Source organism: Leopardus geoffroyi, chromosome E3 (genome assembly GCF_018350155.1).
Source record: "Leopardus geoffroyi isolate Oge1 chromosome E3, O.geoffroyi_Oge1_pat1.0, whole genome shotgun sequence".
In the NCBI taxonomy this organism is placed as follows: Eukaryota; Metazoa; Chordata; class Mammalia; order Carnivora; family Felidae; genus Leopardus; species Leopardus geoffroyi.
In genome coordinates, this window is record NC_059340.1 from 31342651 (window position 1) to 31631008 (window position 288358).

At 48.6% G+C, this 288358-nt stretch overlaps 2 protein-coding genes and 1 pseudogene across 5 annotated transcripts in view; 1 reads left to right on the forward strand and 2 right to left on the reverse strand.

Moving 5' to 3' along the window:
- Nucleotides 1-1528: 1528 nt before the first annotated feature.
- On the forward strand, nt 1529-112254 carry CPPED1 (calcineurin like phosphoesterase domain containing 1). 2 transcript variants are annotated; one of them, XM_045462446.1, is made up of 4 exons: nt 1529-1755; nt 19932-20150; nt 70501-70923; nt 110202-112254. In XM_045462446.1, the coding sequence occupies exons 1-4, from the start codon at nt 1686-1688 to the stop codon at nt 110429-110431; spliced, it is 942 nt and encodes a 313-aa protein (XP_045318402.1). In that variant the 5' UTR covers nt 1529-1685; the 3' UTR covers nt 110432-112254. The 2 variants fall into 2 exon arrangements, with proteins under 2 accessions (XP_045318402.1, XP_045318403.1); XM_045462447.1 differs by lacking the exon at nt 1529-1755 and adding an exon at nt 2130-2152.
- Nucleotides 112255-184638: 72384 nt separating this feature from the next.
- Nucleotides 184639-185667, reverse strand: LOC123589700 (annotated as a pseudogene).
- Nucleotides 185668-187234: 1567 nt separating this feature from the next.
- Nucleotides 187235-288358, reverse strand: part of SNX29 (sorting nexin 29) — a 493450-nt gene continuing 392326 nt past the window's right edge. For 2 of the 3 annotated variants that reach the window (XM_045460338.1, XM_045460340.1), the window contains 3 exons: nt 268890-269030; nt 229538-229677; nt 187235-192326 (listed from right to left, as the gene is read on the reverse strand). In XM_045460338.1, coding sequence (XP_045316294.1) covers nt 192197-192326; nt 229538-229677; nt 268890-269030 — 411 coding nt within the window. In that variant the 3' untranslated portion in view covers nt 187235-192196. Of the gene's footprint in view, nt 192646-229537; nt 229678-268889; nt 269031-288358 lie in introns of all 3 variants that reach the window. The other variant, XM_045460339.1, reaches the window with a different exon arrangement.

Sequence of the window (288358 nt, forward strand, 5' to 3'; positions counted from 1 at the left end):
GGCAGTAGGGACATGGCGATTAATAATAATACTGATTATGATAATGCCTAACATACATCGAGTACTTACCATTTGCTATTAAAACTTTTGTCCGAGATTGGAGGAAAAGTTGTCCCGGTCAGTTTTGTGACCCAAAGAGTGCTTCAGATGTAGGCAGCTAGTTAAAAGAATTTCCCAAACTTGGCAGATGAAAAGAACTCCTTAGGTGATATGATATGTTGGGGTCCAGGAGTGAACAGTCAATAAAGAATTCTTGAGACATCTTTGGTGCAAAAAAGGAGGTTTTATTAAAGCACCGGGACAGGACTCATGGGCAGAAAGAGCTGCACTGGGGTTGTGAGGGGTGACTGTTAATATACTTCCAAGTTGGGAGGGGTTTAGGGATAGCCTGAGTCTCTAAGTAATTTGGCAGAAAGGCTTCCAGGACCTTGAGTGGCTAGCTGCTGTTAAGATAACGTCATTTACTACTGTGTAGTGAAACCTTAGTCATGAGACCCTTCACATGTATGTCAGTGGGTCATATGCTTGGAGGATGATTGCTAACATATATCTTGCGGGGGATGGGGGGAGGGCGGGTAGAGATAAAGGAAGGTCACTCTGCCTGTCCCAAGGACTTGTCAATGGGCTGCAAGTTGCAGGGAGATTTAAGTTTTTTCTCCATTTCTTTTGCCTTTGTTCTCCACACTGTCAGGGAGTTAAAAACCCTTCTCTTAGAGATTTGGATTCAGTAGGTGGAAATTCTCCTGGAATGTGTTTACAGCAACTTCCACAAACACTGGCTTAAAGTATTTAGTGCAAAGGCCTTTTCTTTTTGTTTTTTTGTTTTGTTTTTTTTTTGTTTTTGCTGGACGGATCCTATTTTGAATCGGAGGCAGCTCCACTACTTTTCCAGATGTGTCACCTTGTGCAAACTGTTCCACCTCTCTGAGCATCAGTTTCCCCTTCCAACAAACGCAGCTAAAGGCAGCACCATCTCCTGGCGCTGATGCTCAGATTAAATGAGCGATGATGACATTCACAAGATGATAGTGAAGACGACATGGAACCTGGAATGTCTCATGATCAGGGGTCCTAGATCACAGTTGGTGGCTTGAAGGACTGTCCTGAGACGGGGCCCACTTCCTCCGGCCTCAAGCTAGGGTTGCGGGATAAAATACAGGAGCACAGATAAACTGGAATTTCAGATAAACCACGAAAAAATGTGAGCGTAAGTATGTCCCAAATATTGCATGGGATATACTTATACTGAACAATCATTCGTTGTTTGCCTGAAATCCCAACTAACTGGACGCCCTGTACTTTTATTTGCGAAACGGAGCAATGTTTAGAGAAAGGAAGGACCCCCTTCCCCTCTCCCACTCCCCGCCCCACTGCCTCCTGCCAGAGCCCAGGAGCACCCCCTCTGCGCATGCACGCAGGCCTCAGTCTAGGCGCCTCCACTCGCCAGACGCCCCAGTCGATCCCAGAGGGGCCGCTCACGCTTCCGCCCCGCTCAGGCAGCACTAGCGGCGCCCCGAGCTGCAGAGCCCCGAGCGGCGGAGGCCCGCGCAACCGCCCTCCCGCCCCGCACTGAGCAAAGGGCACCGCCCCCAGCGGGGCACCACGGGCCCGGTGGTTGGGCTGTGCCGCGCTGTGCCGCTGCCTCCCACCCTGGGTACTCAGGGGAAGCCGGAAACTCGCTCGCCATGTCGGCTGCGGAGGCGGGGGTTGTTTCCCGCAGAGCCCGGGGCAGGACCCTGGACGCGTTTCCCTCAGGTACTGCCGGCCTTTCGCCCGGGAGGGGATGACTTGAAGGCTGCGGAACCTTGCGTCTGGGGAACCGTTGGTTTGGGCACGCGCGCCTCCAGCCGGACCGCTTCGGGGGCTACACCCGGAGGCTGGGGACCGCAGTAGCGGCCTCACCGCCCGCCCTCGGAGCTTCGAGGGGCGCTGTTGAGAGACGGGGTGTCCGGGCGCCGGGGCCTCCGCTGGCCTTGACCTGACTTCCCTGAGAGAGGAGGAGATGGAGTAAAGCGGCAAAGCGTGCTTCACAGGAGCGGGGGGTTTCACTCCTGCTTCGCCCACGTTTCTCCGCAAGCCTTGGCCTCAGTTTCCCCACCTGCAAGCCGGGAATCGTAACCGTGATCTTACGTGTGGCGCTCATAGGCGCCCGGTGCGTGTCAGATGCGGTTATTTTCATTGTGGTGGTTCGCCACGGTGCATTTTATACTCCACAAGCCCGGTTTCTTCCTGCAATAGGCGTCATCCACCAGATTGTGTATAGCGCCCGCCCATCGCAAAGCGGGAGTGCAGCCCGGCGACGTGTCAAATTAAGTGCTTGGAGTTTGGATTTAGATAATCACTCTCGTTGTAAAAATGGATTACGAAAAACAAACTTTATGGGGCAGCGTTAACAAGTTGAAAGTATTTTTATAACTCAGTGCCCGACACAGCCTAGGTGCTAAGTGAATGTGAGCCCTGGAGGCATAAGTCGAGAGGGAGGTTTGTTCCTGGTGTCTTGGTCCTCTCTGGCTTTTTGCGGCCCACAGTCAAGAATCCTTCCCACGGCACTCACCAGTTTTGTAACCCCGGGGACGTCACCCCAGATGCCCTGCATGATCTAGCCTGTGCTCCCCTTCCTTGATTCGTGCTTGTCGTGTGGCCTTTTGCCCGCTTCTCCTGCCTCACTCGTTTTCTTGAAGGCCTTTCTGTCCTCCGCTCCCATAGCTGATGAATAGCCAGGCCGCTGGGCCTGGTCTGTTCTCAGCCTTCAGACCCTGTTTTAAAATTCAGTCACTTCCTCTAGTCAGATTTTTTTCCCCTGGCCACCCTACGTAAAGTAGGTTCCTGCTGAAGTTCTCTGTCCTAAGACCTTGTTCTTTTCTTTCCTTGCAGCTCTTGGTGGGGAGTGGCAAGGTTCTGGGAGGGTGTGTGGGGCCAGAGATAGAAGTTTGGTGGATTTGGGGAAAAGACAATCTGCTATAGTGCCCATTCTCTAAATATTTTAATATACCTTTTTTCGCCCAGCTTGAGGGTTTTGAGATTTATCTGTTTTGATAGAAGTAGCTCCAGTTCACTTGTTTTCTTTCTGGGCAGTATTCCAATGGCAGTATTGCCTACTTTATCCATTATGCTGCTGGGCATTTGTGGAGTGTGTTTCCTGAGGCAGGGGTGTGCTCTCTGCAGAAGGAGGAGTACGGACAGCAGGGCCACAAAGGGAGGAAAAGACCGCTGTGTATCACGTCTAGAACAAGTGTGAAGTTTGTGGCTTGGCCCGGTGGGGAAAGGGAAGGATGGGGGTGGGGATGTGGTGGTCCGTGAGGCTGGAGGATGGGCGGTGAGTAATTGAGGAGTTTTGTCTTTACCTAACAGCGCAGTCAACGAGGTTTCAGCTGCATGTGTGAGGAAACAAGGACACGTGATCAGATTTCCATTTTGGAAAGAAGGGTCTGAAAAGAATTTGTGTTGGTGAGGAACTTGGGGCGCAATCTGATTGCAAGCTGGAGCCCAAGAACCCGTCTCGCAGCAGCATTTCTGTAGCACCATGTTGTTCACTTTGGATTTATTGTGGTAGCTGGAGGTGCATGTGATAGGGGTGGATTTCTGACGGAGATTTTGGGGATACTCAGATGTCCAAGCTGACTGACCCACTGGTGTTGCCATAGGGGGTACGGAGAACAAGAGAGTCGTTGAGCTGGACAAGAATGGGGAGGTGGGGAGAGAAAGCCTTAGAAGAGAAAATGGCGGGATGCTTACCTTGCTGAGGTAGGAAGAAGGAGAATGACCCTGGGCTTCCCTTAGCACCAGTGGGCATGCTCAGTGTGGGCCATTTAGCGCAGGGCTTTCAGAGGCCTGGCCTTGGAGGGTTGGGCTTGGAACGCCCAGTCTTGTGGGTTCACTTCCCTGGGTGCTGGACCCCTAGTCCACCCCCAAGGTGCCTCCATTGCTTTTACTGAGTTTTCCTCGAGTCCTCATTTCCTGCTAGCATTGCTAGCAACTTCGAGAGATGCTTTTCGTGGGTCCCGTGCCATTCCAGACTCTGTGGGAATATAGAGCCTCAAGCTGGTAGGGTTGCTCCAGAGGCAGGCTGGGAGGAGAAAGGGAAGGAACTGGCTTTTCCCGGTCTCTTGCCAAAATATACCCTCCCTGTGAAAGAAGTTTGGTTAACTCGAGCCACGCTGCCTGAAATCGCAGCCCTGATCACCCTCATACTCATTCCTCGAAGTCCCCTCCAGCATTAGCTAAACAGTTTATTCTCTAGTGGAACCTGGCAGGTAAGTGAAAGAGTGCCGGCTGAGTCCATTCAGGCTGTCATAACAAAGCCCGTAGACTAGGCAGCTGGTCAACAAGAGACACTTACTCCCCACGGTTCCGGAGGCTGGAAGTCCAGAGATCAGAATCCGAGTGTGGGGGCCAACCACCCGGTTCCTAGACCGTCTTCTTGTGCCCTCACATGGTGGAAGTGGGGAAGGAGCACTCCGGGGTCTCTTTCAGAAGGCATTCATCTCATCGCGGTGACCTCCTGGCTCCCTAAGGTGACCTGTGGCTCCCCACCTCCGCGTATCGTCACATTGGGGTTTAGGATTCAAGATAAGAATCAGGGGGAACCACAGATGAACCACAGACGAACATGACGTCTGTGGTAAGCACCTTAAGACCATTTCCCCCCTGGTGGTTTCTGTGAGTGGCAGCATTCGTGTGCATTTCTTCCAGTGTTGTCTGTGAAGCCTGGCTTCAGTCATCCAGTCCCTGTTAACGTGATCTGCTAGGCTCCGTCGACAGATGTTTGTAAAAAGTAAATTGTACATGTCTCATTGCAGAAGGTTCACATTCCTCAGGCATGTTCACATATCCATTTTAATTAGGCAAATTGATAATTATATTTCCTTGACACATCCTAATTAAGACTACTATCTCCTAGCAAATAATTGTTTTTCTGAGAAATTTACGACACCTGTGTTGAAAAAAATTCTAAAAGTGAGAACTGTCAAGATAAAATGGGTTTACAAATTACCTATATCTATTTGTTTTCAGGTCCTAAAGTGTTTTTTCTTTTTTTCCCCAGTTCATTTTACCACCACAGTATGTTCCCTCTTAGAGAATAGGGCTGTTTGGTGGTTTTCTTAGAAAGATCATGTCCCTACATATTTTACACTTATAGCTGTTTCAGAGGAGTCGACCGTATTCACTAATCCTGAATATTTCTCGGTCCCTTTCTCACGGGGCAGAAAATAAATGGAATCTCCCAAAAAATAACGTGCCCCATGCCTTGCAGATCTCACCTAAGAACTCCTCTCTGGACAACATGTTTATCTAGGTCTCAATGGGGCTGAAAATATTGTGATTTGAAAAATTCTAACATCAATGAAGAACCTGAAATAAATGCTTTTAACGATGCCATACAGTTAGGCCAAACCAGTTATCTCTTATTTGAAAAGGACTCCTGTGACTAAAAGAAGAATTTTGATTATCCCCTCCTCGATATTATCATCAGTCAAAATTAGTTTATAAAATGTTCACACCATAACACTTCCAAGAGATAAATGAACTTTTATTTTTGAGTGCCTTCCTATTTTTTGTAATAACTTTATTGAGGTACCATAACATTCACTCATTTTAAGTTCACAGTTCAGCGGTTTTTAATAAATCTGTAGAGTGGTATGGTGTCAGGAGTTTAGTATCTCCCCCCAAAAAACTTTTTGCCCGTTTGCAGTCTTTTCCTGTTTCCACTTGGTGCACCGGAAACTAATTTACCTCCATCGCTTTGCCTTTTCTGGACATTTCATATAAATGGCATCATAAAATCTGTGGTCTTTTGTGACTGGCTTCTTTCCCTTACCATAATTTTTTCAAGAGTATCAGTACTTTGTTCCTTTTTACTGAATGGTATTCCGTTGTATGGAGAAACCACATCATGTTTATCCATTCACCCATTGATGAGCATTTGGACACTGACTGACATTCCCCAGTTTGGCCACTGGCTGTTATAAATACAGCTGATATGAACATCCACATACAAATCTTTGTATGGACATAGATTTCATTTCTCTTGGGTAGATACTGAAGATTGGAATTGCTGGGTCATATAAGTAACTACGTTTGACATTTTGAGGAACTTCCAAACTGTTTTACAAAGCACCTGCACCATTTTGCATTGCCACTGCTAAGGTATATGGGTTCATATTCTCCATATCCTTGCCAACACTTGTCATCATCTGTGTTTTTGATTGTAACCAACCATATGGGTATGAATTGGTATTTCATTGTGATGTTGGTTTGCATTTTCCTAATGGCTAATGATGTTGAACATTTCACATGCTGACTGGCCACAGTCTTTCTTTGAAGAAATATCTTTTCAGATCCTTTGCCCTATTTCCCATGCCCCCCATCCCGCCCTTTGGCCCAGTTTTAATTGGGTTGTGTTTTTATTGAGTTGTAAGTGTTCTTTATATATACTGAATACAGATCCCTTACCCAGTCCATGATTTGCAAATATTTTCTCCCATTCTGTGGATTCTCCTTTCACTTGCTTTATGATATCCTGTGCAGCACCAGAATTTTTCATTTTGATGAAGTCCAAATTATCAACCCTTTTGTTATCACTTGTGTTTTTGATGTCCTAAGAAACCTTTGCCTAACCCCAAATCATGAAGATTTACTTCTGTGTTTTCTCTAAGAGTATTCTAGTTAAAGCTTGTACATTGATGTCTGGGTTCATACTGAATTAATTTTTATGTATGGTGTGGGGAAGTGTCTAATTATTAGAAAATTTCCTTTTATTTTTTTCTTACTACAGTAGAAACCTCATAATTGGTCAATGAATAGAAAAAAATAGCTATACAGGGGAATTAAAAAAATTATACATTCTTTTAACATTTCCTTTTAATGTAAACTATAAATGTACATCCATTTACCATTCTTTTGAGGTCGGGCCAAGGACTTGTCTTGGAGTAAGGGTTTACAGATGGGCCTGCCATGGAGCCTTTCTTGCATAAACAACACCCATAATGAATCTTTTCCAGTTTGGGTTTTTTCCAGTGGAGTAGTCAGTTAAAAATCACTTGGAAAGAAAGCACTCTGAGTGAAGAATTCTTCTAGGTTTATACTTTCTTTTCCCTCTAATCTTTTAGACTTCTCTGCACAACACCTAATTGAATAGTGCTTTATTTTCACCAGCTTGCCTTTTACTGAGTCTTCCCAAAGCATCTGTCTTAGCTTTATTAGAAACAACCCTTTTTACGATTCATACTTCTCTGGTTTACATGTTTAATTGAGTGACTTAAAAATAAGCATTAGCATGAACGGGTTTGGGGACAAGCGCCTGATGGACACATGGAGCCGGCTTCTTCAGGGACATTGGTTGACAGTCCACGCCTTTGCAGAGGGCATGCAGAGTGTTGGTAAATCTGTAGGTTTGTTAAGAGAGCGTCTGTTTCCCAGAGAGGACTAACTGGCAGCTTTTTATATTTGTGAAGCATATGATTTTTAACTTTGCCAAACCCTGCAATTAGTTACAGGCAATAGCATGGGGTCCTGGTATCTGGAGGCTCCAGGAGCCTGAGAACTGCTATTAGCTGCTCTTAGAACCCGGTCGGATATGCAGCCAGCCAATCAGGAAATACCGGTAGAGTGAAAGAATGCCCAAAGCCTCTGAGTACTCTTGTTTAAAAGAACAACAACAACAACAACAACAAAAACGTAGTCACACTAATGTTGTAGGTTCTCGTTTGTAAAACGAAGGCAGAGTGTTGGCCAGAACTGTCTAAGATGCAGCTGTGATGATATGTGCATTGGCTTCATTTACATGAGGGCGGGCGCTGAGACACTTTGGTGATTTCAGGTCCTAAACTAGGAGTTGGGAGGTCCGAGAAGGGAACACAGCTCTTCTGGCTGCTGGCCCTTTGGCCTCGCCCCCAGAACATACTAGAATAGGCCACAACTCTCCGTCTCCTGCCCAGTCTGCTCCTTCTCCAGTCTTCCCCCAAGTCCTGTGCGGTCAGAAGCCTAGGCGTCATTGCTGACCTCTCCTTCTCCCCTTCTCTTCACAACCCTGCCCCTGCAACCTGCAGAGCTCACCTTGATTTTGTTCATCCGTTCCCTTCCCAGCTCCCAGCACTGTGACCCCCAGCCACCCACATCTCTCCCCGGACGCCTCCAGCAGCCTTTTGCCTCCCCTCGTGCCCCAACAGTCCATTCCCTGTACAGCATTCGGAGCCATCTCTTTGAAACAAAAATTGGGCCCATCATCCCTTGACATGACTTTTCCCTGTCTCTCTCTTCCTCTCTCTCCGGCCTCTTGTTTGTCATGTACCATTTTTTGTTTTTTTAATGTTTATTTTTGAGAGAGAGAAAGAGAGACAGAGCATGAGTCGGTGAGGGGCAGGGAGAGAGGGAGACACAGAATTGGAAGCAGGCTCCAGGCTCCGAGCTGCCAGCCCAGGACCCAACGTGGGGCTCGAACTCATGAACTGTGAGACCATGACCTGAGCCAAAGTCGGACGCTCAACTGGCTGAGCCACCCAGGTGCCCCTCTTCATGTACCATTTTAAAAGAAACCCGTGCTGATCCTACCATTTTCAGTTAGGGCCCTGTTACTCCCCTTCCCTCATTCTTTTCCTTTACCACACTTATTACAACTTAATAGTTGTGTATTTATTCCTGTGACTTTCATGTCTTTTCATGCCTCTAGATGATAAATTCCCGGAGGGCAGGAGGCCCAGACCTAGGATAGTGTTAGGAGTGGTGGCCACTTACCGTTCGTTATATAAATAAATGAGTAAATATGAACGAATACACTATCCCTTTGATCACGTTCCTGTGTCTGCCTAACCCATTGCTTCCAGCATGTATCCTCTGGACAAAGCAGAAACCAAAGAACCAAATCAAGAGGATCCCTTGCAAACCATCCTACGTGGCCCTGAGGTTTGTGCCCTGCTCACAAGTGTGTGTTAAAGGAGGTTCTTGTTACTGGGTGGGCGCCCTCTCGGGGCTGCGTCTGCCCTGAGGAAGGCTTGCCTTCTGCATCCAGAGCCTCTGTTTGCCCAGCCTTGTGCCCGCAGGGCGCTTCGGCCCAGAGACAGCGCCTTCTGCCACTTCTCCCCGAAGCACCACCCAGGCCAGCGGCCTCCTGCCCGCTTGGCAGGGGAACATGGGTGATGGTAGGAAGCAAGTCCCAGCAAACACCCACCCCCAAAAGGCAAACCCCAAATGGGGTTCTGCTTTGGAAAAGGGGGGAGGTTCGGGAAATGCCTTTTCCCCCTTTAGCCGTTGGTTGGAACAGCATCGGCCAAAGCCAGTGGTGCCGAAAGCCACCTGGCCAAGGAGTCCTGGCCTGTCTGCCTTTTTACTTCTCTGAAGGGTTGCAGATAAAGATTTTGCCAGGTCCTTTATCCCCAAATGGCAAATGTGGCAGCCAAGCTATGACTCAGAAGCTTTTGTGTGTCTCACAAAGTACCTTTGAATGCATTTAGGCAAAGAAAAGAGAGGTTGGATAAATTCACCTTGCTGCTTAGGAGAAGTCATATGGAGACTCTGAGGATGTGGCTGTCACAGTTAATTATTTGGGGGAAGAGGGAACCCCGAAGGGCACCATTATTTTTAATAGTTTCGCATACCATACGGTTCACCCTTCTACACTGTACAATCCAATGGCTCTTAGTCTGTTCAAAAGAGTTGTGTAGCCATTGCCACAGTCGATTTTGGAACATTTTCATCACCCCAGAAAGAAACCCCACACCCCTTAGCTCTCACCCTACCCCCCACTCCAGCCCCGGACAACCACTGAGGGATGACGCTATTAAATGGGGTGTAAGTCCTGGCAGGCTTCCAGTTGGGACATTTGGGTTGTTAAGCCAGAAAGAGTCCCAAGGTGGTAAAGATTGCTTTTCTCCTATTGTGTTGTTGTTGTTGTTGTTGTTTGTAACCGCTGAAATAAGATTAATCCTCAGAGAAGATGAGGGGTGTTGCTGAAGACATTTAGGTTGTGATTCACTGTGCAGATGGCTACCATGAGAAACTGTAAAAATTGCATTTCGTTGGCATTTGCTCTTTAGCCAGAAAGCCTCCAGACAGCTGTAAACCTGCCCATCTTTGCTGTTTTATAACCAAAGAAGTATCTCCAGTATGTGGAGGACAGGATGTTAAGACCAAAGCATGTAATTGTGTGTGTGTGTGTGTGTGTGTGTGTGTGTGTGTCTGTATCATCAGATATTTTCTGTGCCCCACTGTGTGCTGTGGGGGGGTAAAGGGATGGGTAGGATTTTGTTGGTTTTGTCTCCACTAAGACAAGGGTAGGAGTTACCAAGAATAACAGTCGTGATAACACAAGCTCACCACTGACTGCTTACTGTGTGCCTAGCGCAAATGCTTTCCATGTATTAACTCCCTAATTCTTCACAACAGCCCTTTTGAGGTAGGAGTGGTATTCTTACTTTACGGGTGAGGAAACCAAGGCCCCGAGAGGTTAAGAACTTGCATCGTGTGACATGGGTGGTAGAGGGTGGAAATGAGGTTTGAGCCTGGCACACAGGCCTCCGAGTCTAGGCTATGCTGGCACCAGGTGAGGGCTTTGGGAGGTGGAGGCCCGAGTGGTACCTAGGCTTTACGCCCTTACCCATGCCCACATGTCTTGGTGTGATCGGTCCCCTGCCCTCCGTTCACATCTGCCCCTGGCGTCAGGGCCTGTCCTTGCCTGGGGTGTGTGCCTACAGCTTCCCTGCATCTGGCTCTGGTCGTCATTCACACCTCAGTTGTCATGTGGCCTCACTGCTTCATTCAGCCACAGCCCTCCCACCCAGCAGTCACTCTTTTCCGTGACCGCACACCTCCCCACTACTGTGTAAGTTAGTCTTAAGGAATGGGACCTGTGGCTTTGCTCACAGCTGAGTGTCCAGCGACCCGTGTGGCCCCTGTCACGTAGTGGGCGCTAGGACAACCTGCTGAAGGCGGGGGGACGGAAGAGCTGTGCCTGCTTTTGCAGCGGAGGGAGGTAGGCTTTGGTCTGGGCCAGGAGGGGAGGTGGAGTCTTAGCCGGAAAGCTTAGTAGAAGGGGAGCATCGCCCCAGGAGGGAGTGGGACAGCGTGGCGTGTGTTTGAGGAGCAGATGAGGGTCTGTCGGAGGTGGGGGTGGGGGTGGGGGGAGAGAGACCCTGTGGCATGTTTGGTGTCGGGTTTCTGGATGTCCACGTGTTGGCCTTAAGGCCGGACTACCGATGTAATGTGGGATGTCAAGCAGCGTCCCTGGCCTCCCTCCACCGAATGCCAGATGCCCCCAGGGGATCAAAATCATCCCTGGGTGAGAGCCACCCGTGTAGTGGGAGCAGTGGGCAGTTTAGCTGGGAGACTCTCACACTGTGACCCAAAGTGCCTACGTGTATGAGCCAGAATGCACGAGGATCCATCGACCTCTTCGTTTATCCCTTCACTGAATGTTTGTTTACTGAGTGCCCCTCACATGCCAGCGACCCAGTGATACATGCTGACAGTATGCTGGGAAGGGAGCACGAGTGTGGGCCTTTCCTCATGGGGGTTGGAGCATAGTGACCCTTCAGCAAGGGAGCTTGGTGATCAGTGTTCGTGTTTTAGGAAGAGTCACATTGGCAGTCAGCGCGGGAAGCACTGCGTACAGCTGTCCTGGCGGCCCCGGGAGGAGTGGTGGACCCTGACCCAAGGTGCCAGGGCTGCGGAGGTCAAGGACGTGCTGCGGAGCACTGCAGATGTGGGTGCATCCACCCGGCAGCTGAAAGGGCCCAGTAACACCCGACCGTCTCATCTTTAGATAGGTGGACCGGGGGCGATGGTGGCAAACTCAGGGCCATCAGGGTAAGAGGCCAGTCTTGAAGGGAAGGTGGTGAATTTGCTTGTGGGAGTGTTGTAAGGTGCTGGTGGCACAAGCTGGAAGCTTGGACGTGTCCAGGAAAGCAGACATACTACTTTCTACTCACTCTTTTAGTGAGTTCTATGGCTTTCTCGTCAAATGGAGAAATGTGGCCCCTCTGGGCCCAGTTCGTGTATGATATTGAGTCCGAGAAGTTAACAGGAGCCCAGACATCAGACTTTTAAATAGTCTTAGAGTGTAGTGATGTGGTGTCATAATCATCAGACTTCTTAACCAGGATCTCCCAAAAAGCAAACGAGATTTAGAAAATGAGACTTCACTTGATGAAAATTAAGTTGCCTGTGAGGTAACAGGTGTAGCACCTCAGGAGAGCACAGATTGTTACCGTGTTGGGTTATTAATTAACGGCATGACCACCTCGTGTAGGCCTTTTCCTGGTAGGGTGATGAAAATAGTGATTCATTTACTTTTGGGATGCATTTATTACAGTTAGTCATTGATTAACCGGTAATGGTGAACGGATCAATGCAGTTTCTAATTCTTGGTGTATGTTAAAAAGTCAGCTTTCATTAGCAGCTGACAAATATGCCTGAAAGGTATAGTAAAAATGAGGGACAGGGAAACGTATTGGCAGAGACAAAGCCAAGACGACATTTAGTTCCCGATGTTAAAAGTGCCAACTGCAAAGAGCATTTGCAGACTGAGTACCTTTCTGGTGGGACACTGGCGTGTAAACAGTCTCAGAGGAAGAATTAGTGCTAAGGCATTGTGTGGGTTTTTAAAGGTCTTTAAGATTCTACGATGTGTGCAGTTGCTTTGCACCCAGTAATGCTTAGAGAAGAGTCCCTGGCTTCTACTGTCTATAGTTTAATACCACCCAAATCCACTGTCTTTTTATTCCTCAGTGTTGAAAGGCGGTTTTCTGTGACAGTCTCTATCAATTAGCAGAAATCAAGAAGTGGTCAAATCTTTTTTTTTTTTTAATTTTTTTTAATGTTTTTATTTATTTTTGAGACAGAGAGAGACAGAGCGTGCGCAGGGGAGGGGCAGAGAGAGAGGGAGACACAGAATCTGAGGCAGGCTCCAGGGTCTGAGCTGTCAGCACAGAGACCGATGTGGGGCTCGAACTCACAGACTGTGAGATCATGAACTGAGCTGAAGTCGGACGCTTAACCCACTGAGCCACCCAGGCACCCCCGTGGAAGTGGTCAAATCTTGATACTCTGTATACAACGGCTGAAGCACATTTCTCCCTAAGGCCAATTTTTCCTTTACGAAGGTGTTTTTAAATTAGTTTATGTTTTTGGGGCGCCTGGGCGGCTTAGTCGGTTAAGTGTCCGACTTCAGCTCAGGTCATCATCTCGCAGTTTGTGCGTTCAAATCCCACGTTGAGCTCTGTGCTGACAGCTCAGAGCCTGGAGCCTGCTTCGGATTCTCTCTCTCCCTCTCTCTCTGCCCCTCCCTGCTTGTGCACTCTCTCTCTGTCTCTCAAAAATAAGTAAACATTAAAAAAATATGTATATATAAAATAAAAATTAATTTAGATTTTTAAAAACTTAATTTTAAAATTAATTTGGTTCAGGCTCTGGTCCTATTTATTATGGTAACTCAGAGCTTGTTTTTTTCTGGCATATCGTTTGGACAGACCTTGGCACTTCTGGCTACATGTCTTCTCTATAATCTCACCTGTGTGACCACCTGCCCCGAGGTCAGGGTTCTGTGGCGCGATAGGCCCGGTTCTGCCTCTCAGCCCTCGTTAGAGCTTGATTAAGTTACCTAACCTTGACCTTGCTGAGTCTCCTCATCCGTACCTCTAAGCAAAATGGAAGAGTTACCCTAGATACAGGCCAAGTGTGGGCCGAGTGTGGCCCATGGTGAATTCCAGAGCACACACCCCCTTTGATGGGCAACTGCTGCTCCGCCCAGCCAGTCAGCATACTCCACTTGGGCCTGCTTTGGCCACATTTCCCAAGAGAATCCAGAAAAACAGGTATCTATAGGAAACTCATGAATTTAAAATGTTGGCGACACATTCAAAATTTTATAACTACTACGTGGGCCAAACAAAACACATGTGCTAGCCAGACCGCATCCAGAGACACGGGGTTTGTCATCTCTGGAGAAAATCACCAATTAGCATCCCATAGAAGATGGATGTTCCGGGCTCGAGCCTGTACCCTGAATCAGCCCTGTGCTACTGGCAGGAACTGTGAGCATCACGGCCTACTGGGGAAAAGCCTGCCAGCATCATCTCTGTGTACGGTTTTCTTATTTACCAAGATGTTCCATTCAAAGGAAACTTTTTGGAGATAAAAATGTCTTTATGGAGGTGGACAGCTTGCAGCAGCCCAGGACACATTCCATCTCCTTTTTGGCTCTGTCCTCTCCAAGCCAGCCCCACAGCACTGAGATCCTGGATAATAGAAGCTGCTGCTCATTAAGCGTGTGGTCTTGAACTTGAACCATGACTGAGACTCCTAGCCAGGCCTCAGTATCGCCTGTTGGTTAAATGAGGGGGTTGGTAATTCTGCAAGTCCTTCCCACACTGAAAATTTCCAGTACTTTAGTGGGCAAAGGATGGCTTCTATAAGGTAAGCCTTCAGCCTCCCGGGGATGGACTCCAGTAAATGGGCTCACACAGCTCAGTGCAGGAGGGTCAGATGTAAACGTGTGGTCATGTGAGGCTAGGCCTTGTTCAGTATCACCCTCTGTGGCAGACAGACTCTCAGATGGTCCCAATGATCCCCACCTGCTAGTATTGGTGGCCTCTGTGATCCTCTGTCCTTGAGTGGGGGCTGGCCTAGCAACTTGATTGTAATGAATAGAACACAGCAGAGTGATGGAATATCGCTTCCATCACCAGGTTACATAACTTCCTTTGCTGGCAGACCCTCTCCCTTGCTGGCTTTATGAAACAAGTTTCCATGTTACCAGCTGCCAGCTTGGAGAGGCCCACCTGGCAGGGAACCGAGGGTAGCTTCTGGTCCACAGCCAGCAAGGAATCTAGTCGACAGCCCCATAAGTGCGCTTGGAAGCAGATCCTGCCCCGTGTGAGTCTCCCTATGAGACCTCCCTGCTGGCTGACACTATAATTGCAGCTTGTGAGAGACCCTGAGCAGAGGACCCAGCTAAGCCCCGCCTTAGAACCCCAACCCACAGAAACTGAGATAACGAATGTGTAGTTTCAGACTACTACATCTGTGCTCATTTGTTACAATAGCATCAGCTTCTACACCAGCTTTTCGAATTTGTTACACAAATTAACATAGAAAAAATTCAGTTCCCCGTGGACATTCTTATTTATATTCAGGTGTTTTAGTTAAATACATACATGTTTTATGATGTATTAACAGTAAGTACCCTATAGACATTACTAGAAGGTTGTGTCAGATGTTTCTGAAGATTATAGTCTTGTTTGGTACCACCTAGGTCAAGTATGAGGTCTTAGTTTAATCAAGTCGCTTTATTCTTTAATGCATTCATTCTACAAATACTCAAAACTTGACCTTGGCCTTATCATACTCACCAATTAGGGTCCCTGACTGCATTCTTTTATCGATTTTGGAAATTACCTGAGCTGGACACAGACAGGGACCTAAAAATGAATTGCAAAATATGCAAAAACAATAATAATTCCCCCAAGCCATTATTTCAGTAGAGGGAAACAAAAATCACTTTGCACCTGTTTCTGATCAAACACATTTAGGCAGTTCAACCTATTAGTTACAGGTCAGTGCTTCTCAAACTTGGACTTGCATACAGATCACGTGGAGATGTGTTAAAATGCAGACTCTGCCTCAGTAGGCAGTAGGCCTGGGATGGGCTTGAGAGGCTGTCTTTCCAGCAGGCTCACAGGTGCTGATGCTGAGGTGTAGGCCCAGCCCTGCCTTTCACGCCCAGTGTGGCATGCTTCATGGAGCTCTCCTGTCATATGCACCTTCTCTCTCTCCCTCAGCCTCCACTTCCGGCACTTGTGCTCCTCTCGGGGCGTGGGGGGCTATCAGGCATTTCAGTACATCTGACCTTCTGAGGCTCGAACTGCCAGAACAGTGTTTTTGGGGAGTCTAAAGAGAGAAGCTGGACCGTGCCAGGGCCAGACCTCTGCCCCGCAGGGGATGGTTTGGCAAGCTCTCCCTGGCTCTTGTAGATGTCACCTGATACCTGTGCCCGCCCCTGGGTGTGACTGTAGACTTCGGCCACGTCGTTTAAGGCAAGTGTTGTTAAGCATTCAGATTCGTAATAAAAATCTGTCCCTGGTGAGGGATGGGGGAGCTATAAATTTATACCTTATTACATGGTGAGCTGTTACCATTTCAGGTCAGATCTATTTATTTTGTACCTTGTCATCATAAAGTTGAGAGTCTAAGATTTTACTAAGTAAACAAATAATAATGGAAGATTTGTTCTAATATCTCCAAGGACCTTTGAGATGATGACTGCTTTGTTATAGGAAAATATATTTGTTAAGACATTTGCTGTAGAAAACTGTGTATAAATTCTGTTGGTTACAGAATATTGGTTTATGCACCAGCCTTGGGGTGATGATCCCCTCCCTGATCTGGTTCTGATTCATCTGTCCAGTTTAAACAACTCTGCAGTCTGCCTCAGAAACAGGAATGTAGCTAAAAGCATTCAGTGTGAAAAGGTTATTATTCAAGGAAAATAAATGATTGATGCTAACAATTAACTTTAAAACACAAATGGGAATCTCATTTTTTTTTCATGACCCCAGCCTTCACCTCTTGAAGAGAAGTCTTGCTGACTCTGTGTCTTTAATGCCTGATCCCTCAGGATCTATTCCTACTTTGTAGCAGATGTCCCTGAAACTTGGCAGCTTGAAACCACAAATTTTCATTGTCCTCTCACAGTTTCCATGTGGAATCGGGGCACTGCCCGGCCGAATGGATCCTGCTGCAGCAGGGTCTCCCCCAGCATTCACGCATGGTGTCAGCTGGGGCTGTGGTCTCATCTGACGGCCGTGGTCTCATCTGACGGCCCGACTAAGGGAGAATCCCTTTTTCCCAGTTCACTCACGTGCTTATTCGCAGGATTCCAGTCCTTTGGGTTGTTGCATGGAGGGCCTCTGTTCTCCATGGGCTGTTGCCTCAGTTCCTTACTATGTTGGCTTCTCCATAGGGCGAGTCACTGTGTGACAGCCTTTTTCATGCAGGGCGAGGGCTCTGAGAGAGAGCGAGAGAGAATGAGCAAGATGGAAGTCATGGTCTTTTTCTAGCCTACTCCCTCCCTCCCTCTCTCTCCCCTTCTCTCTCTGCCTCCCTCCCTCTGTCTCTCCCTCCCTCTCTCTGTCCCTCCCTCCCTCACTCTCTCCCTCTCCCTCTCTCTCTCTCTTTTTAGCCATTTTTATTGAGGCATGGTTGACCTGTAAAAAGCTGTATATGTTTAATGTGTACAACAGTCCCCAAGAGTTTGGGGATAAGTACACATCTGTGGAACCATCACTACCATCAGGGTCATAAACATACTCATCTCCTCCCAAAACCTGTATAATCTTTATTATTATTATTATTATTATTATTATTATTATTATCATTACCTTTATTATTATTACCTTTATTACCTTTTATTACCTTTAACCACTTTATTACCTTTATTATTATTGTTATTATTACTTGTGTGTATGCTAAGAGTACTTCACATAGATTCTACCTTTGTAGCAAATTTTAAGTATATAGTAGAGTATTATTAGCTGAGGGCATGATGCTGTGCAGTAAGTCTACAAAACTTCTTTATCTTGTCGAACTAGAACTTTGTACCCTTTGGCCATCACCTCCCCCATTTCCCCTAACCCTCAGCCCCTGGCGTCCACCATTCTACTCTCTGCTTCTATGAGTTTGTATTAGAAGCCACATATGAGTGAGATCAGACCGTATTTGTCTTTCTTTGGCTGACTTATATCAGCTAGCATAATGCCCTCTAGGTCCATCCATGTCATTCCAAGAGGCAGGATTTCCTTCTTTTTTAAGACTGAACAATAGCGCATCGTACATATATACCACATTTTATTTATCCGTCCGTCCATTGAGGTACATTTAGATTGTTTCCCTATCTTGGTATCACCTAATCCCTGAAGGGACATCCCATCGCTGGGTTCTGCTTATTAGAACAAAGTCACAGTTGAGGGGATTGCACAGGGACGTGACTGTCACAACGCAGGGATCTTTGGGACCTTCTTGGAGTCTTTCTGCCGCACGTAGTAAGGGCTCAATAAATACAAGTTCACATCAGCTGTAGTGCCAGATAGCCATCCTTAGCAATGAGATGCGTGCCCCAGGGCTTCATGCAGCCCTTGTTCAGATGGAGTTCAAGTTGGTTGTGACTTGCTCGAGCAGTTAACCACCCGAGCTGTAGGTCCGGAACTCGTGGGGTGACTTTGCACCCATGGTTTGTTCTATAAGTGCGGGCAGTTCGCACGCTTGCGTCTTTAAGTTCTGGTAAAGAAATTGAGGAGGAAGGGTGGCCTAACGCCGGAGGTCTACTATAGGATGACAGCAGGCCAGCGTGGTGGGCTGGAGGGTAGCTGCGGAATTCGGAAAGGTTGGACTGGCGCTTTGCCACTGAGATCTCAGCCCGGATGTGGCACGTTAGAGAGAGGCCTTCCCTGTGTGCCCAGTTGGAATTAGCCATTGCTTCTCACGCCACCTTCCTAGTCCTGGCATTCTGGCTCCCTTCCCTGCTCACTTCTTTGTCCGTCGTCTTTGTCCCCCGTGCGGACTGAGCCCTGGGAGAGCAGGGGGCTCGGCTGTCTGGGTCCAGACGTGTATTGTCGCCACCACGTGTGGGGCTTGGCAAACAGTTGACTCTCGGTGAACACTTACCGAGTGTGCCGAACCCACAGATGTGAACTGACTCTAAGGAATTTTTTGGAAGTTGTAGTATCTTCATGACTTCCACAGGAAATGCCACTTACTCAGTTCACATGCAAGATACACTAATTTGTTAAAAAGAAGAAAACAGTCTGAAGGTGGTGGGGTCGTTTTGTCCCTGCCACGGATCGCTGGTGGCCGTGAGGCAAGCTGTGGCACGTCTCTGGGCCACAGCCTCCTCAGAGGATAAAAACAGGGGCTGCACATTGGGGCTCTTCACGCTGCTCTGCGCTCGGACCCAGCTCAGGCTCAGGAGCTCTGGTTTTCAACACTGGTCTACCGTGTAAGGTTTGGTTCGAAGAAAGGGTGGAAAGGGTGCTGTCACCAGGAAAAAGAAAAGCTGGACACCCACAGGGATTCCATGCCCACTAATGGCCCTTCCTGCTCCGCAAAACCAGGTGCCCAGTGCAGTTCTTTGGTCTGATAAGGGTGGGCATCTGTGGCCCACGAAGCTTGGGATCAGCAGAACCAGCAGGAAGGGCAAGCCTAATCCTTTTGGTGCAGGTGACGTAGCACCCTTTCCAAGAACATGAAGAATCCCCTCTTCCTTCCTTTCTCCCTGCTTCCCCCCCCCCCACCCCCCAGCCTCACACCTCGCTTAAGCCCGCATCGTGCTGCCTTTGAAATGTTAGCATCGATTTTTTTTTTTTCTTTTTTTCTCGTTGACTAACTCATTTCGAGATTTCATTTCTGGCACTGCATCTCCTGCCAGATCGCCAGAGCTTCCAAGCTCCAAGTTTTATAATTAAAATTCTGTCACATCCCCCGAAACAGTGCAAATTGTGCCATTAAGCCTGGCATAAAAGATTTGCAAGCACTTCACCTAGTAATTTAAATATAATACTTCTGGCAGCTTTCAATTTCTGGTATTTTTAATTCTAATTAAAAAACTATTATTGAACGTTAATATCGTCTGTACGGCATGCTGTTGTGCCTCTGTGCTCCAGCTTGGCCGGCTAGTTTTAAACAAACAGCTTGGCTGGGTGGCTGTTGCTGCCCACGTGGTTTTTCCTGGCCTTTGGGAATCACCAGGTCCCAGGCATAATTAGTATAAATCAAAATCCTCTAGACTATGACAGGAAAATGGTATGTTTGAACAGCAGCTTATTAAAATGACCTACTTAATTTAAGAAAAATATTGTATCCACTTGCACGATAACCTGGATGCTTTCCCTGACAGATTTTATAATATTTCTTCCCTCTCCCTCCCCCGCCCCCTTCGTTTTTACAAGAAAAGGAAAGGGAATGGAAAGGCCCATTCTACTTCATCCAAGGCGCAGACCCACAGTTCGGGCTCATGAAGGCCTGGTCCACCGGGAACTGTGACAGCGGCGGTGACGAGTGGGGGCAGGAGATCCGTCTAACTGAGCAAGCTGTTCAGGCCGTCAACAAGTTGAAGCCCAGACCCAGATTCTTTGTTCTCTGCGGGGACCTCATCCACGCCATGCCAGGTAAGACTTGCACGGGGCCTGGGGCCTCCTCTGCTTCCTCTGGTCCTGAGTGCATTTGGGCAGAGGAACAGATTTCTCTTGAAGAGACGTCTTTATTTAGGAATGGCTCACTCCTTCCCTCCATGGCTATTGGAGGGAGTATCCTTGAACATCAGAAAACGCACGCTCATTTTATATTTAGAATTTGGCGAGATTGATCGCAGTAATTAGGCAGAGCTACAGTTCTGATGATCTGAGCTTACTATGAAAAATGGAACAGATTCCCATGTGTCACCTTTATTTCCAGGGGACAAACTTGAACTGCTTCCAGATACCATATCCATAAATGTAACCTTCTTCTCTTGTTTCTCCTCTTCTGACACTTTAATTTCTCCTGTATTTGTTAGTGCTTTTTCATTTGCAAGTGACAGAAATCTAACATAAACTGGATTATTATTATTATTATATTTTTTATTAAAACTTTTTTTATGTTTTAATTTTTTTTTTTTTTTGAGAGAGAGCAAGCAGAAGTGGGACAGGGACACAGACAGTGGGAGACACAGAATCTGAAGCAGGCTCCAGGCTCCACGCTGTCAACACAGAGCCCGACATGGGACTCGAACCCACAAACTGTGAGATCGTGACCTGAGCTGAAATCAGAGGCTTAACTGACTGAGCCACCCTGGCACTGCCCCTATGTTTTTAAACATGTGTGTTCCTTTATGGGACTGTGAAGTCCAGGGGCCTCTCTGGGCTTCAGGTATGGCTGGATCCAGAAGCTTAGAGTTTGTGATCGGGACTTGGTTTCTGTTGCTCAGCCCTGCTTTCCTCTGGGTTGATTTCATTTTTAGGCAGGCTGTCTCTAGGTAGTGGTCCCTGGGAGCTCCTACCAGAAACCATAAGAGAAAGAAAATGCCTCATTCTTGGTGGTCCAATCAAAGTCCCAGACCGGCACTCATCCTTCATCCTGCTCTTATGGCCCCTTGAAACCAGGGTGTGGGCTCATTTCCACTGCAGCAGTGTGGTCTGAAGAGCGGGATGGTTCCGCACAAGAAAAGTGAGATCGAATGTAAGAAACAACAGGTGCCTTCTAGAAGTCTCTTGCGTTTTGTTTCTTCTTCTGATACCTTCTCTCCCAGGCAAGAATAAAGTCCAGTGAGCAAGTACAAGCAGGTGGAACCTCCACCTGCCCATCAGAGAGGTAGCGTGCACTCCCATGTCCACTGTTAGTGGAACAGCGGTCTCTGCTTTTGGAGCAGCAGTGGCTTGAAGACCATTGCAGAAAACACTGCAGTGGCCACACGTTTGCTTTGGCTAATACCATCTTGTAAACCAGGACTCTGGGTCCTGATGTGATTTCCAGTGCCTTTACAAGCTGAGGCACTCTACAATAGGCTGGGTTGCATTCTTTTTTCAAGCTTCCCTTGTCTAGCAGCCAACCTATCGAGAACAATCCCAAAGTAAAGATGTGAGGATGGAAAAAGGGCTGCCCGGAATCACTCTCCCCAAGTCCAGTGAGTGTAATGAGCAGGAGGAACCCTCAGAACTCCCCTCATTCTCCGTTTACACATATTTTATGCAAAATCATGAATGTGGACATGCCCATGTCATTGGATGGAACCCAAGGGCGGTCATCCCCGGAGAATCAGCCTGTCCTGCTATTGGGCTTCTACAGAGGCGGCAAGGTGGGAAAGAAGGAAACTAAGGCAGTGGATAGAGACCTGAACTAGGGTGGATGCCAGCTCCACACCTGCCACTGATGTGCTGGGTGAACTTGGACCAGTCCCCTTACCTTCTCTGGGCCTCCGTTTCTGAGCCCATCAGTGCAATAAGCATTCAAAACCTCGACCTTGTAGGGCTTCACCACATGGGGGCAGGTGCAGGGGGTGGACATCTCAGCAGCTTGGAGCAGAAGCACATTCACACTCGGTCACCCTTGGTGACCACAGGATGCCCCAGTCTCTAAAGGAGTTAGAAATCAGAGTAGGACCCAGAGTCTTGGTTGACAAGGTAAAATCAGGGTAATATGCCAGTTGACCAGATTAATGCTGCTTCCCGATGGTCTGATTTGCTGTTAGCTGGGTGCTTTGGCATCATTTGGCCCGTGTGCACTGTAGCATCAGCTAGATCTCTCATTCTGGACCATCCAGTGAGCAAAGTTCTGCTTTTCCTGGACAGTTGAAGGTCAGATTCCAAATCTACCGTTTTTATGTGCAGCGATTTCTTTTCTTTGCAAATAGAAATGTTACAGGACTCACTAGAATGCTATAGCATGTTTTCGTAGATGTTTACCAACTTGTTCCGAATTACATTAATGTGTTCAGTCATATTTCAAAATAAGATTTAAAATAAAAGCTCTCCGTGCAATCTCATTGCTGCTTCAATGAAATATACTGAGCATAGTAAATTAAAAGATATGGTTTTTATGCTCAACTTTTCCCGTTGGTCAGAAGACCTTGTAAACGTGAACTGGCAATCTTTTGAGCACGTATTTTATATGCAGTGTGACCCGAGCAGAATTTGTATCTGTTCTGAAGAGTTGGACTGTTTTGGATGCTTGTAACTGAGCCAGTGGAGGGACTGTAACTGTTTTGAATATTGTGGTCGGAGATTAAGCAGAACGTTTTAAAGCTAGTTACCATTTTTTAATATGCAATTAGCGGCTTCCTCCTCATTTAGCTCATATGCAGGGGCAGACACTAGAAAAGTAATTATTTGCTTTGACTGCTTAGCACATTGTTAATTATCAGATGCATATATTAATAGGCAAATAAAATCAGAAAGCATACTTTTAATTCTACCATAAATAATATCTTGGGCCAAGTAGTTTTAAGTTCAAACTGGAGCAAAAGAACTTTATGAATAATGCTTGTTCTAATGAAAGTCATAATGCACTTTTCCATTATAAATATTCACCATGGGGCATCTGAGTGGCTCAGTCGGTTAAGCGTCAGACTTCTGCTCAGGTCATGATCTCGCAGTTCGTGGGTTCGAACCCCGCGTCGGGCTCTGTGCTGACAGCTTGGAGCCTGGAGCCTGTTTCGGATTCTGTGTCTCCCTCTCTCTCTGCCCCTCCCCTGCTCACGCTCTGTCTCTCTCTGTCTCTCAAAAATGAATAAACGTTAAAAAAATAAATATTCGTCATGATATTTGTTCACCTACACATACTCAGCGTGTACACACTGAGTGCCAGTAACAGTGCCAGATGCTGTGGATATAATGGTTGGAGATGAGTGAGCAGCCCTTCTGTGGAGTGTAGAGTCTGATAAAGGAAGTGCAAAAGGAAGGACGGTGCCAGGGCCTGCAGGGAAAGCCTAAGAAATGCAGGACAAAGTCCAGGTAGTTTTGAAAGACATGTTTTCACTCTGCAGATGTCTTTTTGGTTATGTTGGTATTTTCTTATTTTATGAAGCTTCTCAGTGGTAAACGCATTATCAATAGCAAATGGACATTTGTGCTCTTGAGACCACTGATTTTCGGTCCATCACGCTGAAGCCCAGGGTACTTTGTTTGGTCGCCCTGATGTGGAGGCTCTGACCCCCTGATGCTGCCCGTGGGAACCTTGCTCGGTTTCGGCAGTCATGTGAGGAATCGACAGGTGGAATGGGATGATGCCATTCGAGTACAGGGGGTCCTTTCAGCCTGTAGAACCGTTTGTTATTAATGTGTGTGTCTGGCCTGTTGATTAAAAATTGCCACAACCAAACAAAACAGATAGTGTGGAACAAATTCTTCCCTGGATATAAAGGCTCCTGGAAGGGTTCTTTGTATATGGTCCTCTGCTTTGGGCAGCTGTTACATGATTTCACGTCCGTGAATGATTCGGCCTCTGGAAATCCTGCAAATGTAAAGCGAGGCAAGCCCGCACTAGCCTTATTCCTGTACAAGGTGTGTGAGTTTTGTGTGGCTGCTGTAACAAACTCCTGCAAGCTCAGTGGCTTGGAACAACACACAATGATTGTCCTGCAGTCCTGGAGGTCCGAAGTCTAGAAGCCCTGGGTCTGCAGCGCTGTGGCCTTCAACAGGCTTCAGCTTCTGGAGGCTGCCCACCTTTCTTGGGTCATGGCCATTTCCATCTTCACAGCCAGCAGCATAGCGTTTTCTCTCTTCTCTGACCTTTGATTCATCCTCTTCTATTTTTTTTTTTTTTAATTTGAGAGAGAGAGAGAGAGAGAGAGAGCAAGGGAGGGCAGAGAGAGAGAGAGGGAGAGACAAAATCTCAAGCAGACTCCATGCTCAGCACAGAGCTGGACATGGGGCTTGATCCGATGACCCTCTGAGCATGACCTGAGCTGAAATCAAGAGTCAGATGCTCTGAGCCACCCAGGCGCCCGTCATATTCTGTCCCTTAAACCTACCCTCCTGCTTCTTTCTTATAAACACCCTTGTGGTTATTGGCCTTCTCCAATAACCCAGGACCTCAAGATCTGATAAAGATCTCCAGCTCAAACTTTATCACATCTGCAAATTCCCCTCTTTCCGTGCAAGATAATACATTCACAGGTTCGGGGGATTGGGATGTGGACGTCTTTGGGGGCCACTGTTCAGCCTACCACACATGGGATGCAGTTCAGGGTATGTGCCAGGACCAGTGCTGCTAGCTGACCTACCCATTGGAGTCATGAAAGGAGGGTGTCGTTGCTATTTCCGTGTGAACTGGTGGTCAAAACTGGCTCAGGGCAGTTAAGTACTTTTCCTGGGGTCTCTCAGCTTATAGGCGGTGGAGTCAGGATCTGACCCCAGTCCAGCTGTGTTCCAACCTCATGCACTTCACACGGCAGCCTCCCTGCTCAAAGGGTGGTCCCCAGGATAGCAGTCAAGAGCTTGTTTGGAATGTGAATTTCTGCCCCACCCAGATCTGATGAGATGGAATCGGCATTTGTAAGAGATCCCCAGGTCTTATTACTTATGGGCCGTAAAGTTTTGAGGCGTATTTGCTAGACAAAAATGCACCAGGCCCTGTGTTTTTTGCACTAGGTACAAATTTTGTGTGTACATTCGTGGTTTGTGGGCATTCTCTTCAACTGTTAAAGATAATGGTGCTTAACAAGGGGGCTGTCCCTACTTTAGCCTTCCCAAGCTAAGCCCTCACAGACAAATGTTTTTTTTAAAAAAAATTTTTTTTTTTCAACGTTTATTTATTTTGGGGACAGAGAGAGACAGAGCATGAACGGGGGAGGGGCAGAGAGAGAGGGAGACACAGAATCGGAAACAGGCTCCAGGCTCTGAGCCATCAGCCCAGAGCCCGACGCGGGGCTCGAACCCACGGACCGCGAGATCGTGACCTGGCTGAAGTCGGACGCTTAACCGACTGCGCCACCCAGGCGCCCCGACAAATGTTTTTTTTAAAAAAAAATTTTTTTTTTCAACGTTTATTTATTTTGGGGACAGAGAGAGACAGAGCATGAATGGGGGAAGGGCAGAGAGAGAGGGAGACACAGAATCGGAAACAGGCTCCAGGCTCTGAGCCATCAGCCCAGAGCCCGACGCGGGGCTCGAACTCACGGACCGCGAGATCGTGACCTGGCTGAAGTCGGACGCTCAACCGACTGCGCCACCCAGGCGCCCCAATGTTTTAAGTTTGTGGGTTTTGCTTGGCTTCCTAAACACCATTTTGAGCAACTACAACAAAACAGAACTTGTCCAAAGTATTCAGGAAAGCAGTCACCCATGTATGCTTTACAAGGATTTGTATGCGGAATGGTTGGGAGAGTGAGGACGGGTTCTTTGATTTGGGTTATGTCCATGTGCCTAATCCCTTACGTGCTCTTCCAAAGTCCAGAGAGCTCTGGAAACTAAGAGTTTTTCTTAAGTTGGAAAACTAACTCAATTGGCAGCAAAATCGACCTGAACTGACACGAGGATATTTATAGTCTTTCTTTATCCTACTTCGTGGGAATATTCATGTGTTTTGCCAGCAAAATATGACTATGCTCCATTACGGGGTGTTGCCTGAGATCCAGCTCAAGGGGTTATTTAATATGTGCCCCACGCCCAGTATTGCTGTTTTTAAAGTTTGAAAAACTGCAACCTTCAAAGCAGATCTGGCCCCTCGGGTTTAGGATAAGAACATGATGAATCTGCAATATTGATAAGGTTGGATTTATGGATGAAGAAGCCTTTCATCACTAGAAACCGAAGGCTTTTTTCCATCCCTCCAATTTAACTTTCTCCCGAGGTAACTTCTGCACACCCACTGCACGGTAAGCATCTCAGTTTCTAAGTTAAAATGATCCCAGGATCTCTCCTATTTAAATTTTGGGCACTATTTTTGTTGGGACCAAAGGGACTGAATATGAAAATGGAATTGAATTCAGAAATGACTCTGACAAATTGAAGGAGAGGATATGTGCACCGAGGTGATGTTTGCTATAGATAAGTGCAGAATAATCCAGTTAGGTGGAAAAGTCTTAACTTCAAGGCAGAAAAGGGCTGGATGTCTGCAGATACGGCTGTAAAGGGCCAGAAAGTAAAGGAACGTGCAGAGTGGTGGTTAGGAATGGGGAGATGCTGTGGGAATGTAAAGTAGGATTACTTGTGGACGGGACTGTGGTTTTCTGAAAAGATCCAAGTGAAACCTGAAAAAGGACTCAGTTTGGTAGCTCTTTGCCTTAAATGAGATGTGAACAGGTAGGCCAAGGTCCAGATAGGAGTCACCGCGGCCAAATGACCCCCAAGACACCTTTCCCAGTTGGAGATTTTAATTCGTGATGAATGGATACAGTTGGGAAAGGAAGCGAAGATGGAGTGCTTTGGTGGGCCGGGCTTCAGGCAGAGAATAAGCCGTGTGTCCTTTTGGCGTTCACGTAATCCAGGAGGGTTGGTGTTCTTTTTCCCCCAACTGGGCAGACACCAAACACATGGACATAATTCTGGTACAAGACAGACTGTGATAAGCAAAGCCTCAGAGGAATTGAGAAACAAAGCCAGGAAGAGGCCTTATCACATCCCTGCGACCTCTACCAGTTCACCTTCCTCCAAGCTTCATTCTGAGATCCTACGGGGCAGTTGCAGGCGGGGAGGGGTGTGTGTTTGTGTTGGTTGTGTGTTTTCATCCAGTACCCAAAGCTGTTGAGCGTGGCGAAGGTGTTCACTGAATGCAGGTCAAACGAATCACTCTGTTTCCAGTAGTGCTTAGCAAGTGGTCAGCACGTGGGAGGCCCCCAGTACAAATTTCTGGATTAGACGAAAAGTCAGTTCATTTATTTACCAGGTCTCTCCTGAGTGCTCACTTTGTGCAGGCAGTGTTCTAGGTGCTTGTGCTGCCTCAGCGAATACAACAGACAGAAGTCCTTGCTTGACCTAGAAATAAGGGGCACGGACACATGGAAACATGGCATTCTTTTTTTTTTTTTTTTTTTTTCCTTCTCATTCTGATCTTTTGTAGTATTCAAACTCGGGTTGATATGGATCTGTGTTATTATTTCATTAGATTATTAAATGATACAACTGATACGTGAATATGATCCCTTTGTAAAGATTTAGCATCTATGTCTAGAATCAACTGTGTAACGTCACCCAAGTCCTTCCCTTGGGGTCACCATATGTAAGATATATATATATATATATCTGTCTTATAAATGTCTTTATTCAGTACATGTTGTTCTGTGACTTCCTTTTTCCCCTTCTGCCTACCTGGAAAATCCTTGTATGTTGCTACATAGAGGTTTATGTCGGGCTTTTAATAAGGGCATTGCCTTCCATGGATGAGATCTTGTAATTGGTTAATCCTCTCCCCTGGTCGGAACTAGGAGTGATAATCTCCTCCTGTTGGAGCTAATCTAAACAGTGCTGCCATTGGACATTCTCCTATACTGCCGGTCAGTTTTCCTTCAGGCTTGAAGTTGGGTGGATTGGCCGGGTTTGGGATCTGCTGTGGCATTTGCACGGCCTGAACACCGGCCAGGTTGCTGCGTGCTTCCCCGAAGGACATCTCTCAGGGATTGACCCATACTTCCACGTTATCTCTTCTGTGCCACCAGCATCTCAGTCCCTCTTATACAAGCGGTAAGTCCCGGCAGTGCCCACCCTACCATCGCTACTCAGAAAGTTTCCACTGGACCAAAACCTCTTGTCCCTATCACAGTAGGGTTTGTTGCTGCTGTGTTTTGAAAAACAGCTCAGTTAACTTAGGTGCATTTCCTCACCTGTGTGATTAGCCTTGAGTTTTTCATTTTAAGTGCCTACTCCGGCTCCAGGAAATGCTAAGATTTGAAGACGCTTTACCAAACACCTTAATAGCCAGCAACATAAAAGGGGTCATATGAGAGCAAGGCAGTGCTCTGCCTGGGATGGGAAGTCCCCAGCCCCTGGCATGGGCATGGCTGTGAGCCTCAGCCCTCCCAGCAGGTTGTGTGTGGCTGAATGCTGAGCAGTGGTAACCCAGAGCAATCAGCCAGCCCCGTGGCTCCCTAGGTCCTTCACATCCATTATGAGCCTGTTAAAGCATCTAGGCAATCAGCGACAATACCTTCCTTCTGCCAAGGCTGATTGAAAGTGGTTTGAACTAATTTACCTAATATTACTAATTAGGGAGCTTGGAGCATTACTTGAAAAGTTGTTTCTGATTAGGTGTGTGATCAGCAGTAGCATTGCTGGCAGCCATGATTGTCCCCTCCCCCAGCCCCCAGCACGTGGTATCACTCAGAAGGGCTGTGCTCCTTGCAGGCCGTGTCAACTCTTTGTCCCCAGTCAGGGCCTCTTAACCTGCTGTGTGCCTTGGGCCCCTTTGGCAGGTTAGCAAACAACCTCTGGACCACCACTCAGAATAATAAATTTTTAAATTTTTTTTTTAATGTTTATATATTTTTTGAGAAGAGAGAGACAGAGCATGAATGGGGGAGGGTCAGAGAGAGAGGGAGACACAGAATCCGAAGCAGGCTCCAGGCTCTGAGCTGTCAGCACAGAGCCCGACGCGGGGCTCGAACCCACGGACCGTGAGATCATGACCTGAGCCGAAGTTAGACGCTCAACCGACTGAGCCACCCAGGCGCCCCAAAATAATAAGTTTTTAAGTGCATAGAATAAAATGCATAGGATTTCAAAGGAAACCGATCACATTGAAATACACTTATCAAAATACTTTAAAATTATTTGATAGAGTAAAATGCATACTTCTTTGTTGGTCTGTTACACAACACAGTCCAGCAGGGCTAATGACTACCATAATTTCAAAGTGGTGCTGAGCTTAAACAATGCCATGAGGTGTCCACAACAACTGTAATGGGATATGAAAAATCCTCGTGGTTTCCGTTGGTGACAATCACAGGAGCCTTGATAAGACCTCTGTGATTTTCTGCTTAACTTAATAGTAGGAGGAAATGCTAAATATCAGAGGTTAGTGGAAATGCAGGTTTTTTCCCATCTAGCTTCACAGATCCCCGTGGACCCCAGATTCAGAGCCCTTATCCGTGTGCACATATGGACACCCTGTTGTTTGCCAGCTGGAGCTGTCTCGTCGTAGTCAACTTGTGGATATTATAATTGACCATAGTATAAACTCAGTGGCAGAAACGCTACCTTTAGCTAAAGGCTAAAAGGCTTCCTAATTATGGCTGTGAAAGTGTGGATGTGTGATTATTCAGTGAAAAGACATGACAGGAGCTAGTGAACAATTTCCTTTTGATTAAGGGCGGGGTGGGGGGGTGGCGGGAATCTGTATTCTTTCTCTCTGGTTTCCAGTGTTTGGATCAAAAACATACTATTGAGAAAGCCTTATCACATTGGTTTATTTGTTCCATGAAGCATTTGGGAGGGCTTAAAACAAATAGAAGCACACAAGGAAAAAATATAAGTAAGAAATGACCAGTCAGGACCAAAGAAATTATAAGTTCATGTGTGAAGTCAAGAGTAGAGAGAGGGAGGCAGAAACAAACAGGCAGAGCTTAAGGGCCCGTGGTTGATAAGATGTTGGTTTCGCCAGAGACAATAAAGACGATTGCCAGAGAAAGAAGATCAAACCCATATCTAAGAGGGACACAGCTTTTTCTAGAGTGTCGTAGATTTAAAAGAAAGGTTTCATGAGGATTGCTTTCTGGGGCACTAAGTGATGTAATGTCCGGCAGGGGGACTGCTAGAGTCCAGTTTCTTAAACTGGGTGTTAAGTCCATCAATAGGCTGTGTCCAACCGGTGAGCCCCATAAAACCGGGCAAAAAACCCCCAGCATATCTGCATAGATGCTTTGGGGAGTGGAATGGGGAGAAGGACTGTAGTCCTCAAGGACTCCATGACTCAAAAGAAGGTTAAGCAACCAAGGAGCTGACCGCCCCTGCTTGTGGCTTCCGTCTGAGGGCACTTTCCCTCGAGGGGAGGTGAACATAGAGGCCATTGGGCAGAGAACCTGTGGGGGTCTGCTCTTGAGCCCACTTCCAGTTTCTGCCCTGCCCTGGGGAGTTTCCAGAGACAGCGGATGGATGCTGCGGAAGCTTGTAGAGTTCCCTGGTAAATGGATATTATCATATAGAACCCGTGACTTCCTCACGCGCACCTAGCTGACTGAAACATTTATACCTCTCCTCTCATTGTTTTTCACTCTAAACACTAATTTCCTGGAATTGGCACATTTTCCACTTTTGATGGGCCTATTTTCTGCCACTAAATGAAATACTAAAAAGGGAGCATGATCCCAAAGGGGTTCAATTATCAGGTAATTGGTCAAGTGATTAGAATGTGAAATGAGAAATATAACAAGAGGCTGGGATGCAGCACATTTAAGTGCCAGAACTGCTGAAGGTGCCTGTTTTGTAACCCTCAGAATTTAGAGACTCGCCTGCATGTTTGGAATTCTAGATTGTTCCCCTCTAGTTCCTGAGTAGTTTATTGGTAAACCATGGCGAGTTCTTTTGAATATATATTATTTGGGTTGTATAAAAAATTTACTGTCTCTTCCTTCCTTTATGTATTGTTTGGGCGAAATACTGCTGTCATAATCCATAAATATTCTTGTGAAGAAATTCTATGTTGATCTGTAAGGTAGCCACTTTAGACATTTCACTTGGATAATAGATTTTGCTTCATCTTCCCCCACCCCCGCCTCCCGAAAACACAGTGAAGCACTTTCCATACCTTACCAAAGCCCCCAGTTGTGTCGAGCACTTTATTAATTGCACCCCAAGTTGGCTCATAGTACAGATTCAGCAGTGTGAGTCGCAGGAAACGTCTGGGAGCAGCCAGTGTAATAAGCTGTAGCTGTTAGATGCAAAACTAAATGAATTTTGTCTAATAACATGTATAATTTAAGAAGTAGTAGAACCTGATTAAGCTTGATCTGTTGGCAGTGTGGCGCCAAATGACTACGTGAGTAATGCTTAGGCTTGCAGAGTTTTAGATCAATGAATTTGCGTAGCTCAATTAATAAGGAGAAGATAATGGAAAAGATTCGAGATGGCGAGATGGGATTACGGCTCTGTAAATTCTCTGGCACTAGATGAAACTAAATGTTTTTAATTGGAAGGAATAAATCCTTTTCTTAAGTTTCCACTCAAGGCTGCTTTTGCCGCGCGGTCCCCAGTCCCCATGTATCCCAGAGCAGCGTCCTCCCCCTCTGCTGGTCTGCTCTGGCCTTGACCGTCTGTAGTCCAAGTCAGGCCAGTCGGCTGTAATTCGTTGGCTCGTTTGTGTGATCAGTCACAGCAGGTAAGTATGGGGTGGTGGGGGGCGGTCTGCCTGGTCCAGCTTAGCGAGAAGCAGGCCCAGTGCCTGTATAGCCTCAGGAGACGTCCAGCAGGCCCAGGAGGGAGGCAGGGAGCGAGAGGCTGCACAAATGGCATAATCTAATCTGGTGGCCTTCGTGAGTGCCGGCGGCTGTGAGGGAAGGCGTGCTGGGCCGGAGCGGCTTCCGTGCAGCCAGAGCACTCTTGGTAGCCGCGCTGTGCTCACGGTGTCAACGTTGACATCAAAGCCAGAAGGTATCCAGAGAAGTAGTCTGCGTCCCCACCCCCCCTGGTGTACTTCTCCTCCGAGAACGCCACACTGGCTTTTCATGAAAAATGATAGAAGGGCAGCAAGCGTACATACACTGCGTGCACAGTGTTTTGTAAAACAACAACATGGGAGCAGAGACGAGCCAGCATCTACTTCTCTTGTTTCTGTTCTCTTCCATGGCAGCGTGTGCAGGTGCCCGTTGCTGTTTTCAGGGCGCGAGATACCAGAGCGTGCGTCACCTGCCCCCGACTGGTGGGCATTTGGTTGTGTCCCGTGTTCTGTCATGACCAGTACTGTAGGGCCCCCGCGTGACCCTGCACCTCTGTGCACACGCGCAGCTGTTAAGAATGCGGCCGTGAAGTCCACGTGTTTAAATTCAAATCCTGGACCTCTTCTTTACCAGCCCGATAACCTTGGGCAAATTACCTCCCTCTCTGGCTGAGTTTCCTTGTCTGTAAAATGCGGATGATAACGGTACTTCGCAGGCTTCTCATGAAACTTTAAAAAGTGCTTAGAGTGCGGTCTGCAATTTAATACCGTTGTACAATAATCACGATTATTCCTGCCAGTGGCGTTTAAAAAAATTTGTTTTTAACATTTATTTGTTACTGAGAGATAACGGTAAATGAGGTCTGGAATTTAATACCATTGTACAATAATCACGATTATTCCTGCTAGTGGCATTTAAAAAAAAATTTTTTTTTTATTTATTTTTGAGACAGAGACAGAGCATGAGCAGGGGAGGGGCACAGAGAGAGGGAGACACAGAATCCGAAGCAGGCTCCAGGCTCTGAGCTGTCAGCACAGAGCCCGACGCGGGGCTCGAACTCACGAACCGTGAGATCATGACCTGAGCCGAAGTCGGCCACTTAACCGACTGAGCCACCCAGGTGCCCCTAAAAAAATTTTTTTTTAACGTTTATTTGTTACTGAGAGACAGAGTGTGAACAGGGGAGGGGCAGAGAGAGAGGGAGACACAGAATCTGAAGCGGGTTCTGGGCTCCAAGATGGCAGCACAGAGCTCGACGTGGGGCTTGAACTCACGAGATCATGACCTGAGCGGAAGTCGGTCACTTAATCGACTGAGCCACTCAGGCACCCCTTGTGGCGTTTTTTAAATGAGAGCTTGTTATTGACATAGAATTCCCATACGTGTATTTCACCCATTTAAAGTGTATAGATCAGTGGTTTCATCTATATTCACGGAGTTGTGTGACCATCCACCATCCACTTCAGACATTTTCATCCATCCCAAAAGAAGCTTTGTGCCCATTAGCAGTCATTGCCTGTTTCCCTCCAGCCCATCCTCATCCCCGGCCCTCCTCAACCGCTAGCATACTCTGAGCCTCTGTGGATTTAGCAGCTCTGGACATTTTGTACAAATGGAATCCTGTAACACGCAGTCCTTTGGGACTGGCGTCTTTCACTGGGCACCATGTTTTCAAGGTTTGTCCACATTGCAGCACGTGTCAGTGCTTGCTTCTTTTTCATGTCCGAATAATACCGCAGCCTGTGGATAGACCACGTTTATTTATCTGCTTTTTGTTGTTAGCCCGTGAGATAAACTCTTAGTGGATTGTTGAATTATGGAAAGAGCCCGGATGTCATCGCCTGTTGAATGGCTAAGGAAGATGCGGTATATATGTACAATGGAATATTACTTGGTCATCAAAAAATGAAATCTTGCCATTTGCAACAAGGAGGATGGAAGTGGAGGTTATTATTCTAAGCGAAATAAGACAGAGAAAGATAAATAGATGATTTCACTCACATGTGGAATTTAACAAAACAGATGAACATAAGGGAAGGGAAGCAAAAATAAGGTAAAAAGCAGAGAGGGAGACAAACCATAGGAGACTCTTAAATATAGAGAACAAACTGAGGATTACTGGTGGGGTGTTGGGTAAGGGGATGGGCTAAGTGGGCGATGGGCATTAAGGAGGACACTTATTGGGATGAGCACTGGGTATTATATGTAAGTGGTGAATCACTAAATTCTCTTCCTGAAATCATTATTATACTCATTATATGTTAACTAACTTGCATTTAAGTAAAACAAAATACATAGGGGCGCCTGGATGGCTCAGTTGGTTGAACATTGGACTTCACCTCAGGTCAGGTCATGATCTCACAGCTTGTGAGTTGGAGCGCCATGTCGGGCTCTTTGCTGACAACTCAGAGCCTGGAGCCTGCTTCGGATTCTGTGTCGCTGTCTCTCCCTGCCTCGCCCCTGCTTGTGCGTGTGCTCTCTCAAAAATAAATAAACGTTAAAAAAAAAAAAAAAAAAAAAATATATATATATATATATATATATATATATATATATATATATAATGTATTCCAAAAAAGTAGATTGTTGAATCAAATAGTAATACTAAGAAAAGTGGGGCTTTGTTCTAATATGTGGCACAACTAGGACATTTTAGTATTTTTATCCTGTTGCTAAACAATATCCCTAGTGACCCACAAAATCAAACTTACTGTGTTCTGTGTATGAACCTCACTCCTACACTGCCCCCCCCACCCCCCCCACCGACAAAAGAAGTACAAATAAAGGAGAAGGTGTTGTTAATGTGGAAATGGCAGTCCAGGGCACTAAACAGAAGGGAGGCGGTGGAGAGTGGCCACTCTCTTTGCCTCAGGTAAACCCCAGTTTGCCGTCTTCAGCAGTTGAGAATCAGTCTCTTATCATAAGACTCTTAACTCTTCATCCTTCCCAGTTTTCATTAAGGATATTTTGTCTGAAAATGTTGGAAACTAACTAGCAGGTTCACGGAGTGGAGTTCAGCTGCTGGTATGTGTGGCCACCTTTTCTTTCTTTTTAAAATAATTACTTCAAAAACAGTATTTCCTGGTTTGTTCCTCATCATTAGGTAAACTGAAGTGGCCACAGACATTGTTACCATAAATAGTAGCACTCAGGGTAGCGGAGAGCCACCAAGGCAGGTAGCTGTGTTATTACGAAATCATGGTATTCTTGTCCCTTCCTCCCGACAAGCAAACAGTCAGGTCTGACAGCTCTCCCAGCACTGCCCAGCTGGTTATGGGATGGTGGGCCGAGCCCAGCCCCAGAGCTCAGAGCATAGCCCCCTTTTACTGGACCCTCGCAGAGCACAGACGTCCTAGAGAGAATGGCACGACGGGCCAAGGCTGCATGAGAACTAGGGGAACTGGGTGAAGGCGGGTGGGGACAAGTGTTCCCGACTTGAATTTGATGACAGCCACCCCTACATGCTTTTTGTTTTAAAAAAAAAAATTTTTTTTAATGTTTATTTCTGAGAGAGAGAGAGACAGAGCATGAGTGGGGGAGGGGCAGAGGTGGGGGGGGTTGCGGTGGGACACAGAATCCAAAGCAGGCTCCAGCCTCTGAGCTGTCAGCACAGAGCCCGATGCGGGGCTTGAACTCACAGGCCGCGAGATCATGACCTGAGCCGCAGTTGGTCGCTCAACCGACTGAGCCACCCAGGTGCTACCCGCTCCCCCCCCCCCCCTCAACATGCTCTTTTGGATCTAAACCTACACAATACAAAATGGTCTGTCTCTGTGTCCATTTAAGGGTGAGGCCATGCAGGTCTGTGCAGATGGAAACAGGTGCCATTTATTTGCAATTTAGGCCATCCTGCCAACCCTGGGCCACATCAGTATTATCAGGTTGAGGTTAATAGGATGATATTGTCATGGGAGTTGCTTTTCTTTGTTTAATAGACCAGGGCAGCAGTACTCAAAGATGTTACGTTTTAAAATTTCAGTTATCGGTAAATTAAAAATGGTCCCCAGAGTCCATAACCCAGGGATCTCCAAACGCTTGATACATGCTGTGGGATGTGGGAGCTTTGCAGCAATTCTGAATGGAAGACAGCTGTCTTTCTTTTTTAATGTTTACTTATTTCTGAGAGAGAGAGAGGGAGAGTGGGGAGGGGGGTCAGAGGATCCAAAGCAGGCTCTGCACTGACCGCAGAGACTTGAGGAGGGGCTTTAAGGGACATCTTTCTCGTTCCTGGTGACCAGGCCTGCTGACAGCCCACGCCAGGACCACTGGGCCCCCAACAGCAGGAAAAAGCGACCATATCATCATAGCAGCCCCTAGACTCACCAGTGATGAATGCCACCGTCTTCTTCAGACTTTTAAAATCACCATGTGGAACTCTTTTCGTTCCGAGACATGTAAAGATTTTTCTACCTGTGAAAGGTGAACTTCATCAATTATTTAGAAAAGACAGAATCAAATGCTTGCAGTGGATGCTTACGCTTGACCTCCCCGTGCATTTGAATGCCATTGTCCCTCCCCAGGGAGGCAGAAACCACCTGCTGTGATTGGAGCCAGATGCCCTGATGCTCTTTCTGGCTTCCCTTGCAGCTAGGACTCAGGCACGTGACCTGGTTTCAACCACTCACATCCGCCTGAAGCAGGTTGTGGATCTTCAGCTGTAGACACAGAAGAGGTAGGGTCCGTCCTGGTGAGGGGTTCCACCTACACCCACATTCCAGGGGCAGCAGTGGGCAGGGTCATGACGTTACTATCATCTAGCATGGCCATCCACAGTGTCAGCGGGCAGGCCGGGGTTGGGGGCTGCGTCCAGGCCAGTGTTTCTCCCTGGAAGCATTTTTGCATGTGATTTGTGGTGCTGCTTCTGCCCTTTTATTTAGCCTTGCAACCTGGTTCTCCAGCTTTCTTTGAATCCCAACTACCTCATATCCTTTAGTAAATTGCTACTCTGCTTAAACTAGCCAGAATCACTTGTTTGCAGGAAAGAGGCTGACCGCTGGAAGCTTGCACGCTGTTTCTTTTAGGTGCTTCCCAATTACTCCCCTGACCCCGGTCCCCAGGCCAGAGTTCACTCTGTGCTTCTCCGTGGGTGTCTGCCTTGTTCCACTCACGCCTCACTTTCATCGTGAGAAACCCAGACTCACTGTCCTTAGAGCTGCCTTTCCATCTGGTGGCGTCTCATTGTTCCTTCAGTCATAAGGATGTTTACTTTCTGGATTCATTCTTGAACCACCTTTCCTCCTCGCCTGACCCCTGCCCAATGCAGCCCGTCTTCTGTAGCCTTGACTCCCCTCCACTGTGTTAGCCCCGACACTCATGCCAGGACTTTTGCAGCTGTCTGACTGAGCTCTCTACCAAGAGTGTGGCCCCCTCATCAAATTGTCCACCTCCACTGCATCCTGTGCTCCTCCTGTCACCCGTGTGGTGTGCTTACAATAGATTGCCTCCATCCGGCACACCTCTGTGCACCCCATCCTGCAGGGTGACTTTGCAGCTCCTCCCCTCGGGAGATGGAGGGTGTATGTCGTGTTCCTTTCACCTCTGGTTTGCAGAGGGGTGGTCTGAGCCAGTGATGAAGAGCACAGGCCACAACATCCGTCTTCCCTGCCTGGGTACCAGTCCCAGCTGCATCCTGTCATGGCTGTGTGACCTTGGGCCTCCTCTGTAAACGAGGCTAATGATGGTACCTCCGTGCAGAGGCTTCTTGTGGGGATGATGCAAGATAAAGAACATAAAAGGGCTGGCACAAAATACTCATGGAATAAATGGTGCTGGGCCATCCTCCCCATCCCCCTTTGTCGTCCTCCATCTTTGTTGTCGCTGTTGCCATTGTCCTCGTCATCGTCAGCATCTCTTCCTTTGAAACTCAGCTCCGATTCCTGTCTTTTGAAGACCTCTCCAGAATCCCCAGTTTCTAATGATTGCTTCTACTTCGAAACCCAATAGTCGGTCTGTTTCATTCCTGTGGTGCCTGGCTCGGTCTGTCATCTGCATTTGTCTGACACACACAGTCTCGTTAAGAGCCTGGATTTCGGAGTCAGAAGACATGACTAATTAACTTGTGACTTTGGGCTAGTTACTTAATGTCTTTAAGCCCGGACTCTGTACAGCTGGAAAATCATGAAAATGGAAAGCATAAGCTGTGCCAGGGGACACGCGGGAGGACCGGCTGACACAGTGACTGGGGACCGTTTTGCACAATTCCCTCCCGGCTTGGGAACCTCCTGAAGATAGGTTCTCTGCCCTTTATCCACTTGTATCCCAGAACCTCCCTACATAGTAGGTGTTGACAGCATCTCCACTTTTCGGAGACAGACAGACCTGAGTTGAAAACTGAGTGTCATTTATGAGCTGTTTGTGGGCAAGTGCCTAGACCTCGCTGAGCCTCTGCTTCCTTAGCTGGAAGCCAGGGGCGGTGACCTCTGTGCTCTCGGGTCGTCTGGGGGATGAAACAAGGCCATAAACTACAGGGCCTCTGACTGGCTTTGTTGGTGGCAGTGATGGAGTAATGTCCTCACTTGTTTTCCTTTATCCTCACTTGACGCTGTGCCAGACCGAAGTGACTAGATCCTCCTCTGCCTTTCGTTCCCATGTATTTTGTTCTGTTTCAGAGCAACCCTAGCTTCCGACGAAATGTATTTGGAAACATGGTATTTTCAGCCAAATGCTCTGACACACCGCCGTCTCCTGTAAATAATTACACAGTGTTTTTAATTTGGTACCATTCGAGAGCATGCTGAGAGGACCTTTTCTCCTTCTTTAAAAGGTTGCCACTAGGATTGTTTTGGTAGATCATCTGGAAGGAATGAAGCACGTCATGGATGCAAATGGTTATTTACTCGTGGTACCTGTGCTGCTAGGACACCCCCACTCCTTGTGTGGCGTATCAGTGCCTAGAGTCTGAGGCTCTGTCTATGTAATGCCAAGTGCTCAAAGGGAAACCAGTGAAGGCATTCAGTTTCATGGGTTTTATTTACAAGCACGTCCCGGCCCTTCTGTACCGTTCAGGTAGGCAAACCCTTTAGGAAGACCGCATTGCACGGGGCTCCTAGCATCTGTAGTGATGCGTGTAGCTAGACCGTGGAGTTCTGTGTTACTCCAGATTAGGGTGGCCACCCAGCCTGCTTTGAGAGGGCCTGTCCTGGTTTCAGCACTAAAAAGTCTCACATCCTGGGAAACCCCTTAGTTCTGGACAAGCTGAGATGGTTGGTCGACCTCCGTGTGCTATAACACGGTCTTCCTATACCCAGATTGTAGTTTGTGAAGATAGACATTTCTCTGGGCGTTGTAACTAAACATTATAGAAGTGAGATATGGAGCATTGTTGGTTCATGCACTTCATGTAAATGCTCACGACTCCATGGGAAGAAACCCCCCATCAGGGATGTATTTTGGGAGAGCAGTGTCGTCGAGGTCTGCAAGTTTGGTCTCAAGGATTAAAGATGTAGCCTAGGGGCCCTGGGTGGTTCAGTCGGCTAAGCGTCTGACTCTTTATCTCGGCTCAGGTCACGATCTCGCGGTTCCTGAGACAGAGGCCCCACGTCAGGTTCTGCGCTGACAGTGCGGAGCCTGTTTGGAATTCTCTCTCCTCCTCTCTCTGTCTGCCCTTCCCCGACTCTATTTTGCTCTCTTTCAAAATAAATAAACTTAAAAAAAGTAAAATAAAGCTGAACCCTAAACTTCTCCAGACACCCTCTGACTGCTTACTTTTATCCGATTTATCATTTTGGTGATCTGCTTTCCTGGTATCGCTCCGCAGAATCACTCCCTGTTGCTAACTAAATCCGTCTCTGCTGCTCCTTCCCCTGGAACAGCTTGCACAGAGCCGCCACGTGTGGTTCCACACTGTTGCAAATCACCCCCTCATTGCGGTGTCTGCCCTTGTGACCTTCCGTTCCGGGGGCCCCTGTCTGTCCACAGACTGTCCATGTGGACAGCGTGCTCTCTCAGTCGCCTGTCCTGTGGACATATCCTTGTACCATTTCAGAGGCTCTGTAGCTGAACCGACCTCTGCCTCTTGGAGGCACCTTGCAGAGCCCACTGTGCTGTTTAAGTGTGTCACTTAACTGGGATTTAAGTGTGTCACTTCACCGGGATTTTACTCACACCGCCTCCAACATGTCTTCCCCATTGGCTGAAGGTGTCCACCTGTTTTCATATGATGAAGCAACAGAGAACAAACTAATATCCTATGGATATGAGCCTTCTTAAAAGTATTGATCTGTATCGTAAGAATGATCTAACATCCTAGCTAGTGGATGTGGAAAGAGATACATTGAAATGCTTGCAAAACGGTCACCCTGAGAGAATTTCAGTGGTCAACCCACGAGGGTCACTGTGACAGTAGTCCAAAATGATGCTGTTCCTTTGCCAAGAAGCACCCCTCAGAGACGTTTGGCCCCTTTTTTTGCTACGTCCCACCTGAGAGAGAGAAAACTGCCACTTGCCTGGAAGCTTCCTATGCGCAGGAGTTTTATAGTGAGTCTGACCCCAGCCTCTCTCTAATTGATCCACTGTACAGAGAAAAGTTGGTATTCTCCCTGTTGGCCTCTTCCTCCCAGCACTAGACAAGGTCCTGTGAAAATTAGATTTTTATGAATAGACTGCATGCGGCAGAGGATCTTGGAGGTCTCTACAGTTTACCCTTCTGCAGGGGGAGGAATGAGCATGTGTGTGCGCCCATCCCCTCAATTTGTTCTATCGTATGCGTGCGGATCACATTGAGAAGTTGTGTCGCCCTCTCCACCCCTGCAGCATATTGAGAACAATGCTGTTAGCGTGGGGGGACCTTCTCTTGGGAGGAGGAGTGGCCTCTGTGTGTGCATGTGCACGTGTGTGTGTGTGTGCATGCACATGCGTGTGCAGTCTCTAACCAACAAGCAGGTGCTTGTGGACGTTGCCTTGAGCTACGAGGGCTTCATCTGGTTTGGGTTTGGCTTGAAAACATCCTGTCAGAATGATCTAGGGACAGAGCCCGTTTCAAAACCAGTATTTATTGTTTCATTTATCTTCCTGCAGAGTCTGGAAGTCACATGGGTGGGTTCAAAGGCCACAGTGCACCTGGGTATGGTCTTTGTTATTGAGACGCAGTCTGCAGACCCGATGTCTATCTTCTACCTGACAAAACTGTGCCACACAAAGAAATAAAAGGTTGGAGCCAGGAGTGACGGGCAGCCAGGGAGGAAAGCTGCCAAGGACCCCAGGGAGGTTGCCTGCGCTATAGTGAAATGAGCATGATGAACTTTTCAGGAACCCAGAGCCTCATTCGTGGCCGTCTGGGGTCATCCCTGTCCAGGTTCTTCACAGCCCACACGGGAGGAACATTTTCCTCCTTTCCTGGGTCCGTCACCAAATAGGGCTGGATTTCCAGAAGGCTCAACTCTGACAGAATAACCGCAAAAGGGTGGGGGCTCCCCTAGGAGTGTGGTCCAGGTAAAGGAAGGAAGCACAGACTTCTTGTGAAAAGTAGGAAGTGGACTGACATCGGCATGTGTAGTAGGGGAGGGGGATTCTGGAGGAAGGGGGGATTTATGAGGATCTTCAGGAAAGGTGATTCTATCATGAGAAAGAGAACTCTAGTCAGACTTACTTAGGAAAGAAAATTGGCTGCGTGGGGGGGGGGGGTTGGGACTCAGAACGATTTCACCGAGTGGGGGAACAGGAGTGCATTGAGATCTGGGGACGGGCCTGTGGGCACAGAGACGGAAAGGGTGGTGGTCACTGACTTCTGCCTTTCTTGGGTCCCCATGACCTCCTCTGCGTCATGCATCCCCCCTCTGATGACCAGCTGTCTTGGTGATCCCTGCCCTCCACCTTCACGTGGTCTCCTAGCCCCTCTCCTCGGTGAGATGGGTAGATGTCAAAAGGTCCGATTTCACACTCCCAGAAAGGAGCATGCGATTGGCTCAGGTGGAGTCAGGTGTCTCTGAGACTGACCAGCCACTGGCAGAGGCCCCGGGTCGCACAGTACAAACATAGCTGCTGGCGCTCGTCCTCATCATTGTGTGCCGGCTGGGGGCAGGAATCTTCTAGATAGATCTCTCCCCGAGGAGACAAGAGGGTTATTTGGATGGATGCAAGCAACAGAAACCAGTGGCCGCTTTAAGGGGAGAGATGGGTTCATTGAAAAGATTAGAGGTGGTTCAGAGGAGTGAAGGAGAAGCCGAAAAACAGGTGTCTGGAAAGCAGAGGTCCCCCGACTGGCTCCGGGGGGTTGGGAAGCAGAGCTTAACGCAACATCATCCCACAGCCCTGCTGGCCAGGTGCGTCTGCTGCTGCCACACTTCATCCTCGTGTCACTCCACCCACGAATCCGTGCCAGGGAGTGGGGGGTCTGATTGGCCCAGGTGACGTCCACACCCATGCCTCAGCCAGGAGAGGCACGTAGTCCTAAGTGACGGTCCCGGTGGAGTCCGAACAACTGGGAAAGGTAGTTCTGCAAATCACAATGGTAGTGTAGTTGCCAGAAAGAGGAGAATTGAATGCAGGGCAGGCAGAATCCAGAGGGTCAACCACAGAGGGGGCCGTCCAGAAACAGGATGCAGACACAGGAAGGCCCTGAGGACGGTCAGGAGACGTGCAAAGACCCACTTGGCTGGGTCGGAAGGGAGGGGTGGGGGTGGGGAATGTGCACGAACTTCGTCCGCCTCTCCCAGGCGGTGAGAGCAGCTCTGCCTCCTGGAACTGTTCCCCCACCGACCAGAGTGAAGTCAGGGAGTCTGGCGGCTCAGGGAAGACGCTTCAAAGCCACGGCTGGGTACTGACTGGCGCATCTGAGATTCATCGTTGTGGTTTTTGTTGCTTCCGCTTTCCCTGCCCGTGCCCGCCGAGCTCACCGTGGCTGCCAGCCCAGGGCCCGTGTGCACACGTAGGCTGGAGAGCCGCCCTCCTCTGGGCTGACTCAGTGCATTGGCGGAAAGCAGGGGCATCGAAGGGGGTGGAAAGCGCCGAACGAGACCGAAAGAGAAGCCGTCCTGCATACAGGGACAGGTCTCCGTAGATAATTCCCACCAGATCCAGATGTTTTCCTTCGTTTGTGCTTAAGTCTAGTGGAATTTTTTTTTTTTCAACGTTTTTATTTATTTTTGGGACAGAGAGAGACAGAGCATGAACAGGGGAGGGGCAGAGAGAGAGGGAGACACAGAATCGGAAACAGGCTCCAGGCTCTGAGCCATCAGCCCAGAGCCCGACGCGGGGCTCGCACTCACGGACCGCGAGATCGTGACCTGGCTGAAGTCGGACGCTTAACCGACTGCGCCACCCAGGCGCCCCAAGTCTAGTGGAATTTTTGAAAGCCCTGGTGTGTATTAGTCTGCTCAGGCCGCTGCAACACATCACCACAGCCTGGGGGGCTTTCGCAACATGTTTATTTCTCACGGGAAGTCCAAGATCGAAGTGCGGGCGGATCTGGTATGTGAGGGGCACTTCCTGGTGCGCAACAGGGCCTTCTTCTCGCCGTGTCCTCACGTGGTGCAGAGCAGAGAGAGGAAGCAAGCTACCTCGTACAGCTGAAGGGCGAGAGGGTTTGGAGTTGCAGTTGCCACACAGGCGGAATTACGTATACGTATATAATTTTTCATACCATTATGTACAGTCTCACTCACCCATTCGTTTACCTGCCAGTCTAAGCCTCGAGTAACCCGTTTTCAGAGTTTAGTAATTTGATGTACTCGATACTGACAAAATTGACTTCTCCCCACTTATCTGAACCCAATTGTGGTTGAACGGAAGGCAGTCAGGGAGAATCCAGCAAGAGCTGTCAGGACTGAGCTGGGCTTGGCCGCGTGTGTGGCGGGCTGATCGGTGACATGAGAGTTTCTCCTCGAGCACGGCAGCCCCATCGAACCCGAGCAGCGATGCTCGTCTGTGTTGTACCCTGACGTCAGGTGGGTCCTCTAAGACCTGCAGGACGCTCCTCCCCAAACTCCAGCTCCAGCCCACAACGCTCTTTTACTAGGCTTTTCTTAGAGAACGAGCCTTTTCAGGAAACTTGAACTTCTGCGGTACTCCTGTGCTCCTGCTGTGTTCGAGCTCCTATACTGGAACCAGTGGTTTATGAGAAGCCTTTATCTTCAGGGCAGAGCTGTGGAGCGCGAAACACTCAGTCAGACCTTGGATTCTGGCCCCGCGGTCTACCAGCTTGGTGACCCTAGGAAGCTTCCTTTTGATTTCTGATTCGGTATTCTTTGTTGAGTTGCCTCAAAAGGCATTTCTCATTATCAGTGAGTCTTCAGACCCTTCTGAGGATTAGGTATTGGGCTCCACGTTTTTAAAGTTTGGGATGTTTCAACATTTAAACAACAGCAGCAAAAAAACCAGGGGCGCCTCGGTGGCTTATTTCAGTTAAGCATCCAACTTCGGCTCAGGTCATGATCTCACAGTTTGTGGGTGTGAGCCCTGTGTCGGGCTCTGCGCTGACGGCTTAGAGCCTGGAGCCTGGTTTGGGTTTTGTATCTCCCTCTCTTCCCCTCCCATGCTTGCACTCTGTCTCTTTCTCTCTTTCTCTGTCTCAAAACATAAATAATAAACATTAAAAAATAATAAAAAATAAATAAAAATTTTAAAAAAGAAGGAAATCATTCCTTACCCTGAAGTCATTGAGATGTTCTACTCTATTTTATTCAGAAAGCTTAAAAAGGTCCTTATATTTTGGTGTTTGTTTTACTTCATTTGGAATTGACTTGAGTGCGTTGCTGGAATAGGGATCCAATTTTATTTTATTTTTTCCTACTTGTGATTGCCACTTGCCCTGCCCCATTTAATGATTATCTATGCAGACAAGAGTTAGCATGGCAGGTCTGAGACTCCCTTAGAAAGGCCTGTCCACACAGTTGGCTGGCATCTGGGAACCTGGATTTCAGGGGGAGGTCCCCACCATTCCCAGAACTGACGAGGACCTCACTGTGCCTGAATTGTACAGACCATGTGGTTTCTGTGGAATATCCCCTTCTGTTCTGTGAGTCCGGAATGTCGTGTGTGCTAGGCAGAGGCTGTCTACGTGATCAGCCTCCAATAACATACCTGACACGGGGTCTCTAAGGCGTTTCCTTGATAGACATCATGTCATACGTGTTGTCACAGCTCATTTGTGGAAGAGTTGAGTGCGTCCTCTGTGCCTCCCCTGGGAGAGGACTCTTGGAAGCTGGTGCCTGATTTTCTGCATCCTTTCCCCATCTGCTGATTTGCTCTGTATCCTTTGCTGTGATAAATCACAGCCATGAGCATGACTGTGTGCAGAGTTCTGTCCCGTGAGCCCTCATAGAGTTATCAAACCTGGGGCCGGTCATGGGGACCCCCAACATGGTTTCCCTGACAATATTACAATAATTCTGAGAAGGAGTTATTGGGCAGTGTTCTTAACTACTCTTGAACGTGAGTTTCTCCATCTAAGCATCTAAGGCCCCTTCCCTGGTTTCAGGTGTTTTATACAATTCCTGGCACATACCCTGTGCCACTCAATAAGTGATAATTAATAGCCCTAAGAAAGGAACAGGTAAAGTGCTATGGTAGTTTGGAGGAAGGTGTTAAATATTCAGCAGTAAATCTTTCAGGTGGGTATATTTTATGTGTTTTCAATTAGTGAAATAAGTTATGACTGCCGGCCTTAAATAGATATGGGAAAAAATGTTTTATTATCTTGGATTATTTATAATTCCTTTATTTTCTTCAGTTAAGAATTTTCTCCCTTCCTAACCATGTCTGAGAATTTAAAATCCCAAGATCATTCAACATGCTTGACTTGCCTACGTCTTTGTCATGCTGTGGCTGGATGTTTGTGTCCCCTGCATAATTTATATTTTGAATTTTGGTCATGAATGAGTTTTAAGTTTTGAAAGTGAATTTTGAAGTCCTAACCCCCACTGGAATGGTATGAGGAGGTGGGGCCTTTGGGAAGTGGTTAGATCCCGTTTGGGAAGCCAGTGGGATTAGCACTTTATAAAAGGGATCCCAGAGAGTTCCCTGGCCCCTCTCACCACCATGCAGGGCCATCTGTGACCCAGAGGAGGGCCTCACCAGAACCCGGCCGTGCCGGCACCCTGGTCTCGGACTTCCATTCTCCAGAACCGTGAGGAGTAAATTTCTGTCGTGTGTTAGTCATCCGACTAGGACCCTTTTGTTAGCACGGCCCGAAATGAGGCATGTCACTGTGTGATTTCTAACCTAGCAAGCCACGTGTTCAGCCATTTGCTTTTATTGACAGTATGTTTCTTTAGGCAGAAGTTCGTGATGGGTGCAGTGATTGCACGTTTTGTAATGTTTTGAAAGACTTGTCTACAGTATAAAGTAATTTTTTCCTGCAGGTATTATCACCTCTATGTATTTCTCTATTCCTTTGTTTCTAAGACTGTCTCTGTTTTGTCATGTCTTACATACTGCTGACTTTCATTGACCGTAGACACAACGAAAGCACACGTACAGCGTTCGGCATTACACGCTAGAAGTTGTAAGCCGTGGCACGGTTAACCGAACCCTCCCATAGACTCCCAGCCGTTGTCTTATCTGTCCATTCAGTGTTTTTTGTCCCATAGAAATTCACATGCCTGACCAGCTTTGCGGTAGTGAATTTTCCTAGTGGCTTGTGCAAACAGATCGATAGTGGCCGACTAACTTTTTCCCCTAACGAGGGGAAGCAGATAATCATGCCCAGTTGAAAAACTGCTCTAAATTGAGCTTCATGTGTTCAACCTTACCCACAGCGAGTGGAGGTCCCTTTACCACTCGTAATGATTGCTCTCTCTCTCCGTTCCCGCACGCTTCTCCGCAGCTCTCCAAAAGCAGGTCTGTCTCGATTCACTTATTCTACAAAAAAAGACACCCTAAGGGGATTTATTTATTTATTTATTTATTTATTTTTTTGCTCATTTTTTGGATATAAAACTAACCGAAAGTCTCTGGTGTCATCCACGGGGCAGAACAGTTCTTCCTGATGATTTACCCTGTCTGCTGTGCTGCCCACTTTATTGTTAAGTGTCATCCAGCCAGTTGTGCTTTGTCATGATGGGGTCCCCATACATTCCTGTGTCAGGCAGTTCTCCCGGTTTAGAAACGGGAATGTTACCGGGTACCATGCTGGCATTTTACACCAACAAATCAACTTATCAAGCATGTTAAATCGGTGTGGACCCTTAGCCATTTCTCTCTCTTTTTTTAAATCATTTATTTTTGAGAGAGAGCGCGTGCAAGCAGGGGAGGGGCAGAGAGAGAGGGAGGCAGAATCCGAGGCAGGCTCCAGGCTCCGTGCTGTCGGCACAGAATCTGACGCGGGGCTTGAACCCACAAGCTGTGAGATCATGACCTGAGCCGCAGTCGGATGCTCGACCGAATGAGCCACCCAGGCGCCCAGCCTTTTCTCTTTTGCTATCAGGTACATCACTCAGGAAAGTGTTCGGCTGCAGGAAACGGCCACCCAGGTGTAGGCAGCATAAACAAACAGTTCTGCAGTCCAGCAGCCTAGCAGGGCCCTCGGCATTGCAGGTCCCGTCATCCTTAGTATGCTGGCTTCCATTTTCCGGCTTGTTTCCTGTGGTCTCAACTTGGCTGCATTGGCCTCATAGGGTTCGGCTCCTACCAGGAAAGCAAATGCTGCCCTAGGACGGCACCCTCTGGGCACACCTCCACCCCCACCCGGCCCCCATCCCCTCAGTCAGATCAGGGCCACATGGCCATTGCTGGACCCCAGGGAATCTTAGAAAACGGGAACGGGGAAGAAGAAAGTGCTTATTGGCATGGGCCAATTAGAGTCCTTTGCCGGGGCACAGCGCAGGGCTGCCCTGAGGAAGATTAGGTTTCTGTGGGCAAGGGAGACGGGAGAAAGGGTTCTGTGTCTACAGTATGCCACAGGTACGTATTTTCAGTCTCTTTCTCTCATATGCCACACCACGCCCACAGGTGGCTGTCAGAAAACCATCAGAATTCAGTCTGAACGTGTCCCCTCTTTGCCGGACTCACTTACCTCGCTTCCCCTTGCTCGTAGGGGGAAAACTCTATCCACTTAAAAGAAATACAAGGTCCACAGAGGCCTGGCCCTGCCCACCTCCCATGGCCTCATCTTCCGCTGTGCTTGTCTGTGCTCTCTGCACCAGCCCACTGTCCTGTTTAACATCCGCACGCTTTGCACTTCATTTCCTGGCCATGGGGCTGTGTGTCTGCTGTTCACTCTGCTGAGAATCCTCTCCTTCAGTCCCCTTCACCCCTGCCCTTCTCCACTGGCTCAAAATCCTGTTATCTATGGAGGACAGAGTTTCACATACCCCCTTCTTCGTAGCACTGATAATACATTCTAATGTTGCCTTTGTGTGTGAGTCCCCTTTATTGTCCTTATCATTAGTAGGTGGTAAGCTCCCTGAGAGCAAGGGCCAGACATGATCACACTGATTCCGTAAGAATTCTTTTGGCTGCAGGTTTTAAGAAAAAGTGGTTTAAAGTAAGGCTTATTTTTTCTTACACAGTAACAAGTTTCGGGCTCCTGGGTGACTCAGTTGGTTAAGTGACATTGGCTCAGGTCATGTTCTCACAGCACGTGAGTTCAAGCCCCACGTCAGGCTCTGTGCTGACAGCTCAGAGCTTGGAGCCTGCTTCTGATCTGTGTCTCCCTCTCTCTCTGCTCCTCCTCTGCTCATGCCCTCTCTCTCAAAAAAAATGTTTAAAAAAATTAAAAATAACAAGTCTAAAAGTAGGCAGCTGCTGGTATGAAGTTGCTTAACACTGTCACAATCAGTGTCTTGGCCATGTTCTTGTGACTTTCCTCATGGTTGCAAGATGGCTGCTGCAGCCCAGCCATCCCCTCCATGTTTAAGAGAAGAAGGAAGGTAGGGAGGCAGTACCACCGACACTTGACCCTGTCATCAAGAAAGCAAAAGTGTCCTGGGATCCCCCCAGCCACTTTATTCTTGTGTCATTTTGTCACTTTGCCACTTCTAGCTAGAAAGGAGCCCGGAAACCATGTGTATAGCTTCTCTAACCTCTGTACTGGAGGCAAACGAGAGAAAAAGGGAAGAAAAATGGGAGTTAGGTCAACGCACCAGTAGAGGTCTACCCCACCCGTCAACCCAGCACGTATCTGCACAAGTATTTTGGTATTAATGGACAAGCAGGAGACACTTGCCGTGATTATTTTTTCATTCATTCATCCCTTGTCCAGTGTGGGCCAGTGTCCATCCTCATATCCTACACACCCATTTTCTTACTCTCGTGACCATTCTGGTGAGGCAGACATTGTTATCCTTATTTTGCGATTGGAAATGGAATCTCAGAAAGAATGAACGACTTGCCTAAGGTTGCGCAGCCCAGTAAGGGGCAGAACTAAGACTCAGACTCAACCCCCCCCTTCCCCCCACCCCTCCCCCGCCCCCAGCGCCCTCTCCCTTCCACAGTGAGGCACTACTTCCTGCACTGATTACAGCCCATCTCTTTCTTTGACCTTTTCCTACTGGGGAGGGGAAGGGGGCGGGCCCAGTGACTTTTAGCCTGCCACAGCTCAGCTGCTTCATGAAGCATGTACTGGCAAAAACAGTTTGCTAACAATATTGCAACAGTAATTTGGGGCGATTTTATCTTTGGGGTCTAATAAGGTGACTTTCATTCTCTGAGCAGGTTGGTAATTTTTCGCACGGGGGCCTTGGATGGGAGCCTGCTTAATAAGCATTTAGCCAGCAGTTAGTGCATACTCTTGGATTCTAAATCATTTGTATAATCTTCTGCTGTTTAAGTAGGTAAGATACTTTGCCCTTTATTATTCCTGAAAATCCCAGCACTCTTATTTCAGAATAAAGAAACAGTCATCATCTATATTCAGGTCCTCAGCTTCTATGCCTTTATGAACTAAAATATTCGGACACATTTCATCCTCCCAACATGCTTTTTAATAGTGCGTGTGGCTTTTTTGTGTGATTGTAAAAGTAATAGATGCTCAATTGAGAGAAATTAGGAAAGAAGAATAATGAGAAACATTACTCATAATTTTATACCACCCAGAGGCAATAACTATTAACATTTTTGGCATATTTCCTTCCTAATCTTTAAAAAAAGAATTTGTTTTTTGCATAGCCGAGTTCACACATTATTTGCAGTGTTCTGTGCCGCGAGTTTTCACGTAACGTAAATAAGCCTCTCTGTTATTACAAGCATCATGGTGAATGGCTGCATAATGTCCCTTCATTAACCGCACACCATCTTTCGTATTTTTTAAATAGGCGCCGAAGTGAGACAAGGATAGGGCCCCTTAAGTAAAAAGATTTTCGATATTATTTCACACGCCTTACGACAGAGACATCTTCTAGGTAGACATGCTTCAGGATCTGTCTCTGAATTTTAAGAAGATTGCGTAAATGTGTTCTGTGGCGTCCCGTACCAAAGTGTCTTCCCCTTTTTGTTGATCTCCCCTTGACTCCAGCCGTGTTTGTTCTCTTTCTAAATGTCCAGTGTCTTCCTCATCTTATGGCTCACGTCATTGGTTCCTGTCTCCCTGGCCCATCGTGTGTGCCTTGATTTCCTCCTGCCCAGCAGACACTAGGGTGCCGACCTCAAGTGCAGATTTATCAAGACAACGGTGTGGAAGTCATGTCTTCTGTTTAGCCTCCACATTCCTCCTCTTGCCCTCCCAGCCCTGTGTCCACACGGCCTCCATCCACATGGAGTGACTCATGCACACCTGAACCGGGGGCCCTGAGACACAGGGCACCAAGCTGACTTCCCAGCAACTGCGACGCATGTCTGTGGGCGCTGGGGGGAGGGAGGGGTTACTGGGATTTCTTCCATGGCCGGGTCTAGCGCTCAAGTTTATTTGGAGACAGGCCTTGCGTTTCAAGGCCTGAAAAATAATTTATTCTACTCTATCAAGTAATGTATGCCACAAATGGGATAACCCATCAGAGCAGCGATTCTTTTAATTTTTAGAAAAAAAATTATTTCGCGTATTTCCTTCAAAAGACATCATTTCCTCTAAAGTCAAATGCGTCACTTAAGGAGTCATTTGCAGGCCATAGCCAATTCTGTGTTATAAAGAAGACTAAAGAACTGATACCCTGTGTTCTTCCAGTTCCAAGCCCTTGCCTTTGACCTTTCATTTTCTTCCTCCATACATGTATGAAGCTGCATGTGATTGCGTCGTTACTGTTAAAAAGCCTGCAGTGCTTGTAGAGTTTGCAAATAAATGGCTGTTCCCAGCACAGAAATCGTTGCTGCCTTACAGAGACTCTAGCCTAACGGTTTCTCTGCAGATAACTTGCCTGTCCGAGGACAGAAAGCCTGTGAGTCTTAGAACGGCTTTGTGCGTGGGCGTCCGGTCCGAAGGCCCATGGCTAATGAAACATCGGCAGGAACTTCAGGATCCCTCTGTATTTCTCTCTGTCGTGCCTTGAGGTGTGAGGTTGCCCAGGCTTCTCGACACTGGTCTCTTAGAGCACGGTGCGATTACCAGTCAGCCTTGTGTTCCTCTCTTGTGTGGAGGAGGTCGTGGGTCTGGGGACAAAGGGGCTGCAGAGGGCCATGTGGCAGTGGGCCTGGGCTGCGGCTGTTCTGACTGAGAGCGAGCACAGACTTTGCCTTGCACATTCCTCTACTCCTGCTTTTAATTCTATATCTTGCTCTTTATAGAAAATTACTTATACAGGAAGGCTGCCCTTCCTTATCCGTGGCTTAAAGAACCAGCCCCCAACCAGCGCCCTCCTTTGTTGGTGGATGTTTGTATCGTGTCATGGCTGTCGTGGTGTGAGCCTTGGATTGCCAACACTTTCTTTTTTTTTTTTAATTTTTTTTTTTCAACGTTTATTTATTTTTGGGACAGAGAGAGACAGAGCATGAACGGGGGAGGGGCAGAGAGAGAGGGAGACACAGAATCTGAAACAGGCTCCAGGCTCTGAGCTATCAGCACAGAGCCCGACGCGGGGCTCGAACTCACGGACCACGAGATCGTGACCTGGCTGAAGTTGGACGCTTAACCGACTGCGCCACCCAGGCGCCCCGAATTGCCAACACTTTCTAAAGGAAGAATCATGCAGATCCTGCTACATCTGCCAGTGGGCCTTCTACCTGCCTCAAAATGGTGAGCATCAGTCCCTCTTTTGTCATGATGACTTTTCCGCGGTAGAACAAGATGCCGGCAATTTTTATATTTTGAAAGATGGGCAGATCCTTCAGTCTTGCGGCAGGTGCCCCCTGGTGCTAAGGATGAGCACCACGAAGACAGAGCGGGCGTTCCTGCCAGCCTTCCCCTTCTGCTGCTCCGTATCTGGCCACTGTTCAGGTGGCCTGGAGCCCCTTTGCTGCACAGCTCCAGTGTCCCTTTTCTTCTCAGGGCTCAGCTGGCCCCTCCGGCCCCTGCAGCCCTACATGGTTAGTAGAAGTCTTTGGTAAGGCCAGGGCAAACTCCCCAGACCCCGCCTGTTTACTTTTCTTTCTTCAAAAGAGTTGTGGGCAGTCAAAGCCTTGTAGCCAGTGAGGTTGTCTGAAACCTCGGTCCTGAACATGCCCATCCCTGCTCAAAACCCTTCAGGGCCTGCCCATTGCTCTTAGAATCCAGACAGGTCCCTGTGGTGGGCCACAGGCTCTGCTGGACCTCACCCTTCCTGCCACATCTCCTGTCACTTTCCCAGAGTGCTGTGGCCTCCGGCCATCCTGACGGTCGTTCGGTTCCTCAGTGGCCTGTGTCCCTTTGACATTCTGCTCTCACATATACTGTTCCTCTTCCTGGAAACTGTTCCCTCTCCCTGCTCTCCCTTCTTCCCACATCCGAGCTCCTGCCTGTGCTCCAGGTACTTGCTATCCAGGCATGCTCAAGCCTTTGCTGGTATGTCACCTTTTCACTGAGACGGTCTCTGATTCTAAAATTGCAGCTCCTTCCATCCCTATCTGCTCTTCCCAGCACCTTCCTACTGTATTTTTCTCCACAGCATTCAGTGCCATGTAACATCCAACACACTGTACTTACTAACTGTACTGAGGCTTTCTCCACCGGTGCGTAAGTTCCACGAGGGCAGGGAGTTTTGTTTGCTTTGTTTTCATCTCAGCTCTTTTAGTGCCCAGTACAGTGCCTGGTACACAGTGGGTGTTTAATAGATATTTGTTAAGCCAATGGGAAGACCACTAAGTCTAAGTCACTCCCCTGTTTTCTTTGGAGTCTTCTCTCTGGGTTAGAATTCACTTGCTTTTAAATACAATAGCTAGAAGTTTCCAGACACTGAGAGCTAAAATCTAAAGGTATTTAAACCTTCTCTCATCTATGGATAGTGCTAAGCGGTATTTGGTTGTGCTGCACCCAGGTTTCAGATGATTGCTGGCATCTGAAGGTCCAGGCAGATGATTGCTTGGCTTTCTGAAGGTCCAAGCCACCCTAGACATAAGGGAGACCCGCCCCCCGTATGCCCAGCTCACTGTGGCAAAGCCAGAACATTGGCAGCGAGCTCAGTCAGGCTCCGGGGACCCAGAGCATCTTGTGTCTCAGGTGGCAGGTGGTCTGACCATTTATACCTGCCCTGGGGCCAGAGTGACCACTTGAACCTGCCCTGGGACCAAAACTCTGGCCCGTAATGACACCCAGGCCTACCTGTCTTCCACCACCGGGGTTCCTCACCGGGGCACCTGTGGGGGCAGCCCCCTTTAAGTCTCTTGTAGGAACATTTCATCAGCACATGTGCATAACTTCTGGGTAGGGAGAGACTTTCCACTGTGCCTTTGCCAACACACCACATTCTCTTCCTTTATTTTATTAAGATAACTAAAATTTATGGAGGGCTTGCTATGTGCCAGGCATTGTTCTAAGTGCTTTGCAAAGATGAACTCACTTAATCTTCGTAACAATCCTACAAAGCAGGCAGCATAATTATACATGTTGTTGCACCATGTGTAATTCATCTTTGGGAAAGGGGCACCTGGGTGTTGGTGCAAATTGCTTTATAGTCATAGCCTTATTTTATCTCTTTGCCCAAGGGACGGAAAGGGAAAATTCATAATCATTCGGTAGAGTGCACCAGAGGGGCAGATTCTCAGGCCCTTGAAAAGGAGTTGCACCCAGGATCCTCCAGACTCCTGTGTACTTGTGACGGCAGTGACCCGAGTCTTCCCAGCTGACCCTCTGGACAGCATTCCCCACTTCTTCTCTGCCTGGTGGCAAGGCTCATGCCATTTCCTGTCCTGCCATCTTCCCACATTGCCTGGTGTCTGAAGTCAGTGCCAGGTGTGGGAGAGCAGTTGACCTGAGGCAGGACAGAAGAGCCCTTTAGTCTCTGGCCCTGGCCAATCTCCGCTTTGAGGCTGGCACTTGCTTAGTGGTCTTCGTGGGGTTCACGCCATGGTTTGGGATCCCCTGTGTTCAGCCCCCACTCCCCTTCTCATCTGCTCTGATGAGGGGTCTAGTGGGAAACCTATAGCCGCTCAGAAGAGTCGAGCTATAGCTTAGACATTTAAATATGTATGGGGACAGGAAAGTGATTTTTTTAATTACAAAAATTATTAGGTAATAGTTTATATAGGATATGGAATTACTGTTTTATGGTAACCCAAACAGCGTGATGATTTAAGGTCTTACTTCTTTGATTTGGTTTTTTATTTTTGCCAACATGATATAGGCATGTAGATTAATGAGTCAAGTTATTACACAGAGACTGTTCTGAGAAGGGGCAGCTCACGACTCCTCACCTGGCCGTGGCTTCCTCCCTGCAGCAGCCGCCATCAGTGATTTCAGCTAATGATGTAGATAATCACTTCCATACTTCTGAATAACTTGCTTATATTGCTCTTTCTGGATCCACTCGTTATTATTTGTTGAATCTACATTTTCATTAAATTTTGATTTTAGTTATGTTGATATTTATAATAGTTCATCTTCGTATACATTATCTTAAACATTATTCACAACCGAGCCATGTTTGTATGCCTTGAGTTTTTTTCTGGTAGAGTATTTTTGTGGTTTTAAAATACAATGTCTTCACGGGGCGCCTGAGTGACTCAGTCGGTTAAGCGTCTGACTTCGGCTCAGGTCATGATCTCGCAGTTTGTGAGTTCAAGCCCTGCGTCGGGCCCTGTGCTGACAGCTCAGAGCCTGGAGCCTGCTTCAGATTCTGTGTTTCCCCCTCTCTGTGTCCCTCCCATGCTCATGCTCTGTCTCTCTCTGTCTCTCAATAATAAATAAACGTTAAAAAAAAGTTTTTTTAAATACAGCATCTTCATCTTGTAAATGTGCTAATTCAATCTCATTTTCTCCTTCCAAAAACATAAGTGCATAGATTTCCTGTCAATACATTTAAAACTTTTGGGCATTCTGTCAGCTTTAGCTTCTTGAGCTTTGTCTAGGAGAAAGTTCTTTGTTTCCTGCCTGATTACTCTAAGCCTGCTGACACCTATTGTCTTGAGTTTTCCATCCCCATTTGAGGAACTGACTACCTTCACCTCTTTCCTGTTGGATCCTGTTTCTTTCCTTTTCAGGTGGATGACATTCTCTTGTAGCTTCTGGAGAAGTATTTATATTGGAAACATCTTCATTCTAGCCTCACATTAGATTGAGATTGTGGTAGTTCAGCTGGGTATAGAATGTTAAGTAAGGAGTCATTTTTCTCTGAGAATTTCAAAGCTCAGCTTCCTTGCCTTTGCCCATCCAGTATGGATTTTAAGATTTTCAATTCCATTCTGATTCTTGATCCTTTATATGAAAGTGGAAACACGTAGGATCTTCCCTCTGTATTCAGGGTTCTGAAATAACAGTGTAATATACCATGGCATGAGTCTGCTTTATCTATTTATTTAAAGTCTATGGCGGGGGCGCCTGGGTGGCTCAGTCGGTTAAGCATCAGACTTTGGCTCAGGTCATGATCTTATGGGTTGTGAGTTCGAGCCCTTAGTTGGGCTTTGTGCTGACAGATCAGAGCCTGGAGCTTTTCGGATTCTTTGTCTCCCTCTCTGCCCCTCCCCTGCTCAGACTTGTCTCTGTCTCTCTCTCAAAAAATAAACATTAAAAAAAAATTTAAGTCTATGACCTTCAGTTCTGAAATATTGTCAAATTATTTCAGTGATGATTTTCCCTCAGTGATTTTGTTCTCTATATTCTCTGGTACTCATGTGTTTTTTTTAGATGCTGAACTCCCTATACTGGCCCTCAGATACTGTCTCCTTTTTATCCTATTTCCTCGCTTATTCTGCTTACTGAGATATTTCTTCAACTTTATCGTTTAAGCCTTTTGCTGAGATTTTCATTTCTGCTACCATACTTTTAATTTTCAAGAGCTTTTTTGGTCATTACTTCTGTAATTGTTTAATGGATGCCATATCTTCTTTTCCTTCCCTGAGAGTATTGATGATAGTATTTTTCCTTCTCCAAATAGTCCCTTTCCCCCCATTTTGATTGTTTGGGTATGTCTTTTGTATTGGTTGTGTATAATGATCCCTGTTTGAGTACATCAGACACACACACACACACACACACACACACACACACACACAACAATGCAGACTGGATTAGACCTTTTGGGGGTGGGGGGCTCGTGTCCTCTTAACCACGGGGCAGTGAAGTCCCCTCCCCATCTTCCCTAAAACCAGTGTTTGTAGGTCTTTTCTCTCTGGCTCTCAGAGGCCTGCCTCATGACAGATTTTCCTTGCCTCTTTCTTGGGGTGGGGGGGGGGGGCGCCCACCTGGCTGCTCTCATTCTGAAGGCACATGGAGGAAAAGGCTGTGCTCACAAAATTAGGGTAAAACCTTTTATTTTAATCTTCCTGTCTTCACTATGGTACCCCCATCCCCCACCGTACCTGCTGGCTCTCAGAATCCCTATCTACTCTTTACAAAAACTAAAGCCCCCATCTACCAAAGTACAAAGGGCAGTGGTCCAGCTCCCAGGAATTTCCGTACATCTTTCCATTTTAGCTCCCTTTTGCTCCCATTTTTGAGGATACCTGTCCCCACACATTCTTAGGCCTTTGGGTTATCTATAATACAAATCAGATTTTTTCCCCTTTCATTCACTTTCTTTACTTCTTTTTAAAATTGGGGTTTAAGCCTGTGCAGACAGTTGTCTAACTGTTGTTTTGTAACTGTAACTGTTGTTTTGTCTAACATATCATTCTGAAAATATTTTGGGGCATTTATTTCTCCATGATTTTAAAATAGTTGAGTATATTACACATGGTGCAAATATTCACAATAAAGGAAATTTAGCTTGGTTAAAAAAATAAAATTTAGGTTTAATATTAAAAAAGTAAGATGCTGTTAATCTGAAGTGAAGAGCTCTAGGGTGCACATTCACCCTCAATCACCACTCACATCTAGAGAGCGAACCTTTGCCACCTGCCAGAAAGCTCCCTTGTGCTTCTTCTCTGTCGATAACCTTTCTGTCACTATCAGTTGGTGTTGCCTGTTCTTGAAATTTATAGCAATGGGATTGTACACTTGGTACTCTTTCTGGCTTCTTGTACTGTGTGTGATATCTGAGATCCATCCATGTCACCGCGTGCAGTGGCACCTCGTGCTTTGTTACTGCGGTACAGTATCTGTCTCATGATTATATCACACTTTACCTGCCCATTCCACTACTGATGCTATCTGAGTCATATCTGTTTGGGGACTCCTATGAATAATGCTGCTATGAATTTTCGTACTCCTGTCTTTTATTAGACCTGTGTACTCCCTTTGTTGGGGACAGTCCTGGGAGTGGAATTGGCCGGGTCATCAGGGCGATGGAGGTTGAGCTTCCGTAAATCTCTCCAGAGGGTTCTCCAGAGGGGTTGTACCAAGCCAGTTGCTTCTTATCTATTCCCACTTGCAGCTGATGATGTTTTTTTTTTTAATTTTTTAATGTTTATTTTTGACAGAGAAAGAGACAGAGCATGAGCGGGGGAGGGGCAGAGAGAGGGAGACACAGAATCAGAAGCAGGCTCCAGGCTCTGAGCCGTCAGCACAGAGCCCGACGCGGGGCTCGAACTCACAGACCAGGAGATCATGACCTGAGCCAAAGTCGGACGCCCGACCGACCGAACCACCCAGGCGCCCCTCAGCTGATTATTTGACTTTCTGAGTGAGCTAAGTCCACTTGTTCCCCTGCTCTCCGGTTTGCACATTTCTGTGGCTGTTCTCTCCTCTCTTCTTTGTCCCGGGGAGCAGACTGTCTTTGCAGTACGGTGTGGGCAAGGAACAGAGCCAAGTGTGTGTTTCCAATCAGCCATCTTTAACTGGAAGCCTCTTAGGACTTGAAGATGGCTTTTAGCTCTCCGCCTTACCAAACACGATCACTCTCGTGTTTTCTCTGAGTCATTTCTGCTTAAAGGTTTTATAAAAACAAGGCTTTGTTGCTCTCAGCCTTTCACAGCTACTTCAGACATTATTTTCTACATTCCTCACCGTCAGCGAAGTGACAAGACAATTCTGCTTCCACGTCTTTATCAGATATAAAAATTGGTAAAGAACAGACTAAAGGTATAGTTTGTGGGGTTCTTTCCCCTAAGTTTTTTTTCCTGAGCTTGTAGTGTTCAAGTCTAGGAAAATCTGAATACCCTAACATTTAACCTTGTAACATCCCCAGTGTATGTCCCAGGTGTTCCACTCGCCCCGGGACTTCTTCCCCACTTTGGTTTGGGCACATTAGGACTAGGAGGCACGGTGGGACTCCTGCAGCCCTGGTTTGGAAATGAGACCGTGTTTTCCCCAAAGAACTGAGGGTGCATGTTGCCCCCCACCCACCCCAGGGTTCCTTCTGGGGCCTCCGTCCAGTGCAGAGATGGCAGCAGGCAGGGTGGGGATGGCAATGAGGAGTCCCAGACACCTTCTTTGTTCACAGAGGTAGTGAGCATGCCAGCAGACAAGATGGCAGGCACACTTCATGCCTGAGGTGCTCCGGAGCTCCCAGGTTCTGAATGTCCCATCCATTTACCCCTCAGGCCCCTCCCCAGGAGACCTGACCCTTTGTCCTCTAACTTATCCCCTTTACCAATCCTTCTTGTATCATAGAACCGGCAAGACCACATTTCTTTTCCCTCAGTTCTTTTTCCTCAGTTCACATCATTTGATGTGGTTCTACCCATTAGCACAGTGTTACCATGCGGAGGGGCCCCAGTCACCTGGTCATGTAACCACGGTATCGGTGCAGTAGCAGGTGCCTCAGGATGCAGTAGGGCTGGTGCTTAGCACGCGGTAAGAATGCCATGGCTGATAACTGACATCACATGTATGATTTCTTCTTATAGAGTGAGCGTCTGAGTATCCTAGGCGAGTTCTTTGCTTCACTTGGTCTAATTCTCCTGTGACCTTGGCTCACCTTACTCTTTCTTTGGGGTCCCAAGAATATAATCAACCCGGAGAACCTGAAGACCCTTCATCTTTATTTCCCCTGCTTCTTCATATATCAGAGATATGCTACCCTAAAACCACGAATTTAGTACATTTTCCTGCCGTTAATGTAACAAATAATATTTCTAAGTATAGATAACCACATAATTATACCTTTACCAAACCTCTAATCAGATGCATTTAGTGTACTCATTAGTTCACATAATACATTTTTCTTCTATATTATATTAAATTCCCTTGTAAGTATTGTTACCTATGGGCATAAATAATAGTTAGGTTCTTATGCTAACTGGTAAGAGCATTTTTGAAAAGAAGGAAAGACAAAATCTGGCAACACTGACAGAAATCTCAAATATGTTGCTGGGAAGGTAAACATTGCAGCTGGGGAGAGAAGCGTGGTTGTAGGTCTCATGTGCTTCCGTGAGTACACGTATCAGTGTTGTGGAATAACTAGGTTATTGTGAGGTAACCTGAGATCGAATCACCAGTTGCAGTGTTATTCCTGTGGCAAATCCTAGTTGCTTTCCAAGCAGCCGGTTTATGAACAAACTTTTGCACACACTGCATTTGTGAAATGAAAACTGTTCTAAGAGGTTTACAGATTTTTATAATTCTAGAGTCTTTCCCCTTTAAAAAAAAAAATACTGCCGGCTGCTCCAAGGGGGATAATTTACCAAACACCAAATGTTTGCAAGTTAATACAACTGTATTTTAATGTTTTTAAGTACAGAATTATGGGGAATTCAGAAAGTATAGAGCCTCATCTTTATTGAGGAGATGACATTACTCCGCCCAAATGGAAGGCTTAAATAAAAATGGCTTTGACATCCAGAATCTCCTCTACAATTCCAGCGATTTCCCCGATGTCTTTGGCAGATTTGACAGTTTGGTCCAAGAATTTGCTGCTGTGTGCTGTGCTCCTTGTTACCACTGGCTGGAACACCTGTCTGCTTGACTGGCCTGGATACATGTCAATAAGTCTGGAGCGTCCCTCTATTTGACACACTTTTGGATGTACTAACTGTACCTCGTGAACCCAGGAGTCAAGTTGTTTGTTGTCAAAAGGCTGTGAGGGTTGTGCGCTCTTTGTCGTCACTTGGTCAGTGGTTCATTGACGGTCCTTTGAAGACGGTCCCCAGCGTCGAGTGCGAGTGTTCTCCCTGACCCAGCGCCATCAGAAGCCTTGTGTGTGCATCCCTGAAGAAAGGACCGCGTCTGTCTCCTTCACACTGCCCTGGGCGCCTAGCCCTGTACGTGTACGTGTTGCGTCACTGCTGTTGACTTTGTTTTCCGTTCACTGAACATAGACATAGCAGGTTTCGCTTGCTGCTTTATACCTGGACGAATTAAGGCAGCACACAGTTAAGCAAGCAGTGGTGCCATGGTGACAGGATGGTGGCCGTGTTGAAATAATACGTCGGAAGTGCTGACCTTGGTGCCCTGGCATATAGAAACTCACTAATGATAGCAAGGGGGCACACTCATCACTGATTGTTGCCAAAAAAGAGCACAGCTGGTTTGTCACAGAGTGAGGTTTAGAACGCCCGTCTCCCCGCTCCCCGAATCCGACGAACCCCCCGGAGACGAGCCAGTTCGCAGGCCAGCCCTCCGTGGCTGAGTCCCCGGCTCCATGCAGCTCGGCTGTGGGTCCCCATTCCCTCCCCACTGTGACTACGGTAAGTCCTGGTTCGCTCATCTCTAAATCATGGGAATAGAACAATGGATTGATGCTATGTGAACCCAAAATAGCATGGTACCAAAAAAAAAAAAAAAAAAAAAAAGGAAAGAAAGAAAAGCCTCTTTATGCTTTACCTTTGAAGTAATACAGCTCCCTTCAAATTAAACGTTTGTCAAGAATCATGTCATTTCAGAGCTGGTGAAGCGGGTGGTGAGTAAAATGCAAAACTTTTCATGCTCTTGCAAAGCGTCAGGGGCACTTGAGCTGGTAAGCAAATAACACCATCCTGTTTCAGGAGCAGTTTTGAAACAGGCAAGTTTTGTATTGGGCAGGGATTTCAGCAGGTGCCTCTCGCGTAGGTTGCCACACCCATCCGGTGCACCATCGCAAGGGTGATGGGAGGGTCAGGTGGGATGAGGAGTAAGAAGACGAGGCCAAGCCTCTGAAACTTTGAGTAGTTTGCGATTCCGTGAAGTGAGCAATTTGACGGGCTGGTGACCCGGCTGGGAAAGCTCATGACCTGGCTGTGAGAACGGATTGCAAAGAGGCACCCGTGGGCCATCGCAGGCCTCCGAGAGGTAAGCTACAACCAGAGCAGAAGAAACGTGGTCTTGCCTTTTCTATGATGCAGGAACGATAGGTAAAGAGGGATTTAAGAAGAGGGCAGCGGGTCAGCTCTCCTGGGAAGGGCCTGTGTGCTGTATGCAGTTACTGGGGGTTAGGATTTTCATATAAGAATTTGAGAGGAAGCATTTTAGCCTGTAATAGGCACATGCCGCTACCCAATGCAGCTTCACAGAGTCCGCTGCAAGCTGTGCCTTTAATTACCTCAAGTTTGCTACAGCTCCGTTAGGGAAAGAGACTTTAGGGATAGAGGAATGGTGCATGTGCGTGCGTGAGTGCGTGCGTGTGTGCATGTGTGCGTGCGTGTATGTGTGTGTGTGTGTGTGTGTGTGTGTGTGTGTAGAAGTTGGATTGCAGCTGGATGGAGAAGTTGCTGAACCTTCTTTCCTTCTCAGAAAGCCCGGCCTGAAGAGGAAGGGTTCTGAGGTTGCTCAGCCGAGAACCCACCACTGGGATTAGGGAGGGGAGGGAGGAAGGGGGGGTGTTCTGTGCGTATCCCACTGTTTTGTTAATTTCTGCATTCAGCCAATCCCAAGTTAGACCAAATTCATATATATCTCCCAAGTGTCTTCACCAAGAAAATGTTACTGGAGACTGCTGCTCACTGCACTGCCCAGCCTTGGTGCCATGTGAAATACTAGGCAGATTCGAGCCCCTGAGAGCTGGGGCAGGCCAACAAGACTGTGCAGGTGTGAAGGGATCTGACCGCATACAGCAGCCATTTTCCAGATAGGTAATTCTTGCCCATCACAGACTAGTTCATCTGCCTCTCCTATGCTGGCCTAGGCTGGGGAAATCATCTGGTTTGTAAGTAACTGCTCTGAGTGTGCTTATTCGAGCGCCATATTGATTTTGTTCTTTTTCACCGCCGCTGGTATTGAACTGGAAGTCCACTCTAGATCCTGCCGAATGAATAGCCCATTTCATCATCGTACTGTTTCTGTGCTTGCTAAAGTTGTCCTGCTATTTAATTTAAATTTTCCTGACAGTGGTTGAGTACATTAGCATCAGCTCTCGTTTGAGCTCTTGTGCCTACAGGGACCAGGGAATAGAGAAGTCTCATTTTTTTTAAGCAGCACCCTTTCGTGTCGATTTGCTACAGAGAACATTGGTTTGCTTGTTGAAAAAAAAGAAGAAAGTCGTCTTAGTAAAACAGTAAATAGATTCATAACACTGTTGAAATCTATTCGCAGCATCTGTTATTTAGACAGCCTCCACAGAGGAGAGGAAACATTTTGAAGGTCTCAGAGGTGGATGGTTTTCATCAGTAGTTTTCTGGTGGATTTTTCCCATCACTGCGTTTGCTGGCCAGGTTTGGGATGGTTGAAGGGGAATAGAAACACACAGGTTGGCTGTTCATTTCTTGTTCTGTTCTTTTCTGTAGCCAGGTTATACCCTCTGGGGCTTTGAGGCAGCTTCTGTTCTCCTTTCTCCCCAGAGGAGAAGACAAAATATGTTTATCGTGGTGTTTTGTGGTTAGCAGGTAAGCCCTCTAGGTTTGTGGTGTCTACCAGCACTTCGGGTAGAGATGTGCTCTCAGTAGAGCACAGTGTTATTTTCCCTTCAGAAGGTGGAGCCCTCATCCACTGTTGAATTTTAGGAGTTCTGTCTATATTTGGGATATTAATGCCTTATATGATACATGATTGGCAAATATTTTCTCCCGCTTTATGTCGCACAGGAGTTTTAAAAATTGTCGTGAAGTCCATTTTTTTTCCTTTCGTTGCCTGTATCCATATTAGTATTTCAAGTTTTATGTTGAAAAAGAGCATTTGATTTTTACCTTGAATCTTTTTCTTCCCCAGTCTTTTTCCTATCAGTAAATGATATGACCTCCCAGTTGCTGAAATGCCAGGAATTATTTTTAAGCCCTTCTTCTCCTTCTCATAACTAATACAACAAGGACTTCCATTGTTTCTACCCGCTAAATATCTTTCAAATATTTCTATTTATACCTCTCATTCTTCATTGCTAGTATATATATAATTAATTTTTGTATACTGACCTTGATTCCAATAACCAAGCTAACCCCCCCCCCCTTATTAATCTAGAAACCTTTTTTTAACAATAGATTCTTTGGAGTTTTCTATAGAGACAGTCATGTCTTCTGAAAATAGTTTTATTTTCTCTTTTCCAGTCTGTTGGAAAAGAGAAAATATTTCTTTTTTGTGGCTTTACTGCCCTGGCCAGAACTTCCAGCATGATGTTGTATAGAAATGGCAAGACCAGACACCTTTGCTGTGTTCTCAGTCAGGGCGGGGAGAGTGTTCAGTCTTTTACCTTTAAGCATGGCATTAGCTACAGGTTTTTTGTAGCTGTGCTTTATCTAGTTAAGGACATTTACTTCTCTTCCAAGTCTGCCAAGAGATTTTATCAGACAGTGTATTTTAAGGCTATTTGCAAAGAAAGAAGATAATGATCTCTGCCTTAATGAGTAATGGCAGTTACACATTCCATGGTACCACATCGTATCAAAAATTCAAAGTTAATGGGGCCCCTGGGTGGTTCAGTTGGTGCATGTCCCACTCTTGATTTTGGCTCAGGTCATGATCTCATGGTTTATGGGTTTGAGCCCTCCATCACGCTCCACACTGACAGTGCCGAGGCTGCTTGGGATTCTCTTTGTCTCTCTCTTAAAATAAATAAGTAAACTTAAAAAAATTCAAAGGTAATGAATGACATAAATACTTTATAATTATCTTTATAATGTTTTCTACCTCCTGGTTTTATTTTAACTACTTGCATTTAAAAATTTTTTTTTAAATGTATTTTAAGCACATCACAGGTTTCCATGCTGCCCTCGTCAGTCCCGTCCAGAGTTCTCAGTTAGCAGGTGTGTGCTGACATCGGGGTCCCTGTTCTCTCGGTACCCCCTTTTCAGCAGGTGCCCCTCATTCGCCGTGGAGACTCGTCTGGAACAGTCCTCCTCCTGTCTTCTCTTTGTTTTTTCTTCAAGTATAATCGACATCATGTTATATCAGTGTCAAGTGTATAATATAATGATTCAAAAATTCTGTGCGTTCCTTGGTGCTCATCGCGGTACCTGTGCTCTCAGTCCCTTCGTCTCCTTCACCCGGCCCTGCAGTCCCCTCCCCCCACAACCATCACTTCTTTATATTTAAGGATCTTGGTTTTTGTTTGTTTCTTTTTCCTTTGTTTGTTCACTTGTTTTCCTAAATCCCACAAATGGGTGAAATCATACGGTGTTTGTCTTTCCCTGACTTATTTCACTGAACGTAATACTCTCCAGCTCCATCCACCTTGTTGCAAATGGCAAGATCTCGTTGTTTTTTATGGCTGATATTCCGTTTTTATATACATACCACATCTTCTTTGTCCGTTTGTCAGTTGATACATATGGTTGCTTTCATATCTTGGTTATTTAAATAATTCTCCAGTATATCTTTTTGAATTAGTGTTTCTGTTTGCTTTGAATAAAAACCCAGTAGCGCAATGACTGGATCAGGTAGTATTTCTGTTTTTAAGAACCTCTATTTTTTGAAGAACCTCCATCCCGTTTTCCACAATGGCCACACCAGTTTGCATTCCCACCAGCGCCGTAAGGGGATTCCTTTTTCTCCACATCCTCGCCAACACTTGTTATTTCTTGTCTTTTGAGTTTAGCCTTTCCGACAAGTGTAAAGTGGTAGCTTCATTGTGGTTGGTTTGTATTTCTGTGATGATGAGTACTCTTGAGCATCTTTTCCTGTGTTGGCCATCTGTATGTCTTCTTGTGAAGAGTGTCTGTTCAGGTCCTCTCCTCATTTTGAATTGGATTATCTGGGTTTTTTGGTGTTGAATAATTTGGACATTTAACCCCCTTATCAGATATATCATTTGCAGCTATTTTCTCCCATTCAGTAGGTTGCCTTTTTGTTTTACTGATGGTTTCCTTCACTGTGCAAAAGGGTTTTTTTTTTTGTTTTGTTTTCATGTGGTCCCAATAGTTTAATTTTGCTTTCTGTGTCCCTTGCCTCAGAAGACATATCTAGAAAAATGTTTCTATGGCCAATGAATGTCAAAGAAATTACTGCCTTTGCTCTCTTCCATGATTTTTCTGGTTTCAGGCCTTACATTTAGTTTAATCCATTTGAGGTTTATTTTTGTATTTGGTGTAAGTGGTCCAGTTTTATTCTTTTGCACGTAGCTGTCCAGTTTTCCCAACACCTGGTGTAGAAGAGACTGTCTTTTTCCCACTGGATATTCTTTGCTCCTTTGTCATAGATTAATTGACCATATAAGTGTGGGCTTATTTCTAGGCTTTCTATTCTGTTCCATTAATCTGTATGTCCGTTTTTGTGCCAGTTCCGTACTATGTTGATTACTGCAGCTTTGTAATATAACTTCACTTTGGGGTTGTGATACCTTCAGCTTTGTTGTTATTTCTCAAGATTGCTTTGGCTCTTCAGGGTCTTAGATGGTTCTATAGAAATTTTAGGATTATTTGTTCTAGCTCTGTGAAGCTCACACAACCAAATGGAAAGATACTCCATTCCCGTGGTTTGGAATAACAAATATGGTTAAAGCGTCCATACTACTCAGAGCGATCTGCAGATTTGATGCAGTCCCCAACAAAATAGCAACGTTTTTCACAGAACTAGAACAAATAATCCTAACATTTTTTTAATGTTTTTTTTTTTTTAATTCTACTTTTGAGAGAAAGAGAGAGAGCAGTGTGCATGGCGGAGGGGCAGAGAGAGGGAGACACAGAATGTGAAGCAGGCTCCAGGCTCTGAGCTGTCAGCACAGAGCCCGATGCGGGACTCAAACTCATGGACCGCGAGATCATGACCTGAGTTGAAGTCAGCCACTTAACTGACTGAGCCACCCAGGTGCCCAAATAATCTTAAAATTTTAATGGAGATTTCCTTCTTTCTTCTCAGTCATTTCTTGCGATTTTTCTTCCTTCTCCAAAGTCTCTTCTTCCCTTTCCCTGCGTCCCTTTCTATCCTTCCTGTGAAGTGCACAGCCCTGCTTGATCCATAAGAAACTCATGGAAACTCGGTGTCCTTGGCCAGAGTAACATTTTTTCTGTTCCTGATGCTCGTGAGGTTTGGCTTTGGGCTGTGCTATTAATAATATGACTTCTTTAGGAAGTACTACCTTCTTTTAAGATACACTAGCAGCTATGTTAATAATACTAAGGGGTTATTGATGTCCTGACCCTAAAGACATTCTGGTACACACAGAAGAAAGCATGTTGAAAATAATGCAAATGTTTTCCTTAAGCTTGTTGGCTTTTTGTAATCGAGAAGTTACTCCGTCGCTTCTAAATTCTTACCTAAAAATTCTTTCTATCCCTGGGGAATGTTTTCTTTCCTTCAGAAATGATTTATTGATTGCTGTGTGCACACTGTGAGTCACCGGTCAAAAAGGGAGAATTCAGTACATTCGGGTGTTGGGGTAGAGGGAAGACAGTCAGTGCTTTTGCATCCCTGTTTGTACAAACTCTGAAAATCGCGGTCTTGGTACGAATCCTTAACGCTTGCCCTCTGAGGTGTGGAGGTCACCATCTTCATTTCATACACGATGAGACCAAGGCTCAGAGGAACCAAGTGACTTATCCAAGGCCACGTGGCTTGTGAAAGGCAAGAGTCAAGGACCAAACCGAGGTGCCCTAGACCCCACCTTCATACTGTGCCTCCACGTGAGGAGTATAGAAAGTTCTGGAAAAGCTTCATGAGAGAGGCTCATATTTGACTGAAGGGATCCAGGGAAGATGGGTTTCTTGTTTTTTGGGTCTTTTTTTAACAGTTTATTGGGGGTATTTGTGGTTTCCTCTAAAGCAGGATCCCTCCAAAGTTTGGAAACAAACATCCTATTACTGTGTCTAATTCACAGCTCTTCACTATAGATGGCTTGTAGGCAGGGTCTCCTTTCCCCATTTTGACTAAGCCTTTCTTTTAGGTGCTTTTTTTGTGTATGGTCATTAGCTGATCAAACGTCATTTGTGTCAGTATGTGAAGGGTCGTGATGAAATGCCTTTTGAAAATCACGAATGGGAGACACTCTGCATCCCAGTGCATTATAAAGTCCTTGTCCTATGGATCAGGACGGCTGAGAGAAGTCACCCTGGAAGCTAGGATCTTAGTTCGTGACCAAGATACTGTAATCAGAGGCAGCACTCTGAGCTGGAGACCCAAGTCCAAATCCTGACTCCCCCACTGGTTGTCAAACCAAATTAATGTGAGTACAGCCCTTAAAACAGTGCCTGATGCATATAGTAAGTGCCAGATAAGTATCCCCAAGTCTTCATGAATGGAAAGAAGAGAACATTCATGGTGGCTTTGGGGTTTTTAGGAAACCGGTTAAAGAAAGATTGGCGCTGGTTTATGGAGTCCCTTTGAAATGGTTTATCACGTTCAAGACCATAAAGGAGTCATCCTCCCTGTTTGTTGAGGTAGGAACTGAACAATGGGGTCTTAGAGGGGGTTATGTATAGTCAACACAGATGTCCACAGTCCAGGTTTAGCCAAACAAGCAATGTCAGTCCCTTTAAACCAGGAGCCCCAGGGCCAGTCCACAAGAGCGAGGAGGCAGACACTGGTTGTAAGCTAATGCCCAGCACCACCAAGGGAGGGCTTTCCTGGTCCCTGGTGCCAGGCAGGACCTGCTTCTCCCCTGAAGAACTCCTCCTGTGGCAGTCAGCCAACTCACCTCTTCCCCAAACCAATTCCCCTCATCCCAGAAATTGGGACTGCTTCCAAATGCAGCTGCCTGACTGGGATGCAGCTGACAAAATATAGCTCCTGGATCTTCTTTAAACCTTAGGATCCTGGAACTAAAATCACCTTTAAAAAAAAAAAAAGCACTTTTGTTTCTTTAAATAAAAATGGAAGCTAGTATATGTAAGCTTGGAAAAAGGAAGGAAGGAAGGAAGGAAGGAAGGAAGGAAGGAAGGAAGGAAGGAACTTTTAAAATGTAGTATAAAGGATTTTAAACTGAATGTGGAAGTCTCCCTCCCTCCCTACTTCTGTTTCCCAGATTTAACCAGAGTTAATAGTTTTCTTTACGTCTTTGGACAAGTTTCGTCCACCATATGTGAATATGTGTTAGCCTTTTAAAAATTGACATGTGACTTTTTCCTCCATGTGTTTACCTTTTTAACTTAATATATTAATGATCTTTCTGTTGCATCAGTGTAGATCTGCCTCTTTATTTACTTTTTATTTATTTTATTAGAATGAACTATAAAGCTATTTCAGTGAAATAGGGGAATTCTGAACTCTTACCCATCCCAACAACATCGCTAAAATTAAATGCACACCAAACTTGGCATAGTCACAAGGAGAAATGGAACAGGTGACAGTTACAGTGGAGACTTAACCAAGTCTCTGAAAGTGACACGGATCAGCAGGCCAAAAGCGAGGAGTCATGAATGGCACCGGAGATTCGAATCACACCTTGACCACGTTTGGTGGCAATGCGCGGAGCTCCACATTCCACAGTTAGAGAATGCACATTCTTTCCAAGCTCACACGGGAGACTGAGAAAAACTCGCATCTATTCGGCTGTAAAGGAAATCTTGGTACTGCTAATTTCTTGTAGTTGGAACTTCTGAAACGGTTTTCTCTCTTGCCTCTATTTCTCTCCCGAGTCTGTTTCTTCCCATTCCTGCGTCACGCCTGCCTATTTTATGGCCCTCTAGCCTGAATTCCTCTCTGCATTTGGTCCTCCTTCTTAGCCGCAGTCACTTTGTAGAGATCCTTTTGCCTGCTTTTAAATTCATCACGGACACAGAATGTCGGGTATAGTTTTTGTCTGCTCATGGCAAGGTTTTTCAGGTGCATTTTCGCCACCCCTGGGGAAGCTGGCCGCTGTTTTCTCTCATTGTTTTCCTTATGCATAGTATTGAGTGTGTTCCTCAGGACAAACATGGTGCAGGAATTCTGTCGTTCACCCACTTTGCCTTTCTCAGTAACGCTTCACAACATGCGATACGGATGGTGTGCGCCTATCATCTGCTGGATCGCTTGTCTGACTCCCCTGTTGGGAGGGAAAGATTCGTGTCTCTTTGGCTCACGGCCTGCCCTGGTAACGAAATGGGTGCTTTACACATAGTAGTCAATAAATATTTGTTGAATGAATTAGCACAGAGGGGCTCAGAAAACCAAACCTAACAAAAACAACCAAAACCAGATCCAGAATGGCATTGGTCATTTCAAATCCTGTTCATTAAAGTATTAATACATTATGACAGGAAGTGGGAAAACCAGGAATGTGAAGGAGGGTTCCCACTTACTTGACAACTCTCTGTCCAAATCATCATCTCCATACTGAACCCTGTGTGCCTGGGGTAGAACGGAGTGAAACCACACTTAATATTTAAGACATCGAGGGGTGCCTAGGTGGCTCAGTTGGCTAAGCGTTCAACTTCGGCTCACGTCCTATCTCGCAGTTTGTGAGTTCAAGCCCCACATCCAGCTCTGTACTGACAGCTCACAGTCTGGAGCCTGCTTCGGATTCTGCGTCTCCCTTTTCTCTCTGCCCCGCCCCTGCACGCACTCTGTCTCTCTCTCAAAAATAAACGAACGTCAAAAAATTTTTAAAAAGACATTGAGCCCGTGCCCTTTTTCACACTATTAGTAGGATATAAAGTACCTCTTCCCCTGTATGGGGCATGGGGGAGCGGGGTTTGGCCAAATGCACAGGCCAGTTGATCTGTAAGAATTTTTCCGGTACAAGTGCTCACACAGTCTGCAAGGCCACGCGTACGGTAAGAAGAACTTTAAGTAGCAGTTGGTTTGGGACTAGCTTTCAAAGCGTGCACACACAATAGGGGCACACGTGATGATCCATTGAGACAGGACAGAAAAGCCACAACTGTTTTTCATCTGAATAAAAGAAATTAAGCCTCACTAATATTTAATATTAGAATAACTCTGTATCATCTCCCAGTCAGCAACATTGGGGCAGACAGCCACTTAGAGTCTGAATTTCCACAGCGCCCTGAGGGAAGCGGGCCAGACGTCCCGCCTCACTTGTTGATTTGCTTCTAACATACCATTTGCAGTTTCACCCACCTGGTTGCGTGTATTTCTAGATCGTACTCTCTTGTGTCAGTAAATGCACGAACCGCCACGGCCGTTTCAGACGTGACCCTCACTCTTGCAGGGACGCCCTGGCGGAAGGAGCAGACCGCGGACTTGCAGCGGGTGCTGGCCCGCGTGGACAGCGACATCCCGCTGGTGCTCGTCAGTGGCAACCACGACTTGGGCAACGCCCCCACGCCCGAGACTGTGGCAGAGTTCCAGCGGACCTGGGGGGACGACTACTTCAGCTTCTGGGTCGGGGGCGTCCTGTGCCTCGTGCTCAACTCCCAGTTCTGGTACGATGCCTCCCGGTGCCCCGCCTTGAAGCAGGCGCAGGACCAGTGGCTGGACCAGCAGCTGAGCGTCGCGGGCCAGCGCGAGTGCCAGCACGCCATCGTCTTCCAGCACATCCCGCTCTTCCTCCAGAGCATCGACGAGGAGGACGACTACTTCAACCTCACCAAGTCTGTACGCAGGGAGGTGGCTGACAAGTTCGTCCGAGCAGGTAGCGCCCTGGACCCCGGGGGCTGGTGGGGAGGGCCATCTAGAGAGGAGGCTTCCAGATCCTTCTTCCGCCTCACCCCCACCGCCACCCCCCGCAGCCTGGCAAAGCAGAGAGAGGATGGGGCTTTGGACAGAACTGGGTTCTGACCCCAGCTCCACCGCTCACTGGCCTTATGGCCTTGGACAAGCCGTCTGGCCTTCCAGCCTTGGTGTCCTCATCTGTCAAGTGGGAGTAGCAGAAGGAGGTCTCTCATAGGGTGGGTGTGAGGATTAAAGGAGAAGGGGCCTGTTGTAAAGCATTCCAGTAGCCCCTGGCCTGCCAAGTAGTGAGGTTGTGGCAGCTGCTGGCAGCTGAGGTTGGGGGTCCCGCAGGTGTGGGGTTATTGGGGTTGGACGGGGTCTGAGTGTGGCTGTACCACCCCAGGGAGAAGGGATGATGCCAGTGTCATCTTTTCTCATATCTCTGTGAAGCACGAACTTGCCCAACGGCAGGTGATCTTCAAGAGCCAGGCTTTACCAGTGTTGGATGTAACCCCGGGGAGTCCTGGGACGCGGGTGTCCTGGAGCCTGATCACTTTTCCTAGAACAGGGACTAAACTCTCCCCTAGATCGAGGAGACAGAAATGTATTTAGTCAGATTTAACCTGCTGTAAATGTTTGGCGAATCACGTATTTAACACATGCGTGTGCACGCACACACGCGCGCACACACACACCGTGAAACCCTCGGACGGCCTCCTGGTCCGCACACCTCCTTCTCTCCTCCCCACAGCACCTGTAGTGTTTCTGTCCTGTGAAATGGGTTGTCCCAAGCCGATTCCCTGCATGACCAGTGACTTGGCAGGATTCCGATTTTGACAACTGTTGCGTCTCTTGTTTTGGTTTTAATGCCTCCTTTCAGATCTTTCCAGAGTATACTTCGTCAAATGCTTCTAAAATTTGAATACATCACTTGTTTGTTAGGAGGTAGGGAGAGGGAGGTGGCGGCCTGACCCCATAGCAAACGTTCATTTAAAAAAACAAAATTTCTTACACTCTTCTTTTCATCTTTGAGCATTTAAATGTGTTCGCATTTACTTGTTAAATGTACAATAGGCCCTTCTGTATTTTTGAGACATTTTACAAAAGGCTTGCATAATTGGAGACATTATCCAACTGTTCCATGGAGATGAAGTTGGAAAACTTCTATTGAGGCCTTTGAAATTTCATGCCATGCTTGAGTTGGTGCAGAAAACCATTTTGATGACAAGGAAATGAAGTGTCAAGATGGCATCAGCACCACCGTGGAGACTATTTTGTAACAGAGAATAATGTCAGAGAGAACATTTAATGCCAGAGAAGTGATTCCTTTCATATCAAATGTTAAATGATGTAAATGCCATCCCCGTGGTCGCTCTTTGTTCCCTGTTCCTGTCAAGCACGTTCTTGAGCGGCGTGTGCACGTGCGGCCCACCGGCACCCCCCGATGTTGAGACCTGTAGGCATTTATAAAGAGAGAGCCCACGGCTCTAACCAGGCAGCCTCCGGGGAGGCCTCCTGCCCACCCACCAGGAGCCCCGGAAGGCGGCGGGGTACTTGGGATGCGCCAGCCACCTCCCTCTCGGGCCTGCGGCCCCGCGAGCTCTCAGCACACCCCCAGCTGGTCCGGGTCTTGGAGGTGGGCTCCGCTTGACCCGGCTCACAGGGGTGGGGGGTCTACCACCAGAATGCCCATCGATTGATGCAAAGCCCGGCTGAAACCCTCCCCTCTGCCCTGACGGCACAGTCTCTTCCCGTGGGCAGAACGACATGGGAAGCCACGTTCCAGTCAGGAGCTCGCTTGCTAAGCGTGAGACTGAGCAGAGGAACTAGTCTTACTCCAGCCTTAATGGCGTCACGCTCTGGAACGCTGCCGGGTCCATCTCCAGTAGGGCCGCCCGGCCCAGAAGACTCCGGTATTTCCAGTGCCTTAACATCTCTCTAGACTGTCCACCCCTTGAGGCCACCATCTGGGCCGTAGTGGCAGCTCTCCAGCCCCCCACCCTTCTGGCCCCCTCAGCCCCAGGGCAAAGCCAGCTCCCCACTCTTCCCCATTGTCTCTGACTCTCCCGTTTCACCTGGCCAGCTACTCCCCTTCAGCACCTTCTGCGTGAGGTGACCCCAGCCCTGCCCTGGGTTCTTCCTCAGCTCTCCTTGATCCCAGCAGACTCGTTTGTGTTGACTTATCTCAGTCACCCGCTAGACTCGGCTCCTTGAGTGTGGGGGTGCTCTTGTGCTCATCTCTGCATTCAGGACGCCTGGCTCAGGTCAGTTCCTAGTCAGTGCCTCATCCGTGTTTGTAGAGTGAACGAGGGACTGACACAGCCCATTTATTTGGTTAGCACCCACTGTATGCTGGCCACAGAGACTAGGGCCATGCTGTCATGGAGCTCCTGGGCATAGAGCTTTTCAAGGTGCGTTCCAAGGATCGAGCATACGTCCAAGCCTTTCGTTTCTGCGTGAAGTCCTCCCTTGATACTGGCTTTCCAGGTTCATAGAGCAGCCAATTTCTCTCTTCCCACGTGGCCCCCCACTGTTCACACCAGGCACCTTCACGTATGAGACAGAGTCCTGTTGGCCACTGGCGTTAGGAACTTCACCTAAGCCTGCTTAACCAGGGAAAGGCAGAGAGACAGGTGTCCTTCCTGCTGTCACCTGTCAGTTTTAGTGGCTTACCAAGCCTGGCCCTTTGCTTTGTGGCCTTCCACACACACAGCAAACCAAGGGCAATGTCAAGAAGAGATCCAGGCCGGATGTGGACCCAGCTCAGTGGCAGGCTGAGTGATCTGCTTAGGGTGAAAGCATGAGTAGGTTGGCTCTCCTAGGGAATGTTGTGCACCCATGACTCACGATCCCAGAGATCGCTCAGCTCACAGCAGTGTAATTCTTGGACTCCTTTGGGAAAGCCAGAGTTCAAGTGACATTTCATAAGATTCATTAACTTCAAGATGATCAAATTGGGGGTGATGCTGCTGTTTAATGCTGCCTCCAGCTTTTCCCCCACAGCAATATTATTCCCTCGTGCTATTCCAGTCTCCTTTATCTCCCTGAGTTAAAATGCCGGTACTCAAAAATATGTCAAAAGCTCATCAGAATATCAGGGTAGCTTTTAATTATGATAATTGTGTTGTTATAAAATATCCTTTTAAAGAGCACATCCCTCCTCAAACCACCATGGAGGTAAAACCCAGCTTCCTTCCAGCAAGCTTAATGAATAATTCTGAATCATTGTGTGGGATGAATAAATGATTTAATAACGAACATCAACAATCATCTCCCATTGTTGCATTAATTTTTCAAACGGGATGAGGTAAATGAGGAGGAGGGGTGTTACTATACAATGGGCCACCGTGTGTGTTGGGATGCGTTCTATGAATCCAAGCCTGCGAGCCTCCCCGCTCAGGTTTCCCTAGAAACGGATGCATTCTGTTTCTCCTTTTGAAGCTCAGTGAAAAACCTTCTTTGTGTGGTACAAAAGCGTCGTCAACAGCCAGCGCAAATAAACAGTTATCAGGGCAGGACAGACGCACAGATGGGGAGCTGCACCCGTTATTTTCGGTCTTCCTTTGTACTGCCTGAGGATAATCAATTTCATCACATCCACGGGATGTAGAAATTGGTTTTCCCCTTAATTCACCTGATACCTAGTTGAGTTGCAAAGACAGATAGCAGATAATGAAATCGTGGTTGAACGCAGCCACTGTCTCTGTCCCTCATGCCTTTTTCAGCAAAAGGTTAATTTGTGACCTAGTTAATACGGATTCCAATTTAAGAACTCAATCTTAAAAAACAAAAGTCTGGCTCTCTTAACTGACCTCGTCTCCCTTGATGTCTTGATACCTTTTTTTTTTTTTTTTTTTTTTTTCTTTCCATTCTCAACATAGAGATGAGAAGTGTGTAGTTGGGAGCCCAGAGCGAATTTGGCAATTACGAAACATTCCAATAAGTTGATCTTTCCTGCAAAAGTTAATGAGTAATTTCACAGAAATAGTTTCATCTCCAGTATTTATTCCTTAAAAAAAAAAAAAACTGGAGAGAGAAAGAGATCTTAGCCCATAATTATCATTTGAAAATTTCAAAGTTTGAAAGAACAAAATGGTCGGGTTTCCAGGGTCCACTTTGTAGGAAAAATAAAATGTCTGATTCTACTCTGATGTCCTTCTGAGTTGTATTGAGATTATTTGTTTATGTCCTGATTCCTCCAAAAATGGAATCCCAGCTTTATTCACCTCTGTAAGCCCAGCCTCTGGCCAAAACTGTCATGTGGTTGCCCTGTCAATAAACAAATATTGGCTAAGTGGAATGGAATTAGATTTGATTCACATACTTATCAGCAGAATCATAGATAATGTCGATACTACCTGTGGATCAGTGTTGGCGAACTGAGCTTTGGATGGGAAATGTATCACGTAAAGCGGGGTCTCGGTGAACTTTTTCTGCCAAGGGGCACACAGTAAACACTTTGGGCTGTGGTCTCCGTGGCAACCGCAGAGCTCTGCCTTTGTAGCACGGAAGCAGTAACAGACATACATAAGCAAATGAGCGTGGCCGTGTTCCAGCACAACTCTACTTACAAAAGCCAGGTGTGAGCTGGCGGGTCGTACTTTTCCCCGCTGTTGGCTCAGAGAAATCTTCCTGCCCTGCCCTCAGACCGTGTCTACACCGTGCATGCGTCTAATTCCAGCATGCTTCTGGTGACCCCACCGCAGAGCGAGCCTCAGGTTCCTCCATGGAGGACACACCCGGGTGAGGTATGCCCCGTTGGAGGTCCCTGTGGGAGGTGACGTGGGGGCACTTAAGTCCAACGCTTGGGTGTTTATTTTAACATGTGTTTGAAAAAATACATAAGTAGCTCTTCAAGTTAAAAATCATCAGTAGTAGCACCAGTAGCACGTGGGTAGGGCTGAACTCGTGGAGGTGGTGTAGGGAGAGCAGGTGCGCACCAGCGGGAGCGATGGGGCCATATCACAGCACAGGGCAGCAGACAAGCTTGGGTTTCAAACAGACCGGGATTCAGATCCTTTGGTGGCACTCCCCAGCTGCATGGCCTCACATAAGCTGCCCAACATCTTTCTGCCTTAGTTTTCTCACTTGTCAAATGGGGGCTCTGGTCCCAGCCTCATAGGGTTGGTGTGAGCACCAGATTGAAGTGATGCGGGGACACAGTATGTGCTCCACGAAGGGCTGTGTGTCATGAGATGACCCTGGACCCCACCACGAGCCCACAGCCGGCAAATTTGCTTGACGCAGGGTCTGGCTTTATCCATAGGCGGTGCCTCTCACCCTGGGATGCCGGCGGGAGGGGCAGGGTCTCCTCGAGAGGGCGAGAGGGCGTGTGCGAGAATGTCCCCTGGAGGAGAGGCACGTGCCAACTCGACTTTGTAAGTGGTGAAAGAAAGCAATTAACAAGTCTTCTAATACAAATTACGGAAAGTGAAGCTAGACAGAAAGTTTCTTAGCTCCTGGGATGTGCGGGAAGATGGACCGTGTCTCAAGGAGTGTGAGATTTTTCAGTGCGGATAAGGAATACTTGCTATGTTTGCTTTTATCAGAGGCAGGGAAGCCCTCAACTAGATGGAAAAATTCCTTTGGAATTTAGTGACAGAATTTGACTCCCCCTTACTTTTTCTAAACCAGTTGATGTGTTGCTAAAGAGACCTGTGAATACACGATGTCATAGGCAGGTTTTTCTGAATCTAGCATATGTGTCCACAAGACAATGGCAGCCATCTCACAATGCCCTTTGTTTAAAATGCATTTTAAGGGGCGCCTGGGTGGCTCACTCGTTTGAGCGTCCAGCTTCGGCTCAGGTCGTGGTTTCATGGTTCGTGAGTTTGAGCCCCGCGTCCAGCTCTGTGCTAGTAGCATGGAGCTGCTTTGGATTCTCTGTCTCCCTCCCTCCCTCTCTCTTTCTCTCTCAAAAATAAACATTTACAAAATTAAAAAAAAAAAATAAAATGTATTTTAAAAAACGATCCTAGTGGTTGTTTTCTTAACCAACTCTTGGGGTACCTGGGTGTCTCAGTCGGTTTAAGTTTAAGTGTACGACTTTGGCTCAGGTCATGATCTCACGGTTCGTGAGTTTAAGCCCCACGTCCGTGCCGACGGTTCAGGGCCTGGAGCCTGCTTCAAATTCTGTCTCGCTCTTTGCCCCTCCCCCCACTGGCACTTTCTCTCTCTCTCAAAAATGAATGAACATTTTTTAAAAAGTTTCACCAGCTCTCAAGTGAGAACGCATCACCTATCCTTTTTTCAGCGTCTGTAGAATCCAGAGTTTCTGGGGGCCTAGCAGCTTGAGGAATTTTACCCTCTTTAAGTTATATTTGGTCTCGAATTCATTTTCCCAGGTTGGATCTGTTTTCTGTTTTGATCAGTTCACCCTAAACCATCATGCTTTAGTCACTGGATGTCTGCACGTCGTTCACGCTAAACCTAGATAAGAGCCCAACTGCCGAAGCTGCATCTGGTGCCACGGGATGGGTTTCATTTCTCACTGTGGAGGTATCCTTAACAGTTGGGCTAATTAAAGTCGAAATCAAGTCCTGACTGTAAATATTTATAAATTGAGAATCTGGCGTGTGTAACTGTGTGCTGGTTTCCAGAGCTAAGTCAACATTTACTCATTCAACAGGTAGCAGGGGCCCGGGGCTAGGCACCGTGGAGGGTAATGAGCGTGACAGACCGCGGTTCCTTCTGCGGCATGGTGGGTCCCTCTCAAGCTAAAAATGATAAAATCCTATCGAAGAACCCCATCGTGGCCTTTCAGAAACGAGGCACAAGTGCATGGGAAGCAGGAGCGACTGTTTAAGTTTATGAAATCAAAACACTGTCTCTTCTCTTTTTAGGTCCTTTTTTTTAAAAAAAAAATAGCAATTAATGTCATTTTCACACGAGCAGTGGGATTCCTTTGTGAAACTGAAATATCCCTAGTTTAGCTAAACACTCTGACTTCCCATACTGGTTCTGGGAAGGTACTTTTTAGGCACTGGACTCACTTTCCTTTAAGAGGTATTTGCCCCCACCGTGGCCAACAATATAAGTGAACATTTAGAACACTGTTATTTAAAATAAGCTAGAGATTGCTTTGTTCTTGTTTTTGTTTTTGTGTTCTCATTTTACTTAACAAAAACATTTGCATGTTGATGATTGATTTAGAGGTGAAAGAATGGCACCCCTTTGGATAACAACGCGGAGGACCCTGTGACCTGTCCATAGTACAGGTGGGCGAGCTGAGCACACACAGAGGCTGTCTGGCCTCTGAGTCATCTTTAAATTTAAATTACAGACACATGAGAGGAAGGAGAGGCCCTTCTCTCTGGTGTCGGTCTTACACAGAGCACTACCCTGTGCCGCCCTGGGAGCCTCGGAAAGGAGCTCCCTGCAGTAACGTTGCCCAGGTGGGAGGGGGCATGTCCAGGGCAGGTGCGATGCTACCTTAGCCATGAACCTCCTGCTGGGTCACCCTGCCTGGGTGCGGCCTTGCGGCCTGTGCTTGTGTCTCTCTTGGGGGGGCTGGAGTCTCGCTCCCTCCCAGATGCCAGTGAAGGCACCTAGTAGGGCAGCTTTTCTGCTGAGAAAGGGAGAAGATGAACAAGCTTCCTGAGAGCCATGGGTCACGTTCCGTCTTTTTTCTTTTTTTAATCTTTATTTTATTTTTGAGAGAGAGCATGAGCAGAGGAAGGGCAGACAGACAGGGAGACACAAAATCGGAAGCAGGCTCCAGGCTCGGAGCTGTCAGCACAGAGCCCAGGGCGGGGCTTGGACCCACGAACGGGGAGATCGTGACCTGAGCCGAAGTCGGACGCTTGACCGACTGAGCCACCCAGGCGCCCTGGGTCACGTTCAGTTTTACACTGATGGTATCGTCAGTGGCCATGCTCATTGTCACCACAGCCCGCACAACAGCCCCGCAAGGTGTCTGTGTTCTGTCTCTGCCACTGATGGGCAGACTTGAGTCCAGGAGGTGGAATCACCTGTCCCGGTCACAGAGCTGTGAAGCAGGTAGTACTGTGTCAGGTTTTTGTGGGCATCGGATAAGATAATCCAGTTCCCTGACACAGTGTCTGGCTCCCGGCGGGTGCTCGGTCACAAAAGTGCCGTTGGGGTTATCCGTCTTACTGCCGTTAACATCATTACCCTGAGGATACTGTGAGTGACTTCACGTTCGGTAAAGAGAAGCGTAGGGATTGTATCTTCTCCTTTCCACAAGGTCGCACCCCTGCCCACTGCTGGCTTGCTGGAGTATTGCCAGAGTCGGGACCCCAGACTTTCTAACCATGTTAGGCACCGTGCTACTCCTCTGCCCACCACACTGGAGTCCCACGTCCCCGCGACAGCCCCTGATGTGCCACCAGTGGGTGCTAGAAACCGCAGGGTAACCAACCTTCTTAGTACTAGTTTTATTTCATAAGCCATTTACAGCACAATTAACATTACATTCGTGTCATAGTAATTACCACTCACTAAATATTACAGCACAGTTCTATGAGTGCGCGTCAACAGCACAGGTCCCGCTGCTCTGATTTTATTGACAAGAAAAGAGGGAGACACAGCTGGGAAGTGGCTGAGCTGGGCACCTGCCCCAGCGCTCTGACCTCTTAGCCATGCTGCTGTCGGCGTAATGAGCAGAGTGCGCATCGGGCACAGGTGTTGACGGCAAGAAAGCAAGCGCCAGGCCAGCTTGTGCTGGGGCCTGCCCGCCTGCTCACCCCCACTTCCACTCTGCACCTGCCCTTCTGCGGGGGCTAACCCAGGAAGGAGCTGGTCCGCCTCAACAGGGAGGCTTGGAGCCGCACCGTCTGAGGGGTCCGTGGAGCGAGGTTCCGGGGAGTCCATCCCGGGTGTGAGATGCCCCTCCGGCCTCTGCAAGCAGCGGTTCTTCCAGAGTGAGCTTCTCAGCTCGTCCTTTGACCTTGAGCATGTGAATTATGCCTTCTGCAGACAAAACAGGGAGGGGTCCGTGCCACCCCTGTACCCTGGCTGGCTCCCTTGGGATACAAGTCCAGGGAGGCTCTTAGCTGAGGATCATGGGTACCAGAAAAAGCTCACTTAAAAAATGGGGACTGTAGGTGCCTGGGTGGCTCAGTCAGTTAGGCGTCTGACTTGGTTTTAGCTCAGGTCATGATCTCATGGTTGTGAGACGGAGCCCCGAGTTGGGCTCCACACTGAGTGTAGAATCTGCTTGGGGTTCTCTCTCTGTCTCTCTCTGTCTCCCTCTGCCCCTCCCTCCTTCGTGCGCACATGTATTCTCTCTCAAAATAAGTAAGCAGACTTAAAAAATTGTTAAAAATGTGGGGAACGTAGGTCTTAGAAAATTGTGATGAAATAAAGATAAAGGTTGATTTGAGACATTATTTTGCAAAAAGAGACAAATCATGGCAATCCATTTTACTTTAGCTTGTGTTTGCTAAACTGTTGTTTGTTGTTGCAAACATGCACCAACTCTTGGAATGCGTAAGGAATGAATCAGGTGTAGACTTGGTTTCCTTGGTTTGAATAGACTAAAATAATTGTTCGACAGCATCCTGCTTTTGACAGCAGAGGGTCCTTTTTGCATGAGAGAAAAATAATTACAGGTTTCATCAGTTTTCCTAAGGGTCTGATTCTGAATCCTCAGTAATCTGATTATTGCCCTTCTCAGGAACTCCCGTGTGTACACGTGTGTGTGTTTCTTCTGCCACAGCCTTACGTGTTGATGACTTACCCTCTCCCGATTCTGGCAGTTCCCCAAGTGTCACTTTCATTGGCTTTATGAAGTCCCCTGTCTTTAGTATGATTTGTGATTCAACACAGAGGTGCCTCTGCCAGGGTGCACAGCTTGGGCATTGTTTGTTTTGTTTTCGTAGGGGCTTGGTTCATAAACAGTCTATTCATTAGCATTTTCTTGTTATTAAGAAATTCTTTCTTGGGGCTCCTGGGCGGCTCAGTCGGTTAAGTGTCCCATTCTTGGTTTCGGCTTAGGTCATGATCTCCCTGTAATTATATAATTGTAATTTGTTCGTTCTTAAAAACTGTGAAAGCAGACATTACAAGATGTTAATATTTGTTATCTGTGGGTGGTGGTAATATAAATGTTACATTATTTTTTGTACTCATCTGAATCTTCTAAGTTTTTCCAAAAAATGAAAAAAGAATTACAAGATTCCCTGTAGTGGCATCTAGATTGGAAAGCTCAGTCTAAGGGGAAAAGGGAAGGAAGCAGAGAATTACAGTCAGTGTAGACATCTTAGAGGGGACTTCATGATGCATTGGGCGTTTGTTTCTAATATTTAAATTCCTCTCTCCATAAACTGCATTTGAAGCTGTGTAAATACTTTGCCTGCTATTATTGGATAGGAGCATGATTTCCCATAACACTGTGAAAATTGTGTCACCCCTGTTGCCTTGGATAGCCTCCATATCAGGGACATTTCTTCCCTCTTTCTTTCTTCTTTTCATTCCTAACAACCTTTACTTCATGGCTGTGTCTTCATGAAATCGCTCCATCAAACGTTTGCTTTGATGGGGACATCCATTCAGTTCAGAAGATTTTGGAGGTTGCCTACTGTATGCCAAGCTCATGTGTCATGACAAAGACTGCTTTTTGTGTGTTTGATCCATCCACCTAGAAGCATTGTGATCAAGGTTAAAAAAAAGGTGTTTTAACCTTGTCAAAGTCACTGACTCTCTGGCCAAACGTACCCATTCCTTAAAGGCAAAGGCAGGTGCCTCTGGTGTAGCTTGTGGCCATCAAAGGGGACTTGGGCTATAATTGTATGAAGATTATATAATTATAATTTTTTCATTCTTGAAAACTGTGCAAGTGGATATTACAAGATGTTAATATTTGTTATCCGTGGGTGGTGGGAATATAAAGGTTGCATTATTTTTTGTACTCGTCTGAATTTTCTCAGTTTTTCCAAAAATGAAAAAAGAATTAAAAGATTCCCTGTAGTGGCATCTAGATCGGGGTTAGCGGACTGTTTCTGTAAATGGCCAGATAGTACATATTTTAGGCTTTGTGGGCCAAAGGCAAAATTAAGAGTATTACATAGATGGTTAAATAAACCTATCTATAGGCATTTAAAAGGCTAAGAAGCATTCTTGATTCCCACACCTTATAAGAAAACAGTCCCTGAGCTGTAGTTTCACAATCCCTGGTCCAGGTACTTAAGATCAGTCACCATTGACTCTTACATTAATAAGGATAATAGTTACAGAGCCATCAGTTTGTTTCAAAAAATTATGCCACTTAGCAACTTTCCACATTTAATCTTAAATGTGAAAAGCTTAAAATCTGAGGGAGGAAAAGATTTCCTTTCTTTGTTTTTGACTGACCGTGTTTTGAGTCTTTTATTGACACACTCTGCCTCTGATGTGTGTTATCTGTTTCTCACTTCCAAATTGCCTCTGAGTTGTCATACAGACGTGGCCTGAGGTTACTGAGCCACCTTCCCCCTCTTCTGTGCCACTGCGCTGCCTTGGGTCCACGCCTCGGTCCTACTGAATGCATGATGCTTGAGAAAGCAATTTCGCGAGCCGGAGAAAGGATGTCAGGAAGGTCACTGACAAAATAGTGCTCTAATGGAGTCCCACCCTATCAAGGAACCATCCTGGGACCTGTTGGAGAGCAAGTGAAGTCTATTATTTTGTAAGAGCTTCCAAAAGCCAGTTTATATAGTGTTTGAAAGTGGATTATTGGTCACCCCAAAAGGAGAGTTACTGTCCTAAAACGTATAGGGTACTGTTAGTTCCTTTTGGCTGTTATGGGAAAGTCCCAACTCGCCCATTGCAGAGAGTAAGGAAGTTTCTTATCTCATGTCAGTAGAAGGCTGGGCATGGTTCAGGCTCTCAGCCAGGCCAACTCGGGGACCAGGATCTTGCTTTGATTCTGCTTGCTGCCCCCCACCCGCCACTCCACGCAGCCTTTTCCTCTGATTGAACTTTCTCAGATGACTGCCATAGTTCTGGACTTGACATTCAGAAGTGAGACGGGGCTTCTGAGAAGATGCAGAACCTTTCCCAGGACCCCGGCAGATCTCTTCCCACAGCTTCATACCCAGACCTGGGCCACAGACCAATTCCAAGCTCATCACTTAGTGGCTGTAGGAGGACATTTACCACCGCGGCCGTGACCTTGGCTCTGGGAGGAAGCCCATGAGCTCCTGGAGGAGGATGTTTCCCGGAACAAAATCAGGATTTTTTTCCATCAAAGGGAAAAAGGGAGGGGCATGGTATTAAAAGTGGCCAGCCGCGCCTCCTGTGGCAAGGAAGAAAGAACCCACGTTCACACCTTATTTCAGGGACAGTGCCGAAAAGCGTTGTGTTTCCAGTGTGCAGTGAACCTGTGCTGAGGATTAAACCCATCATCTCTGAAACTCACAGCGACTCCATGAGGGATCTGTTGGCATCCCTTTTTGAAAATGGAGGAAATGGACATCCAGGGAGGTAAAGTAGCTTGTCATGTGGCATTTAAGTGACAAGACATGATTCCGAATCCGTGCTCATTTCTCTGTCTCTGTCTTCCACCCTCTTGTTAGTAATAATCAGGCCTTCTTTGACGAGGAACACGGTAATTCTTTTGTAAGATCGGAAAATGCCGGAACTCTACTTCTCTGTAGGTAATACTGACAAAATGGGGAGTTTGGAATTTCTCCTCCAGGACACCTCCTAACACACAGCTTATGAGTTGCCTCAAGTTTCATATACTCATTCACCATCCATCTGTCCAACAGTCATTTATAGAGCAGTAGTTCTCTTCCTTCTGAGGATGGGTATCCAGTTAAATAGATTTGCCCTCTGTCCTCACAGACCAGTAGGGGATGCCAAGGTGGGAAGCAAGAACCCGCAGGATGCAAGTAGAGGAATGTGCAAGAATCAGGAGGAAGGAGAATCAGCTTGTTTCAGCTGGGCCAGGATGCTTTCCTCAAGGAGCTGAGCAGGCAGGGGCTTGAAGGGTAAGAGCTCACCAGGCAGATGTGGGCAGGAAGGGGGCCTTCAAACCACAGGAGAGAGCCCCACAACAGCCTGGTGCGTGTGGACGCTGGCCTTGAAACCACTGGTGAGTAGAGCAGGACTCCAGATGTTTGGTGGTGTGTAACAGGAGCGAGATCCGGACCCTCAGGTGTTAAAGAAGCACAGAAAGGTTTTATGTCAGTCCGGTTTTGCATTTTAGAAAGAACAGCCTTGCTCGGTGTGTCCGCGATGCACTTTTTTCTTTCCCAACCTGGATTTGTTCGGGATGCCAGTGGGACAGGCTGAAAATGCGCCTTGCCAGACCCCTCGACACCTAGTGTGACGGCTTGTCTCTGTCCTGGAATCTAGCCCCTGGGGCTTCCTGGACAGCTTTTGGCTGGCCCTTCTCTCTCCTTCCTGCCTGGAATGTGGACACAGGGTCTGGAAGCCCTGCAGCCATCATGCTGTCTTGAGGACAAAGCCATAAGCGAGAATGGCAGAGCAGAAAAACAGAAGGAACCTGTAAACACAAAACACAAACACAAAAACATATTTGGCGAAATCCTTGAGCGAAAGTGTATGCACCCTGACCACCCGCCTCCTTTCTTTATGTGAGATGGATAAATACATCGTAAGTCCAAACGTACCTCTTACTTCTTCAAGCCGCTGTCGTCCTGACACATCTGGGGACAGAGAGGAGGGCGGCCAGGAAGGCAGGAAGACAAGGGGAATCGGCAGCCACAGAGACCGTCCTGGGGGTGCAGAGCCGAAAGCGCTGTGAGCGGGCTCTAGCAGAAAAGCAGTGGGACACATGGCCTGTGTCCATAGAGCAGGTGACTGCATGCCGGCCCGGGGAAGGTCACGAGAGGAGGAACAGGTGTTGGGGGTGAAAGCATTGCGTGAGTCAAGTTTGCCCTTTGCTTGCAGGGACCTTGGGAAGAGGGAGCCTCGACTCGGTCCAACAACTGTCTGGGCTGGGAAATGGCTTGGAGTCCTCAGCAGCGGGGTCGGGTGGCTGAGGTCACACGGAGGCAGTGGTCGTCCCGGGAAGGGAAGACAAGGGCGTGGCCAGTTCCCCAGGGAAGACCACCAGGGAAAGGGCTCATGGAAAAGCTCACTCTTCTGGCACATGCCGTGCCGATCTGCCTGATGGCCACCTTTCTTTCTCTGGTTATTGACCCAGAAGCTGACTTTCCTGAGGCCCCCTCCCATCTCAGTGGCTGCCGCTCCCCTCCGAGACCTCCCTGTCTCGAGTCCAGGCTGGAGCACCTTTTCCCCAGCAAGTTTCATGCTCGACACCCTGCAGAGCCTCTCCATTCCACGGCTGGCTGCCACCTCTGTCTACCTCCCCCGAGTATTTTTGGATGGGTTTCCAGTTTGATACATGAACATGCCGTCAGTCAAAACAATCTTTTTAATGAGCCTCTTGTCCTGACAGCTGTGTTTAAGATAGGGCATGGAAGCCGGGTAATGGAAATCTAGAAAATTGTCCATTCTGGATTGAAACCTTAATGTGTGCCCCACACTCCCATCTCACCAGCCCACCATCTTCTTTTAAAAATAAAGAGGAAATTATGAATAGCGAAAAAAGATGTAATTTGTGCAAATGGAAAAAAAGATCTTCTGATCAGATGTTTCGAGAAGGATGAGAGGAAGGTATAATTATTGAGCGCTGCCCGAGTCCGTCACATGCAGCTTCCTGCCACGCAGCCTTGGACACGGCTGTGAGTCTCTCTCGATCTTCCAAGTGGCCCTGGGGGTGGTTGATACTGGTTATGCCTTCCGAGTGACAAAACGGGAGGCTCAGAGCGGTCGGTGGACAGGCTACGCTCACACAGCCTGGTGATAGCAGTCTGAGGTTCAAGCCCACATCCCCCTGGCCCCTACCCCCAGCTGCCACTGCTTTTTTTGGCAACCAAATATTAGTCTTAATAAAACGCAGCCCTCCTCTTGAGAATCCCACGCAGGTTTTGAATTGCCGCGTCGTCGGGAAGGGGAAAAATTAAATGGAAAAGCTGAGCACAGCCTCCCATGTGGGTAAATGGGAGGTGAGCCTGAATTTTGGAGGTGTATCGTAAATCCTCGAGTTCACGGCGGGAGGTGGGGCTACACCGCGACCCTCCTCCCTGGGCTTTGGATGTGGGGGCCGCCCGGCGCCTGCAGACCGCGGGCTGCTCCCCGGCCTGGGTCGTGGTAGCTCAGGTGCCCCAAAGGCCGGGAAGGCTCGTGTCCTTGCGTAAGCGTGGGCAGGTCGGGTGCGGCGGTGGAAGTGGAAACGTCATGTCACAGACGGGAGCCGGGCCCCTCTGGGTGTCCGCGTGATGACCGGCGGCTCTCTCCCCAGCTGCTCTTCTGCGGGGCTCTTGGATCCACTGCGCCGAAGATGCACAGCCCTCGGTGTCCTCGGGCCGCTTCTCTCACCTTCCTGTAGTTTCAGTGAAGAAAAGCCTTGGGCAGGGAACACTGTCATTTCTGTTGATGATTACTGAGGCAAGGCAAGGAAAGTGTACTTTTGTTTTTGTTTTTTTTACGGGAGTACATTTTTTTCCAAAAGAAAGAAAAAACTTCTTGTGGTTATAGGGCAGGGATGAGTTGGCCTTGAGTGAATGTCATTTCAACAACTGGCCCTTCGTTCCCACTCAGTCCTCTCTGGGGAGAGGAGGCTGTGGGTCCGTCAGCCGAGCCACACGTTTCACGTCACGTGGAGCAAACATCTGGGCAAACACCTGAGCGAACCAGATGTCGGCGAGTTACCTAGTGCCCCCAGGAGAGGGGGAGGCACGAATGGAGTCGTCACCCGCCGGCTGTGGCCGTTCACCCCCGTCTGTCCGCAGGCTGGGTCCCAGCTCCTGTAGGAGACGGTGCACCCCTCACCCCGGGCAGCGCCGCTTGGCTTTGGTGCTCCGTACGCCTGGGGGTCTGTCCCTGTGCCGGTGATCCTGCAGCACACGGGGCCGGGTGGGCTCCTCCCCCGAGACCCGCCGCAGTGGCTGGGCGATGAGACTCCTTCCTCCCTCCCAGGAGCAGTGTGCTCCCAGATCCTCCCGGGGCTCCTCAGTTCCTCCGCGTACCTGCAGGGCCGAAGGGCGCTGAACCTGCCCGACCTCCCGCTTGAAAATACACAACGATCAGCTGACAGCCTGGATGTTTACATCTTGGAAATACAGCTTTCAGGCTTTTATGGAGGGTCAAGCTGTGTGTGCCGAGTGAAACAATTAAGAGATACAGTGCTGAGCGCATAAAAGCAAGTTGCAAACCCATAGAGTATCTCATTTTTGTGAAATCGTGGATTTGTGTGTATATGCATTGCCATAGACTCGTATCTAGTACCTGTATTATTAGTATAGACATTCACATTATCCGGACATTACACACTAAACTCAAATGGGAAGAGAAAGTTGACATTTTCCTGACCCTCCTTTTTTTTTTTTCATGCTTGTATGTTTACAATATTTGATTGTATTTTTAGCAAACATGCCTTGCTTTTTTTCTTTGGGCTTTTTATTCGGAAATATTTTAAGGCTCATAGAAGAGTTGCAAGTGAAAGGAAAACCTGTATTCCTTTCACCCAGATTTATCTGGCATTTTACCCCAGTTGCTTTCTTTTGTTTATTATTTGTGAGAGGTATGGCAAATATGTATCTTTTTTTTCTGATGTATTTGAGGGTAAGCTGCATGCATCACGTGTGTTTGTTCGTTTGTTCGTTTATCCCGTCTGACACAAACGAAAGCCTACTGTATACGCTTTTTGCACTTCCTTCACATAATTTTTCTTGGCTGTCATCCGTATCAGCTCGTGGGGATCTTCCTGATTCTTACTTCCAGCCGCGCTGTGTGTATGCCATAGCTTATTCAGCTGCTCTCCTAAGGCAGGGAGCACAGTACAGATAAACAGTGGAAAGGAAGTTTAAAAACCACTGAACAGAGCAAGCTGAGGCTCTTAATAGAAAGTCGTTATTTTTACTTTATTTTTTTAAAAGTTTGTGTATTTATTTATTTTGAGAGGGAGAGACAGAGAGAGGAGAGAGAGAATCCCAAGCAGGCTCCACATGATCAGTATGGAGCCCTCTGCGGGGCTCAAACCCACACACCATGAGATCATGACCCGAGCCGGAAGCCAAGAGTCAGACACTTAACCGAACTGAGCCACCCAGGCACCCCAGTCTTTGTTATTTTTAAAGTGGGTGGGGCTGTGGGAGAAGTGGGGTGGGGGGGTGGTGGGAGGCTTTGGGCGGCCCTAGGACTCCCAGAGAGAGTACTAGAGGCGTGAGGAGGTGCGGCTGACCTCCCTGGGTTAGTGTCCGTGGAAGCAGAGCCTGAGACACAGATTCGTCAGACATATGAGGGAGGCTCCCTGAGGAGGGAAGTGACGACACAGGACAGGGCTGGCGACAAAGCTAAGCAAAGATACGTGCTCAGGATTTCAGCCTGATCCAGCCAGAGCTCCAGAGCAAGAGTCACCCCACAGAGGTGGACCCACCTTGAGGCAGGGGGCCACGACGCCCAATCCCCATGTACAGTAATCCATTTTAGGGATGTGGAAACATTAAAAATAATATACATGATGAGACTTGTTTACAATGCCTGGCCCATAGTAGGTCTGCAAAAAAAAAAATACTCTTTTTTTAAAAGTATAAAAGAGGGTCATTATTCCCTCTTTTCCCCTCCCCCACTGCACCGTAACAGCTTTATTGACACAACCTACCATTAACATACCACACAGGTCACTTATTTAAAGCGTACACTTTAGCAGTTTTGAGTTCATTCACAGAGTTTTGCACTGGCCACCACAGTCAGTTTTAGAACATTTGCATGGCCCTGTAATGAAACCCCACATCCTTCAGCCGTCACTACCCATTCCTCTGTCCCTGCCCTACAAGTCTACTTTCTGTTGCCATACATGTGCCTTTTCTGGATGCTTCATAGAAGAGGAGTCCTATACCACATGGTCTGGGGGCCGGCCTTTTGCACTCTCGCGTCATTCGGTCATTGGCTGTGCCCCCAGCCCGGGCTTTGGTTTAGTCCTTCAGGGCTCAGGGGAAGGGCAGCTGTGAGCCATTCGCGGCCAGCCCTCCCCGCAGCCGAAGGATGGATGCACCAGCCCGTGAAGGGGCCTGGCAGGGACACCAACAACATCCACCAGAGTAAGTCGTGTGAAAGGGCTCTGTTAAGAGTAAGATGACAGGGATTATCCAGGGTGTTAGAGGAACAGGGAGGAGAGCAGTTACTCAGAATTTCTGGATAAATGGAAACACAGTGTTGTTCTGGGCAGTCTCCCTTTTAATCTTTGAAAGGCTCTGTCTTATCACCAAGGAGTGCATTCTCAGTGACCAGACTCTCACACCCTTTGTGGAAATTTAAGTTGGTTTCTTTCCTTAAGAAGAATTTGACAGTAATATCAAAAGTCTAAAACTACGGGAACATGGAAGACTAAATTTTCCCCCTGAGATCAGGAACAAGGAAAAGTTGCCTGTTTTCACCATTCCTATGTAACAGCATATTGGAGATTCTGGTCATAATGAAAAGCAAGAAAAAGCATAACAATCAGAAAAGAAGAAATAAAACTATCCATATTTGCAGATGACATGATTGTTTACTTAGAAAATCCCAGGACTCTACAAAACAATTACTAGAACTAATAAATGAATTTAACAGGATCTCAGGATATTAGGTTAATAGAAATACAAATCAATTGTATTTTTATATATCAGCAACAAACCCTTGTCACATGAAATTGTAAAAATAATTCAATTTGCCATAGTACCAAAAAAACATAAAATATTCAGGAATAACAAAGGGCTTGTAAGACTTAAGCCCTAAAAACTGTAAAACATTGCTGAGATTAATTAAAGAAGATGTAAGTCAATGGAAAGATAGACTATGTTCATGGATTGGAAGACTGTTGCTAATGTGGCATTTTTCCCAAATTGATTTGTAGATTCAACATACCAATCAAACTTCCTGTAGTTTTATTTTGGATAGAAATTGCAGGCTGATTCTAAAATTTCTGTGGAAGTGCAAGTTACCTATAATAGCAAAATGGTTTTGAAAGAAAAGAACAAAGTTGAAAGACCTACCCTACCTGATTTCAAGACTACCTGTAAACCTACAGTGATCAAAACTGGCATTTGGTATAAGAAAAACAGATTAGTGGAACAGAAAAGTAAGTTTAGAAATATACCCAAACATATACGGTTAATCCATTTTCATCAAATGTTGAGGCAATTCTGGAAATAACCCTAGGGTCCATCAGAAGTTTTGAATGGGCAAACAAATTATGGGGTATCCATACAATGAAATATTACCTAGCAATAAAAAGGATGAACTCTTGGTGTGTGTGTGTGTGTGTGTGTGTGTGTGTGTGTGTGTATGTAAATGTGTATATATATATATATATGTGTGTGTGTGTGTGTGTGTATACATATACATATATATATATATATATATATATATATACACACACACGACTAACTCTTGGTATATATATTGGATGTGTGTGTGTATATATATGTGTGTGTGTGTATGTATATGTGTATATATATATGTGTGTGTGTGTGTATACATATACATATATATATATATACACACACACACACACGACTAACTCTTGGTATATATATTGGATGTGTGTGTGTGTGTCTATGTATATGTGTATATATATATATGTGTGTGTGTATACATATACATATATATATATATATATATATACATACACATGACTAACTCTTGGTATATATATTGGATGTGTGTGTATATATATATATATATGTGTCTGTGTGTGTATGTGTGTATATGTATGTGTATATATATATATATATATATATATATCCAATAATGTGGATGAATCTTTCAAAATCATGCTACATGAGAGAAGCCAGACCAAAAATGTGTGCATACTATGTGATTCCATTATATAAAATCCATATTCATCTATAGAAACAGCAGGTCACACATGGCCTGGGGCAGGACGTTGGGAGGGAGCGATTCCAGAGGAGCACAAGGAAACTTTTGGGAATGATGGGTGTGTTCGTGATCTTGATCTTGGTGATGGTTTCCAGGTGTTTACATGTGTTCGAATTGATCGAATATGTGAAGTTTATGGTTCTTCAATTATATTTGAGGCTGAACCAAAAAAGTAGAGCTATGCTTGGACCCAGTAGTTCACCTTCCTTGTAAAATTTGAGAACTATTGATCCTAGAGCTACTTTTTAAAATTTTTTGTCTGTTTGTGTATGTGGTGTGGTTATTTTTGCTCTGCAAAAAGGCCTTGTATGATATTAATAATTCAGTGCTTCTATTACTGAACTATTCAGTCATTTAAGTAATTGATATAATAATGGCATTCAATTGTCAGGAGCCTACTGTGTGCAAGGCACAAAATAGCTGTTTCTCACAGCAGCAGCTTTGCAGGGTAGCTCTTATTATCTCCATCTTTCAGATGATGAAACTAAAGCCATTCAGTTAAAAAGCGCCAACACCGGGATTGGATTTCCATCTCTGTCCCCCTCCAGAACTGTTCTGTTCAGTGTCATACCCGCACGTGGCTGGTCCAGATTGAGGTGGGCTCTAAGTGTAAAACACACTCTGGATTTTCGAGACTTGGTATGAAAGTAATGTAAAATTGGTAACATTTTATATATCGATTCTATGTTGAATAACATTTTATTTTTTTATTTTATTTTATTTAAAAAAAAATTTTTTTTAACATTTATTTTTGAGACAGAGAGAGACAGAGCATGAACGGGGGAGGGTCAGAGAGAGAGGGAGACACAGAATCCGAAACAGGCTCGAGGCTCTGAGCTGTCAGCACAGAGCCCAATGCGGGGCTTGAACTCACGGACCGCAAGATCATGACCTGAGCTGAAGTCGGCCGCTCAACCGACTGAGCCTCCCAGGCACCCCTTGAATAATATTTTAAATATTGGGTTAAATACGTAACTAAAATTAATTTCACCTGTCACTGTTTACTTTTTAAAATGCAGCTACTAGAAAATTTAAAATTACACAAGAGGCTCACATTATGCTTCCTCTAAGCAGGGCCACTTTAGAGCTATTTCCACCCCACACTGTCTGTATAAAGGACACCTGGAAAGTTAATTCAGCAGCATATACTTATATTTTTTGAGTGTAAGCTATATGCTGGTTAAATTTTGTAATTTCTCTTACTGGTACATGCACTTACTGTATCAGCCCATTAGCTATTTAAGTTTAAGCAAAACTTGTCAACACACAGTCTTTTTAATGTTTCAGGTCTGAGTTACTGTTTTAGATGGAAGGATGCAGACACTCTTAGTTTCAAGTAAATATAGAAGTCTCTTTCTGACCATTAGGACGAATGCTCTTGTTTATTGAATAATTGAGTAATTGCTAATAAAATAACTTGTATGTTCGTTAAAGCAGTGTTCTCTGCTGGGCAAATACATCGTCTCCCCTGGCCAGAATGGCGTTCTTAGTTTTAAAAACTACAAATTACTGTTTTCTTGATTTGTGAGAAGTACAGAAAGAAACATAATTTTTGGAGAATTTTGAGAAACCATGGCTGATCACCCAAAAGTATTTCTTTTTCTTTTTTTTTCTATTTTTTTTTCAATATATGAAATTTATTGTCAAATTGGTTTCCATACAACACCCAGTGCTCATCCCAAAAGATGCCCTCCTCAATACCCATCACCCACCTTCCCCTCCCTCCCACCCCCCATCAACCCTCAGTTTGTTCTCAGTTTTTAAGAGTCTCTTATGCTTTGGCTCTCTCTCCCACTCTAACCTCTTTTTTTTTTTTCCTTCCCCTCCCCCATGGGTTTCTGTTAAGTTTCTCAGGATCCACGTAAGAGTGAAAGCATATGATATCTGTCTTTCTCTCTATGGCTTATTTCACTCAGCATCACACTCTCCAGTTCCATCCATGTTGCTACAAAGGGCCATATTTCATTCTTTCTCATTGCCACATAGTACTCCATTGTGTATATAAACCACAATTTCTTTACCCATTCATCAGTTGATGGACATTTAGGCTCTTTCCATAATTTGGCTATTGTTGAGAGTGCTGCTATAAACATTGGAGTACAAGTGCCCCTATGCATCAGTACTCCTGTATCCCTTGGGTCAATTCCTAGCAGTGCTATTGCTGGGTCATAGGGTAGGTCTATTTTTAATTTTCTCAGGAACCTCCACACTGTTTTCCAGAGCGGCGGCACCAGTTTGCATTCCCACCAACAGTGCAAGAGGGTTCCCGTTTCTCCACATCCTCTCCAGCATCTATAGTCTCCTGATTTGTTCATTTTGGCCACTCTGACTGGCGTGAGGTGATATCTGAGTGTGGTTTTGATTTGTATTTCCCTGATAAGGAGTGACGTTGAGCATCTTTTCATGTGCCTGTTGGCCATCGGGATGTCTTCTTTAGAGAAGTGTCTATTCATGTTTTCTGCCCATTTCTTCACTGGGTTATTTGTTTTTCGGGTGTGGAGTTTGGTGAGCTCTTTATAGATTTTGGATACTAGCCCTTTGTCCGATATGTCATTTGCAAATATCTTTTCCCATTCCATTGGTTGCCTTTTAGTTTTGTTGGTTGTTTCCTTTGCTGGGAAGAAGCTTTTTATCTTCATAAGGTCCCAGTAATTCATTTTTGCTTTTAATTCCCTTGCCTTTGGGGATGTGTCAAGTAAGAGATTGCTACGGCTGAGGTCAGAGAGGTCTTTTCCTGCTTTCTCCTCTAGGGTTTTGATGGTTTCCTGTCTCACATTCAGGTCCTTTATCCATTTTGAGTTTATTTTTGTGAATGGTGTGAGAAAGTGGTCTAATTTCAACCTTCTGCATGTTGCTGTCCAGTTCTCCCAGCACCATTTGTTAAAGAGACTGTCTTTTTTCCATTGGATGTTCTTTCCTGCTTTGTCAAAGATGAGTTGGCCATACGTTTGTGGGTCTAGTTCTGGGGTTTCTATTCTATTCCATTGGTCTATATGTCTGTTTTTGTGCCAATACCATGCTGTCTTGATGATGACAGCTTTGTAGTAGAGGCTAAAGTCTGGGATTGTGATGCCTCCTGCTTTGGTCTTCAAAATTACTTTGGCTATTCGGGGCCTTTTGTGGTTCCATATGAATTTTAGGATTGCTTGTTCTAGTTTCGAGAAGAATGCTGGTGCAATTTTGACTGGGATTGCATTGAATGTGTAGATAGCTTTGGGTAGTATTGACATTTTGACAATATTTATTCTTCCAATCCATGAGCAGGGAATGTCTTTCCATTTCTTTATATCTTCTTCAATTACCTTCATAAGCTTTCTATAGTTTTCAGCATACAGATCTTTTACATCTTTGGTTAGATTTATTCCTAGGTATTTTATGCTTCTTGGTGCAATTGTGAATGGGATCAGTTTCTTTGTCTTTCTGTTGCTTCATTATTAGTGTATACGAATGCAACTGATTTCTGTACATTGATTTTGTATCCTGCAACTTTGCTGAATTCATGTATCAGTTCTAGCAGACTTTTGGTGGAGTCTGTCAGATTTTCCATGTATAGTATCATGTCATCTGCAAAAAGTGAAAGCTTGACTTCATCTTTGCCAATTTTGATGCCTTTGATTTCCTTTTGTTGTCTGATTGCTGATGCTAGCACTTCCAACACTATGTTAAACAACAGCGGTGAGAGTGGGCATCCCTGTCGTGTTCCTGATCTCAGGGAAAAAGCTCTCAGTTTTTCCCCATTGAGGATGATGTTAGCTGTGGGCTTTTCATAAATGGCTTTTATGATGTTTAAGTATGTTCCTTCTATCCCGACTTTCTGAAGGGTTTTTATTAAGAAAGGGTGCTGAATTTTGTCAAATGCCTTTTCTGCACCGATTGACAGAATCATATGGTTGTTATCTTTTCTTTTATTAATGTGATGTATCACGTTGATTGATTTGCGAATGTTGAACCAGCCCTGCATCCCAGGAATGAATCCCACTTGATCATGGTGAATAATTCTTTTTATATGCCGTTGAATTCGATTTGCTAGTATCTTATTGAGAATTTTTGCATCCATATTCATCAGGGATATTGGCCTGTAGTTCTCTTTTTTTACTGGGTCTCTGTCTGGTTTAGGAATCAAATAATACTGGCTTCATAGAATGAGTCTGGAAGTTTTCCTTCTCTTTCTATTTCTTAGAATAGCTTGAGAAGGATAGGTATTATCTCTGCTTTAAACGTCTGGTAGAACTCCCCTGGGAAGCCATCTGGTCCTGGACTCTTACCTGTTGGGAGATTTTTGATAACTGATTCAATTTCTTTGCTGGTTATGGGTCTGTTCAAGCTTTCTATTTCCTCCTGATTGAGTTTTGGAAGAGTGTGGGTGTTTAGGAATTTGTCCATTTCTTCCAGGTTGTCCAGTTTGTTGGCATATAATTTTTCATAGTATTCCCTGATGATTGTTTGTATCTCTGAGGGATTGGTTGTAATAATTCCATTTTCATTCATGATTTTATCTAATTGGGTCATCTCCCTTTTCTTTTTGAGAAGCCTGGCTAGAGGTTTGTCAATTTTGTTTATTTTTTCAAAAAACCAACTCTTGGTTTCATTGATGTGCTCTCCACTTTTTTTAGATTCTATATTGTTTATTTCTGCTCTGATCTTTATTATTTCTCTTCTTGTGCTGGGTTTAGGCTGTCTTTGCTGCTCTGCTTCTATTTCCTTTAGGTGTGCTGTTAGATTTTGTATTTGGGATTTTTCTTGTTTCTTGAGATAGGCCTGGATTGCAATGTATTTTCCTCTCAGGACTGCCTTCGCTGCATCCCAAAGCATTTGGATTGTTGTATTTTCATTTTCGTTTGTTTCCATATATTTTTAAATTTCTTCTCTAATTGCCTGGTTGACCCACTCATTCTTTAGTAGGGTGTTCTTTAACCTCCATGCTTTGGGAGGTTTTCCAGACTTTTTCCTGTGGTTGATTTCAAGCTTCATAGCATTGTGGTCTGAAAGTATGCATGGTATAATTTCAATTCTTGTATACTTATGAAGGGCTGTTTTGTGACCCAGTATATGATCTATCTTGGAGAATGTTCCATGTGCACCTGAGAAGAAAGTATATTCTGTTGCTTTGGGATGCAGAGTTCTAAATATATCTGTCAAGTCCATCTGATCCAATGTCTCATTCAGGGCCCTTGTTTCTTTATTGACCGTGTGTCTAGATGATCTATCCATTTCCGTAAGTGGGGTGTTAAAGTCCCCTGCAATTACCACATTCTTATCAATAAGGTTGCTTATGTTTATGAGTAGTTGTTTTATATATTTGGGGGCTCCGGTATTCGGCGCATAGACATTTAAAATTGTTAGCTCTTCCTGGGGCGCCTGGATGGCGCAGTCGGTTAAGTGTCCGACTTCAGCCAGGTCACGATCTCGCGGTCTGTGAGTTCGAGCCCCACGTCAGGCTCTGGGCTGATGGCTCAGAGCCTGGAGGCTGTTTCCGATTCTGTGTCTCCCTCTCTCTCTGCCCCTCCCCCGTTCATGCTCTGTCTCTCTCTGTCCCAAAAATAAATAAACGTTGGAAAAAAAAATTAAAAATAAATAAATAAATAAATAAAATAAAATTGTTAGCTCTTCCTGATGAATAGACCCTGTAACTATTATATAATGTCCTTCTTCATCTCTTGTTACAGACTTTAATTTAAAGTCCAGTTTGTCTGATATAAGTATGGCTACTCCAGTTTTCTTTTGGCTTCCAGTAGCATGATAAATAGTTCTCCATCCCCTCACTCTCAATCTAAAGGTGTCCTCAGGTCTAAAATGAGTCTCTTGTAGACAGCAAATAGATGGGTCTTGTTTTTTTATCCATTCTGATACCCTATGTCTTTTGGTTGGCGCATTTAGTCCATTTGCATTCAGTGTTATTATAGAAAGATACGGGTTTAGAGTCATTGTGATGTCTGTATGTTTTATGCTTGTAGTGATGTCTCTGGTACTTTGTCTCACAGGTTCCCCCTTAGTATCTCTTGTAGGGCTGGTGTAGTGGTGATGAATTCCTTCAGTTTTTGTTTGTTTGGGAAGACCTTTATCTCTCCTTCTATTCTAAATGACGGACTTGCTGGATAAAGGATTCTCGGCTGCATATTTTTTCTGTTCATCACATTGAAGATCTCCTGCCAATCCTTTCTGACCTGCCAAGTTTCAGAAGAGAGATCAGTCACGAGTCTTATAGGTCTCCCTTTATATGTTAGGGCACGTTTATCCCTCGCTGCTTTCAGAATTTTCTCTTTATCCTTGTATTTTGCCAGTTTCACGATGATATGTCGTGCAGAAGATCGATTCAAGTTACGTCTGAAGGGAGTTCTCTGTGCCTCTTGGATTTCAGTGCCTTTTTCCTTCCCCAGTTCAGGGAAGTTCTCAGCTATTATTTCTTCAAGTATACCTTCAGCACCTTTCCCTCTCTCTTCCTCCTCTGGAATACCAATTATGCGTATATTATTTCTTTTTAGTGCATCACTTAGTTCTCTAATTTTCCCCTCATACTCCTGGATTTTTTTTATCTCTCTTTTTCTCAGCTTCCTCTTTTTCCATAATTTTATCTTCTAGTTCACCTATTCTCTCCTCCGCCTCTTCAATCCAAGCCGTGGTCGTTTCCATTTTATTTTGCATCTCGTTTATAGCGTTTTTCAGCTCCTCCTGACTATTCCTTAGTCCCTTGATCTCTGTAGCAATAGATTCTCTGCTGTCCTCTATACTGTTTTCAAGCCCAGCGATTAATTTTATGACTGTTATTCTAAATTCACTTTCTGTTATATTATTTAAATCATTTTTGATCAGTTCATTAGCTGTTGTTATTTCCTGGAGATTCTTTTGAGGGGAATTCTTCCGTGTGGTCATTTTGGATAGTCCCTGGAGTGGTGCGGACCTGCAGGGCACTTCCCCTGTGCTGTGGTGTATAACTGGAGTTGGTGGGCGGGGCCGCAGTCAGACCTGATGTCTGCCCCCTGCCCACCGCTGGGGCTGCAGTCAGACTGGTGTGTGCCTTCTCTTCCCCTCTCCTAGGGGCGGGATTCACTGTGGGGTGGCGTGGCCTGTCTGGGCTACTTGCACACTGCCCGGCTTGTGGTGCTGGGGATCTGGCGTATTAGCTGGGGTGGGTAGGCAAGGTGCACAGGGGCAGGAGGGGCAGGCTCAGCTCGCTTTTTCTTCGGAGATCTGCTTCGGGAGGGGCCCTGCGGCACCCGGAGGGAGTCAGACCCGCCAGAGGGGTGGCTCCGCAGAAGCACAGCATTGGTTGTTTGCCCGGTACAAGCAAGTTCCTTGGCAGGAACTGGTTCCCTTTTGGATTTTGGCTGGGGGATGGGTGAGGGAGATGGCGCTGGCGGGCGCCTTTGTTCCCTGCCAAACTGAGCTCTGTCGTCCCGGGGCTCAGCAACTGTCCCTCCCGTTGTCCTCCAGCCTTCCCGCTTTCCGAGCAGAGCTGTTAACTTATGACCTCCCAGATGTCAAGTCCCGCTTGCTGTCAGAACACACTCCGTCCGGCCCCTCCGCTTTTGCAAGCCAGACTCGGGGGCTCTGCTTGGCCGGCAGTCTGCCCCTCCGCCCCGGCTCCCTCCCGCCAGTCTGTGCAGTGCGCACCGCCTCTCCGCCCTTCCTACCCTCTCCCGTGGGCCTTTCGTCTGCGCTTGGCTCCGGAGACGCCGTTCTGCTAGTCTTCTGGCGGTTTTCTGGGTTATTTAGGCAGGTGTAGGTGGAATCTAAGTGATCAGCAGGACGCGCGGTGAGCCCAGCATCCTCCTACGCCGCCATCTTCCCTAGAATCCTTGTATTTGTTTTTCAAGATGGTAAGCTTTTTTCTCCAATCGACCCTCCTCTCGTTTTTGTTAATAAAGCTTTATTGGATCACAGCCATGCCCATGCGTTTACATAGCTATGAATGGCGGCTGCTTCCCTGCGATGAAGTAAGGGCAGAGCTGAGTAGTGGTTACACAGAGACCACATGGCCCTAAAATACTCTGTGACCCTTTACAGAAAATGTTGGCGGACCCCAGGTCACTTAAGTACAAGCGATCCCCAGAGGACGTTCCATGGAAATGTCTTTAAGATCCCGCTTCGGTTAATGGGAGTTTGGGGATGGGAAGGTTTGAATTCACACAAGGCCGAAACTGGGAGTGACAGGGTGCTTTGATGCTCCCCACGTGGAGGAGATGGGTGCAGATGTGAGCCTGCTCCTCCCCTGTCTCCATTTCGGCCAGCCCTCAGTGCAGCCCCCTGGCCTCCAGCTGAGCTGGAATCTGACCTGGAGTCCTGGTGCCACCATGCACTCCCCTGGAGGGCGTGCGTGAGAACTTCCCCCATGGGGGCGCCTGCGTGGCTCAGTCAGTTAAGCATCCAACGCTTGATTTTGGCTCAGGTCATGATCTCGCAGTTAATGAGATCAAGCCCCGAGTCGGGCTCTGTGCTGACAGCATGGAGCCTGCTTGGGATTCTCTCTCTCCCTCTATCTGCCCCTCCCACACCTTTTCTCTCTCTTTCAAAATAAAGAAGCTTGAAATAAAAAGAATTTCTTCTATATCGCACAACTGGAGAGCGTTCAAAGGCATAGCGAGGGAATCCTGCCCCTGCTTTCCCAGCACCCCAACTCCTGTCCTTCCCTCGTGTGCCCTGTCTCTCACAGGCTTTTAGTTTCCATCCACTTGGACCAGACTCCTGGGTTCTGACCCCAGCCCTGCCGGGGACACGCTGAGTTAGGCAAACTGTGAAATGTGTATACATCTGTCCTCTCATCTGCCAAACTGGGATAATAGCCATGCCGTCTTTGTAGGGAAATTGTGGGGATTACGCCTTCTGAGAACACATAAAGTGCTCTTCAGAACTGTGTCTGATAGGAGCGCTCCATAAACACCACTTATTATCACTGTCATTACCACCATAATGATTATCCTACCTCAAGTCCCAGGACAGATGTGAACAAAGAACCGGCAGAAGTGGAGGGTGTGTTTAGGTCAAAGCCACCTCCTCCAGGAAGCCCTCTCACTGGGCCTGCCGTGTCATGATCCTTGGCACTTTGTACCTCGAAGGTGATGGACAGAACATCTTCTGAGTCAGCCTGCCCTTGTGTGGGGTCACACAAATCCTCGCTCTGTGACCCCAGGCAAGTCCCTTAACCTCTCTGTGTGTCATTCTTCTCACCTGCAAAAGGGGGCAAATGTCTTCATGGGGGTCCTTGTGAAGCTTAACTGAAACGATACATAATAAGCATAGTTCTCGGCTCAGGGTGGGCGTTCAGTAAATAAAACACTGCAAACCGTGCACTTATCACTTGCTGCCTTTTATTATGGATAGCTGTTTATATTACTATCCAGCTGTAGGCCTTGAGCGTTCAGTTGCTAGGAATGGTCATTCTGGGTGCCCCACTACCCTCCCACCAAGGGGGAGCTCCACAAGTGTTTATTGCCCCGAGCTGGCGGAAGAAACAGCCTCCAGCTTCACCCAGAGATTGTGGAGCTTGTGTTTCCCCTCCTGCACATTCCCTTGCCGGCCTGGGCCACGGGCTCTCAGGCATTTGGGGAGATGCGTGCCAGTGAAATGTAAGGAAAGTGATTCTAGAGGAACCTAGAATTCCCAAATTGGCAACTCAAAACCCTGACCCAGTAGTGGACCGTACCCTGATTTCAGATTCGTGGCTGCACCTCCCAGCCCTGCTGAAGAAACATATTTCTGCCCCTTTGCCACGTGGGCCACCCCAGGCCGCCGGTTGCTGGCAGGGATCACCGTCTCAAGGCCTGCCTCTCAGCTACCTGCTGAGGAAAGCCTTTCCCTGTAGCAGGGATTATTTGCACCTGTTTTCTGTATGTTCCTACTGATTCTTTCTTTCTTTCTTTCTTTCTTTCTTTCTTTCTTTCTTTCTTTCTTTCTTTCTTTTTCTTCATTCCTTTTCTTTCTCTGTCCTTTTCTTTCTCTTTCTTTCTTTCTCTTTCTTTCTTTCTTTCTTTCTTCTTTTTCTTCCTTCCTTCCTTTTCTTTCTCTGTCCTTTCTTTTCTTTCTTTCTTTCTTTCTTTCTTTCTTTCTTTCTTTCTTTCTTTTTCTTCATTCCTTTTCTTTCTTTCTCTGTTCTTTTCTTTCTCTTTCTTTCTTTCTCTTCCTTCCTTTTCTTTTCCTTTTCCTTTCTTTTCCTTTTCTTTCTTTCCTTTCTTTTCTTCCTTCTTTCCTTCATTCTTTCTTTTCTTTTCTTTCCTTCCTTCCTTCCAGCACATTTTTTTTCTTACCACTGAGGCAGGAAAAATGGGAATTGTGACTAATGATTTACAACACAATTTTCACTATTCCAGCCAGCAATGTGAAGGATGCATAACATTTTCATCAATGTATATCTACTCAGGATAAAAGCAAAAGCTGTCCAATTTAAATCTGTTTACTCTTTCCAGGCTTAAGTAACACTAAGGCCTTCAGGAAGCTGGTTCTTAATACTAGAATTGTACTGGGGAGCCTCCTGACTTCCTGACTGATTTGAGGCACACTTCCAGTATTCGAATATTAAATTACATGGAGATTGCATTCCCTTCCCAATTGATTTGAAATGAATTTGAATCAAGACAGCTTAAAAATAGCTTTTATAGCATCTCTGTGACTTGATACCATGGAGAAATAAGCATGAAGCGAATGCCACAGAAGTGGTCCTCCCCTGATGCACAGGGGCTGCCTTTTGCTTGGGAATTCCTCTGGTGGTAATTTCAGAAGCTGCTTGTCATCCCCTTACAGCAGTTCATAATTCAAAAACAATCCATACGTAACAGTCAATTAAGGAACTGTAGAAGCATGTCGGCCACAGACGACTAATGAATAGCCGGGATGGAAACTCTGCCCAACTCCTGAAAACACCACTAGAATCAATCCCCCGTCAAGGAAACTGATTTATTAATGCATCCTCTACCTCCGTTGAGTTGTGAATCAATGTTTCCCCATCAAAGGCTAATAGAAAAGCAGAGATGGGTCCTCATGGCCTGTCGGCATGAGAGGGGATTGTACTCGGACAGGAGACCACGTGGCAGAGCCAGCACGTGGTGTGTCTGTCCTCTGCCAGCCGCCAACCCCGCCCGAGACGGAGCCCCGAGGGTTCAGGAGTATCTACTGTGGTACCCGTTTCCATGCTCTCCTTTAAACCTCCCTGCCACCCATGAGTCATCTTCATTATTCGTCTCACAAGCCAGGGAACGGAGGCTCTCAAGGGTCAGTAATATCCTGCCCGAGGTCCCCAAAGAACAGAACCAGGCTTCCGACTCAATCTCAGCTCAGGTCGTGATCTCACGGGTTTGTGAGTTTGAGCCCCGCTGACAGCGCGGAGCCTGCTTGGGATTCTCTCTCTCTTCCTCTGTCTCTGCCCCTCCCATGCTCACTCTCTCTCTCACTCAAAATAAATAAACAAAAAGAAAAAGAACAGAAACAGAGTCCGCAAGGTCAGTTCAGAACTTAGGCTCCGACATCCGTTTCCCACCTGTGTAACTTTGCCTCTTTGTTCCTCGTCCTGGCCTCAGGTTTTTCCCCTGAAAAACGGTGATTTGAGCCTCCGTTGGGACGATTCAGCGAGATGATGGATGGAAGGGCCCTCGCGTCCTGTGGCTGTCCTTGCTTCTAAGCCACTCTCATCCTGCCTCAATAATGCCCTGACTTGAGGCAGGTCTGGGAGAACATGATCTGGGCTCAAAACTGCTGGACTTGCCAGGAGGTGGGAAATAGAAGCTCCGTCTGTCGGCCACCAGGCTGCTTCTGGTTCTGCTTCCAGCCCAAGAAGAGGGTCTCTCGCGCGCCTTTGGGCCAGCCAGGAATGTCCCAGAGCCTTAAACTCCGCACCAGAACCCAGCAGGAAGGACAGTTAGGCCTACCCTCCTCCTTTTTGATGCAGACTTTAGCCTTCTGCCTGACCGTCCCTTTGTGCCCTTATTCTGTGGCCATTTCTCACTGCTTCTTATTCAGGCCTCCAAGATGTGAAGTTTCTAACTGCAGTGGTGGGGGTGGAGACGATCTCTTGCCAGAGGGGAGAACATCCTGAACACGATGGCCCTGCTCACCGACAGACTCCCCCATCGTTATCGCTAGCTCTCTTAGGCATCCTTGCTAATGCCAGAATCATCATTCAGTCACATTGGCTGTGACCTGGGACATTAGCAATAAATGGTGAGCCTTAAGGGGCTTACAGCAGGACGATGGATAGCACACTCACTGCAGCCCCCCCTCCCCCCCACCCCCAGCCCAGCTGTCCTCAGAGATCCACTCTGAAAGTCCCTCCGGTCACTCAAACGGTCCCCATTAATGCTCTTGTCTCTGTGGGCGCCGATAAATACGGCGTGAAACTTGATCATCGGTGAGTCTTTACAGCTAATTATGGCCAATGCGAGCCACTCTTAAAATTGCCAAACATGCCTTCCAGAATATTACAGTTTGCAGCTAGGAATTAGGCAGAAAGAGCCAAATTCCATGCACACAATCTAGTACACAACCAAATAAGAACGACACTGAGTGGTTTCTGTCTGGCCATTAGGAACTCCCCGAGGTGGGTCCGATGGCCCAGGCCCCGCAGCTTTGAAAGGCCAGGAAGGCAAGGAAGAGGTTCACGTCCACGGTCCTTGTCCACAGTCCTCCAGTCTGTGTGGCCAGGACTGTCCCATCCTCCGTTTGTGGCGAGGACCCTTTGGGCGCCCAACCCAGGGCCTCACCCGCAGCTTCTGACCCACAAGCTCAGGCCCTGGCGTGGTGGCCCCTCCACCCTTCCCTACTGTCACCCTTACCCCCGGGGCACCTGGCACGCCACCACCACGCTGTTCAGATCGCCCGGACGTGTGTGTTCATGATCACTGGTAACGTTGTACCACAGAAATAAGGAGTAGAGGGTGATGCCCCCTCACTAATCCCAGCCCCCCCCCCACAGCGTCTCCATGAAATCACCCGTGGGAGCAGTGGGAACATAGCCCCATTGGGTTGGGGGATACAGACCAGTGCGCACAAACCCTCCTACGCATGTGCTCTCTTTGACAAAACCAGGATCACACGATGCTTTTTTTTAACATCTTGCTGTTCCTACTTAACATATTTGGTGACTGTCAATGCCAGCACATGTAAATCTACCTCTTGTGTAAAATACACCCATCATCCATCCCATCTCCTGTAAATGAGCATCACAAACACTGCACTGTGTATTTATGCCTCCAGACGCAACCCATCTGCATCTGTGGACTCTTCTCCAGGCATTTCAATGGAATTGCTGGTGTTGGGTCAAGGGGAACACATCAGGAAACGTGAGAAGATAGCACCTCTCTGAGATGGGTTGTATCTGTTTGCATCCTGATAACAGTAAATGGAACTCACTGATCCTCGCCACCCTCGGCTGTTCTGAACAGAAGAACCTGGGTCCCCTTCCTTCCCATCCCGAGGCGTGGACCTCAGTGGGCAGACGGCCGCACCTGCCCACAGGTGGGTCTCCGTTCCTACTGTGAGCACAGGGCGGCTCTTGTCACAGGGCTCTGTGCAGACTCTCCCAGAATCCTCTTAACCAGAAGGAGCTGCTGTCAACATTTTTGAACGTGTTTCCTTCAGCCCTTTGGGAATCCTTGTTAAATGCGAACGGTTCCATCACCACGAGGATCCCTCTTATAGCCAAACCCACTCCCAACCCCTACAACCCTTGTGCCTCACTCCTAGCAGCCGTGTCTACACCTCCATCATTTCAAGAATGCTGTGTCAATGGAATCATACAGGATGGAAGCTTTTGATTTTGGCTTTTCAAAGTCAGTATAATTGCCTTGCTATCTGTTGTAGCTGTTGTGTGTATCAGTCAATCATTCCTTTTTTTTTTTTTTTTCTATTGCTGAGTGGTATTCCGTGGTGTGGTTGTGCCACAGTTTAACCGTATACCCACTGAAGGACATTTAGGTTGTTCCCCGTTTCCGGCTATTACAAATAAAGCTGTAGAACACATCTGTGTACAGATATTTGAACCTAAGTTTTCACTTCTCTGGGATAAATATCCCAAAGAGTTCTGTTGCTGGGTCATAACAGTAAATGCACATTTAGTTTTGTAAGAAACTGCCAGAGTGTTTCCCAGAGTTGCTGTGTCACTTTACATTCCCACCAGCGCTGTGGGAGTGATCCAGTGTCTCTGCACCAGAGCCAGCATTTGGTGTCTGTAACATTTTAAAATTTCGTGTTTAGTTTTTTTTCGTTTGTTGTAGTTATTGTGATTTTTTGCCCCCACCTCTTTGCTGATTGAAAGCCACATATTCCATTTTTTTTCTTTTGGAAATTATCCGTATTTTTTTAATGAATTTAAATTTATTTAAGTTTTATAGAGAGTATGCAAGTGGGGGAGAGGGGCAGAGAGAGAGAGAGAGAGAGAGAGAGATCGATCTTAAGCAGGCTCCATGCATGGCTCGATCCCACAACCCTGGGATCATGACCCGAGCTGAAATCAAGAGTCAGACTTTCAACCAACTGAGCCACCCAGGCTCCCCTTAAATAACTTTAAAATTTTAGAACACCTTCAAATCTGCATGAAAATTACAAAGATAATACAGAGACTTCCCACATGCCCTGTGCCTCGATTCCCCCGTTATTTATATCTTATACCAGTAGCACATTTGCTACAATTAATGAGCTGATATCGATAACACTTTTATTAATGAAGTCCATAATCAGGTTCCCTTACTTTTTACCTCATGCCCATTTTCTGCTCCAGGATCCCATCTAGCATAGCATACCTTGCTTAGGTATCACACCTCCTTAGTCTCCTCTTGGCTGTGACCATTTTTGACGACCTTGACAGTTTTGAGAAGTACTGGTCAGGTATTTTATAGAATGTCCCTCTCTTGGGGTGGGTCTGATGGTTTTCTCATGCTGGAGCCCTGGGTTTGGGGGAGGAAGATCACATGGATGTAAAGTGCCGTTCTCATCGCCATCATCAAGGTACATTGTGGGGTGTGTGCAGTCAACCTGACTCTGTCATCCCTGCTGATGTTCGGTCAGTGTCTCCACCATAAAGTTACTCTTGGACTGAAGTCCCTATGCACAGTCTGCACCTACGGGTGGGGAGTTATGCTCCCCCTGCTTGAGGGCAGAATATCTAAGTAAATTATTTGTTATTCTCTATGGGAGATTCGTCCCTTTTTCCCCACATTTACATGTTTATTTATATTAACACAGACTCATGGATTTCTATTTCTTATACTTTGGGTTATAATTCAGCACTAGCTGTTGCCCAAATTGGTAAGCTTTGGCTATGGGGAGCTCTTTCAGTTGACCCCTCTGTCCCTTCTGACACCCCCTCCCCCACCCTATTGTGAGCTTTTGAGAACTTCAGCGCTTCCTTACTTTCTGGCCCGACAAGCTGCTCCAGGCTCATTTTGTGTATTTCCTGCCCCAGCCCTACGGCAGTCACTTCTCCAAGGATCTGCATCTCCTTTTACTGGAGAATGGTGTTAGAAACCAAGATCTGGACACTAGGTGTGCTCATTGCTAGTGTGCACCCTTGTTTCTAGGCTGGGAAGGACGTATCCTGTTTACTAACCTGTGTCTGTAAACCTCTATAAACGTTTCTGGGTGTCCTCATCTGTTTTTAGCATCTGATATTAAGGTAAACATGAATTCCTATTGATGTCTCCACCTCCAATCCACTACACCATGGTTCATTCTAGCTTCCTCCTCATCCCACACATTTTATTTTTTGCATTTTTTATTGAGGTATTATATAATTCACATACCATAAAGTTTCCCCTTTTAAAGTACAAATTCAGTGGGTTTTTTAATATTCATTTATTTTTGAAAGAGAGAGAGACAGCGTGAACAAGGGCAGGGGGAAGGGGCATGGGGAGGGTGCAGAGAAAGGGAGACACAGAACCTGAAGCAGGCTCCAGGCTCTGGGCTTCAGTACAGAGCCTGACATGGGGCTTGCAACTCATGAACTGTGAGATCATGACCTGAGTTGGAGTCAGACACTTAACCGACTGAGACACCCAGGCACTCCTAAATTCATTGGTTTTAATAGTGCAGCCATCACCACTGTCTGATTCCAGACCATTTTTAGACAGTTTTTACCATTCCACAAAGAAATGCTGTGCCTGTTAGTGGTCACTCTCCCTTCCTCTTTCCCTCTTCCCCCAGCCCCTGACATACAAGAATCTTCTTTCACTTCATTCCTTTTTACAGCTGAATAATCTTCCACTGTATGGATGTGCCACATTTTGTTTATCCACTCATCGATTAATGGACATGTAGGCTTCTTTTTAGGCTACTGTGAGTAATGTTGTGAACATTCACACACAAGTTTGTACATGGCTGTGTGTTTTCATTTCTCTTGAGTACATACCTAAGAGTGGAATTGCTGGTCCACATGATAGCTCTATGTTTAACATTATAAGGAGCTGCCAAAGTGCTTTCTAGAATGGCTGTACCATTTTACATTTCCACTGGCACTATAGGAGGGATCTAATGTCTCCAGATCCCTTTGAACACTTGTTATTTTCCATGTTTGTTTATAGCCTTCCTAGTAGATGTGAAGGGGTATCTCATTATGGTTTTTTTTTTTTTTTTTAGTTTATTTATTTTTGAGACAGAAGGAACACATGTGAGTGGAGGAGGGGCAGAGAGAGGGGCTGACAGAGAACCCCAAGCAGGCTCTGCACTGTCCACACAGAGCTCGATGCAGGACTCAATCTCACAAACTGTGAGATCATGACCTGAGCTAAAGTCAGACCCTTAACCAACTGAGCCACCCAGGTGCCCCTCATTATGGTTTTGATTTGCATTTCTCTAATGATCAGTGACATTGAACATCTTTTCATAGTTTTCATATTCTTCTCTTCACATTTTCTGGATATTAGATCTTTATCAGATATATGATTTGCAAATATTTTCTCTCATTCCATGGGTTATCTTTTCATGTTGTTGATAATGTTCTTTGAAGCACAAAACCTTAAAGTTTTGATAGGTACACTTTGTCTATTTTTAGTTTGGTTGCTTGTGCCCATTTTTAAGAAGCATGTTAATTACGCATTTTTCCTAGCAAATACAAAGTTACTTATTATTTTCGCATTCCTTCCAAACATGACAATAACTTTCATGCACTTTAATTATCCATTGAACTTCCCATCCTGACATTCTTGAGTTTTAGTTTCACTTTCACATTAAAAAATAGTTTTTTCAAGGGAAATCAGTAGTTAATTAAATTTACCAAAATATATTTATTAGTGTTTGCTCATCACTATTTTTGAATTTCATCCCTTCCTTGCTGAAACAGATCTCCTAATAATTCTTTCAGTGAAGGTTTGGAAGTGGTAAACTCTTAGTCTTCATATGCCTCAGCATGTATTTATTTTGCCCTTCAATCTGAATGATGGTTTAGCTGGATATAAAATTTGAGGTTCATAGTTGCTTGCCCTCAGCATTGGAAGGTATCACTCTTTGATTCTGTTATTGCTAGGGGTGTCTGCTGTCTGTCATTCCTTTGTAAGTTATTCTTACTATCATTTCCTCCTTTCTCCTGTTCCAGCTCCTCTTAAGCGTCCATTGATACCTCTTAATCCATTCTGTGGGTTCTTTGAACTGCGTGTTCTTATTGCTTGTGTCTGGGTCTCTGTGTTGTCTTTGGTTCACTGCCTGAATTCTGCCTTTTAATTCACTGATTTCCTCTGTAAACAGTGTCCTGTCCAGAATTTATCCCATTTATTGACAGTTGTCTTTGTTTTATATTTTAATGGCTTGTCTTTTATCTCTGAGCTTTCGTTACCAATTATTCTCATTTCTTTCTTGCCTGTTTTCTTTCCTAACATGTTGTTTTTCATAGATATTAGTCCTTTATCGAGAACCTTTTGATGCCTTAAACATACTCATTTTAAGTATTTGTCAGGCAGTTTTATGTCATTCATTTCATCTGGAGTGAATTCATATTCCTGATTGAGGAGTCTGTAGACTGTCTTACTTAGCATGAGATTTCTTCACAGGTGGTGGGATTTTCTTCCAGATTCAATTTGAGTAAGACGTTATTTTTTTTTTTTTCTTTGGTTTTTCCTTCACTTTCTCTCTTGAATAGCTTCCTCCTGCCTGGTGGTTTGGGCTTCTCCACTCCAGCCCCATTTGGAACTAGGTCTTACAGTAGAGCTGGAAGGCCCTTGCCCATGGTAACACTGAGAAAACATGTCTCATTTTCTAGACTTGAGCCTATGTCTGTCCTTCCTTCCTAGACCCGTAGATCGCTACAAGCCCCAGCCCAGTGGTGTGCTCGAGACAGCTCCTCCTATCCAGCTCACGAAAACCAGTGATTAAATTTTAAGGAATTCTGTGAGCTCATTGTCAAACAACAATTACTAAAAATTAAATTCTCCGAACTCACCAGTGAATAAATTCTATTGAAAAGCAAAGGTAGTAAATACTCAAAACTGACTCTTTTCTAATAACCTTGCTACCTGCTGCTATTACAATGCTGCCAGGTTGCTCACGGCTTTTGTATCTGTGTGGCAAGAGGTGCCATAGAGTGATGTGCTCACCGCATGTTTTCCCACGTCTGGGTCATTGACATCACGCGGGTGATTTGATAGCAGCCATGATGAGAGCGTTCACCCACAGAAATGAGTGAGCATTACAGATCGGTTCTCTTATTTTCTGGAGTACTTGTTAAAGACACCTGCACACCACTGCCTGGGCCCCAGACAGCGACGGTTTTCTGCATCCTCCTTCCATAGACAGAGGTCCCCAGGCCACCCCTCCTCCAAACAGGGGCCGGGCTTTATTTGCTCATCTCACAGAAACTGCTTTCAGTCTCTGTTACCCTACAGGAGCTTCATTCCCAGCAATACTGCAACCCCGCTCATTACTCTGCGTTTCTGTCTTGTTTCTCATCCACAGAGCTCTTTATTTCGGTGCTGAGGCGACTTCTGTCCTTTGGTCTTTCTTTTTATCTTACCCACCATGGCTCTTGAGTGTGGGGCAGGGAAGGTACATTAAATGCTGAGCATGCTCTACTCTTTTGATTAGAACTCCATAAACATGATTTTTTGTAGACATTTAACTTGTCTCCTGTGGCTGTCGATAACAGGCCTCAGAATATTTCCTTCCGCTTCCTGTATCTCTCCCGAAGTCATTCACTTTATCTTCCTCCTCTCCCTTTGTTCCCTGGCACTTTCTTGCGCCGGTTATAACAAACGTGTTAATATGTTATATCGATGAATTATTCCCTGAAAAGATTGTGGATGTCACAAGGCTGCCTTCTCATTTCTTAGGCACTGAGTCAATATTACGCACTTAATTTAATAACATACCGTGTTGTGCCTAGAAGAAAACAGGGGAGTCCCCCAAGTTCCCTACATGGAAATCCTTGGCCCCCTAATGTCTTGTTCCCTCCCCCCGCAGGTGTCACAGCTGTGTTCTCAGGCCACTACCACAGGAATGCCGGGGGCACCTACCAGAACCTGGACATGGTGGTGTCATCTGCCATCGGATGCCAGCTGGGCCAGGACACCCACGGGCTCCGAGTCGTCGTGGTCACTGCCGAGAAAATCATTCACCGCTACTACAGCTTGGATGAGCTGAGTGAGAAGGGGATAGAAGACGACCTCATGGGCCTGATGAAGGAAAAGTGATGGTGGCTGGCGATCTCGTGTTTCACTTCCCCTGGTTTTTTACTTTACCAGAAGCAGCAGGTATGCACCGTCCCTTGTTGAAACGTAAAAGTTCTCCAAGCCGATGTGTGGATTTTTGTCCTTTTGCATAAATCAGAGAGCTGGGTCCTCTCCTCCTATCCTAAATTGTATTCAAAGTAGAGCTTCCTTCCCTTTAAAAAAGAGAGGAGTTGGGGGAACTGGAAAATAAAAGAATAAATGATTCTAGCGTCTCTCTGCTTGGATGCTTGAATAAATTCTCCGAGTGCTGTGTCCCTCAGCTCTGCTTGTGAATTAGCGCTTGTGAATTAGCATGTGATAAATGTCTACCTGTCGACCTCCATCCCACCTTGATAGCCAAGTGTGGTCTTTGAAAATTCTGTGATCAGACCGCATCCGATCGTACTAAATTGTGGTCACGACTCCCAAAGTGCTAGGCAAAACACGGGTCATCTCCTTTCCTTCCTAACAAAGCACATGACTGTAACCCATTAGAGCTACGCAGGCTTGCTTTTACAAGGAGCTGGGTAGACCACATCTGCTACTAAATTTTGAGACTCCTGGCATTGTTGACAACGCGGTCGGTACAAGTCAAAGTTGAGCTTGCCTTCTGGGTGACAAGAAAATCCTGCTTGGCACATGAATGGGCCATCTGTAGAAACCTCATCACAGAGACTAGAACTGAAGCCCCACACCCTGGCTTCGTTCACATTCACGTCTGACAGCGTGGTGACCCTGCAGATTGGCATCCTCGTGGAATGGGAGTGGCCCTCCGCTTATGAGACTCTTCGCTGTGTCCGCTTGGACAGAGCAAGTGGGAGTTGCTGCGGAGTTTTCCAAGGGAGCAAAGCAGACACTCTGGTGGAGCAGGAATGGAGCTTTTGGCCACATCATCTAAATCAGCCCTGGCTTTGAGGAAATGCACCGTATCCCTTGACGAAGGAGCACAGGCGGTTTGAAATCAGTGTCATTTTTACGTGATCTCCTTTGCTGCTGCTTTGCCACCGCCACTGACCATGGCGCGATCTCGTCCGTCGCCCTGGCGGACGGGGAGCCTGGGCTGTCTGTCCTGCCGGGAATATTTCACAACGCCGTGCAGTAGTGTGCTGGCATATGCATACAGATGGGCTGCAAAGTCCATTAAACCACAAGACTTTCGTGTTACAGAGTTTTAGTCAATGTGGCAAAACTGTGAGACATTAAATAGGAAGATAATTGGATATGTAAATTCATAAGGAAAAAAGATGAGAAGTTAATTATACTACAGATCCGTGATGCACCATAGCTCTTCGCTGTGTGGCCCAAGAAAATTAGAATTTTTCAAAATTAGAATGCCCTTATTTTAGGACTTTGCTGCAGTCTTGATTTGTGTTCCATTTTTCTTTACAACAGGTGTGGATTGAGGAGGTCAGGAACAGCAGCTCAGTAAAAGGTGTAACTTTTTGTTTCATTTTATTTGGGGGAGGATATGGATTAAATTAAAAGCAATGGAAATGAAACGTCTGAGTCTCCTTCCCCAGAAACCTAATACGTAAAAGAATTGATTCAAGATACAGCAAAGCTATGCTAAGAATAGGGAATCCTATGAAATTCTAACTGTTTTTTAAGTAACCACCAATATTCCCTAATGGTAGTTGGTTCAGAAGAAGTTAGGAAATGATTTTGTACATGATTGTGTATCATTCTGATAATAGATAATTACCAACGTACTCACTTATGATTGCTTTTTCTTTAAAAGAAAAAAAACACATTACAAAATAAGTGCCTTATACTCTGGAAAACAATAAAATACTCCATGATCCTAAGTGCTATGATTTTGAATGTTTATTATGTGCTAAGTACATTTTCAGTGCTTTAACTGAGAGAGGTGGGGCTCACTTGGCCACAGTCATACAGCTCACCCGTGGGGAAGGAAGGGTTGAGATGCAGGCAGTCTGACGGCCCAGCCTGTGCTCCTTATTAACACTATCATCTCTCTTAGAAAACGTTTCTCACAGTGACAGGTTTGCAGCAGCTCAGCCTGTGGCAACACGACAACATTCAGCACCCCTGACCACCTTTGCTGGACAATGACCCGGTGTTAGCGGGAAGCCATGGGGCTTGATCCCAGGGTTTGTAAAGCCCGGACACCCCTTCTCTGACCATACCAGATCCAGGGTGGCAAAGCCTGTCCAGGTTGTCCCAGGCAGAGAATTTTCCCCGAGGATACTGGAAAACTCCAGTCTGGGAGGCCACAGGACACAGCTCTGCCCACAACAGTAAAGTACTCCGTGGGATGACGCTCACTGCTTGCTCGTGGTTCCTGCCCCCAGGAGTAGGAAAGCCATGGCTCTCTCAAGGCACGCGATGCCACCCAACGCTCCCCTTCCAATGCGTCGTTTTCTTTGGTGGTAGAAATAAGGGCTGCTAAAAGGAGAAGGTTATTTAAGGAGACCTAACATGGGGTTCTCAAGACTCCAGTGGGCTTGCGGACGGGTTGGGGAGATACCTAACTGTTCACCTTTTTACAATAAGTAAGTGGATGTCTAGAATTCCGTCCTGTTTGCCCTCACATTGGAGAACAGGGGGGAAAGGTCCATAGTAAACCTTATGGAAGCGAGCAAACAGAACGTTTCATACCATGTTGTTATTTTCAGCATTACCTGGTTGTCAGGCCCTGATAGAGAGTTACAGGGCAAACCCTAGTTTTAAGCCTGAATAATGCTAGGACCTTTTCCCTTATGTAGTACAAAAGACACCAAGTTACATATAACTGTGGAAACTGTATTACATATAATACAGTTTAATAGTATAGTCTATATTCTCATCGAAATCTGTTGAGGAAAGGTAGCAAAAACATCATTTGCATTTACTTGAACTCTTAATACTTATTCCCCAGTAGTACCTAAAACAGCTTTGCGCAGTCGTGAAATTAAGTAGCGATATTGTATTGAGCTGGGGGGAAAAGGAAGATTTAGGAATAAATCATCAAGGCAAGTTCTATTAAAAGCTTTCACATAACCTTAGTAGTTTGGGTTACACATGCAAGAGATAGTACTTGACAGGTAATATTGATTTTTTTTTTATAACTTCATAAAATACTGTCTTCTGTCATTGGACAGCTCTTAGGGATATATATATGATTCTTTTCTTGGAATAATAATGACTTCTAACACCTTTCTAGGAAAGGTTTTACTGACTAAATTCTCTTTTTCCTTCCATGGATTTTTACTTCCATTATTTCTTTACCATTAGTGACCACGTACACATATACACATATATACAGTTTGGGTGATTCCTTTAAAAATTTTTTTAAATGTTTATTTTTGAGAGAGACAGAAACAGAGACAGAGCACAAGTGGGGGAGGGGCAGAGACAGAGGGAGACACAGAATCCGAACGAAGCAGGCTCCAGGCTCTGAGCTGTCAGCACAGAGCCTGACACAGGGCTCGAACTCATGAACCCTGAGATCATAACCTGAGCCAAAGTCAGATGCTTAATCGACTGAGTCACCCAGGTGCCCTGAGGATGTTTCCTTTGGATAATTCCTAAAGGACCCATGTAGATTTAAAAAACAAAAACAAAAAAACAAAAACAAAGGACCCATGTAGATTAAAAAACAAAAACAAAGCCTATGTAAATAAAGTGGATTGAACATGAATAATCACAAGTTACCTTTCATTATTGTGTTCTGATACTTCCCTTTAAAAAGTAATTTTTTGGGTTCCTGAGTGGCTCAGTGGATTAAGCATCCATCTGAGGCTCAGGTCATGATCTCATGGTTCCTGATTTTGAACGCTGCGTCGGGCTCTGTGCTGACGGTGCGGAGCCTGCTTGGGATTTTCTCTCTCCCTCTCTCTCTGCCCCTCTCCTGCTCACGCTCTCTGTCTCTCTCTTAAAATAAATAAATAAACTTGGGGTGCCTGGGTGGCGCAGTCGGTTAAGCGTCCGACTTCAGCCAGGTCACGATCTCGCGGTCCGTGAGTTCGAGCCCCGCGTCGGGCTCTCTGGGCTGATGGCTCAGAGCCTGGAGCCTGTTTCCGATTCTGTGTCTCCCTCTCTCTCTGACCCTCCCCCGTTCATGCTCTGTCTCTCTCTGTCCCAAAAATAAATAAAACGAAAAAAAAATGTTAAAATAAATAAATAAACTTAAAAAAGAAATAAATTTGTGCAGCTTAATAAAATGTATCTCAATAAAATTGTTTTAAAATAATTTAAAAAGAAGAGAGATTTATCCAGCTTGGGGGAAGGCAGTGTTTTCAGAAGGAGCATCATTTGCAGCCAAGGAGGCGTTTTGTCATGTGAGGTACCTGTTTCCAGAGCTCCTGTGCCTCTGAAGACAGACCCAGGTTTGAACCCAGGCTCTCAGATTGTGAACCATGCTCACATGGTTTCTCTCGCAAGACTCGCTAACCCCACTATACCTCAGTATCTGCACACTCCATCAGTTGGGACGCTTCCAGCCGATGGTAACAATATCAGATCAGAAGGGGCTTGATAAGTAAGGGGGTTGTTTTTCTCCCACAACATCAGTCCTGAGTCCAATGGTGGCTCTGGGATGTCTGAGCAGCGAAGCGTGTCAGCTCTGTGTCGATGGCTCCGTGATTCCTACTGACAACATGGCCGCCCAACTCCAAGCATCATTAAGTCTAAGAGAGAAAGGGCTGGTGGGATGGGTCTCTACCTCCAGAGTCACTTTTTCTATCCAAGAGGAAGTTTTCAGCCAGAGGCCCTCAACGGATTCTGCATCGTAAGTCCCATTGTCCAGAAACAGAAATGCCACGAATACAACCCAACAGCCATCACAGTCACAGAAAAGAGACCCTAGGATAAGGGATGAGGCCCGCCGGTAATTGTGAAAGAGCACCTTGCTGCGCCCATGAAAGCCGCACCGCATACAAACTGCTCAAGTGGCGAGTGGTGAGAAAGAAAAAGTGTCAGCAGAGACCAGCCTTTCCCGGGAACACAGGAGGGGAGGAGACTGAGAGGAAGTGGAGAAAAGTGCAGGTTGAGCAGCCTCGAGTGAGAACAAGGCTGAAAGTGGATGTGGAAAGGGACAATACCCAGTAGGACAAGGGCGTTGGAAGGGGAAAGAAATGGGCTTGGGAGCACAGCCTTGCATGAGGTAAGAATGAAGAGGCCAAAACGGGTGATAAGGCTGAGAACATGGGCGGAGCCATGGGGTGACTGGCCAGCTGGCAGGTATAGCCCACTTCCTGCTGATGCCTTTCACAGAAGGGCTCCATGTCTGTGCTTCGCTGTGAAACAGGTAAGGCTTTCTGGACTGATGCACAGTTCACCTTCGTCTCGTCAGGCAAAAGCCACCATCTGCGTAGAACTGGTGACCATCTGGCTTTCACTGAAGCTCTGCCTCCAGGTGGGCCATATGGGATGCATTTTAGACGCTGAGGAAGAGTGAACGCAAGGTGTGGCTTACTCCCCGGCTGTAGAAAAAGTCTCTCCCCGGGCTTTGAAAGTGTTCTTTCAAGCTTTCAGGAAGAAATTAGATGATTTCATCTCTTATAACATCTTTGAAAGGCTCTCTGGATTTGCTTTTTTTAACACTACCAAACTGGAACATTGTGTCCCTAAGCACATATTTTAGCTGTCACAGATTTTGAAAAGCCATTTAAATGAAATCGTACTGTACTTGTCATGTAGTCCTGTACTCTCTTGATCTCCAGGGTTTGTTGGACGAGAGCACAAGATCCCGAGGACAGGAACAGTGTCTCGTTGGCCACTGTGTTCCTGTCCCCTGGCCCAGGACCTGGAACTCCTTATAAATATCTGTTGACATACCTTCTCGGCAAGTATTCATCCATCCCAAACACACAGCCTGCGCCAAGCACTGGTGAACAGAAAGCAGCCTTCGACTTCAGCGAGGCAATTTAAATATTGATTTTCTTACGTCCCAGACAGCCGTCTCTGCTCCCTTCTGTCCTTAGGAAACAATCAGTACCAATAGCCTTAATGACTGCTTGTGTGATGGCAATCCCTACAGAAACCATTTTTAAGATGAGATGAACGTCTAAGCCTCTGTATTATATACTGTAAAGGCCAAGTGGACAGTGAAACATTGTCCCTAAGACAACTTGGCCATTTCCAAAATCGAGTTCATCCTTCTAAAAAACACTTCCTTGTCTACTCTTCCTCGCCTGGGCAAGTGGCAACGTCCCCCACTCACTCGTCTGCCTGGCATCAGAAACCCAGCGTCTATCTCTTCCCTCTGTCCAGGTGCCATGTTCCACCTCTCACAGCTGCTGATGCCTCAGTGGCCCCTGGATCCTTGGTGCAGTCGGTGATAGCAGGGGCTCCAAAGGCAGACCCTGGCCCAAAATCCCTTCTGGGCCTCCAATGGTGGTCTGACTTGGGGTATTTTTAACTTCTGCAAACCTTGTCCACGCTCTTACCTGTGAAAGGAGGATAATAATGTACCTGGATGAGGATGGAGTGAAACAGCGTGGGTTGAGCCATTAACCTAAGGCCACAACGCAGTGAGCAATCAGTAAGTGTCACCCCCACAGCCACAGCTGCCATTCGGGTCACCAAATCGTTGCCACGGCCTCCCGCCCGTCGCCTCTCTGCTTCTAAAATGTCTTGCCCCTTCCAGCCCAGGGAGGAAACGTTGTCCAGTAACCCGGAGGCCTTGAGCGGGTCATGTCCTGTTTGGGGGACTCAGTTTCTTTCTCTATAAAATGGGTGCAATATAGTACCTTTCTCCATAAGGTTTAAATGAGCTGATTGCTGAATACATTAGCGTACTGTTAGGTGTAGAGTCAGCACGTGACGTGTCATAATAACATGCTGACCATCATCAAACACCACACGCCTGGTTTCCCACCCCTACCCCAGCGCAGAGCCCAGCAGTGCATCGCAAGGCCCCTCATGTGTTTTGCCTCCCAGACTGGCTCCTCAAACATGGAATTATATTCCGGAATTTCTAAGATGACACGGTTGCCAATAAACACAACAGGTGGCAAAAATGGGAAACAACGGGGCTGCGGAAAAGGCAGTTGTGATGAACAGCAAAGCAGCAGTTGGTGCTTTTCTAATTCATCCTCCAAAGGAAACAAGAAACTGCCCTCTGGTCACCAGGGAGGGGTCGCAGAGGCTCGGGGACGTCAGCTACGCCAGCTACACGGCTGGCTGTGCACGAACTCACTGAATGCTGACGACAACCCCACCAAGGTAAGTGCTTTTATTACCCCCGTTTTACAGATGAAGAAACTGAAGCACAGAGACATTAAGGAACTTGCCCAGGATAACACAGCTCAAGAGTGGCAGGGTCAATTCGTACCCAAGCCATGCGCTTAGAGTCTATGACTCACACACTGTAAAAAGCCTCAAAGTGGCCTGAGGGGGTCTCGCCCTGGGGCAGCCCCCAATCCCATGTGGTGGAAGGGGGGGAACAACACCAGGCTGGACCCTGTTACCAAACAGGACCCCGGCCTGTCTTCCATCCAACATGGAGGTCCCTCTGGAGTCACAGACTGGAACACTAATTCTTTCCATCCTAAAATTACCTCTCCTTGACAAATGGAATGCAGTTTATCTATTTAATTATCCAATCAAGTACTTTTTTTTTCCCCCCTCTCCAAGGAATTCTGGCAATAAAGTCACACACTCCCTATGAGATCTCCAGCAGGGGGGGTGTCTGGGCCAACCGTACTCACCTAAGGAGACTCTAGCTCCTGGCACAGATGAAAAGAAAGTTTCATGTGCTTTATTTACTTCTCCTGACATAATTGGCCAGTGGAGTATAAATGCTGATGTCATGTCTAATTAGTGGCGGCCTCTGCTCTTCTGGTCGCCGTACCCCTTCTGGCTTGTTTGTGTGGATGGAGCAGTTTCATAGAGAGCGTCTTTATGAACTAGCCCTCCCATGGAGACGCTCTAATTATCATTCAAGAAAACAAGCTTTCTGATGTTGTGAAGACAGTTCGGCAGCATCTTCCCAACAGGGCTGATAATTGAAACACCCTTTCGGTGCATGATGGGCTTTTCTGAAGGTGATAACAATAGATCCTGGGGAACTAAAAATTAGGAACTCAGGACACCTTGCCATTCTTGGCTTCAGTTGGGTTCTTCATGGGCTCCGAAGCTAATCGTCTGCATTGGGATGAACTCTGCCTAGCATCAGAAATTCAGATTAAACTGTCAGTGCAATCATCATGCCTCTGGGTACCATCTATTGTCATGAAATCAAACCCAGCAGAAAGGAAAACGGTTCAATACCTAAAGGATTAGAGCAGATACAAATATTAATTGATTCTGGTAAATTTCACAATATGCTTTTGTTTCAAAAGGAAAAAGGGTAGGGGAATAATTTGATCTCCCCGGTGGCAGGACTCCATTGAGCTTTGGAGAAGTAAAGACGTTTAACAAAATTAATTACGGCCTGAAAATGTCAGTCTGGCAACAATGCCGTCTTCCTGCTTCACATGATTCAGTTCCAGGAAATCTGAGAGAGAGAGAAGCCACGCGCCATCAGAGAGCCACGGAGGCTCGTTCCAAGTTCTTGCAATACCCTCTCCCTCTGTCAAAATTTTCCGTTGAAGCCCCTGGAGCTCTTGTTTCTCTGGAACAAATCAGCCTGCCTCTGCAGCCCCTTCTCTGGGCTTGGGACACCCTCATCCCCTCCTACTTGGCTGACCAATTTGCCTACTCTGAGTGCAAGCTGTCCCCTCCCCTCCACATCCCCGCCGCGCCTCACACAGGTGACACTGGTGTGCTGCCAGTTACCCGCTTCGTATCCCCAACCCCGGCGCCCACACCGCTTTTTGCTCACTTGTGTTCATTCCACTAATTCTCGGCCATGTCCTCTGCCCTGGGGATACACTTCGTGGCTCCTGGTCATTGACATCATCTACCAGTCTTCTGGCAACGCATCCCTCTTTTGTGGAAGGCTTTGGGACCTTATTAACAGTCTTCCTGTCCCCCCATCAAGTCTAACCTTCAACCAGGATGACTTAGTGGCCATGTGAACCACCCCCATGCCACTAACATCTGTTGTTATCTGTGCAGCAGCCATTGCCCCTTCTGATTTTACTTTGCAAGGCCTCCCCTCCCCTGCTTTAGTCTATGTTGTTTGGTTGCACTGGTCCCATTCCTGGCCTTTGCCCACGGAGGAAGCAGGAATACCTGTGACAATCAGAGTGCCACGGTTCTGGTACCAGGGTGGCAGACAAGGCCACAGGCCCCAGGTCAGATCAAGCAGATGCAGTCCCAGGACTCTTGCTGGAATTACTGGGAGGAGAGGCTCTCTTTCCGCTGGGGGCTCCACCTGTGGCAGAACCTGCCGGGAATGATGCATCATGAAGGAAACTAGGGCAGAGAGATGGGGGGAAGGGTAGAGGGAACAAGAAAGCAGACCCCAGAAACCAAAACGAGCTCCTGGGTCCAGCCGTGCCTGAAACGAGTCAATGCCTGACTGCTCAATGAAACAATTCAACAGCTTTCCTTCTTTGCTTCAGTCAGTGTTCTGTTGTTTACAAACTAAAAGAGACCTGACCAAAATACCATCCACTTGTTGGCCTGACTCACTTTGTCTTCTCCATCCTACCTCTGCAACTTATTCCCATAAGCCAGAGCTGGAGGCTGGGGGAAGGGGATTTTAGGCATGGCGGGGGAGTGATGCATCCTGACTGATCAGGAGCAGCGCAGACTCATAGGACAGTCTTCAGAATGTCAGGACCAACCTATTGGGGAGGATGAACCTGTGCTTCATAGATGCACATTTGTGGTCCTCAACTAATTCTGCAGATATTTACTGAGCATCTACTCCAGGCCCCCTTCCGGGTCCAGGGAAATAGCAGTGGAAAACTGAGATGGAATCCCTTCCCTGCTTGTTTGTTAAGTAAAGTCCACTGGCTAGTATGTCTGGTCAAAACCCTCATGTCATGCAACAGTTGCCACAGGGCCTCCCTGCCCTACTTGAGCATCAAAACAGATGAAAATCCCCAGGTACTTTTATTGTGCCATGAGATTGCCACTTGGGTGGCCTTTATTCTGCCAAATACAATAGACACTCTTATGTTTTTCAAAATCTATGCCATTTACAGCTTTTGAAATCATGATAAGCTATCTAATAGCACAACAATATTCCTCTCTGTTGATATCTTTCATCTGAGGAGCTCTGGCTGGATTAGCCTGGCCAGTTGAGTTTCAAGAGATGTCTGCCTGGACGGCTCAGTCAGTTAAGTGTCCGACTCTTGATTTCGGCTCAGGTCGTGAGCTTACCGTTTGTGAGTTCAAGCCCCACATCGGGCCCTGCTCTGTCAGCGAGGAGCCTGCTTGGGATTCTCTCTCAAGATCTCCCTCTCTCCTGCCCCTCCCACCCCCTCAAAATACGTATATAAACTTTAAAAAAAAGAGATGTCTAAATATGGAAAGGAAAAACCTTAACCTTGTCCATAACTGAATGTTTGTATCTCCCCAAAATTCATATGCTGAAGCTCCAATGCCCAATGTAATGGCAGTAGGAGGCGGGGCCTTTGGTGGCTGATGGGGCTACAATGAGAACAGTCATCTGGGAACCAGTAAGAGAGTCCTTGCCAGGAAACCAACCACGCTGGCATGCCGATCTCAGACTTCTAGCCCCCAGAACCAAAAGGAACTAAACTTGTTTAAGTCACTCAGTCCACAGTATTATGGATGGCAGCCCAAGTTGACCCTTATATGCCGTGGTAAAAAATTGTTGATGTGAATCCTGAAAACAATATGTGGAATGAAGAAGACTTGCACAAAGGAGGGTACTGTACAAACACCGTATTAGTTCATATATATGAAATTGTAGGACAGGCAAAACCAATCTAGAATGGAGACTATGAGAACAATAGTTGCTTCTGAGGGTGGGGCCAGGAATTGACGGGGATGGGGCAAGGGAGGATTTTCTGGGGATAATACTGTTCCATGTCTTGATAGGGGTATTGGTCACATAGGTGTATACATTGGTCAGAACTCAGCGAAGGTACGCTCACGATCTGCCTTTTGCTGTACATAGATTATGCATCAAAAGAGGCTGCAGGCAGACATTGGACTCTAGTTAATGATATGCATGCAGAAGTATTTAGGGATCACATATATGAGGTATGGACACCCTAAATTTACTTTGAAATGTAACAAAAATTAGATGGGTTAAGGGGTGGATAAAAGGACGGATGGGTGGACAGAGGTGATAAAGCAAATACAGAAAATTCTACAGAAAAGGTAGCATCTAGGTGATGGGTATGTATTTGTCTCTTTCTCTCTCTGCACTTCCCCCACTTGCACTGTCCTTAAGAAACTTAACAGCTGCATAGACATCTGTGGAGCAGCAGGCTCTGTTCCCCGAGCTTTACATACACCTTCTATTCCATTCTCCCTAGAACGCTATGAACTCGTCCCTGGTTTTACACTCAGTTCACAGGGGCAGAAACTGAGGCTGTAGGTGATAATTGGCCTAGAGTCTACAGATGGCACATGTCAGAGCAAGTATTTAAACCCCAAAGTCCAGCTTTCTCCCCTCTCTGCTCTCCTGCCGTCAACAGCACTGGAAACTGGCTAAATGGGAGGAGAACCAGCTGCCTCACTTGCTTCGCTTGACCTGCCGTAACAGATTACCATCGGCTAGGGGGCTTCAACAACAAACGGTTTATTTCTTACATTTCTGGAGGCCTGGAAGTCCGAGGTCAAGGTGCTGTCAGATCTGGTGCCTGGTGAGATTCTCCTTCCTGGTTTGCAGTTCGCCGTCTGCTCATGGTCTCTCGTGGCAGAGAAGAGAAAGACAAAGCAAGCTTTCTTTCTTATCTCTTTATAAGGGCACTAACCCCATGAAGGCTCTACTCTTGTGACCTAATCACCTCCCAGGTTACGTGTTGAAAAGATTCACTCCAGCTCAGGTTGGAGAACGGATTGGAGGGGAGCCCAGGGGCCTGGGGGGATGCCCATCGGTGTGTTAGGACCATGGTCCTAACTTTGACAGAGGATGAAGACTTGGACGGAGGCAGTGACGACAGCAGGTGACAAAAACAAGGTGAGCCACGTCAAGAGTAGTCTGTCACCGATTCTTATGATCCCATCAAAATGTGTTATTTCACAAACGGGAAACTGAGGTCAGGAGGTGATGGGGCTCGTTCGGGGTAATTCAGTAATAGGAATAAGTGGAAGGAAAGAGAAACTGAGTTGACCCCTACAACCCAGGGTTGTGGTCCAAGTGATAAAGGAGGCCAGAGAGGAACTGAAAAGAAAATGATGATCAGGAGATCAGGCTAAGACGAAGGACACATCTGAAACACGCACGCGTTCAGAAGGTTACGGTAAGTTGAACAGATAGCGTAATTATGAAGCTGTCTGAAATGCCAGCCAGGGTCAGCCCCGTGACCCATCCCTCTAGGCGCGACAGGGACACTGGGGAGGGCTGTGGAAAAGCTGCCAGTCTTTCCGACACTCGGCTTCTGCTCCTGCCTCCTTTCTCTACAGCAGAAACTGTGGGTTCCTCTCCAAGACCACGAGAGCCTGTTGACAGCCTGCCCCACCTCTGCCATCACATGGTGAAAGGTTATTTCCAGCCTCCTCCTTTTAGCCATACATTAAGCAGAAGGGGTCCTTCCCTTTTCCGTTGGTAATGACCCCTTGCCTCTAAAGAGGTGGCTTTTCGATGTCTTTCTTGAGAACAAGAGGTGACTCACATCTCACAGGCCTGAAATCATGAGTTCCAGGGCAAATGCATATAGATATGGGTAAAAACTTGCAAGTTAATCCCCCTAATCAATAGTCTCTACACTTATTGGGAAAGGAGCAGATGCTAAGACGTCTTAAATAGGAACAGAGAGACCAGAGAGAAATATTTCCAGTATATCCTGGGTTAGATCATTAAGTAGGTGCTAAATTCTGTGGAAGGTTTAGAGAAGGATCTGTAATACTGGGATGTTAGAGCTAGAAAGACCCTCTAAGAAAATCAAGCATAAGGATGACTCGTAAATGGCACACTCACCATCACCTTTCTCTCACACCCATCCTAGACGTTAATAATCCACTGCCCTCTGAATTCTCCTTCAGACATGTTCCAGGCATTCGTTGTCAATCTTAGTTATGACCCTGGATCTGCATTGTCTTATGTGGTAAAATTAAATGAAAAATACAGTTCTTAGTCACACCCGGCACATTTCAGGTACTCAAGAGCCACGTGTGGCTGGTGGCCACCATATTGGACAGCACAGAACAGAACGTGTGGATCATTGCAGAAAGTTCCACTGCACAATGCTGCCCTCCACCACTGTTTCCCCAATGTCGGGCATTGGTATACTTTGGCCACATCGACTCCCTTTTTAAAAAGGTAATTATTTAATATGGGAATTTCACATTAGCAACTGAAATGGAAAATAAGCATTGTTTACCCTAAAGAGAAGGTAACAGTGTACATGGCCATGCTGAAAGCTGAACAATGCCTGCTGAGATACTGTTGCTTCCAGAATGTTCTGGCCCTAAAGACTAGCAAGTATGGCAGTGGCTGGCTAACAGTTCACTGGTATATCAAGGATCTGTCTCTTTGGTTCGGTGTTAGGCCTTACCCCCCAGGCCTCTTAGTCATGGGTGAAGTCCCATGGCAGCCTGCACCCGTAGAATATGGGAGGAAGCAACACAGGCCATTTCCAGGGGCAGCTCAGAAATTCTCTAGTAATCCTCCCCTCAAGCTACCTTTCTTCCTCTGCCTACCAGTTGGATGCAGAGGTTTAAGTAAGATTCCCATGCCTGGCGTTCAGTGGAGCCCGTAGGTGGATGGAGGTGGGATGCCTGAGTCACAGAGTGGAGCAAAACATGAGCAAGAATTAAGCCTTTATTGAGTTAAGACCATTAGACTTTTTTCTCTTCTTCTTCTTCTTCTTTTTTTTTTTTTTTATTAAGTATTAATTTTAATTCCAGCATAGTTAACACGGGGTTATATTAGTCTCAGGAGCACAATATAGTGCTTTCAATAATTCCATATATCTCCTGGTGCTCATCACGACAGGTGCATTCCTTAACCCCCATCACCTATTCACCCATCCCCCCCCCCCGTCCACCTCCTCAATGGTAACCATCAGTGTGTTCTCCATAGTTAAGAGTCTATTTCTTGGTTTCTCACTCTCTCTCTCTCTTTCTCTCTGTCTCTCCTTTGCTCGTTTTTCTTTCTTTTTTTAAAATTTGTTTTCATTTTTAGAGAGAGAGTGTGCAAGTGGGGGAGGGACAGAGGGAGAGAGAGGGAGAGAATCTCAGGGCTTGATCTCATGACTGTGAGATCACGACCTGAGTTGAAATCAAGAGTTGGATGCTTAACCAGTTGAGCCACCCAGGCCCTCCTGTTTTGTTTCTTAAATTCCACATATGAGTGAAATCATGTGGTATTTGTCTTTCTCTGTTTCACTTAGCATAATGCCCTCTAGCTCCATCTGTGTTGTTGCGAATGGCAAGCATTCATTATTTTTTTATGACTGAGTAATATTCCATTGTGTGGCTATATATACACACATATATATGATCTGTATGTCTATATACCTATATCACATCTTCTTTATCCATTCATCAACCGATGGACACTGGGGCTGCTTCCATAACTTGGCTATTGTAAATATTGCTGCTATAAACATAGGGGTTCATGTATCCCTTTGAATTAGTGTATTTGTATTTTGGGGAGTAGATACGATATAGCAGTGCAATTATTGGATCGTAAGGTAGTTCTATTTTTAACTTTTCAAAGAGTCTCCATTCTGTTTTCCACAGTGGCTACACCAGTTTGCATTCCTACCAACAGTGCTAGAAGGTTCCCCTTTCTTCACATCCTCACCAACACCCGTTGTTTCTTGTGTAGTTGATTTTAGCCATTCTGACAGGTGTGAGGTGATATTTCATGGTAGTGTTGATTTGCGTGTCCCTGCTGATGAGTGATGTGGAGCATCTGTTCATGGGTCTGTTTGCCATCCGGGTGTAAGACAGTAAGATCCTGGAGTTGTTACAGCAGCTAATCTTACTTATTCTGATTACTCCCCATGTGTTAGAGGTTAAAGACATACCATACCTTGGTATAAGCAGAAGGACTGAAAAAAAGTTTGAGATGAGGTAACTGTCTCAGTTAGTGACAATATCATTTACCGCCATGTGGCCGTGCCTCCTAGAGGAATGGCTTGTGCCCAGACAGGGGAAGAGATTTCCCCAAGCTTTAGCTATTTAGTTGCCCAGTTGGGATTATAATGTACAATTCCTGACTTTTGTCCCAGTGCTCTTTCTTTTTTTTTTTTTTAATTTTTTTTTTTCAACGTTTATTTATTTTTTGGGGGACAGAGAGAGACGGAGCATGAACGGGGGAGGGGCAGAGAGAGAGGGAGACACAGAATCGGAAACAGGCTCCAGGCTCTGAGCCATCAGCCCAGAGCCCGACGCGGGGCTCGAACTCACGGACCGCGAGATCGTGACCTGGCTGAAGTCGGACGCCTAACCGACTGCGCCACCCAGGCGCCCCTCCCAGTGCTCTTTCAATGTCAGTGCTGTGTCTCAAGATCCCCCCTGCGTCCCCCACCCCCCAAAAAAAGAGAGAGAGAGAGAGAGAGAGAGAGAGAAATCAGTTCTTTGAGTAAGGATTTTAGATGTTGGGCCCTTGTAAAGAAAAGGTTAGGTTATTATTTTAGCTGTCTTTCTATGCCAGACGGACTTTGGGGGAACAGAACCTTGTCTAGGGTTAGAAGAAGCATGGCTTTAGCAGACTTGTTCATTTGGCAAAGCGTATCTTCTGATGCCAGTGAACTTGAGGGATTATTTTTTATCGGTTCTGGAAGCTACCGATTCTCTTTAGGTAGCCCGTTAAAATGGTACGTAAGCTAGTCTTCAAAGATAGCTCCCAGGGACCTGTGCTTCTCAGTGTTCAGACCCTGCATGCACCCCTTCCCCTTGAATTTGGGCTGGTCCTGTGACCCATTTTAATCAAGTGAATATGGAAGTGAATAGGCGTGACAGCGTGCTAGCTCTGGACCCAAGTCTTCAGAAGACCTGGCATCTTTCACTTTTGTGCTTTGGGGATCCAGCCGCCATGGTAAAGAAGTCCAAGGGGTATGAAGAGGCCATGAGGTCCAGCCTTCCAGGCCCCTGCAAGGTACCAGCCATATGATTGAAGCCATCTTGGGCACAACTGCCATAGCCACCATCTGGCAACAGCTGCATGACACCCCAAGGGGGACCAAAGAACCGCCCACCTGAGCAGTCCCCACAGAATGTAGAAGCAACTGATATGAATGCCTTTTGCTGAGAAGGAAACTGAGGCAGAGAAGGTTAGTAACTTCCTTTAAAAACTGAAGCAAGACAGGCAGGGTGCATTGGAATTAACAGGGGAGATCAGGAGGGGGCCACGTCATTCAAGGCACTGAAAAGAGCCGCTGTGGGGAGAGGGGCATCTGGCGAGGCTGGTCAGGGCGGCGGCACCCAAGACCTTGTAGAGCCTTCTAGATCACACTGGCGATTGGTCTCGGCAAGGGCGCGTGACCCGGTAAGGGGAAGTCTGCCGGAGCTCTAGGGAAAGATTTTCCCTCCTGGTTCAAAGTGAGACATGTTCTGAGAGAGCCTGCCTACTTTATGGCATCATGAGATTGCACTTCCAGGGAGCAAAGTTTAAAAAATTTTTGCAGAGAAGCAGTTCCCAGAGCCCGTGTTGACATCATCAAGGGCTGAGTTAAGCAACTTTGGACCCACCTATCCCCGGGCTGCTTATTCAAGGGCATGGTAAAGGTCCAGGTGGCTTTGGCCACTCTCAGCCAGGCACTCTGTTCAAGCCCAAGCTGCTGACCATCATTAGAAGGGAACTGGAGGATTGGCCAGGGGGCCGAGGGACACAGCTGTGGCACCTGACTACCAAGCGAGTGCCCTCAGCAGCCCCCCACCCCCACTCAGGAGGGCCCTGCCCCCGAACTTGCTGCAGGGAGATGGACGGCTCTGTGGGGATCTCAGCGGCACACGTGTCTGTCCTCTGCACGCTCCGGCACCACTGGGGCTGCCAAACGTACTCATGCCCCATGCCACCCATCACCCGTTGCTTGGGTTCTGTGAACTGGTCTGGCAAATGACAACACCTCCAAGGAGAGGCTTGTGGGAACCTCCGATCCGCAGCCAAGTAGGACAGAAGTTGTGAGTGCCTGGGGACCTATGGCTTGTGATTGGCACCCGAAGTAGGGGACAGGCTCGTGGGACAGACACAGCCTCTCACCCGTGGGGTCTGAGTAGTGCCAGAACGGAACTGTGGGCCGCCCGGCTGCCGTGGGAGACAACTGCTTGCGTGGGAAAGCCACGCATCTGGCGTCAGAAGTGGGGTGCGGTGGTAGTGAGGGCGGGGAGGAGCCCAGCAAGGGTTTTCCGTCATCCTTTTCACCCCCACTCACTGCTCTGTCCCTCTGTGAACCTCAGTGTCCTCATCTATAAAATCAAAGTAAGAGGGGGTGCCTGGGTGGCTCAGTCGGTTGAACGACCAACTTCAGCTCAGGTCATGATCTCACAGTTCGTGGGTTCGAGCCCCGCATCGGGCTCTGTGCTGACAGCTCAGAGCCTGGAGCCTGCTTCCAATTCTGTGTCTGTCCCTCTCCCCCTCATGCTCTGTCTCTCTCTGTCTCAGAAATAAATAGCATTAAAAAAATTAAAAAAAAAAATCAAAGTAAGGGGCTCCTGGGTAGCTTAGTCGGTGAAGCCTCTGACTCTGGATTTCAGCTCAGGTCATGATCTCCCAGTTTCGGAGATCAAACCCCGGATCAGGCTCCACGCTGAAGGCGTGGGGCCTGCTTGAGATCCTCTGTCTCTGCCCCTTTCCCTCCACCACAAAGTAAACAAATAAACATATGAGAAAAAACCTGAATAATAATAGCTACCTCATAGGGTTTATAGCAAAAGTTAAAGAAGATAATAAATGTGGAAGCATTTTGAAAAGTGGCTGTTAAATATGATGAATTACCCCTTTTCCTGAGTTACTTAACAATAAAGGTCTTTAAACACATTTTTAACTCCCAGTTCTTGGCAAAGGATGTAGCGTTTACTAGGGGGCTTGAAAAATGTTTGTGAATGGAATAAATCGCTGAGGAGCGGCGAGCTCTTTCTACAGAGTGTCTCATTTAACACAGCCCGGCGAGATAGATGGATATGATTACGCACCCCATCTTAGATGGATATGTGTATGAACCCCATCTTACAGATGAGGAAGGAAGGCTCAGAGAAGTTGCCTAAGTTTCCCAAGGCCACACAGTAGGCGGTGGAAGTGGGCCTTGAACCCTGCACCTTGCCCTCTGTGCTGCCACCCACAACCACCACATTAGGCAGGACACGGGCTGGGCTTCAGGCCCAGGAGCCGCTTCATAAACCCAGGAGGAAGGGGCCACAGCAAGGCCCGTCAGATCACACGAGAGCAGCGGGAAGAAGCCCAAGGGTCTGGGAGCTGATGTGGAAACCTGGCGATGGGACTTGAGCTCCCCAGCCGGTAGCACAGAGGCTCTGCATTGCACATGCTCAACACGCAGATTTCTCCCCCTCCTGCCCCCGCTGCAGCGGGGACACATGACAGAGGCATCTCAGACCGGCCAACACACTGCAGTCAGGACCCATTAGGATCACCTGGAAATACCATGCCAGGGCACGTGCCACACCACGTGCAACCCGAATCACTGCCTCCCCGCCTCCAGCTGACATTTCATTAGCATTTATTTACTTGTTTGTTGCTAGTTTGTTTTTTCCCCCCTAAGCAGATCATACAACCACAAGGTGAAATTTTCAAACAGCACAAGAAAATATACGATAAAGAACCAGATCTTTTTGCCCCAGACTTCTGAGGCCACTCCCCCATCAGCCCCGACTATCTTAACAGTCTCTCGTGTGTCCTTCCAGAAATGTTTTAGGTATATACAAACCTGCAAACGGACAGTTACCTTTAATCCTTTAAAAGTTTTTTATTCATATTTATTTATTTTTGAGAGAGAGAGAGAGACAGAGCACAAGCCGGGGAGGGGTTGAGAGAGAGCGAGAAAGGGAGACACCGAATCCGAAGCAGGCTCCAGGCTCCGAGCTGTCAGCACAAAGCCCGATGCGGGGCTCGAACTCACAAGCTATGAGATCATGGCCTGAGCCGAATTCGCTTAACTGACTGAGCCACCGAAGGTCTCCATCTAATCCTTTAAAACACATCCACAGAATGTCTTTGCCTAGCTGATGAGGGCCAACTCCTAGTGTCCCTACATGCCGAACGGGCACATTCCCATCAAGGCTGCCGGCCCTCTGGGGCGTGGTCTCCATCTCGAACTTGCAGATATTTATGTCACCTCCGGTCATCTGCTCTTACCGGCAATGCTGCAGTGAGCTTCCTAGATCATCTGCCTTTCTATGTGCAGAATATCCACAAGAAACCAATTCCTGGTGATGGAAACGCTGGCCGATGGCTAAGTGTAGTTTTAATTTCAACAGATCCTGCCCCACAATGGCATCAGAGCTCACTGTTACGCCCAAATGTGTGAGTCTGTGGGGCGGGTGCTGCTTCACTCCGTTTCCTGATAATGTGCGTCTGTCCCGTGTCACTGGGATTCCATAGACCCTCCCTCAGCCCCTGCTGTGTGTCCACCTCTAGGTAAATCCTTAGAACACAAGTTATAAACCAGGAATCCGGGATGGCTGGTCTTTAAAAGATTTTTTGAAATCATTAGGATAAAATAACTAATATCTGCTCATAGAAGTGATTGAAAAAACTGTCTCATGGTCACAGGAAATGTTTATGACATAATAAATATTAAATGACAAATACATAATGCCAAGATGATTCTCAAATTCTTAAACTGCATTGGCATCCCTGCAAACAGTTAAAATTACATGCCAGGGGGGCCTGAGTGGCTCAGTCAGTTGAGCATCTGACTTTGGCTCAGGTCATGATCTCATGGATCAGGGGTTCAAGCCCCATGTTGGGCTTTGTGCTGACAGCATGGAGCGTGCTTCAGATTCTCTGTGTCCCTCTCTCTCTGCCCTTGCCCCCACCCCCTCAAAAAAAACCCCACAGATGCCAACACAGTGGACTTGGGGTAGAGCAAGGACAAAGATCTGTACTTTAAGCAAGCTCACCAAGAGATGCCATGTACCCCTGAAATGGTGTATATTCACTCCAATCTCAAACACAGATCAGAGAACAAAAAATGAGGGAATTCGTCCAAGAGTGAAGAATGCTTATCTGGTGCAGTGGATCTGAGAGAAGTTTCTTCTCTGTCTTTTCTATGTTTCCCAGATTTTCCTACTCAGAAACTTTGATGTCGAGAAAACAAAGGGTTCTCTAAACATCTAGACCAACCTTCCCTCCCCTCCTGCTTCCTTTCTTTCTTTCTTTCTTCCTGATTCAGCTCAGATTGAAGGAGGCAGGAGAGACGTAAAACTTGGTTATAACACGCGTGATCGTGGACTGGATGTTTTCCGCTAAAAAGCATCATTGGGCAATTATTAAAATTTGAATAAGGTTTGGGTAAGAAGCAGATGGGAGTTCTTTGTTGGAATTTGCAACTTTCCTGGAAATTGGAAACTTCAAGGCTTTGTGGAAGCATCTCGCCGTCACCTTGGTGGGATAGTAAGACTTTTCTGATGCTAGAATCCTAAAGCATCAGCATATGCCTTTTAGCACTTAAAAAAAAAAAGTCTAATATCAGGTGTCTTCGGAATACCTTATAGTTTGGAAGTCCACACTGCCTCCTCCATAAAATATATCTATATATCAAACTCAGGAAATTAACATTGATATGGTATTATTATCTAATCTATGGATCAATTTTCCCAATAATGTCTCCTATGTAAATTTTTTTTCAAAAAAGTTCCTCTTTTAATGGTTCAAGATCCAAGCCAGGATTATATATTGCATTCGGTGGTCATGTCTCTTTAATCTCCTTTCATCTAGAATGTTCCTCAGCTTCCCTTTGCCTTCCATGACCTTGACGTTTTTGCAGAGTACAGCCAATTATTGTGTAGAATGTTCCTCAGTTTGGGTTTGCCTGAAGTTTTCTCTTTGTTAGATTCAGGTGATGCAACTCTGGCACAAATGTCACAGATCGATCTCGTGGTTTTCTTTGCATGTCAGGCAGGGAGGCTCAGATGTTGGCCTGTGTCATTCCAAGGTCTTCAACGCTGATCACTCAGTTATGATGGTGCCTGCCGGGTTTCTCTGCTTAAAGTGGCTACTCCTTCCTTTGTAATCAAGGAATAATATGTGGGGAGTTAGTCTGAGACCATGTGAATATCCCATTTGTCATCAAGCCTTCACATTTTATTTTTTTAATGTTCATTTACTTTTGAGAGAGAGAAGGGAAAGAGAGAGAGAGGGAGACACAAAATCTGAAGCAGGCTCCAGGCTGTGAGCTGTCAGCACAGAGCCCAACGAGGGGCTCCAACCCACGAACTCAAGATCACGACCTGAGCCGAAATCTCAGGACACTTAACTGAGTCACCCAGGTGTCCCAAGCCTTCACACTTTAATTTTGGTTTCCGCTGATGATTCTGCCCTGAAACAAGTATTATGATGGTTGTCAAAGCTTACTGCCTTCTTGAGAAAACTGGAAGCAAGTATATACCAAAGGACTTTGACCTACTAGTTGTATTTCAAGGAAAATAATCTTCTTTGTTAATTATATCTCCATAAACCCAGGGGAGCGGGGAGAGAAAATATCCCAAGGAAACAATACAAGATGTGAACAAAGATTTAGGTGCAGAGATTTTCATGGCAACATCACTTATAAGAACAAAACTTAGAGATCACCTAAGTCAAGCAATACGATAAATTGATATCAAGAAATACAAAGCAGTCATTTAAGACAATGTTTTCAAAGGTTTTTTTTTTTTTTTGGAAGATGGATAATGTTAAGTAACAGAAGATAAGCTATAAAATTACATTTGGCAAAATGCAGTTTGGTATCCTGAGTTGGATCCTAGAACAGATAAAAGGGCACTGTGGGAAATTCAGCGGTGAAATCCAAATGAAGTCTGTAGTTGAATTAATAGTAATGTACCAATATCAAAATCTTGGTTTTAATAAACGTATGTGGGACATGAGATATTAATGTCAGGGGAAACTGGGCCTGGGGTATACCGGAACTCTTTGCAACTTTTCTGTAAACCCAAATCTATTCCAAAATAAAAACTCCACCTAAAATACTGACTTGGAAGTGATGGATATATTCATCTTCTTGACTGTGGTGATGTTTCATAAGTGTATATGTGTCAAAACATATTAAATTATACACATTAGGTATGTGCAGCTTATTATATGTTAACTATATCTTAATTGAGCTTCTTGTTTAAAAAAACCGCATTTGGGATGCCTGGGTGGTGCAGTCGGTTAAGCGTCCGACTTCAGCCAGGTCACGATCTCGCGGTCCGTGAGTGCGAGCCCCGCGTCGGGCTCTGGGCTGATGGCTCAGAGCCTGGAGCCTGTTTCCGATTCTGTGTCTCCCTCTCTCTCTGCCCCTCCCCCGTTCATGCTCTGTCTCTCTCTGTCCCCCAAAAAATAAATAAAAACGTTGAAGAAGAGAAAAAAACCGCATTTGACAAGCTCCCAATTATGTCAAACATATGTATAGAAGAAATACTGGATGGAAATGTATCAAGATATCACTGAGCGTTGGTATTGTACCTGGTGGGATTCTAAGGCAATGATCACTTTTATTTTTATAATGTGTAATGTTTTTGTAGTGGCTCTATAATGGCCACGCACGACTTGAACAAATGGGGGAGACTGCTATCTTTAAATGGGGTGATTTGTAATCATACAGCGTGGCTTCCTTGTCTGTAATGTGTCTGGGTCTCAGGGAGAGCTAACGACTGCCACCATCTTTGCTCATTGAGAGAACGCAGGTAAACGAAACCCGAAGAAAGAAGCACCCCCCTCACACCTGAGGCCCCTCAGACGCCGTGATGATAATCAGCCTTGAAAATTCACACCTGGCAATCCAGATCCGGGAACAGTGGTCCCCAAACTTTCCCCCAGATATAGGTGTATATACACACTGGCACCTGCTAGAAGTTGCTTGTGAAAAGCAGATGCCCACGTGACTCATGGGTCTTGGGCGGGGCTGTCTGGGGTGAGTTCGACCAGGTGCTCAAGGTCAGGGCTCCGCCCTGGGGCCCGAGGGGCCGGCTGCAAATCTGCACCAGGGTCATCCTATCAGTCCGTCGGGCTTCAAGCCGAGCTGATCCGATCCTTCCCAGCTGGCCCTTTCCAGATCTTCCGCAGTTCTAGGAGGACGTCCCTGGAAGCTAAAGAGGTTAGTGGCGTTTTTCTTCTCTTTTCTGTGAGCCTCATGTGGGTGTCCTTGTCTCCGGTGACCCAGCCTCACACCGGGTCTCGGAGGCTCACCTAGGTGTGGGGACTTGCCTTGCTGCTGGAGTTTGGGGAGCAGAGGGGGTTAGCTGAGAGAAGCTGGGTGGGGGACGGGGTGAAGTGAGCAGGAGCCCCGGTCCCTGTGTGGGCCGCAGGGATAGACCACGTGGCTAGGTGAGGAAGGCAGGCCCCCAGATGGTGCTGGATGAGGTCTTCTCAGCACTGCCAGCTCCACATTCTAGGGGCTGTTCTGGGAGAGCGAGGACTGAGGCTTGTGTCCCGAGACTGCCGTGCGGGGAGCAGCCACCGCCTCCCAGGTCACCACTCAACTCGCGAGACACAGACACCTGTGTCCCAGCTCTGGCGGCACCCGGATCCCCCTGTGGCTCACCTCGGGGGAGAGGGACCCCCCCCAGGACCTGCCTGCGAGGTCGGGGAGGGCTTCCTGGAGGGGGTGGACAAGCTAGGCCTTAGCTCCTTGGAGGCAGAAGTCGAGGGCATTTACTGGTTGACGGAGCAGCTCTAGCTGAGGCATTGGGGCCGGTGGTGGTAGGAAGAACCCTCCCAGCACGGGGGTTCTCAGACTGCAGTCCTGCACCATCAGCATCATTTATGGAGCTTGTTGGAAATCCGTCTCCTCAGGTCCCGTCTGGATCTGCCTCAAATGCTGAGGGTGGCATTTAATGCAATAGATTTTAATAGATGCCCCTGGGGATGCTTAATGCGTGGAAAAGTCTGAGGAGCACGGCCATGGTTATTTAGCCATGGAAATGTCTGCGCTCGGGTAATGTCACCCGCCTGTCTAGACCACAGCAGGTGGACATGCTTCAGGGCCTGGAGTTGGTGCAATTTGCTGGGTCTCTTTGGAAATCCTTTAAACTAGGGGCGCCTGGGTGACTCAGTCAATTCAGCATCCTCCTTTTGATTTCGGCTCAGGTCGTGATCTCACAGTTCATGAGATCAAGGCCTGCGTCAGGGTGGAGGCTGCTTGGGATTCTCTCCTCTCCCTCTCCCCTGCTCGCGTGTGCGTGCTCTCAGATAAACTTAAAAAATTAAACTAAAAATTAAAAAATAAACTTAAAAACTTAAAAAATTATTGCACCTAGACCTATAATCAGTTCCTGGGTCTTAGAAGGGGGCCTTGCGAGCGAGGGGGGCATCCTCAGCTTTGGGTGAAGTTTGCCTGTAGGCCCATAGCCCTCCGTGTTGTTAGCAGAAGGACAGCAGGTGCCAGGAGCCGCAAGTGTAGGACCGTTCATCCCACACCCTCGGCAGGGTTGGCCCGTGGCTTTGCCTGAGTGCAGAGATTCTATGCGGTATATGTGGATGCCTGGGAGGGGGACCTGTTGCTTGCTTACCATAGGCAGCCGGTCCCCCCGTGTAGTTTGTGTCCAGCTTTTCAAACCCGGCTGGCTGCACCCCAGCTCCAGTCTGACGCTAACCTGCTGCAGGGTGCTCGTCTATCGAGGGCACCCCTCCGCCCTGGAGGCAGTTGCTGTGTTACCACCACCGTACACATGAGCCCAGAGGTTCCGCAGAATCAAAGGAGCCACCCGAGCCCCCATTGAGGTCCGGCTTCAGCAAGACCGACCTGCTGACTTCCCATCCAACACCTATGGCCTCGAGCTTATTCACTGAAAGTGGGTGGGCAGGTTGCACATGTCAGTACCTGAATCCCCACACCAGAGGATCGCACCTGCTATGTGTTGGGCACTCTACTGCCTTCAATAAGTGGCAGGTGCAAACATTTTTTTGCTTCGGCCAGAGCACAGGCTGGTGGGGTCCAGATTCTACGCTGAGACCGACTGGCACACCTCTGGGAACGTCCCACCAAAGCACCCTGGCTGTTAAAACTCACGGAATTGGCTGGGGTCTGGTGGTCAAGACCCAACACCCAGGCCTCTGGCCTCCTGAGCCCCTGATGCTGGGAGCACACCTACAGCAGGGCTTTGTGGCTGAGAACGGTCGCTGTTTGAAGAACGCCACGTGATCCCAGCAAGGGTGCAGAGGAGGCCTGGGGTCACCTTGAGGCGGAGGGCCCCGGCCCGGTGTCCAAATTTTACTTTCTGAGTTTCTGTGAGCTCCTCTGACTCCCAGGCTTTGAGGCCGAGAGAACGTCCCCTCTCCTGACATCGCCTCAGTCTCCTGGTGGATCCCCCTGCTTCCCCTGATGCCCTCTGGGTCCCTTCCCTGGTGGCAGCTTGGAGACCTCCTTGAAGGAGTGAGTTAATATGGTTCTCAGCTCGATCATCAAATGGCAACCAGCTGTACTGAAAAGGAAATCTGACGTAGCCGAAAGACGGGGGGATTATGTCCCTCTTTCTACCTGCCTGGTGCCCCCGCCTTCCCACTCGCTCTGTCTAGCCACGCTCTTCTTCAGCTCTGCACACATGCACACGTTCCTGCCTCTGGGCATTTGCACCCACCGTACCCCATGCCTGGCCTGTCTTTACCCCAGATCTCCTGGCTGATGGGAGTTCAGATGGCAGCTCCTCAAAGAAACTTCCCAAGTACCCTTGGTAAAGTCTTGTATCAAATCGTAGTTAAGAGGGCTTAATGCTCCTAGAAGTTACTGTGTGTTGGCTTATCTGCCAGCTTCCTTCCCATTCAGTGGTGTCAGTGAGGGAAGGGTTTTTTTAATGCCTGTTTCTCTGGCACCTATTAGGTGCTCTATGAACCCTTTTTCCATATAAATGCCTCTTTCCTGGCTCTGATGATAAACCTTGATGTTGTCTTTGACTTCTCCCTCTCTCGTTCGCCTTGGAATTCTCCTGCAGAAATGCTGTTGGCTCTTCCTTCTAAGAGCATCAGAAATGCCATTCTTGCCACCCTGGCCCAAGCCACTACTTTGTCTGAATTACTCAGTAGCCTGACTGGGCTCCTTCTGCTTTCTCTCTGCACTCTAGTCTCTAGCAAGCCCTGACCATGCTTGGGACCTGGTCGTAGTCTGCTATGGGGCCGTCCTGTGCATCACAGGACCTGGGGCAGCACCCCCAGCCTCACAGAAGCTGGTGGCATCTCTGGGCATTGTCAGATGTTTGCCCCTTGTTGGTTCACAAACCCACCAGGCATCCCCTGGAATGTCCTCCTCTGACTGTCCCTGGGTCCAGAGCTCACCATTCCCCTCCAATCTTCAGCTGTTACCTCTCCAGAGAGGCTTTCCTTGAAGGTTCCCTCTCCACTACGCCCCTTGTTCCGTGGTGCGAAACCCGTGAAAGTGGACTGTGACCTGTGCCTGATGAACCATATGCCCAGGGCCAATCTCCTAGCCTCCCAACCCCTCCCAAACGTGAGGCTCTTCGAGCCTGGCTTTGACTCAGATGTTCACAAAGCTGCACTATGCCTGGCACGTTAACCAGCAGGACCTGCCATTGTCCTTGTCTGTCTGACCCCCTCCCCGTCTTCCCATTACCAATGGTTGCCTTCCCCGGCAAGACCAAAGCAGTCTGTTACAATCTCACCGTGCTCGTTTCTCCTGTAAGGTATGACGCAATTTTGTGTAGAACTTGATCCTGTCTCTCCGTGTTGCAGCCTGTGTTTGGCCCTCCTGCAACCACTCCCTCTCCTCTCCCTGGCTTGGCATGTGGGAGCCTCACCCTCCCTCCACATGGGGAGGCTGGTTCCACCTGTCCGTACCTGACTTCCAAGGAGAATTTGGGTCGTGTCCGACTCCTGTGTGCTTCTGCCTGGAGAGGACCTCCCTCACTGCCACTGAGGGCTTACAGGCTGGAACCAGTGTTCGTGTCCCAGCCGCCTGAATCCGGAGGGGCTGGGGAAATCAGGGAGGGAGGTGGTCATGGAATTCTGACATCCATAAAAGACACTGAAACAGTCCCCACCTGGGGGACCGAAGCCCCTGGGACTGCGTATCATGTTTCCCCTACCTTTCTGGGTCCTGGGTGCCTCGTCAGTGCCGGACCCACAGGTGGCTGGATAAATGATGCTTGCCTGGAGAAAGCCCCTCCCACTTTGGGAGGTGGTTCTGTATCCTGACTCTGCCATTTACTCGGTTATCGTCGATGTGTCTCTTTGCCTTTTATACCTGAGTTTTCTGTGGGATGTGTAACCCAGCCTGCAGACTTGTGAAGAGACTCAGATGTGAAAGCCACCTGAATACTTAGCAGAGAGCCGGCACACAGTGGGTGCCCAATAACCCGCCCCCAACCTGCTTGTCTTGGAAATGGCTCGTCGCACGTACAGTATGCAGACAACTGCTGTGAATGCTTTCGTCTGACAAAGTACAGGTCTCACTCAGCCATGACTGCAGACCCCAGGGATCGGTATCTGATCATCTCGGAGGTGGGGACTGAGGTGTGGGGAACCCAGTGCCCCCTACCCTGGTGGTCTTGCACGCACACAGCACCGGTCACCTGGGGAGAGCGTGGGACTCATGTGCCACCCTGAAATCCCACCCCTCCTGCTTGCTCATTGCCCTTGGGCAAGTCTCTTCTCTGGAAAATGGTAGAAATGACCGTCCCAAGTTCACAAGTTGGTGTGAGCATTGTCTGCGTAGAGGGCTTGGCATGGTGCCCAACACCTAGTAGGTTCTCACGTGGTAGTTTTTGTCTTTGTTTGGGCCTAATGCTGTTCTGGAAAGAAGCAGTGCCCCAGAGGGCCTCCGGCTGCCCCTGACCCTGCATGGAGATTTGGGAGCCCCTGTTGGTGACTGGGGGAGGGAGCTTGAACACAGAACAGGGAACAGCCTGGGAAGGGCCTGGGGGCCATTAGCTCCGGTTCCAACTGCATGTGGCTCCACTAGTGGTGAGACTTTTCCAGCATGACCTGAACATGTTGCTTTCCTGAGCCAGTCTCCTGACTGCAAACTGGAGGGGTGCAGATGGCTGATAAATAGAGAGCTTTGAGTACCTTGGGCCGCTGAGTAGATAGAACCTACCACTTTGTATTCTTACCTTCCTTATTCCCATCATTATTTCCTCTTTCTAGCATGAGAACCAAATAGGTGCCCACCAACTAAGGACTGGGCTGGGGGGACCCCTAGAAAACCATCCCAGCAGGAACAGAAAAGTATGATGGCCTTTTCCTACTGCCGGGTGGGACAGGAAGGTAGTTGGGCAGATTTCCTATAGAGCAATGTCCTCTAGAAAGGTACCCACCAGCAGTGCATGCCTTTCAGGTGCTTGAAACGTGGCTAAGGGGACTGAGCAATGGTTTGAATTTTAATTAATCTGGAATTAATTTTAAAACTTGATACTCAATCTTGTTATTGGGAGACTTAAATATGTTTGGGACAAAATGGGTATGTGAATCCTTTTCTACAGAAAATCTTAGGAAACTCAAAACCTTTCCAACAAAAGTCTAGCATCTGGATTGAGAGATGCTGTAAGTCTAAAATAACAAATTTCAAAGAAGCAGTACTCTCCCAAAAAAGGGGGGGGGAATGTAAGAATCTTAATTTCGTAGAGAGTTAAAATAGCACTTTTGCTATATCGGGTTAAAGATATTAAAATTTCGCTTGGTTATTTTTGCGTTTAACATGAATCCTGGAAAGTGTTAAATCCCATATCTGGCTGGCAGGTAACTCCTGGGATGGCATGACTGTAGGGGTCCATCCTGCTTGATTTGGGGGCAGTATTAAATATTACTGGTATTTTGACTTTGGCCAATATGGTAGCCAAAAAAAAAGCATCTAATTTGTTCTTTCCTTGATTTTTCACTTTCCTTTTTTTTTTTTGAGGTTGATTGGCTTAGAATTCTGGCAACTCTTTTTCTGTTAGAGAATTTGCTTTTCACATTGGTTTGTGGAAGGCCTTTCTGTACTACATGTGCGGTCTGTTGCTTTCAAAGTTTGTTGTCAGCCTTATTTTGCCTCTATTACTTGATGTAAAGGAGATACTGTTTGGCTTTGGATCTTTTTATGATTGCATTTTTAGTGTTTGATTATGTCCTCTGGGCATTCTTTTAGAATCTGGTGTGAGGTATTGAACTCCTGGAAAATTTGAGGGGGAAAAACTAGTTTAACTGTGTCTTTAATTACTCAGTGGGTATACACATTATCCTGGTGTGTGTTTGGAAGGGAGTCAACTGTTGTGTGTTGAGTTTTTTATAGCTTTCAGAGAACTTCTTCATATGTTGTAGCTAACTCAAAGTGACCAGAAAGGAGACAGGGTGGCCTGGAATGCCCTTTTATGTATATAGTAATGGTAGACTCTGCGATATGAACAGCTCACCCAGAGATCACCTGTTTAGAAGTGCCATTGGGACTTGAATATGGGATTCTGATTTTTTGTAACTGGACACCTGCTGTGTCACCAGGGGCTGGAAGAAATGACACTGTCTTACAATGACCTTGAAAAAGAAGCATGATTTACTCCTGACCTTGATTTACTCGACTGAAGCAGACCCAACCTCCCACATCTCAGAGTCTACTTTCCTGCTCCCATCCCTTGCCCATTCTTCTAGGACACAAGCAGATACTTTTTTTTTTTTAATCTAATTTATTGTCAAGTTAGCTAACATGCAGTGTATACGGTGTGCTCTTGGCTTTGGGAGTAGATGCCCAGGATTCACTGCTTACATACAACACCCAGTGCTCATCCCAGCAAGTGCCCTCCTCAACGCCCATCGCCCACTTTCCCCTCTCCCCGACTCCTCCCATCAAGCCACAGTTTGTTCTCTGTATTTAAGAGTGTCTTTTGGTTTGCCTCTCTCTCTCTGTTAGAAACTAATTTTTTCCTTCCCTTCCCCCATGGTCTTCTGTTAAGTTTCTCAAATTCCACACAGGACTGAAAATGTGATCTCTGTCTTTCTCTGATGTATTCCACTTAGCATAATACCTTCCAGCTCCATCCACGTTGTTGCAAACGGCAAGATTTCATTCTTGCCAAGTAGTATTCCATTGTATATATAAAATACATCTTCTTTATCCACTTATCAGTTGATGCACATTTGGGCTCTTCCCATAATTTTGGCTATTGTTGATAACACCGCTATAAACCTTGGGTTACAATGTGCCCCCGTGAATCAGCACTCCTGTATCCTTTGGATAAATTCCTAGTAGACCAGCAGATATTTCTGAAGATGCCGGTCAAGATCTTAACTCTCCTGACCAAGTGTGAGTTCTTAATCTTTTTTGACAACTACATTCTTTACAACCTGGGTGTTCTAAAGTTCTCGCAAAACCAAAGTCCTCTCTGAACGCTAGCCACCATCCAGACTTCCCACCTTTCTCTTCTCTGTCCGTGGTTAAGTGGGTGCCTTTCCAGTCACCTTCCTGTGGGCAGAAGTCCACAGGATCCTGTTGTCAACAGGACCATCCTGAATGTATTGGTAAATTTCTTTCACCTCTGGTATCTGGGGTATACCAGTATACCGGTATGCTTTATTTCCTTCTTCGCAACTGCTGTGCTGTACGTGATGGTACAGATACACCAAGGTTGATCCAGCCATCCACCCAGCACTGACCCTTTGGGTTGTCCTCTGACTCGCTTTTATACGCGATACGATGACCACCGTGTTTCAGGCTTTCTGGGCTGACACGGGCAAATGTTCTTCCACGGGAGACCGTGAAAAATAGAATGGCTCCATCCTAGGTAGGCACATAGCATTACAGCTGACATGGTCTCCAGAGTGGTTCTAGCAATTGCCGGCCAGCCATGCGTGAGAGTACTGTATTTCAGGTTTTGGCAATGTAATGGGTAGAAATGTTACTTCGTTTAAGTTCGCATTCTCTGTTGGCTAAGTAGGGTGAATGCCTCTTCATGTGACGGTTGGGTTCTTGGATTTGCTCTTTGAACTGCTCATTCATCACTACTGCCCACATCTATTTTAGCTCATTTTTGTACTTCTAATTTTTAAAATCTTTAAATCCAAGTTTACACGTAGTGTAGAAATGGCTTCAGGAGTAGAATTTAGTGATTCATCACTCACCTCTAACACCCAGTGCTCATCCCAACAAGAGCCCTCCTTAATGCCTATCACCATTTAGCCCATTCCCACCCCTCATCTCCCCTCCCGGAACCCTCAGTCTGCTCTATTTGAAGAGTCATTTATGTAGGTGCCTGGGTGGCTCAGTTGGCTGAGCGTCCGACTTGAGCTCAGGTCATGATCTCACGGTTCGTGAGTTCGAGCCCCACATTGGGCTCACTCCTGTCAGTGCAGAACCTGCTTTGCATCCTCTGTCACCCTCTCTCTGCCCCGACCTCTTTCTGCCCCTCCCCTGCTTGTGAGCTCTCAAAAACAAATTAAAAAAAAAATAAAGATCTTAGGGTTTTCCTCCCTCTCTCCTTTTTTCCCTTTATTTATTTTATTTTATTTTATGTCATTTTATTTTATTTTATTTATTTTTCATAGGCATCTGAAGATTTTTTTTTGATTTAATTTTTTTTTTAATTTACATCCAAATTAGTTAGCATATAGTGCAACAGTGATTTCAGGAGTAGATTTCTTAATGCACCTTACCCATTTAGCCCATCCCCTCTCACGCACCCCCTCCAGTAACCCTCTGTTTTCTCCCCATATTTAAGAGTCTCTTATGTTTTGTCCCCCTTCCTGTTTTTATATTATTTTTGCTTCCCTTCCCTTGTGTTCATCTGCTTTGTATCTTAAAGTCCTCCTATGAGTGAAGTCATATGGTATTTGTCTCTCTCTGACTGACTTATTTTGCTTAGCATAATATCCTCCAGTTCCATCCACGTAGTTGCAAATGGCAAGATTTCATTCTTTTTGATTGCCGAGTAATACTCCATTGTCTATATATACCACATCTTCTTTATCCATTCATCCATCGGTGGACATTTGGGCTCTTCCCATACTTTGGCTATTGTTGATAGTGCTGCTATAAACATTGGGGTGCTTATGTCTCTTTGAAACAGCACACCTGCATCCCTTGGGTAAATACCTAATAGTGCCATTGCTGGGTCGTAGGGTAGTTCTATTTTTAATTTTTTGAGGAACCTCCATACTGTTTTCCAGAGTGGCTGTGCCAGTTTGAGTTCCAACCAGCAATGCCAAAGAGATCCTCTCTCCACATCCTCGCCAACATCTGTTGTTGCCATTCTGACAGGTGTGAGGTGGTATCTCATTGTGATTTTGATTTGTATTTCCTTGATGAGTGATGTTGAGCATTTTTTCATGTGTCACTTGGCCATCTGGATGTCATCTTTGGAGAAGTATCTATTCATGTCTTTTGCAAATTTCTTCACTGGATTACTTGTTTTTTGGGTGTTGAGTTTGATAATTTCTTTATAGATTTTGGATACCAACCTTTCATCTGATATGTCATTTGCGAATATCTTCTCCCATTCTGTCGGTTGCCTTTTAGTTTTGCTGATTGTTTCCTTCACTGTGCAGAAGCTTTTTATCTTGATGAGGTCCCAATCGTTCCTTTTTGCTTTTGTTTCCTTTGCCTCCAGAGACGTGTTGAGTAAGAAGTTGCTGCGGGCAAAGAGGTTTTTGCCTGCTTTCTCCTCAAGGATTTTGATGGCTTCCTGTCTTACATTTAGGTCTTTCATCCGTTTTGAGTTTATTTTTGTGTATGGTGTAAGAAAGTGGTACAGGTTCATTTTTCTGCATGTTGTTGTCCAGTTTTCCCAGCATCATTTGCTGAAGAGACTGTCTTTATTCCACTGCATATTCTTTCCTGCTTTGTCAAAGATTAGTTGGCCATATGTTTGTGGGTCCAACTCTGGGTTCTCTATTCTGTTCCGTTGATGTGAGTGTCTGTTTTTGTGCCAGTACCATACTGTCTTGATGATTACAGCTTTGTAATATAGCTTGAAGTCTGGGATTGTGATGCCTCCTGCTTTGCTTTTCTTTTTCAAGATTGCTTTGGCTATTCAGGGTCTTTTCTGGTTCCATACAAATTTTAGGATTGTTTGTTCTAGCTCTGAAGAATGCTGGTGCTATTTTCATAGGGATTGCATTGAATATGTATATTGCTTTGGGTTGTATTGACATTATAACAATATTTGTTCTTCCTATCCAGGAGCATGGAATATTTTTCCATTTTTTTGTGTCTTCTTCAATTTCTTTCATAAGGTTTCTATAGTTTTCAGTGTATATATTTTTCACCTCTTTGGTTAGGTTATTCCTAGGTATTTTATGGGTTTTGGTGCAATTGTAAATGGAATCAATTCCTTGATTTATCTTTCTGTTGCTTCATTGTTGGTGTATAGGGATGCAACTGATTTCTGAGCATTGATTTTATATCTTGCCACTTTGCTGAATTCATGGATCTGTTCTAGCAGTTTTTTGGTGGAATCATTTGAGTTTTCCATATAGAGTATCATGTCATCTGCAAAGACTGAAAATTTGACCTCCTCCTGGCTGATTTGGATGCCTTTTATTTCTTTGTGTTGTCTCATTGCTGAGGCTAAGACTTCCAGTACTATGTTGAAAAGCAGTGGTGAGAGTGGACACCCCTGTCTTGTTCTTGACCTTAGGGGGAACGCTTTCAGTTTTTCCCGAGGATGATATTAGCGTTGGGTCTTTCATACATGGCTTTTATGATCTCGAGGTATGCTCCTTCTATCCCTTCTTTCTTGAGTGTTTTTATCAAGAAAGGATGCTGTATTTTGTCAAATGCTTTCTCTGCATCTATTGAGAGGATCATGTGGTTCTTGTCCTTTTATTTATTTTTTTTTACTTTTTTTTAACATTTATTTATTTATTTATTTTTATTTTTTTTTTTTCAACGTTTATTTATTTTTGGGACAGAGAGAGACAGAGCATGAACGGGGGAGGAGCAGAGAGAGAGGGAGACACAGAATCGGAAACAGGCTCCAGGCTCTGAGCCATCAGCCCAGAGCCCGACGCGGGGCTCGAACTCACGGACCGCGAGATCGTGACCTGGCTGAAGTCGGACGCTTAACCGACTGCGCCACCCAGGCGCCCCAACATTTATTTATTTTTGAGACAGAGAGAGACAGAGCATGAACGGGGGAGGGTCAGAGAGAGGGAGACATAGAATATGAAACAGGCTCCAGGCTCTGAGCTGTCAGCACAGAGCCCGACACGGGGCTCAAACTCACAAACCACGAGATCATGACCTGAGCCGAAGTCGGCCGCTTAACCGACTGAGCCACCCAGGCATCCCGTTTTTTATTTTTTATTTTTTAACGTTGTCCCTTCTTTTATTGATGTGATGAATCACATTGATTGTTTTGCAGGTATTGAACCAGCCCTGCATCCCAGGTATAAATCCCCTCAGTCGTGGTGAATAATTTTTTCAATGTATTGTTGGATCAGGCACACTAATATCTTGTGGAGGATTTCTGCATCCATGTTCATCAGGGATATTTGTCTATAGTTCTTTTTCATGGGGTCTTTGCCTGGTTTTGGAATCAAGGTAATGCTGGCTTTATAGAAAGAGTTTGGAAGTTTTCCTTCCATTTCTATTTTTTGCAACAGCTTCAAGAGTATAGGTATTAACTCTTCCTTAAATGTTTGGTATAATTCCCTTGGAAAGCCATCTGGCCCTGGACTCTAGTTTTTTGGGAGGTTTTTGGTTACTAAATCAATTTCTATATGGGTTATGGGTCTGTTGAAGGTTTCTGCTTCTTCTTCTTTCAGTTTTGGTCATGTATACATTTCTAGGAATTTGTCCTTTTCTTACAGATTGCCCATTTTATTGGTGTATAATTGCTCATAATATTCTATTATTATTGTTTTTATTTCTTCTGTGTTGGTTGTGATCTCCTCTTTCATTCTTGATTTTATTTATTTGGGTCCTTTCCTTTTTGATCAAACTGGCTAGGGGTTTATCGGTTTTGTTAATTCTTTCAAAGAACCAGCTGCTGGTTTCACTGATCTGTTCTGGGTTTTTTTGTTTGTCTGGTTTTTGGTTTTTGGTTTCAATAGGATTCATTTCTGCTCTAATCTTCATTATTTCCTGTCTTCTGCTGGTTTTGGGTTTTATTTGCTGTTCTTTTCCCAGCTCTTTAAGGTGTAAGGTTAGGTTGTGTACCTGAGACCTTTCTTCATTCTTTAGGAAGGCCTGGATTGCTATATACTTCCCTCTTATGACCCCGTTAGCTGCATCCCAGAGGTTTTAGGATGTGGTGTCATCATTTTCATTGGCTTCCATGTACTTTTCAATGTCCTCTTTAACTTCTTGGTTAGCAAATTCATTATTTAATAGGATGTTCTTTAGTCTCCAAGTATTTGTTATTTTTCCAAATTTTTTCTTGTGGTTGATTTCGAGTTTCATAGTGTTGTGGTCTGAAAATATGCACAGTATGATCTTGATCTTTTTGTACTTGTTGAGGGTTGATTTGTGTCCCAGTATATGATATATTCTGGAGAATGTTCCACATGCACTGGAGAAGAATGTATATTCCTCTGCTTTAGCATGAAATATTCTGAATGTATCTGTTAAGTCCATCTCTTCCAGTCTGTCATTCACACACTGGTGTTTCCTTGTTGATTTTCTGTTTAGATGATGTGTCCATTGTTGTAAGTGGGCTATTTAAGTCCCCTACTATTATGGTATTATTATCAATGAGTTTCTTTATGTTTGTGATTAATTGATTTATATATTTGGGTGCTTTCACATTTGGAGCATAAATGTTTACAATTGTTAGGTCTTGTTGATGGATATACTCCTTAATTATGATATAATGACCTTCTTCATCTCTTGTTACAGTCTTTATTTCAAAGTCTAGATTGTCTGATGTAGTATGGATGCTCTGGCTTTCCTTTGTTGACCATTAGCATGATAGATGGTTCTCCATCCCCTTACTTTCAATCTGAAGGCATCTTTAGGTCTTAAGAGGGTCTTTTGTAAACAGTATATAGATAGATCTTGTTTTCTTAACCATTCTGTTACCCTATGTCTTTTGATTAGAGTTAGTCAGTTGATGTTGAGAGTGAGTACTGAAAGATATGAATTTGTAGCCATTATGTTTCTTGTAGAGTTGGAGTTTCTGATGGTGTTCTCTGGTCCTTTCTAGTCTTCATTGCTTTTGGCCTTTTTTTTTTTTTTTTTTTTTTTTTTGTCTTTCCTCCCCCTCAGAGAGTCCCCCTTAAAATTTCTTGCAGGGCTAGTTTACTGGTCATGAACGCCTTTAATGTTTGTTTGTCTGGAAAACTTTTAATCTCTCCTATTTTGAACAACAGCCTTGCTGGATAAAGAATTCTTGGCTTCATATTTGTCTGATTCAGCACCTTGAAGACGTCCTGCCACTCCTTTCTGGCCTGCCAAGTTTCTGTGGACAGGTCTGCTGCAAACCTGATCTGTCTTCCCTTGTAGGTTAAGGACTTTTTTCCCTTGCTGCTTTCATGGTTCTCTCCTTGTCTGAGTATTTTGTGAATTTGACTATGATATACCTTGTTGATGGTCGGTTTTTGTCATCTGTGCTTCCTGGATTTTGATGTCTGTGTCTTTCCCCAGGTTAGGAACGTTTTCCACTATGATTTGCTCACATAACCCTTCTACCCCTTTTTCTCTCTCTTCATCTTCTGGGACCCCTATGAGCCAGATGTTGTTCCTTTTTAATGAGTCACTGATTTCTCTAATTCTTAAATCATGCTCTTTTGCTTTAGCGTTCCTCTTTTTTCTGCTTCATTATTCTCCAGAAGTTTGTGCTTTGTTATCACTGTTCTGCCTCATCCATCGTTGCTGCTGTGGCATCCATTCGAAGTTGCAGCTCAGTTATAGAATTTTTTATTTCATCCTGACTAGGTTTTACTTTTTTTTATATCCTCAGAGAGGGATTATAATCTATTTTTGACTCCAGCTAGTATTCTTATTATCATGATTCTAAATTCTGGTTCAGACCCCTTGCTTGTATCTGTGTTAAGTCCCTGGCTGTCGTTTCTGCCCGCTCTTTCTTTTGGGGTAAATTCCTTCATTGCATCATTTTGAGGGAAGAAAAGGAATTAATAAGGTAAAAAAAAATTAAAATTAAAACAATTAAAAAAACACACTGGCCCACAGGCACATGCACTTGCGCGCGTGTGCGCGCGCACACACACACACACAAATCAAATAAATGATGCTAGATCCTAGGTGCGTTTAGGTCTGGGTGTTGAAAGGAGCTTGACAGATGAGAGAAAAAAAGAAAAAAAAAATATATATATATATAAAAAGGAAAACGTTTGAAAAGTTGAAAAAATGAATACAGTGAAATAGAATAAAAGGAAATGATGGAAGTAAAATAGAATTTGAAAATTTCACAATAAAGTAAAAAATATATTAGAAAAAAATTTAAAATATTTTTAATAAAAAATGAAAATAAAAATTTTTTGTTTTCAAGAAAAAAGAAACGAAAAAGAAAAAAAAAATTGAATAGATGGTCCAGTGAACAGACTGAAATGTGATTGGAATTACATCATTTTCCGTTAGAAGTCTAACCAGGAAGCACTTTATAGTCCATAAACTAAGCAGATGGAGAGACTTGTGTTCTTGAAGAGCGAGGTTGGCCCAGTGGGTGGGTCTTAGTGTAATGACCTCATTTTCCACTAGATGGCGCTGCTCAGCTTATTGGACGGGACTGTTGTGGCATTTGCAGGTGTGTACGCTCATGTGCAGGAGCAGTGAAAATGGCACCAACCAATTACCCAGTCTCTAGTATCAGAACTCTGTTCTCCCTTAGCAGCAATCGCATACCCAGCCTTTGTCTCTGCCTTTTTCCGCTCCTGCTTTTACACTGACTGTTACCAAGCCATCAGGTTGCCAGGCGGCACCTCCTTCCTGAGTTTTATCTCCGTTGTGGCTGTGTTTCCCGACCCCTCACTTCTGAGGGACTGCGGCTCGGACCCCCTCAGATCCTCTGCCTGAGGGTCTCCCTGAGCAATGGCCGGGTGCCAGCCTCACCCAGAAACGTTCTGGGGACCTGCTGATGCCCAGAGACTGCGGCTGGGCACCAGCTCGCCCCAGGAAAAGTTCACGCGGTTGTGTAGCATTGGTGTTTCAGGGATCATGGAAAATCACAACGCGCATCTGGCCGCAGTCTTCACCTTTAATGACCTTGTTCCAGCACCAGCAAATGTGGTTGTTCTCCAGGGTCTGCTGGGACTGGGTGGCCACACAACCCCCACCAGATGACCTCCAGCAGGGGCACCACCTCTCCCCATATGGCCTGAGGATAACTGGCCTTCACTCTGCTCCTGGGGATCCGCCCTTCCTACCAGAGCCCTGCCAGGTAACAAGCTGCAGAGTTTCAGACTCTGCCATCCCCTGTTTTTAGAGTCTTAATGGAATTTCTCCTTTCTTCCTTTTTAATTCGGTCCCTGCAGCTGTTTCCACTTTTCCACTTTCTGTCCAGCTCCTTTTTCAGGGGGGAGGAGTGCTTTTCCAACACTGTTTTCTTTCTAAAATTCCATATACGCATGAAATTATTTGAAAAACATTTTTTTAATGTTTATTTTTTAGAGTGAGCAAGAGAGAACACAAATGGAGGAGGGGCAGATAGAAGGGGACAGAGGATTCAAAGAGGGCTCTGCAGTGACAGCAGATAGCCTGATGTGGAGCTCAAGCTCACAAACCATGAGATTATGACCTGAACCGAAATCACAAGTTGGGATGCTCAATCAACTGAGCCACCCAGGTGCACCTGAGTGAAATAATTTTTCAACATAAGAGGCTTTATCCCCTTTCCCCCTCAAATGAAATGTATATAATTATTTTGGATTGCTTGTCACATGTGTTAATATCTTCTGGGGAATGTTCCTTGCCTTTGAACTTTTCTTTTTTTCTTTTTTTTTTTTTTTTTTAACTTTTTGAAGATTTTACTTTTGAGTAATCTCTATGCCAAATATGGGGCTTGAACCCACCACCTTGAGATCAAGATTCACACCTTGTACTGACTGAGCCAGCCAGGCACCCCTGAACTGTGCTTTTCTTCTGTGGAACCCTAATGTCCTCATATGCTCACAAATACCAGTCTTGTTTTCCATGGCTTTTAAAACCTTTTATTTGTAAAGGGTTTTAAAACCCTAAAGTCCTCAACATTTGTTCATTTTATTGTAATAGTTTTCATTTTTATTAAAACTTAGTTCTGTGGGTCATGAGGTAGGGCTCCAACTTTTTGTTTTTTTTTTTTTAAATAAGTACACCTAATTGTCTCTACACAAGTTACAGAAGAATCTTTTTCTGCTTCTGTGAAATCCCTCCTTTAACACAATACCCCCCCACACCTGGGTCTGTGTTGTCTTTCATAGTTACGTATATTTCTGCTTTGTAATCTCTTTTTGGTATCTGGTGATAGCAGTCTCATTTGTTTATGTTTTCCCAAAACTGGTCCCGGGTCTTGTTTTGAATTTCAGAATAATCTTGTCAAACTCCATGAAAAATGTTCCTGGGACTTTAACAGGGACTGTATTACATTTATGAAATGACTTGGGAAGAAAGGACTTGCATTCTTGTGATCATCTTCTCCTTCATGAACACATACCATCCCATTAATGAGGCTTTTGGTAATCAGGAGAGCTTGATCCTGGTCTCTTGAACCTCTTTTTTTAAGTTTCATTGCTACCCAATTCTTAAATTTTCTTTTTTTTTTTTTTTCAACGTTTATTTATTTTTGGGACAGAGAGAGAGACAGAGCATGAACGGGGGAGGGGCAGAGAGAGAGAGAGGGAGACACGGAATCGGAAACAGGCTCCAGGCTCTGAGCCATCAGCCCAGAGCCCGATGCGGGGCTCGAACTCACGGACCGCGAGATCGTGACCTGGCTGAAGCCGGACGCTTAACCGACTGTGCCACCCAGGCGCCCCCCAATTCTTAAATTTTCTGTCGTGTCTTTTTGGGTGTGTCTACCATCTGCCCACTTTGTTCTCATTTATAAATGGTATGTAAATTTCTTCCTAGGATTGCATTCTATGTTGTAGACTTTGTTTCTGATTCTTGGAGTTGTTATGTATGTTACAGCCTCCTGTATAAGCCTGAAAAATAGTGATCCCATGAATCTGTGTACCTAACTTGTACAAAATTCTATTGGGGGCCCATTTTAAAGCTACTCAGCTTCATTGACTGGAGGGTTAATTCTTAGGTTGACCTCCCACTGCTCTATCTTTTGCAGCTTTATATTGTGTTGTAATATGATGGTTTAGACCACGCTTGTTAATGTTTTTCTTGACTATTGCCTTAATCTTCCAGTAATGCCTTTTCCTCTGCTTTATGTACAAATAACAGCTTGGCTGGGTGTAAATTGTTAACTCAAGGCTTCTCTCAAACTCCTTCAGATTTTGTGTTACTCTTTTCTTGGAGAAAAGTCTGTGGCCTATTGTGGTTAACCTTCATTTTATCTTCCTGGATGTTCTCAGAATTGCGCCTTCTAACCTAGAAACTTGGGGCTTTTCAGTTTCTTGGGAAAACCATCCATTCTAGGACCCATTTTTATTTCTTCTCTTCCTTGTTTGTTGCCTCCTTTGCTTTCTGGCCTTTGGCATCTTGCTCTTTGTTGGATAAATGAATTAACATCAACTCTGATGGTGACCACCATGCTGTGGTTTCACTGAATCCCATCAGCCCCCCTCTGCTGTAATGAGGGACTCTCCAGGCATGGCTGTATTTAGACAAGAAAGATTTAAGGTCTTTCTCAGTGCCACGAGCCTTTAAAAACTAAGACTGAGGACTGACCGTGGCATCTATTTGCACATCTCTAACGGTTTGAGGGCTCTGTGCCACATCTGCCATGTCACCATGGTCCTGCATTGAAGGAGTCCCCTCCTCGTTCAATGCCTCGTTTACACAAGGCAAACTAAGGATTGTCTGTAGCATCTGGAGATGTGATGACTCCAAGGAGAAGGCAGAGGCTAGGTTTCTTAACTCCTGGTTCCCAATTTAGCTGATCACTTAGGAAGGTTCCCAGACGATTCAAAGTATCCTTGCCGGGGAATGTTCCTCCAGTGTGCTTACTGGAAGCGCACTGGTGTCCAGGGAAGGCAGGATCACCTGGCGGTCAGGAGCACAGGCTCTGGACCCCGAATGTCCACTGTGTACCTCGCGCCTCTATTTCTATGTAAGGTAATAGTACCTCCCCGCAAGATGGTGAGGAGTAGATGAATCCATGTGCTGTGGACTGAATAGTCTTCTCCGTGACACAAATTCCTAGCCCCCAATGTGACCATATTTGGAGACAGGCCTTTAAGGAGGTACTTAGAGTTACATGAGGTCCTGAAAGTGTGGCTCCAATCACTACAACTGGTGTCCTTCTAAAAAGAGACGAGGACCACACCACACAAGGGAAGGGCTGTGTGAGCTTACAGTGCTTCTCTAGGAAGCAGCTCTCTGGCACCTTGATCCTGGACTTCCAGCCTCCAGGTCAATGAGAACCTACCCACGCTATGCACCCAATACATTTGGGCCACTTTTAGTTACTTTAGCTCTTGTCGTTATTTATTCCATCTTTGGGGCCAGAAATAAATAAATAGCATTTGGACCACATACCCCCTTTTGCCAGTCCTTCTCTGTTGAGTATCTGAGTATCTCCCATTGGATAACCTCCCACATGGACTGTGAAGTTACTTGTGTGTGTTAGATAACTTGGGTCATTGAAGATGCAGACCATGGTCATGGACTGTTTCCTTTTGGAAGGAGTCACACTTGACCAGGAAATGTGAACTGTGTCCCTGAGAAACTGGGTGTCATGCATGCCCAGATCCCAGTCCACACTGTGAAACATGCATGAGATTTCAGAATCGGGGTTCTTGTGCATCTGTGGTTACAGACTGGTATTTCATGAGCTTGCCACAACCCACGTGTGTGCCCCAGAAGCAAACTGCTGAGTGTGGCTGCACCTTTGCTCCTGAGGCACCAAGATGCTTTGAAGTCTCTGTGTAGATCATGTACACTAGACACAGCAGCCACAGGAAGTTTTCTGGTGAGCCAGCGGTGGTGTGGGGTGTAGAAAAACATGAGCAACAGTCCCATATGTCTGTCCTTGAGGTCAAGGGCGCAGGCACCCAAGTGTGTGCTAGGTTACAGAACTAACCCCTCCTGGTCTACACTGTTCCCCTTGGAGTAATGACCTTCCTGATTTCCTGCCTCTCTGGCTTCCCTTGATCTTCACCAAAAGGCCCAGAAGCGATCTTGTCCTTCTGGCTTGAGGGTGATGTTCATTTAAGGTACAACTTGTACTCTAATGATCAAATTTTAAGTTTAAGAGATTTGAACCCCAAGCACCATCTAGCCAGGGACTTTTGGGGGAGCTCCTTGGGTCTTTCCATTCCCACCTCCACTACAACAGCCCCCTTGTCAACTTTAAATATTGTGGTGTGGACCCTGAAGTCAGCTGGACGTCTTCTTGCCCTTAAGATCCAGACGAGATGGATTTTTTTGAACCCCTGTTCCACGTCTGGAAGTACCCTGCAAAGTCAAAAGAAAGCTGGAGTGGCCATACTTATATCAGACTAGATTTTAAACTAAAGGCTGTAACAAGAGATGAAGAAAGGCATTATATAATAATTATGGGGTCTATCCATCAAGAATACCTAACAGTCATAAATATTTGTGCACCAAATTTGGCGGCACCCGAATACGTAAAAACAGTTAGAAACATAAGCAATCTTACTGGTAAGAATACAGTAATTGCAGGGGACTTGAATACTTCACTTACAACAATGGGCATATCATCTAGACAGAAATTCGATAAAGAAACAGTGGCCCTGAATGATACATTGGACCAGATGGACTTGAAAGATACAGTCACAACTTGTCATCCTAAAGCAGCAGAACACACATTCTTCTCGAGTGTACATGGAACATTCTCCAAGATAGATCACATACTAGGTCACAAAACAGCCCTCAATAAATATAAAAGAATTAATCATACCATGCACACTTTCAGATCATAACTCTATGAAACTTGAAATCAACCACAGGAAAAAGTCTGGAAAACCTCCAAAAGCATGCAGGTTAAAGAACATCCTACTAAAGAATGAATGGGTCAACCAGGCAATTAGAGAAGAAATTTAAAAAATATATGGAAACAAATGAAAATGAAAACACAGCAACCCAAACCCTTTGGGACGCAGCAAAGGCAGTCCTAAGAGGAAAATGCATTGCCATCCAGACCTATCTCAAGAAACAAGAAAAATCCAAAACACAAAATCTGACAGCACACCTAAAGGAACTAGAAGCAGAACACCAAAGAAACCCCAGCAGAAGAAGAGAAATGATAAAGATCAGAGCAGAAACAAACTATTTAGAATCCAGAAAAAAAGAACAGATCAATGAAAGTAAGAGTTGTTTTTTTTTTGAAAAAATGAACAAAATTGATAACCCCCTAGCCAGACTTCTCAAAAAGCAAAGAGAGAGGATCCAAATAGATAAAGTCACAAATTAAAGTGGATTTATCAGGGCACCTGGGTGGCTCAATCAGTTAAGTGTCCGACTTCAGCTCAGGTCATGATCTCACAGTCTGTGAGTTCAAGCCCCGCATCAGGCTCTGTGCTGACAGCACGGAGCCTGGAGCCTGCTTCAGATTCTGTGTCTCCCTCTGTCTCTGCCCCTCCCCTGCTCATGCTCTCTCTCTGTCTCAAAAATAAAAATGAAAACATTTTTTTAAAAATTAAAAAAAAATAAAATGGATTTATCATGACCAATTCCTTGGTGATACAAGCATTTATCAGATAATACTCTGAAAAATTATATGCCAACAAACTGGATAACCTGGAAGAAATGAACAAATGCCTAGACACCCACACACTACCTGAACTCAAACAGGATGAAATAGAAAATTTGAACAGACCCATAACTAGTGAAGAAATGGAATGAGTTATCAAAAATCTCCCAACAGATGAGAGTCCTGGGCCAGATGCTTCCCTGGGGAATTCTATCAGACAATTAATGCAGAGTTAATACCTATTCTTTACAACCTGTTCCAAAAATAGAAATGGAAGGAAAACTTCTGGACTCATTCTATAAGGCCAACATTCCTTTGATTCCCAAACCAGACAGAGACCCCACAAAAAAGGAGAATTATAGACCAATATTCCTGATGAACATGGATGCAAAAATTCTCAACAAGATACTAGCAAATCAAATTCAACAACATATAAAAAGAATTATTCACCATGATCAAGTGAGATTCATTCCTGGGTTGCAGGGCTGGTTCAATATTCGCAAATCAGTCAATGTGATACATCACATTAATAAAAGAAAGGAGAAGAACCATGTGATCCTGTCAATAGACGCAGAAAAAGCACTTGACAAAATACAACATTCTTTCTTGATAAAAACCCTCAAGAAAGTCGGGATAGAAGGAATGTACTTAAACATCATAAATGCCATACATGAAAAGCCCACAACTAATATCCTCAATGGGGAAGAACTGAGAGTTTTCCCCCTGAGATGGGAACAAGACAGGGATGTCCACTCTCACCGCAGTTGTTTAACATAGTGTTGGAAGTCCTAGCATCAGCAGTCAGACAACAAAAGGAAATAAAAGGCATCAAAATGGGCAAAGAAGAAGTCAAACCTTCAGTTTTCACGGATGACATGATACTCCACATGGAAAACCTGAAAGACTCCACTACAAGGCTGCTAAAACTGATACATGAATTCAGTGAGGTCACAGGGTAAAAAATGTACAGAAATTGGTTGCATTTTTATACACCAATAATGAAGCAACAGAAAGAGAAATAAGCTGATCCCATTCAAAATTGCACCAAGAACCATAAAATACCTAGGAATAAACCTATCAAAGATATAATAGACCTATATGCTGAAAACTATAGAAAGCTTATGAAGGAAACTGAAGAAGACACAAAGAAAAGGAAAAACAGGGGCACCTGGGTGGCTCAGTTGGTTAAGCATCTGACTTCGGTTCAGGCCATGATCTAATGGTCCATGAGTTCAAGCCCCACATCAGACTCTGTGCTTACAGCTCAGAGCCTGGAGCTTGCTTTGGATTCTGTGTCTCCCTCTCTCTTAGTCCCTCCCCCACCCATGCTCTGTCTCTCTCTCTCTCTCAAAAAGAAACATTAAAAAATTGAAAAACATTACAAATTTATGGATTGAAAGAATATTGTTGATATGTCAATACTACCCAAAGCAATCTACACAGCCAATGCAATCCCAATCAAAATTCCATTGGCATTATTCTCAAAGCTAGAAAAAACAGCCCTAAAATTTATATGGAACCACAAAAGACCCCGAATAGCCAAAGTAATACTGAAGAAAAAAACCAAAGCGGGAGGCATCACAATCCCAGACTTTAGCCTCTACTACAAAGCTGTCATCTTCAAGACAGTATGGTATTGGCACAAAAACAGACACACAGACCAATGGAATAGAATAGAGAATCCAGAATTGGACCCACAAATGTATGGCCATCTCATCTTTGACAAAGCAGGAAAGAGCATCCAATGGAAAAAAAGACAGTCTTTTTAGCAAATGGTGGTGGGGAAGACCTGGACAGCAACATGCAGAAGAATGAAACTAGACCACTTTCTTACACCACTCACAAAAATAAACTCAAAATGGATGAAAGACCTAAATGTGAGACAGGAAACCATCAAAACCCTGGAGGAGAAATCAGGCAACAACCTCTTTGACCTCAGCCACAGCAATTTCTTGCTCGACATGTCTCCAAAGGCAAGGGAATTAAAAGCAAAAATGAACTATTGGGACCTCATGAAGATAAAAAGCTTCTGCACTGCAAAGGAAACAATCAACAAAACTAAAAGGCGACTGATGGAATGGAAAAAGATATTTGCAAATTACATATCGGATAAAGGGCTAGTATCCACAATCTGTAAAGAACTTAAACTCAACACCCGAAAAAAAATAATCTAGTGAAGAAATGGGCATAAGACATGAATAGCCACTTTGCCAAAGAAGACATCCACATGGCCAACAGACACATGAAAAGATGCTCAATGTCACTCATCATCAGGGAACTCCAAATCAAAACCACACGGAGATACCTCCTCACACTGGTCAGAGTGGATAAAATGAACAACTCAGGAGACTATAGTTGCTGGCGAGGATGTGGAGAAATGGCAACCCTCTTGCACTGTTGGTGGGAATGTAAACTGGTACAGCCGCTCTGGAAGACAGTGTGGAGGTTCCTCAAAAAATTAAAAATAGATCTACCCTATGACCCAGCAATAGCACTACTAGGAATTTACCCAAGGGATACAGGAGTGCTGATGCCTAGGGGCACATGCGCTTCAATGTTTATAGCAGCGCTTTCAACAATAGCCAAATTCTGGAGAGAGCTTAAATTTCCATCAACTGATGAATAGATACAGAAGATGTGGTTTATATATACAAAGGAATACTACTTGGCAATGAGAAAGCATGAAACTATGCCACTTGAAGCAATGTGGATGGAACTGAAGGGTATTATGGTGACTGAAATAAGTCAGTTAAAGAAAGACAGATAACCTATGTTTTCACTCATATGTGGATCTTGAGAAATTTAACCGAAGACCATGGGGGAAGAGAAGGGGAACAAAAAGAGTTACAAACAGAGAGAGAGGGAGGCAAACCATAAGAGACTCTTAAATACAGAGAACAAACTAAGGGTAGAAGGAGGGGTGGGGGAGAGGGAAAATGGATGATGGGCATTGAGGGCACTTGTTGGGATGAGCACTGGGTGTTATATGTAAAGCAATCTGACAATAAATTGTATTTAATAACAGAAAATGTACCCTACAAAACTTCCCTATATCTTCAGAGTTTTCCTCTGGGCTCATGATGACCTCTTCTGATTCTTGAGCCTCTATCCCAGTCTTACTGGGCTGACTTGTTCAGCAGGAAGCCTGGGCTACCTCGTGTCTCATGCCAAGAACCTCAAACAAGTGAACTTCTGCGGTGTTGGAGATACACAAGCCCTTTCCTCCCAACTGTGGCTGGAAATAGCGTCCATCGTCTAACGTGAAGTCTCCCCCTCCTGAATCCTTGTGTCCTGGGGCCAGCCTCCCCTTCTGCACCTCCCTGTATGGACCATCTTCTCTAGGCAGCCGATCCCTTGTTGCACTGCCGTACCCCTCCTCAGTCAAGGTCCCCCACCCCGTGGCCTCCCAGTGTGGACCGGCCATGGCAGGTGGCCCCGCTTGGTGAGCAGGCCCAAGGCGGCTTTCCAGGTGGGGACCACAAACTGACAGCTAAGGGCATTGCCATGGACACCAGGGTCCCTTAAGCTCCATCCTCAAGACTGTTCTTCCAACTAAGCCGGGGTCACCAAGCCCGTGTCCTCGTCCTTGTCCTGCCCCTTCCCCCAAAATGCCAGAGCAGATGGTGGTCATTTCCTCCCTCGCCTGCACCCCTCCTAACTAACACACCCCTTCCCTCACTGGTGCCTCACTCTGCAGATGGTAAATGACAACCCCTGTGCCCTGGCACATGTGCCTCTGGGGACAGGGACATGCAGCAGCTTTAAGGAGTACAGAACAGCTTTTGGAGACTCCCAGTAGGACCCGGTGAAGCCCCTGCGGTAAAAGGGATGTGCCAAGAACCTCCAACAAGACCCCAGCTGCCTCTTTCATCGCCCCGCCCACCCACAGCCATTGCGAGCAGCCACCACTACTGTCCCCTTGGTCCATCCGTGAGTCTCGTCCTCTGCCGGCACCTGGCCTGGCCTGTCACCTTCTGCATGGATGCTGTGGCAGCCTCCTCCGTGGTCTGCTTGCCACCAGCACATGGGCTTGGTGACCCTGGTGCCACCAGCACTTCCATCACTCCGTCTGGGGTCTTGTGTTCCCACAGCACCCAGCACCAGGGAGCCCGGGAAGGTTCTGGGCGCGTTCGTGTCCTGTTGATGTAGGAGCAGACTGCCACCTTCACAGCAGCTGAAAAACTCCACGAACTTCTTTTCCAGTTCTGTTGGGCACAAGCTTGAAATGAGGTCCTGCTGTGCTCAAAACGAAGGGGTTGGCAGGGCCGCATTCTCTTCTCAAGGTTCATTTCTTGGCCCTTTCCTGCTTCTGGAAGCCACCTGTATTTCTTGGCTCTGGTCTTTCCTCCCCCGTAGCCTGTACCCGCAGGTAGAATCCTCCCTGGGCCTCTCTGTCCCCTTCAGCCTCCCCCTTCTGTTCTATGGGCCCCTGCGATTATGTTGGGCACAGTAATTCTATCTGCGTACTTCCTTCCCCCTCGCCACATGCAGGACCTACCCACCACCCACCCCTGATTTGGGGATGGAGGCGCGGGTATCTTGAGGAGCTGTTTTTACACCTATCACAGTCTGTTGCTCGACTTAATTTTTGCCGGCGTGGCGTGCGTGAAGTGGGTCCTCTTACCTCGGATTTGCTGGAGGCATGTTTTGGGCTTAGTGGCAGCAATACCACACTCTTAAGAGTTGTTGACGTTGGGGGCGTCCTCCTGGCTTGGATCCCACGCGGGGGAAGCGTGTGGGAAAAACACCAGATGTGCAGTCGAAAGCCCTGCGTTTGAATTTGGATCGATTGGCTGTGTGGCCCCAGACCCACGCTTACTGAATCTCCCTTGTCCCCTCAGAGTGCTTTCAAGAAGCGTGTCTTTGCCTGATGTAGCCGAACCAGGGAACAGGGAGTCTTGTGCGTGAGAATGAGTGCAGGAGGTCCCTGAGCTAAGCCATCGCACCTTTGAGAACTCTGCAGAACCAAGGCCCGGCTCTCTGCCTGGGCTTGGTGCTACGTTGATCCTCTGCCCAGAAAGGATGATGCGCTGCGACCCTTGGAGCTGGGCCAGTTACGCATCACTAGTGTTCTCCACGCGACAACAACCCTTTAGCCATCCGCCAGGAGTGGATTTTTTGTTGTCTCAATAGGGCTTTCATCCGAAGGACAGTTTCACAGAGGCATGCTTGCCATAGCCAAGCTCTACATGGAAGGCGGAATTCTGAAGGCTTTTATTAGCTCCCCTCGGGTGGAAATCTGTGGCCTCTGTAAAGCCTGCCACATGTGGTTGGGGAGGTGACCTTCAGCTCTAGGATGCCTTGTCAGTGCGACAGGTGGGAGTGGCATCCAAGCCCTGTTTCTCTCGTCCTGGCGAGGGTCCTGCATGGGTGCATGGGGCTGCCTCTGCCCGGGGAAAGGCCGCCTTCTTTCTCCTTTGCACAAAGGCATGTTACGGGCGACTGAAGCTCTCCACGCATGTAGGGTAGCATGGCAAGTTTCCCCCCAGTCTCCAACAGAGACCTGGAAAGCAAGCCAGCCCTACGTCTACACAGACAGGGACCGTAAAGCACTGTGGTTCGTATTTTGGGCCACATGTAGCAATGGACGCCGACATTCCTGTGCTTCAAAATAATGGGCTCCGTTTATAATTGATTTCCAAAGAGCAATGGGAAATTTACATACCAATGTCCCCAGACCTGAGGGTTCTCCTCACTTCCTTCCACCGTAGCCTGCCGGGTCGGGTTTGTCCCTCGTGGGCTGGGTGGGGCTGTGGGCGGACTTGTTATGGCCCAAACAGGTCCCCTGAGGTCCCGGGCAAGGAGGAGCCTGTCTCACCAAGCACGGGGTCCTGCCACGTCCCTCTCCCTAGGGGAGCCACACAGCCTGGGCTCCACAAAAACCTGTGTTTCACTCTGGGCTTGTAAGTCCCGAACCTGATGTACAATACGAAGCGTGACATCACCTCGCCAGCGGCCAAGCCGTTCCTCCCAGGAGTCACTAACTGAATGCCTTCATTAAGCGACTCCCAGGTGAGGCCCTCAGTGTGAATGTGTGGGTCAGCTTTTCCCACCTGTTAAAGGAAAGTGACTGTCGCAGAGACTCTTCATCAGTCTTGGGTGGTTAATCTCCCTGAGGCACTTAGAATAGTGCCCGGGACGTCGTGCTCAGTAAGGGTGACCTGCTGTGACAAGGAGCCTAGGATCCGGTGCACTCTCTGCATAGGAATCTTTGCTCGAGACGACCTGAAATCGTACAGGTGGCAACAGTATGTTTTCTTCCACTGAAAAGTTTATTTTGAGGGTGAGCGAACGCAAGTGGGGGGGGGGCAGACAGAGAGACTCCCAAGGAGGCCTCGTGCTGTCAGTGCAGAGTCCGATGCAGGGTCAGTCTCAGGAGATCATGACCTGAGCCAAAGTCAGGAGTCAGATGCTCAACCGACCGAGCCACCCAGGCGCCCCCTCTAATTGCCGAAGGGTATTGCAGTGTGAACATAATGTATTTACCGCTTCTTGGACATTTGGTTGTGCTCAGCTTTGGGCTATTTGGACGCAGAACCTTTATGCCTTTCTTGTACAAGACTGGTTTTGGATACGGATCTTCATTTCTCGGGGGACTCTCTGGTCCTATTTTCGTTTTCCACACCTCCACTGGTGGTGGGGGAGGTGAATGGCTCCACATGTCTGCCCACATGTGATATTTACGGTCCTGGACCCTCCTCTGTAAAGGGGCCTTCAGGTCTTTTGTTCCTTTCTTTCTTTGTCTTTTTATTCGTATGTAATATTTGTTTATATGCCATAGATGTAAGTCCTTTGTCAGGTATATGTGTTATGACTTTCTTTTCCAGTAAATGGCTTACTTTATTTTTTTAACCAGTGTCCTTTGATGCATGGATATGTATATATGTTTTTGATGAAGTATACTTTAACGTTTTACAACTTTAGTGATTAGGTCTTTTTGCCTCTTGGCGAAGAAATCTTTATCTCAAGATCATGAAGTTATGCTCCTTTGTTTCTTTTTTTTTTTTTTTTTAACGTTTATTTATTTTTGAGACAGAGAGAGACAGAGCATGAATGGGGGAGGGTCAGAGAGAGGGAGACACAGAATCCGAAACAGGTGTCAGGCTCCGAGCTGTCAGCACAGAGCCCGACGTGGGGCTCAAACTCAGGGACCGCGAGATCGTGACCTGAGCTGAAGTCGGCTGCTCAACCGACTGAGCCACCCAGGCGCCCCTAAGCTCCTATGTTTCTAGAATCTCTGTGGATGGCTTTGTTCCATCTTGTTCTAACCCTTGTGTGTGAAGTGATCTATGAATTCAAAGTTCCCTTCTGTTCTGTAGAAATACCTAGTTGTTTCTGCACTGCTCGTTAATTGTCCTTTCCGCGTTAAATTGTCCGGCAACTTCTTTTCGGAACTTTATTTTGTAAGTGTGGGTCTATTTCACAGCTTGTCATTCTGTTGGTCCTTATGTCAAGACTCTGCTTTCCAAAACTGTTTGGGTTGCTTTAGGTCACCTGTCTTCTCCTATAAAACTTACATTCATCTTGTCAGTTTCTACCATAAAATCTTGCTGTACTTTTTGAGATTGTTTTAGATCTGCAGGGGAATTGGAGAAGAAATTGACCTCTTAACAGTGAATTCTCCAACCCATGACAGAAGAGAGATCTTCATTTAGATCTTCTCTAGGGATGGGACATAATTTTCAGTGAAGCTTCTTCTAGCTCTTGGAATTTATTTGAGTGGTTTTTTTGGATGCTATTTTAAATGGTATTAAGTTTCATTTTTCACCTATTCACTGCTGATATCCTAGGAAAAAATGGATTTTTATCTTTTGACCTCCTTTCCTGCAGTATTGCTAAATTTGATTCTTATATCTAGTCAGGCTTTGTTTTGTTTTTGATAGAATGCTTAGGAGTTTTTACATACACAATGATCATAATTTATAAATAAAGTTTTAGCTCTTGCTAACTTTTGTGACTTGCATGTACTTCTCTTTCTATTGCATTAGCTACGATCTCTAGTAAAATGTTAAGTCCAACTGGCCAGAACAGACCTCTTTTCCTTGTTCCCGATGTTAGGGGGGACACAGTCTTTTCACCAAATTATGATAGCTGTAGGTTTTTGTGGATACACTTTACCAGGTTTTCTGACAGTTGTCATAAGTGTATGTTGATAGTTTTTCAAAGCTTTTTCTGCATCTATTGAAATAATTCTGTGGCCTTATTCCTTTATCTCTCTTTTTTTTTTTTTTTAATTTTTTTTTTTCAACGTTTATTTATTTTTGGGACAGAGAGAGACAGAGCATGAACGGGGGAGGGGCAGAGAGAGAGGGAGACACAGAATCGGAAACAGGCTCCAGGCTCTGAGCCGTCAGCCCAGAGCCTGACGCGGGGCTCAAACTCACGGACCACGAGATCGTGACCTGGCTGAAGTCGGACGCTTAACCGACTGCGCCACCCAGGCGCCCCTTCCTTTATCTCTTAAGGTGATGAATTTTGTAATTTTCAGATGTTAAACCAATATTGTATTCCAGGATCAAACTTTACCTGATTGCAAGATTCAATTTTCTGAATATTTTGTTGAGAATGTTTGTGTATCTGTTCCCAAGCAATAGTGATCAGTAGCAGCTGTTTCTTGCGATGTCTCTGCTTGGTTTTGTGTTGGAATGATGCTGGCTTCTTAAAATGAGTTGGGAATATTCTTTCATGAAGGCGTTGGTATGGCATCCTTTTTGTCTGGTAAAATTCCTTAAATGATGGACAAAATTCACCAGTAGAGCCCCCTTGGTGTGGAGTTTTCTTTGCAGGATGCTTTTAAATTATGGATTCAATTACTTTAATACATAAAAAAAAAAAAAAAAAAAAACTCTTGAGACTTTACATTTCTTCCTGGTCAGTTTTGGTAATTAGTTTAATTCCAGGAATGTAAGGACTTAAAAAAAAAAAACTTGTCAAACTTATTGAAACAAGTGTTCATAAAATTATTTTTAATGTCTATAAGACGGTAGTGATGTGTTTTCACTTGTAGTATTCCCTTTAGACTGTTAATCCTTCTAAGCTAGTAGTGTATTAACGTTAACTTTTTCAAAGAATCAACCTAAAAACCTTTCCCTGTTACGTTTTCTCTGTAACTGATTTCCATTCCCTGCTTTAGAAGGGAAGCTGCCCACGTTTTTGTTCTTCTGACGTTCCCATTGCACAGATATTAGACGACTTGATTACCCCCCCCCCCCACGGGCCATTCAGGTGGCTGTTCTCTCTCTGCTTCAGTTTGGATCATTTCTTTTTTATTTGAGTGTAATTTACTCAGTGTTAGATTAGCGTCAGGTGTACAATGACTCAGCATTGCTGTACGTGACTCAGCGCTCACCGCGGTAAGTGTTCTCTTCATTCCCTTCACCTATTTTACCCCTGCCCCCACCCACCTCCCCTCTGGCGACCATCCCTCGTCTCTATTTATGAGTCTGTTTTGTTTCTCTTCTCGTCTCTGTTCCTTTGTTTCGTTTCTCAAATTCCACATAGGAGTGAAATCCTCTGCTATTTCTTTCTCTGACTTCTCTCACTTAACTTTACACCTTATGGGTCTATCCATGTTGCAATTGGCAAGATTTCAGTTTTTTACGGCTGAGTGATGTTTCATCCTATACTTTACCCATCTGTCTACGGATGGATGGATGCTTGGATCGCTTCCGTATCTTGGCTGTTTTAAATAATGCTGCAGTAAACATAAGGGTGCCTTTATCTTTTTGAATTAGTGTTGTTTGTGTTCTTGGGGCACTCAGTAGGGGATTATTGGATCATAAGGTAGTTTTATTTGTACCTTTTTGAAGAACCTCCATACTGTCTTCCACGGTGGCTGTGCCAGCTTGCATTCCCACCAACAGTGAGTGTGTGGTTTCTCCACATCCTCCCAATAATTGTGTGTTTAAAAATGTTTTATTACTTATTTATTTTGAGAGAGAGTGAGCCTGAGAAGGGGAGGAGCAGTGAGAGAGGGAGAGAGAATCCCAAGCAGGTTCCATGCTCAACATAGAGCCCAATGCAGGATTTCATCCCATGACTGTGAGACCATGACCTGAGCTGAAATCAAGAGTTGGACGCTTAACAAACTGAGCCACCCAGGCACCCCTTTGTTGTTTTTTGGATAATAGACATTCTGACAGATGTCAGGTACATCTATTAAAATGGTCATACTTTTTTTTCCATTCTTTATCTTATTGACATGATATATCACATTGATTTGTGAATATTGAATCACCCTTGCATCCTTGGAAGAAATCCCCCTTGATCATGGTGAATGGTGTTCTTTAATATATCTTCGGATTTGTTTGGCTAACATTTTGTTGAGGGTTTTCCCATCTATGATCATCAGAGATACTGGCCTATAGTTTTCTTTTTGTGTAGTGTCCTTATCTGGTCTTATTATCTGGGTAATGCTGGCCACCTACAATGAATTTGAAAGCTTTGCTTCCTCTGTTTTGGAATAGTTTGAGACTAACAGCATAAGGTGGTCAACCCATTCATTGTTTGGTAGCATGTTCTTTAGGCTTCATGTATTTGTGTTCTTGGTTTTTTTTTTGAGGGGGGGGTTGTTTGCTAGTTTTACACTGTTGTGCTCAGAAAAGATCCAGGATGTGATTTCAGTGTTCTTGAATGAATTGAGATTTGTTTTGTGACCTAGCATGTGATCTATTCTGGAGAATGTTCCATGTGCACTCAAAAAGAATGTATGCCACTGTTTTGGGATGGAATGTTCTAAATGTGTCCGTTTCGTCCATCTGGTCCAGTGTGTTGTTCAAAGTCCCTGTTCCCTTGTTGAGTTTTCTATCTGGATGATCTAACCATTGACGTAAGTGGGGGGTTGAAGAGCCTTAGTATTATTGTATTATTTTTTCTTTTGTTTGTTAATAGTCGCTTTATGTATTTAGGTGTTCCTATGTTGGGTGTATATTTACGTTGTTATATTGTCTTGTTGGATTGTTCCGTTTGATTATGTAGTGTCTTCCTCTGTCTCGGGTTAAAGTCATTTTAAAGTCTATTTTATCAGATATCAGTATTGCTACCCCAGCTTTCTGTTTGCTTAATAAATGGGTTTCCATTCCTTTACTTTCAATCAGCAGGAGTCTTTATTTCTGAAGTAAATCTCTTGTAGTCTGCATATAGATGGGTCTTTCTTTTTTATCCTTTCAGCCACCTTCTGTCTCTTGATTAGAACTTTCAGTCCCTTTACATTTAATTATTGATTGGCATATATTTATCGTCATTTTGTGACTTGTTTTATGGCTGTTTCGTAGTTCTTCTGTTCCTTTGCTTTTGCTCCTTTCCCTCATGGTTTGATGGCTTTCTTTAGTGATCTGCTTAGATGTCTTTTTATTTTTTGTGGAAGTATGACAGGTTTTTGATTTGTGGTTACTATTTGGTTCATATATAACATCTGCCTGTAACAGTCTGTGTTAAGTTGATGGTTGCTTAAGTTTCAACTTCTTCTAAAAGCACATTTTTACCACTGCCCCACTGCACATCGTATATATATGATGTCCTACTTCACATGCTTTTATTTGATAAATCCCGTGAGTGATTTTTACAGGTAAAGTTGCATTTTTGCTTTAACCTCTGTACTGGTTTCCTAAGTGATTAATCTGTTGTGTTTGCATTTGTGTGTGAATTTTTTTCCCTCTCATTTCCTTACCCTGTAAAGCCTTTAATTTCTACACAAAGAATTCCCTTTAACGTTTCTTGTAAGGCTGGTTTAATGGTGATGAACTCCTTTCATTTTTGTCTGGGAAACTGTTGATCTCCACTTCTATTCTGAAGTGTGGCCTTGCTGCACAGAGTATTCTTGGTTGCAGGTGTTTCCCATTCAGCCCTTTGTATATATCCTGCCACTCTTCTCTCGCCTGCAAAATTTTTGCTGAACAGTCATCAGATAGCCTTATAGGATTTCCCTTATATGTAATGGTTTTCTTTTGTTGCTGTTAAAATCCTCTATCACTATTTTAGGTGGGGGCATTTTAATGGGTATATTTCTTCCTGTGGACTTTCTTAGGTTCATTTTGTTGGGGGTTCTCTGTGCCTCCTAGATCTTGATGTCTGCTTCCTTCCCCAGGTTAGGGAAGTTTACAGCTGCTATTTCCCACTTTTCTGTCTTCCCAGGATCTCTGTACTGTGAATGTTAGCACACTTGAAGATTTCATGGAGTTCTCTTAACCAACTCTCATTTATTACTCCGTTTTCTTTGTGATGTTCAGCTCCATTACTTTCTGTTACTGTCTTCCACCTTGCTGATCTATTGTTCTGCTTCCTCTAGTCTACTATTGATTCCATCAAGTGTATTTTTAATTTCAGTCACTGAGTTCTTCATCTGATTGGATCTTTTTAAAAATATTTTTGTTGAAGGTCTCACTGAGATCCTCCCCACCCTTAAGTCTATTATCTTTATGACCATAACTTTGGATTCTTCATCAGGTGTATTGTTAATCGGTTTCACTTAACTCACTTGCTGTGGGTTTGTCGTCTTCTGTCATTTGGGATCTATTCCTCTGTCTCCTCAATTTCTGTAACTCCATGTTTTCTTCTACGTGTGAGGAAAGTCAGCTACATCTCCTGATCTTGAAAGTAACAGCCTTATTAAGAAGAGATACTGTGGTGTCCCTTAGCACAATGACCCTACTCACCAGAACCAAGCACTTCAGGGTTTATGTGTGCCCTACTATTGTGGCTGAACCACATCCACCTTCAGCCCAGTCATCTGCAGTGGCCCCTTTTGTTGACACATCAGGCAGACTTGGGCCCCTGTGCTGTTAAGGAGCCAGTGTGAGGCTGCCTTAGACTTGTAGTTGGGTGATGTCAGCACTCAGACCAGACACCTGGCCCCAGTCCACCTGCTGAGGCTGCAGTACCTAGTTAGCAGAATGCTTTCTCTGTACTGCCAGCTCTCCGGTGTGGCCGCTAGGACTGTGGGTACCCTGGCATATGTGCTTATCTTCCCCTCTTCGTGGGGGCAGGAGTCTCTTTGGAGTGGGTGGTCCTTGCCAGGGATGCTTACAGGACGCAATGCACAAGGAGCCACTTTAGAGGGATTCCTCCTGAATGGTGTAGGTTGGATGGGACAGATATGCAGGGAAATGTAGAGGTGGGGGGTCTGCAGTGTTAGCAAGGTCGGGGTTGGAGGTGTTCATGCTGGTTCCTGCAACTGTCAGGCTGTCTAGGTTGGGGGCAGGGTGGAGAATTGGGGCCTGCCAGCTCTTGTTGGAGAAATCTCAAGATCCTTGCCCCTCCAGGGCATGTTCTGAGATTAATAAATAAATCTCCTTCTTACCCAAGGCACATGTTTCTATGTTGTATCTCAGCCCAGTTCTTTGTAACTGGCTCTTAAAGGATGGGACTCAGTTTCCTATTGTCCTCCAGCTCTCCAAGAGCTAAGCTCACCAATTTTTAAGTCCCCAGAGTTGTAAGCCCTCCTGATTAAAGAAATTCATCAAGTTAAGCCCCACTGGTTCTCAAAGCCAAATATTGCAGGGACTTCCCTCCTCAGTCCAGGTCTCCATGTCTGGGATGCCTGGTGTTGGATCTGTTTTCTCCCTTCTCTTTGCTTATGGTATCCTTCCTGTGCGTGGTTCATCTCCCCAGGGATTTAGGTCCCAAGTGTGTGTCTGCCCCCTGTACCCTTTTTGACACGGCCTCCTGTCTGCAATTAACTGGGGAAGTTTGTTAATGCTGGTCCTCAAGTCATTTTGTGGGTTAGCTGCATTGACATGGGTGTTGTCTCAGTGTGTCCGTGGAATGAGTTGAACTTAGGATGCTCCTATATTGCTATCTTCCCAGAAACCTGTAAAATTTCATTTAAACAAAATTAAGTGGCTTTAAAGGAAAATATTAGGTAAATAATGGTGTACATGGATACAGCGTTAGGCAGCAGGGCAGCTAAAGGATTAAAAAAACCCACTTTATTGAGAGATTTACATAACCTGTAATTCACCTCTTTAAAGTATATTTCATTAGTTGGACACACAGTCTTTGTGATCACTATCATCAGTATCTAATTTTAAAATGTTCCCTTCATTACTGCCCTTAGCAACCAACAATCTGTTTTCTGTCTCCATGAAACTGCCTCTTATGGACATTCCATGGAAATGGAATCGTACCGTATTTGTCCTTGAGCATCTGGCTTCTTCCACATAGCTTGTTCTCAAGGTTCACCCATGTTGTATAGCGTGGCTGTGCCTTTTCTTCTCCTGGCCAATTAGTGTTCCACTGTATGGATGGACCACGTTTTGTTTAAACGTTCATCAGTTTATGGACATGTAAGTTGTTTCTACTTTTTATTTTGGCTCGTGGGAATGTTACGTGCCTTTGTGTATAAATTTTATACCAGTGTTTATTTTTAGTTTTCCTGGGTGTATTCCTAGGTGAGAATAGTTGGATTGTATAGACACTATGTTTAATCTTGTGAGGAACTTCCAGATTTTTCCAAGCAGCCTGTTTCACAATCCCACCAGCAATGCATGAGCTTTCTTAATTCTCGAAATCCTTGCCAACATTTGCTGTTGTCTCTTCTAATTTAGCCATCTTGGTAAGTGTGGAGTGGTGTTTCATTGTGATTTCAATTTGCATTTCCCTAATGACGAATGCTGTTGAGAATCTTCTCATGTGCTTAATGACCCTTAGTCTACTTTGGAGAAAGGGAGGATTTTGAATTAAGGTGCACACGGTGAATGAATTTGTAGTTTGGACTTCATATTGGATGGGATGGCCTTGCAAGCAGGATGCTGAGCACCTAATGCCTTTCCTGGCATACAGTAGTTCCTCAATTAAACATTACATTCTTCCCCATTAGCCTCAATTGTTCAAAGGGACTTTTCTTTGTGGAATCAAAATATGCCTTCCTGAAACTTGTACGTGTCAAGTTTTATCCACTCATTCATCAAACAATTCAACAAATACCTGGAACTCACCAGAGCAAGACCACCCTTTCCCTGGGGACAGCTGTCTGGGCATCTGAAGCTAGCTGCCATGCTTTGCCTTAATCTTCTCTCCCCTGAGCTAAACCTCTGTTAATGCCTTCAGACATCAAGACATAGGCCCCCCAACCCCACATTATCTGGTGGACCTTTCCAGGATTTTCTCTAGTGTAATAATGTCTTGTTACATAATTTCACCTGCAAACAAGATCACCAAATAACAGGAGCCTAAGCCAGCTTGAGACCATCTCTGCTCTGCAGGTTGTTCGAGGGCCCGGGCTCTTCCTGTCTTGTTCCTCTGCCATCCCTGATGTATTGTTCTTGTCCTTGTGGCCCCAAGAAAGTGTCCCCTCCTGGCCACATTTTAGCCAGCAGGATGGGGAAAGAGGAGGACAAGTATCTCTCCCTTGAAAGAAATCGCAAACATGGGGTGCCTGGGTGGCTCATTCAGTTAAGTGTCACATTCTCGAGCTCAGTTCACGTCATGATTTCATGGTTTATGAGTTCGAGCCTTGCATCAGGCTCTGCGCTGACAGCATGGAGCCTGCCTGGGATTCTCTCTCTCTCCCCATCTCTGCCCCTCCCTCATTTGTGTGTGCTTGCACTCACTCCCCCCCCCCCTCTCTCTCTCAAAAATAAATAAATAAACTTAAAAACCGTAAACATCACTGATGCTTATACCTTCTTGGCAAGAACCTAGAAAGCTCTAGAAGGGGGTGGAAGAAGAGGCCAAGGAGGTACAGATGAAAAGAAAGGATGGAAATGGTCCCAGATGCCTCCCGCCGGGTTCTCTTGTTCTTAGGTCCAGAGTCCCTGTCGTGACTGAATGTGGTTGGTGACAGCTGTGAGGCTGATGACCCTCTTAGGACACAACGTGGGTTGCTTGGGCTCCACATCATTTGCTGTGATTGCTCTTATGGCGCCAGTCGAGGAGAATCTCTGTCTAATGCATCGGTTGCCAGGACGGAGTCCGCATCCACAGAGGGCGGTTAAGACAATTCACTGGGAAGAACAACAAATAGAAACGTTCCACTTCCGAAAATCTCATTCTTTGAAAATGCCTCTTCGGGGGTATGTGTTAAAAATAGCACAGTATCTTCGAACACATCTCATCGCTTCTAAATTTAAGAAACTTTTGCAAGTTCATGCTCAGAAATCTGCAGACCAGTCCTGTGAGCCAGGACATGGGGAAGCGAGCACTGCATCCAAGAGGCTGACGTCAGAGCCTTACTCTTCAAGCCGAGGCCCCTCGTAGCCCCCCTCCCCGCACTCCTGACCCTCAGACATGGCCCAGGTTCTCACCGAGACCCCTCCTGAAACTCGGATTTCACCATCACAGAGGGGGTGTGTTTGTCTTCCACACCAGTGTTAAAGTGCCCACTTGGCTACTTCAGGGAGTCCAGATGATTTAGCGTAAGACACAGAAGCTCGCCATCCCGCACCAAGTTTCTCTCTAGGCCTTCGTGGGCTTTGCATCCAAAGAGTGCTGTCTGTTTCCCGAACGTGTGTGGTCTTTACCTCTGCCTTTCCCTCCCCCACCCCGAGTTTATGGGCAATAATCTGCCTGGAACAAAAAAATACAGTCAGATTTCAGTCGTGAAGCACACAGACCTTGGAAGCAAACTACTTAGAACGAGTAGGATACAGGCAGAGGAGAGGCCTTCCTCTCAAAGACTTGGGTGGGTATTGGCATCTTGACAGTATTCGTGCACCTTTCAATTGAGAACGAATAAAAGTGCCAGGCACACGGTGAAGTTTGGTGACTTCCCTCCTCATTTACTGTTTCCTTCCATCCAGCCGGTGTCGGTTGAGCACCTGTTGTAGGGGGCTAGGGATGTGGAGAGCGATCACAACTCACTGCCTTGTGAGTGTATATTCTAGTGGGTAAAGGGGAGACTGTAACAAGTAGAACAAACAGTGTGTCAGCTGATGGTAACTATTTTTAAAAAAAATTTTTTTTTCAACGTTTATTTATTTTTGGGACAGAGAGAGACAGAGCATGAACGGGGGAGGGGCAGAGAGAGAGGGAGACACAGAATCGGAAACAGGCTCCAGGCTCTGAGCCATCAGCCCAGAGCCTGACGCGGGGCTCGAACTCACGGACCGTGAGATCGTGACCTGGCTGAAGTCGGAGGCTTAACCGACTGCGCCACCCAGGCGCCCCTGATGGTAACTATTATAGAGAAACAAAGGGTGTGGGGAAGGCGTGCCCTCTTGAAGGCTCATGTAAAATCTTAACCAGGGTGGTTTGGGAAGGGCTCCCTGGGAGAGTGGCAGTCCAGCAGACTTGAAGGAAGTTGGGGACTGAGCCATTGTGATCCACAGGGTGGACTTAGTCACCTCGGCACTGTGGACGCTCTGTTGGGGGGGGGGGACTGTCCTGTGCATCGTAGGACGTGTGGCGACATCCGTGGTCCCTGCTAGCCAGATGACAGAAGCAGATCCCCAGGCATGGAAGTCAAAGCTTTTTCCTGACCTTCCCAAACTGTCTGCCAGGATGTCGAGCGACACCACGGTCGAGAAGTGCTCTGGGGCAGGAGACCGCCGTGTGGAGGACAGAGCAGGTGCCAGGGCAGGAGGGAGGAGGGTTCCTCCTGCGTTCAAGAAACAGCAGGGAAGCCAGTGGGGGTGCAGCCAAGGGAGGTGTGGGGACCAGGGAAGGTTGGAGAGACCTGAGATGGCCAGGCTGTTGTATGTCACTGTGAATGATGTGCGTGTGGCATACGGGATTGTGTAGTCATGTCTGTTGAGTATACACATTCCGGAGCGTGACTGCTGGACCACAGGTTACCCATAGGTTCAAGTTCAGTAGATCGTTCCGTCTTGAGAGTATGTTTGCCAAGCTGACCTCCTCCAGCAGTGTAGGAGGAGCTCAGCTGTGCCTCATCCTGGCCAACGCTGGGTGTTTCTTCGCTTCGTCACTGGTGGGTTTTGGTGGTTGTGGAGTCCTAACTCGTTTCAGTTTTCATCTTTTCCTGATGTTTGTTAGCCCCTTGGGTATCCTCTTGGGTAAAGTGTCTTTTCAGGTGTTTTGGTCTTTTTCTATGGAGTTGCCTATATTTTTCTTTTTCTTTTTTTCTTTTTCTCTTTCTCTCTCTCTCTCTCTCTCTCTCTCTCTCTTTAGAATTTCTTTATATTCTGGATCTGAGCTTCTAGGGTCTATGAACTGAAAATATCTTCTCCCTCTCCAGAGGTTTGAAGATTATCTGTATTTTTTTTTCTGTTGCTGCACATAGAATTAGCACAAACTATGGCAGCTTAAACCAACACGCCTGTATTGGCTCATTTGTACATCGGGAGTCTAGCATCGTCTGGCCGGGGTGTCTGCTCAGGGGATCCCACAGCCAAATCACTGTGTCCCATGGGTTGCATTCTCCTCTGGAAGATGGCAGGGGCGAGAATCTCTTTCCTAGCTCCTCCTTGCCACTGGAGTAACTCGGTCCCCTGTTGGCTATAGGATTGGGGCACCCACTTCCTCGCTGGCTGTGATTAGGGAGCTGCTTGTGTACCCCTCCCACATGGCCACCACCACCTGCAAAGCCAGTGGATGGTACGTCAAATCCTGCTCATGCTTCAAATTTCTGGCTTCCTCTGTCCCCCACCTCTAGAGCCAGATGTAAGAGGCTTATCTCAGAAGGCCAGACCCACCCGATAATCTCCATTTTTAATTGACTCTAAGTCAACTAATTAGGAACCATAACTATATCCGAAAATCCCCTTTTGGCTTCATGTAACATGGGAGTGACAGCCCATCATTTCCTAGGTTCCGTCCACTCTAGGAGGTCACTGGGGTCTTAGCAGTCTGCCCACCACATTACTGAGACTGGTCAGATTGGGGTCAAAGCAACCTTAGCAGAATATACACCAACTGCAAAGGCCCTGAGGTGCGACTGTGACCCCCCCACCCCAGGAGGTGAGTGTGGCTACGGGAATGAAGGGAGCGTCTCAGGAGACCAGGCCAGGGGGTTGTCAGGCTGGATGTTTCCTGCATTATGCGCTTTAGTTAAGAATTTTGGATTTTACTCTGAGAGAAATGGAGGGAGCTAACCAGTGACGTTTTCCGATGGATTTTTTTAGGCTGCTGGGTTGAAAATGATCATCACCAGGTATGGGTGGAAGCAGGGCCGGTTAGGAGGCGAAACCACTAATCCGGGTGGGAGTCCAGGTGGCTTGGAGCAAGCAGGTAACCAAGGAGATGGTGAGAAGAGAGGTACCTCGGCAGCGACTGCTCCCAACTAGGATACATGAGGCAGGAAAGGCAGGAAGGAGTGAGAGGTGATTCCAGCGTCGCTGGCCTCTGCTCGTCTTGAGGACTCGGGGACAGCGAGTGGGGACAGACCAGGGGTGGAGCCCATCTGAGGGGAAGATCAGAAGCTCTGTGTTGACGTGTTAAGTTTGCTATGTCAAGGGGCCACCAAGTGGAGTTGCCAAGTGAGCAGATGGAAACACAAGCTTGGGGGCCCCTGGGCGGCTCAGTCGGTTGAGTATCTGACTTTGGCTCAGGTCATGGTCTCACGGTTCGGAGTTCGAGCCCCACCCCGGGCTCACTGATGGCAGCGTGGAGCCCTCTTTGGCTCCTCTGTCCCCTTCTTTCTGCCCCTCCCCCACTCACCATCTGTCTTTCTCAAACATTCAAAAAAAGAAAACACAAGCCTGGCATTCAGTGGAGCGGGACGGGCCGTGCACATAAACTGGGGCTGTGTGTCATTCATTCACCTGTGGATTTGTTTGCTTAACAAACATCTGAGTGTGTATGTCCCAGCGGTAGGGATGGAATGGTGCCTCAAGCCAACATGCCCTCTTGAACCTCGCGGCACCTGATTCAGCGTGTAAATGACAGATGCGATCATCTGGCCACTGAGGGGAGAAGGTCCTGAGGGGCAATGGCATGGGGACCAGCTGGCAGGCTGTTGGGGCTGTTCCATTCGAGGCTGATGGGAACTTGGAAGACAACACTGGCACAGGTGGATGGGTCTGGATACCTCCCCCCTTTCTCCTTAGGGCTGCTGTAACCACCACAGACCTGATGGCTTAAAAGAACAAATGCCTTCTCCAACAATTCTGGAAGCTGGAGGTCCCAAACTGAGGAATCTGCAAAGGCCCCATGCTCCCTCTGAAGGCTCAGGGAAAGAAATTCCTCCCTTGTCCCCCTCCAGCTTCCGGAAGGTGGCTTCTGGCGGTCCTTGGGGCTCCCTGGCATGGGGCTGCCTCGCTTGGACCTCTGCCTCCGTTTTCCTGTGCCTTATCTGGGGGTCCTCTTCTCTCAGAAGGACACCAACCCATTGGATTTAGACCCCCCCCCCCAGTCCGGTAGGACTTCATCTTCATTATACCTGCAAAGATCTGTTTCCAAATGAGGCCACACTCTGAGCCTTGGGTGGACCCGGGTTTTAGGAGGACGCTGATCAACCCGTATGGCTAGATTTTAGGAGGCCAGAGCTGAAGGGATTTGCTGACACAGCAAATGCAATAGAAGTCAAGTGTGACTCAAATTCTAGCTTGAACAACTGGGGGCCTTTCACTACGCCATGGGACAACTGGAGGAGAAGCGAGGCTGGGGCGGGGGGAGGTGGTCCCCAGGGTTCTCTTTGGGGCACAGTGAGTTTGAGATGGCTCTCAGACATTCCCATGTAACGCTCTGAATGAGTCAACTGGGGAGTCACGAGGGTGTAGACAGTGCCCCAAGCACTGGATCAGATCCCCTGGGGAAGAGGCGGCCACCTGACCTCGGGTCTCTAATGCCGGGAGGGAAGAGGAGAAGAGAACCAGCAGAATTTGTGAGCCTTCAAATATACAGAAGCAGAAACACGAGTGAGAGTAACCATAAAGAAAAGGGGCATGGTGAGACCTTGCAGTTGACCTGAGGTCAGTCAGAATCATGTTCCATGCGTTCATGTGCATTGACAAATCAACAATTCATCCAGTTCATCTAATTCATTTCATGTGGGACCAGGAAACACGTCCGTATTTCCAAGAACGGAAAAGCTGTTCCGTTAGCCTCAGGAAATTTCCAGCCTCGGGTTGACGGAGGTTTTGTGTTCCTCGTCCAGCATCAGTAGTCACCCCCTAACTTCCCAGGAGAAGTTATTCTGCATCCGACACAGAATGCTCTTGGAACAAAATGCAGGGAGCCGTCTGGAGGAGTCTGGGCATGAAGCTGAATGAGGGCTCGTGGTCCCATATCTCAAGGTCAACTATGTTGTAGCAACGGGGATGCAATGGTGCATAACCCCAGCACAGTCCCTTCCTTCTAGAGCAGTGGTGGCCACCATTACAAGTAAGCAGACTTATTGGTGTCAAAGTACATATATGCTACAGGGTTTATAAGACAACGATGGAGAGGGGGCCAGGAAGTGGGGGAAGGCTTCTCTGGGAAAGTGATGTTGAAGATACAAAGGAGGAAGGGGCCAGGCAGGAATAGTGATCCAGGCGGTGGGACTGACCTGTGCAAAGGGACTGGGGTAGGTGAGGGCTTGGCATACTTGAGTCATGAGAAGAAGAGGAGAAAAAGGCACAATTGTGTTTAGACAACTAGGCTGGGGCTAGAGTATGAACACAGGGGACTGAAGAGGGGTGCGTGCACCAGGGAGGATTTGTAGGAACCGTGATCACAGGTTCAGAGGGTCCCCCGGATGCCAACATGTCTCTCGAGTTTCCAGGCCCAGGTTTCAGTCCTGGCCTCACCCCTTGCCATCTGGGCGACGTTGGGCAAGCCCCTAACCTGTCTGATCATAGGGATCCTGCCTGAGAGGGGGGATGTGGAGGTAGAGATGAATGTGAGGGGCACAGCATGTGCCTGGCACGGAGAGATTGCTCTGTCCTTGTCACATGGGGCATGGCCAAGTCCTTGGAAAGGAAGGGGCAAGGGCAGAGGGGGGTTGGTCACCCAGGCCCTGAAACCCGGGGTTCATTAGCTTCTGAGCCCAGCCCCTCCGTCACGTGCCTGAGAGCCAGCCAAATCCAAGTGCTGAACGTCTCTCCTCCCAGTCACCAGCTCTTCAGGCTCTTATCTTGGTGCTCCTGTTCCACCCTAGCCCCATGCAGCTCCTGACCCTGACCCGTTCACCCTCCCACCTTCTGAAACGTCCAAAGAGTATCTGCTGGACACCTGCTCTGTCTAGGTGACTTGCCTACTGAACTTGGCGAGTTTCCAGCCACCTCAGCTGGGTATCTGCTCACCTGGAGACTCCTCCCAGTGGCCGCCCCCGTTCTGGCCCCTCAGGCCCTCTCCCCTCCCTACAGGTGGGTGTGGGGTGGAGGGTTGAGGCATCCCCTGTGACCACATGTGGAAGAAGTCTTTACTCCAAGCCTTGTGATGATGCAAGGATATGTTGAGGACCCCTGCACCTGCACAGGGGCATGCGAGACCTTGGGGATCAGAGTCCAGCTCCCTCCCCTCGTGGCTTAATCTTCCTGGGCTTGATTCGGTTTTTAGGCTGAGGATGCTGAGTCCCACCACATGGGGCTGCTCAGAGCGTTAAATGGGAAGGCTCAGAGAAAGCCTTTGCTCAGAGCAGGAAACAGACCCTGCCTGCTGGTAAGGCAGGTTACCGCTGGGGTACAGTGATCTTTGCAATCGGGAAGACGCGGGCTGGAATCCCCGATGACCCACTCACTAGCTGTGCGACCTTGGGACAGGTGCTCAAACCATCTGAGCCTCACGTGTTCGTCTGTAAAATGGGAATAATTGCGACTACCCCAGCTATTTTGGGGAGGATTAAATGAAACAGTCCACATTCGATGGTAAGAACGGGGTGTGGCACACGGCACCCAAATATAGTACAGTTACTAGAGTGAGCTAGACAAAAAAGCCAAGATCTTTTGAAGCCCTGAAGACCTTGCAGCTGGGGGGACAAAAGAATGGTCAGTTCAAATCTGCAAGCAGACTTGGTCCTTGTTGAGTTTTCGGCCTCTGGTTGTGCACATGCTGTTCCCTCGTCCTGACTACTCTTCCCCTCGTTTGTGCTAGATTAGCTGCTGCTTCTTCCCCTTTGGGCCTCAGCTTAAATACTGCCACCAAAGAGCCTTTCCGTGTCCTGACTTAAATCCTCCCCGTGTCACGTGAGTGTAAAGCAACCATGCACCTGGGGAGAAATGTGCAGGTTTGGGACCCAGCTCTGTGCTAATCCTGCTTCCTATCCCAGCTGTTCAGCCCCAGTACCCAGGGGCCACCCCACCCAGGGAGCATGGCCTGTGGGCATCGAGGCAGCGCTTGGCCTTGGGGTATTTTTCACCCCCACCCCACCCCGTGCCAACCTCATGTAAATGGTGCTTGGATGGAGTTGTTCAGGTTCAAGACCAAATAGAATCCCTTTCCCATAACCCCCATTGCCCCTGCAGGGCCCCAGATGTCTTGCAACCTACTGGTCCCTGACCGGAAGAGCATGTGAATAGGGAATAGAAACACACAGGACCTTTAGGAGGACCCCCTCTAGGAAACGTGGCTACACAGCCTTGGAACAGGTGCCTCTGGGGGAGAAGGAGTCATGAGGTCCCTCCACCTCGCAGCCTCAGTCTCCATGATGCAAATATTCTTAGACTCTGCAGCAGTGTCACTTACTGTGGGCTTAATCTCCTTGTGCCTCAGTTTGCCCATCTGCGAGATGGAGGTAGTGATGGTGCCTGTCTTGCTGGGGCGTGGTGGGCACTGAATGGTTTACGCAGAGGCTCAGTGCCCAGCCAGGATCTCACAGCGTGCAGTGGATGTTGGTGCCCAAAGCCGGTCCTTCCCTCCTCACCGCTGGGATCTCTGCTGCCTGTGTTCTCCAGCGTGTGCCCAGGTCTGGGGAAGGGGTGTCGAGGGAGCTGGTTGGAGATGCACATGTTCAGGCTCGATCAGCCAGCCGGGGTCAGGGTGCTGGGGGCTGGCCTGGGCATCTGAGCGATGGTAATGCCCACTTGAGATGTCCCTCCAGCCCTGAGACCGGGGTGCTGGTGTTTTTGTGCATGATGGATGGGGGACAGGAAGCCGAGGGCCTGATGCCCAGGACTGAAGGGTGAGACCCCTTGGGGCTGCTGCTGCTTCAAGGGGCCGGGAGCTGGACCCCCACTCCTGGCAGGGTCTTCCCTGTCACAGCCTGGAGTGGATTGAGCTCCGGTGTCCCTTTAACGGATGAGGAAACAGAGGCTGGGGTGTGGGTGCCTGACCTGAGGCTCTACAGCTGATCTGTTGTAAACTCCCGTCTTTTTGATTTTAAAGCTCTTTACTTTTAACATGTGTTTTTACAGTGGTGAAACATAACAAAACTGTATTAGCCACTTTTGTTGATGCTTACTTTTTAGGCCAACAGAGTGCAAGTAGGGGAGGGACAGAGGGAGGGGGAGACACAGAATCTGTAGCAGGCTCCAGGCTCTGAGCGGTCAGCACAGAGCCTGACGGGGGCTCGAACTCACGAACCGGGAGATCATGACCTGAGCCAAAGTGGGACGCTTAACCAACTGAGCCACCCAGGTGCCCCTTAACCACTTTAAAGCATACCGTTCAGTAGTGTTAAATAAACCTGTTTGGTAAAAGTGTCCCACCCTTCCCTCTCCAAAGGCTCCCCACCCTGCACAAAGTGTCCTCTGTGTTGTTAGAGGACGACTCCCATCCCTTCCCCCCAGCCCGGGGCAACCCTTGTGCTTCCTGTCTCTGATTTTTGACTACATGTCTCACCGTAGGTACAAGATGCGCTAGCCAGAGCACTTCTGTTCGTAGGACCATGTTGAAGACAAGTGGCGAAATTAGGCACTTTTGTTTTGCTTCGCATCTTAGAGGGAAAGTGGTCAGTCTTTCACCATTAAGTAAATATGAGGTTTACTGTGGATTTCGCATATATGGCTTTTATTATGTGGAGGCAGTTTCCTTTATTTTCAGTTTATTGAGTTTTTAATGTTTATTTTTGGGAGAGGGCAAGTGGGGGAAGGGCGGCGAGAGACGGGGACAGAGGATCCAAAGTGGGCTCGGCATTGACAGCAGTGAGCCCGGTGTGGGGCTGGAACTCACAAACTGTGAGATCACGAGCTGAGCCGAAGCCTGGAAATGAGCCACCCAGGCGCTCCGATTGAGTGTTGATATCAAGAAAGGTGTGTTCAATTTTGTCAAACATTTTTTCTGCACCTGTTGAGATGATCCCGTGGTTTTTTTCCTTTCATTCTGTTGATGTGGCACATTACGTTGATCTGTTTTTATATGCTGAACCATTCCTGCATTTGAGGAATAAATACTATTTGGTCATGGTATATAGTTCTCTTAATATGCTGCTGAATGTTTGCTAGTATTTTCTTGAGGAATTTTACATCAATGTTCACTAGGGATGGTGGTCTGTACTTTTGTTTTATGGTGTCTTTGTCTTGGTTTCACGGCAATGCTACCCTCATAGAATGAGTTAGGAAGTGTTCTCAATTTTTGGGAAAAAAGATGGAGATTTGGCATTATTCCTTAAAATTTCACCAGAATTCACTAGTGAAGCCATTGGGTACAGGCCTTTCCACTGTCAGACTTTTGGTCACTGATTCAGTCTCCTTACTGGTTATAGGTCTCTTCAGATTTTCTATTTGGGGGTTCAGTCTTCGTAGGTTTTTTTCCTTCCAAGTTTTTACTTAAATTCTAGTTAACATACACTGTAACATTAGTTTCAGGGGTAGAATTCAGTGATTCAGGGTTTTGTGTTTCTAAGAATTTGTCTGTTACATGTAGGTTATTCAGCATCTGGCATGCAGTTGTTCACAGCACTCTCATTATCCTTTTTATTTCTAAGGAATCCATAATACCATCCCCATTTTCACTTCTGATTTGAGCAATTTGTGTCCCCCCACCCCCCCTTAGCTTTGGGTTCAGTTTGTCCTTTTTCTAGTTCCTTAAAGGTGTAAAGTTAGGTTGATTTTAGATTTTATTTTTTAATGTGAGCATATAGCTATGAATTTCCTCCATAGCACTGGTTTTGCTGCCCTGGAAGTTTAAGTATTTTGTATTTTCATTTGGCTCAAAGTAGTTCTTTTTAATATAACTTGTCAAATTGGCTAACATACAATGAGTACAGTGTACTCTTGGTTTTGGGGGTAGATTCCCGTGATTCATTGCTTCCATACAACAGCCAATGCTCATCCCAACAGGTGCCCTCCTCAATGCCCAACCCCCATTATCCCTCTCCCCCATCAACCCTCAGTTTGTTCTGTTTAAGAGTCTCTTATGTTTGCCTCCCTCCCTCTCTGTAACTTCTTCCCCCCTTCCCCTCCCCCATGGTCTTCTGTTAAGTTTCTCAAGTTCCACCTATGTGTGAAAACATGTATCTGTCTTCCTTTGACTGACTTATTTCACTCAGCATAATACCTCCAGTTCCATCCACATTGCTGCAAATGGCATGATTTCATTCTTTCTCATTGCCAAGTAGTATTCCTTTGTATATGTAAACCACATCTTCTTTATCCGTTCATCAGTTGATGGACATTTAGGCTCTTTCCACCATTTGGCTATTGTTGAAAGCATTGCTATAAACATTGGGGCACATGTGCCCCCTAGGCATCAGCACTCCTGTATCCCTTGGGTAAATTCTTAGTAGTGCTATTGTTGGGTCACAGGGTAGATCTATTTTTAATTTTTTGAGGAACCTCCATGCTGTTTTCCAGAGCGGCTGCACCAGTTTGCATTCTCACCAACAGTGCAAGGGGGTTCTCATTTCTCTACATCCTCGCCAGCATCTATAGTCTCCTGATTTGCTCATTTTAGCCACTCTGACCTGTGTGAGGAGGTTATCTCAGTGTGGTTTTGATTTGCATTTCCCTGATGATGAGTGATGTTGAGCATCTTTTCATGTGTCTGTTGGCCATCTAGATGTCTTCTTTGGCAAAGTGGCTATTCATGTCTTATGCCCATTTCTTCACTGGATTATTTGTTTTTTGGGTGTTGGATTTCCTAAGTTCTTTATAGATTTTGAATACTAACTTTTCATCTGATATGTCATTTGCAAATATCTTTTCCCATCCTGTCAGTTGCCTTTTAGTTTTGTTGGTTGTTTCCTTTGCAGTGCAGAAGCTTTTTATCTTCATGAGGTCCCAATAATTCACTTTTGCTTTTAATTCCCTTGCCTTTGGAGACGTGATGAGCAAGAAATTGCTGCAGCTGAGGTCAAAGAGGTTGTTGTCTGTTTTCTCCTCCGGGGTTTTGATGGTTTCCTGTCTCACATTTAGGTCTTTCATCCATTTTGAGTTTATTTTTGTGAGTGGTGTAAGAAAGTGGTGTAGTTTCATTCTTCCGCATGTTGCTGTCCAGATCTCCCACCACCATTTGCTAAAGAGACTTTTTTCCATTGGATACTCTTTCCTGCTTTGTCAAAGATTAGTTGGCCATACTTTTGTGGGTCTAGTTCTGGGGTTTCTATTCTCTTCCATTGGTCTATGTGTCTGTGTTTGTGCCAATACCATGCTATCTTGATGATTACAGCTTTGTAGTAGAGGCTAAAGTCTGGGATTGTGATGCCTCCTGCTTTGGTTTTCTTCTTTAATATTAATTTGGCTATTCGTGGTCTTTTGTGGTTCCATACAAAATTTAGGATTGTTTCTTCTAGCTTTGAGAAGAATGCTGATGGAATTTTGATTGGGATTGCATTGAATGTATAGATTGCTTTGGGGAGTATTGACATTTTAACAATATTTATTCTTCCAATCCATGAGCATGGAATGTTTTTCCATTTTTTTGTGTGTGTTTTCTTCAATTTCCTTCATAAGGTTTCTATAGTTTTCAGCATACAGATCTTTTACATCATTGGTTAGGTTTATTCCTAGGTATTTTATGGTCTTGGTTGCAATTGTAAATGGGATAAGTTTCTTTATTTCTCTTTCTGGTGCTTCATTACTGGGTATATAAAAATGCAACCAAATTCTGTACAATGATTTTTACCCCATGACTTTGCTGAATTCATGTATCAGTTCTAGCAGCCTTTTCATGGAGTCTTTCAGGTTTTCCATGTAGAGTATCATGTCGTCCGTAAAAAGTCAAAGTTTGACTTCTTCTTTGCCCATTTTGATGCCTTTTATTTCCTTTTGCTATCTGCTGATGCTAGGACTTCCAACACTATGTTAAACAACTGCGGTGAGAGTGGACATCCCTGTCTCGTTCCCATCTCAGGGGGAAAGCTCTCAGTATTTCCCCAGTGAGGATGATATTAGTTGTGGGCTTTTCATATATGGCTTTTATGATGTTTAGGTACATTCCTTCTATCCCAACTTTCTTGAGGGTTTTTATCAAGAAAGGGTGCCATATTTTGTCAAATGCTTTTTCTGTATCGATTGACAGGATCATATGGTTCTTCTCCTTTCTTTTTTAATGTGATGACTCACATTGATCAGTTTGGGAATAATGAACCAGCCCTGCAACCCGGGAATGAATCCCACTCGATCCTGGTGAATAATTCTTTTTATATGTCATTGAATTCGATTTGCTAGTATCTTGTTGAGAATTTTTGCATCCATGTTCATCAGGGATATTGGCCTGTAGTTCTCCTTTTTTGTGGGGTCCCTGTCTGGTTTGGGAATCAAAGTAATGCTGGCTTCATAGAATGAATCCACAAGTTTTCTTTACATATTGGAACAGCATGAGAAGGATTGGTATTAACTGGTAGAATTCCCCTGGAAAGCCATCTGACCCAGGACTCTTATTTGTTGGGAGATTTTTGATAACAGATTTAATTTCTTCACTAGTTATGGGTCTGTTCAAATTTTCTATTTCCTCCAGTTTGAGTTTTGGTAGTGTGTGGGTGTTTAGGAATTTGTCCATTTCTTCCAGGTTGTCCAGTATGTTGGCATAAAATTTTTCATAGTATCCTTTGATAACCATATTTCTGAGGGGTTGTTTGTGATAAGTCCAATTTCATTCTTGATTTTATCTATTTGGGTCCTCTCTCTTTTTGACAAGTCTGGCTAGGGGTTAATCAATTTTATTTTTCAAAAACCTAGCTCTTAGTTTCATTGATCTGTTTTACTGTTTTTTTGGATTCTATATTGTTTATTTCTGCTCTAATCTTTTATTTTCTTTTTTTCAAAAAAATTTTTACATTTATTTATTTTTTGATAGAGACAAAGCACAAGAGGGTGAGGGGCAGAGAGAGAAGGAGACACAGAATCTGAAGCAGGCTGCAGGCTCTGAGCTGTCAGCACAGAGCCTGATGTAGGGCTCGAACTCAGAAACTGCGAGATCATGACCTGAGCCAAAGTGAGACGCTCAACTGACTGAGCCACCCGGACGCCCCTCTGCTCTAATCTTCATTATTTCTCTTCTTTTGCTGGACTTGGAGTTTCTTTGGTGTTCTGCTTCTAATCCTTTAGTTGTGCTGTTAGATTTTGTATTTGGGATTTTTCTTGAGACAGGTCTGAACTGCAATGTATTTTCCTCTTAGGACTGCATTTTGTTGCATTCCAAAGGGTTTGAACTGTCATGTTTTCAGTTTCATTTCTTTTCACATATTTTTAAATTTCTTCTTTAATTACCTGGTTGACCCATTCTTTCTTTAGTAGGATGTTCTTTAACCTCCATGCATTTGGAGGTTTTCTTGTGGTTGATTTCAAGTTTCATAGCATTGTGATCTCAAAGTGTGCATAGTATGATTTCAGTTCTTTTATATTTATTGAGGGCTGTTTTGTGACCCATTATGTGATCTTTCTTGGAGAATGTTCCATGTGCAGTCAAGAAGAATGTGTATTCTGCTGCTTTTGGATGAAAAGTTGTGAATATATCTGTCAAGTCCATCTGGTCTAGTGTATCATTCAGGGTCATTGTTTCCTTATTGATTTTCTGCCTAGATGATCTGTCCATTGTTGTAAGTGGAGTATTAAAGTCACCTGGCAATTACCACATTTTTACCAATAAGATTGCTTATGTTTGTGATTATTTTATATATTTGGGTGCTACAAATTGGGTTCATAAACATTTATAATTGTTAGCTTTTCTTGATGGATAGACCCCATAATGATGATATAATACCCTTCTTCATTTCTTGTTACAGCCTTGAGTTTAAAATCTAGTTTGTATGATACAGGTATGGCTACTCCAGTTTTCTTTTGACTTCCAGTAGCATCATAGATGGTTCTCCATCCCCTCACTTTTAATCTGAAGGTGTCCTCAGGTCTAAAATGGGACAGAAAATAGATGGGTCTTGTTTTTTTAATGCATTCTGATAACCTCTGTCTTTTGATTGGAGCAATGAGTCCATTTACATTCAGTGTTATTATTGAAAGATATGGATTTAGTGTCACTGTGTTATCTGTAGGTTTCATGCTTGTAGCGATGTTTCTGGTCCTTTGTGGTCTTTGGAATATTGCACTCACAGAGTCCCCTTCGGATCTCTTATAGGGCTAGTTTAGTGGTGATGAACTCCTTCAGTTTTCTTGGTTGGGGGGGAAACCTGTGTATCTCCTTCTATTTTGAATGACAGCCTGCTGGATAAAGGATGCTTGGCTGAATATTTTTCCTATTCAGCACATTGAATATTTCCTGTCACTCCCTTCTGGCCTGCGAAGTTTCTGTGCATAGGTCTGCTACTACCCTTATGTGTCTTTCCTCGTAGGTGAATGCCCGTTTGTCCCTAGTTGCTTTCAGAATTCTCTCCTTATCTTTGTATTTTGCTAGTTTCACTATGATATGTCATGCAGAGGATGGATGCAAGTTACATCCGAAAGGAGTTCTCTGTGCCTCTTGGATTTCATTGTCTGTTTCCTTCCCCGCAGACAGCTTCACATTGAAGCCCACGTTGTCACCAGGCAGGGCCTCAGCCAGGGCCCCATGGTGCATCTCTATAGACTTGACCTCCATGGTAGTGTTACAGGAGGCAGTGGTCACCACCGTGCCTAGCCTGAGGAAGCTCGTTTCTACCCGGCCCATGGGCATGGTGCCAATGCCCCCAATCTTATATACAACCACAGGGGCTTGTTCACAGGGAGGGCAGGGGGCATGATGGAGTCCAGCGCTTCTAGCAGGGTCATGCCCACCACGTTTCCTTCCTTCCTGGTGATCTTCCAGCCTCTGAACGAGGACATCTTGTTGCTGGGTTCTATCATGCTGTCCCCATGCCAGCCCGAGATGGGCACGAAGGCGACAGCTTCAGAGTTGAAACTGATCTTCTTGACTTAGGCCTTCGTCTCCTTGCTGATCTCCTCAAAGCGTGCACGACTGTAAGGAGGTTTGTGAGGTCTGTCCTACTGACTGCCACAATGAGCTGCTTCACACCCAGTGTATAGGCCAGCAGAACATGCTCACGGGTCAGCCCTTTATTGGAGATGCCAGGTTCAAACTCAGCTACATCACTTGCCACAATCAGCACAGCGCAGTCTGTGAGGTGACTGATCATGTTCTTGATAAAGTCATGGTGACCTGGGGCATCGATGATGGTGAGGCGTAGTATTTCTTGGTCTCAAACTTCCACAGGGAGATGTCAGTGCTTCCTGCTCTGCCTTCAGCTTGTCCAGCACCCAGGCATACTTGAAGAAAAGTAGAAAAAAATAGAAAACAAAAAGAAAAAAAATATGTAAGAATTAAATCTCTGTATCACAGATATGGAGATGTAAGAATTAGTACCAAGTTGTTTGATAGAAACCGACCTGGATTGCTCTGGTCTGAACTCAGATCACACAGGACTGTAATTGTTGAACAAATGAAACTTTGCTGAACCATCGGGATGTCCTGATCCAACATCGAGGTCGTAAACTGTATTGTCAATACTGACTCTAAAATAGGGTTGCACTATTATCTTTAGGGTAACTTTTTCTGTTGATCAAGTATTTTGGATCAGTAAGTGATGTTGCACTTTTGTCTGCTAAGTCTAAATCTAAATCCCTCGGAGGTTATTTTATTCTCTGACTTCACCCCAACCTAAATTGTTGGCCCATGGGGAGGTCTGTGGTCCCTGTTGGTTGTACTGGTGTAGTCTCTTTGGGCCAGTGAATTAATGCTCTGTAGGGTGCAGTTTCATGGATTGGAAATAAGAGACAGTAAAACCCTCATGTGGCCATTCATATGAGTTCCTATTTAGGGAATAAGTGATTATGCAACCTTTGTACGGTCAGGATACCACGGCCGTGTAACGAATGTCCCTGGGCAGGCAGTGCCTCTAATACTAGAAATGCTAGAGGTGATGTTATTGGTAAACAGGCGGGGTCTGTGTTTGTGGAGTCCCTTTTACTTCTTTTAATCTTTCTTTGATTGCATAACTGTATTGGTTGACAACTGGTTTATAGTTATTTTTATCTTGTTAACTATCAGTGGTTATCAGCTCTGATATAAGCTTATGCAAGGAGAAACATTTCTTGTTACTCATACTAGCATTATTGCTTCTATTGTTCAACTAACCCAGTATTAAGTTAGGAATTGGTTGCATATTTTTGGTATTAAGACCTTATGATTGTATACCAATGCCTGAGCCCTACTAATAGTTTTGATCGCCACATCCCTCAGAGCCGCCTACAGCACACGAATCATATTCTTCTCCCTTCTAGGACAGGCTCGTTTCAATTCCTTACTGGAATTGGCCTATCCGGCACAGCCTTCTCCAGCCCCCAGGGTCAGCAGCGCCACAGAGGAGACCCTACCCCCTCCTGTGTGGTTCAGAGTAGGTCCCGGGTCCTGCTCTTGGCTCCCCAGGCCCAGCTATTACTTCGTGGTACCTAACACAGGCTGTACTTACCTGGATGGCTGACTTAGAAAATCTTCATTCTTCATGGTCTCACCTTGAACACAAATGCAAGATGGCGGGGGGAGGGGGTGTGCCTCTGTCATGTCCTCTGCTCTGTGCCCACGCCTGGTATACATTGGGTGCCCAGTAATGGTCTAGGTGAATAGGAACCTTCAATGAGGGATTTTGTGTATGGTATTTTGATTCTACAGGGCTAACGACTCAAAATGGGATTCTGCTCCATTTCGGCTGAGGTTGGTTTGAGCAAATTCTGGTTCCAGGCTCTCCTATGAAATGGGGGAATGACCTTTCTGGAAATATTCATGATGTGTATACTGAAAGTTCACCTAATCCCCAACTGCTGAAAAAGAACACAGAGAAGCCAACTGTAAGTGGGCCATCTAATTTATAAAACGTGATCATTTTTATTGTCATTGTAAAGAGGTGTGTCTCAACCAGAGTGTAACAAAATTACCACAACTTATTCCAAAAGAAAACTTTAATATAAGAGATTTTAGAAAATTAAACACATTTGTTTAAAAATTCTATTGTGTAAACTTTAACATAAGAGGGTAGTTAACATACTGTTACACGTTTCAGAGCCAACCTGTGACCTGCTAGCCCCACTCACGTCCAGATAGTGCACGAGGCTCTAGATACGTTGCCGTCTTACCCCCCTGCAGAGGGCTCACGGGGACCCAGACATTGAGGGTCCTTCCCCCAGGATGTGATGGCTCCTGCATTCCGAGATCTCCCTCCTCCGAGACATCCGTGTCTACTAAGGTAATCAGAGTGTTGTACCAAATGACTACACCAGGGATGGTGCCACTAAGGCTGTGGAGTAAAGCCATCCTTCCTAGGATGAATCCTTGATCATAAAAGCTCCTCAGGAGGTCCACACCCCCTCACTCCTGGAAACTTCTGCTCTCCAGGCTGATTTCAGCCCCTCTGGGTGCAAATGTGCAATCTGCCATTTTGTATCCTTCGATGGCCCAGTCCCAGTTTTTGCAAGGGCCTCCCCCCTGCATGGCCTCTCTTGATGGTGATCAAGAATCTTCAAGGTGAAGGAGTGGCCACTCCACTTAATTCATCGAGGTGGGAAGCAGACCGGCCCTGGTTCCGAGGGGAAGGGTGGTACCTGGACAGGTCGGTAGTGGTTTTCCAGTTATGATGAAGCATTCATGTGCCCCCAAGAACTGACCCCCTGGGCCTCAGGACACTAGTTCAGCCTGTTCTACCAGTGGGTGTGCTCATCCATGCTGTAGGCTCAACCGTCTTGGAGAAAGCGGATTTCTTTTTTCCGCTAAGGAAACTGATTCAGGATGGGGATTGGGATTTAGACACAGAAGTAAAGACCCCTGGGCCTAACTCCCAGCGATCAGAAATCCAGCCCGTACCCAGCAATGGCTCAAGGCTGACAGCAAGGGGTGAAACCTGGAGGGGAATGGGTCAGGGGGCATCAGGGCAGCGGCAGGGTGAGCCTGTAGCTGGTCTGCTCTGAGCAGGGGCTGGGGGGTGGGGGGACCGGTGTTCACCACCCCCCCCTTGCCTCCTGAGCCCGTAGCTGAAGTTGTATTTAAGAAACCTAATCAAGACCACGTGTTACAGAAACATGGAAATGAACTTTCTGGCACAGAAGTGTTAGATAAAATATACAGTGCTACAATTGTGCAAAATTAGCACAGAAGCCAAACCGAACAGCAAATATTTAATGTTCGCTTTAATGAAACAATGCAAAATACTTGGAAGAATGATGGCCGTGCGAGACCTCGCTCAGGAGCAGATGCCTGCCTGCGGGCAGCCCCTCCGGAGTCCTCCACGCGTGGCAGGCCCCAGTGAAACACTGAGGAAAGCTCAAGACAATTACTGCCTGTGGGGTTGAGAGGGAGCCTGAGGTGTGACCCTTCGGGGACACTTCCGGGCCAGCCTGCTGTTCCTGCACAGGCGGGGCCCTCGCAGTGTCTTTCTCTGGCGGCTCCGGGCCGAAAAGGGAGCCTGTTCTCTGCGTCAGGTCCACACCCCGGCAAGGCGAGTTGTTCCCGGGGGAGCGGAGCCCCTCACGGGAATGGGCTCTGCCCCTGGTACAGAGGGGCCAGAGGCTGAAGCATAAAGGCTTCTGGAAGAGCCTGGTGGGGAGGGTGGCTGCCGGGACCTCAGAGAATAAGGCCTGGCCTCCGTGTGGGGGGCTGGCTGGTGCCCCACATGAAGGGGAGCAGGTGGAGTGGGGGTGGGGTGCGGTTCAAGGCCTAGAGACCTGGGCCTCAGGCTTGCAAACTGTCCCCTGTGGAGCTGAGAGAAAAAGGGGACACTTAGTGTGACCCGGGTTCTGGGAGCTGGGCAATCAGGGTATTCTCTGAGCAATTGGCCTGGTGGCTCTTCGTTCCTGTTTCCTGACTCTCGGCCGCAAAGTGGATCAATTACCAGGCAGGCCGTGCCTGTCGGCTCTCAGCATGGGCCGCTGCTGCTGTATCCAGCCTGCGGTGTGGACAGGTTGGGCCGCCTCTTGTTTTGAAAGGCAGAAGCCACACCTGCCGGTCGGTGCCAACTCCGAGTGGTTCTCCGAGAACTCCACGGGGCCAAGCCACGGAGCAGAGCCCGGCGTGTGCAGTCACACCCCGTCCACAGACCATGGCCCGTACCCCGCCCTCTGTTCCCATCTCGTGCCAGGTGTCCTAATACGATGGGTTCCGTCTTTACACCTCAGTCAGGTGATCCCTCTGTACCCAGAAAGCCCTCGCATGTGCCTCGTTATTGGTGCTAAAGGTAACGGGACCGAATGTCCTCTCCCAGGGGAACACTGCCGCCCCTTCCTCGGATGCCACCTTTGGAGGCACCAAAGGATCTCACTGGATCCAGGAGACAGGAACGATTTCTGGTTCTTTCCTTCTGACAGGGCACGGGGCTGAGGGGGGCTTGTGTGTCCGATCCCAGCCTGCACCGGGCTGGACCCGGGTCTCTGGTTCTTTCTCTAGGAACCAGAATTCCACTGCTTCTCCATCCATCCCGCCTCACCAGACAGTAGGGCAGGGGGTCCTAAGCAGCTGGATAGACTGAACCACAGCCGAACATTCTCCGTGACTCCAGAGTTAAGGCTCGGAGGAGCTGCTGTCGTGTGTCACGTGCGTGTCTGAACCGAAATCAGAGGTGGTGGTCTGTGTGTAGGGCCCGTGCTCCGTCAAGAGTTAAGCTTTAAAAGACAGGGATTCTCTTTTTGTAAATAGAGATTGAGTGTGTGTTTATCCAGGCTTGACATCTGTCCGTACAGTTCATGGCACTTGGATCCCTGCACAGAGTGTCAAAGCCTGTTCCTGGGAGGGGTTTTAGAGAAGGTGAGGTCAGATTTACACGCAGACTGGTTTCAGGTCAGGTCCCCACCAGGCTGGGTGACCGGAACCCTTTGCCCGTGGGTGGGGATGGCGGCGTGGGGTGCGGGGCGGGGGGTGGTCAGACACAGGGGGCTCCACTCCGTTATCTGATGCAAACAGGGGACAGCACAGGGGTGGGTTCTGCTCCCAGGCCGGCAGTGCAGGACCGTCCCTCTGTGGGCACCACACACCTGCCTCCAACCGACCTAGGTGGAGGCAGGCCTGGGGCTGCTTGAGCTTTCAGATGGTCCCAGATTCAGTCCACGAGGACTCCGATGGCACAGCAAGCGACGGGGGCCGCCTGGCACCGTGGGGGCTGGAGGTGACAGCAAGGCATGTGCAGTGGGCACATTGGCCAACAACACCCCGTGGTGCCATTCGGGGACTTGGCGTCTCAGGGCCTCTGAACCCCCAGGAGCTGACGGCGGGGCCCCTCTGGCTTCCGGCCGCCGTCAACAGGGCGTTCGTTCTGGACCGGGGCCTGGCTCACCTGGCTGAACGTCCCCTCACAAGCAGTTCGGGCCCATCGGCTGCCCTGCAGAGCTGTGTGTCCACGGTCTCCGCTTCCTTCTGGCGAGCAGGGGGTTGCACGCAGACCTTCCAGAGTTCCCCTCCACTGGGAAAAGGCTCGATGCTTACTGGGTGGCTTGCCAAGTCTCAGGCTGACTCGAGCAGCCCCAGGAGGCAGACGTCGTCAGCCTTCCACTGGCCATTTTTCACAAACACCTCAAGCCCCATCTTCCTCCTGCTCCGTCTCACATCTGATCTAGCATGTCAGCATTTCCCCCCGAAGGCGCAAGCTCCGCGTGACGATACGCACCAGCTGAGCATGACAGTTGTGTGATTCTGGGCGTTGACACTGTGAAAGGGCTCTGGTTCTCAGGTGATCTGATGTGGGAGCAGTGGAGCGTGAGCCGGGCAGAGCTGCTCCTTTTCAGCCCCTTCCCCACTCTGCCCCAGCCCATGGGGCCTGCTCTGAGATGGGGGAACCGAAGAATCCGGGCCGGGGGCACCAAGAGCACGTGGGGGGTAGAGAGTCCAGCACAAGCGTGTCTTTAGGGAAGGACCACGATCTGTTCAGAGTGGACACGGTCCAAGTTCGCAGGGAGCCACGCTAAGCACCTCAGGGCCCAGGTGCTAGGTGTGCAAGGCCCCGGGGCCACGGCCTCTTCCACGATGGTTTGCAGAACGGAATGTCTCTCATGACCTCGAGGCCTCTTGGCTAGTGAGGTCAAGGCCCTGGATTCTGGCCAGCCTAGGGTCCCTGGGTTGCTGCCGAGGGCTGGCCCAGATGGTGGAGGTGCCACCAAGCCCACGGAGGTGCGCGTGGGCCCGGGGCGGCCTCAGGTTTCCTACGTGGGCCGGTAGGTCCAGAAGCCAACCCAGGAAGGCAGGGAAAGTGCTGCAAGCACCCCAGTTCAGCATCGCTAAGGGCTCCTTCACAAGGAGGCCGCGTCGGCCACTGCTGGCCACGGGGGCCACAGCAGGTTGTCTGATGACCACTGGTGGAGAGCGAAAGGGGAAGGGGGAAGACCTCCCGCTCTGCACCCCACGTGTCCAAAGGTTACAGCAGGCAGTGACATTAAAGGAAAAAGGGTAATAACAGTCCTTCTAATTCCCATGTGGGAAAGAGTCAAGACAAGGTTTCTGACCCAACGGAATCTCAGAGTTGTGCACGTCACCCAGCGGGCTGCGAGCTCGACCTGGCGCCCACCCTCCCGCTGCCCCTGGGCTGCCCAGCGCCGGCCCTGGGAGAGTGTGTGTGTGGCCGTCCAGCGAGGAGCCTCCTTGCCCTCTGAGACTGAGCAGTTTAATTAGGGTCCTGGAGCCGGTGGGGAGGGTGAGCTCCCTGGGGGGTCACCGGGTGGACATGGCTGTCACTCCAGGGAGTAAGGGACCAGCCACTGCGGCCAGGCCGGATGCAGAGCTGCTGGGGAGAGGCAGCTGGCGCGGCACATAGGGCCCGAGTCTGGGATGCTGCTGAGGTCAGAGGTCGCCGCTCTGGGGCTCCACGTTGCGTGTCTCTCTGGGGTGACCTCGGGACAGCTTGGGGAAGCGGGAAGCCGCTTTGGGTCGGCTGTTCTTGGTCAGTGGTTCTCCGGGAGGAGTAATGTCGCTGTAAGACAGAGCAGGGGAGAATCTGATTAAGTCAGGGCTTCCAAATGCAAACGGCTCCAGGCGGGGCGTCCAACCAGCGGGGTGTGAGGACGGCAGGAGTGGTCTCAGAGGGGACAGTCGCTACCCAGCTCTGGTGAGTGCAACAGGGGAAATGGAAAACCCGGATCATGCGCATTTTCCGTCTTCAAAAGCCCCCGAGCGTTAGGTGTGCGTCCAACTAGCTTTGGGGGGGGTTAGCTCTGGCCCCAGTCTGAAGGCTGTGAAAGAACAGGCCGGCCGTGGCTTTCCTCCCCCGTCGTCACTGAAGCGTGCCCTGGCTGGGAGACGAGAGAAAAAGAAAATGCTTTGGAGAACATTGCATTTAACGTCAAGGAGGGTGTAGCAAAAACGGGCGCTTCTGGTGGAACTCATCCTGAGAGAATAACCCGGATTTAGACCAATGTCTAATTATGAGGACGGGCCTCACGGTGTTGTGTCGAAGAGCCAACGAGCCACCAGAGTCCAACTGAGACGATTACTTGGTTTCAAATGGTCTACGTGACAGCAGGACAGCAGGAGCGCTACAGACTGGGGAGGACGGGTCATGAGGACCCAGGACGCAACAGGAAGGGCGTGCGACCTACCAGGCACAGGAAGAACCTGTGGGATGTGTCGCTTTGTCCCTCTGTTCCGTGGTTGAGCACCCATGTGGGCGGGACCCTGTTCGAGCCCCTGCAGCTACAACAGTGGACAAAACCCCCAGGCCCCAGGGGAGGTGGATGTTACACGCAAGATAAGTCACAGAGGTGGCCAGAGCAGCAATGGGCAGGAGGCTGTGGCCCCCAGGAGGGCAGGAGCTGCCCGCGAGGGTGTGCGGGCCCAGGCGGGAGGCTCTCGGCTCCCGGGGACAGGGTGGAGGGCTGTGAGGTGGCCCCGCCTGCAGGCTCTCGCCGGGGGAGGCCACAGTCTGGATGCACTTAAAGTGACCCCTGTCTGCCAGGTGGAGGCGGGAATTGAGGGGTCCAGGCTGTGGCCTGAATGCAGAGGTGGAGAACTCGGTCTTATTTCCTATGGTTCTTGTAACCTGTGACCCCCTACTTAGAGGCTTTAATGCAAAAGGTACCGTCTTATGGTTGTGGAGGCTGTACGTCCAAAGCCGTCTCACGGAGCTCAGCAGAGAGCGGCGGCACGGCTGGCTCCTTCCGGAGGCCCCGGCCGAGAGTGCTTCCTCGGTGCTTCCAGTTCTTTCTCGCTGCTCAAAGGACCTTTGCGATCACACGAGGCCCACTTAGGCCCTCTGCCTTTTTCAAGACCCTTAACCACATCTGTGGAGTCGCCTGCACCGCGTAAGGGGACACAGTCCTAAGTTCTGGGCACTGGGACGTGGACATTCTTGGGGTCACCCTGTCTGGCAAAGACTGAGACCTGAATAGTGGAATCATTAAGATTTGGTGCTTGAACAACAGTGTTCTCTGAAGGGTGAGCTTAAGGTGGTCAAAAATGAGAAGAAAAAACTTCTACGGTACCCATCTTACTGGCACAAAATACCTGCAAAAAAACAGGCTGAGATGAAACTCAGGTCATGAGCCTCCCTGTGCCAGCACCTTTCCAGATGTGTGACCTGGGTCCCCCCCAGACTCTGCAAGGGAAGACCGCCCATCTACTGAGGAGCACAGAGGCTCGGCAGGACCGAGGCCACCCAGGTGTAGGTGGCAGACCCGGTCAGCCGGGCCCCATCTAGATGACTTAGGGGATGGCTCACGTTCAAAAAGAATCTGCCCCTGCCCCCGGGGGTCCCAGTGAGTTCTGCGCAGTCTCCCAATTCCTTCCTGCCACTCGGCACTGGTCCTGCTTACAGTGATCTGATTGTCAAGCTTGTTCAGGGACATAGTCGTCATGCTCAGTGAGAAGTCCCTTGTTGAGGACAACATCTCCAGGACAAAATGAAAACTTCCCTCGAGTGTCTCCCTTCTCCCCCAGGAGTCGGGGGGGGGGGGTTGGTGCTCTGTTCTGTGTGCAGAGGGAGAGGACACACATGACCTTGAACAAGGGTGAGCTGTGGCTCCTCATTCCTGCGGCCAGGCCAGCTGCTTAGCCACACGACCCTCCTTCAGAAGGACAACTGGCCATAGGCCCAAGGGCAGCCTGTCCTTCTCTCTCAGTATTACCTGAGTTACCAAAAGGCCTCTTTATCCCAGAAGGCACCTTACATGAGGGGTAGAAGATGCTGGAAGGAATCGTGGCGCTCACTGTTCAGGAGGACTTGGATATAAATGTCATTTGAAACTACCCCTCCACCCCGCCCCTGTTCAGGATCCAGGGTCCAAGTGGCTGCCCCTCGCTCTGTGGCCACCGTTATTGGGCACGACATGCGAGGGAGGGGCGAGTCCTGCCAGAGCCTGTTGGCCCCGAGGTAAGTGGCTCTTGGGAGGGAGAGTTGCAAGTCAGTAGGAACATCATTCTGTGGAGAAATGGCATCCGCTGTGTGGGGACACAGCCTAGCCTTTGGCATTAGGGCCCGAGCTGGGAGTCAGGTCCCAGTCTTGCGGCCCACGGGCAGGGCGCCTTGCTGTCTGAGCCTGGTTCGCCTACCTGTCACAGGGGGATGAGCATGTGGCCGTCAGGATGCTGTGGCCAGGAATGGGGAGTGGGCCACATGGAAAGCCACAGGCTGGCTGCATTTCTTCAGGCAAGTGCCTTGTTCTCGAACCTTAGCTCCCAGGACACGCTAAAGGTGGAGCTATTTTGAGAGTTCCAGGGACAGTTAGCCACTCTGACCACGTGAGTTATGTTGCCAGATACTGTGCTAGGTAGAAAGGGGCCCCAGCCCCAGGTGGGACAGGCAGGGCGGACCCCAGAGAAGTTGCCCCAGCGGGGGTAAACACAGGGTGTTCTGAGCAGGGCACCAGACTGGGTCATCGCAGTGGGTAGAGGAGGAAGAGCTGAAAAGGATGAGAAGAGAGTTGTGTGGTTCATGGTGCAAAGGGCCCTGGGCCAGGAGGGGTGGGGTGGGAGCCCGCCAGCCACGGCCAGCTGCTGCTCCTCAGGAGGCAGGATTTTCCACGGGGCTGCAGTGAGGTATCCCTGGGATGATGCGTGTGGCCTCTCAGAGTTGCCGCTGGGGCTGAGGGCCTGACCGTGAACGTAGGTGGGACAGGGGCCAGGGACAGCTCCATCCTCAAGGCCACGGCAAGCAGTGACCATGAGCTAAGCCGCACTGCTGGCTGCGATGGGCAGAAGCGTTTGCAGTGACTTCCGTAAACCCAGGGCCGTGGGGGCCCCTGGAGGAGGGCAGCTGGCCTCATACTGAGTGTGTGACCTCCGGAGAAGGTACAGGGGGAGCAGGAAGCCGTAGTAACGGCTGGGGAGACCGAGAAGCAGTTGGATAAGAGCTGGCAGCCCCTAAGGCCACAGTTTTTGTAGGTCAAAACTGTCCCAAATAGTTTCCTATACCCGTTGGCCATGTGCACGTTGTCTCTGGAGAAACGCAAATGAAAACCACAATAAGGTCTCGCCTCACACCTGTCAGAATGGCAATTCTCACAAGACACTGAGTTTCGCTGAGCAAGTGTGGGCTCGGAAGCCTTGCATGCTGTCGGTGGGAGTATCAAACGCTACAGCTGCTACGGGAGACGGCATGGAGCTTCCTCGAACGATTATAGAGGGAAGCACCGCATAGTCCAGCCATCCCTCGGGGTGTGTACCCGAAAGGACTGAAATCGGGATCCTGAAAAGGTATCTGCACCCCCGGGCTCGCGGTAGCCTTACGCACAACAGCCAAGACCTGCAAACGAGCTAAGTGCCTGCAGCTGATGAACGGATGAAGAAAACGTGTACAGGTATGACGGGATGTCACTCAGCCTTAAAGGAAATTCTGACCCATGCGACCCCACAGACGGACCCGGAGGACATTATGCTAAGTGAGGGGAGTCTGCAGAGGGTACAACTCCACGGGATTCCACTTACAGGTGGTGTGGAAAACGGTCACAGTCCCGGAATCAAGAGTGGAACAGCAGTTTCCTGAGTGCGGAGTTAGGAAGCAAACCCGGATCCTTTCTAGAGCCCTTAGCTGCAACACTGTTCCTGTGAACCCCCAAGAACGTACTGTACTCTTAAAATGGAGCAGGGTAGATCACATGTTCTTACCACCGTACAATTATTTTTACGTCGAACACTGGCAATTGAATAGTATGGGAAGACCGGAGACGGCGGGTCTGTTTCACCCGGGAGGAGCAGGGGGTGTGGTGCCTGGAGCACAGCTGAGCCCCCTCTGAGAGGGAAGGAGAGCTGCCCACTCCCTGGGTCCTTTCCCGGGAGAGTGCTGGGGCCAAGGTTGTTGCATAGGCCAGTCCAGGGAGGCGGGAAGCCTCACACTGATGGAGACCCCCTGAAATAAGGCAGATTATTGCTGGTGCTGCTGTTTTTACTTTATTTATTGATTTTGAGAGGGAGACAGAGCACATGAGCTGGGGGAGGAGCAGAGAGAGTGGAGCCTGATGCAGGGCTGGAACCTATGAACCATGAGATCTTGGCCTGAGCAGAAGTCAACAGCCAGATGCTTAACCGACTGAGCCACCCAGGTGCCCCAAGGTAATCTTTTTAGATCTACTTCAGCACGAAGGGGTGTCTCTCCTCTGTTCTGCGTCTCCTGGGAGACCATGACCTAGTCCCCTTGCCCGGGTAGAAAAAGCAGGGGACCTGGGGACAGAAATCTTGCACTGTATCATTTACCAGCTGGACTACCTGGACAGGTCACTGATGCACCCTGGGATTCCAAGTCCCCTCCATAAGCTGGATCATAGTAAAAACTGCCATTCAGACAAGTGAATTACAAAAGGAGCCAAAATCTGAAAGGACATTTCTCCAAGGACAATATCCAAATAACACAGAAGCACGCGAAAACATGCTCAACGTCATCGGCTTTCGGAACGCGCACATCCAAACCGTAATGAAGGATCACTCTGCAGCCCCAAGGTGGCTGCAACAAATGTTGGGGAGGATGTGGAGAAAGCAGAACCCCTGCAGAAACTCTGCTCCAAGAGACAAGTGGCAGAGAACTCCGCTCCAGAACACTGCTGCGGCCACGGGTTTGGAGAGTGGCAAATGCAAGGAAAGAACTCTGACCTTCCTTTTCCTTAAAAGCAGAAAATAAAACTCCCCCGTGAACGACGTCCCCCTCTCTACTAGCAAGTAAAGTCACAGTGTGATCAAGGAGGAGAGGCTGAACCCCGGAGTGTTCTGTACAAAAAGATCTTGTTAACATTCTTCTCTTCCTCGTGCATCCCCACAGGCCCCAGTTCACTCTCACACCTAACAGGAGAGCACGTGGGTCTTGCCAGTGTGGGGTCTTTACTTCCTTATGCCCCTGTGTCACGGAACACCTAGGAATCCGTGTTTCCCCCTGCGCAGGGGCACGTGCTACCTGACCTCCCAGGCCAAACAAAACCCCTCGCGGGGAGAGGGGAACGGGGCCGCCTCCATGCGGGACGCAGCAGGGCCAAACCTTGCAAACGCCTGCTGTAATGGAGGCCAGCCTCCAAAGTCTGCGTACTCGGTGACTCCATTCGTCCAGATAGCGCGATCTGGAGAAACAGGAAGCATGTGGCTGCCGGGAGCCGGGGAGATACGGGGTTCCTTCAGGACGTGATAAAAATGTAATTTGTGCATGCTTGAAGTGGCTGAATCGCATGGAACATGAACTACATCTCAAGGCTGTTTTACAAAATGGCACAAAAGAGCTCAAGGAAGGACGCTGCAGGACCCTCTCTGGCAGGTCTGTGTGACAGAGCACGACACCGTTCTGGGTGCTTGATAAAAGTCCCCTCCTGCCACCTCCAGCGGGGCTCATCTCGCCTCGGACAAGACGGCTCCCAGGTCCAAGTGGAGTCCCGTCCTTCTGGTCCTGGTGGAGCCATCCTGGGGTCCACGCGGGGATGGAGTGTTCCAACCAGTGAGCGGGAGGCCAGGGAGAACATGGTGGAGAAGCTTCCTGCCCCCGGCCCGCAAAACGTGGACTTCCTAGGCCAAAGGGAGGCAACATCATGGAGACGGGGAGCGCTGTGGGGACATCACATCCCGGTGATGGACACTGTGCACCTGGCGCTCAGCCGGAGCCTGGCCCAGGCCCACAGCTGGAAGGGAGTACTGCTGGTCACCCAGGACACGGCCCAGATGTCCCCCACGTACGTACTCCTTGACCCGTAGGGTCTTCTGGACCTGACGTGTCCCCTTAGCAAACCTTTCAGAAACTCCCTCTTCTGCTCCCTCTGGCTACTGTCGCGGCACCAAAGGAATCCATGTCTGCGTGAGTAGTACCTGCCGGGAGCCCTAGGATTGCCCGTTCTTTTTAATAAGCCACTGGGGTGCTCCACCGTGGTGTCCTAGGCCCCAGCACACGGGTGCCATCGATCCGATGGTCTCAGCCGCTCATCAGTGAAAAATGGCCACTGAGAGAGATTTGCTTTTCATTTCGCTTATAAACCAAGTGTAGAGACCCGGTCAATATTCCATTTGCTGGAAGCTGCCTTCCATAGCTGGGGGGTGGCTTCGCATGGCCGCTGCCATGCTGGACCCTGGAGCACTTGTGGGACCGAGCTGTTGGCTGCTGAAGCTGTGGCCATTTATTCCATCTGGAGCATTTGTAATTTCACTTACTGTATTATCTGTGACTGGCTCTTTTTTTCTTTTTTTATCTCATTACGACTCTCACAGATATCCTCCAGTTTTTTCAAGTCTAATGAGCATCGTTATGACCATGAAATTCCCTACCGACATATGACTTGTATCCATCTCATCTGTGACTCTGTGCTGTGCTTTCCTCTGGGACGTAGTCGTCTGTCTCCTCCGGTCCAACTCTGTGTCCCATGTGTTGGAATGTCAGCTACATCTCGTGCTCTCGGAAGTAACGGTCTTAGGAATAAGGGGTGCTGTAGGCCTTGCAGTGCAGGGTCCCCTGGCCCCCAGAACCCGGCGCTCCGAGGGGTGTCTCCTCGGTGAGCTGCATGCACCCGGTTTTGTCCGGGCTGCTGCCTCCTTCAGTCCAGTCACCTGCAGAGGCTCTCCTGGCCTGCTGGGGGCGCTGTTCGGTCCCAGGGCATGACGTGCACTATCAAGGAAGTCTGCTTCCAGCCTCCACAGGGCCTGCCCCCAATGCTACCCGGGTGAGGCCCCACAGAGTGCGGTGTGGCAGACGTGGTGTTGGCAAGGTGTGCACCGGTCTTCTGGGGGAGGGGACCGGCAGCACGGGGACTGGGGGCAGGTGACCGGAAAGGGCCCATCTGCCGAAGCGCAGGGGGGTGAGGCTCGGTGTAAGCAAGTTGGGTGGTGGATGCTGGCCTCTCACTGGTCCCAGCAGATGGTCCCGTGTGGGGGTGGGGGACAGAGATGGCACCCGCCAGCTCCTTTGTTCCTGGCGGATCCTCCCTGGGACCTGCTTTGAGGTGAGTACATAACTGCCCCCGCCCCCGGCAGGCCCCAGGCGTTATTCAAACTGCTGCTTCTATGCCCTATTTCCGTGGGCTGTTTGTCCAGTTCTCTCTTTAGGGGTGGAGACTCCGTTTCCTGTTTCCCAGAAGCTGGTGATTTAAAAATTACGGGCTTTAAACCCCTCTGGTTTTAAAACTCCCAGAATTCAGCACATACCACTTTCAAAGCCAAAGGTTACGGGAATTCGTCTTCCTCCTTCAGGCTCCCTGGTGTGACTGTCCATTTCTTGCCCTTCTCCACAGCCGCTGCCCCCTCCTGACCGTGGACAGCAAGGGCCTGTTTCGTTCCCCACCACGTCTCTGCCCTTTGCTGTCCTCTTTAATGCATCGTCTTCTCTGCCAGTAGCCGCAGAGTCTGTGGGTTATTTATGCTGATGTACCGTCCGGTTGTACCCATGGGGCAAGGTAAGCTTAGGGTTTTCTAGCTCCACCACCTTCCTAGCGTCTCCTCCAACACCTCCCTAGAGCTGGGGTTCTCCACCCTGGTTACCCTTAAGAATCACCAGTGGGACACAGAAATAAGAAGTCCTATGGCACCGTGCAGGGCTTGACCTCTGTCTTACTAGACCCCTTCCGGATGGACCCAGTGCGTGCGCCACAGCTGAGAGCCACAGATTGAAAGTAACCAAGTCACTTGGGGGTGATTCTGCAAACCGGAAGAGTGGCTAAAAGGAGAACCGTTCCATTTATCCTTGAGGTCAAGGGCAGGTATTGTGGTGAGATGGCAAAGTGGTTGAACATCTGATTGTATGGTGTTTTCCTGGCCGATGTGTGCCCCGTCTCACCGTGCAAGACCAGATCAGGACTCATCCAAGGAACGAGACGACCATCAGAAGACGAGAAGGCTCTGTTCCCCTCACCAAAATGGCCCTTTGCTTACAGGGATGCCTCGCGCAGCTCAAGAGGAAGACAGGCTTAGATCGTTCTCTACGGTGCCCCCAAGCCTTTCCACCTCGAGGGTTCAATTGAAAGTTTATGTGCATTTCAATATAACCAGCCATCCCAAGTTTCTCTTACAGCTTTCTCTCAAGTAAGTCATGAAAATGCCATTCAAATAAGAAGCACCCCACCTATAAAGAGACAGGGACTCCATCTTCCTGAAAAAGGTAAATAAGGCAAAAGATACTCCCTTCTCCGTCTTCCTTATCTCCACTCTTCAGCTTCAGTATACTTTGGGACTAAATTATTTTTTGGAGTAAGAAACACAAAAAGTGGTGCAAAATAAAAAAGCATGCAGAGATAAACGTAGGAAGTGAGGCTTCCCACCCCCATCCTCCAGGCCACCAGTTATTTTTCAGCATATCTTTCTAGAACGATCCATTGCGTATACAGCATGTACATAAAGACAGGTGAGGGTGTGTGCGCGTATATACTGTTTGCTATTTTTAAAAGTGGAAATGTGTGGACTGTGCTCCTGCTTTTTCCCCTGAAAGATGTACCGTGGCGAGTTTTCCATCCCACCCCAGGCAGGTCAGCCTCAAGAGTCTAGGGATCAGCAAACTTCTGAGTGAAGTCAACATTTCAGGCTCTGTGGGCCACTCCCGTGACAACTACTCAGCCCTTGGAGCGTAAAGACACCACAGACAGTCCGTGAATAAATGTGTGTGGCTGTGTTCCAGCACAATTTACAGAAACAGGCAGTGGGTAGGATCGGGCCTGTGGACCACACTCTACAGCCAGGGAGCAGCTGTATCCGTCCACGGCTGCACGACACCAAGACGGCACGGCCTGCCGGCCCCAAGCACGAGGACCAGTAATGGGCTCTCTCCTTTAGGAGTATGTGACCGCCAACAAAATCATCTATCACCCAACACGTCTCACGCTAAACGCTGGAACAGACTTTGCCTGGTGACTCTCCCCTGAGCATCGCCCAGGACACCAACATGCCAGCCCCCGGGATCACCTCAGGCTGATGCAAGCAGCTAGTTTTTTTTTAGAGATGGTTGTGGAGGTGGAGAGCTATGAAGATGCAGGAGGCAGGGAGTAGCGGACACACTGGCATTAGGGCTGGGCTCCTGGGACAAGGAACTAAACCCTGCTCCAACCCCTTCCCAGCTATGTGGGACTCAGAAGACACTAATGCTCAGTAGCTTCGGGGGGCCTGGCACCCAGACACTCCAATGGCACAGATGTTGAAATGCCTGCTCCTTGTTGAAATGCCTGCCCAGATGCCCTTACAGGGCCCACTTCTCCCTTGTGAGAAGTCAGCCCTGACCCCTCGCCGGCAGGTAGAATCGCCTGTTCAAGTTTCTGCCCCCAAGCAAACCAAGGCCCCAGGAGAGCAGGACTTCCCTGGTCCTACTGCTGGCTGTGCCCAGGCACCTGCTTGCCCACACTGCTGCTCCAGTGAGACCCAGCACCTTCCGGAAGCATACACGGCCAGAGACGAGTAAGAGCCGGACAGAACAGGCCCACCCTGAGTCCCCCAGGGCTGAGCCGAGAGGGAGGCTCATACAGGACGGTGGAGTCCAGGAACGCCACCTCTCCCCAGCAGCGCCCCGTGGCGCTGGGACCAGACGGGCGCTGGGCCCCGCCCACTGTCCTGGCAAGGTCATGGGGCTGGGTGGGTGGGTAGGGGCTTCAGTTCAAGCCACCTTGGAGAACTTCTCGTGGGTACCAGACAGAAGTCACTCCCAGAGGGCTCACCCTCAGGGCACACAGCTCGGAGGGGAGGGAAACTGCAACCAACAGTCTGTACGCACCCACTGGAGCCAGGCGGCAATGGCACAGTCACTGCAGCATGAGGAGGTGCCAGGGCTGGGCGAGGGCCAGCCGGGGGCGGGGCCGTGGGCCTCGGAGCGCTCGCTGAAGGGAAGCAAACTTCTGAGCCTGCCGTGTGGCTGGCTACATGCCAGGCCTTAGGTCTTGTTTAACTGAGGAAGCAGACCGCCAAGGGCAGGCGTCTCCGCTCAGAGACGGAGGGACCCAGGCCAAGTTCTCCAGCCCCTTGTGCCCCACTCCGTTAGGTGACGAGAGGGGCAAGTGAGTTAACACAGCTGAGGTGCTGAGAGCAGGCTCCACCCCACAGAGGTTTAAGTGAGATGTTCCCACTCCCACCTTTAATAAGTCCATTTCTAGAGGAGGGCCCTGAGGCTCAGGACCCACAGTGAGGGGCGGCCCATCTGGGCACAGCGCCCGTACTCCCCGCACAGTCTCCCCTGTCCTGGCCGTTTTTCCGGATGCACCGAGTCCACGCAGCCGGCCCCACGCAGCTCAAGGAAGAGGAGCCGCCAGCCTGGGTTCAAATCCTGAGGGACCATGTGGGAAGGACTCCCGCACCCTGAGTGTCAGGCCCCTCGCTGCTTCAACGGGGCTTCAAAAGCAGAGCACCTCGCGTGAGTGACTGTCCAGAAGGACTGAGAGCAAGGAGAGCAGCGGGCCTGGCCCTCGGCCGGCAGCACACCAGCTGTGTTTCGCCGGAAAGCAGCCGGGCAAGGTGCGTTCTGCCCCGGAGCCCGTGAACGGGGGACTTTCCAGGTCCGTCAGAGAATGAGGTCTCTGTGCCGCCCTCCTACGTGTAGAGCGGGCAGAACATGCCGCAGCCACACTGCGCTTTTAGCCCTGGCGTGACAGGGAAGCCCTCACTGCCTTCTGGAGGGGGGGGTGTGAAGAGGGGAGGTGGCCGGGGCCAAGAAGGCCCGGACGCTGGGGTCAGGGGTCAGGCCTGGAACCTCAGGCAAGTCCCTCCCCCCACGAGCCATGACTTGCTCCCCTGGGAGCCAGCAACGAGGGTAGCTACCTTCCGGGGCAGCGTCTCCCACGGGTCCACAGACGGGGAGGGGGTGGGGACGGGCAGGAGGCCCCGGATCACGGACAGCTCTGATGACCACGGTCACTGCTCTGATTATTTTGTAACGGCCACGCATCCATTCCGTCTTCAGCCCCACCCCTGCTCACACAGCCGTGGCTGCCCGGAGCCTGGGCCCGGAGAGCGGGCTCCCGTCCCCTCGGGCTCACCAGACCGGGGCGCTGCTGGCGGCGGGAGGAAGGGGCGGCCGCACGTGGCACGAGTCCCGCACCGTTGGACCTGGGGTGGGGGGAGGCTGCCTCCCCCGAGGCGAACCAAGTGAGGGACTGAGGCGCAGGGTGAGGACACGGGGAGGTCTCCCTCCCGCTAAGGTCCAGCCCTCCCTTTGCTCCCTGGGCCATTTTCCTGCCGTCTGGACTCGGCCCAGCCTGGGGTCGTCCTCTGGCATCGGACGGCCTTTGGGGGCGCCGTGCCATGGGCAAGCCCTGTGGAGGCCCGGTAGAGGACAGGACCTTTAAGGTCTCGGAGGCCCCAGCAGACCCCCTTGTGGTGGTGACACCGCCTAGTCTGACAGATCCCGCTGCTGCGCTTTGAAAACCAAACGAGCCATTCTGAGAACGGTGGGCGGGCCCCGGGCCGGGGCAGACCAAGCTCCTCGCGGAGGTGACGGAAGACGAGGCGCGCAGCTGTGCAGAAAGAGCTCCGGCCACACGTCAGACACTGTGTGCGGCATCGGCGGGAGGCCGCTGGCTATCCCAGGGGTCCGAGATGGCACCTGTGAATGGGTCCTGGGCACGGAGGACCAAGGAAGTGGAAAGGAAGGTTGCCAGAGTCCCCCTTGAGAAGGGTGTCAGCATCCTGTGACAGAAGAGGCTCGCGAAGGGCGAGGACCTGCCCGGACGCCCAAAACTGGAAAGGGCTGCCTGAGTCCCAGACGCAATTCCCTTCCACACGTCGCTGCCTCCTGGACACAGTGCAGAGGATGCTCCCGTGAAGGGTGCCGAGATCTGGTTCTGTGTGCCCTCCTGCCTGGGGCACCTTCCCCTGGGGCTTCTGGGTGGGGATTCGTCTTGAAACTCCCTGGCTCTTCCTCCTCCGTCCTCTCTGCTGCTCCCTCTCAGGGCCCGACTTCTACAAGGCGGGCGGGCGGGGGCCCGTCCCCGTCTCTTTCCTCAGCCGCCTTGCCCAGGCTCCTAGCGTGACGTGCCACCAACACGCGGTGACCCCTGTAAGTCGGTTCCCAGCCCAGACCTCCACCCTGAAGGTTGGGCTCTTACATGGAGGGCCCTTCACCATTTCCCCTGGGATATCTGATGAGTATCTCAGGTGTAACATGTCCCAAGCCACCTCCTTGACTCCCCCATGGCCGTCCCCACTTTATAAATGGGAACTGTCTCCTCTGTGTCCCCTACACCAGCAACCGTAGCACCGTCCTGATTCCTCTCTCTTCATGCCCCTATCGACCCAGTGGCAAATCCCATCCTCCCTACTTCCAGAGCACCTCCTGAATCAGTGCTGTCTGCCCACACCAGCCCAGCCGCCCTCTCCTGATGCCCGAGCAGCCACCTGATCCTCTACCTGGCCTCTCTGCTCCCTTCCTGATCCCACATCCTCATTCACAACAGAGCTCTTCCCTGTGGTGGCTCCCATTTCACTCCACGTGGCAGCCAGCGTCTTCCCTGGACTCCGTGGCCCTAGGTGACTGGGCCTCCTCCTCGCCTCCCTGACTGCCCCGCCTCTTCCCCCTCGTTCACTCTGCTCCTGATCCTGGCTGCCTGCTGTGGCCAAGAAAGCTCTGCCTCAGGGCCTTGGCACATGCTGTTTCCTCTGCCTGACACATCCCTCAGGTCTCCACACAGTGTCAAACTCTCCTGGTGGCCTGCCGCGGCCGTACGCAACACCTCCCCACTGGGCCCCTTCCCCACGCACCCCCATCGGATGTCTTTGGCCATTTTATTTTTCTCCGTAGCAATCACCATCTGACCTATCCCCCTTTACTTCTTCATTTAACGTGTCTCTCCTCCACTAGAATGTGCATGAGGGCAGGGACGTTCATTCACTGAGTAAATACTAGTATCTGAAATGGTCCCAAGTAGGCACACGGCAGTATTTGCTGAGGGACGGGTGGACGGACAGAGGACTCTTGCTCTGGTCCACACCTGCTCACGTGCTTCTAGGGCTGCAGGCTGCTCTCCCGCCCCAGCCCCGGGGGCAGCGGCTGTGCCCATCCCTGGAGCCCTGGCAGACCGGGTTGGGGAGAACTGCCTTAGCCCAGTCTTACCTTTTAGAGTTTAGACTAATTTTAATCTCTCTATATTTTACATATTTTAAGGCAATCCTAATCATTTATATTTAAAATTCCTGTTAACAAGTGTACATGCACAGAAATAGGTGCTGAAATGCCTCGTTTCTCATTGAGTTTTCTTGGTTTTGCAGTCAAAATGACCACTTGAATGGCAGGGGTTCTACGTGTAGTAAGACGTAAAGATTCCCCCTTAGTTCTGTTTACAGTGACCCATCTGTATTTCTAGGCTGCTCGCATTATGCTGCTTGGGTTGAACCAAGGCTAGAAAGGGAGGCTTCGTTTCTCCTCCACAGAGCTCCACACCGACTCCGGGCCGGGTGGTTCTGTGTTCCCTGTGTTAATCCCCACGGCCACGTTGTGAGGTCTGGGTGATTAGCTGCTTTCTGTGGATGAAGAAATGGGAGGCAAAGAGGGAACACTGCCCAGGGTCATGGAGCTGAGAGAATGACTGGGAAGTTGCCCCACTTTCCACTGTGCACGTGCAGACTGGAGGCCAAAACGACAAACTCCAGTCCCCACCAAAGCATAGGTCTCACCCTATTGTCAAATTCCCCCAAATACCTGGGCTGCTCAGGCTCCCCAAGGACTCGCCACTTCCTGATGTTTCTTTACTCAGAAGCGACTTGTACCCTAAGGTGGTCACAGACCTCCAACCTCTGCCTCCTGGCAACGAGCCACACCCGAGACGGCCCGTGTCCTGCTGAGGCTGGAGGAGGCAGCCAGGGGACTGGGAGATGACCCGGCCTGGCACCTGCAGGGCTTTGGTGGCTCAGCTGGACAGAGTGGGGGGCCTGTGTCTGATGAGGAAACCGGCCCAGGAGCCCCTATGCCCCGAAGGAGGAAGGGGGCTTACCTTCCCTGGCTAAGGGGCCCGGAGCCGCTCCCTGTATGCCGGCTGTGCCAGGGGGCTGCCCCCAATGCCATCACAGCAGGAGGCAGGCAGACCCCTCGCCCAACTCCTCCTCCTGCCCCTCCCCGAGCCTCCAGGCTGACCCACAACTCCCTGCGGCCAAAGACAGCTGGTTTGGTCTTAGAGCCTGGCGTGGTGCCTGGGGCCTGACGGGGGAGAGGAGTCGCGGTGAGGAGTTTTAAACGAAGGAATGAATCTCCAAGTAGAGGGACCGCAGGTCTCATTTTCACCCTGGCACCCCCGGCCCGGCTGTACTGACGTAACACAAAAAAGACTTTACATCAAAAAAGGTACAAGAGACGAGGAAGGCCGTTATAGGTTAAGAAAAGGTTCAATATAGCAAAGAGAACAGTTATAAACATTTACCCATCAGTAACGGTCCACCAAAATATGCCAAAATGGACAGAAGTCAAAGGAAGAACCGTTCTACAATTATAGGTGAAGACCTCCGTATCCACTGTTAATCATGCACAGAATCACCAGACAGAAGTAGAGGCCCGAACAGCCAACTGACAGATGCAGACAGGACCCCACCCAGCAACGGCCGATTCTTAAGTGCACGAGGGATGTTTTCCAGTGTAGACCGTATGTTAGCTCACAGAACAGATCTCAAGCGATTTAAGAATTATCTTCTCTGACTGCAACAGGATGAAGTCAGAAATCATGAACAGAAGGAAAACTGGAAAATTCACCTGTCTGTGGAGATTCAAACGCTCTTAAACAACCTGACGGATCAAAGAAGAAATCCCAAGGGACATCAGAAACTGCTTCCAGCTGAATGGAAATGAAAACACACCATACCAAAACCTCTGGGATCCAGTGAAACCAGTGCTAAGGCGGAAGTTTACAGCTATGAACACTTGCCTTAAAAAAAAACAGATCTAAAATCGACAACATAACTTTACACCTTCAGGAAACAGAAAAAGAACAAACTGAACCCACAGTTCGCAGGAGGAAGAGAATGATAAAGGTGAGAGCAGAGACAGACAAAATAGGGAACTGAAAAGAAGGAGAGACAATTAATGAAACTAAAAAAGTTGGTTCTTTGAGAAGATCCACAAAATTGACAAACCTTTAGCAAGATGGACCAAAGGGGGGGAAGGCTCAAATGACCAAAACCCGAAATGAAAATGGGGACATGATCACTGATGCTACAGAAACAAAAACGACCAGGAGAATGCTGCAAATGACTGGGTGCCATACGCTGAATACCTGAGATGAAATGGACCAATTCTTAGAAACACAAAGCTTACCAAGACTGAACCCAAAAAAGAAAAAATCCAAAGAGACCTGTCCTGGTAAGAGGATGGGATCAGTGATCCAGAGTCTGACAAAGGCCAGGCCTGCAGCTAATGGCCTCACTGGGGAATTCTGCCAAACATTCAAAGGACTAACGACAACCCTTCTCAAACTTTCCCCAAACATCAAAGAGGAGGGAGCACTTCCTAACTCCTTCTACGAGGCCAGCATTGCCCTGGTAACGAGCTGAAGACGCTACAAGAAAACTGAAGACCAGTATCCCTGATGAACACTGATGCCAGATTCTTCAGCAAAATACTGGCAACCTAAATTCAGGAGCATATTAAAAGGATTCTACACCATGATCAAGTAGGATTTATTCCTGTATTGCAAGGATAGTTCAACAGACAAAAATCACTCAGTGTAATATACCACATTCCCAGAATGAAGGGGGGGAAGTGATCATCTCAACAGATGCAGAAAAAGGATTAGACAGAATGTGACACGTCTGCAGCAAAAACACCCTTGATTTCTGAAGCACAACCCGGTGCCTGGCCATGAGGTAACCCTCTTAGCAGCCCCGAGAGGGAGGATGTCCAGTTGTGTCCACGTTATGGAGCAGGTAACTGAGACCCAGTAAGGTCCAGTGACCTCCCCCTGCGCACAGGCCTGTTGAGCAACAGGACTTAGACCACGCGTAGGAAGCCATGCCCGTGCCGTGGACGGTAATTATCACGGAAGCAGCAACAGAGACGGCAGGAGTGTGCACCACGGTCACGATGGGCCAGGCAGTGGCCCGGGGTCAGGCCTGGCTCCAGCACAACCAGGCATGGGCTACTGACAACTGCATTTTACCGACCAGGGATCTGAGGCCAGAAGAGGTGAAGGAACTCGTTCTAGGGCTGGAGTCCCCCGGCCCTTGGTCACTGTCCTACACTGTCTGCCGAGGTGAGGACCGACCTCCCTCTTTAATGTACACATCTGAATTATAAAGCCGTCCTTCCTTGCGCAGATCACCCTGGAGGACGTTGCTGCCGACTGTTCAGTGCAGAAGTTGGCAAGCTTTTTCTCCACAGGGCCAGACAGTGAGGAGTTTAGGCTGCAAAAGTCATACAGGCTCTGATACTCATCTCTGCCATTGCCATGTCGCAGAGGCCATGGACGGTATATAGTGGATGGCCGTGGCTGTGTTCCCATTAACCTTTTTCAAAATAAGTAGCAAGCCAGATCTGGCCCCCAGGCTGTAATCTGGGGACCCGTGGTTTAAATTTTTTTTTAACATTTATTTATCTTTTGAGACACAGAGAGAGTGGGAGCCTGAGTGGGGCAGGGGCAGAGAGAGAGGGAGACACAGGATTGGAAGCAGGCTCCAGGCTCTGAGCTGTCAGCACACAGCCCGACGCGGGGCTCGAACTCATGAACTGTGAGGTCATGACCTGAGCCAAAGTCGGACGCTTAACCGACTGAGCCACCCAGGTGCCCCATGCAGACCCGTGGGTTAGACAATAATGCGGCCAGTTTTGAACCATCTGATCTCCTTTATTGAGGCTACGAGCTGGGTGAGGGCCAGTCTGGGCTCAGAGAACAGAAGAAAACAGCCTGGTCTTTGCTTTCTTTATGTAAGGATTCTAAAGGAAGGGGGCTCCTCAGTCTGTTGGAAACTAGCTTCTCCAAAAACCCCCTGCTGACAAAGGCCCTCATCACCTCCAACTAGGAGCTGAGCCCTGCTCTCTCAAAACATGCCGCCTACAGGAGGGCACGGGCTCGCTCAAGGTCGCCGATCAGTCCCTGAGCTCCGGCAGCAAAAGTCCCCTCGGGAAGAAGCCAGGCAGGGCGCGCCGGAACGATGACTGTGCACCTGCCGTGTAACAGGGGTTGCCGCCACCTGTGTGCAGTGGGAGTCCCTGTCGTGCCCTCCTTAGGGGGCTGCAGGCCCTCCGTGTTTAAAGGGATGCACTTGGCAAGCCAGTTACTCAAGCGAACTCTATGAAGCTACTTGAGAGCAGGGGCTGCCCCCTTGTCATCTGCCCCCACCGCCTCTTTTTCTGATCGTTTGTATTTCTCTGAAGGCTACTGACTGTGCTTAGTAACTGTTGGAGGAAGGAGGGAAGAGCGTGCCTGGGCCTTAGAGTCTCGGAGAGATGGTTACTGAAAGCCAGTTGTGATGCTTCCAAGCTGTGCGAACGGGGGCAAGTTGCTCAACTTCGCCGACTCTGTCTCGTCTGTGCATAACATCCAGAGGCTGGCCACGATAGTGTCTAACAGCTGGTGACTCATGTGCCAGGGACTGTCCACACAAGTTGGGTGACATCTCGCTGACCCCAGGATTATTTGCATAGGAACAATCTGTCGTGACCTTCCTCGGTTTCTGGATTTCTGAGCCTGCTCGGCACTCTCTATTCCACTAATCCTTGGGACTTACGCAGCTCTGACGTTCTACAACAGGATTGCGAATGAGCTCGTTACCGCCCTTCCCTTGGAAGCCATGGGCATCTCGCCAGGGAGGCCTTGCCGGATTCCCTGCCTGAGTCCCTGCTTTGGAGTCTCGGCTGGGCCACTCACCAGCTGTGCGACCCGGAACAAGTCGTTACGCCTCTCTGGGCTTCATTTTCACCGGAAGCGGGGTAAGGGAAGATGATGACCGCAACAGTTCTCTTAAAGCCGTTAATGGGGATCTCTCATGAACCGCTGACCCCAGGGTCAGTGAGGAACAAGGAATGGAAACTGATGAAAAAATTCCTGCTGGGGTCACCTGGGTGGTTAAGCGTGCGACTCGTGATTTTGGCTCAGGCCGTGATCTCACAGTTCATGGGATCGAGCCCAGTGTCAGGCTCTTTGCTGACAGCACAGGGCCTGCTTGGGATTCTCTCTCCCCCCTTTTCTCTGTTCCTCCCCTCTTGTGCTCTCTCACTCTCCAATTAAGTAAATGAGTATTTAAAAAAATTCCTGCGGAACAAATGAATCCCTTAATGGAATTGCCTCTGCTGACGTGAGCAGTTCCTGTGGCTTTGGAATGTGACAAGGCAGCTGGGTCTAGAGTCCAAGGCCTCCACTGGGAACTCATGGTGTGCCCGGGGCTTAGCCCCTTCCCACCTGCCTCCACCCCGCTCCCTCTCCCCAGTGGGTCTGTTCCTCACCCTTAACGTGAAAGCCCTGGTTCTCCCTGCAGGGATGGGAGAGCTCCTGACAGGTGGTTAGAGGACCTTCGTCCTGGACGACTCTTCGACATTCAGAGTCTCTCCAGTGCCCAGCCCACGGGCTGGGAGAAAACTCTACAGCAGCAGTCACACCTGGGGTATCTACAACCCTAGGCAGCCCCCTGCAGCCCCCAAGTTCATTAATTCATCCTGGTGAATACAACCAGACTGCCTTGCCAGATAGAAGACGCCTGCTAAGGAGGGCTAAGGAACACTTCCTGCTCCGTGAGGAGTGATGAGCCGGGGACGTGCAGAAGATTCCAGCCCAGAAGCAAGATCTTGTGGCTCCCTGGGCGTGGATGCCCGGCCCAGAGGCGTCACAGGCTTCTTACACAAATGCTTGCTGGGGTAGCTGGCTGTGGCTTGACTCACAGCTGGAGGACAGACCCCCGGAATGGACATGTGTGTCCACTCCCCTTCTCTCCTTTCAGGGGACGGCCCCCACTCAAACCACGTTCAGTCCAGAAGTTGAGGTGGCTGAATGCCCCACCCCTTCAGCCCAGAGTCGGCAAATTTGGCTAACGGGATTCCATTCTCCAGGCCACAGTCAGACATGGGCTCAGAGACGAGCCGATGACACAAGGCTTGGCCCATCAGAAACTTCGCTGGAATCTCGGCTGGGCCTACTGGGAAGGATGTGATGAGTAAGTCTTCCCTAGACTCTGGCTGGAGCCAGTGAGGGAGTGCGCATTCTCAGGAGCCGCATCTACAGGCTTCATAAGGGCAACAGTTCTGCCAGACGGAGGACACCTGCTTGCGAAACGAAGGTTGACAGTATGTGAACCTCTGGATCCAGCCACTGAAGCTACACTATCCCTGGGCTTTGCAGTTACGTGAACTAATCAATACTTCTCTTCAGCTTAGGCTAATTCAAAGTGGGTTTCAGAAATTTTGCAAACCAGAGTCCTTTGAGACACATACTATGCTTCTGGGATCTTTAGAGATGCAGACAGCATCTTGAGTGCCTGGCATGGGTCAAGACACCTTACTAGATGCCTTTCTCCTATTTTGCCATTTAGCTAATAACTTATTTTTATTTATTGTTTTGAAGTGTTTTTTTTTTAACGTTCTTATTTATTGAGAGAGAGAGAGACAGAGCACAAGCGGGGGAAGGGCAGAGAGAGGGGGAGACACAGAATCCGAAGCAGGCTCCAGGCTCCGAGCTGTCAGTACAGAGCCCGACGTGGGGCTGGAACTCACAAACCGTGAGATGATGACCTGAGCCAAAGTTGGATGCTTAACCGACTGAGCCTCCCAGGTGCCCCCATTTTTTTTGAAGTTTTTTTTTAATGTTTATTTATTTTGAGAGAGGTAGGGAGAGAGAGCGAGTGAGCGTGGGAGAGCACTACCAAGCTGGGGAGGGGCAGAGAGAGGATAGAGAAGATCCCAAGCAGTCTCTGCGCTGTCGAGGTGGGGTTCAAACTCTCACCTGATGGGAGCGGTAATGGGGTGTCAGGACAGCCAAAGGACACTCTGTGAATCCAGAGACGTGGCCAAGGTCTGCACTCAGGAGGGAGGTTTAAAACTGCAAGAGGGAACGGTTAGAGCCTGGGGTCCCCCAAGTCACACTGATCTGGTGTGAGATACAGGCACCATCACTCACTCAGTATGGATCTTTGACCAAGTTCATTAGCCTCTTTGAGCCTCAGTTTCTTCATCTGTAAAATGGGCCAAAACATGGTAATCACTCTCATAGGGAAAATTATAAAAACTAATGAGATAATTCCGGCAGTCACAAAGTGCTCAATAAATGCTGACCACCATAATAGTAATATCCCCGTTACTGAGCGTTCACTCCCTGACATAACGCATGTTCACAAAGCATATCCCTTGTACGCATGTACAACTATCGCACAACACTTTGGTGGAGAAAACACTGGAGATTCCAGATCTGGGTAAGATGGAGTAAATGCCACCAAATGTAGCCACGAAAACATACAGGGTACATGAGGCAGCTACTGATGGGCTCTGGAAAGGAAATGATGGCAGGTGGACTGGGGGGAGACGACCAGAATTTGAGGTACCATCGAAGCTGCGGCGAGTTTACCACCGTTTCCCTCAAGGAACGTCCAGCCTGGACTCGAGTCAGCCCGACATCTGGAAATGGCAAGGGGCACACACAGGCCTCCAGGTGAGCCCTCTGTTTCTGGCTCAAAGGGCAGGAACGTGGCCCTGAATGCTGGGTGTGTTGGGGAAAGGGAGCCTGTGTTTCTCTTGCTTTTCTCGGTTCTGTCGTGCCTCGGTCTGCAGCCCAGAACTCTGAGAGAGGGTGTGGTAAGAGGAACCAGGGCTCCCCCGAGGCGGCCATGTCCTCATCGCTGTTGTTCATATGACAAGAGGGACTTTGCAGATGTGATTAATTTAAGGCCTGGAGAGGAAGAGGTGATCTCAGATTTTCTGGTGCACCCAGGGTGGTCATAAGGGCCTGTAAATGAGGGAAGCACGAGAGCAGAGTGTCAGAGCAGCCGACAGAAGTGGTCATCCCCGGACAAAAGGAGGACGCAGTGCGGTGGTTCTAGAAGCTGGAAGGGGCAAGGAAACAGATTTTGCCCTGGAGCCCTGGGGAGGAGCCAGCCCTGCTGACACCTGGACTTCACAATGATCTTGGACTTCCGACCTCCAGGACTCTAAGAGAATAAATTCCTGAGTTTGTGGTGTTCAGTTTCAGTGGCCACAGTAAACTCACACAGGAGGAAACTTCCCTCTTGCATCAGAAGAGCTTGGGCCCGGGACGTCTGGGTGTTTCAGTCGGGTGAGTGTCTGACTTTAGCTCAGCTCATGATCTCCTGGTTCACGGGTTCAAGCCCCGCATCGGGCTCTGTGCTGACAGCTCAGAGCCTGGAGCCTGCTTCGGATTCGGTGTCTCCCTCTCTCTCTGCCCCTCCCCCGCTTGCACACTCTGTGTGTGTCTCTCTCTCAAAAACAAATAACCATTAAAAGAAGAACGGTGGTCCTTTTCCTCTCTGGGTCCCCTCCACTTGGCTCTGGGCACCAGAGCAGTCGTGGGGAGTATGTCAACCTGACCACATCCTCACACCTTACAGAGAAGTTAATGCAAAAGCAATCACAGATCTAAGCGTCATATTGTAAAATTTTTAGAAGGAAACCTGAGAGAAAAGTCTTTGTGACCCTGGTTTAAGCATAGAGTTCTCAGACAGGACACCAAAAGCATCATCAAAAAAACTGAACTCTGGATTTCATCAAAACTAGTGAGTCTTGTCACAAACAAGACACTGTTCAGAAATAGGAAAAGAAAAGATATAGACTGGAGAAAATACGTGCAAATGATCTTCCGACGAAGCACTTACACAGAGAATATAGAAGGACCATCAAAACACAACAGGAAAAGAAAAACCACCTAATTTTTAAAAATGGGGACAAGACATGAATAGACCTTTCCCAGAGGAAAGAGGCTGAAGAAAAATCAGCACATGAAAAGATGCTCAGTATCAGGAGGGAAATGGCGAGATCTCCACCCCCGGTGCGCGGCGCCTGAAACCCTACGCCACGCGGGAACACGGGCTGGCCGTTTTCGTACACTTACCACGTGACCCAGCCATCCCCCGCTGAGGTATTTACCCTAAAGACACGAGCATTTTAGTCCACATAAAAAGCACACGAGTGTTTGCATTCGCTCAAAACTGTCAACAACCGGAAACAACGCAGGCGCCTTGTGAATGGCTCCACGGTGGTCTCTCCACACACTGGAATGCTCCTCAGCCATCAGAGGACCGAACCTCAGGTACACCCAACTCGCATGCATCGCAAAGAACGGTGGCGAGTGAGAGAAGCCGGTCTCCGGAGGGCACTGTGGATTCCACGCAGAGGACGTCCTCGGGAGACAAAACCACAGCGATGGAACAGATCAGCGGTTGCCAGGGTTAGGGCTGGGGAGAGTGTGCGACCGTAAAGGGACAGCATGAGAGCGTACTGGTGGGTGACACAACTGTCCCGTATCCTGAGTGTGATGGTGTGGATACTCAACTGACTACACGTGCATTCAAGTTTACAGACCTCAACTCCAAGCCAAAAAAGCTTTTACCGCGTGTTAATTTCATTTTTCTTTTGGCCACATCAAGGCAAGCGGGACTCTGGTAGGTACATTGAAGGCCCTTGTGTGGCCCTTTCTGGAGCACAGTGGAGTGAGCCCCAGTGCTGGGGCGGTCGTCCCTGGCCTCCCTCTACCTTCTCCCTCAGTGAAATCTCACTCACCCTAGAGACCCACCCTCGTGCGCCCTCCACCCCATCTCCCACACTCCCCTCTCCTCCCTAAAACAAGTTACTTGTCTGTGCTAGTTGTAAAATTGGCCCCAATTTTCCACCACTCGCTGCCTCGTCCTCTGCCCTGTGACTTTGCAGGGCCCTCCCACTGTGACTCTGGTCTCTACCTGGGGAACGCCGGGGCCAAGGGGAAAGTTAGCGAACGTGACACAGTCAGAGCTTGGAAAGTGCTACAGGGGGTGGGCCTTTCCCGCTCTCGCTCTGCCACGCATACCTGGCCAGCCCGAGGGCCCCGGCTGCCTCATCATTCCCAGCCGAGGCCATCCTGGACCAGCAGACAGCCAGCCGATCCCCAGACCTGGAGGCAGACAAGGCCACGACCGGCCGGCCTCCCGGGCGGAAACCGGCCCACCGAGCGGGAAGTGACGGCGGATGGATGGCATTTTGTGGGAAGAGGCCACCTGGTTGGCAGAGGGCCAGCAACTTCCTGTGTGCCTCGCCTCCTTGGGACCAGAGAGCTTTTATTACTGTCACTTCTTTCCTAACCCCAAAATAGGACGGGGGTTATTGTGCCCAAAATAACCTCATCTGCTTCCCTCGCTCCAGACTGAATTTTCAGATGCTCCGACGTTTAAAAATAAAAGACAGGAAGTAGGACAAGCAACTGTAATACAAGACAAGCTGCCAACTCGACTCGTTCTGAGACTGGAAAGTCTGAACAAAGGGTTACCTGAAATGTGACCACAGTTGAAGCCCCTTGGAGAAGCTCCTACTGGGTGATGCCACATTTAATCCTCTTGCCAAACCCGCGAGGCCTGTGCTACGGGCCCCGTTTTACAGATGGGGAAACTGAGGCACAGAGTGGTCCAGGCCCCAAGCCCGGTGGTACAGCTGACGTTTGAACCCGGGTCCGACTCATCCAAGGTCTTGCTCTCTCGGTTACGTACCACACTGCTATTGCACAGCCGGGAGGAACTCAAAGCAGGGCTTTGCCGTATCTACCACAAGGAAATCCACCCATCAAACAGAACCACTGATGGGGGTGAAAAGGTCTGCTGTCTGGGGGGAGCCTCGTACTTTACAGCCTGGTTTCAGCAAGGCAGGGCTTGGCCACAAGGAGGCCATCTTCGTGGAGACGAGATCACAGAGCGTCGGCTTCTCAGATCAACTAGACGATATTTGGAGAGAAAGGCAGGAACAGTGGTGGGGAGACACATCGAGACTCCCATCCCCCCAAAGTCCTCAGTGAATGTGCTTGCTGGGTGTTCCTCTGAAAGCCCCAGCGCTCCAAGGCGTGCACTGGTTCTAAGAACGCAGATAGGAGCTGCGTGTACCCGGCCAGCAGCCCAAGCGGTGGCTGTCATTCCTGCGGTCACAGCCACGGGCCTACTTTGCACCTGGTGTTCAGCACTGGGGCAGAGACTTGTTAAATCTCTGAATCAGCCTTTTGAGGGAGGAGGGCCTGTTACCAGTCCCCGTTTACAGATGGGGACATCAAGGCACAGAGTCCCTCAAAGGCCTCATTCAAGATGACTGAGCCGGTAAACGGCCTGGCCTCGAAACCCAGGCCTGTGGGACTGCACAGCCCTTTCTCTGAACGGTGATGCCACTCTGCTCATCCCTTCAACGTCAAACTCACAAAACGAGCTGCATCCCAAACTCCGACAGCATGGCTTGTTTCCTGGTGCATTAGTAATTTCTCAACCTGCCTTCCCAGGACAAGCTAGTGAGAAAAACATCCACAACTCTGTCACAGCAAGTTCCCGTGCGTAAAAAAGAGAAATGAAAACAAGGAATTGTGTTTTCCCTCAGCAGGCCGTGACCTGCTTTATCCTCTGAGTGACGCTGGCCAAGCCACTGATTGTGCAAAGGATGGCATTCCTGGGGCCAAAACAGCACGTGGCTCTCTTTTCCAGTCCCAAGCAAACATCGCGGGTATATGAGATTCACAAGGACGGGAAGGGGCCACGGGACAGGAGCAGATAGGGAGGAAGGAGATGGCTGGAGAGCGTGTGTGGGTAGGTAGCTACGCCCACTTCTCTGACCTGGGTCAAAACCCCCCCTTAGTGCTTTACCCCTCTCAGCCCCAACCTCCAGGCCTCTCTGCAACACCCACTTTGGGAAGTAACCCCAAGTAGGGGGAGATGGGTTGGACCTTGGGCAGCACCAACCAGTGGCGCTGTACTAACGAGATGTGTGCACTCAGAGGCCACGGGACGGGGCGGGGGGGGGCAGGTTTAAAGCCAGGGACGTGAGCCCCACACTGGACACCCTGCAGAGGAGAGGCGGCTTGGCCACAGGCAGGTGCGACGGAGTCCAGGCTTCCCTTCCCAGGGATGCTAAGACCTACAACAGGGAGCTTCGAAATCACCGCCCGCGAGGCTATTTACCAACACTCTGTTTCATTTGGACACAATGGCCACAGAGGCTAGACAGCCACGTGAACTCAGCCTGAGCTCCCCACCCCACCCCGTGCCAGCTGCGAGTCCCCGTCCCATGGCCAGGCCCCTTTGCCATGGGAGGCTCTGTTTCCTCTCTGGGCAGCAGGGCACGGGAACACCGACTTCCAGGGAGAGATGTGAGCACTTAACCTCATGGCCTCACACCTGCTTCCTTCTCGGCCATGGGGCCACACAGGTTTGCAGCCGGTTTTATGAGAGCCAATGACAGACCAGCTTCTTGAACAAGACCAGGGCTCTCACCGCTGGGACTCCTGATACCTTGGGTCAGAAAACTCTCTGTTGTGAGAGGCCTTCCTGTGCACTGTAGGACGTTCAGCAGCATCCCTGGCCTCCGCCCCGCTGGATTCTAGTAGCATGCCCCCCTCCCGTTGTGATGACAATCAAAACTGTCTCCATTCACTGCCAACTGTCCCTGGGGCTGGGAGGAAGGTGACAGAGCTCCCAGTTGAGAACCTGGGGGTCAAGAGAAACAGAAGGGCCCACTGTGGCTGCTCTGTGTGCAACCCCTCAAGGCAAGTTTTACTTGTGAACAGGACTGGTTTCTTGAACTTCATAGGTGAAAATACCACACTTCCTTTTCAACCCCGGTAACTTGTGACCAATTCCCTGCAATAGACACAACTGCCCTCCATCGACCCACGGCACGGTTCTTGGAGGGCTTCTAGAAGGAAAACCACATCATGACTGGCTGTGTTCCTTCTCTGTAGGTAAACAAGTGCCACCAAGAGGCACCAAAACATGGCAAGGAACAGGAAGAAGTACCACAGAGAAGACGGAGAGAGCTCGGGCAGGTGCTCTGCCCGCAAGAGACGAACATTTGGCTGGGCACCGAGCCCGCTCTGGGGATCCAGAAGCTGCCACACAGGGAGAGCGCAGGGCAGACAGGCTGCACTTGGATGCTGAGCAGACATCTCCTGCCTGTGGACTGTTCCGATGACCCACAGCTTGTCAGGCCCAGTGCTGGGGGGACCTCGGTCAGGACCGCGGGCAGTGCTGTGTCTTGAGGGCTGGTTGTCAGTTACCCTGGTCGGTCTCCAGTGGTCATCGTCCCCTGGGATTGAGGGGGTTGCCGCCTCCTTCCACCCTACCCTGCATTTCTTCGTGTGCTGAGCAGATTCATCTAACGCATATCCCGTTTGTCTGGCAAGCCCTGCGGTATACCAGGGGCTACACGCAGCCCACACACAAATCAGCGGACGCCTAATTTTCAAATCAGATTTTTTATTGAGATATAGGTTTCTGCCGTGTGGAGAAACAGAAAGTCAGGCCACCTGCAGATCCACATACGGGAAACTAACAGGGGAGGGCAGTGGCCGACCCTCTCCCACAGGATCCACACCCCTACCTGAGGTCACACGTCAGTGGCGTTACTCGCTTATGCATGACCTGCCTGGCCCGACAGGCACCTGTACTTGCCACCATGCCCCAGCTGACAGGGGTGGACCTGGGGACGTTTGCTCTCTTGCTCCCGGATGCGGGGAAAGTGCGAGGCTTCACTAAGCAAGAGGCTGTGAGATCACAGAAGCAAGTCAGGAGGGGACGTCCCACCGGGGCATTTATGTCCCAGGTAAGGGTGTCCGGCCGGGAGGCGCACTGCCTCCTCCTACGGATCGCACACCTGGTTAGGAACGACGTGGCAAGATGTGGAGGCTAAGGAACAGTGACCACAGCCGCCGTGGGTACGAGCTTCCCCTCCATACCAGCCTGGTCAAGGTCCCCTGTGAACTGGGGGGGTGGGGTGGGCGGGGGGCACGTCAGTGCTTGACCCCTGGTGTGTCCCAACAAAGCACCAGCGTGTCAGAAAATGGGTCAAAGGTTCTGCAAGCCCCAACGGCCGCCAAGTTGCTCCAGGACCAAAGGGCACACACTCTGAGGAGGGGGCCGCAGCCACTGAACTTCCAGGCAGAAGCTATGAACCGTGCCAAGTGCCCTGCATAGAATACACTGCTTCCTTGTGCAAAACCAGGCTGGACACACCTGCCAGGTCCAGAAGCCGGCTCCTGCAGAGAGAGGCCTGCCTGGCAAAAAGCCCATCCCTGTCCGGAGGCGTGACAGGCAGGCTGCGGCCGGTGAAGGTGCTGCCTCCCCTGGGCTGCCCTGGATGACCTGTTCACCGCGTTCTCCCCAGCGAGGGTGACAGGGGCGCCACCGTGGTTGTGCTGAGCCACCTGCTCTGAGAGTCGTCAGCCAAGGTGGCAGCGGAGGCGGCGGCCAGCTGGCTGATCTTCCTGCTCGGGGACTCGGTGCTAACTTCGCAGCTCTCCCATGTGGAGGACAGCTGCTGCGGGGGACACCCTGCCCTCGCGACCCCGCCCCAGCTTCCTTCCTCCCAGGGTCCTGCCTCCCCTTCCTGCTGCTTTGCTGGTTCCACGGGGCCTGCCCTGGCCCCGCTTCTATCCTCAGCCCTCTCCTCCTCTCCTCTCCCTTTTTCTTTCCCCACCGCCGTGGTTACCCGTGCCAAGCTTGTATCAGGAGACTGGATCCCAAGCAAGGAGTGTATCCCCATTCCCGCAAGACAGGACTCGCCGGGGTTCCAGAGCCACGAAGCAGGGTTCCGGGACATTCTTGGCAATTGCCCAAGTCACAACTTATTCTTCAAATATCCCCAATATTCTTTGTACCGTTTATTACTCTGGAGATCTAAAAAGATTTACCTCTTAAAGAAGAAACAGGAAGTTTGGAGGTATTTGCCAAGACCCGCAGCCGAGCGAGCCCCGAACACCGGATGACACCTGCACGCGTAACCGGGGACTGTTCCCCTAACAGCGCGGTGCACGGATCTCCTGCCAAAGTGGACAGCATCGCACGGAATTGTGGGTCAAAATCAAAGTAAGGACTTACTGCGCTTCCAAAACTTATTTCTAGGAATACCATTCACATCAAGCATACTATGCACCTAAGCCGATTAGCATTTATTTGCAAGAAGGACTCATTGTTTGCCGCAGACACAACCACAAACATGCGCCAAAGACGCGGTGGCAGCTAAAAGCAAGACTGACCAATGAGACCGTGACCATTTGTCGCCTCTGAATTCCTGCCCTGGTTCCTGGAAATGTCACCCTTAACCACGTCCGTGTGTCGGGAATCTCCCTTTTGCCTCCTTGGTGTAGATTCTTTCAAACCACGAATGGTGATCGCTGCCCTTTAATTTGCACGAGAGAAATGCAATGCTTGCCCCCATCTCTTGACGGATTTTTCTTGGGATGTGAACAGGTACGTTTCCTGAGGAGCGCCAGGAGGGCATTTCCAGCTCATGTGAAGCTCGGCACAAGCACTCCTTGGAGACGCTCATCCCTCCTTACCTGGCTCCCAACTCAGATCCAGGACCCAAGACCAGCTTCTAAACCCAATGCCTTGTTTTCACCTTGTCTGCTCCCAAACCAGTTTCTCTTCTGTCCCCTTGACCATCATTTGCCCTGACATTTGGCCTCAAACACTTGGCGTCATCTGGTTCAGGCCCATCCCCACCATTTCTCTGGGTTACCGCGAAAGCACCCCGCCACCCCCCACCGCTCCACTCTCCCCCAGATGCCACTGTGTTCCTCCTAAAACACAGACCTGAGCCCAAAGGCCTGCACGGGCAACCCTTCCGGAGACCAGGACAGAAACTCTCTCGAGACCTGCACACTTCCAGGTCCCAGCCTTCCCGTCTCCCCTCTTAATGCCTATTGAAATTCTGCATATCAGATTGGTACAAGGGGGTGGGGTTTAGTGACATCTGTCAAAATTTTTAAATGCACCTGCCCTCTGAGCCAGACTGGCTTCTAAAGAAAGATCAATCCTCCCTACCTATCTGCCAAAATGTAGCTCTACTGCAGCATTCCTGCCAGCACTGTTTGAGGGAGAAAAATCTGGAAATCTCTTAAATCTTCCAGTAGAGCAATGGTGAAATAAATGACAAAACAGCCCCTGCACTGGATGCTGCGTGGCTTTCACAAGGAATGGGCCAGCTTTATTAAATTAAAAAGGCAAACTACGGAATGCGGTGTAGGATCTGGCTTGGATATACAAAGGATTAACAATTTCTACAATGTTACATAAGCAGCTTCACGGCGGTCACGGGGGGTGGGGGCACAATACTCGGCAGAGTGATGTTTATTTCTCAATCTCCTCTCGTTCTGTAGTGTTTCATTTTTTTTAATACCTTAAGTTTATCACTTCCTCCAAAACGTCTGCTCCCCAGACTCTCCTTCCCCCGTGCTTCCTTTCTGCTGGTAAAAATAGTGACACACATACGTGCTTACTACGTGCAAAGGGCTGTTTGACGAGCCTGACATACGTGCGCTCATGAAACCCGCGTGGCCCCCCGCAAGGCGGATGCTACGAATATGTCCATTGTACAGATGAAGACACTGAGGCCCGGGAGAGCTTCAGTGACTTGCTCAAGACCACACGGCCTGTCCGTAGCACAGCTGGGATCCAAACCCGGCAGTGTGACACGTAACGAGGCACTCTGCAAGTTCCTAGTGAATGGATGAAAGACACATGGCCTGATGATATCAAGCCCCATACGTATGTGGGCCCCTGGTGCCAGGTCCACATCTTAGTCATCGGTTTAGTAGCCCTGCCAACCTCTCCGCTAACCCAAGAGCCTGGACACAGTTGGCGCTCAATCATGTCTGTTGACTTGAATACCGAGACTGTCCCCAGTGAGCGGACGTGGGGGCGTCGCTGCATCTGCCTGGCCTGGCAGGATGCTGGGTGCATCGTCACTTCTCCCCACCTGGACAGCCAGTCCTCAAACACAACGGGGTCCACTCACTGCTCACCTGCCCTTCTCATCACCTCCGCCAAGATGCCAACTCCTCCTGCGCACACCCTACAAAAGCCGTCCCACCTGCTCCTCTCCAATTTCATTCTCTATCCCATATCCAGAGTGAAGTTTTAAAAATGCGAACCAGGGGCGCCTGGGTGGCGCAGTCGGTTAAGCGTCCGACTTCAGCCAGGTCACGATCTCGCGGTCCGGGAGTTCGAGCCCCGCATCGGGCTCTGGGCTGATGGCTCAGAGCCTGGAGCCTGTTTCCGATTCTGTGTCTCCCTCTCTCTCTGCCCCTCCCCCGTTCATGCTCTGTCTCTCTCTGTCCCAAAAATAAATAAACGTTAAAAAAAAAAAAAATTTAAAAAATGCGAACCAGATCCTTATCACAGCCCTCCCCCAAGCCCTTCAGGGGCTTCCCAACTCAGTGAGAATAAAGCCCAAAGTCATTGTTATGGATTTCAAGACCCCAGATGATCTGTGATCTGGCCACCCTGGCCTTACTCTGACACACTCAGCTTGCTCCCGCCCCAGGGCCTCCATACTTACTGTTCCCTCTAACTGCACACCCTTCCCCCAGAAATTTGCAAGATCTTTCCCTGACGGAGGCCTTTCCTGACCATCTGCTGGAAAATACCACTGTATGACTCTCTAGCCTCTGACTCTGCATGAACTTTCTTCAAAGACCTTATTATTTGGCAGCGTATGTGTTTGTCTATTTTTCCACTCCCCTACTCCATCAAAGCAGAAAGTGTTGTTGTTGTTTTTTAATCTTATTTCTGTTTTGTGCTCTATGATAAACCAGATGGGAAAGATGTCTGCTGAATGTAGGCTCCTTTGAGGGGTACTTTCCATGTGTCCAGTCAGCAGAGTTTCTGTCCTGGACGTGTACCAGAGTCCCCCACTTTTTCTGGCACTCGTTACAGTCACACCATCCTCCTCCTCCCTGCTCTTGTCCCTCCTCTGTGGAGCTGACCTCTCCCCATTCCCCACCAAACAGAAAGAGACGGCAGTCAGACCCTAAGTACTGAGGGTAGGAAGCCTGGGGACATGAAGGCTCTCTGAATGTTAGACAAGAGTAGCTGTTGTTCTTGTCACTTTCAAACAGAGGGACTCGTTCCTCTCTCCTTGGACTGGAGCCCTGGGATCTGGAGGGCCAGCACCCTGGGGGCGGCACTGCCTCCACGTACCCTAGCAGCAGCCCCAGAAATAGCCTGGCTGGGGGCACCTGGGTGCCTCAGTCGGCTGAACATCCAACTCTTGGTTTCTGCTCAGATCATGATCTCACGGTTGTGGGATTGAGCCTTGCGTCGAGATTCTCTGTCTTCCTCTCTCTCTCTGTTCCTCCCTCCCCTTCAAAATAAATAAACTTGAGGAAAAAAAAAAAAAAAGAAAAAGACATAGCCAGGCTTGGCCGGAGGTGATTGGGTGGCATTTTATACTTCCTGTCTCCAGGTGACAGGGTGGTAGGTCGCCGGGGAGGAGCCTCTGGTGGTGGGCTTCCAAGGATTGGGGGTGCCTTCCCGTGGGAAGAACAATGTCCACGGGCCCAGGCCGACCTCTCGGGCACCCGGAAAGCCAGAGCTCAGCTCCTGCAGCCGCTTTCCCCGGGGCGGGCCCTGACTTACTGTCTAGAGTGCGGGATCCCTAGTAGGGGGACGGGAATAATTCAGAATGATCTTGGGCAAATCATTTAAACTTCCTGGGCCTCCAGTATCTCACTTGTAGGGATGGATGCATATGTGGCTGGATGAAGAGACACCCAGAAATGTCCGTGGGGTTTTTATAAGGATTCTCTCCTCCTGTTTCTCAAGAGTGGATATCTCAGACCAAGACACTGTACTGGGCTCTCTCACGTGAGCTCACTTAACCCCCGACAGATCGGTGGTCCTGCCACTGTTCTTCCTGTTGTACACCTCACGACACGAGACACAGAGGCCAGACCCTTGCCTGAGGCCATCCTCCACCTTAGTGGGAGAGCTGGGGAACCTCAGACGCCACACTCCCACCCTTTCTGTTTGGCTACCAGGGACCTCAGACCCATCTGCCTTTGAGGGCCTGGCAGCTGATGGAAATCAAGGAAGCCCGACTGGGTAGTTGGAAAGGCGCCAATGTGGGGCATAACCGTCCCATCAAAAGTCACTCACCTTCATGTTCTACTTTAAACACCGTCCACACCTAACCAGTCTCCCAGGTCTGGCCACACATTTGAGATCTGTCAAATCGGGTCTGCACTCCTCTGTGGCACCTGGGCCACGGTGAGGACTCTGGAGCCTGGAAGGTTCAGGCTCCTCCAGAGAAGCAGTGGGAGTTAAAAGTCCCTAGGAGGGACCTAAATAATTTCTATCAGCAGCAACTTGCAAAGTGAAAGGTCTCAGCTTAGGATTCAGGCGATCCTTTCGTGGTGAGCAGCGCGCGGCATTTCATCCCCAGGCTACACCCCTGCTCACTGGGAGAAATGGCGGCTCCTATTTCGGCAAAAAATGCATTCAACACGCTTTCGGAGCAAGTGTGGCCGCGGAGGGGGGTGGTGAGAGGGGCAGACATCAGCCACACTGTTTGCTGAAAATTCAGGTGGCAATTGGTGCTGTGACCTACATTACTCCAGCCCTCACCCCTGTAACTTTTCCCTCCCCTTCACAAACAGCCGACCGTGATGCAGCTCCCCAGGATGAACTGCTCTGCAGTAAACATTTCAATAACGCGCTAAACGCCAGCACAAGAAATCACGTGAGCCTTCACCAATGTGCGGTCCAGTTCCGCAGGATGAGTTCTTGGAATCCAAGCCTCCCTCGTTAACGCACTTTCAAAAGAGCACCTGACGTCCCCGCGGCGTCTGCTAACATCTGCCGCGCGTCACGTCTTGGCGCCCACCTTTCCCTGAAATGCTGGGGGGTGCAAACGACACGGGGCTCCCGAGGAGGGGGCCAGAGGGGGCTGCTCTTCCCCTGCTCACCATCTTGGGGCGGGGGGGCGGGCAGACTCCGGTCCCCATCTGACACACAGAGTTCAAAATGGGAAAGAAACGGTCTGCTTCCCCCGCCGCCCGGCTTTCTGATTCGGCCTGCTGCCGGCCCTGGCGGGGACGGCGGTGGGAGGCGGGGAGGTCTGGAGAACAGATCTGACCAGCCGATTCTTCAGCTCCCAGATCGGAGCAGATGGAAGATTACTTGGAGGTCGGGATGCCCCTTGCAGAAGAACACAGAGCAATACTGACACCCGAAAGAAGAAAAACAAAGTGGAGACATGCGTGCAAAAGCGGGTCCTGCTGGATGCTGGGCCCCACAAGCCTAAAGGCTCTAAGGAAGATTTATGAAGAAAACGGAGCAAGTTCTATGCACCGGCTTTGAGTCCCCTGCCCTCCGCCCCTCGCCCACCCCAAATCAGAGAGGGACCACCTTTCGGAAGTTTGGCAGTGGGGCAGCTCACAGAACACGCGCGAGAGCAGCGTGCAAACCGAACGCATCTTGGGTGACACAGGGTCTGGTCTCCTATCCAGACTGTATGGAGAGGCCGTCTGAGCGGCGGGTGAGAGGCAGGACTGCGCGCCCGAGTGTCTGCTGGGGGCCAGGCAGGAAACGCGAACGAGCGTAGGAGAAAAGCAGCCAAAGGCCAACAGGGGAAGGCTCGGCTCGGCTCAGGGTCCAGGAGGCAACGGGGCGGGGGTCTCGGTGAGGGCAGGCAGCACTGCTCCGCGACAGCCAAGGGTGGCGGGGCGCTGAACGGGGGCGTATGCGTCTGCCCCCCGCCGTGACACAATACCACGGACTGCGGTGGCTTACTTCAACAACAGACACTGGTTTCTCACAGTTCTGGAGGCTAAGAGCCAAAGTGCTGGCAGATTTAGTTCCGGGTGAAGGCTCTCTTCCTGGCTTGCAGATGGCTGCCGCTCACGGTGTCCTCACGTGGCAGAGCGAGCGAGCGAGCGAGCGAGCAAACGCCAGCGCCTCTCCTCTCCTCGTAAGGGCGCTAATCCCATCGTGTTGCCCTTATGACTTCCTGTCAACCTCATTACCTCCCCCAACCCCCACTTCCAAATACCATCACACTGGGGTTAGGGCTTCCACACGTGACTTTGGGGAGGACACACATGTGCCGTCCCTAACACGAGAGGACCAAGTCTCAGTTTTCCAGAGAAGCCTGATACGTGATTTGACACTGCTATTCTGAGGTTGGGGACACTTCAGTAAAAGTAAACAAAAACCAAAACTCCACAGGACTGGTCAGATAAAAGATCGGGGGTGGGGGCGGGGCGGGCTCATTCCACAGGCTCCAAGTTTTACCCCGAAACACGGGATGTGGCACCGAACACCCGGGGCTCCCCGTGCGCTGGCTGGGTAACCCTGGGGTCCGCGGGGGACCTCTCCGGGCCTCGCTCTGCTCAGCAGTTTTGAGTGGAACCTTACAAAATTGCCATTTTATCGGCAGGTTTATAGGGTGCCACCTAATAGGTTCTCAGGAAGACTGGGAAGATGAATTCAAGTAGGGGACCCCTGAGCCGGTGCCTGTAGTCAGCAGTCAGCACATGGAAGGGGACCGGAGGCACCTTCCTTAGTAAACACACCTACTTCTGTTCAGTAGCTAACAGGGGCTTTTAGAATCCTGAGTCAGCATTTGAAAGAACCGAGGACGTCTGTCAAGCTTTATGAGAATAATTATCCTTTGTAGGGTTTATGCCCTTAACCAAGAGAGATTTGGGTTTTTCAAATCAGAAATTCCTCAGGGCGGGATGTGAGCTGAGCACCAGGCACGCACAAGCAGGAGATCATCGCACGGAGACTTACCAGCAGCGACAAATCGCACCGCTGCTCACCTTCTGTCTGCCCCAAAATGAACCAATCTACACACTCCAACCCGGAATCCCCACCTCACTCACAAAAGACAGACATGGGCCGGGCAGCGTCCTCTGGACCCCGGGAAAGCCAAAGGCAGCAAGTGGTTTAATTCCGACCGGGGTCTAGGCTAGCGTTTCCACGGAAGTCTGGCGTCAACATGGCGTCATCTGCCACAATCTCTGACTGAGATTCTTTGCGCTTTTCTGTTCTCTGTGTTAATTACACACAGAAGGTTTCTCCCTCAGCTCTGATGAACATAACCGCATGGCCAAGCTCCCCCAGCACACTGAGCTGCTCGGTGAACATACAGTTTCCATGATCCCGCAGGCCGCTGTTTGGTAAAAGCCCAATCAGAGAAACCCGGGCTGCCCACGGCAGGCAGGAGGGACGCCGGCTGGCCTGCGAGCAGTCTCTTCTCCTCAGACGGGGGCAGGCGGCCTGGCTTCGCATCAGGGTCTTAGGACCGCCTAACTTGGTTGTCACTGGAGAATTTAGCCCAAACTCACAGGACTCAGGGACAGGTTAATTTCCAACACATATCGCAGGCCAGGAGGCTGCCTTTAAAAGAATGGGAACTCCCCTCACGAACCATTACGGTGCTTTCCAAACAGCGAGACTAAGCCCCAGCATCACCAGGGAATGAATGCAAAATGTGGTTTTCCATAGCAAGCGTTTAGAAAAAAAGGTGGCTCGTGGGGCACCTGCGTGGCTCTGTCAGTTGAGCGTCTGACTCTGGCTCAGGTCATGGTCTCGTGGTTTGGGAGTTCAAGCCCCGGCGTCAGGCTTTCTGCTGTCAGTGGGGAGCCTGCTTTGGATCCTCTGCCCCCCTCTTTCTTCCCCTACACCCCACTTGCACTCTCTCTCAAAAATAAACCCTTAAAAAAATAAAAGAAAAAAAAGGTGCCTTTTACCAGATGCAGAATACAAATTTTGTCTTCTTACAAAAGCCCTGAAAAAATCAGGAAAACATGAGCAAGCTGCAATCGAGAGGGGCAGCTGGCCCACGTCGGCCTGGTCGGAAGTTCAAGCTGGAAATGCCGGGAGGTGGGACCCAAGGCAGACATAAACAGGGTAAGCCCATCTGAGGTCAGAGCATCACCGTTAATGAGGACAGACCCCAGCACGTCACACAGCCCCAACCAGCGCATCTCAACTAATGGGTCCCAATCCCACTTTTGGGGATCCACAGGTTTGCCGTACAGAGTTTTACATCTTGAGTTTCCCTATGATGCTAACATTCCAGAAATGATACGATTATGTTCTATAGCATCTGAAGGCTCTAAAAAAAAAACAACTATTCCATCATCTCTGTTCCAGTTCTATGGTATAGCAGACTCCTCAGAGATCAAGTAGTGACACCAAGGGACGGCCACTTGCCCCAAGGTGCTGCACAGACATGTTCCCAGCCATGTGACCAGAGACGAGTGGGGGGCACGGAGCTGGCCCCCAGTCACACGGACGCCACACGCGGCAAAGGAAGGAGTGTGCTCCAGGCCAACGCGAGCAAAGCTTCGGTTTTAAAACAACATCAGTATCTGTTGTGCTGACAGTTTTAAATTGTGATGATTTTGTAAGTGCTTGACACGTCAACAAACATCTTTCAATTCCTGTTCACTTTTATAAGAGATATAAGAATAAGAAATGTATACCTAATTTTTTAAGTTAGCTCACACTTAAAGTTATTTTCATATTAGTATGACTTAAGTCAGCAGCAGTGGGAGTCTGAGAATTTTCCCTTGCATCCATTACCCGCTGAAGCAACGGTGACAGGCTGATTTGGTTCTGGAAGATTCTGTGAGCTGCAGAGAAAATTACTCTCTGCTTGGATCGAAAGGTGGAAGGTAGAAAGCCACGCAGGCCTGCATTTATTTGCAAACCTCAGCTCAACAGCGCTCATCGGCTGACCCGCTGTCTTGAAGCCCTTTCGGAAGTGCACAGCGCCTCAGCTCGTGCGGCTCGGGGAACAACACCTGGGCCCCGGTGTGTCAACGATGGCCACGCACTTCGCCTGCCAACCTCGGAGGAGGGGGAGGAGGAAGTGCTGGGCGGAGCGCCCACGTGAACAGTACTTACACAAAGAAGGGCATCAGTTGCACCAGGGTCTCCTTCTTGGGGCTGGCGGCAAACTCGGGGGCCACCTGGATGACCTTATTCATGACGCTGCGCAGGTAGTTCTGCAGCTGCTTCCTCCGCTCCTCCACAAACTTGGCATCCTGAGAAAACAGACACACAGGGCCGCTCAGGCGCTCACTCTTTCCTCTTCCGAAAACCACCCATAGAAGATACAGCGGCCGGTCATCACCACCCAGACGGCCGAAGTCGACCTGAGCGATTGTCGCGAGCAAACGGTGTATGTAAGGCTTCCCACGTGCGATCCTGTTGAATCAACAGGGAAGACGCTTGTGATATTATTACTAAGAGGGGGACAACAGATCCATGAAACCACCTACAGTGTGTTCCCATGAATAAATGAAGTCTTAGCAACTGTGTCTGTTGTTTACAGAGGACCTACAATGTGCCAAGGCGGTGAAGGGGCCAGGGGACCTAACAGTGAGCAAAGCCGGTCACTGCTGTGTTGCTGGTGGAGGTCACAGGCCAGTGTAGGACTCACAGATAAATGCAGGCACCACACAGGTCCAAGCTGCTTCCCAGAGACAGTGTTTGATTTACCATCATAGGAAGTTTCTAAAATATGAATCAGTCATCACTATTTAAGAAAGATTTTACTGATGGGGCACTTGGGTGGCTCAGCTGGTTCAGTGTCTGATTCCTGATTTCGGCCTGGGTCATGATCTCATGGTTTGTGAGATCAAGCCCCAAGTCAGGCTCTGTGCTGACACGTGTCTGCTCGGCATTCTCTCTCCCTCTCTCTGCTCCTCCCCCAATGGCACGTGCACATTCTCTCTCTCTCCAAATAAATAAGCACACACACACACAAAAAAAGATTAAAAAAAGAAAGAAGAAAGATTGTATTGAGAAGTTCCATTTTCCCTTGAAAAACCAGGATACTGGGCAGCACGGGACCATGCCAGGCTGGGGGCTGTGCAGCATGGCTCGGGAGGCAGGCACAGGGCCCCAGGTCTATGCAGTCTCTACCCTCGGTGTTGTGGGGCTCTGTCCTCTGACCCTCCACCGTCGTGTCTGCTTGGCCCTCGGCGGCGGGGCTGGTGGCCCAAGCATGCCTGCCAAGAACTACAACTGGGTGACAGTCTGCCATCCCAGGGTTGAAATCCTTAACGATATTGAAGCAAGGGGTCCCAGAGATTGTGTGGCCTGTCCTGCTCATGCGGATCTGCACCGGGGGGCCGTGGCTCATCACAAAGAAACCCTGGCCAGCGTGGGGGGCAGGAGACTCCTTCTCTGTGAGAGTGATGCCCTTCCTAGATGGAAGAACCACATGAGGTGAGTAAGGGAAGGGGAGAGAGAGGGCAGGGGGAGGAATGAGGTCATCCTACCTCACAAGAACATGAGAAGAGAGGGGACTACTCTCACGTGACAAATGAGGACGTGGCAGCCTCAGAGGGTCTGGGTGAATTGTGCACAAGGTCTCACAGATGGAGCATGGCCCTCAGCCCCGCCCTCTGTCCTGTGCCAGCATGGAGGTGACCTCAAACAGGGGCTCTGTCAACAGTCAGCTGAATGAGGCCGTGCCCAGAGGCACCCGACCCCGGTATGTGCCTGGATCTCGGGAGAAGAGTCCCCACAAGGCCCTGCCAAGGACCTGAGCACGGCAGGGGGATTCTTTTCGTGCTGCCCGATTTGGCAAACGAAAACACAGGATGCCTGGCGATATCTGAGTTTCAGATAAACAACGCGTAATTTTTCAGTATTCATAACTCAATATTCAATAATTCATGATTCAATAATTTTTCAGTATTCAACTCTATGCCACACAATAAAACCTTCCCGTGCAACATTTGGGAGACGCTGGAACTAAGAAATTACTGTTTATCTGAGATTCATATTTCGCCGGGCATCCTGGATTTCACCCTGCAGCCCTTCCAGGACACGGGGTGGGAGGAAAGGTCACAGAGCTTCTGCGGCTGGCAGGCTCCCCGGATCCCTTCCGGGTCACAGCAAGGGGTTCCTGCCCAGGGCCACCCCTGCGAGCTGCCTCAGCACGGCCCTCCTCTAGAGGGTGAGAGCACTAAGGGCTGCCAAAGCCACTCTGAGTCCCGGCCCAGCGCGGCCCCAGACAGGGGCTCCGGGCTCCCACTGCCTGGTGGGAGGCGCGCTGGGCCAGAGAGCAGTGGTCGGTCACGGCACAAGCTGCAGCCACTTGTGCTGCGTTCCTGGTCTGATGGCCAGGTGCTGCTCTATGGTTTCTGAGTTTCGACCCATCGTTAGGCACTGAGATGCTCCTTCTGGGGAAGGGGGTTCACGTGGCCACGTAGTGCCAAACGGAGTCCATTGGGCCTAAGTTCTAAGGGGCGCGAGAAGCCCACAGGCCCGCCTGAGAGGCTGTCGGAGGACCACCAAGGAGCCTGTGAGCCCCAGAAGTCTCTCCGTTTTTGCAGCAGGGAATACTCAACACCCTCTCAAGCAATAAGGGGAGATGGGGGAAGGCTCCCCACTCTGCCTATGGGGCTGGGCTGGGCAACAGGATCCTAGGGAGGCCAGAACGCTCAAAATGAAGGTGGGAGGAAGCTACCCAGGGGTGGAAAGTGTCTATTTTCCCTGGTCTCAGTGCCTCTTCTCACCAAGGTCCCAGGGACAGAAGTGACGTGGTGGAAAGATGATCACCCTGGAAGAATCCCAAATCCTTCCAAGAACTCATTGCTCCAGAGCGCGGGCCCTGGAACCCTAACCAGCCCCTGAAAAAACCTGACGTGGCAGCACCGAACTTGACATGTGGGCAAGTTTTACCTGAGCCATTCAGAGCAAGCGCGGGTATTTGCGGGATCTTTACTCACGCTGTGCGCTGAGCTCTTTTCTTGGGCCGCACGCTCCCATCTGACGCTGGAGACGGAGGCTCAGAAAGAATAAGGCACATGCCCGAGGGCTCAGAATTGGGAGACAGATGGGCAGGGTCCCAGGTCTCCAACCAGCGCACAGTCAGAGCCACCCCCAATCCAGAAGACATTCTCCAATTTATAGAAGAGAAACCTACGGGTCCTGCAAACCACGGGCTTCCCTAAGACAGAACTCAGTTCAGAGAAATTCCACCTGGGGTCAGCTCTGGCTGAAGCCATGTATCGTGCAGAGGGAAGGAAGCCTGTCACCTCAACGCTGGTGCCCGACTGCCAACCTCTACCAGGGACATCGCTTCCCTCGGGTCTCAATCCGCTTCATGAGTCCTCGCCCGTGATTTTGGCAGAGCTCCGTGGGGCAGGGAAGAGGGCAGAACCATTCACGAAAGACTGTTTTTCCCGTGACTGTCCTTTCATTTTTACTTTTTTTTTTTTTAATTCTGGAAATCGCATAAAGCAGAGCAAATGGCACCACAAATCCCCACAACCCTTTATCTAATAAAGTCTTAGCCCTTTTCCGCGTTTGCCTCACCGTTGCTTTGGGTGAAGGTACCTTACAGAAAATGATAACCACCGTGATACTTCACCACTAAGGGCTTTGGTACGATTTCAGAGCTAAGCAGTCCTGCCCTCGTTGGCTGGAAGCACACCCAGCATGTCTGCCGGCCCACTCTCCCTGGTCCCCTGGCCTCCGTGGGCCCCTAGAAAACCATCCACGAGACCGCACTGCAGGATGATCACATCAGATGGCAGTCCCTCAGGAGGGGAGGGTGACCCACACTGCCATCTACGGTCAGGTGGCTAAACCAGTGGGAGCCTCAGGCTTCCCATCCATAAAATGGCGGCAAGGATGGGCCCACCTCATTCAGGACAACCCAGGCTAAGCCCCTGGTAATCAGCATCTTCTGGAGGCTGTGACTGATGCCGATCCACCAGCAACTTCTCTGTGCATGAGGTGATGACCCATGCTCCTGATGCTTTAGGCCTTTCCCAAGCCGTCCTCTTGGCCTGGAATACCTTGACATTTAAGTCTCTACTCTTGAGCCCCCACCACGGAGAGACCCTCCAGGATACCCCTGCTAACGATGTCCTGTTCTCTGTTCTTCGAGGTCCTCACCACTGCTTCATCATGTGCCTCTAGCTTCCCCACCTTCCTTGAACGATCTACGTCCCAGGGAGGCAGGGCCATTACCTGTCTGGTTCCCCCCAGTATCACAGAGCCCAATGCAGTGCCTGGAGATCATGAGAGGCCCCATAAGCATTCACTGGAAGATAATAGAATAAACACAGGGGATGAATTCAGGGGAGGAGAAGCAGGCCACCAGGCAGAGTGGTTGGAAAGCTGTTGCCAAGTCCAAGGAGAGAGGACAAAGACCCCAGAGGGGGAGTGGTATGGAGGAAAGGAGGCTAGTCTCCAAATGCCCTCAGGCAGGGAGAAGACAGAAGGCCGGGAGCTAGTTCTTCAGAGACTCCACTTGTCACACGGGGGCGCCCTGGAGGAGATCACTGTCCTGTCAGAGCCTGTCCCCACAGGGTCGGTCCAGTGCTTAAGGGGACAGGACAGATTTCCATTCGTTGGTTGGGCTCCTGGGGCTGCAGTGTGAGAAGTGAAGGGAGGGGATGGAAGCCAGCTCAAGGAACCTGCCAGACTCCTCTGGGGGCCCCCTCTTGAGCTGTGGTGGCCCTGCTATTGTTTTGTGACCCTAGAGCCATTAGCAGTGCTGGGGCTCAGTCCTCGCCTCCGCCTCCGAAAAGAACACTCAGGGCTATCTTACTATGAGCATTTGCCTTCCTCCAGAAAGGTTAATTTCATTTTGAGTTTCGAGAAGACAAGGACACCGTCACATCAAGAGCAGCAATTTTAAAAATGATGGCACACTGTAAACAAGACAATAAGCCACGCTTCCTAGAGCAAACGCTCGGTCCCCCCAGCCCCTCCACTTTCTGGCATGGTCTTCCCTGGGCTGGCCTTCTCAGCCAAATGCCCCCCCACCCCCTGAGGGGACCTGCCCTGGGGCCACCCTTCCTGGGAGCTGCCTGCCAGGTGGCCAGGGGTGACTGTGCATTTCCAGAGTCCGTTTTTATTTTCATCTAAGAATGTCATGGCATTTTATAAAATAAATTGGAGGTCTGGTCCCATCAGGAGGAGTGAGCAGCTCAGGCCTTGTTGAGAAGCAGCTACTCCAGAGTCAGCTGATCTGACACTGTGTCACTGGCTGGAGAACTCCGCAACACTGATTAGACTCCCAAGGTGCCCAGCATGAGGATCCTCTGGCTAGGAGAGTCCCTCCCAGGCCCAATTCTGAGGGGACTGGCTCACCCAGCCCATTTCTTCTTCCTGGGAACAATGAAGACGAGATTCCCAGTGTCCTTGTGGCGAGGTGGGAGCCACGGACCGGGCCTGGTGGAGGCCACGTGAGGCAACCACATCCAGGGCTTGCCACAGAAAGGCAAGTGCCCTGCAACACTCCCCCTCTCTCGTCTTCCTCTGGGAGTGCGGAGGCCACGCGGGCAAGTGGCAGAACCACCTGCAGGAAGGAGGCCACCGGAGCCACCCTCTCTGCACCAGGTGTGCCCTGAATGAGAGATTAACTTCGCTGCCAAAGCCACAGAGTTCCAGATTTGCACCACGTGCCGGGAGAGGTGCTCGGGCCAATTCTGCGGATTCACGCATGACACGCTCACTGGTGTTCGGGGTATGCCTGCCTTTGTCCGAGGCGGTGTGCCTCGAAAGAATGTGCGCCGGTTACCACACGGGGCCCCTGCCCTCAAGGAGCTTCGAGGCTCCCGGGGAAGGAGACCAGGAGCAGGCAAATGAATACATCCCAGTGAGTGTTCCGGGAGAGATGGGTGTGGGCTGGACAGGAGGAAAGAAGACTGGCCCGGGTGGTGGGGATGGGGGTGGTGGTGGTTACCACTCCCCCGGGGAGCACCTCTTCCATAGGCGCTTTAATCCACAGAGGCCCTCGGAGACGGCACTTTGGAGAGAGGAGGAGGAGGCAGAGGGCGAAGTCGGCACCTACGCGCTCACAACTCCTGCGCCTGCTTCCTGGGCCCGTGCACATCCGTCTGCTCTCAGGCTGGGGGACAGAAAGGTGCCGGTCAGGGAACAGCCAGGGCGGGCCAAGGGCTGCAGCGGGACAGAGCCCAGATGCAGGAACAAGGTGGGGAGCCGGCAGGGGCGGGCCAGGAGGTCAAGTTAGAGAACGTGGACTCTACCCTCAGGACCATGGGTGTTTCCAAGCAAGAGAGTGACCATCAGCTACTCCTTCCCTGAGACAGAAAAGCAATTCTGACTCTCCAGACTTGACGAGCTCTGTTTGGTCTCTGTCATTGGGTTGTATCTCAGGAGTACTGAAAACCTGCCTTTCTCCTTTCACGTATGGGTCAGCCGGGAGGTGCAGACGCCGCCGATGGAGGCCGCAGGCCCAGGCCCGCCCTCCTGGGACATGGGGACAGGCCTCAGCGCCCCCGGCAGCAGGCACAGCTCGCGGGCTGCAAAGCAGCAAGCTCTGCTGTGTTCCGGGTGTGATGCCTGAGCACTTGTTTCCAGGGAGACTGTTATGCAATCGCTAATTGGGAAGTGAGGAGAGAAAATTCACGCAATTGCCACTTTCAACACTTTCCATGGAGGCAACCGAGAGCAATGAATTGTCGCACACGATGGACCCCCGTACAGCTTCCTGAACGCCACCGAGCCCCTTGTGTAAGCCTCTGACCGGGTATCTTTAGCGAAGCTACAGGAAGCATCTCTACTTGATTAACTCAGGGAAACAATAAGGGTGCAAACTTGGAAAAGGTAACTGTGCTTCTCATCTTTACGCTGAGAACGGGCTCCAAGCGGCCATTGTAGGGGGTGGGGGGTGTCCCGAGGATCACACCGGGGCTGAACAGCCGAATGAGTGACCTGGCTGGTTCAAACAGGCCTCGCTTACGCTGTTTCCCAGGTGCTCCTGCACTGGAATGCAGAAGCAAAGAGGGGACGGAGAAGGCTTCATCTGGAGAGTTTGGGCAGGGGAGGGAGAGGAAGCCTGCGATGTGTCTCTAAGGTGTCCCCGGGGAGGACTCCGTGCCCTCAGTCTCCACAGACACCCACAAATTCAGGAGTCAGAGTCACTGCCCTTCTGAAGGGACAAGGGGAGCAACGTCCTGGTGATTATAATTACTTCACCCCAGCAGCTCAAGCCCAGCATCAATCACCGAGCAAGTAGTCAGTGATGGGCCAGGAAGGACAGAGCAATCCAAGAGACAGACGTAACCCTACGGACGTCACAGTCTCCCTCTCCGACAGCCCACGGCCAGCAGATGCTCTACACATCGTTCACACATCCAAGCAGCCGGCAGGCACCAGACACTGGACTCCCTTCGCCAGCCGCGCTCCCTAGACACCAGGCTGCACCAGGGCCTGTGGGGAGAAGATGCCAGAAGAGGCCACCATGAGAGCTCCCCGAGAGATGCAACCTAGAATCCCTTGGTTCTTCTAATGTTTCCAGGAGGCCGATAGGCCCAGCGCTGAGCTGGGGGCCCACGAGACTCATGACAAGTCACAGCACCAGCGCTCGGGCCCAGTGGTGGGCAACAGGCAGGCATTTCATTAACAAAACTCTGTGGCAAAACAGAAGAGCTTCTAGGGGAAGGTGGTGTTTCCTTCTAGCCAGCCTGGTGTGGGAGAGGGTTTGGGAAGCAGAAGGCACTCTGGGCCTTGGTCTGGGGAGGTGAGTGGAATTTCCATAGATGGAGGCAGGAGGGAGGCCCAGGGATGAGGGCCCAGGGGTGAGGGGAGCCTCCCGAGGGGGAGACAGGGGGGAGGCCCAGGGGCGAGGGCCCAGGGGTGAGGGGAGCCTCCCGAGGGGGAGGCAGGGGGGAGGCCCAGGGGCAAGAGCCCAGGGGTGAGGGGAGCCTCCCGAGGGGGAGGGAGGGGGGAGGCCCAGGGACCAGGGGAGCCTCCCGAGGGGGAGGGAGGAGGGAGACCGGAGGATGAGGGTCTGGAGTAGGTGGCAAGCAGGACTGAGGAAGCTGGGTGGAGGCGTGGACAGACTGAAGCAGGGCTGGAGCTGGGCTGTGGGGAGAGTCCCAGGTTAAGGCCGGAAGTCACTGAGGTGTGAAGGAGACAACAGGTGCACATGGGGGCTGGGGAACTCGGCAGGGGAGAGGAAGGTGGGGACGGTTTGATGCTCCCACCTCACAGGGACCACTCTGAGAGCTTTCCATCAATTTACCCCTTACTCCTGGCTGCCTCCTGTGGGGCTGGGACCACCACCCCACCTCACGGCTGGGGAGACGGAGGCACAGAGAGATGAACGCCTGCTAGGCTCACAAAGAGTCCGGGCGGAGCTGGGATTTGAACCTGGATGGGGGTGGGGGGGGGGCTGCGGAGCACACCCACCAGGTCATGTGGCCCCAGAGTGCCTCTTGAGTCCGGTGGGCTGAGAATGGGCTGGTCGTGGAACATCAAGGGCAGACCCTAAACCCCTCTCGGCCTCCAGGATAAACGTCCCAGTGACTGGGCAGAGGTGCTTCGGCATCCAGTGCAAGGAGTCACCTCAAGCTCCGCTCCCATCCACTTCCTGGGCAGAAACCTCCAGGGGCTTCCCGGGGCCTCCGAGGTCAACCTCAAGGTCCCTCTCATGGCACCAAAGGCCCTTTGTCACCCAGCTGCCATGGGCCTGTCGGCCGCCCCCTCTCACCTGGGCAGGGCTCTGGTCCCACACCCAGGAAGAGGCTGTCGCCTCCCAACTCAAGCTCCGTTGTCTAACGTAAGCGCTTCCCCCAACCCCCTGGGACAGCTGGTTGCCGCCTTTTGGCCACAGACCCCGGACCCAAGCGCACGGTGGCCTCACGTCACTCCACACGGAAGTCTCTCCTGTCGGCCAGGAGCTTCTCCAGGACACGGACTGGTTTGCTCACTGACGTCTCCGTCTGCAGTACCGAGCACCAGGCATGGCTCTTGGCAGACGAGGGGCCAGAGCGCCTCCTGCCCCACCCAACGCCCCCCATCTAGAATATCCCCACATCCTCATTGCGGCACCAAGGCCACCAGGCCCCAGCTCCTCCCATCTTCCTGGGTCCCATGTCCGCCCACTCCCCTCACTACTGGGGAACCGTGCGACTCCGCCCACTCTCATTACTGGGGAACCTCCCAGAACACACCAAGCCTGCTTCTGTCTCTGAGCCTTTGTACTTGCTGCTTCCGTCTGGATGCCCTCCATCCAGATACCTGCATGGCTCCTGTCAGCGTCTCCCCATCTCTTCCCAAAGTCCCTTATGCTCAAGTAAGAGGCCCTCTCATCCACTCTGGCGCCTTCCCTACCCCTTTATTTTTGTGCGGTGATGACAATAATGTCTCCGGTGCCTGGTGACAGTATCTGGCCTCCAGCAGGTGCCTGGTAAGTGTGGACTGACCAGACTCTGCTGAGCCTTTTGGTGCATGTGCCGCTCCCTCCAAGGCCCCCTCGGCTCCTCTCCGGCTGCACAGTTAGGCACGGAGAAGCTAAGGAGTCGGCCTGAGCTCACGGAGCTAGTGGGTGAGCGGTCTGGAAGTGGCACGCAGGCCCAGGTCACGGCTCGGTGCAGAGCCCACACCACAACCACTGAGCTGGGGCTTCAGTTCCCCGCAGCGGTGCCGCCAGAGTCCCCGCTAACATGCACTTCTGCTCCCGGAAGGGTAAGCCGTTCTCAACTGTCAGGTGACGGCCACGAATGAGACCAGGGCCCCTAGGTTACCTGGAAGAGCAGACTCCTGGGGCCCCGGTGGGGACGTCACCGGATGCAAACTGCACCTGCCCTTAGAGGGGTCCCAGGCTCTACTATCGCAGGCTTCTGGGTTGCCTTGTGGGTGAGCGCTGGTCTACCTCTTGTCCAGCCTGCATTTCCCCATGGATCTGTTCTGCACACCCAGGCGGTTCCCAGAGAAGCCTCCTCCGACCCACCGCCCATCCCTTTCCCACCACGTCTTCCCACGGCATGGAGCGGGCGTGAGCTCTAGAGGTGAGTGCGGGGCAAACCCTCCAAGCTCACGGGCATGAAAAACTAGTGACTAGAACTCTCCATTATGAGGTGACACCAGAGAGACCAGTGTCTTCACCTCAAGCCTGGGGTGACAACCTATCTCAGCTCCTTGTCTCATGCAGCTGAGGCTCCTTGTGCTTTGGGGCAGGTGAGGGGTCACACGCTGGGCACCCGGGTCCTGGTCTCACGCTGCCCCCCATGTTGTGCACGTCCCTGGGAATGCCGGGTCCCTTCTGAGCCTCAGCTTCCTCACGTGCGAAGGGAGCGGACAGGTCCAGGACCCGGCATCCTCCTTCCCGGGCAGAGGGGAGAGACGTTACTCGCCGCACCCAAAGGCGAAAAGCAGTACTGGGATCTGGACGGAGAAGGAGTGTCAGGTCTGAGACAGGGAGCTCGCAGAGCCTGCTGGACTGCTGAGCCTCTGCGCAGGTGGTAACGGACGACCTCCAAGGTGATCTCGCTTCCGTAGGAAACACGGAAGGCTGGAACTGAGAATCTGGACCCTAATGTCTGCACTCGTTCAACTGCCCTCAACCGCCTCCCCCTATTTGGTGAAGCACCTGGGTGTGGGGAAGGCAAAGGAACCATGAACCCTGCCTGTCTAACGAGTAAGAGGGCTTCCACGACCTAAAAACATCTGCACAGCAGAAGCACACAGAGTAACAGCAAGCATAGTAATATCGCACACAGGAGTACTTACTGCGTGACGTGTTTTAAGTGCTTTGTACCTAACTATCAAGCAGAGTTTCCTCAAAATGAGTTTCCGAGGTAGGTCCTACCATGAGCCCATCTCACAAATGAGGAATCAGAGGTGCGGGGGGCAGAAGGGCCATGCCCAAGCTCTGGGATCCGGTGAATCACACAGGTGGAGTGCGAACCAGGTCGTCTGACCCCATCAAAAGCGCATGCTGACACCCCCATGGAAAGGCCAAGGGGCTGCGGACAGCCGGAATGCCCCCCCCCCCCCCCCCGTATCTGAATCAGGACTTTCCGCACGACGCGCAGGCAGATTTAAGACTCTGTCGGCGGCCCAAGGCTGTGTTCTGACGGTCTCGGGGTGAAATATTGCCTGTGGTGGCAAGAAAAGGGCAGACTCAAGAGGACTCTTGGACCCGGATCCTGTCCACGCTTCGTTCAGGGAAAAGGCCACAGGCTTGGCACCCTCGCTCCTCCCCTTGGTCCCAGAGCCCCTCCTCCTCCTGCTCACACCGCTGAGCACGCTGTGTTGAGCCCCACGGGTGATGAGACCTAACTAAACGGGGGAGGCAGATCGGACCCCCGGGGCTGGCATACAGTGGGTACAGCACGGCGGCTGGCCATCAGCACTCACCCGCTATCGGTGGACTTCGCCGAACGTCAGAACAGAAAGCACACCCTGACCCCGCCTGCATTGAAGGCGTACCCACGCCAGACGCCGACTGCACGTTCAGGAAACAAAGCGATTCGCTCTTTCGGAAAAGCAACAGAAAACCCACACAGGCCCGAGCTACGTGTACACCCTCCTCCCAGAAGCTTCTGAGAGCGACAGAAAGAGCAATACTTAGGACACGGTTTACTGTGAGCTTCCTGTGTGCCACCCCTAGTTGAAGTGCCTCCTTGCATTATCTCACTGCAAGGGTTTTAGGAACTGGCTACTCATACCCCCATTTGGCAGATGAGGAAACTGAGGCTCTAAGAGATTAAGCGCCTTCTCTACAGTGAGGGGTTGGTGGGGGAACAGAGCTGGGCTCAGCTCACAGCCGCGATACTCTCCTGCCTCTCAGCATCAATGGATTCCCAACTGCAGGGGACCTACAGCTTTACTAAAGACAGAAATCCAAAAGAAACTAGTCCTATAGTTCGCACAGAGGGAACCAAATACCGTCATTCTACACACTCCCCCGGCCCCGACTCCACACAGTGAGAAGTGGCTGTGGCTGGATGAATTCTCACCTTTGTATCAACAGAACCCCCGTCTGTGGGAAGGGACGATTAGGTGCACAGGCTTCGCCGCTGCCTCTTTTGCTGGAGACGGGTTGGGTATGGCGGCCTGTCTCGCCCCTCCCGCGCCACCTGCCCAATCCCCGTGCCACACAGGAGCGGCATCTCTTACCCCCTCCACGGTGCCGGGCACAGGCTGGGCCCTCGGCAGGACACGACAAATGATCTCCTGGCAGGCCAGGAGCAGGCTCCGCTGCAGCTAAGCACGATTTTTCTCCGTCACTGACTTTGCAGGCGAGGGACAGTGCGGGCCCAGCAGCTGGGGACAGGGGAAAGGCTGGTTTGTGCATTTAATAGGAAGAACTCAGAAAGGAGAGAAGGGTGTTGCCCACAGACGAAAATCTCTTCCAGAACCACAAACTCGGCAGAACTGTGGGTGACACGAGCCACAGGACCGGCGACGGGGACGGGGCCAGCTGGGAAGGGGTACCACTCCTGTGATCCCGGAAACTTGGCCTGGCATAAACTCGGGCCCACTGTTGCCGGATCGCCGAGATTTTTACGTGAAACTTCAGATTTCAAAAAGTTAAAAAATTATAAAAATACTTAAAGAGTAGGCAGAGCAAACAAAACACAAAGAGCACGCCACACAAAGCCACTGGTGTGAGACAGACGAGCCCGTCAGAGGCTCCTGAACTCAGGACGCTCTCCTCAAATTCACGATAGCCAGCCCCAGGACCTGGGATTCTTTCGGGAAAGTCGCATCATGTGCCCACCAGAGCCACTCAGAGGCGGGCTCAGCTCCTACCACTGTTTAGCCGAGTAATCGTGGCCAAGTCACTAGCTGTCCCTGGGCCCCAGCTTCTCCAGCTGCACGATGCAGATATGGAGAATGCCAGACTCGGAGAATCGCTGCGTGACCGAGTGAGATCATGCCACAGGGGAAGTGAGACGTGGCTGACGCTCCCCCCAAGATACAATCACCACTTACAGGAGCAAAGTGTAGGTAGAGGCAGCCCTGTAAATGGAGCTGAGATAGAATGCTGAGTACGCCAAGTAAAGGAACAGAGACTGACACGCAACACCCGTGAAGGCAAATAGAAAAACACAGCAACTGCAACACAGTCTAGAAGGAAACCAACATGTCTGCAGCCACAGCCAAACCCGCTGGAGCAGCCGCTGGCGGCAGGCAGGGAGGAGAACGGGAGGCGGATGGGCTAAGAGAGGAGAAACACAGAGCTGGGGGCCTCCAGGTGACCAGCGGGGTCAGGTTATTGGAGCTGTAGAACAGCATTCACTTGCTTTTTTCTGTACCCGAGGTAAGGAGGAAACAGAAAGGAGAGCGGCAGTATTTTCCTGCCCGCGCCCGTTTACGGCCAGGCCCTGCCTCCATCAGACCCCAAGTCCCCAGCAGGATCTGGGGTGCACGTGTGTTCCGCCCTGAAAAAGCTCCGAGTCTGACGACTGCAGACACGGAGACCGAGCCGTGACAGTCCAGCTGGAGATTCGGAGTGCTCTCCCGTAGTTTATGTTCCAGCCTTGCCTGCGGGCCCCATGGGGCCCCGCTCTCCTCCTGTCCACAGTCCTCCATGCAGCCCTCGGGCATAGATGGCACACAGAGCCGCTCCCTCGTGACAGACAGGCCGGTCCCTTCACGAGGCCCCAGACCATTTCACAGTCTGGTGGCTACAAGTGTGATGGTCGCACGGGGTCTGGTTTGGAGATTCTCAGAGGTTTTAAGAGCAGGGACAGCGGCATTATGGGGGACCATCTCTGCCTTAATTGCAGCCTCTATGATGACTATCAATTCTTAACTGCTCGTGCCACAGGCTGGGAGAGAGGCATAATGAAGGCAAAATCTCTCAATTCTCAGATCAGTTGGCCACTGACTCAAACGCCTGGAGATCATGGTGCAGACCAAAGAAAATACATCTGCAAGCCATCCAGAAACAACAGAAAAAAAAATCGATAGGTCATCAAAAAGAGACCCCTGCAAGGCTGGTTCCATGGCCCTCACCCCGCCGGTGGCCATCAAGCTGGGCTTCTGAGAGGGGCTGGTTCCAGGCTTCTGCAGGCCGAGCGCCTTTCTGGAGAAAGGCTCCAGACACCCTGGGAAGGGTTGGGGCCTGGCTCACCCACCGCAGCAGGCCTGGGGCTGTAACAGGGCCCTTGACCGTAACTGCTACAGACTCGACAGCAAGCACACCCACCTGAGGCCAGGTGTTCAGAATATGGCATTGCATTAACCCTCAAAAACACACTTCTGTGGTTGTGTGTGTGGGTGGGGGGTGTCTCTATTTTAGGGCGCTGAGACAGAGAGAGGAATTAACTTGTCTATGCTCACGCTAGAATGGTCCTCCCAACTTCCAGGCCCAGCCACTCTGCTGTCCCACACCATCCGCTTTCTCGAGAGGAGACGTTTCCAAAAATTCCATCCAGTTCACAAAGCCTGTGCATTGGGCCTGCTACCAAGCTGGGCACTGGAGGGGTGGGAGAGGTAGAGGGCAACAGCCTCACCTTTGAGGACATTTGAGTTTCATGCAAACCTGATCTGTGTTTCTCCACGATGCTTCTGATACCACATGGGGAGGGGTTTTTCCTCTTTTTTTTTTTTTTTTTTTTTCCACACCAGCAATCAATTCTCCAGCTTTCCAGACACTAACTGGTCGTCTAATGATTCAACTCCCTTCTGACGCTAACGGCCTGAAGTCTGCATGGGACCACACGGGTTAAGGGCTCTGTCCCGAGTCTGCCTTCACTTCTGATGCCAATCGCAAGTCCCAGGCTCCCGTACTTCTGACCAACTGGCTACACATCAAGGATTCCCATAATTCATTCCTCGGGTTCAATAATTAGCTATAATGGCTCACAGAACTCAGGAAACCAATTTACTTAACATCACCCGTTTATTATAAAGCATACAGCTCAAAAACAGCCAAATGGGAGAGAAGCATAAGGCAAGGTACTGATGAGGAGGAGAGGTGTGGACTGTCCCTGCGTCCCCTGGGGGCACCGCCCACCCAGGTCCTCAATGTGTTCACCCACGTGAAGATCTCCCAACCTCACAGTTTAGGATTTTTAGGGAGATTCCAGTACATGGGCACAACTGATTAAATCACCGACCGCTGGGGATTGACTTAATCTCCAGCCTTCTCCCTCCTCAGAGGTCAGGGGTCGGGGCTGAACGTTCTAACCCTCTAATCATGTCTTGGCCCTTCTGGAGGCCAGCCCCATTCCGCAGGCTTCTAGGGGTCCCAGCCGCCACTCATCTCATTAGCCTCAGGAGATCCCCATGGTCTTAGAAGCTCTTGGGTCAGGACCCAAGACTGAGTCCAACACTGTATCGAAAGATTCTCCCCTCACCCCATCAGAAAATTGGAAGGATTTTAGGAGCCCTGTGCCAGGAACCAGGGACAAAGACTAAACATATATTTCTTATCATATCACAATATCAAAAAAACCAAATGGGGAAGATAAACCAGGAAGGATAAAGGGATTATTTTCGAGTTTTACTTGGGAGTTTTATTTACCTTGGACAAGGACCCTGGAGTTTTCTTTTAAGAAGTAAAAATAAAATCAGAGTCAGATATGGACTCAACCTAGCTAGTCAAGACACGCCCCAGCTGGAGGTCTTCGCTCCTTTCTCTGTAAGAGAGTGGCAGCTGTCATCGTGCCTGACTCAACCAACATGATGTGCCAAGCAGGTGCTAGGAGCTGGGGCACGCTAGTGCATGAGACTGTAGCGTAGGAAGCTGGTACACACAAAATACCTCTCTGCTCTATACGCTCTGCAGGGAGTTTGGGGTCAGGAGAGCAGCTCTAGCCAATGGGCAGCAAGCAGAAGGGACATACACCGGCTGGTGGGGTCCTAGGTCAGGGATGCTGTGTCTCTCCCGTTTCTCTGTCGGGCATGCTGCAGAGACCTGGGGGCACTGCGGCCCCTTCCTCTTGCTTCTCTCAAACCTCCTCCAAAAGACGCTCCCCTCCAACCTCAAATAACCTGCTAATGCCAAGACAGCCATTGCCAACCCCACTGCCAGAGGGGGCCACCGAGGCACAGACCTGCCTGACAGCCAAGACTGAATGCAGGCTCCTCGACCTCGTCCCTTGAAACCAAAGGGACTTCTGACGTTCACGAGTCTTCCAAGGAGGTCCCTGCAGGGGCGCCTGGCTGGCTCAGTCGGTGGGGTGTGTGACTCTTGATCTCGGGGTAGTGAGCTCGAGCCCCACGATGGGTGTAGAGATCACTTTACAAAAATCATTTCCAAGGAGGTTCCTGCAGAGCTCCCTAGAAGTGTCCTGGGTGGGGGCTTTAACTGGGAGTTGAGGGGAGGGTCTAATTCAACAAAGCAGCTCCCCTTCCTCTGTTTAAACTACTGAAGGTGGTGACAAGAGCAGCCATTTACTGAGAGCTGATTGGGTGTGAGAATCAGTGTTAACACAGTTTTTCCACTTGTTTAATCCTACCTTTGGTGGTGGACACTATTATTAAACCCATTTTACAGATGAGGAAATCGAGGAAAACCCATTTTACATTGAGGTGAAAACCTTATCTAAGGTCAAACATCCTTTCAACGACAGGAACCGCAAGTCAAACCCGGGCCCCTCTGGCTTCAGAATCCACGTACCAAACCATGCCCTCTGGTCCCGTGAGGGTGCCAATGCCAAAACTAAGGGAGTTAAAAATGAAATGGTGGTGCCCACACCACCTCTTACAGAAAAGGAACTGAAAGCCCAGCGTGGTTTTTCCTCCCAATCCGCAGCCTGGAACTCCTTGCACGAGATCGCACTGAATACACCTCAGGTGCTGAGTCAGCGGACGTCCAAGGAGCCACTCTACGAAAAGAACTTTTACTGCAGTCAGCAAGCGAGTAGGTGATGCAAACCAACTTTGAAAAATTCAAGCCATTTAATGAAAAGACGCAAACCTCAAAGCTGGGCCCAGTGATATTCCGAGTCTACTCAGGGCCCTTGTATAAACCATTTGCTGACCACAAACGTCAGACAACAAGGTCAACAAGGAACAAACTCAAAGTCTGGGGTTGAAAGTCGTGGCGGCAGCTAGCCCTACCCCAGCAAATTCGTGCGGAGAAATGGAGGAGGCAGAGGGCTCGATTCTACACTGGTCATCGCTCACACCTGGGACGAGGGGGCCAAGTGTCACCTGCTCTGCACAGTAAAGATTCTTCTCTGACTGCAAACAGCAGCTATCATCTACTGAGGGCTTGCTCTGTGCCATACGCTGTGCTCAACTCTGTGATTTGCCGGTAAAGAAACTGAGCTGGTGGTGGTTAGATCACCCGGGTTGGAATCCCGACTCTACCACTTACTGGATCTGTAGCCTTGGAAGAGGTGCTTGGTTTTATCATCTTTAAAAGAGGGATAACAACAGTAGCCGCAGTGCCTGCACAGAGTAAGTGCTCCGTCTGTTATTACCATCGCTGTTATCACTTTGCCAGGGCATTTCTATCTCAAAATAACATGTGGGTTTAGTACAATCATCATCTCTACTAGCTGATGAGCGCATGAGACGTGGCGTTCACTATTTCACAGCTTTGTCAGACAATAGAAGGCAAAACTGAAGATTAGAAGGAACAGACATGTGTTGTATGAAGGAGAAGCTTCAGGAGCGGCACCCGAGGAAGGCGGAATGCGGTTTCAGTGAATGCACTGTTTGTTTGGGGGCGGGAAGGGGGGGTGGTGTGGAATCAGCCTAGGCTGTCTGGGCAGGGAGATCCCACCTCCCCAGCTAAGCCTTCACTACCTCCATTCACTGACCAGAGTTGACATTCCCAAACCCACCCTACCTTAAATCCCTAATGGGCTGCCTTTGGTAAATAGAAGATTCCACAATCTCACTTCTGTATCCTAAGATGCCACAGACCTCAGGGATTTCTCTTCATGTCTTCTTTTATGGAGGAAGCAAGTGGACAAGAGCCTTTTAAACCCTGGATCCAGTGCCTCCATATCCCTTTAGGTGCCTTTACTGAAGCCTCGATTTTAAGATATTAGGACCGACAGTTTCTTCTTTTTGCCTGCCCAGCAGCCATCCCCTCCATGCCACTGGTAAGAGCACTGTAACAATTTTCTCAAAGATCTCCTGCTCCCTATTCTCAGTCCACGTGGTGGGGGAGAGGCTGCCCCCCCACCCACCGCTGCCGCTCCCCATCTGTAGAAGCAGACATGACACCTGAGTCAGGTCCAGCTACTGGAATGTTCCATACCCCTGGCCACAGAGATTGGCTCAAGAATGTACATATGAGCCAAGGAACCACAAAACTCAGACTCTAAAAACTACAAAACACTGCTGAATGACTTAAAGATGACCTAAATAAATGGAAAAACATCCCACCTTGTTATAAAAACCACATCCCTCAAATTGATCACAGATTCAATGTAATGCCTTACCAAAATCTCAGTTGCTGGGTTTTTTTTAAACAGTCTTTATAAGCTTATCCTAAAATTCATAGGGAAATTTAAGGGACCCAGAGTAGCCAAGCTAATCTTGGAAAAAGAACGAAGGTGGAGGGCTCACTTCTCAACTCCAAACCTACTACAGAGGCTCTAGTCATTAAGACACGATGGTGCTGAGGTAAGGATGGAGATTTAGATCAATGGAAAATAACTTCACATCCAGAAATAAGCTCTCACATTCATGGCCAACAACTGATTTTCCACAAGAATGCCAGGACAATGCAGTGGGGGAAAGAATGGTCTTTTCAACAAACAGTGCTGTGACATGTGGATATCCACATGTAAAAGTAAATTTGGACCTCTTCCTTGATAACATACAGAAAATACCTCCAAATGAGTCCCAGAACTAAATCGAAACATTGAAACTGTAAAGCTGTTAGAAGAAAACAGGAATAAATTGTAGTGACCCTGTTTTAGGCAAAGCTTTCTTAATAGACATCAGAAAGCCTAAGGAACAAAAGAAAAAATACGTACATTAGATTTCAACAGTATTAATGAAACCTTAGGTTCTGCAAAGGACATCATCAAGAAAGGAGAAGACAACTCACAGAATGAGAAAAAAATATTTGTTTTTTTTTTGTTTTTTTAAAATTTTTTAACCTTTATTGATTTTTGAGAGAGAGAGAGAGAGAGAGAGAGAGAGAGAGCATGAATGGGGGAGGTTCAGAGAGAGAGGGAGACACAGAATCTGAAACAGGCTCCAGGCTCTGAGCCATCAGCACAGAGCCCGACGCGCGGCTCAAACTCACGGACTGTGAGGTCATGACCTGAGCCGAAGTTGGACACTCAACCGACTGAGCCACCCAGGTGCCCCAATATTTGTTAATCATATACCTGATAAGGGACTTGTATCCAGAATAGACAAAAACCGCTTACAACTCAACAATAAAAAGACAACCCAATTTTAAAACGGGCAAAGGATCTGAATAGATATTTCCCCAAAGATATACAAGTGGCCAATAAACACACAAAAAGATGTTCCATCAGTATCATTTGTCAATAGGGAAACACAAATGAAAACCACCACGTGACATCACTTCATACACACACACACACACACACACACACACACCACACAGTAACAACCAAAGATAAGAATGTGACAAACTTAGAATCCTCATACCTTGCTGATGGCAATATAAAAAGGTGCAGCTACTTTGGAAAACAGAGTACTTCAAAATGCTTAATACAGGGTTACCACGTGACCGTACTTCACTCCTACGTGGAATTAAATCAACAGAAGAACGAAATTAAAGGAAAAGAGAAGAGTGTGTCCACGCAGAAGAGTGCACACGAATGTCCATGTTAAAGACTCAATAACAGTCAAAACACGGAAACAACCTAAATGTCCATCAACTGACCGCTGGATAAATATGTGGTCTACCTATATAATGGAATAGTACTTGGCAGTAAAAAGAAACACAGTTCTGACGCATACTGCAACATGGACAAAACAGTATGCTTTTGTGAGGTCACATGAGACGAGCGTATGAATCCATTTATGTGAAATTTTCAGAATAGGTCAATCTGTAGATACAAAAAGTAGATTAGGGCTGTTTAAAACCACAACAAGAGGGCACAGAGCCCAGGCAGACCAGTGAAATCGACTCCTAGACTCTGCTGGAACCACCAGGAAAGGCAGTGCTTTCTTCCTGAGCTGCCGGTGGGGTGATATAAACCTGGAACTGCCAGAGGCTCTATCTTGGAGAGAGCCTGTCTGAGAAAGAAGCCCGTAGAGAGGAAAACAAAGGAGAATGGGAAGGAGAGAGAGAGATCAAGTTCTGACAAGATCACGTGGGCCCTGGAGCCAGCGATGCCTGAAGCTGCAATGCATTCCTGGTCTTTTCAATCACGTAGATCAAGTTCCTCCCAGGATTTCAGGGTGGGAGGATGTTAGCTCAGTTCCTCACTGAAACTGTGATTCCTCTTGCATCCTCCACTCACTGTTCAGGTCACCCCCCCCCACCCCCCACTTCACAGGACTTCCCACCCTGGAGCCCCCCTGCCCCATACTCCACCTTTCCCAGGGCACAGGCTTTTCTGAAAGTCCTCTCCCTCCTGCTGGCCGTGGCCTCCCATCCACCTCACAGAACCTCCTTTTCAGTCAGAGACACTTTCCCCACCTGGAACGCACCTGGAGCAGGGCTCTATAACTCAAATGCTTAAAAATAAATGCGAGCTGTGTTATTTCCAACAAGTTTTCCCACCCTATTAATTATTTATGTAGCACCTGCTTCACAAAAAAAGAACCTGGCAGAGAAGGAATAGGGAGAAGAGTCTGGAAAGAGCAAGGCGCCAAAAACAGCAGAGGTGCCCTAGCTGGGAGTTACATGATGTGGGGGAGAGAGGGGTTCCCAGGGAGGGTCACCAGCAAGGTTCTCTGTATGGCCTTGTGAAGCCTACCAGCTCCTAATCAGAACTGTGTTTTGTTTTGTGTTTTTTAAATGTTTTTATTTAGTTTTGAGACAGAGAGAGACAGGGCATGAGCAGGGGAGGGGCAGAGAGAGGGGGAGACACAGAATCCGAAGCAGCCTCCAGGCTCTGAGCTGTCGTCACAGGGCCCGACGCGGGGCTTGAACTCACTGAGCCGAAGTCGGACGCTCAACCAACTGAGCCACCCGGGCGCCCCCAGAACTGTTTTTAAATGCACGAAACAAGGTAACACAGGTTTAGACAGACAAGCACTTATAAAATGTTGATAAAGCAACACAAGTACTTCTTTGCTGAGGCCTTGGATAACAAGATGCAGGGGCAGGTCTTATCACCACTGTAACTTCAAGGTAGCAGTGAGCTTTGAGGATATTTGGGGCCATCTATGGCGACTGTCGTGCGATATGAAAATATGTAAGACTGATTTCTACCGCAGATAAAGCCACAGGTATTAGGGGTACTCTTACGGTTTGTGGCCCGAGTTCATGTTTTAATTAGATGTTAGGGAAAATAAAAGTGTGATTCTTGTCTGAGGATTTGTCTGAGGATAAATGCTCAGACTCTAGAATAAGAACTCGTGGGCTGGATCAGGCTGAGCCCCCAAGCAGTCCTCTCTGGAACGGTGCACTGCCCATGTGGGGAGGCGAGGCGTTAACAGGGAAGTGTGGCTGGGAGAGCCCTGTTACCACCAACTGTGGCTTCTGAGCACTTGGTGTGGACCAAGATGTGTTCTTGGCCTGTCCCCTGAACTTCCTCACTGAAGCCTCACAACAGCCTCGAGCAGGAGCCGCCAGAATTCTGTGTAAGTTATATTCACATAAGGGGGCACCAAGGCGCAGAGACATGACAGGCTGATGTACCCTGGTGTCGGGATTCAAACCCAAATACTCTGACCCCAGGACCCATACCCTTCTCCATTGCCTCTCACTCCCTGCTCTCCCACCCTCACTAGCGTCCCAAAGAGGTAAAAGCCCAGAGGAGACAAAGAAAAGCTGAGTCGCACTCAATTTTGAGCTAGAGGCCTCTGTTCCAAGCCTTGCATATCTGTGTGGAACATGTGTTCTGCCTGGGTCAGAGGCGGTCCTGAGCCCAGAGACAAAGCCGACTCCGAGTGTGCACCAAGAACACCTTTCCATTCCAGCAAGACGAAAGGCCGTATGAGCCAGGCAGAGAGAGAGCGTGGGTCTGGCCCGACATCCAGGGTGGAGCTGCATGCAGGCCTCCTTTTGCCTGGAACACACTTCCCAGGTTGTTTGCTAGCCAAACACCGCACAGCCTCTACATTTCAGTTTAAATGTCCCTACCTGGATTCCTTCGCTACATCAGGTCTCCTGTGTTACATACAGCTTCCTGCAGTGTTCCTGCATAGAAACTTGGCACCATTTGAAGGCTACTTATGGTTTATTTGTTTAATGGTTGTCTCTGCTAAACCGGAAGTTCCAAGAGGGCAGGACCCATATCTGTCTTCCCCACCATCTTAAACACAACTGTGCAAACTGAATAAACATGGGTGAATATCATACAGGAAGAAAAGAAAAGAAAGCAACAAGACACTAGGCCAGCTGGCTGCTGGGAGCTTCCTGTTCCAACCCGGGAGGCTGAGACTGGACACAGGCGCATCCTGATGTACCAATTAAACACAGGGTGACTCTGCCCACTGACAGGTGTGGCTCAAAGCCTGATGACCCGATGACCTGAGCAGCGATCTTCACCCCTTGAGGGGATCGAGGTGAGCAGGACAGGAAGGAGATGGGCAAGTGTGGTGCTCCAAGGGTCCAGGTATAAACACAGAAATAATATGGAACAGTGCTTCTTGAACTTGTGGTACACACAACTCACCTGCATATTAAACATGCAGATTCCAACTCAGTAGGACTGGGGTGGGGCCTGAGATTCTGCATTCCTAAAACACTCTCAGAGGAGACTGATGCAGCCCACCCGAAGACAAGATCTGTAAGAGCTTTCTTGGAGGTCCTGATACTGTTAACCTCAAGCCAGATTACCAATTTGTACAAATATCCACGCCTGTGTTCTTTGTTCCTCTGCCTAAGAGCACAAGATGGAGAGTGAATGAGCCTGCGGAGATAATAAGTGGAGATAATCAGAGCTCCAGTCCTGGCTCTCTGAACACCTCACCATGCAATCCCAGGCAAGTCATTTCCTCCTCCTGGGCCTCTGGTCCGCGTCCCCACTCATTGGTCTGCAGACTAGCTGTGCCAGCATTATCCAAGAATTTTTTTTTTTAAATACAGACTCCAGGGCTTCACCCATAGAGTTTCTAGTTCACCACATCTGGGGTGTGGTCTGAGCATCTCCATTTGTTTAAACCCTATGACTCAGATCTGCATCCAGAGTGGGAAACCATGAGACAAAAGGCAGCTGAGGTGGAACTGTCCGTGGTGCTGACCGGTGACTTGTAATGTGGCCTAAATACAGACTTAGGGGATCTGGGAGGCGATAATTTACCACATTGTTTGAGAATCCGGAAAAGATGCTGACATTTTTGCTCTGTTTAGGTACTGGCATTATTGGCATATCCATCAGTCACCTGTAGCACAGCAGTGAAGCCTAACCCATTGGAAAAGGGAAAACAGTTATGTCCAATTATTTCCAAAATCAATGCATCTGAGGCATCTGCAACGGTCCCCGAAGCCATAGTGAAAGGCTTGATTTACAGCTCTCCAGACTTGCTTGCACACTAATGGTATGATTGAGGGGGAAGGCCCCACATAGCAAAACCATTTCTTATTTGTTGCTCTAGTTTGAAGAATGCCTACACGAAATTCCAGTTCGTGCGTTCTATGGGGATTTCCTGCCATGGGAGGGAGGAATGAACAGAGGGAGAAGTGAGGTGGGGGGAGATAAAAGGTGGAAATGAAGATTAAGCAGAATGCCAGGTCTTCCTGGCTAGCTCATTTTTCTAGCTTCCCACAAAGATTTATGCACCTGTCCAAAACACACTACAGATCCATTACCCAGCACAAAGAGCCACTTCCAGCGTCAAGCAGAAGGTCAGGCACAAATGATGGTTCAGTGCTAGCTGAAAACCCACCATCTCTCTATCTTTACCCTTGTCTTGCAGAAGGAGCTGAGTAATTTTACTTTGGTTGGCAGCAGTGAGGAAAAAAAATCTATTATATATATATATATAATAGATTATTTAATATATATTATATATAACTTATTATATATATACATATGTTATAGGTATACAACAATATATCATTGTTGTAGCAAACAATGAGCCCTAAATGCAATAGACAGATAGATAAGATAGATAGATAAGTAGATAGATAAGCCCTAGATGCGACCAGGCCCTTATTTAGCTTCCTGCTGTCTTATCAGTGGCTGGCACACAGTAGGTGTTCAAGAAGGAAGGAAGATTTCCTGAATGGAGATATGAGTGAATGATGTTCCTCTTGGTATGTCTGTAGCCCTCTGGGGATTTCTCTGGGCTATTCTCTCCTACTGACATTTATGCTGCTTTCCAAGTGAGCGTTTCTAAAAAATGTAAAACCATCTTTTAAAACCAAGTAATTTGCTTTCAGGATAAAAATCCAAACTCCTCAGCTGACCATGCAAGGTAACTGTTTCTGCCTAGCTCTTTGGAGTGGCCCCTTCACATGCCACACAGTGTCACGTACATCTGGTAAATGTAGTACCTGCCATTTGCTCAGGAGGCATCATGGGCCTGAGGGGCTGGCTGCTCCATAAACTCTGTCCCCCAAACTGTGGTCTCCTTTGCCTGGAGTTCCCCATGTCATTCAACAGCTGGATCCTGTTCACCCTTCAAGGCTTAATTCAGGTATCACCTCCACCCTGAAGTTTCTCTGTGTCTCTCCTTTCCTTCTCCATCCACCCTCTTGGCCCCCACTCCCACCCCAGGCTGGCTCCCCCGGTTTCTCCTACTCAGCACCCATGTCTTTTTCTCCTGGTGGCAGCACTATCATCTTCCCCTGGGCAATCAATGTTTCTCACTCTCAAACCATGGCTTTGGGATGGGACTGATTCCGCCCCTTGACCCAGGGCTCAGCACATGACCTGGCCCACCACAATCATTATTATTGGTGTTAAGACAGGCATAGGACTCAAGCTGAGCCCGTGAGCATTGGCACTGAGACTGGAACTATTGGGAAAGAGATTTACTCTTTCTGCCAGGGCTACCACAGTAGTATGAAAGAAGTCAAGAGGTATGTGACCATTTCTGCTATGAAAGGGATGCCTGCCTGCCTGCCTGCCTGAGAACACAGCCAGCTCACGGAAAAAGGCAAGTAGAGAGAGAAAGAGACAGGGAGACAAGTAAGAAGCAAGAGAGTAAGTAAGCAAAGGCAAAAGCGAGTGGCTGAGCTAATTACATCATATGAGGTCATGGAACTCCTGGGTCCAGCCATTCCTGAAGTGAGACCTAAACTTCCCAGTTACACAAGACAATTAATTCTCTTTTTAGAGTAAAAATAGTTTGATTCTGGTTTTTATAGTTGCAGCGGAAAGCATCGTAGATGATACACTGTTCCCTGTGCTCCCACAGAATCCTGATTTAATCTCCCCCAAAGCACCTACTGGGAGGTGATCTACCAATTGCCCTACTGGACTGTGAGCTCCCAGAGGGCAAGAAACATTTCATTTGCCTCAGTAGCCCCAAGACTTCTTGTATCATAAATACCCCAAAGGAATTTTTAAATTAAAAAACAAAAATTAAAGGTGGGGTGCCTGGGTGGCTCAGTCGGTTGAGCGTCTGATTTCGGCTCAGGTCATGATCTCACAGCTTGTGAGTTTGAGCCCCGTGCTGGGCTCTGGGCTGACAGCTCAGATTCTGTGTCTCCCTCTCTCTCTGCCCTTCTCTGCTCCTGCTCTGTTTCTCTATCTCTCTCTTTCTCTAAAAAAAATTAATAAACATTAAAAAAAATTAAAAAAATAAATTAAGAGTATGTCTAACTGGAAAGAAACATTTACCTGAAAGTTAATGAAGATTTCCATTTACTTCAGAATACTTTCATGGCCTTCCTGGTAAGAGCTCTGAGACTTCTCAGGTTCTTGACCATTGCTAGTATTCTCTACTCCCCCGAATGCTTGTTTTTCAGTTCTCCAAAGCTGGAGATCCTGGAGGTAACAAGTGGCAAGTCGAAGGTTGTGAGAAAGCACCCGGCCCAGAGCCCAACTACTGCTGCACCTTGCTCACCTGGACCTCAACCGAGGCTAAAGCCAGTGCTGCACCCCTATGCTTCCCCCGTGAGGGGCTGGAGCCCTGGGACATAAAAACTCCAACATGCACCCAAACTCAGTGATTTGTCATGCTTCTGTACCTCTGCTGACGCTTGCCCTCTGATGGGAACATCCTTCCCGGTCTTCTCTACTCATTCTTCAAAGCTCAGATGAAAAACCATCCCCTCCAGTGAGTCTACCCTCAAGTTGAAGGGTGACAAATTCAAAAGCTTTCAGGGACTAGGAAATGAGAGAAACAAGGCAGACTGGTGACCCGGGGCACACACGCCCCTTATTAAGGGCCAGCCCCCAGTCAGCTTCTGCCAGCTGCTGCCACAAGGAAATCTGAGATCAAGAGAAAGACCAGCCTCTCCTTGCTGGGGCATGGGTGGGCTCCAAGCTGCAGACAGGGGCTTACTATTATCACTATCATTGTTACTGTCCTCACCATTCGGCACCTATCTCAGGTGGAATATGGTCTTGTGGATTGCCAGCTGACCACCTCTGAGCTGGGGCTTTTGCCCACGGAGTGAGTACAGGACCATCACACCATGGTTATAGTCACCTCTGCATGTATCTGTCTTTTCTGTAGGACCCTGTCTCTGGGAAGACACCACATCTCCAGGTCTGCTAATTTCGCTCTCCCAGTCCTCAGGGGCTCTACACTGACCCAAACCTGTTGGCACCAGGTACAGACATTCTGCCCCTGCCCCGGCAAGGGTCTGTCTCCCTGCTTACCCCCCATCAAGCCATCCTCCACATGGCAGCAATGTCTCCAAAACACAAATCAAATCTTGTCACTGCTCTGCTTAGAATCCTTCAAGGGCTCCCCCTCCACCTGCCATGTTTAAATGAGTAACTATAGCTGATGCTTCAAAGGGAAAAAACAAGGGACCAGGAAAGCCCACTGTGGGGGGGGGGGCGGGGCAGGGCCGGGGGTCATTTATGTGGGACAGCTGGGAAACGGTTCTCTGAGGAGGCAGAGTTTAAGCTGAAGCCTGACAGATGAGAAAGACCCAGGGGACAGGTGGAGGATGCAATATTCTAGAAAGAGTTGTGTGAGCAAAGCCCCAGAGGCAAGAAAGAGCTAGAGGGTTCAAGATCTAAGAGGGCGACAGGCACAGTGGCAGGCGGGGAGGCAGGAATAATAATTCCTGGGCCCCCAGGATGCTGGCGGGATGAAATGAACGTGCAAAGCCCTTGTCGCCCCACAGGGCATGTAGTTAGCACTCAATAAATAGTCGCTATTCTTAGGAAGATGGCAGTGATGATGTGAAGAAGGGTTTGTTTACTTCCTGCTGCGGAGAAGAAGGCTGCCTAGTTCATGAGGGAGAGCTAAAAGCCAGCATCAAGGGCTCCTTTATAATATGAAACGGTTCCATTTCCGTGAGCTTATGAGGATCCGGGACTTAACTCAAAAAAGCTTCTAAACTCATTACAAAAAAGAACTTCACTTTCCCTCAGAAAGGGGAAGAGCTGAGAAATTAAACAATGAGAAAGTTCCAAGGGGGCGGCCAAGCTTAACCTAGTTGTAACTGGCAGGGAACAGCCGCTCCTTGAAGTGGCAGAGGAAACTGTGCCCAACAGTCCGTGGATGGTCAAAGCTTTCGGGACCTCATCTGAGAGACAGGAGCCGGGAGTGGGTCTACTCTGGGTCCACATGAGAGAACACAACGCGGGGCCTAGTGTTCTCTCACGCAAATACCCGCCGATGTTGCCTTCCCCAATCGTGACACCATGCCGGCATCTTGCTGTGTGCAGGACGATGAGTGGTTGTTGCTCATGGAAAATCAGTCCAGGAAGGCAGCATTTAACGTGCGCACTAAAGCGTTAGGGGGGAGGGGGCGCTGCGGAGGGAAGGGGAGACACATGGAAGGAGAGGCAGGCCAGCAAGAGGGGCTTCTTGGAGGAGGATGCAAGAGTCACATCTTTTTAAAGGCATGCATGGAGGGGCGCCTGGGTGGCGCAGTCGGTTAAGCGTCTGACTTCAGCCAGGTCACGATCTCGCGGTCCGTGGGTTCGAGCCCCGCATCGGGCTCTGGGCTGATGGCTCAGAGCCTGGAGCCTGTTTCCGATTCTGTGTCTCCCTCTCTCTCTGCCCCTCCCCCGTTCATGCTCTGTCTCTCTCTGTCCCAAAAATAAATAAAAACGTTGAGAAAAAAAAAAATTAAAAAAAAATAAATAAATAAAGGCATGCATGGAGGCTGGCATCAGGAAAACAAAAGGAGATGCTAAAACCAGCCTGGCAGAAACTCCAGCAGAGTAATACCCCCAAGGTACAAATAGGCAAGGAAGGGAAGGGGAAATCTGAATGGCCTGAACACATGAGCGGATCGTCAACCTCTTCGGTGACCAGGCAAACGGGCATTACAACCACGAGGAGCTGACACTCTGTACACAGTGTGTTCGCAAAACATAAATCAGTTGTAAGTCTGACGATGCCGAGTGTCGCTGACATCGTGAAACACTGGGAGTCTGATGCCCCTGGCTGGGAGCGAACAACTGGTACCATCCCGTTGGAGACCAACCTGCCCACAGCCAGGAAAGGTGAAGGTAGGCAGGCGCTGCGAGTATGCAGCCACTTTCATCGGTGCGTACCCGGGAGAAACTGAACAGAAAACAACTGTGAACCGTCTAACTGCTCATCGAAGAGAGAAAAAATAAATACGACGGTGAATATTCATACAACAGAATGTCAGTAAGTATAGCAGCTAAAGTTCACGAATTAGAATGCTACGCATCTGAACGCATCAACCTCAAAAAGGGAGTACTGGTGAAAAAGACAAGGTACGTATTTTTCATACAGGAAGGATACACAGACACTAAGGACACACAACAACTCCACCGAACCATTCCCTGTGGCAGGGGGAGGGTTCCGAGAGGATTCAGCTAGATCTGTAATGTTTAACTCCTAAACTCTAACTTTATTAAATGAGGATGACGATATGTGTGTGTGTTCGTGATATTTGGCTATGCATTCTGGGACACATTTGAAATACCCAGTGTATTTGAAAATACATTTTTAAAAGCTTAGAAGCAAATTGGAGAAAACGTGAACAGTGGTTAAATCTAGGTGGTGGGATATGGGTGCCTGTTACCTTATTCTTTGCATTTCCCCCCTCTTTCTTTAAGAAATCACCACTGGGTGACCCCTTCGGGAAACTCTTCGGCACTCTCTACTGATGTGGAGCGTAAGCGTCCCGTGATCCAGCAACTCCTTTCCCGTGTGTGGACCCACAGAAACCAGCACTTAACCACCACAAGAAGACATACACAGAGGTGTTAATTACAGCAGTATGTGTAACTGAGCCAAACTGGAAGCCACCCAACATCCATGAAAGGAGAGGATAAACTGTGATAAATCCGTACAATGGAAGTCTACACGGTAATGAAAAAAACCAGAACAATTGCTACCTGGAACAACACGGTTGATGTCAACAGATGTAATGGTGACAGAGGCTAGACACAAAGGAGTCTGTGCCCTATGGTGCCATTTACATAAAGTCCTATAATGGGCAAAACCCATCTATGGACTAGATAGGGGGATGGTGGCCACGCTGGCGGGGTGACAGAAGGAGGCTTGGAGTCCTGCCAATGATGTATTTCCCGGTGTCCGTGCTGTTCGTGCAGGTACGCTCATTTTGTGCAAATCTGTCATCTCTACACGTTAAGACTGAAAGCATTTATAACTCAATTTTTAAAATAATTTTTAAAAAGAGAGAAAGAAAACACATACCCCACCGTATCAAGGAGAAGAATGAAGAGGGGAGGAAGGAGAGCCAAGCCTGGTCAGGTCAGAGCACGAATTACAAGAGAATGGAAACCCAATTAGCGAGCCTCCGCTGAGACATAGTTTTTTAAGCTAGCACTTGAGGGTTCAGGATGTGCTGGGTGGATCATCACAAGATCCCATGATGCAATACCCACAACCCACGTGACAGCCGAGACAGCTGCATATCGTGGAGGCCGATGGCACGCCGAGGTCATGCAGCCAGTGCGTACCAGAGACCGCATCTGAAGTGAGGCCAGTGAGATGCCAAAGCCCAAACTCTTAACCCCTGTACCGTACGCCTTCTAAAAATGCAAATGGTCGAGGGGAAGGACGCAACTTCCTCCATACACGAGGCATTCCGGACTCTCACAGACCAATGGGGGCGACTTGAGAAACTAAACATGTTTTTCTCCGGCTTGCTGAGGATGAACCAAGACTGTAATACACAGTCCCCAAATATTAATGGCAGTCCTGGGCTGGGAGGTAGCAATTATCCTCAATTATTCAAGAAGCGAGTAAGAGCTCACAAGTACTCTTCCACGTTGTGATTTTAATCAGCTGTCCAAAAATGTGAGGGAAAATAACAGATAGAACATGGGTTAAGTATATTCTGAAGGCCTTCAGAGCTAGGAGGAGGAGTAAGTAATGACCTACAAGTAATTTAACAGCCCCAGAAATATTTTGGACAACACTTCATGCCCAGCGGAGAATCAAGTGCCTTGTAATTCACGTCAGTTTCCAAACCAGTGGGTTCACCGCTGCTGCATCAGAGGCCTTGAGCTCGGCCTGAGATGGGCCAAGTCCAGGGAGGCGGCCCAGTCTGGCTGGTGAGCTGGCAAGGCTGGACCCCAGATCTGTCACGGAGCTCTCATCTCTGTCACCAGGCATGGACAATGCCAACATTCACGGTGCAGTGTTCATATCCAGTAAGCCGCTAAGGCCTGTGCATCCTTCATCCGAACGGTTACCAAAGACCTCGAAGTTAAGGGGAAGGAGGGAACAGGGGAGAAAGGGAACCAGTAACTGCACAACAACGGTCCGGCTCACCAGCTCTTACGTGGCTTGGGTTTTACGTTCATCAAACACGTTTCACTCAGCACCTACCACGGGCCACGCACTGCGTCAAATGCCGCAAGACTGAGACCCAACAGGCCAGGTGCTGTTCTAATTCCATGGGGCTGGTGGAGAGAGAGAAGGGTGCATCAGGCAGCCATGAGGGAGTCTGGGGAAGGAACCTGAGGTGGGGCAGCCAACACTCTGAGTCTGGGGAAGGCTTCCGGGATGGGGAGGCGCCTGCAAGGTCTGTGGCCCGAGATCACCGAAAAGGTCAGCTTGGATTTGACCTCTCCACGTGTCACACGCAGAAAACAGGCAGGATGCCAACAGAGCAGCAAATACACTTCTAGTTGCCGGCTCTGGACTTCTGGTTTATCAACGGACCTTAATTTTTTTTATTGGATTTTAATTTGATATTACAGAGAAGCACTCCCCAGGAACCCCCCCTTATTAAATACCTATGCATATTTGCATACGTATCCATATACACACTCCCAGCCTGAGGCTCCTCTGTGTCTCTCTCCCGAGACCGTTGCTCTGGCAAGATGGTTTTAGCAACTGCTCTCCTGGAAAATATCTTAAGAGGCTCTTGCTGTATTAAAGAGTAACGCAAATGTGTGATGTATAATGAGCCCAATGTCATTCTTCTTCTCGCTTAATGCATTAAGTACCGGGACTGTTTACACAGCGGTTGGCAGAGTGTCAAATGAGAAACAAACTAGAGTTTATGGCTTCGTTCAACTGGAGCTTCTTTTCTCCCGCCAGTTTGCACGGTCTTTAGGACGGGCGTGTGACTCAATTCCGATGGGGGCCACAGGACCCCGGGCAGGATGCTTACAGCCTGAGCCCAGCTTCCTCACCTCTGAGACATCTTGCATGGGACTCGCAAGAAGGACACAGGGAAGGACTGGAGACACAGCCCCCACCATGCACACGCCTGGCACGTGATGGCTGGTATTACGACACACAGAAACACAGGCTGTGAGGGTTCTGGAAGGACCACCTGTGTCAGGCTCACCCGCTGCAAACTCTGCCATGAGGACGTGCTCCTGTGTCAGCTTCTTCGGCCTCACCGCCAGCCTCTGTACCCCTTCAGCAACACGTACACAGCACTGACCCTGTGTGGACGCTGTTTTGAGTATTTTAGCAATTTTACCACCGTAAGTCCTTATGACAACACTAGAGAGAAGCGGTATGTAGACGAGAAACTGAGGCAGGGACAGATCAAGTACCTCGCCCGATGCCATCCATCTAGTGAAGGAGTAGGAGCCTTTTCCTTTCTGTGTCTGATTGTCACAGTTGGCAAAGTCCTGTTGAATGAATAAATGGACAAATGGACGAACGACCATCCCTCCAGACGCTTCGGTTTGCGAGGAAAGCTTATACAAGCTTCTATCAACTGTGAGGGCGGCAGTTTCTAGTTGTACCAATGGCTCCTGAGTCAGACAGGGCAGGGTGTGGGTGACGGGGGTGGAGCCACAGAGGGAGAGGCAGATTTCCACATGGGCGGGGTTGAGGGAGTGACTTCCAGGAGTCAATGTCAATCTACACTCATCCACCCTCCATGGAGCTCTGTGGATCCCTGCGTGCCAGGGGCTCTGGAGACCATCTGCCTGGAGCCGCTTATCACCTTAAGTGGCCAGCTCAGCGAGATGGCCTTGGTTAAGTCACTTTACCACCCCCCCCCCGTGCCTCCCCCTCCCCATGCGTAAATACCTATACCTCAGGCAAGGAAAGAGAGCTGTGAGGTAGGCAGAAAAACGTCCCCCTACCCCCTGCCAAATGTCCCCGCCCCGATCGCTGTGAATGTGCTATCTTACACGGCAAAGGGGTCTCTGCAGAGGGGACTAAGGTGATAAAGAGGTCACAAATTCAGACGGGGAGATTATCCTGGGTTATGTGGGTATGCCCAAGCTGATCACGCTCCTTCAAAGCAGAGAGCCTTTCCTGACTGTAGTCAAAAATGTTACTACGCAAGAATGGACATAGAGATGGGGCGCCGAAGATGGAGGGAGACCCCCGGGATCTGGGAAGCCTCCAGAAGCTGGAAAAGGCGAGGAAAGGGATTCTCCTCTAGAGCCTTGAGAAAGAGACGCAACCCTTGCTGACACCGTGATTTCAACCCACTAATGCGCAATGTCTATTTCGGACCTCCTCAACTCAAAGGTACATGCAATACATGTGTACTGTTTAAAGCCACTAGATTTGGGGTGACTTCTTACAGCAGCAATATGAAGCTAATACAGGGCACAAAGAAGGAGAGAATACCCATGAATTGAGCCCGCTTTCCCACTGGTAAGCTCTGTCGCCAGGATCCTGCTGGCCCCGCGCAGAAGGCAGCCCTGCTCACCGCCCCCCTCCAGACCGCCCCAGGGGCCCTGGTTCCCCTAGTTCGCAGGACTCTTCTGCGAGGACCTATTTACTAGTCTTTCTCCCCACAAAGTCATGAACTTTGTGAGGGCAGAGACCTTATTTTGGACAACGTTTGTCCCCCTCACACCTAGCATGACAGCCCTACATTCCAGAAGCTTTTCTAAATGGAAAATTCGACCACCTTCAACACTGTTCCAGGTACCCACTTGTTCCCACCGCTGAAAGTCCCTTCCGCTGGGGGCTGGACACCCCCAGAGCTGCATTTAAATCTGCGCCTCTCAGCTGCAAAGGGGCTTCCACGGCTCTGTGAGTGCCAGCTGATTCCTCCAGCACACACTGGTCTATGTGTTTTTAATGAGGATTTTGACACACAATTCGTCCAACAAGTTGAATTATCTGCGGCTCCGGGGAAAGCGATTTGCCCTGCCTTAATGCCAAATGAACTTTCAGAGACTGACTCCATTACCCTAAGAAGGAATGACAGCCTCTCAAATCTATTTCTTGCTGAGCAATAAGGCAGACGTGCAGTAGCGTCCTCAGAAATGAGTCTTTTTCCTTAACCCTTCATGCTGGCCGAGTCTCCCTAGACAGGGAGGCTTGACGGCCAACTCCCCTGGACCGTTGGAGAGCCACCTTTCTGCTCTGCAAAAGCTTGCCGGCCTCTGGCCCATTCTGCAAAAGCACCTCCCCAGTCACCTCCAAAGCTATTATACCCAGTGGGGCAATTCAGTTTTTTTAAAAATTTGTGCCAAGACCCAGCAACTTGAAGAAGAAAATAACAGGGAAACTTTTCCATTTAATGTGTGTTCCCTTATTCCTTAATTCAGGCCATGAGTCTCTCTGGGGGGCAGAAGCTATTCTAGGAGCTGGCGAGAGAGCAGTGAACAGACCAAGGCCCTGTTGTCATGAGCTTCCATTCCAGTGCAGAGAGACAATACTACTCAAGGTCACAAATCAATCACTTAGAGTGATGGTACGTGCTAGGGGACAATTACAGCAGACTAATGGATTGGAGAGTGACTCAAGGGGCAGCACTGATGAGGGCAATTGGAAGGGAGTTCTAATGACCTGCAGGGTCTGTCCATGCAGAGGTGGGGGAGCCAATCCACGCAGAGGGAACAGCAGATGCCAAGGCCACAAGGTAAGAACAGCATCGAAGTCTGAGGAGGGCAGTGTGGCTGGGTATAGAAGGGAGGACGGGGCATGAGATAAGGTACGGAAGGAGGTGGGGGACAGGTCAGGGGACATCTCGAAGGCCATAAGGAGTCCTGAATTTAACTGCCAAAGGTGCTACTGGGAGGGGGGGTTTATGCAACAATGACATCATCTGATTTAATGTCATATAGACCTCACTGTGGCTCAGCATGGGCGATGGATGGGAGCAGGCAAGAGTGGAAAAGGGCAACCGTTGCAAATGCCCACACCAGAGAGGACCAGGCTTGGGTGAGGATAACTGAAGCAGGGGTAGAGGGACGCACCTCAACTGGGACTCTGTGGAAGGAGACCCACAGGACCTGGCATGCCCATCTTAGGCTGGTGGGGTCATCCTCTCCTCTTATCCCCACCCTGCTCAGAAATGTGGCTCGAGACAAGTGCCCCCCCCCCCCCCACCTTGTAGGGGTCATGAGAGCTGATGGTAAAAACTCGAATTCTCCTGGGCACATGGGAGGACTGGACTCCTTCTCCCCGTTGGCATTACACATGGCTGAGTAAGTGGCTTTGGCCAATGAAAAAGGAGTGGAATTGACATGTATCATGTCTGGGCAGAAGCTCTAATAGCCAGTGTATGATTTTCCCTTGTCCTTAGTTGCCTGATGTCATGATGGGCAGAGCTCCCAGCCAACCCATGATGGGCATAAAACACGAGCCAAAAATAAATCCTGGTTGGCTCAGGCTGCCAAGACTACAAAGTCGTTACTTCAGCCTAATCCAGACTATCTCACAATGGATACAAGCCCCATGCCTGTGATATTTCAGATTTAATGAGTAACGTTAATACACAACTACTGCGGCTTGTTTGACTCAGCTACGAAGAAATGAACAGCAAGCGGTGGACTGATGTTCGGGAAACTACCTCAACACAACTCAAGTTTGATGTGATACCTAAAGGCATGGGCGGCTCTAGTGAGTGCTGTGGGTATTTATGATTAAACACATGCATGGCATACTAAGGCAAAAGAAATTGTGTGCTAAAGACAAATCCTGCATCCATGAACTACACAATTGGCTGGTTCACCAATTAAAAAAAGTTCAAACTGGGGCGCCTGGGTGGCTCAGGAGGTTAAGTGCCCAATTCTTCGTCTCGGCTCGGGTCATGATCTCACGGTTCATGACTTTGAGCCCCACGCTGGGCTCTGTGCTGGGGGCGTGGAGCCTGCTTGGGATTCTCTCTCTCCTTTTCCTTCTGCCCTCTCCTGCCTTCTCTCTCTCAAAAAATAAATACACATAAAAAAAAGTTCAAACTTGGGGTCAGATCACATTTTGATTCTGTAACTGGCAGACAATCGACAATGGTTGCACCGTTGGGAAAATACCTAGAAATTCAGGCTAGGAAGATATTCATATGATGAATTTGAAAAAACTATAGTTAGTTTTTCCTGTCCAGGCCCACGGATCCCAGATTGAATCACTTAATGGGTCCAAGACTTAACAGCAGCAACCTACTTGTAACGCAATCCACACAAAGAAGTCAAGCCTGAGTACCTTAATGGTACAAGAGGCAAGGGAGACCTTCTTGAAGTGACCTAGTCAAGGGAAAGCTTCTGAGGTGGCTGACTTCTCTGGACCAATTTAGAAAGAAAACTCACCCTCAGGGTATCAAGGCAGGTATCTTGAGCCTGTAGGTCCTGGTGAGGCGAGTGCAGGCTTTGTCTCTTAACAGGATTCATCAGTAGCTTTTGTCGGATGTTGAAGTCCTGCCTGCTAACTCAATCTACTCCTGACAATCAGATAAACCCTCAGATCTGTCCTGGAGAGCAGCCAAAGTGTACTTCAGGGAAGTGGGTAAGTCTTAGTGAGCCAAATGTGCAGGGAGAGAGAGAATCAGAAGCCAACCAGTCAACTCTAAAGCAAAGGGACACACAGACTGGACAAGAGGCAGAGGCCCTGTGACTGCAGGCAAGCTGTCAGGTCCACCCCTGAACATGGGAAGCAGGACCAAAAATGTAGTGAAGAACCAGGCCAGGCCCACCAGCATGGTATCTTTAATTCCCAAATTCCTTTATTTGCAAATAGGGTCGCACTAGGGTCGGGGGTGGAGGGTGGACAGAGCCCTACTCACACAGATTTCACGGGGCAAAAGCCCACAGCTGCTGAGTCAGTCCCAGGATTGACAAGAATGGGACAGCGTGAAGCTAGGCTGGGGACGTCGCACTCAGAGGGGAAAGTCACTGCATCCCTGTCCCTGGGAGGGTGGTGTTGGTAAGTTTCTTAGGTCTGAAGTAAGTTTTGCATAACTATTAGGCTTGCCTGGAGATCCAGAGTGGGAGGGGTCACTTTGCTCTGCAGAGAAAGCCTGTGGCACCCAAAGATGCCTAATCCCGGAACCTGAGAGTATAAAATACTCAGTTTATTCAGCAAAAGGGACTTTGCAGATGTGATTAAGTTAAGGATCCTGAGACTGATTATGGTGGCTTATCTGGGTGGACCCAGTGTCATCTCGAAGGTCCTGTAAGAGGGAGAGGAGTCAGAAAAGGTACTATGTGAGGTACTACACAGAGATACTATATGACAGAAAATGAGGTCAGCATTGCAAGGTTGCTGGCTTTGAAGACACAGGAGGCCTTGAGCTGAGGAATGCGGACAGGCTCCAGAAGCTAAAAAAGGAAAGGACTCTTCTCTGGAGCCTCCAGAAACAACCAGCCCCACTGACTCCTTGATTTTAGCCCCAGGAGATGGATTCTGGACCTAACCTCCAGAAGTGTAAGAAAATACAGCTGTGTTTTTTAGACCCCTAAACAGGGGCCACGTTCGTACGGCAGCCACGGGAGGCAAAAATAATGCAACACATCTCGCCACCTGAACGTCTCTGGTTCAGCCTTGTCCTAATTTCCCTTAGTGAGACACAGACAGGCCGAGCTCCCCGAGGGTCACGGAGTGGCTGCTATAGCAGAAGGCTTCCTGCAAATGACACTATCTTATCATGATAATAAGCTGCTTACACAGAATTCTGTTTTATGACATTCTCAGGCATTCTGGATGGGTCCCAAGATTTGTATGAGCCTGCAAGTCATTAGATTAAACCAGTATATAATTTTTCCCCCTTTTCATAAGAATTATTGTCCTCCTTGCTCTGCATAAGTGTAGAATTTCTAAGCCTTCTGTTTTTATGGGCTCAACTTCACTTATCTTCAGGAAAATAATGGAATGGCACATTTATTCTAGGCCTCAGATAAACTTGCTTTATAACTGTTTAAATTAAGATCTAACAGACCCTGACATGATAGGATTTCTAATCTAAAAGCAAAGAAATCCATGAACACGTAAACATCATAGACAGTAACAGTATTCCCAGCAGAATGCCCAAGTGTTCATAGTGGTTATCAAAACTTTTGCTCCGGTTTTCTGGGAGACAAAGGTCCAAGGAAAACTCTAGCAAGGTGGCCCTTCAAGAGAGAAACTAGGAAATTCATCACACACAGGATCTGCCACACGACTCTGTCAGTGCGACAGCATCGTGGTTCTTACGCTTCCTGAGGCATCACCACCACACAGCTCTAAACCCAGATTTCTGGGCCCCAGCCCAGAGCTGGTATTTCAGTAGGTCTGGGGTGGGGCCTGGGAATTGGTGTTTCTTTTTTTTTTTTTTAATGTTTATTTATTTTTGAGAGCAAGTGAGCAAACCAAGGGCAGACAAGGGGAGGAGAGGGGAGGGGAGGGAGGAAGGGAAAGAAGGAGAGGGAGAGGGAGAGAGAGAGAGAGGGGGGAGGGGGAGAGAGAGAGAGAGAGAGAGAGAGAGAGAGAGAGAGAGAGAGGAGGAAGAATCCCAAGGAGGCTCTGTGCGGTTAGTGCAGAGCCCAAAGCGGGGCTTGACCCTACAAACCTCGAGATCCTGAGCCAAAATCAAGAGTTGGACTCTTAACCAAATGAGCCAGGCACCGGAAGGAATCGGTATTTCTAACGAGTTGCCGGGTGATGCTGATGGTCAGGGGCCACTCTCTGAGAACCACGGTAGGAGAGGGGTGCCTCGTGCAAGGCCCAGTTTCTCACCTGTCCTCATGAGGGTCATGATCTTACCTCCTCTGGCTCAACTGTCCCTGCCCAGCTCGTCACTATCCTGCGATTGCACAAGTGTCCCCGTCCCCTATCAGACCCGAAGCCAGGCGTTCTCCAGCGCGGCTGCGTACTGCAGCCCTCCATGCCCCTGCCTCACTTCACCGGGAGTGAGGGACTAAGGTCTTAGGAGCTTTTAAAGGTACTCATGGGATTCCGAGCGTGGCCCAGACGGAGGAGTGCCGCTCTAAGCAAACGTGAAGGACGACAAAAGCGGGCGACGCGAGGCCCCCCGACAAGGCCCAGGCCCGTCTTCCCCGCCGTGACATGTGATGATGCTCGGGAGACACTTCTGCACCAACGAGCACTCATCGGCTGGCAGGCCGTGGAGGGCTAGCACCTCCTTTCTCCAGGGTGCCTGGATGAACCCCCAGAAACACATGACGTCATTAAATCACTAACCTTCACAAGGAAAACAACCCTATACCGACACAAGTATTTGGGAAGTAACCCCACCCACATTCATGAGTCCAAATAACTAACCTGACAACTACGGATAAAAGCCAGAAAACATCTTTTTGGTCAAGAACAGGCATCAGAAAACAGACCCATCAGCTAAATCGAGCTGCCACCTTATGAATCAAGTTTCATTGGCACTCGGCCACACCCATCCCGGTCAGAACAGTCTGTGGCTGCTTTCACACTCCAGTGGCACAGCTGAGTATTTTCAGCTAAGGGAGTATGGTCTGCAAAGCCAAAAACAATTCCTCTCTGGCCCTTTAGCGGAACATGCTTGCTGACTCCTGTCCTAGAGAAGTAAGAGGGTGTGCACAAACAAAACATGACGCGCTGCGGAATTAAAGGTGTTTTCTCTGTCTCTGTTTCTTCTTCTATGTGCCAACCTCCGAGACCTGGGTCTAGAGGGGCACGTGCGTGCAGATCAGGCACCGGGGTGATCACCAGGGTGACCAGGCACCGGGGTGTCCCCGGTTCCCCGTGGCGACAGTACCTTGTTTCCAATGGCCTTCTTGGGTGGGAAACTGTAGCCCCTCACTTGAGGGTACTTGTTCTGTAACTTGTGGTGCAAACCCCTGAACTCTGTGTACCGCCGATACACGTTCCACTCATCGTCTTTTATCCGGATGTACACCTGCGGAGAAAGGCACACAGAAGGAAAATGTCAACCTCTCTTAAAGATCTCGTTACGAAGGGGTGGGGTTTCGGGGATGCTCCACCCATGAAAGCCAGCTCTGCGAGAAGCAGGGGCCGCGGCCGTCCCTCAGGCCACTGGACGCCCAGAGCCTGGCAGAGGAGGGCCTCAGTGGTACCACATCAACAACGGGGTCCACAAAAGAACAAAGCAGGCAGGTGACGGGAACAACACGCCGTGTACCAGTTCCCAGTATCAGCAGAGGTGAACAGTCCAGCTGATCTCTGAGATGGTCACATGCATGCTGTGGTGGTGACTGCTGCTGAGAATCCAACTCCCCCCAGGCGACACATGTCATCATCCATGAGGTGGAACTGACAAACAGCACCTCCTCCCAAGGAGCATTCGGACACACAGGCAGGGCAGCTATGCCTGGGATGGCGTACACCCCCACAAAGAGGAGGGGGAAGCCAATCTGGGGCGGGAGGGAGGGAGGGGTCAGAGGTGACATCAACCCAACTGGACGGAAGGTCACGTCCAGAGGGGACAGGCACACCGGGAACGTAAAATTTCTTTATTTTCAATCAAGATGGGACTCTCAAGAGAACATTCTGGGGGGTACACAATGTAAGGGCTGTTTCTTCAGCTTTTGATAGACCATAACACCTTCTAGGGACACACACTAACCACATCTCGAGGGAAAACTGAAGCGGGAGAGGGAACGATGCATTTAAAAATATTACACAAGAACAGCCCAGAGAGCAAAGTTCCCAATGATAAACGGCTACTGTGACCGGTCATCAGCGAACGTCAATACGCATCTCAAAAACCTCTCATGTAACGATAAACACAGGTATCCCTCATGTGAGCGACAGATTCCACCTCTACGTGGAAACCACCCAGTATTCCCAAATCAGACACAATACATCGGAACTTTGGTTAAGACAACCATCGAGGCATCTTGTAATCCTCTTGTGAACAAGATGGATGAACGATTTAAACCAAAGAACTTCAACTAATGGACCCAAGTTTCCAGCGCAATCAGATAGAGAAATGGAGGCCTATCAAATTCATTAGAAGCCCCCAAGCTAAGAGAGGCAGTAAATACACTGGGTAGCAAACAAGGTGGTCTCAACTGGCCTGAGGGATGAGTCTAATCCAATGTGCTGAAATTCAAAAAGACCAATGTCAGGTTGTACACTAAAACTCCAAAAACCATCACCATAAGTAAAAGGGAAATAGGGCACAGGAGTGGCCTGTGGGACAAAGACTTACAGGTTTCGGTAAATTTGAGCTAAGTAAATAATGTGGGAGGGCCACCAAAAAACCTATGTAATCTTCAGGCCTCGTTAAAAAAGCTGTACGCTAACTTCTGGGATAAGCGACTTGAGAGTCTTGCTCTGTTCTAAATCGACCACAGCAACTTAGTTAGGTTTTGGCTGCCACCTATTAAAAGATGAACTATGTTCAGAAAGGCCCAGGTCACTTGCTACAAGGGCTGTCCGTGGGCCGGGAGCATCGGCATCACGTGGGAGATGTCGGGAATGGAGCGTCTCGGCCTCCACCCCAGATGCACTGCTCGGAACTAGAACCCAGGCGGATCACACCACACACTGACTCTGAGAAGCATGGGCCCCAGGAGAGGATCTGCAGCCAAATTATAAGAAGACAGGCAGTGGAGGGCGACAACCCAAGCCTCAGGGTGGAGGGGGCAGAGATCTCAAAATTCCTGGAAAGGCTGTACGGAGAAAGAGGAAACCCAGGATGACGCGCTCTGGATGCTCACAACTGTGAGCAGGTACCACCTGGAGGAAGACAGATTCCAGAGGGACGAAAAGCTGCCGAGAGGAAAGGCTTCTTGGGACTGAAAGTCCCCGCAGTGGTATGATGGTTACCCTGATTAGCCAGGTGTTTGATTTGTAGAAGTAAAGTATACATGAGACCCAAAAGTATCTCAAGGGCCTGGCTAGTTGGGGGAGAAAAGGGACTTCAGGCTCTCCCAGTCTCTGTAAGCTGAGACATGATGAATCCGCAAATAAACCCAGCAGAGCTCAGGGGAATTTCACACAGCACATTTAGGGCATTTGCTGGGTCCCCTCAGGTCCCAGCAAGTGCTAGTTGCCCACCCAGCATCCATTTCCCCTCACTATTTGGGGGGATAGCAATGTGTTCAGGGAGACTTACCTACATTTTTCTGTCTGCCTCGCAGGTAAGAGTAGCTAATGAGATGTAAGCAAAAATCACTGGGGCTTCTAAGAAAGTCCTTAAGAGAGGTCTGCCTCAGCCTACGGTGCCTTTTTACCTTTCTCCCTCTCTTTTTCTTTCTTTCCTACAGATGTGATGACTGGAGCTCCAGGAGTCATTTTACGATCACGAGATCGTCTTGATTATGGTAGAAGACAGAAGGGACTGTGGGGTCTCTGATGACACTATGGAGCCACGACGCCAATTACTAGACTACGTACTCGATTTTTTTTTTAACAAAAGAGAAATATTCACCTTGAATTTACTCAAGCTTAATGTTTTACAGGTCCTTGTCCTGGTGGCTGAATGCAGTTCCAATCTGCCACATCTCAAATGGACTGTATCTGCTTGCAGTATATTGTTACACAAATGCAGGTATCCCCTAGAGAGCGTCAAGTTCAGCTACTTGCCCATCATCATGCACAAGGTTAATTATCTAGAGCAGGAGAGGCAAACTATGGCCCATGAGCCAAATCCAGCCACATCCATTTGTTTACCTATTGTTTATGGCTGCTTTTGAAATACAATGGCAGAACGGAGTGGTTCCAACAAAGACCATATGGCCTGCAAAGCTGAAAATACTTATTTACAAAAACACTTTACAAAAAACACTTTGTCCTCCCTCTGATCTAGATACTCAGCACTCATTGTTGTTATTTTTCCACTGACATAGCCAAGATCTGGTGTGGAAAGGGGCAGGGCTTTCCAAATATTACCAGCCCCTGGGTGGGATGTATTACCCATCTGGGACCCAGGAATCTGTAGTGTTCCAAAGCTTCCCTAGTGATTTTGATGTGTAGACGGTCCGAACGCTTGTGTCCCCCCAGAATTCATATGTTGAGATGCTAACCCCTGATGTGATGGTGTCAGGAGGTGGGGGCCTTTTCGAGGTGATTAGGTCATGAGGGTAGAACCCTCAAAAACAGGATCAGTGCCCTAAAAACAGAGATCCCCCAAGAGCTCCCTCACCCCTCCTGCCATGGGAGAAGATGCTATCTATGACCCAGAGAGTGGGTTCTCACCAGACACCAAACCTACTTAATGCCTTGACCTTGGACTCCCCAGCATCCAGACCATGAGGAATAAAGGTTGTCTAAGGCCCTCAGTCTACAGCAGACTGAATGGACTAAGAAGCGGGCAATTTGGGGAACCCCTGAGGTCAAGCACAGACTTAGGTATCAGGCAAAGCATGTCTCCTCTCTATGGGTCTCCCCATCTATAAAATGGAATTTACCGACAGCACCTCCTCCCAGGAGTGTGGGGAATACTTGGACACACAAGCAGTGCAGCTATGCCCGGGATCGCGTCGACCCCCACACAGAGGAGGTGGAAACCAATCTGGGGCAAGAAGGAGAGGCCAGAGTTGACATCAGCTCAGCTGGATGGATGGTCACGTCCAGATGGGATAGGCACCACGGGGGCATAAAATTTATTTGCATCAGAATGGGACTCTCAAGAGGACATTCTGGGGGTACACAATGTAAGGGCTGTTTCTTCAGCTTTTTAGGGGCCTTAACACCGTCCAGAAACACAGCAACTACACTGGAAGGGAAAACAGTAGGAGCGAGATTAACGCATTTTAAAAATTTTTTTTTTTTCAACGTTTATTTATTTTTGGGACAGAGAGAGACAGAGCATGAACAGGGGAGGGGCAGAGAGAGAGGGAGACACAGAATCGGAAACAGGCTCCAGGCTCTGAGCCATCAGCCCAGAGCCCGACGCGGGGCTCGAACTCACGGACCGCGAGATCGTGACCTGGCTGAAGTCGGACGCTTAACCGACTGCGCCACCCAGGCGCCCCTAAAAAATTACATGAGCTAAGAAGAGCCTAGAGTAAAATCTCCAGTGACAAACAGCTAGTATCATTTGCAAGCAGGCAACATCAACGCACATCTTGAAAACCTCTAACGTAATGATAAAAACAGGCATCTGTAGCATGAAGGACAAAGCGTGACTCTATGTTTTTCGGAACACGTTCAAGAGCCAACTGCTTCATACCATGGAAATGTCGAGTCCCTCCCGTTTCTCCGATGGCCCCTTCTTGGCCTTCCATATGGATGCCTCCTCTACTGCCCATGCCACAGGTGGAGATTTTCGCTCACCACCCTCTCTCCCCTACACGAGCACCCAACTCTCTGGTTTGCACATTTCACGTTTAGGTCAAATCTGCGTCTCTCGTTTGGACTTCTGCTATCAATTCCAGGCCCAGACGTGGTCAAACTCATCATGTCTACATCTGATCCCCCAAACTGCACTGGAGATCCGCCCCTCCCTCTTCCTGGGATCTTGCTCTCTCAGTGAATGGACCGCTCGGCTGCCGGAGTTAGAAACCTGGGCATCACCTTTAACCACTTCTGTTCTTTCACCCACATGTTCAAGTACTGAACAACAAGGCCTGCTGACCCACCCTGGAGTTGTCCCTTCCTCTGCCTGGGCCACTGTGAGAGGCCGCTAGATGGTCTTCTGGCCACGCATTTTCCCCTATGTGATTCGTTTTCATCTCGCTGTTCACACTCCTTCCGCGACTGTCCATGAGGGATGTCTGCGAGCCAAAGACTGGTCCAGAGCAGGTACGACGGGCGGCCTCTCTGGGCTTGCACGGCTCCTGCTTAACCACACTGTCCTCCTTCATGCTCCACCACAGGCTGTGGCAAAGCAGGATGGTGCCAGGTTGCCTGCATTCTTTAAAACGTTAAAAAAATGTTCGGATTAAAGGAAATGCCCTGACCTTCCAACCTTCCCTTGGTTGTATCTCCTGCCAGGGTGACAGGAGGCATTCAACAAAAAACCCATGAATGTCTCTGTGCCCTGCTTCCTCCCTGAGCCATGAAGATGGTAACATTACCACCCTTGCTGGGTCTTAGGAGATTTAAATATGTTCACACACGTAATAGGCTTAGAACAGAACCTGATACACAGAAGGTGCCAGGTGAGTGTTCGATAAACAAACAAAAATGTAAACTTATTGGTGAGGTCGCCACCAGGAATGACAGAGATCTGGATTTTGGAAGTCTCTGACCTTGCAATCAGCTTTAACATGAATACCCCCCTCGTGGTCTGACTGACGGAGACTGGGCCGCAGTGAGACATCAGCTAATCTGCGCCTGGCCCAGAAACTACGGCGGCCTCCCAGAAGTTCCGTACCTCCTCCCCCCACCCGAAAATGGTTCCTTTCTGGGTCTCGGTTTACTCATCTGAGAAGCGGGTACCATCATCATAATAAAAAGATGCCTAAAAGCAAGCATAAGAGCGCCTGGCGTCCACAAATGTTAACTACAGCTGCTGTCATTGTCGTCGTCGTCACCATCAAAAGCATGACATTCTGCAAACTTTAAGAAGCACTGCTGTTGAAGTCAACACCTGTCTTGGCTTTATGCTCTCTACTGTAAGGTTTTTGCTCAGCAAATAACTGCATAGATTACCACTAAGTCTTAGACCTGGGGCTTAGAACAAAGTATTCTGTGGGTCACTGAAAATTTTAAATAGAAACACAAATCAGAGTGCTCCTGCCCTAAAGAGCTCCACAAATACACAATGCAAAACCTATTTCCTGGGAGTACAAGTGAGACCAGATGTGGCCCCTCCTGGCCATCGTGTGCGCTCCTGGAGCATCCCTGCTTCTTCTGGGCCCTGTTTCCCGGTGCGCAAAGTGCGGGGATGGGACCAGATGGTCCCTTTACTTTACAGTCCTCAAGCTCCTACCCTCTGAGTCCTCGGGTGATTTACAAACTCCATGTACTTCAACGGGCCTCTCCCCAGCCACATCCCACAACCACCTCACGCTGGGGACCAAGGGCTTCCGAGAACCAGGCAGGGGGCCTGACCTGAGCTTGACTTAGGACGATCTCATACTCAAGGGAAAGGCCAAAGCACAACTATCCTTGGAGCCTCTTTCTTCAAAGCTCAGTTGTCTGAGACTCACCCCACGAAGCGCAGAGTGTGCTGCCTGGGAACACTGGGCACCAAGAACAGACAATCACCAGAGAACCACCTGCGGAGGGGGTTCTAGATGCTTCTGTCAACACTGGTGACTGTCCTCACCTCTGCCTCTGCCAGCATTAGGCAAAGGTGAAAAATGGCCAGTGGGTACTTTCGGCATCACCTTTATTATCTGGAGGCTACCGGGTAGCAAGGGGAGAGGAGACAATCACCCGTTCTCAGTTTCTGCTGTCGTCTGGACGCTGGTCAAATCCTAACCTCCTCGGGTGGCAGGCAAAGTTAGGAAGCTCCAGGAGAACGTGAGCGAGAGTGGAGCTGCCCACTGCCAGACGCAAGAGAGTAAACTATTTTTCGGAGCTCCAAGAAAACATAATTATCTTCAACACTCCCGCTTGGCTGGCCGTTTACGAAGCACCTGCTGTGTGGCAGGCACGATGCCGGGCACTCCCTCCGCCTCACCTGCCGTCCTCATCTCAATCTGCAAGGCAGAAGGTGCGACCGTGCCGCCTTCTACAGATAGGGTCACGGACTCTGAGGCGGATGTCACTTGCCCTGGGAGATGGGGAGATACAGGATCTGGACTGGGTCTGCCTGACGCTAAGGCCTGGCATCTTCTATTGTAGCACGTTGCTGCGGTACTCAAGGCCCCTGAAGATCCAAGAACCCCAAGCCAGTAGTGCTGGCAGCTGGGAAGAGCAGCTGGCAACGAAGGTCCCTGCTCGATACCTCTGGGGCCCAAATGCCCCTTTTGAGGGCAGATCACACGTCTTCAACAGCAATGCTCTTAGCATCCACAACTGGGAAACTTTCTCTGTAAATTAAGTTGTCCTTGAATTACACTTAACCAAACTGTGCATTTATTTCACTGAAGAATTAAAAGCGCTCATGTCCAAAATCATTGGGATTTTAATTTTTATTTTAAGGGCTCCCCGCTCCGAATTAAGTTTGATAAGTCTCAATTCCTTCTGCTTGAGCTGTAAAGATAATTCCTTGGAGGAACAACAAGAATTGACCTCTTCCAGCAAAAGCAAGTTCCCTTTTAAAACAGGCAATAAAAAGCTACTTCAAGTCCAATCTCCTCCACTCAGCAGAAGCCAATAAAAGAGGAGGGTAATATCTGTGATCAGGAATCAGGGCAAATGGTCTCTTCTGTTTTAAGAGGAAGTTTGAATCTTGAGGTTTCTCTTCCAGTGGGAAGAATGACCCTAGCGATGCCTGTAATAATGGGGGGTAAGGAGAGGTGGGGCGGGGGGAACCGCAGTCCCTCAGTGAATTGAATCCAAAAAAACGCCTGTGGACACAGGGCCTCCTGAAACACTTTTTCTTTAGATTAGCAACATGTGATGGAGCAGTGCTCTCTGCCCGCTCTGTGCCCCTCTCAGCAGTCAGTGCCACTCGGCTTCTCTGCTGGGCACCCCGCCCTCTGGTTTCTTCACCTAGTTTTGAACTTCGTCTAAATGGACTCATACAGAGTGTACTCCTTTGTGTCTGGTTCCTTTCGCTCCACACTGTGTTGGGGGGACACCTCCCTGCTATGGTGCACGGCACCCTTGTGTTCTCATTCGTTGCCATCGAGGACGTTCTGCTGTAGGAACACACCCCGGTTTGTTGACCTGCTCTGCTGGAACGAGCATTCCAGTCCATCCCAGGGAGGCTGTTGTAGGTGAGGCGGCTACGGGCATTCACGCGCCTGGCTTCTACACTCATGTCTCGTGGGATCATAGGTCTCAATGTGAAAGGTAAAATCGTAAAACTATGGGGAGAGGACATACGAGAGTATCTTTAGGACCTTCAGGGTAGGAGAGGTTTCTTACACAGAGCCCCCACAAAGGCATGAAGAACCTTCTGGGTACTGGAAATGCCCTGTATCTCCGTGCAGTAGTTACACAGATATGTAGAGAAGTTAAGATTAACTGAACGATACACTTACGGTGTATCAGGTGTGCACCTGATTTTATAGTAAACCTGAATTTAAAACCAAAGCTTCCCCCCCTCCTCAAAAGCCAGGTCTTCAGTATTCTCAGGAGATTGAGTTTTTACCCTAATTTGTGTTCTCAGCAGGTTGTGAAGAGACTGTAGGAGGCGGGTGTCCACGAGGACCTGCCATGCAACCAGATGTCAGAGTCGGGAGATGGGGTCCCGGGACCAGATCCAGGCCTAAGGCAGATGTGGGTTTGAATTCCAGCCCCACCTCTTGCTAGCCAGGTGACCCTGGGTAAGTTAACTCACCTCTTCAAGCCTCGATTATACATGGAGAGTCATATACACACACACATACACGCACACATACGTATACAGACGTGTATACATATACGTATATACACACACGTATGTAAAATGTATACATATTTATTACAGTATATAAAAAGGAGGACTAGGGAAGAGGGAGAATGAAGATTTAAAAACTTTTCAGGGGACTGAAGTTCCAGGTCTACTTTAAGGGTCTGCCAAGCAGAGGCCCTGGTGGGTCTTAGCCACACCTGAGGCCTCCTCTGCTAGAGGCAGAATGACAAGCAAAGGGCATGGGCTGGGCAAGGAGAGGGGCCTGGGTTCAAAATCCAGCTGTTCCCTTTGCTAGCTGTGACCATGAAGGTGATACTCCAACTCAAGACTCAGCTTCTCCATCTGTAAAATGGGGACAATAGCAATTGTGTTGGGGGTTTGTGAGATGCTGTGCCCGGCCTGTGCCTGGCAGGCAGTAAGCAGTGGCAGCTGTTAATACTCTAACACCGTCACCTCCGTCGTCATTTGCCTTTGTGTACATGAACTTCCCTATTACAGAATTAGGGGTAATTATAGGATGTGCAATCACAAAATTACAGCAGGTAATTACCATGCCTAATTAATTGTCAAATGCTAGGCAGGCGAGGAAACATAAACATAACGCACAGTCTGTGGGTTGGGCAGTTAAGCCTTCCCTGTGCTTCCAAAAATCTGTCAACAGAAACAGGAGAGTTCAGTGCGTGACCTTCTTGGGTGGGTTTTCGAGTATTGAAACAAAACCTGGGATGTGTTCTTGGGGCCTCTGACTCAGAATGAGCTCAGCATACCTCTCTGCTGGCTGCAGGCTGGCCTGGCAGTTATATAGCCCCTGCCACACCAGCACCAAAGATTCTGGACGAGAGTGCTATTTTAGGAGGAGGACCTCACAGGAGATACTTGATGGTTACAGCAAGGGTCAGACCCCACAGAGAAACTGCTGATGGGAAGGCAGCAAGATCTCGGACATGAACGCTCACTGACACTGACACACGGCTGGTTTTGCAAACAAAACGCCAGGTGGCCTGGCTTTCTTCGCAGCCTAAGTCAAATGCATGCCTCTCCATTTCAAACTACAGGCCACTTTTCAGTTATCCAAACTCCCCCACCAGGGCACCAAACACTTCTTTATGCATGTCGTGATACTCCATGGCATTCACGGTGAGAACTCCTCGGACTTCTACGAAATGATGTGACATTTAGTGGCCCCTGTCATGTGACAGGTATCTTCCCTACAATTTTCACCACAGCCCTCCAATTTTATATGCCCTCAAACGGAGACTCGGAACAACCCAGAAACATGCCCAATGTGACCCAGGGAGGGAGGAGCAGAACAGGTGCTTAAACTGAGGTTACACCCAAGAGCGATGCCGTCTGTAACTGAAAGGAAAGAAAAGTTATGAACTCCCAGTTCCGATGCCCTTTCTGCACATGGCTGAACGCAAAGACAGTCCGATGACATCAGGATGACAAAGACTCTTTTAAAAATGCCTTTAGGTTCCTAATTCATCTTGCTTCCTTAATATCCAACGAATGATTTGTGTTTTGGTTGGTGGCCTGTGTTAATGTGTCCTAACAAAACTTCCCGTTTAATGAAATGGCTTCATGTGTTATTAACTCTAAGTGTCCTCGTTGCTAAAACAAAATGCCTGAATTACCGTATGACCACACTGATGGAGCGATATTACAGCAGCCCAATGCCAAGAATAGGATGAATAACTTAGCTGGAGAAACATGACTTTTCAGTTCACTGGGTTATGGAAATGCGGCAGGCTAGCAAAGCAGGAAATGCATTATTTACTAAGAATTGCCAGCACAACCCCGGCACATCTTTTAAAGGAGGAGAGAGAATGGACGCTTCCGAAGGAGAATGGACGCAGCCTAGTCTCGGCTCTACCTGGAACAGTGACCCCACGATCACGGGCACTGGCTGACCTGTGGACGGCTTCTTTCGCGGAGAGGATCGTGGTGCACCGGGGATGCCAACTGCACTCGGGCCCAGGCTCTGCCATCTTGGACACTGGACAGTGGTCTCAGTACTTCCGCCAAAGACCAGCCTTCCCACTGGACTGCACCCAAGTGGCTTCTGCGCTGAGGAGAACTGGACCCAGGGTTCAGGGCATTCGCTCTTCCTTTGAGACCCTGTCTCCCCAAGACCAAGGGATGCTAATGAAAAAGGTGGGGACTCTGGATCCCTTGACTCTTGAGTTCATGACCCACCCCTCACACCTCGGCTCAAAATTAAAACCTGGCACTAGATACAATCATGGGCAAGACCACTTCCACTGATGGCCAGATGCAGAGGGGCTCTCACAGGGGACTGGTGGGCCCAGGCTCCACTCCCTGCCACGCGTGCTAAGTGAATGCCCTTCCAGTCCCCTCAGAGCCCACCGAGGACCCTCTGTCAGAGACAAGGGAGAAGCTGCCAGTACTGTGGATTCCTAGCCCGCTGGCCCTGGGCTCCAGGCAGAGCCCTGCCCCGGGGTGCGGGGAGAAGCCGGCCCTTTCAAGAAAGTCAGACACCAGAGGCGAGGCAGGAAGACAGACTTGAGAGACTCCTGAACACCGGCCTGGACTTGAGGAGAGCGACGTCTAGCCGCAGGAACTCAGAGATCTCCCCATGCTGTATTTCTTGGCACGATCCCTACACTGTTGGCACAGTTTTAATCAAAGTTCTGGCCTGGTCTTGCTTCTTGGCCTGGAAGGAGCATAAGGAACAGCCACAGAGGCCATATTTGGGTTGGAACAGCAGAGACGAGATAGCATGGTAATCCCTCCCCCGCCCCAAGCCGGAGGGGCAGCGATCACGCGTGGGCAGCTGGGCCCAGGGGCCTGGCCGCCTCACGATGGTCACCTTCAGCATGGCCGCAAGATCGGGGGCCACAGAGAAAATCACAAGGAGCGAGTCCCTAAGGGTGCGGGAGACGGTCCCCGGAGAACTCAGAAATAGCTGGAGCCATTTTGATGGGAGCTAATTTCCGGCAATCAAGCTGCTGGGGGCTCCAATGATCACATTTAGGGAATTTTAAAAGGAAATATGACTTCATCCAGTGGTCACATGTTGCCATCTGAATATTTGAGTCATGCATATTATATCCCCTTGGCCATGTGCTAAGAGACATTCTCTTGTTGAAAGCCGGTTACTCCGCAGCACAGAAATTACAAAATGGCATTTCAGACTCACTGAGAAAGCAGAAAAGTCTTCTGGCTTTTTCTTCCCAGACACTAATACTAGCTGAGTCTTCCTGGGGTAGGGGAAAGGGGGGAGCAGAAACTGGGTATCTGTTTATTCTGAAATAATTCAGGGCCTACTTATGATGTACTGAAATGGAACATTCCAATCACATGTACCAATATGTGCCATTATCTTGCTGAAAATAAGGCCAGAAGGATTCAAATCAAAACATTTACAGTGGTTATTTCATAATGTTGATGGGTTTTTATTATCTTTATGGCTTCTTCAATGTTTTCTGAGTTCCTCAGAAATTCATTCCTCTACTGAATATCAACTTTGGTAATAGAAAGCTTAAGTGACATTTTTCAAGTAAGTGGGACTTCTGGTTGACCCTAAAGAGACAGCTGACCCTCGTTCTTTTCTCTAAATAAATTGGGTAAATTTTCAAACAGAGAGACCTTCTGAAATGCACGGCCTGGTCCCAAACCCAGAGGACTATCTCTGCCATTTAGGAGGAAAGAGGAGGAGCCTCCCGTCTCCGAGGGAGCTGGGCCACGGAGCCAGGCCAGGAACGCTCAGTACAGCCTGGGGAGTGGCCGCCCGCCCGGGGCCAGGAGACCAGGCTGAGCAGCCTGTGCAAAGCCACAGCCGGGGCCCCAAGGTCTGCCCTACTCACCCCCGTACGTGCCTGAATGCAGTACAGGGCAACTGGAAGTAAAACCCTCTTGGGAGATCTGAGGCCCCAAACTCGTCTGTGGCCCCCGAACAGCTAGCTGTGATATTGCTGTGATACATAGGAAGTTGCTTTCCCCTCTGTGGGCTCACCACTAAAGCCTGTGAGAAAGCTGCCGGCACGGGAAAGAAGTTCCTAAAATAGAGTAGGTCTCTGTGCCTCGCTGAGGGGAAGGGCCAGGGTGAGAACGTGCTCTCGGACAGAATGCATGCCTGTACCGAAGTGGGCACCCAACCTGCCTCTAACTCCCGGTAATAAAAGCAGCAAACCCCCCTCGGATGCGGGCCTTCCCCACGGAGCAGGGCAGGCAGAGCACAGGCAGCTTGGGACCATCTCCTTCGGGTCACCCCGTGCTTACTGAGCACCTACTACCTGCCAGGACCCTCGCTGGCTGCAGGCACAGAGACAGAAGTGGACCGACAGCTGGAGTGATGATGCTGAGCACAGTCTGGGGACAAGGAATGCCTCGAGTCAAATACTGACTTCACTTTATCTATTTAGCGATGTGACCTTACCCAATTTAGGAAGCCTCTCCACATGCCCTGATTTCTTAATGCAAAATGAGGACGATTTTAGCACCCACCTTCTAGGATTGTGTCTGAGATCAATCACTCTGCTTGGCATGTAAACATTTCACAAAAGTTAGCTATTATTGGCAAAAGCTAGCGGCCTGCTCTCAAGAAGGTCACACGTTTGTGAGGCAGACGAACAGACAAAAACTACGGTCTAGTAGAATAGGTGTCATGACAGAGGGAAGCACAGGAGGCCAGGAGACAAGGAGAAGTGGCAGATGATTTGGTGTGGAAGGCATCAAGGAGGGCCTACAGGAGGTGGTGGTATCTAAGCAAACTCTTGAAGGAAGAGGAAAAGCTGGCTGGAAGGAAGGGGGAATGGGAGGGGCTGTCCAGGCCAAAGCTACATACAGAAGGAGTTTTCTACTGTGCTGGAGTACACGATGACCTTCCCACATCGAATATTCTTGAGAATAGAAAATTAGTAAGAATGAAACCGTTATAAAGGAACGTGGCATCTGAACAAGCAGTGGGCTCAACTCTGGAGGCAGCAGAGAAATAGCTACTACCCCCACTCCCCAAAGATGGTTTCAGGGCTTCTGAAGCGTTTCAGCCATGCGAGGACTATTCAACTGCACTGGCCTCTGAGATGTGGGCCGTGTGATCAAGGGTCAGGCAGGCAAGCAGCTCTTGTATAAACGAATGGGGAAGGGAGGTCAAAATTCAGCAAGGAAAACACGGTCCCTTTCTAACGTGATTAAGAATGACCCTGTTTCTCTTACTGCTGCTAATTATCCTTTAAGGAACGGAGAACTTCCCTCACACATACCCATGCCGGGCTCTGCTGGGTCTCGTCGTGATTCTGCTCTGGGCACCTCAATCTCCACCAGGACTAGGAGCCAGGAGCCTCTCTCCTGCAGAGAAACCCCCAGGAGCTGGTCTAACAGTGTCCCTGGCCCTTGTCTTCTGAGTCATGGACTCTAGATCGCCAGGAAGAGAAACCAATTCACGATGCCTTCGAGGAAATGCAGACGTACTGGAAGGACACGAGGGCATCTCCGGGAGCCAAGGGCTGGAGATGCCCCTGGGCCCTCTGAGGGGCTGGACCGGGAGCCCCAACGCCGGGCAAAACAGGGGCAGGGAGCTGCACATCCCACACGCTGCTGCTCTCTGTGCACCCACTCAGTTCTCTCTCCACACAGCTTGCTTTCACTACTTCTGAGCTCATGATCCAAACATGACACCTCTCAAACCCAGCACCACATACGTTCAGACCAACCCAGTCAAGGCTGCCCAATCTCGGAGGTCCTGGAGAGAACGTCCACAGTGAACAGGGCTGTTTCTCTCTGCCTGACATCAGCTACTCTGCTCTCCTCCAGGGACCCGCTCTCCACCCAATCTCAGTCTCTGGGCTTCCTATGAATCCCAGGCCAACTCTGACCCTACAGGTAGGCATGATATCAAGGCTTGGCCAGTTAAAGTCCTGCGTGCACTACAGTACAGGCATTTTGCCTAAGCAAGGCCAATCTGCAGCCTGGGTGACTGGGGAAGAAATGACAGTCTTTCATTATTCTTGCCCTGTGAGGTTATAAGCTCAGTACTGCTGATGACCACAAGAAGGGGAATCTACCACAGAATAAAGCCAACGCAGAGGAAAGCAGAACTGCGGGCTAGGGGACAGAGGGGGACAGCGCCTGGATCAAGCCACACCTGAACGCTTCTGCTACAGAAGCCCCTAAACTAACTGTTCTCTTTAAGCCAGTTTAAGATAAAGTTTTTGCCACCTACACTCAAAAGAACTCAGACCAAAAGAGAATGTGATAAGGCCAGTGTCCAGATAGGTTTTCCCCTAGTTGGGTGTCCACCATGAGCCAATGAGTGTGGGGAGTGTCTCAGTGTGTCTGCGGAAGGGAGGGGCAATTCTCAGAGAAGCAGATAGTAAAGCATTCTAAAGGACACCTACTCCTTTTTCCTCCAAGTATTCCCCTTTCTACATTGAATGGGTCCTTTAACTCATTTGCGTAACAATGCAAAGCTTTTTCAAGTACCCCTCCCTCCCCGGGAGCCTGGCTACCAAGGCTGGGACTACCTTATAGCCAACAGCAGGAGTACAAATACTTCCCTCCTCACTCAATACACAGGAAGAGCGGGGACTCTCTAACAACCACCACAGTCTGCAGATAATGACTCTCTAACTAGATTCTCTAATTAGAACTGATCCTTGGGGCGCCCGCGTGGGTCAGTTGGTTGAGCGCTGATTCAGCTGATTTAGTTCTTGATTTAGGCTCAGGTCACGTTCTCGGGGTTCCTGGGTTTGAGCGCCGAGTCGGGTTCTATGCTCACAGCGCAGAACCTGCTGGGGATTCTGTGTCTCCCTTGCTTTCTGCCCCTCCCCTACTCAGGCACGCTCGCACTCTCTCAAATGAATAAACCAAACAAATACAAAGAAAAAAAAAGAACTGAGCCTTAATCAAACAGCTACAGATTCTCAGGCAGGTGCTGAAGCAAAAGAGTACGTTTCAGCCTCCTGGTCTTGGCACCCGGAGGACCATTCCCCATGAAATGCAGTTCAATTATGCCACAAGGACGGCTGAGGAAAATGCCACAAGATGTCAACTTAGCTCCACGCAGGCTCCCGGAAGGGGCATGGCGGGCACACCCCCTGCACCCATGGGGAGAGCCCAAGGTGAGGGCGCCACGGCTCTGCCCGGAGCGTCCCACAGGAACACAGATGCACGCTCCTTTTTACACAGCTGCAAGCCTGTGCTTATGGGCTTTAATCTTCTTCTCTGAAAAGCATCCAATTTAAGAATTTTTGCAGTAATCATTTCAGAGTAATGAAAAACAAACAGAACAATAGAACATTTCCGACGTGACGGGAGAACTCGGTGCACCTCTCTCTGATGCACGCTCAAGGAGACGTAGTGGGCATTAGCAAGAACCTCTTTTGTCTCCACACACGAACAAATTGGGCCGGCCTGGAGACCACAAACGTCGTAACACGGTTAATTCGCTCCACATACTCATGTCTCCCTCATCATGACATCCAGAAGGGAGCGTTTGTTCCTTTAAAAAGAAGATGCAGGGGCACCTGGGTGGCGCAGTCGGTTAAGCGTCCGACTTCAGCCAGGTCACGATCTCGCGGTCCGTGAGTTCGAGCCCCGCATCAGGCTCTGGGCTGATGGCTCAGAGCCTGGAGCCTGTTTCCGATTCTGTGTCTCCCTCTCTCTCTGTCCCTCCCCCGTTCATGCTCTGTCTCTCTCTGTCCCCAAAATAAATAAACGTTGAAAAAAAAAAAAAAAAAAAAAGAAGATGCAGGGGTGCCTGGGTGGCTCAGTCGGTTAAGCTTCCGACTTCGGCTCAGGTCATGATCTCATGGTCCGTGAGTTCGAGCCCCGCGTCGGGCTGTGTGCTGACAGCTCAGAGCCTGGAGCCTGTTTCAGATTCTGTGTCTCCCTCTCTCTGACCCTCCCCCGTTCATGCTCTGTCTCTCTCTGTCTCAAAAATAAATAAACGTTAAAAAAAAAAATTAAAAATAAATAAATAAGTAAATAAAAAGAAGATGCTGATGTTTAAGATGGGGCCGGGATGAACGTTTCTTCGCATTTATTCACGTCTCGGGCTTGCAACACTGGGTGAGCCCTTCCTGACGGCCCAGAGTGAGGAGGGCCCTCTCCAGGGAACACAAGTTACAGCCCAGGGCTCATCCGGCCGGGGAACTCAGGCCAAACAGCTTCCTAACCTTTCTGAACCTTGGTTTTAGCATCTGTACGCTGGGGACACGCTAGCATCGACCTCACAGGATGGTGTCCCAGCCCCGTGACACAGTGCGGGACACATCTATAGTGTTATTAGTAATCCAATGAGGGACTGAATTCTTGTTGGATGTGAGGAAGACACGGGCAGGACTGGACTCTCCGTGAAGGCACTGGAGCTGGGGAGGGAAGAAAAGGGGAGGCGGGCCTTGTCTGAGATCTACACTTACTGCCCAGAGGAGGTGGCCTGGGGGCCAAGGATTTGTCACAGTGAACTCCAGCAACTTGAGTCAAACACTCCTCTGGCCCGGAGATACACAAAGCATCGTCTGGCGGCCTTCATCGCCTAGATGGTGAAAGCCCACCGCCTGCCAGGAGCTCATGTGCAAGGGGAGCCCCCGAGCAGCTGTCGTATCCTGCCATGGGTCCCTGCAGGCCACCATTTGGAATCTTTCCACGCTTCCTGGGGACAGACTCCCCGAGAACACTCACAAGGCCTATGGATTCTCTTCTGAAAAGACACTTACACTCACACCCCCACTAGGTGCACACACTTCTACAAATCATCTCAGAGCATTTCAGAAGAGTCCCGGGGCCCGGCTGGCCACCACCACGAAGTCACAACTAGGCCACGTCTGACAACTAGAGTTCCTGCTCAAACTCGCACAGCTGGAATGCAGCAGAGCAGAGATCCTACCTCTCTCTGTCCGGCCTTCAGAACCTGAGCTCTTGAGCCGCTGTGCTACGCTGACTTTCCTTTGGCCTCCACTATGTTGACTGTGAAAGGGGCAGAGAGGTGATGTCACCACAGGATCCTGGGTGAGAAGGACGAGGGGTGACGACCAACACTAACAATGTGAGCGCTGTGTATCCACAACCATGTGAGGTGCTGGAGAAGCAGCCGGAGAGGAATACACAGGAGAACCGAGCCTACAACTAGCATTTGCTGAGCATGGACCCTGGCTCTCGTGCGAGTAAGCACCTCACCGTGTGCCCTGTTTAATCCTCACGAAAACTCCAAAAGGCAGCACTGCTGTTAGCCCTCTTTCACACACAAACGGAGGCCCAGAGAGCCAGATCCGAGGGCAAAAGCCCAGATGGCTAGTAACTACGCTCAACCCACAGACCTTCAAACATCCCTCCCCACTCCCACTCTCTGCCTGGACCAGACACTTTGTGTAGATATGACTGATTTAAGAGACGAAGACAGAACAGCTATGGCAAGAACACGGGGGTGGGGGTGGGGTAGGAGGGGAATTAGGCCCCCCCACCCTGCCCCTCTTTACCCAGGGGGGGTCTGAGGCATTAGAACAGCTATGGCAAGAGCATGGGGAGAGTTAGGTCCCCCCACCCGGCCCCTCTTTACCCAGGGTTGGGGGGGGGGCGGTCTGAGGCACGTCTATGCAGCACTAGGCCACCACAAACCCAGCGGAAGCCCCCTGGTTCTAAGATCAAGTCCACACCCCTGGACAAAGCACGTGAGGTCCCTCCCCCATCTCCCTGCTGCCTGTCTCGGCAGCCCCATCCCCATTCATACTCCAAACTGCAGCCTGGGCCACCGCCACGCTGAGCTGTCACCAGAGACCCCTGAATTGTCCCTCCCCCACATGGGTGCTCCACTCCAAGTGGCCTTTTCTATGCCAGGACCTCTGCCTGCAATGCCTTTCCCGCTATGGTCTGCCTGGCAAAGCCCACACATCTCCCACGACTCAGGTCACACAACTCTGCTCCCTTCTCCTCAGGTGGCTGTCCCACTAGACTCTATAAAAGGTTTTATCATCTCCTTGCCCCCAATTCATCTACCACGGTATTCTGTTTCTTCCTGGCATGTGGAATCATTAACAAACATTATGCATATTTATTTATTGACTGCTGTCTCCTCTCAACTAGCATATAAATTCCTAAGTCTTACTCACTACACCCCAGGACCTAGTACCCACACCCAGTTCCCAGTGCCTGGAAAATAGCTGCCCAATAAACACGGTTCAGGGACTGAAGGGACAAATGAATGTCACCCGAACATTTACCTGTATTTGTACCTGTACAGGTCTTTGTAGCTTTACCACGGATACATTTTTTTGAGGTCAAGAATCCATGATTTAGATGCTCCTAAGAATTCTCAGGGCCTCAAGGTACTCAAAGGCCTCAAGGGCACAGGAGTGCAGGGATAGGTGGATGTTTGGAGGCAGGGATGAACACAAGGAAAAGGAGACAAGAACAAAGAAGGCAGGCAGGCACATTGCTCATCCTCTGCATCCAGCCACCCACCTACACGTAAAAATGCCCATCCTCATTGGTGACCGTCTGACAGTGAGCCAGGGATGGAAGTCTTTGATAGGAAGGACCAAAGTCTACGTATGCAGACTGTGTGATGCCCCATCCGGTCCATGGTACAAATACAGACTTTGTAAAGAAGATACACGACGCTAATAGCAGTGAAAAGTGCCAAGTCCAAAGGGACAGCATGTAAGACAGAGAGAGAAATAGGTGTCTGGATCCAAAATCCAGGGAGGAAAGAGAAGGAAGACTGGCTGATGGGGGAAAGAGGACTTTCAGCTGCCATGGTATGGAGAGCCAGAGCGGCAGCAGGCAGCCACTGCCACCTAGAGGTCAGTTATAGACACAGCGGATGCCGACCAATCTTCCATTGTTTGCCCGGCCTGTGGCTGACCAAGAAAGGACAAGGTTCTCAATTAAAATGCCTTTGACAG

Excerpts from the sequence above, each read along its gene's own strand:
- CPPED1 (XM_045462446.1), top strand. The coding sequence starts at position 1,686 with ATGTCGGCTGCGGAGGCGGGGGTTGTTTCCCGCAGAGCCCGGGGCAGG. Across the intron at positions 1,756-19,931 it reads CCTGGACGCGTTTCCCTCAG|AAAAGGAAAGGGAATGGAAA; the intron begins GTACTGCCGGCC and ends CGTTTTTACAAG. Across the intron at positions 20,151-70,500 it reads CCTCATCCACGCCATGCCAG|GGACGCCCTGGCGGAAGGAG; the intron begins GTAAGACTTGCA and ends TCACTCTTGCAG.